This window comes from Diprion similis, chromosome 1 (genome assembly GCF_021155765.1).
Source record: "Diprion similis isolate iyDipSimi1 chromosome 1, iyDipSimi1.1, whole genome shotgun sequence".
Taxonomy (NCBI): Eukaryota; Metazoa; Arthropoda; class Insecta; order Hymenoptera; family Diprionidae; genus Diprion; species Diprion similis.
In genome coordinates this window covers 2,050,050-2,338,407 of record NC_060105.1, presented here as the reverse complement: position 1 = coordinate 2,338,407, position 288,358 = coordinate 2,050,050, and the positions used below count along the sequence as shown (strand labels likewise).

At 39.6% G+C, this 288,358-nt stretch overlaps 10 protein-coding genes across 14 annotated transcripts in view; 5 read left to right on the top strand and 5 right to left on the bottom strand.

Annotated features, from left to right (window-relative positions):
* LOC124404485 (dynein regulatory complex protein 9-like) overlaps positions 1 to 698 on the bottom strand; it is a 1,776-nt gene extending 1,078 nt beyond the window's left edge. The window contains exons 1-3 of the mRNA XM_046878647.1: positions 642 to 698; positions 257 to 426; positions 51 to 152 (exon numbers count right to left, since the gene is read on the bottom strand). Of these exons, the coding sequence (XP_046734603.1) occupies positions 51 to 152; positions 257 to 426; positions 642 to 698 (329 nt within the window). The remainder of the gene's footprint in view (positions 1 to 50; positions 153 to 256; positions 427 to 641) is intronic.
* A 2,403-nt stretch (positions 699 to 3,101) lies between these two features.
* Positions 3,102 to 58,177, top strand: LOC124404374 (acetylcholine receptor subunit alpha-like). The gene is made up of 14 exons (XM_046878464.1): positions 3,102 to 3,183; positions 18,077 to 18,124; positions 43,908 to 44,046; positions 44,308 to 44,447; positions 44,696 to 44,740; positions 46,152 to 46,261; positions 47,516 to 47,696; positions 51,445 to 51,560; positions 52,116 to 52,284; positions 53,834 to 53,970; positions 54,050 to 54,169; positions 54,293 to 54,475; positions 55,445 to 55,664; positions 57,408 to 58,177. Exons 3-14 carry the CDS (start codon positions 43,995 to 43,997, stop codon positions 57,603 to 57,605), a joined length of 1,671 nt encoding a protein of 556 aa, XP_046734420.1. The 5' UTR covers positions 3,102 to 3,183; positions 18,077 to 18,124; positions 43,908 to 43,994; the 3' UTR covers positions 57,606 to 58,177.
* On the bottom strand, positions 54,758 to 64,640 carry LOC124404399 (rhodanese domain-containing protein CG4456-like). Of its 2 annotated transcripts, XR_006929005.1 has the most exons (5): positions 64,402 to 64,640; positions 64,115 to 64,321; positions 63,836 to 63,998; positions 63,560 to 63,722; positions 54,758 to 54,769 (listed from the first exon to the last, which is right to left on the bottom strand). XR_006929005.1 is itself a non-coding variant. In XM_046878498.1 (4 exons), exons 1-4 carry the CDS (start codon positions 64,562 to 64,564, stop codon positions 63,662 to 63,664), a joined length of 594 nt encoding a protein of 197 aa, XP_046734454.1. In that variant the 5' UTR covers positions 64,565 to 64,640; the 3' UTR covers positions 63,534 to 63,661. The 2 variants fall into 2 exon arrangements, 1 of the variants encoding a protein (XP_046734454.1); XM_046878498.1 differs by lacking the exon at positions 54,758 to 54,769 and having other exon boundaries at positions 63,534 to 63,722.
* LOC124404392 (NKAP family protein CG6066) lies at positions 61,549 to 63,065 on the top strand. The gene is made up of 5 exons (XM_046878485.1): positions 61,549 to 61,705; positions 61,819 to 61,935; positions 62,045 to 62,135; positions 62,231 to 62,622; positions 62,791 to 63,065. The coding sequence occupies exons 1-5, from the start codon at positions 61,632 to 61,634 to the stop codon at positions 62,966 to 62,968; spliced, it is 852 nt and encodes a 283-aa protein (XP_046734441.1). The 5' UTR covers positions 61,549 to 61,631; the 3' UTR covers positions 62,969 to 63,065.
* Positions 64,641 to 64,904: 264 nt separating the features above from the next.
* On the top strand, positions 64,905 to 72,650 carry LOC124404360 (angiomotin-like). 2 transcript variants are annotated; one of them, XM_046878445.1, is made up of 14 exons: positions 64,947 to 65,031; positions 65,141 to 65,215; positions 65,851 to 65,966; positions 66,176 to 66,357; positions 66,556 to 66,821; positions 67,214 to 67,412; positions 67,478 to 67,773; positions 67,865 to 68,265; positions 68,358 to 68,503; positions 68,599 to 68,924; positions 69,043 to 69,177; positions 69,270 to 69,451; positions 69,564 to 69,721; positions 70,927 to 72,650. In XM_046878445.1, the coding sequence occupies exons 3-14, from the start codon at positions 65,888 to 65,890 to the stop codon at positions 71,836 to 71,838; spliced, it is 3,282 nt and encodes a 1,093-aa protein (XP_046734401.1). In that variant the 5' UTR covers positions 64,947 to 65,031; positions 65,141 to 65,215; positions 65,851 to 65,887; the 3' UTR covers positions 71,839 to 72,650. The 2 variants fall into 2 exon arrangements, with proteins under 2 accessions (XP_046734408.1, XP_046734401.1); XM_046878452.1 differs by lacking the exon at positions 65,141 to 65,215 and having other exon boundaries at positions 64,905 to 65,031.
* A 1,505-nt stretch (positions 72,651 to 74,155) lies between these two features.
* Positions 74,156 to 84,330, bottom strand: LOC124408992. Its single transcript, XM_046886377.1, has 27 exons — positions 84,080 to 84,330; positions 83,877 to 83,986; positions 83,663 to 83,753; positions 83,281 to 83,466; positions 83,118 to 83,211; positions 82,941 to 83,043; positions 82,756 to 82,867; positions 82,126 to 82,232; positions 81,579 to 81,647; positions 81,233 to 81,404; positions 80,962 to 81,141; positions 80,474 to 80,635; positions 80,212 to 80,279; positions 80,001 to 80,120; positions 79,775 to 79,837; positions 79,055 to 79,269; positions 78,849 to 78,963; positions 78,402 to 78,492; positions 77,445 to 77,630; positions 77,282 to 77,375; positions 77,105 to 77,207; positions 76,920 to 77,031; positions 76,713 to 76,819; positions 76,224 to 76,292; positions 75,792 to 75,963; positions 75,333 to 75,512; positions 74,156 to 74,976 (listed from the first exon to the last, which is right to left on the bottom strand). Exons 1-27 carry the CDS (start codon positions 84,240 to 84,242, stop codon positions 74,807 to 74,809), a joined length of 3,414 nt encoding a protein of 1,137 aa, XP_046742333.1. The 5' UTR covers positions 84,243 to 84,330; the 3' UTR covers positions 74,156 to 74,806.
* A 710-nt stretch (positions 84,331 to 85,040) lies between these two features.
* Positions 85,041 to 94,675, bottom strand: LOC124408984. Its single transcript, XM_046886364.1, has 28 exons — positions 94,447 to 94,675; positions 94,244 to 94,353; positions 94,028 to 94,118; positions 93,648 to 93,833; positions 93,485 to 93,578; positions 93,307 to 93,409; positions 93,122 to 93,233; positions 92,865 to 92,971; positions 92,140 to 92,208; positions 91,795 to 91,966; positions 91,524 to 91,703; positions 91,001 to 91,167; positions 90,741 to 90,861; positions 90,551 to 90,672; positions 90,362 to 90,441; positions 90,196 to 90,235; positions 89,896 to 90,112; positions 89,692 to 89,801; positions 89,253 to 89,343; positions 88,581 to 88,766; positions 88,418 to 88,511; positions 88,241 to 88,343; positions 88,056 to 88,167; positions 87,799 to 87,905; positions 86,281 to 86,349; positions 85,973 to 86,144; positions 85,709 to 85,888; positions 85,041 to 85,540 (listed from the first exon to the last, which is right to left on the bottom strand). Exons 1-28 carry the CDS (start codon positions 94,607 to 94,609, stop codon positions 85,371 to 85,373), a joined length of 3,528 nt encoding a protein of 1,175 aa, XP_046742320.1. The 5' UTR covers positions 94,610 to 94,675; the 3' UTR covers positions 85,041 to 85,370.
* An 867-nt stretch (positions 94,676 to 95,542) lies between these two features.
* Positions 95,543 to 99,224, bottom strand: LOC124404385 (cytochrome P450 4C1-like). The gene is made up of 12 exons (XM_046878474.1): positions 99,036 to 99,224; positions 98,834 to 98,943; positions 98,441 to 98,531; positions 98,110 to 98,295; positions 97,947 to 98,040; positions 97,763 to 97,865; positions 97,574 to 97,685; positions 97,397 to 97,503; positions 96,784 to 96,852; positions 96,264 to 96,435; positions 96,000 to 96,179; positions 95,543 to 95,831 (listed from the first exon to the last, which is right to left on the bottom strand). The coding sequence occupies exons 1-12, from the start codon at positions 99,196 to 99,198 to the stop codon at positions 95,662 to 95,664; spliced, it is 1,557 nt and encodes a 518-aa protein (XP_046734430.1). The 5' UTR covers positions 99,199 to 99,224; the 3' UTR covers positions 95,543 to 95,661.
* Positions 99,225 to 130,636: 31,412 nt separating this feature from the next.
* LOC124407067 (mastermind-like domain-containing protein 1) lies at positions 130,637 to 271,282 on the top strand. The gene is made up of 4 exons (XM_046882884.1): positions 130,637 to 130,794; positions 236,637 to 236,755; positions 270,042 to 271,128; positions 271,209 to 271,282. The coding sequence occupies exons 3-4, from the start codon at positions 270,063 to 270,065 to the stop codon at positions 271,280 to 271,282; spliced, it is 1,140 nt and encodes a 379-aa protein (XP_046738840.1). The 5' UTR covers positions 130,637 to 130,794; positions 236,637 to 236,755; positions 270,042 to 270,062.
* On the top strand, positions 254,976 to 280,410 carry LOC124404345. 3 transcript variants are annotated; one of them, XM_046878432.1, is made up of 10 exons: positions 254,976 to 254,980; positions 271,476 to 273,680; positions 273,758 to 274,072; positions 274,226 to 274,295; positions 274,399 to 274,811; positions 274,916 to 276,910; positions 276,988 to 277,110; positions 277,204 to 277,370; positions 277,434 to 277,648; positions 277,782 to 280,410. In XM_046878432.1, exons 2-10 carry the CDS (start codon positions 271,914 to 271,916, stop codon positions 278,219 to 278,221), a joined length of 5,505 nt encoding a protein of 1,834 aa, XP_046734388.1. In that variant the 5' UTR covers positions 254,976 to 254,980; positions 271,476 to 271,913; the 3' UTR covers positions 278,222 to 280,410. The 3 variants fall into 3 exon arrangements, with proteins under 3 accessions (XP_046734388.1, XP_046734369.1, XP_046734378.1); XM_046878413.1 differs by having other exon boundaries at positions 271,102 to 273,680; XM_046878422.1 differs by lacking the exon at positions 254,976 to 254,980 and having other exon boundaries at positions 271,102 to 273,680; positions 277,800 to 280,410.
* The last annotated feature ends 7,948 nt before the right edge of the window (positions 280,411 to 288,358 follow it).

The following is a 288,358-nucleotide window of genomic DNA, read 5'->3' as shown; positions in this document are numbered from 1 at the left end:
CTTTGAGCGAACACAAAAAAATAACGAGAGCTTCTAAAAGTGCGACGAACCTGTCACTTGTGAGCTTTTGAAAAGCAGCTTCTGTCTCCATATCTTTGATGGCTCGTTCCTCGCTGGTGTAGAGTAAACGTGATTTGATCAGATCCAAATACCTGCGGTAGAAAGGAATAATTTTCGAGCCCAAGAGTATAATAGACGCGTAATTTCCTCCAGTTGGAGTAAATTATCATAATTTCTCCGAGAGTAAAAAGTTCACCTCACGTCAGTTGGCACGAAGTTCAAATTAGTAGCAGTTTTCTTCAAATTGTTCCTTTGAAGGATCGCTGCCATTTGTTCGAGGCACTCTTTCATGGACGATACTATTACGTCTTTTTCCCAGGCCCTTAAACGAACTTCCGTTCCATTTTTTACTCCCCGAACGACCGCCTTGGGAGTAAGAAATTTGAACTTGAGACGGTAATTCGCCCTTCATCCACGTCGACGTCGACGTCACGCGAGGGACGACGTACGCCTGTTTTAAAAAAGTTTGAAGACAGGCGACGACGCCCCGACGTTGGAAACAGAAGTGTGACGACCCTCGGCCGATTTTAAGCGTAATAAAAAGCGAAATTAGAGTTATTTTTAATTAAATCTCAGCTCACCTGTGGGTCGAGATCGCCTCGAGCGAAAAGCGAAGCCGAGTCTTCATCCCCGGACATTCGGTAAAAAATTAAAGAGAAAAGTACGGGGTGACACTAACGAGAAAAATGGCAAATCCCTAATAAAAGAGTACAGACTTGATGTAGTCGTAGCTGAAGCAACAATACTCACCCTCCAACCTTATCCTTAAACCTTGAAGCGCTCGTTTGATCCATCACAGTCGTTGCCGGGGAAACTGAGCACAGCATTTGCGGCGTGTGGCGTTATTATCATCGCAGAGAGAGAGAGAGAGAGAGGGAGAGAAGTAATGCTGAGCTTAGACTCGGGATCCACTCCTGTAAATTGCCCGGGATGGTTTACCTGGATCGGTAATGGCGGCGATAGTCTCGGGGCGATTTTTGCCGGTGAAGCATTAACGGCTAGTGCAGATTCAGGCCGAAGTTGTTCATCATCACGAATAGGAATCCCGAAGTTGCTCCGATCCTGGATGGATACGACGAACAGGGAACGCTGTGCGAGTATCTCCTGCCAGACCACTGACTCGTACTAAAGCAAATTCGATGCTGAAAGCTGGAAGCTGAAAGCACCGGCTGGCTGGATGACTCGACAACGCCGTTTCCCGGAGGCGTTCTTCCTGCAGTTAATTAACGAATCTCACTACGACGAGCCAGTCAGCCCGGTCGGTGCAACGGACTGCCGCTCATTCCCTTTGGCGAAGGATCTTCCGACGGGAATCCTTTATTCTTTATACTTGATGCTATTTCGTCCAAGCTCCTGCAGGCACTTTAGTATAAGCTTTCAGTGGTCCTTGTCACACTTGAGTCGCCAGGAAAAACATCCTCGAAACATAAATGGGAATGAACTCGATCCTTCCTTCCACATCCTTCCATATCCCAGAAGCTGATCCGTCTTTCCTTCGGGATCGATCACCTGCGTTTTTAATTCATCACGCACTTTTGCTAACTCACCTCGAATCGGCCGAAGAGTTATTAAAATTTCATCGGGATAAAAGGAGCGAAAGTCGCGTTGTTATCCTGGATCAAAAAAAAAAAACGTCCATCCAACACAGAATCATTTCAATTATTCCGACAAATTTTTTTTTCCTCCGAGAATTGTTCGTGACATTTTTTATCACGTGTCGATGATTCCAATTCATGCACTTGAAATACCGTCGAAGTCCGATCGATGCGGGAGCGTTTCAATTGTCTTGGAAAGAAAATTTTCGGACTATCCTGAGGTTCGATTGACTGGGACTCGAAAGAGAAGGCTTGAGCGAATGAAAATGGATCAGGCTTGGGTAGGCGGTGAATTAGTTACTTCAGCTTCCAATGCCTCTTTCCGTTGACTTATTCGCGCTCGAATGTGGCGAGAAGAGTGCTTGTCCTAGTTTTGATTGGAAAACTTTTCCCAGCGAAGACTTTTAATTGAATCTGCATTGTGGAGGAGGCCGTCCGGCATACCCAGTTAGATCCTCGAAGATCCTCTCCGTGGGTTCTCCTCTCGGTATTCCTTCCGCCCTCAAAGATCGCGAGATAATGGACCAGAGCGTTCTCCGCACGTGCTTGTCCCCCTTTATTACATTATCCCGGTTCGGGCCACACGTCGGCCTCCGGTATGAAACCGCGAATTTCTCAATATACACAAGGACCGGAGGTCGCAGTTCGTCGGGGCGAAATGGTCTCTACTCGTGGTGAGAGTCGAACATTGGCATTGCTCGTAATCGCGAGCGTCAAACCATTGCGGCTGCCGATTACATTCCAATTAGCTGATTACCTTCAGCCACCATCCGGAGCTTGGAATGACACGTGAATGTCGAAGGTCTGAAAGAAGTTTGGAGAAGATGGAACATCAGCTTTCGAAATTCGTCTGTAGAAAATGGATTTCCAAAAGATGGATAAGCGGCTCCTTTTCTCTGCGGCATGGCAGTCGTCAGCTGGCCGACCGACGACGGCGTCGCGACGCCCTGCGTCGGGTGAACGGGGAACCCAGGGAAGGACCGGCCGTGGCAAAAGCCCGACGTCCGGAGTCTGCGCGTCAGGGTGCGACGGCGCCGTGGTCGTCGATCCACCCGAGTTTCGCAGCGAGGGCGAGGGCGGTGGCAGAATCCGAGGTTGAGCTGGTGCGGAGCTCCGATAGAGTCGAGGAGCCGAGGGCTGGCTGCACTCGGTATTCGACGTTCGACCGACGGCGTCGCGACGCTGGTTAAATTCGTGCCGATTTCATGGCGACTCCTCCGAGAATTTCGCCCCGTCTTCACCGCCGTCGTCGTTGTTGTTATTGTTGTTGTTGTCGTCGTTCTCGTCCTTGTTGTCATTGTTGCTCGTATTGTTGACGTATTTGCGCAGCCCCGCCGATGTCCGACACCCCCGCGTTTTTCTCCGTCGGGAGAATTTCGACCCTCTTCACCGCCTAGCGTCGAAATTCGTGAGAAGTGTTGTTTCTGCTCGCGGTTCGCGTCCGATTCGCGGGTGTTTTTGCTTGTTTTACGTGCAGTTGCGGCGAGCCAGGCTTGATTACTCCGGAAATCGCACCACCTTCAGAACGGTGAGTTACACCGCTAATTATGGTAATTATACACCCTGCGGTAGATGCTGATCGCTGTTACTCGCGATTGGGCCCAGAATCCGATCGCTGCACGATCGGCTTTCACCCCCCGAGAAAAACATCCCCCTCAACTCTATTTACATCTATGACCCCCCATTAATTACACCGTCGAGGACACGTGACCGCAGTATCGAGAGATCCTCAACTACTCTCTCTCTCTCTCTGTTTACATTTACCTCATGCAAGTAATTTATACGTCGTGAAGAATGAGAGGGAGAGAGGTGGGGGGTGCTTATTCAGTCTTGTTGGATTCTAAAAGTTACTCTTATCAACTCAATGGTCAAATGTGACTTTGTAGTCTAGTTTCTTCTTCTAGCAGAAGTTTCAAAGCATTTAATTGTCATTTGAACACAGCGGCATTCAAGTATTTTAAACTGATACGAAACAATGGCTCGAATCGTCGGGCCGATTGCAATCGATTCCGATACCGTTGTGAGTAGCTTGCAATTATCGGAACTGCACTGATACAGTCGAAAGGTTTCTTCCTCTGAGTGGGAGATAATTGTGCAAGTATTCCAAAGCGTGTAAAATCGTCACAATTATAATCACACGTTATTGCAATCGGTCGTAAGCTATAAGCGATACACAAAGCAATTAACGGGCAGCTGAAATCGACTTGTGGCTAACACCCTGCATTCGACCACTTAGGGCGAAGTGACTGGGAGGGAAAACGAGGGTGCGGGGGTGTCGGGGGTGCATGTGCACATGGCAGTGAAGGACAAAGGACACACCTTCACCGTAATCCCCGTATTGCGCCATAACGGCCTGCTTAGCAATTCCGAAAGTGTCTTGCGCGAAAGAGGCGAGTGCTTTTAGGCGAGAGCCGGGTTAAGACCGCGGTGCAAGGATGGAAGGAGGAAGGATGGATGCCCAGAGCCGCCGATATCCACCACGAGGTTCACCCAGTTCGGGAAACTTCCTTCCGGCTTCTCTTCTCTTCTCTTCTCGTGGAATTGGCACGGAAGAGAAACCCGTAGCGACGATGAATTTCATTTCAAATCCCAGGGAAACGCTGCGAGATGTTTCATCCGCGTTTGAATTTATCGTCCATATATCCGATCCCCGTTAAACTGCCCTCAACGAGATTTTCACTACCTTTTGACCAGAAGAATTATACTTGAAAAGAAACTTTTGCTTCTGAATTATCCACACACAGAGCGAAAATCAGCGACCTCAAGGGTAAGGAAAATTTCTCGCACACAATATCACCTTTCGAAGAAGCGTCTCGGCTTTCGCATCAGATTTCATGAACCCAACGCGCGGGGGCTTCGAAAGAATTCACAGCGCTATGTGCTTATCATTATTCCACTCACCGAGGAATATCAAATTTGACACGTTTATTTCAGCACTCTGTATCCGCCGATTTGTAACCCTTTTGATCGTTGTCGATCGATACCTATTTGCAGGCTAAATGTCCTTAGAGATTAACGATATTGTCATGTACAGACTCTGATGGAAGCTGGAGAGATTTGATCGAGTTGTGTTCGGTGGGAAAACAACGCCCTGTACTCGAATATACGTGCAAACCCAATTAAAAAACAGAAGCTAAACGAGAGAACGATAATAATAATAATAACAATAATAATAAAAAAGAAAGAAAAAAAAAAGAAATTAAATCGAGAGAGGTTAATTTTGCGAGTAAATTGAACGTTTTTCGGATGGAAAAACGGACAACATCGTTTACGTGTATGAGCCTGACGACACATTCTATAGATTTCAACATCGAACTGTTACGCATGTGTGTGTAGAGGAGGATGGGGCAAAGTGGGCACTTTAAATTTTTGATATATTAAAAAATTTTGCGGCAAAATGGGCTTCCTGAAATTTTTTAAATAACAATTAATAAAATTAAGCACCTGAACTTTTTATTAAACATGAATTATTCGGAAATCATTTACTCGAGTAATTGCGAAAGGCTTCAAGTTGTGATTTACTCTCAACTCGTCGAAGTGAAATAATGTTCTGAACTTGAATTTGTGATTAATTTTTCTCGAGAAAACTGGATAATAATTAAACATAATTATTCATATGAAGAGTAAAAATTTTTTTCTGATTTTAGGCATTATTTTTTTAAGAGGCCCACCTTGCCCCATCCTCCCATATACATATATATATATATATATATATATATAGTCACGGGAGATTTTCATTTCCACGAAATTAAACTGTTCTCTGCGAAAGAAACTTTTTGGCCACACTTCATTTCTCTCCGCGTTAAGTTCTACGTGCGGTAGATATATTTAAGGTAAGGAAATTCAACGTCACGTACATTAAAGTTATCGGCCAATCGGATTCAAGGTACGACGAAGGATCGTCAATCATCCAGCAGGCATTCATCTCAAAGTATAATCTATTGGTTGCATAAGCAGCAGAACATACCTATATACCAGTCGCTCGGTTTTTCTCTCTTCATATTTTCCGGATGTTTTTTTTTATTTTATTTTATTTTTTTTTACCTCCGTTTCTTTTCTCTTCTTTCTTCTACTACTTTTCTGTGAGAGTGGAAATTATTTTCATTCAAATGGTATATACGATGAGATCCTCCACCGGAAATAATTGCGTTCACTTTCAGCTGAATACTCACACTATTCGTGGTCACAATGCGAACTTTTTTCCTTTCCTTTTGTACGTACTTATCTGCTACTCACTCAACGCTTAGCCAGCATGCAAAGTCGCCGCGTTTCTGTATCTGCGTTGAACGAGATCGTACGATTGATTCTACAATCTACACCGACATTCTTCAACCTGCGCTACTGTTGGAGAATCCTTCGCTTCTGTTTAATCGAAAATACCGGCGAAATCGCTCGCCTCGCACCCGAAGAGTTTAGCGGCTTTAAAAAGTTCCACCCCGTGATGCCTGTAAACTTTTCGACGAAAGTTTTAAATTACGAAAAGAAAGCAAAAACGCAAAACACAACAACGGAGTCCGTTCGTATATACTCATCAATGGACCAGAATCGTTGTTGTAGAAAAGCGGCGGATCGATCGCCTCGATTAATCCACATCAGGATAAAGACTAAGTGACAAGGTATCTAATCGCCCAGGATCTAATCCTCCCGAGAAATCCAGGTTCAAGTTTACTCTGATCGGCGAAAATCTTTGTCTACACAAGTTTTAGCCATCGATCGGACGATCGGTGGAATCGAATTTAAAAACTTCTTCTTTTTACAGTCAGAATCGTACGTGGGGTAAAAAAATCCGAATGATAATCGCGCGGTACCTTTTGTTTATTTATTTATTTGTTTTTTTTTAAACCTCATACCCTTTATTCTCTCTGAACAACGACGAGGAAAACGACGCCAAAGAACCCTTGAAACTCTCTGATTTTTCAGCGCCTCGGGCGCTACACGCGCTTTTTTTTTTTTTTTTTTTTTTTTTTTTTCTCAACTTTGTACCAAAAAACCGGGTGGAAAATCAGCCCCGAAAATAATTGGCCGTTCTTTTAGATGCCTGTGAATATTGACGAGTAAAAAGAAATGAAATTGAAGTGGAAAAACGAAGCCTTTATTTTTGTGAAAAAAAAATGTCAGGCAATACTTGCGGAGTTACGCGGTAATTAGCGTAGAAATAAATGAAACAAATTGCGAGAATGGACGCAAAGTTGACTTCTTGCGTCTACGTCGATTATATTTACGCAAGAGATTTGGTCAAGCCAGAAATAACTCGATACATATATAGTTCAGGCAGCTTCTTACCGAGGATCTGAGGAAAGTGGACACTGGAGATTACACTCGAGAATCGAAGGACGCGAACATCTGGCGGAAAAGGAGGAGAATAAAGCAAAATAAAGGAGACAAATATTGCGAAGAGAGAGAGAGAGAGAAGGGCGAGTATAAAAACAGTAGAATAGCGAAAAGACAGTCGCCATAGTAGGAGGAGAAGCGGTCGAAAAAAGGTAAAAAAAAAAAAAAAAAACCTGAAGAAAAAGAAGAAGATGAAGAAGTCTCCTCGAATATCCGCGAACGCCTTCGCCTGCCATCCAAGGATCGAGACGTCAATCGGACGCAGCACTTTACGAACCCCTGGATCAAAATCCATTTTAAATTCTCTCCAGAGTCAGGAACGAGTCGCTGTAGTATCTGCCATCTGTACACACGCTCGAAACACGTGTGTGTGTGTGTGTGTGTGTGTGTAGTAAACACACCTGCAGGGCGGTTTACTTGACACGCATTTCTCTTCGTCTTCCAACGCAGCCAGCTTCGCTTGACGTCGTCGGTGTATATAATATATTTATTTTATTTTGTTTTTCCTTACGTTTCGTTTCGTTTCGTTTCACATTTTTTTCTTCCTTACTCCTTTACCTTACCCTCCCCCCCCCCCCCGCAACCCTACTCCACCCCTTCTTTCTTTTTTTTGACGAGAATGAAATCCGGCAATATTTTTCCAACCTTCCCCCTTTGTGCTCAAGGGATTGTACGAATATTCCTGAGGGATAGAGAGGGGTGAAAAAGCGCGAGGGCGAAATAGTGCAGGGAAGAAGGGATGAAGGAAAGGTCCGGAGGGGATGAGCATAAGTTATGACGTCATAAACATCAAGGGCTCGTTGAGAAAGTTGCCGCTTTTTCCATACCCTACATATATATATACTCATTGCACTGTATAACATGTGTAGGTACATACAGGTATTTGTGCCTATGATACGTAGGATATAAAGTGCAAGTCATGTATCAGAGGTATCGCGTCGTATGGATCGTTTCGCGATACGTGCAGATTCACCCGTTCGATGAAAGCTCAATTTTATTCTCGTTCCCAATATTCTATGTCTATGTACACTAGGGGAGGGTGGGGGGCAAAGTGGGACCCTTAAGAAAATAATACCTAAGATTAGAATAAAATTTTTACTTTTCATATGAACAATTATGTTTAATTATTATCTAATTTTCTCGAGAGAAAGTAATCATAAATTCAAGATCAGAACATTATTTTACTTTGAGGAGTTGAGAGTAAAGCACAACTTGAAACGTTTCGCGTTATGAGCTGTGCAATTACTCGAGTAAATGATTTCCGAATAATTCATGTTCAATAAAAAATTCAGGTGGTTAATTTTATCCCTTGTTATTCAAAAAATTTCTGGAGGCCCACATTGCCCCCAAATTTTTTGAGGTATCAAAAATTTTAAGGTGCCCAGAAAAATATGTATCCCAAAATTTATGTACATTGCCTGGTTACTGAGTTACAAAATTCAGAAATAACTGAAATTATTTTATCGCGTTAATTAAATGGAAAATGGATAACTGCGTTCAGGAAGCGCTAAATATAATTATTAAACGCTCAAATTGAAACAGATGTCTCATTTCCTCTTCCTACAACTTTTACACATGTGACATTAAAAAAAGAGAGACAATTTTTTTTTCAACCAGTCTAATACAAATGTATACCTACACGAGTGAAAAAATTCTGAATAAACGTAGGAAGAGAAAGCAAATAAATTTAAATAACAGAAGAAGCAAAATGCATTCATGATCGGTAAAGATAATATCTTGGGGAAATTATCTTGCGGTGGAAAAGAAGAAGTAAATTCATGATTAGAAAAAAAATGTCCCAACAGGTCAACCAAGATTTTTTTTTACAAGTTTAAAAAACTTGAAAATTACACAAAAATGACAAAATTTTCTTGTCATATTCACTAACAGAAATGTAACAAATAATATAAATAAACATAAAGTGACATTATGTTTAGTTACACGTATAAATTCCACCTGACACTCCTTTTGAGTGTCTTGACCCCCAGGTGCTCGGGGTTAAAACAAGGGTGTAACATAATCTGCAAGGTCCTCCCTTGATTTTCGAGAGTTCGCTTTAATTTCGCGGCTCCATCCACTCGGACGTTATACGGTCATTTTTGTGCTCCCTTTTTGGCGTCCGAGTTTAGGTTGAACCGGAAACGGCTTGAATCCTTGTTATAATTTAAAACTGACTGCACATTCGCCGTTTAATTTCCCCTCGCATCGGTGCAGTCTCGCCGTTTATTAGCCGCTGTTGAAAAGCTGCGTGAGCCGCGGATTATATTATAATTATGCGGCTTCTGGACCGAGAGATGATTGGCGATTAATTCATCGACGGAAATTCGATGTTGACCGCCGCTTGATAATTAAATCTCGGAAAAATTTGATGAGAAAAACACCATCGAGACTGTGTATAAAACCGACGAAAAGTAATCGATTTTCCATTATTTACTCCCGATTAATCGAGGACAAACCATTCATTTTTAAAACTCGATTATTTTTCATCAGAATCAGTTTATCGTTTTTATTTTTTGTCATTAAACTATCAATTATTATCATCGTCTTACTTACTAAGCATCTATATTTGACATAGTAAGTGAAAGATGAATGAATATTTTCACCCGAAATTGAAAATTATTTTGAAACAAGCTGTAAATTATCAAAAAACTTTACCGCCATTAAGACTGGTTACTAATATTTACAAAATTTTGGTTTCATACGTACCGTTTAAAAGAAATACGAAACGATCGATGAATCGATTAATTTTTACCGATTCAACCGACTCGTGTTCCATTTTTTTTTTTTTTCAAAAATAAAAAAACTGTGTGTGCTGGAGGTGGACTGTAAATTTCTTGTGCATTTTTCCCGCTGAACACGAATTTGAAGTCAGAATTGGAGGTCGATGTGAAAAATCTTGGAAAAAAAAACGATAAAAACCCATAAAAACGATGTTTTAGCAATTTTTTCTGTACAATCGTTACATTTGTTTTTTTGAAGAACACGTTTTATGTAGTGTATCGCTGCCTCGCTTTTTTCCTTTTTTGTTTGTTTCCCTTTGCAACACCATCCACCAGTAATCGGCAAACATGTCTCTGAAATCGGCGTTCAAATCCCTTCAAATCACGGTGAAATCTTTCTCCTTCTTCTTGACCAAAGTCACCATTGTAATAAAAGAATTTGAACCACCGAAGACACAACTTTTTTAATTTTCGCGATCTGTGTTATTCTGAGCTTACGTTAGTGGCACAGCTCTTAAGGTTCCCAATGGAATCCAAGCGTTCCAAAACTGGGGGGCAAAAACGTGTGATTCAAAATCGAAAATCGGTACGAGGATGATTAAATACTTCCAAAGGAAAATAGACTCACTCATTTATAATTTCGCCTTCGAGCGAACGACGTCCTTGGCGAGTAAATACGAGCTGCAGGTTCCCCTAACGGAGCCCAGAAGGAAGGCGTGCGTCCCAACAAAACACGTTTAATTTTCCAACAAAGGTAAGTGAACCTGGATACTGTTTGCTCTGGAAGTAGGTTCATGTAAACTGTGTTATAACCGCACTCGGGATACAGCGTAACAACATTGTGTATACAGCTGAAGGCTGTGGGAAGGAAGTGCGTCTCTCAATTCTCGGCTGTCGAAACAACACGCCTCACGCGAAAATGGAGTTAGATCGAGCCAGTCTGTTGGGAACTGGAAGCGGGTCCTGTGGGAGGAAAAGGAGTCTTGTTGCCAGGCTGGCCATGTTCTTGCGGTACATCGAAACTTCCTGTTACACTGGGTATATGCACTGTGAAATGACAAATTGAAGGAGAATAATGAAATCGCTGAAACAAATGGCGACCTTCTTCTATCACGCGAGCTGGAACGGCATGTAGATGAACCCGCATTCACGATGAGATAATATAAAGTTCGTCGTGGCGAAAGAACCTCCATGAAACTAGATCCCGACTCCTAGTAGCGCCTTCTTCTTCCCTCCTTTCCTCCCTCCCTCTCTCCCTCTCTCGACACTTAGCTTTTAACGAATAGTTACGGCCAGGACGTTAAGGGTGGTTTATTTTTATTGACTGGACCGTAGCGTTAGTGACGTTTGAAATAATAGCTCGCGGGGGTTTCTTGGTTTGAGGAACGCTAAGGGATGGTTTGATTTTTCAAATACGTGATAGTGTGATTAAAAATTGGCTAGATTGGTATTATTGTGTAGCTGCAGAGCTTGCAACGAGGGTCGAAGTCCATTGACTGCCACGTGGACACGAAGAAGATGGTGATGGTTTGGTGGTGAAGAGTCAAGTGGATGTGTTTTGCACTTTGCGCGTGGCACTGAGAGGATTTTCAGCATCACGATGTTTTTTTATTTAATAATCTGACGTTGCCTGAAGTGCAACAGTGATATAATATTGAAAATATGGTGAAAAGTAGAAAGCGTTCAACGTTAATTAATGTCGATGAAAATTCAAGTAATATGGGGCGAAATTTCTTCCAGTATGACGAATAATCAGCGAATTATTTGCAAGTTTTTTGCATAGAGATTTTTGAGGATGCTGATTAGAAATCGGAAAAAAATAAACGAATTTAAAAAACAACATGATGGACTCTAGGTGGACGATTGTTTCGTGAAAAGTGCACGGAATTTAGTGTTTAAGATTTTGCAATTTTGCTTTATCGTAACTTGAATTTTCGGAACTTCAACCCCGAATTGAATTTGCTAAATATTTGCAATGCGACAAGTGAAACAAAGAAAATTCTGACATCTGATTCACCGCCATTTTCATCCCTGAATCTCGTTTGTAAGTGCTTTGAACAAAAGTCCCGTCTCATCTCCATTTTCACGTCAATTCCAAACGACCAACTGTACTTTCAAGAAGATTTTTGATAACATCCGATTGTCCCATTAATATTCTTTCAACCGTACGGTTAACCGGTTGGGAAATGAAAACTTGACAGGACGAATATTTCGAAAATGGGAAAATAAAACAACGAAAGACGAATCCTCCGAAATGTTGATTTCAGAAAGTTCCACAAATCAGTAATATTCAAATTCGCAAAATTCTTCCCGGATGTCGAAAAAATTACTGATAGAAACTACATTCTTTTCGGGACCCTAAGGAAGGTCCCCCAGCTTAAATCCTGGGTCGTCAACCAGGCCCAAGCACCCTTGATATTAAATTCAAAGGCGGTGAATTGCGGTATAATCCCACGATGCATCCCTTTCAGAACGAAGGCTCGAGATCAGTCAGCTGATCGAGTTTCAAAATTCTCCTGGAAATATTCCCACCCATAATACAACGTGTCAGCCAACGACCCACAGCTGGGCCGCTTTTCCGAGGCGAAGGACGCCTGACACTGCAGGCGAAGTAATTGCATAAGGCGAGTTGTCGGAGTAATAACATCGCCATCGTTTACACTCTCTCTCTCTCTCTCTCTCTCTCTCTCTCTCTTTCTCTGTCTCTCTTTGTAGCCGGCGACAAGCCTGACGCAATTAGCGAAGCCGGTGAAGACGCGAGGTGAAGCCTTCCCCGGGGAGAATCGGGACCGAAGAGCTGGTCTTCGATTTCCCCGGTAGAATCCGCAGGACAGTGGATCCACGGCTGCTGAGATAAACGTGATCTCCCGCAGACGGGGATCATCTGGGAGAGAAAGGAACGGTTAATGGCCGGGTTTAGAGTCGGATTATCCCGTGTACACTCCGCAGCTCCGGAGGACCTTTCGCTACGGACGCGACTAATTCTACCGTGAAAAATTGACTCCGCTTGTTTTTCACCCCGCAAACCGGACGCCCAGACGACCCGAAGCCCGACAAAAAACTACAGGATCTTCGCGATACGCCAAAAAATATTGGCACGAGAAAATTCGTTTTCTCTGATTAATGGTGCTTGAATTACGAGAATACAACGAATTACACAAAAATACGATCGAAAGATGCTATTGATTTTAATTCTTAATTCGAAAATTTATAATAGCTGATCCAATATGGTGGACAATGAAAAACAAGAAGAAGAAAAATTTTGTATGTATTAAGTTTGTGTTAAAATTGGCGTTGAAATTTTTATGGTAGAAGAGCAGAAAATAATATTTTTCATGAAAAAGTAAGAATTTTGAATATTTTGTTCACTTGTGGTATTTTTTCAATAAATAAACAAATAAATAAATAAATTTTATTTGTTTCCTTGGACTTAGAAATATTCCAGAGACCATGTGGAACGAAAAGCTCGGCAATTATTCTCGAAAAGTTTTTAATAAGTAAAAAGCTGCGTCCCAACGTGAATTAAAGGGTTAAACAATCCATGTCCCACCTCTCGCTGGATACTGACGAGCAATTCGTGTTGAAAGTTAGGGAAAAGCGGGAATCATCGGGGAATAAAAGAGGGGACGAGCCTTCGGAGACTCTGGAATATGGAACTCGGATCCTGAGGCTGCAAGCTCACGTCGCTTGCATTTCTCCCATTTTCCCTCCGCTGGAAGACTGAGCTAATCCTTAACCGAAGGTTATTCCCGGGGGAGTTCCTCGGCCAAGTCGTTTCTTCGGGAAGGTAAAAAGGTCGAGGAGAAAGAAGCCGAGTATCGTGGAATATCCGGGTAATTTCTTGCGCGGAATTAGTCGTCGCCGATCAAATGCAGACGCAGATTTTTACGCGGAAGTGAACTAAAATCAAGAAATCAGAAAATCACGAGGTCACGAATGAAAATTTGCTAAAGGTTGCGGGGATCTTTATTCGCGGATCTTAGCTATCGGATAAATTCAATTACTACCGTAATATCGGAGAACAAACGGAAACTTTCAAGGAGTAAAGTTTACCTCGAGAAACTTTTCCTTCTTTCTTTCGTGCGTGTAAACATTATATATGTGTGTAAGAGAAAACGAGGAAAGAAAAAGCAGGAACATTTCCAAATCTCTGGGGCATTCGGCCCGCTGAGCAATTAGTTAATTAAACTGAAATTGAGCGATGCATTGGTGTTCCTGAAACTCAAACGCTCAAGGGAACAACCACATTTCATGGTAACAACACCCGAACCGATAGACGATCACCATACGAGCTTCGACGTCACACTGTATCATTCTTTTTCCATTACATGCAAGAGTGTCCACCGACTTACCTTGTCGAAAAATTGTCTATCCTTATACGTAGAACGGGATTTAGTTAACGATGGAGGTAAAGTTCTTTATTTCCCTCTTCGTTTTGCTGAACAGACATCGATTTCCGTTTAAGGACAGAAGATCCTGCAGGTCAGTGTTTTTGGACTTTGGTACTTCCAGAAGTATCCTGTCTGTTCCTGGAACGATGAAAACTGCGGTACATCCTGAATAAAAAAGAGAGAGAGAGAGAAGCGTTTAGATGATGTAACATACATATATGAGATGTAATGTGTATTAAAACATAAAATTAAAACTAGAAATGTAAGAATAACACAAGAATAGAGAAAACAATGAATGAAGATAAATAGAAGCAAAATGAACCATATAATTAGAGAAAAAATTAGTAAATAGATAAATAAATGAATAATGTATAAAATAAGTAAAAATAAAAATAAAAGTAAAAGTATATAAGATAAGTTAAAACAGAAAAAAAATTGAGAATTAAACTTAGAATCTTATTATATTTAAAATTAAAATAACGAGAGAGAAAAGGGAGGGAAAAACCGATACAATTTCGTAAGCGTAAGAAGATCGGCTGGCTGTTTGAAAAGGTCAAAAAAGGGGTGAAGGGGCGAGAAGAATTCGTCTCGCGTTCCCGTTTGACGTGCAAAAGCTCGCAGGATCAATGAAGAACTAATTGGGAATTAATAGCCGAGAGATGTATCGTGACTCCGGTGGTTGGTTTCTCATAACAGGGGCTTCGCCCTCTTAATTCCCTGGGAACATGAATCTAGCGTGAGTCATAGTCTAGGCTTCTAGCAAAGCCGATAAATCTTCATGAAATTTTAAGAAATATCGTTTCTCGGCAAAGCTGGGATTTTTCATTCGAAATCTCCACGTCCTTCGCTTCGATTTCGCGACTCGTGATTCGGGGGGTGCAAAAAATATATGCAATTATCTTCCGCTTGTAAAAAATATTTTGAACCGTTGCACACTCGGGTTATATCGATTCGCCTCTCGATCATGGCTGAAAAGTAACGTTGGAGCTTAAATAAGCTCGGACTAAACTTTGAAAACTTCCGTTCTACACACGTGTAGAAATTTACCGGCGTTACGAAAGCTCGAAGGAATGTTGAGATTTTTTTTTAAAAAACTTTGGAAATCCGAACAACAAAATTCGAAAGGGCGAAAAAGTGGAGTTGAATTTTTTTAAAGTTTTCAAAATTTTGAACACGTTTTTTTTTCGGCTCAAAAATTTCCGTCAAGTTTCAACCTGAAAGCGAATTTCGCGGATATCAGTTACGGGGTTGAAAAAAGGAGAACAAAAATGGCGCGTCTTATCCGTCTCTCTCTTTCTTTATCACTCAACTCCAGACTACGTCACTGACGGATAATTTAGCTGCGGAAAAGATGGCTCGCGATTTTTACGGATGTGTATTTCGCTCGATAAGTTTCTCGGGGATGCAACGGACGGGATCCTTATTGGTACTGAAAGATCTCACTCAGCTGCAGAGTACAACGGCAGCTCGACAAATGTAGGGGAACGTAGACAACGTGTCTTCCTCTGGAGAAAAATGTCGCTTATCTACTCTCCGCAGAACATTCGTTGAATGAAATTTTTCAAAACAGACTGACAGGAGAAAGCTTGCGCTGCTTTCGTCTTCACGCTTTGTCCGGAATCAACCCCTGACAAATCCTTGATTCAAACCTCGGCCCGTTTCCTGTGGCTTCGGTCAACTCGCCATGAATTTTGAACGGCGGTGAGATTATGTGTATGAGTAATGTGTTTTCTCACTTTGATCCTTCCAGCGTACATTTTTCCTGGCAGTCAAATTCCTTGAATTTAAGTATACCTGGACTTTCCACATTCTAAAATTTTAAAAACAAGATTTTCGGGTCCTTCTATCACCCAATAATTCTAATTTTTGGCCCAACCCGAACGACATTCCAAAAATGTTTACCCCTCTAAATATTTTATACAATAAAAAGATGAATGAAAATCAGATCATCCCTCGTAGAAAAATTCCGATTTATATGAGAGACTCGTTTTTTGCATAACAACGAGAATCGTAGTATAAATTATTAAATTCAACGGCGAAATTATTGCACAAAAATTTATTTCCCGAGTTGAAATGGCTGCAGGTTTTTGGGCACATCGTCGCAAATATAATAACCGATACTCAAGTCTTTGGATTGTCGCATGATTAACTGCCACTCGTGATTGATCGGTGAGTCTGTCAGGAGCTCTGAGAACGTCGCCGAAGATACTGCGGCAGTTTTGGTAGATCGATGCTGGATAGTGACGAATTACGAGTGAGAAGCGAATCGGCGTTTCTGATCGACGACGTATTCGCCCTTCATTTCCATCCATTTGCGCAACCGTCTCAGCGAAATAAGTTATTTATTATAAAGAAATGTTATTCTCACAAATCTCTTCGTTCTCGATCTCAAGTAAAAATGTGTTTAAAAGTAAACGGAGTTTTTTTCCAATTAAAAAAAAAAGAAAGTATTTCTTTAAACAATATCTTTGATTTGAAATAAAAATTTTCTTGATTAAGCGAACAAAATTTTCCTCGAAAACGAATTTTAACCAATTGTTAACGAGTCATTTTCTTGAAAGAAAAAAATTTCAAAATTGTGTAAATTTTTTTTCAATCGATCAAACTCTTTTCCAACGACAATAGAACGAGTGTGTATATATATATGTATTACGTATTCATATATTTAGTTTGTCGCAATGGCAATCGCCGATAATAATTGTTCGCCTCGTTATAACGAATGACGTAGACCGCAGGGCGTCGTTAATTTTATCGCAGATGTGGGAATTCGAAGACCAAATTTATGCCGCTACCTGCAGGGTGCGGCATAGAATATGTATCTTGAAATGCGCAAAAGTGCGCAGCAGACGACGAACAGATTGGATGAAGATACGCCGCATGTCTCGCCTCGCAATATCTCCTCATCATAAATTAACAAGGCATCATTCAGCCGAGTTACAATCTCCAGCGATATTAATCATCTCTGACAGCGTTTCAACAGGTTGAAAATTACAAAAAATCTCCCGCCTTATTACCTAAGATAAAAAAAATCTTGCTAAGGAATGATTTCAAATCAATAGACGTTATTTTATGTTTAAAAAAATATTTTCTTTAATTCTTTAATTACATCAATGATTATTGCGATTTAAACTATTTTGTCGATAATTTTCAACGACTTTTCTTTAAACAATTACAGACTGTTATTGCTCATTGCGAATTGATTGAGCTCCAGTTTCTCATCATTCAACCCTTGTTCGAAATTTTTGAATATGAATAGAATGCGGCTAATGACAACTTCCGGTTGTTATTCAATGCCGTGGTCTATATACCGTTTCCCTTCCATCGTATCAATCTCTTTTATATTATTAATACGTATATACTCTTTTCTTTGAGAGCTTGCCAAAAGCATGCGAAACGGCAGGCAAAAAGGCAAAAAGGCTCTCCGAGCTCGATAGCAAATACATTGTGTATAGAGAAACTGATTTCTTTTTTTTCTCTCTCTCTCTCTTTCGCGTTCCTGACCGTCTGTCTATACGTATAACACACGTATTGCATAGACGTTTTTTACTCTCCTTTTTCACTTTCTCTTTGAAGAAGAGTAGACAGTATTTTAACAAATTCCATCCCTCGCTCGTGGCGACTCAAACTTTGCGCTTAGCTGTCAATTTTACGGAGGGGTTGGGAAGAGTCAGAATTGATTCAGCTCGGGTGTTTAGAAGGCCTGATTCGGTTTATTATTTCTGAAAGAAAAAGAAGAAAGAAGAAGAAAACGCTCGACCTTCTGTCAAATTTGACGTTGATTCCAACGCGAGTCGAATTTCTCTCGGCAAAAAATCTTTCTCGTCTCACGTTTGCTAAAAATAAAAAAATATATCTATATATATATTATACACTGTGTGCGTTATATGTATACCATATAGACATATGTATAGAACCAGCGTAATTTAACTACTTGCACAATTACTTTTACGCCGGCTAATTGTTTCCGCACTTGTTCCAGGTGAACAATTAATCTGGAGAGTCTGAATCCTGCGGTTTATATATAGCGGTAAGAGTATATATATATATATACTTATACATATGCCTTTACGTATATACGACGCAAGAATTTTCTGGAGTGATCAATATTTTTAATTTTAAGCTACTGCTATATATATATGGCTTGCGAAGATTGTAAGTTTGTCAGTAAGCAAAATTCAGGAATAAATTTTAGTCCCGACTAGCTCATCGACCATTTAGATCGTGTTTGGTGATTATCGGACAGTGCAGATTTGTTCGAAATGAGACGAGGTCCTGCTTTGACTAAATTTCTGGATATTCCGACGTTGATAAATGCCGAATTAAATCCACCGGCCGGATCTTTCGTATATATAGTAACAAAGAATAAAGAGCGAACAGGATAAAGTGGCAGGGGAGGAGGGGGGTGAATTAAATTAAATATTTCGCTCCGGAGTATAAGAAGAGACAAAAAATAATAATAAGAAGAACAACAATAACGATAATATCCCTCAGTCCTGCCTTTTTGCCAATCTCACTAATGACTCTTCGTCACCTTCTTACACGCCGAATCCTGCGACCTGCGAAGCTTATTTCGTTCCCTAAATTGGCGATTTAAACGTCCCCGATTGTCTGTCTGGTTTCTTTTACATTAGAATTGGAAAAAGCAATTACAACGCAAATTCGCGATTATATATGTATTGCTTACGGAACTTTTGCAGTCTTGAAGAAAAATCGAGTTTAATAATAATAGCGAAATACGTATACCTATATATATTATATATACATATATTGCAGTGAGTTATTTGATTTCTTAATTAGTTTCTAACTATATATATATTACATAGCATGAGTATACATAGACGGTTACGAAGGACTCGAGTATTTGAAAGTGAGATCACAGGAGCCAGAATATTTCTCGATTTAAATTCTCTTTCAACATATTCATCAAACGATTCTTCCGCAGACGTCAGGATGTACACAACGACGGTACAATTAATTGCAGATAAAAGGATACTGACGATTAACAAAACGTCGAAAAAGCTGTTTTATTTTCTAGAATTTGGCAGAAAAAAAAAAAAACAAAACAAAACGACGAGGGTCAAAAATCTAAAAAGTAAAATTGTAGGGAACGAGCAGTTTTTTTTGTTTATTTTTTTGCTGGTTCGGAATAAAAATTTTCTGTAACGAAAATAATATAATTAAATAATTGAACAAAGAAATTAACGTATCACCTGAATATTCGATATCGTGATCGTTTAATGTTCGATACATACACTCCACCCCACCACCCTTAAATTTACTGAACGAGACACTTTTCCGTATTTCGAAATGCCCCGATTATCGTCCGTTGACTCAACACTGGCACGACATGACATCGAGTTCGAAGTTGACTCGTTAAATCGGGAGAGGAAGCCGGGGGGAGGAGGGGGGTCATGATTACGATCGCGATAATGTCGAGGATGAAGATGAAGAGCGGGGGTTGAAAGGGCACGGTCCGGTGGTCGCAGCCCCTCCAGCGGCCTATTTTCATCACCGTGCTGCATGCGAAGCACTTGCCCCGCGCGTTTTCCACTCTCGAAAGGAGCTTTTGTTGCGTTCTTTTCATCATCGCGGTACCGGATTCAGGCCACGATGCTTACGGCAAATCCCGTTCGTCTCGACACCGGCAATGCGGACGACGATCGTCGTCCCGAGGGACTCGCAGGACTCCCGTTTCGTCCTGAGGCCCGGAACTCGATCCTCGAAAGATTAGATTTGAAAAAATAATCGATTTTCGATTAACTCGATTATTTTCTCACCGATTCATTGTAAGGAGATATAATCGATTGTTTTTCACTCTCGATTTTCGTTTTCGTTTTTTTTTTTTTTTTTCACTCCCGCGAACGAAACTATAAATTATTAAAACACTTTTCCGCTGTTCAGACTACGTGCTGAAATTTATGAAATATCGGTTTCACATGCATCGTTTAAAAAAAAAAAAAAAAAAAAAACGTAATAATCGATGAATCGATTAATTTTAACGATTCAATCGATACCTAATCGTGTTAGATTATTTTTTTCGACTCGATTGACCGATACATCGATTATTTTTTTTATTCACTAATTAGAAAATAGAATACAGAACGAAATGAAAAAAAAAGTCTTGATTTCAAGTTTAAATTCGATGCAATTTTAATTTCGAGCCTCGACTTATTGTGGTGAAAATTTAAACCTAGAAAATTGACCTAGATTGTATACCCTTATATGTATATATGTATTACATATCCACGTACGTTCGGTGAGAATTCGAACCGCGTTTGAGTATTATATTACCAGGAAGGGTTGAAAATGGAAGGTCGGAAGGTCAGCTCGTGAATTACAGATGGCGGAGTGAGGTAGCTGGGCCACAAAACGATTGAAATTCAGCAGCGGGTATAAAGCAAGCTCATTTCAGCTATTTCCCGTACGACTATAGGTAAACCTTAGATCTAACGATACCTACGACTTACGATTCCAGTTTAAACCAAATCAATTGATTCTTATCCTTATTACGCGTCCGCGAGCTCCGCGAAAACCGGAAGTCTGCATTCGGAAGATGTTCGGATGGTAAGCCACGCATCCGCTGTTTAGAGACGTGGTCTAATGACTTTTCCAACAGCTTCCCGGCGGGTCCAGTAATGATCGCGACGCGAGAGGAGAGAGAAAGAGAGAGAGAGAGAGGCTTGCATATACTTTGAAACAGTTTCAAGGCACGCCGTTGATAGCGGCTAATTTGCCCCATAGTTAACCACCTGAGAAGTAGATTCAGGCACGATCTCGCCGTCGACCCGAGTCGCGTTATCGTGCTGCCTCGATGAGAACTTCGCTTTTCATTTTTCTGGATTTTCTTCTTTTTGTCGTGTCAATTTGCGATTTTATTGAAAAAGAGAAGAAGAAGAAGAAAAAAAAATTGCAGTGGAAGGACTCGATTATTCATCGTGTACGTGGTATATGTATATAGAATAATATAGATATTAGGATGTTTCGAAAAAATTTCAAATTCCGAATTAGGTGCATGATAACAAAAGATAGAAAAAAAATTCACTGTATTTTTGAGAATTTTTTCATAATTTTAAAAATAAGCATTCGCAATCGACTTTGAATATATGTAAAAAATAAACGGTTCATTGGCAAAAAAAATGAAGAAAATTTACATCGCGTTTTTTACCGAGTAGAATGTTAGAAAAAAAAATTAAATGATTTTGAGATGGTCGGGGCTTAACACTGGTTGAGTTGGCGTGGAATACCCCATATACGTATACCTATAACGCTTGGGGGAAAAGTTTAACAACCGGCACGTGAACTGCGCCGCGCTTTTAACTTTGCACTCGAGTTTAACAGCGGCGCCGGTAATTTTTACTCGATATATATTATATCTAGTATAGAAAGTATATATATATTAGGGAGGGCCAAGGAAAAAAAAATGTTTAAACGATGTCATCCACAATTTTTTGTACATTTCATTACGAAACAATGGCTCAAAAACATAAAACATCAATTTTTTTCGTGAAGTTCATCGAGTGTTCTTTGATAAAACATCGAAATCTTTACGAAATGTAAGGAAAATCGATTTTCCCTACAATTGTTAGTATTTCGTAGAAATTTTTATGTTTTTCAAAAAAAATAAACACTTGATGAACTTCACGAAAAATATGATGTTTTATGTTTTTGAGCTACTATTTCGTATATCATTTGAAGTTGAACTTTAATCTTGAATAACTTTTAAACGAATCGACTTGGCGAAAAATCACATCAGACTTTATTTGTAGATCGTTCAATTTCCTACAAGAATATGCATCGATTTTTACAACTCGCTTATTCGCTACAAGACAAGAAAATTCCAAATAAAAAAAAAAAATCTTTCCGTTAACAATTTAAATAGGAAATCAAAAATCGCGATGAGGCACCTCTTAATATTAATATTAATATCTCGACCATTTTTTTTTTCGCCCACCCTAATATATATAGTATATACAGCGGATGAGTTGTATTCGAAGGATCGTAAGTTTTTTTCTATTCTTTTTTTTTGTATCGGCATTCGCATGCAGGGCGTGGGAAGTCATTTTCTGCAAGCCGGTAGTCAAGACTGAAAATCAACATCTCACAGCTGACGGGTTTTATAAATTAGCCAATCTAAAGTTACTAAAACTTAGCCGCACTGCGGCGAAGGCTCCATTATGAGTCGAGACTTTTTATTACGGACTCGGGATTAATGACGTCACGGAGTCTTGCCAGACGCACGCGAATCGCGACTCGACTGATTACTTTACCTTTGGCTACTTATTCTATTATTCTGGGTATAATTAGTAGATAATTATAAAGCATTTCGCAGTTTCCATGTACATCTTTATAACTAATTGTAAGTGATTCCGAGTGGAGTTCATGAATTTCGCAGATTCGTCGCTGCGAAAAAGCTCTTCATTTCCCTGCAAATCCGACGATAAAAATGTGAATGTATATAAGCTTGTAATCCAAGATGCAACGTGTCACATCGATCGCTCATCATTTTCAACGAAAACTACTTAGGCCTAAAGAGCCGCGCGATTCGATATCGACACCGGAAGTCGCGCGTTATCGGGATGAAAATGCGACGCCGATGAAGAGGCGGAGACGCAAAGGAGGGATAACTTATCGCGGTTCTGATAAACGGAGTATACCGGCTACGTCGAATCAGAATTTTTCACCAACTTCTTCTCATCTTCGGGGCAAGAATGAAGCCTCGAGTATCACGCTATCGCACCTAATGCATTCCCGATGGCCTCTCGAAGAGGCTTATATTAGGCCGGTCTTTCTTTTTTTTTCATTTTCTGTTTTTACTTTTTTTCTTATTCTTCTTCCTCTTACGTTATACCCTTCGAAAACTTAGTTTTCAGCCTCAAACGAAACCTCCGCCTGAGAGCGGAACTCGGTAGTAAAATTGGCGAGGGGGCGGGGTGGGGGGGGGGGGTAAACGAGGTACTCAAGAAAATACTTAGTTTTCGAGAACTCGAATACGCTAAATAATTGTTTTTTTTTTTTTTTTTTTCTCTTTCTTACCGCAATTGTAACCAAAGAAAATAAAAATGAGAAAAAAAAAAAAAAAATTATAATAATAACTGAAGATAAAAGCAAATTTGATAAAATTAAACTTGTTTTCTGAGTAATTCGAGTAAAAAAAAAAAAAAAAAATTAACATTTTACATAATCATTGGATGCAAATAGGTGTAAAAAAAAATGTCTTAATAATTTTTGAAAATTTAAAACAATGCTCAATAATGTTTACAGAAGTGATATTTGAATATTTGAAAAACAAAATGTCTTCTAAAATTTTAAGGGCACCCCATCCTGCCCCCCCCCTCCTCACCCCTCTTTCCCTATAACGCTATGCTTTTGCGGGAATGTGTCGCACGGCTTTGATCGCTCCGCCGCCGCCGCCGCAAGCTCGACCTGCAGAATGTCTCTGGAGTGTTAAGCTCCTCGAAGGGTCGGTCGATGCGAAGTGGGCACCCCGTGGCGATGACGGGTTGGGATCCCCATAATACTCGCGGCCCGACTATTATATCGATTCTACCACGGCAGCCAGGGAAACGCTGCAACGGACCGAATGATTAGCCATGCAGGGTGCAGATCGCGTGCCGCCTTTCGACCCAGCAAATGACCGCTACTACACGAGGACCCATAACTCCGGTTTATAATCGAAAATTATAAGGGGCTCGCGAGAAATTGCACTATAATGCAAAACGCGGCGCCACCGAATTGCTTTCTTGGTGAGGAATCGTCGACGGCGTGCGCCGGAGAAAATATTACACGACGACGACGGGGGTGGGGGGAGAAGAAAGATGTTGGAAAAGCACGAATCAAGTTTAATTTAAGCCGAGGGGGTGGAAATTAAAAAGTCTTGAATGAAGTTTTAAAATTGTGAATATATATTTTGATAATTATTGGGAAGAATGAATTTTTGTTTCAACGATTTTGATGATAAGTGATAAGCAAAGTAGCAAGAATTCTATACGCAAATTGAATTTATCTCGAGCTTGGGAGTTGGTGGGAAAAGGAATCGTTTTGTGTAATTTAATTCTACCGCCTTATTCTCAGACTTTTCGGAGATTTTCGTTTCACCATCAATTCTTCGGGGTCATTTTTCAGTCACTCCTAGGAACAGTTCCTGCTCAGGTTTAATTCCGATTGTGGAAAAAGGACGCGTTAAACATCCTTCATTTGGGTAGGACAGACTCGGCAGGACTACCGGATAAAAGCCAATCTTTGGAGAATGAAGACTGGGACTCGGAGACGGACAGGACGAAGGACCAGATCTGGAAATACGCGGAAGGAATATAAGGGGAGGACAAGGAGGACAACTCAATTTACCGGACAGTCCTTCTGCAGGATGTGTCATCCTTAATCCGTTGTATCGCTTTTCGTACACGTGTCACTTGGCTTGTCTATAGAAGAAGAAGAAGAAGAAGAAGAAGAAGAAGAAAAGAAAAAGAGGAGGAAGAAGTTCTTATCCTGTGTTTTCCGCCCCGCGGTTTTTCTCTTGAAAACGAAGTCGGCTTAATTCTGCCAAGATCCGTTATTTTCCTCGGCTTCGACGATATTATTCTTATACGTGTATCCATTTTCTTTCTCCGAGGCGAAGCGCGGATGGAATCGATCATCGCAATCGGCGTTACGTCTGATTTTCGCAAAGAATTAAGCGCGTGTTGCGAATTTTTACGGATCGGAGAACGGATCGGAAAAATTCTTGTTCTTTCTCTCATCCGCATCCTGCTGGGATTTAGGCTGAATTATTCAAACCCAAAGGAATTACCTCCGGGAAGATTGTTCATAACAAAAAACGTTAAAGCGTTAAAGCCCGACGTTGCATGACGAGGGATTTGATATTGGCGCTTTTGTCGTCGAGGACAACAACTTCTGCCTCGTAATTTCAATCCTAATTTATATTTCTCCAGCGCAAACAGATGTTATTTGAATACTGAAGGTTCCGTCTTCGAAGGAAAAGGACGAGATTTAAAAAGCTCGTCGCAATTTAACAAGTCGTGACGTTTTCAAAATTGTCTTTCGCTCGATGGCTGCATCTTCGTGTAATAAATCCTGATAATAAAGCGATTTATCGTCGAAGACGAAACACTGTTTCGGAGCAAATGATTATGCGGCAAAGCTCGAGGAATAAAGGACGACGGAGACGAGGCATCTGTGAAAGGTAAGAGAAAACGAGACACGTTTTCGACGAGATAGCAAAGATGTTCACCAAATCCTCGCAGAGTCTTACGGATCAAAAGATCCTGAGAAAAGCAGAAGCACCGAAATATTATCATTAAGCCCGACAATCGAATTCCATTTTTATTCGTCTCACCTTATACACTGGGCGGAACGGACGTTTTTTGCAAAGTGCAATTCGGAATTACACTTTGGATATCTGCGGGCAAGAAAAGTCTCGGGATTCGGATCGCGGAGGAAGCAAAGCGCCCATTTTCTTTTGTACGAAATTAAAAATCCTCCGGGAAAAATTCCGACAGTCAGGTTCAGCTGATCCTTTTACCTGATGATCATTTCCTTCAGTTCGCTGCCAGAAAACTGAACCTCTATCCTCGTTCAGCTCCCAAAATATTCTCCGCTTCTTATATAGGGCATTCTCCGTCAAAAAGCACGAGAATAGTATTTCGAATTTTTTTTGTCGTTCGTTTCTTCTTGAGATATGATTTTTTGAATTTCTTTTTTTTTTTCGTTCTCCGATAGTTCACAATTTCTTGATCAATTCACCGTATGAGGTGTTTTTTTTTGTTTTTATACATTTTTATTTCTAACTATACCTTGAGTAAAAAAATACAGAAAATGTCATTATCATCAATTGCGGTATGATTTTTTCATCTAAAACTTGAACTTCACGATTTCAAGAGCTTTTGACATAATTTTTTTTTTTATTAATTTTCACAAAAAACCTTGTGTTTTGAATGAAAAAATTATACGAAATTGATAATAATCACGTTTCTTTTGTATTTCTTTTTTTTTTTTTTAAGTATATTTGAAAAGAAAATTTTCCAAAAAAGAAAAACAAAAACAAACACCTGATTTGGTTAATTTTTCAAGAAGTTGTAAATTTTCTATAAAAAAAAAAATTTGTTTAATTCATATCTCAAGAACGCACGAACGACGAAAGATGTAGAAAAAAATCGTAAATACTCTTCTCATAGAATTTAATCATCCATAAAAATTTTGATGGAATTAAAAATTCGAATTATTATTCCGGTGCGTTCTGACGGAGAATGCACCATATATTCTGTCTCCTCTTGGAGATCGTTCGCGTACGCTCCTCGACGTACGTCGACGAACAATATTCACCTAGCCGGAAAAAAAGCGGGGAAAATTATAATGTTTATAATCTAAGATCCTTCCCAAGGGGTTTTATAATCAGAGATGCAATCATTACGATTATCATCTGCCAATCGAATCATTCGCCTGTTAAATTACCCGATCCGCTGATTGGACGATAAGCCTTCATTCTGACGCATGGCGCCGAGAAGTCGGCTGTCGGTGATTAATTCACGAATTTCAAGGCGCAGCTTATAAACTCTTCGACGTATAAATATTTTCGTAACTAAAATTGTTTTCGCCCACAATATGATAATTAATGATAATAATAATAGTAATAATAATAATAATAAGTTGAGGATGCAAAAACGGGTTTCTAATGATTCGCGAGTAACTTTTACTCCATTTTCTATACGAATCTTATCGCAATTTAATTCCAAAAATCACGGATAATGATTTATATATATATATATATATATAAGTATGCAAGATCAAACCGCATCGTCGAATGTCTCGGCATTATTTCAGCCGATTTCTCGCTTCCGCAGAGAACACTCATAATCATCGAAAAGGAGCCAAACATATCAATCATTCGACCATAGCTTTTTCCTGTGGGGTGGAAAGTTTCTTCCTTTTTCTCTCTCTCTTTCTCTCTTTCTCTCTGGCGTCGAATAATTTGCAAAATCATTCGCTTGCCGATAGCTGCTAGTAACTATATATCAACGTACGTAGAAAAGGTGATAATTTTGTCCTCATTTTCCACCCCGAAATGAATTTTTTATTTAAAAAAATTACGTCGCATTGTTGCTTCGCAGAATCGTTGCATTATAGGTCTGGGAAAACGATATGAAACCATTCATATAATTCTTCCCCTATACGAAAATAGGGAGAGAATAATATTATCGGCATGATGCGCCGATCATGTGGAATAAATAACAAAATTCTTCCCTTCTGGAAAAATACTACACCCCTATTTATACCCCGCAGAAGCCAGTGACATATTATTATGAATTTCACGGAATATTGAACGGATGCCAACTGCCAGGCGATTCAACCTTCGCCCTCTCCTTGCCCTCCGGCGAGTGGACGAAAAACCCCACATATTACGCGGTGCGTTTTTATATGCAGCCACCATCACCCCCTCCCATGCTTGTAATAACCGTATAAAGAAAAATACTTACGTAAGGGACACGGTTTTCTTTTACGTGCAGGCTGTGTACTAAAATGCAGGCTGAGTTTAGCCTCGATGAAAGAAAGGCCAGCTTCCGGTTCTTGCCACATTTTTTGAGGGGCTAATTTAAGGTCCTTACTTTCCCTTATTTCATTTCAGGTCTGGGGGGCTCGAAGCTGAGGTGAAATTCCGAATTTCAAAAGTTTCGACAGCGCCTAATAATTAGTTTTTTTTAAGGCAAAATTGAAGTAGAGAAATCGGAATTCTTGAACCCGACGCTCAAAGTTCCGACAAATCAAAGTTTCGAAAGTGCGAAAATGGGAAAATTTTAAAATTTGAAATTTCACCATTTTCATTGCTGGTCATTCTGATTTTCGGTTTTTCTCGTCTTTCACACTCGCTCGTTGAGTAAACCACACTGTACGAGTATATTTTAACTTTCGGAATTTGACTCTATCGCAACTTTACTTTTCAGAACTTTTCTCTATCTTAACTATCTTTTATTTCGAAACTTTGACGTTTCGTAAATGTTTACTTCCTTTACTTGAACTTTCGCCACAAACTAATCCGTAATTAGACTCTTTCGGAACTTTTCGAATTCAGAACTTCAACCCTGCCTCTAAAATTCGTAGTAACAGAAACAGTTTTGCCTTCTTGCCTTCAGGATCAGTCTTAAAAAGTTGATGTTTCTTATTGACGTTGCAGGAACGCAATCTGACGTTCATATATCACCGCAAGATAAATCCTCCGATACGATCGACGGAAATTGAAAACTTTGACAAAAAAATCCCTCGCCTGAAACGTGATCGGATAATACATGTGCAGATCACACATCCCTGTATGCACAAATCCATTCGCTCAATTATTCCTGGCGATCGACGAACTCCTCGTGACGTACAGGATACTTTTCTCCGGATTTTTTATCCCTACTTTCGTATAACATCGTCGAATCTCCACGTTTAAATCCAGTCCACAATCCTACCTCAAGCTTTGAGAGAATCTCAATCAAGGTATTATACGTGTATATATATACATATATACATATATATATATATATATAAAGACAGCGGGGATCGCATCCAATCAAAAACCAATCTGTGAAATTCAATCGAGGATTCGTTGAAGCGGTAGAAGTGCGCGTAGGTTTTAGCATGTAGCGAATATACATAAAAACGGAGGGAATCTGAGTCTACTTTTACTCTGTTTGCTCTTCTTAACGTGCAGCTCATAATTGCGAGTCTCTGAGCGCCGAAATTTTCATCAGCATTCGTGCCGAAAGAAGTCTCGAAGTGCGTCGAGAGGAACTCGGAAAAACAGGAGGGACTTTTCGGAGTGAAAACCGAGCGTCTCTGACAGGTGAAAGATTTTGTCCTGCTGCAAGAAAATTTCAGAAGCTTTTTGATTATGCAAGACTTTGTCGGTGAATTTTTTTGAACAGAAGTGAATTGATTTTATCCGAGAAAATTAAGACACCTTTCTTTAATTTTTTGTATTTTTTTTTTTTTTTTTTGTTTTATTTAAAGTGGTTTGGTTTTTACTCCGAAAAATTTCGAGAGAATTACAATTTAGAATTGTAACTTTTTCGCATTGAAAAAAGTCCCCGACGCGAGGGGGAAAAGTTGACATGGCAAAACGTACGCGGTAATGGAACAGAAATAACATGATAATTTAATAAAATAAAATCAAATGAAGAGTAATAAGAGAGAGAGAGAGAGAGAGAGAGAGAGAGAGAGAGAGGCGAAGGAGGTTGAGGTATTCGAAATAAGCTGTTTACATTTACTCGCGGTAAAAAGATCCTTTTCCCAAATTTTCGCCAATTTACGAAAGCTGTTGATTTAGTCACGCGCCCGCCGGGAAACCGGATACCTTCTGCGAATAATTTCGCAGCTGCTAATACCGCCCCCTGAATTCCAGGCACGGGTTCCGAAGCGGCGAGACAAAGAAGCCGTCAACGACACGTGCGAATCTCTGCAGAACTTAGCAAGGCGTCATCTTTCTTCTTGCACCGAGCTGTTCAATTAGGTACTTTGGGACTTCCGGACGGATGGATCCGCGAAAAGTTGCAACTTCGACGTCTTTCTATATGTAGCCTCGAAAAATCGAGTCGACTTCGTTTCTACTGAAGATATTTTCTACAAAGTTCGATTCTACAGAATTACTTTAGGCCTGTTTCCACAGAGATCCTCCTAAAAATTCGTTTCTACAGACGAATTTTTTTAGATGTAGAAACGAACAATTGTGAATAATATGTCTGTAGAATCGGGTCTGGATTAATTGGAGGACAAAATGATTATGTAGAATCGAAATTTGTGGCAAAATATCTTCTGTAGAAACGATCCTGCCCCGAAAAATTTGGATAAACTTTTAATGCTTTATTTTATTATTTACTAAAAATTCCTCGACGGAATTTCTCCCGGACTCTAACGGCTTTGCAAGCACGTCGACCTGCGTCGATGAAACGCGAGGTGTAATTGCAACCGCGAATAAGCAATCATAAATCCGCGAAGTCGAGGACCATTCCTGCAGGTCAATACAGACTGCGGACCGCAGAGTAATTATGCCACTGCCCTCTATTACGTGGACGATTCTCTGCAGGATGTAGAGCTATGCATGTACAAGGTACATACCTATCGAAGTGGAAGGTGGCCTGCATTCGGCGGTGAGATGAAAGTGGATTGACTACGAGGATGGAGTGAGTAACGTTACGTAGCGAAAGGTTGAAATGAAAATTGCTATTTTGAACATTTAGAATAACTGGAAAAGTTGAATTTACAATATCTGAGTGTGTTCGAGCTTACTAACGGCTTTGGAAACTTCAGGGACTCCAAAAGTTGCAAAATAACGAATTTTTATAAAAACCTGCATTTTTACAATAACGTTACAAACTTCAGCCTGATGATTATATGCTCTTTAGTTACATACCTAATATATTTTCGTTCGACGATTTTAGCAAGGATTTTACTTCAAAGAAAATCAACGTCTGAACGGTTTTTCAAAGTACATGTAATGTATTAGAGTGGTTAAAACAAAAATAAAACCCTTTTTTTCATTTTTAACCCTTCGAATGTTATCTTCTGATCGAAAAAAAGAGTCTCCCAAAATACGAGCTCTCGAGATAAAGCATAACAGATGACTCTCCAAATTTTCATTTCCCGCTCAATAAGCATGGGAAAATTTCACCTTTCGATAAAATTTAAAATACTCGTAACCTGTTGAATAGGTATTTTTTAGACTCGTGCTAGATGCTTGAAAGCATAGTTATCATCATTTGTACAAAAATTACAGTAGTCTGAAAACTTGTAATTTTGATTGAAAAAGAAAAAATCGGTAGTTTTTTTTTCTTAACCACTTTGATATACATACATGCATATCATACTCACGTCGGACACGATGCGCAAAGCGAATAAATGCGCGGGTATGAAAGAGAGAAAAAGAATTAGAATTACCTACACTGAAAACGAATCAAAACTGTACGTTATAAGGGTATCGGAATTTTTTCCGTCTATTTTTGTCACGTAACTGTGCAGAGCTACGAGCGCGTATGAATGTGCATCAATTTTCTTCATTCACGGAGAGAATATTGGGCGGATATTGAATGAACCAGCATCCGACTTACGTACGTACGTACGTACGTATACGTAGAACATGCGCACATGGCTGCGCAGTGTTACGAATTGGAGAATGTCCTCATGACGTCAGAGCCCGATTGTCGGCGCCATTTTATCAGCACATAACCTAAGTTTTTTATTTTAATCGAGGCAAATCGTAATTCTTTGGGGTTCCAATTACTCATTTGACATAAATCAGTGAAATGTAATCAATTATGTATACCTGTTCTACCATTCACACGCGAAAAAACACGGTCAACGATCTACCGTTTGTCTGGGTGGATTAGTTCGATTTTTTTCCACCAGACGACGCATTGCAACGTGAAATTCCCAATACCTACGTGACTGTATAAAATTTGCGTAATCCTGCAGCGCGTATCTTCTTATTTCACCTCGTACCATCTGCAGGCACAGAAAACACGCGCCAGTGCATTTATCCGATCTGCAGAGAGCTTTGCATGACAATAAAATACACGCGAAGAAGTGCAGAGTGTCGTGAGCAGACGTTCGTAGCGCGAAGCTTCTCAGTAGTGCCTTTTGTAGAATTTTAAAGAAACGGAGAAAGTTGGGGAAATTTCATATTTCAAACTATTCATCTGTCCAGCTCATGCTTCGACTCTGTTTTCAACGGAAAGACGGGGGGAAAGAGAAAAAGAGAACGCACTTTATATAATCACCCCGAAAGTGATGGAATGTTGAACTTTCACCCGAAAATCACCACGTTTTCGAGGCGTGTGTAGAATGCATCACCGTTAAACATTTTCACACAAATGTTAATTTTTCGTTCGATGATATCTCGATAACCGATCAACGGATTTTTGTGATTTTGGTCCCAATCGACCCGAATATTCTCAACTTTGAACTGATAAAATTCTGCGCCTGTTCGGTGCTTCGAATTTCGAGCCATTTGAATAGCAAGATTCGAAAAAACTATAGCAACATTCTCCATCTCGAAAACCGTACGAGGGAAAAGTTCGTAAGCTGTCTCATCGATTAGGTAAGCTACGATAGCGATAGCCACTAATTAATCGATTAATCGATTATTTGATATTTTTTTAAACGGTGCATTTGAAAACAAAATTTCGTAACTTTAATCACGTAGTCTTAATGGCGGAAAATGGTACTCGAATGGCTAAATTATACTCGATTAATCGGGAAAAATAATCGATTCAAAGTCGATTAATCGAGTTCGAAAAACAATCGATTATATTCGATCAATCGGTAAAAATAATCGATTCAATCGAAAATCGATCACTTTTGGTCATTCTTAGTAATCAATGCGACAATTGCCGTTTCGAAGGAGCGATAATTTTCGTCACGTGATCGTTCAGGGGCTGTTCGATCCGACGTGCAGCAGCAGCCGCAATGCCCGGGTCGACGCCCTAAAAAAAGGCCCGTGCATTCAGCCATTTTGCGATAAGGTGCGTGCGGCAGACGCCATTATGCCCGACCATGAGGAGCGATAAAATTTTGTGGCGGTGCGGCTGAGCTTTAGCGCTGATTCGGTCAAAAGTAGCTATCTATTTCCTCTGGCCGTATCAAACACCATGCACGTTGAGATATGAGGGGTGGGTCGAAACCGGCGGGTCTTCCGCGCGGCGGAGGGTGTGCAGGAAAATCGAGAGAGCAAAGTGAATCGGAATTAAAACGATTGCACTTCCGATCCGCAAATACCAGCCCCGCTTTCATCTCGCCTGCCATGCACCGCGGACTGCACCCCGATTCAATCCCCTATTTTGCGGGCATTAATCGAGCTTGGAAAAGCTGTGGCAGTTAAAGGCCAAGCTTGTATAGCAGATCCTGATCGTTCTATGATTATTATACCGTAGGTGTAGTTTTTTTGTTTGTTTGTTTATTTATTCGTTTTTCTTATTAAAGCACGAAGTTATCGCAGAGTAGGTAAAGAAGAGCGTTTTGAATGATAGATGAAATTTGAAAATTTCAAAATTTTCAAACTTCAAACATGAGAGGCAATTTTTCGTCGCATGCGTGATTCGCAGAGCTTATGTCTTTCGTTTTTTTCGAAGGAACGTAGGTGCCATGCTTCGGGGGCGGCGCAGAAATTTTCTACTCAACTCGCAACCCCCCTGGAAAGAAAGGAGCGTGTCAAGGTCTACACCGAAAGTGTTTTAAGGGTTTCTCGGCACCCCGTGACGTCCGTGGCGGGGGTGAAAGTGGGCGCCATTCCGATGGAGACACGCTCGCATTCCGTTATATGTACCCGGGACGGTCCGCGCTTCAAATGAAAAGCTTCATAGCATATATATCTCGGGAAAAAAAAGAAGAACCCCCGGGTACCTCGGCCCTATAACCTCATAGGTATACACATACGTGTAGATAATAAGAGAGCGGGATGTTCGACATCGCGAAGGAATCCGAAGGACGGCGGGTCTCCCTTTTATATCTATTTCACCGAGCCCCCGGACCTCCCTTTGCGATGTGTGTATTATAAGTATAATACAACTTCCTCTAATACTAACCCCCAACCCCAATACTAACGACCCTCAACCGCCCTGTGTACATGTGTAGGTATATATTATAGGTATGTGCAATATAGATATACCTACAAAAGGGTGCTCCGTAAAAAGGTCATTTTTGAATTTCGTCCATCCCACCCCCTGAATCGATTTCGAATAATTCAAAAATAATTCCATCACTTTTTTCAGATTTTTATCGCGACTCTAACCCGTGTCCCAGAGAGGGTGGATTTCCCTATTTAACCCTTTCACAAGCGGATTAAGTCCTCTGAACAGATGTCGATGGAATTTGGTCGAGGGGGGGTTCTTGGGACGCTGATTATGAATTTGAACTTGAAATTACAAAGTTGAAAATGGTGGATCGAATATGGCAATTACATGTGCAATTTTTAAGCATGATTTCACGAGTTCTGTGCAAATTAGATAATTTTATTTCTACATATGTAAGTAGTTTTGCAATCATGAAATTGTCGCAAGTGATGAAGCACAAATTGGCAGTAATTATGCAGTAAGTCGTGCAATTTTGGTAGCTTAACATACTGCTAATTTATGTACTTTGTGCGGTGTAATAATCCCAGTCAAAATATGTATCATGTGTTGAAATTTATTTGCTGCTTATCTGAGTTTTGTTTGCGAGAATGAAATGGTAATGTAATATTGATTTGCACACAATCTTTGTTGATCAAAGTATCGCAAGACACGAGATTATTCCGTCAATGTTATCAGCTGGGTAGAAACGCTCTATCTTCACTGAATAAATTTCACTATTGATCTTTCCTCAAAAATTAACAAAATGCCAAAATTAGTAAAGCATTGAAATTATGCAGAGACCGAGAAAGGTTTTTTTTGAGAAACGTTCTTTGCACCCCCAGGGATTTTCCAGTCTGTAATTTTACACCGCGAAAGAGAAACGAGGGTGATTTCTGGCAGCACGCCTTATTCGTCTATAAATCTGAAAATGAGAGGCGGATGAAGACTGCAGATTTAAAACGTGCGATTCAAGGATTATATTGCAGAGCTTAAACAGCAAAAAATGCCTAATAATAACGAGACTTACATCGTCATGCAGTTACAACCGAGCTGAGGAATTCTAGAATTATTTGCTTCGACAGACGGTTCTCGGTGTTCTCTTAGTTCTGCGATATCACCTGTTGCTTACGAATCCATACATTGTCCTCATAAAATGAAATTATTTGGTCGAGCTCCGGGATCGCGACATCGAAGCTCAATATAAGCGCTTCTCCTTCGAAACGCCTATAATCGGAGTAATTGCTTCCAATTTGCTGGCAAACATCTTCGGCTTGTATTACTGTTATAGGTAGGTACGAGTATAATGTGGGTATCTACCCTGCACTCGTTTCCGTTTACACCCTTCCGCGTCAACTCTTGCCGTCTAACTTCGCAATAGATACTCAGATGCTGTAAGATAATACAGTGTCTATAAAGTGGTAACGAACTGCTCGATAAGTCAGAGCAGAAATCCTGTTAAAGATAAAAAAAAAAAACAATTTACACCGCTTTCATTTTCTCTGGATATGAAAACTAATTGAATATTGTTACAAAGGGTGAAATTTTCTATTAATAATCTTGAAATAAAACGTGAATGAGGTCACTGCGTAAACGAATATCATTGTAAAAACAGTCCTGTTTCATACTATAATAAACTGCAAGCTTAATTTATTTACGCCTGTTTGATCACTTCTTTACGTTCAACAGACCCCTTTATTTTTTCTCTAGTAACTTGACCCAGAGGGTGACAATACGAATAAAATGACTGAAAATTATGACATTAATTTTGCAATAATTATCTTTTCGAAATAGTGTATTGAAAGGAAACGAAAATATTTTCAAAATTGAGAGCCAATATGAGGAAGAAAAGGGTTGAACGTGAACCAGACCCTGGATTTAGGTTGAAAATCATAAATCTGGACTAAGGTTCGCGCAGAGCACAAAGAGACGTAGGTAGCTAGTATATATATATATGTGTGCCCGTGAGGTGAAGAAGAAATAAATCCTCGGGTAATAAAAGGCACTATTGTTCGTTGACGCGCGACAACGAGATATATGTATACATATATATGTATATATATAGATATATATACCTATATAGAGAGAGAGAGAGAGAAAGGCGAAGCTCGAAGGGGATGATTCTGCTCGACGAGTTTCGCTGACGTGTTACTCGGCAATTGGGCAAGAGAATTTCGGGACGACAAGAGGCATACAGAGAGACCCGCTTAGGTAGACAAAGATCGAAAAGCACCGAGGGTCAGGGTATTGCTGGATTGCTATTCTAAGGTACGGGAAACGGACATGCAGCCATATTCCGAAACACACACGCAGGGGAGAGGATATACATATATATATACCTATATATACATACTTCTTGGTAAAAGGGGAGGAAAAGAAAGAGAGGAGAAATGGAAGGATCGAAATTCCGCTCCGGAATTATTGGGTATCATTCGATAACCGTCCGCGAGTATAACGAACGCGATAAGTAACGGGGGTGGAAAAAAAAGGGGGGGGGGAAGAAAAAAATATTGTTCGACGTAGGTTTGATCAGCGAATTTTTTCGCCGCGAATTAATCCGCAATACATCAGCGCCGCGAAAGAGAGCGATAAGAGAATGCGTTGAATACCAAATCGCTCGTCTGGATGGTTTTCTAGTCTGTCGGTGGGGTGGATGACAGAAAAACGCGGAATCCGGTGTGTGGATAACGTGTATGCGAGGTATAACGCGGGGCTGGTACAGACAGGGATGAAAATTCACTCTAACCCCTCGAAATTGTTTCCTCTCAAAACCGAACAATCCACTTTCCCACTTTTCCACCCCTTCAAAGGCCCCAGAAACATACTTTTATATACATATATATATATACGTACAGATTTTCAACCCTCCTACGCGACTCTTCGTATTATAAATCCGACCACACATTCATCGCGTCGGTTGATTTTTCTCTCCCTCTCTCCCTTTATTTCTCTCTCTCTCTCTCCTTCTCTGCAGGCGGCGGGAATTTCGCTTCGTCGTTTTTCTCACTCTAAAACTCGAAACGTCGAGGAACAAAAGCTGCCGCTGTTGTATAAGGAGGACATTTAATAATTCTTCATCGTTTTACGTGATTCTCTGACACGTCGTTAATAATCCTCTACTATTCTGAAAATTTACAATTCCTGAATAGTCCGTATTCGAGTAACACCGCTTATCGCTAAACGGGAGAAGAAATTTCGCTGCACTTGTTGTTATGCGTACAAGTTTTGAAATAAATCTCTTCAGTGGAATAAATTTGTTTAAGAATAGGCTTCCCTTGCTTTTGTATAAATTCTCGCTAATTTATCGTGAACAAATGTTCTTTCATTCAAACGTTATACCATTCATTCAGCGTGGATTTTTTTTTTCTTACTTCGTTATTTTTTCCATTTTTTCTGGTGTCATTCTGTCATTCTCTCCTCTCTCTCTCTATCTCTCTCTCTCCCTCTCTCTGCTCGATAAAGAGAATGTGGAACAGTGGCCCATTTACACGTCGAGTACCCAAGAAGTACGTACTTATAGGTATACCTACTTTAGGCGGTCGCCTAACTTTCCCACTGAAAGACGTCTTCAATTTATCCGATACTGTGCAGACAGATTTTTTTTTCAACCTTCGTTTATTTTTCGTTCCCTTTCATCTCGTCTTCTTTCGTCTTTTGCTTTTCTTTCACCACTTGTCGTTCTCTTTTTCGGGTCTTACGACTCGTAATATTTTCAAAGAAGCTAGGGGGTGGGGGCAGCTTCAACATAAACTCACTCACCTCTCGATTAAGGAGCTTCAACAAGGACTTTGCGACCGGCTGGAATTGACATGTTCAATTTATAAGACGCCCTTGAAATATATATCCATTGGCTCTGACTGAACGGCACTCGGTCGCACCTACGCAACTTTACAATCAATCGATTGAATTTTATAGTTTATAATACCTACGATTTTTAACACAAGAGTTTTTGTACCACGAAAATTATTTATCCGAATTGAAAATTTTCATCGAATCACCGCTTGTATAATTATGGCGTCAAAAGCTTCTTTTCATCCAGACTAATGGAGTTACGGTTCTTAACGATTTACATCTTTCGTTATGACCGAAAATACACGATTCTGGTTAAAAAACGAAATTCACTTTCTTAGCTGTAACCGAAAAGTGTGGCAAGTGTTACTGTAATTTTTTCAAATTGCGATACACTTTTTCCAACTGTTGCAACAACTCAACATTACCAATGAATATGAAATATGAACATGACTCTCGCTTTCAATTTTTTCAACGTTTTTTTCTACCAGAAAAAGCTTGAATATAATAAAGAATAAAAATCTCCCCACTCCAGCTCTAAGCTTAAAAATTTTGATATCCGACACATGATTTTTCAGATTTTTAAATTGTGTCAATCAATAAAACGGTATTGAAAAATAGTAGAAAAATTCGATTCGTGTCGAAAAGATGTAAAAAAAAAAAAAAAAAAAATTGATGCTTTTCAAAGTGAGAACAATCGTATAAAAAAATTGCAGGTCAAAAAACATTCGAACGTACATAATTACTGCAGTAATTACTGAGTACATGTCACACGATGCATGTATAAATCGATGACGAAATTAGGTGAGGCGAATCGGGATAAGCAGCTAGCAGCAGGTGAACCGTTTCTATTTTAATTCGTAGGTACCTGCAAGCTTCGGACTGAAAACCGTTGTCGAAAATAGAATATCGGAATCGGGATATACCGACTTTAGAGTCCTCTTAACCCAATTTTAACAACGGGCTGCACAAAGACTATTCGACGGTGATATTGAGCCGTGAGATGCGACCCAGTTGTTCTACCGGTTAGACAAAATCCATTCCTCGTCACACCTCTCGATTCGATTCTCGATCCTGCAGTCGCATGCCTTCATTCTCCAACCGCGAATTCCTCGAGGAGCTGTAATTTTTTCAATCTTTCCTCAGGAGCTGATAAGCCGCGAGACACAGTCTTAAGAAAATAACAAAAATAATAATAATAAAAATAATGATAAGGGAAACGGCGAGTGGCTTGGATTTTTGCATGGAAAAATAAATTCATACAACCTACGGAAAAACTGTAAATTCGATTATACAGGCGATGCCGTAAAAAGTCCTGCCCCTAGCTCGCAGATAAGCTGCGTCTGTTTGACGAGCGAAGACTATAATAAGCGAATCTTCGAAGTTTGCTGATCTTTGCAGGGGTCACGACTTTTCACTCGAGGAATTATTCCACCTCATATATGTAGCGCAATTTGTTTACCTCTCGTTAATCTCTGCTCTTCATTTCCTCTCTCTCTCTCTCTCTCCCAGCATCAGGGACCAATGTGTAAATCCTTGTCTAAAATCGATTATGAGTTAATATACATATACATATATATGCGGAGATAAGAAAAGAAAAAAAAATCGTGAATTATTCAAAATCGTTTATATAATAATATATCTGCAATTGTTGTAGGGAAATTTGGGCGAGTATAGAATTATATGGCGGTGACTAACTGAGATTAGAACTGCAGAGTCGGCATTATACATATTATACCTAATCTGGGCTGACAATGAGTTATATTCAATTGAAGAGTGGATATGGTGTTATCAGTTCTGCAGAAGTACGTCTACGTAACGCCGGGTCGGTATGACTTTGAGATACGGGAATCTGACGCTGCAAGCGAGGCTCTCGAAGCCTGCAGAGGAAGAGCAGACAAAGGTTCCTGCGAATTTGCACATCTTTGACGCGATATTTCGTCGTTCCGCGACTCGCCAAGTTGCGAAATCCGCGTATTCTATCGCGTCATCTGTTAGCGACAGACGCGCCTCGCGATTTAATCCCGAAAGTTGAAGAAGAGGAGAAGATTGAGAGCAGCTATTGGTAACGGCGAAGAAACAGCTGTGATGGGATGCTTGAATCGAGACGCGATGAAAAACCATCATTCATTATTATTAAACTCTGTGGCACTTGACGAGACTTTGCGGAATCATTTTTCTTCGTTCACGAATTAATTATTCGCCAGACTGGCACGCGAGTGTCGTTGAATTTGAAAGTTCTCTAAAAGTGATTGATTCTTTTTTTCACAGCACTAGGAATTATTTCTCATAGCATTACGAACATTTTATTATTCTACAGGGTGTCCCAGCGCCAAGTGACCAAATTGATACATGTTGTCTCCAAAGTCGCGTTCACGAGATACGAACAGTTAAAAAACGTCCCGCTAAGCGCCAGCATGTAGGCAACCAACCACACTAAGCGCCTGCATGTAGGTAACCAAGTACACAGCTCAACGTGGATAAATGATAAGGCTATTTCCATGGTACGTCCTCGTTGTTGGGTTTCACGAAAAATCAATGCTAAGAGTGTTTTCGTTTAAAATTCCTGAATTTGAAAGCGTTATGTTTCGTTTTAGTAGTCAAACGCGCATCGACAAGACCGCTATCGGCTGCCCGCTGTGTATTCGGTTGCCGACAAGCTGGCGCTTAGTGTGCTCAGTTGCCTACGTGCCGGCGTTTAGCGGGAGTTTTTGAAACTGAACGAAACGAATGCGACTTTGAAGATCACACGTTTTCTGGTTTAATTTACTCAGTTCAATCTCTTCTATAACCCCTATTAGTTTGATCACATAAAGCTGATACTTTGGGCAAAAAGCGTTCTGAAAGAATTACGGAAAATTCTGTTTTCAAGCATTGATTTGCTAAATGAGAATTGGCACGCGGCCTTGTTTGTAATCTATTTCCCACGCGAAAGCAAATAGGTATCTCAAAGCGGTAAAGCGGCAACGCCTGCAGGACAGATCGGTGGTTAAACGACGGTTGAGGGTAAGATACTTTCCCCCGAATGTGCCAGGGCTCACGGACGTGACCCGAAAGCCGAAAACTCCCCGTGCACTGTGTATCTATTCGGTGAAAGATGATGATCCCCAACACCGGAAAGGGAAAGCATGTATGTCAGTCGTTTATTTTACCGGTGATAAATTTGCGGGAAAAGGAAGACTCGTGTTATATCCACTGCAGGTACCTGTAATAACAGGCATGATGTTAAAAAAGGTAAAAAGAAAAAGATTTCGATTTTTCAACGAATCTACCGCGAGTAAACAAATATAAGCATGGAAGGTAGTACTTTTTAATAATAATTTGTGGTGATAATTTTGCAATCAAGCCCTGAGATCATTATGAAAAAATTTTCGCACTTCCGTCGGGTACTTATCGTACGTCGAAGAAAGTATAATCTATAAACTCTCCGTTTCGCAAACACATTGTGTAAAATAATTTAATTTTCTTAGATATACGCCATCAAGATTCAATGATCGAATGGGCTGAAAGTCACGATCGCGATTAATTCGGGGCAGAATAAAGCTTGCAGGGTGAAAGAATTTCCAACCCTATGTAATAACAATGGGGATGGAAGAAAAAACGGAGCGAAGAATCCGAATAATTTATCAGAGATCTTCAGCCGCACAGGGTAGGTAAGGAAATAATATCGAGAGTTATAAAACGTCTTATGCCCCGGTAATAATTTGACATTATCACGAGACTTCCAGAGCCTCGTTTCCCGCAGAAGCAGTTCTGTCCTGCGCAGAATTCGTGATTTCATTAAACATCGCGCGGGGGCGAAGAATAAACGCGAAATTTAATCAACCGTGAGATTCAATTTCTACAGACGTGCATACCTATATCCTACGCACCTGGAAAACGATGCCTCCGCATATATAATTAATTAAAGGTAGATGAAAATTAGCAGTTCGCAGAGCGATACACCTAGTGCCTTCATGTTATACCTACACGCGTACAAAATATAACTTGAGAACCGAAATCCGACGCAACGCGCGGATGAACTCGAACCATTCGACCGCGGGTATATAGGTATGAATGTACTATATATAATGTATATACGTAATGTATTGTTACAAAGGGTGAAATCACCCCTTATACTCCTTTTCTAAAGATCTAGTAGTCGGCATAGATGAAAGAAGCTTGGGATTTTTTCTGTCACAAAATGAATAAGGTTGCTGCGTCACTCAACATTGTTGTAATAAAAAGTTTTGTTTCTAACTTATGTTAGCCGAGAAACACGTATTGCTGAATAAAAGCCTTTTTCCTAGCTTTATTTTTCCGTGACTTGAGTCCATTCTTTATTGCTCACTGAGCCTCATTTTTATTCCGAAACGCGAAAGCGTTACAATATCATGTTACAACCAAGTTACAGTTCATATTTGAGTTGAGCACCGCATACCGCCACGGCCATTGAAAATGGCAAAGATTATTTGTCAAACTAACCTGAATATTGGAAATATGAAAAACGATGAAAAATTAAACTCGGACAATCGACTGAGGCTATAATGAAGCAATTAACCCTTGTTTGAACCCTTGGAGTATAAACGATCCCTGCACGCCTGTGCTTCGTTAATTTACAGTGCCTAAATCTAAAGAAAATCGGGTCTATGGCACCATCTGGCATTTTGCTATTTTGTGATATAACCTATACAGTTTGAAAAAATAACTTTTTAAGAACTTACAAAAAAAAAGTTTCAGGTACAAACGACCCCACTGTATCAAGTATGTGATTCTACAAAAGCGTGTAAAAAATGGCTGAGAATAGGACTGCCATCAAATTTACTATTTCATCGCTATCATGGGGGGGGGGGGGGGGATACGGTTCTCAACCTGGACATGAGACGTAATTCTGGTTGCCTCCCACAGGCGCAAGGATCGTTTCACTGTTAGGAGAACTCAAGGTATTATATCATATACAGCACCTGACCCAGATCTGAACTTTCAGGAATGCAGTAGGAAATAAATTGAAACTGTATCACTGCGCACGGTTATGTCGGACGTAAATCCGTTTCTGCTGCAGCAACTTCGCGGTTGTTTTCGCGCCCTGGTATCGGTATGTGAATAAATATGTGGGTGAAAAACCTATGGAGAAAATAATTCTCGGGTTTTTAAACGCGGGAAAAGGGGGTCGATGGCTGGGCAACAAGTACGACACATTAGGAGACGCCCTGCGTAAAGCGCACCTTCTAATTACCCGGCCCTTTGGCCTTTTCGAGCTGCCGGCGGCGGTCCTCGACCCTCGTCGAATTTAAGGATCCACCGTCAACCCGAAGCGAGCACCTTTTGAGAGGAGCAAAGGACAAGGACCTCCTCCTCGTTCGCCCCTCGACTCTTGTGTTTCCGATAAGCTACCTTTGTCGGGTGAATATCAACTCTGCAGGTAAAGCAGGAGCGGCAAACTTATTTCAGGTGTCGTAGGTTGATTCGCTTCAAGAAATCCTTGCCGCTGCACTAACAACACGATGATCTGCAACCGTCTCACGTAACGTCGCTGCGGATATCGGTGTCGCATCGTTGCAGGCACCTGACGCTCCGCATAACTTCCCACCTCGGGGCTCCGGGGAACCTAAAGCTTTTTCAACGAAGCCGCCCCCCTCTCGTGTCTCGACGATCCGCCGACACGATCCTTGGTTATCCCTTTCAGTCACGCAATTCGGTTGTTTTTTTTTTTTTTTTTTCTTTTTTGTCACGGAAGTGCAGTTAAAAGTTTGCCATGAATATTTCGATGCTGAATGCAAATCTGACGTCAAAAATTTAATAAAACTAAAAACAACCCCGAAAATGGGGTGAAAACGGAGTGAATTTTCTACATTGTTTTAGACAGTGTTTTCGAATGAGATTTATATGAATATTTATTTTGAGACAGTACGATTTTACGCCGAAAATAGGTGCGTCCCCAATAGTACCTATATGCACCCCTCAGGAGGGTGAAAACCTCTGCTCGTAAACCAACGAATTCCAAGCGTTTTGGGTATTTTTTTACCTGAAAATGTGAAAAAAATTCAGGTGTTTGCATGGAATATAAAAAAAAGTGACAAAAAAAAAAAGAATGATGAAAATGGGTGCCACTGTAGTGACTGTTGTGACTGAAAGGGTTGCACTACGCAGGACCAAAACACGGGATTCTGTGCACAAGCTTTGCAGCTTTGTATATTTTAGTGAGAGTGATCGTCACCGCGAGTAATTCCGCGTGGAAAATTGAGAGATCTCGCGATTACGAGATGCGAATGTTACAAAGCCGGGAAATCCTTGGAAGAAATATTATATCGACCAAATAGCTCCTGCAGGACTCTTATTCCATATCATCCACAAGATGAAAGTCGTGCTCACCCCGATTCTCCGGTTTCCTGATTTCCAAAATTCATTTCGTCCTTTATATTCGCGTATTATAATAATATGTGTGTATGAATTACGTAAAATCTGTTTCAGGACGAAAGGACTGTGAGTCGTCTGCGGAGTTGGAGGAGAGGAGCTCCGAACCGCGGAGAAATGAGGCGGACGTGACGTCACAATGACATGATGAAGAGCCTGGTGGGGATCATGTGGATAGTCTTGGTGCTCATATCAGGTTCGGATATCTCTCTGTACCGTCGAACACGATTCGCCGTCCTTTTTTTTAAACCCGAAGCAGAAGCTTTCGCCGCAATTGGTCTCGAGGGTGTCTCCATTTGTACACCTCAAAACCAAACTCGCAGTGGCTAAAGTGTCGAAAAAGACGAAGTCACGAACAGCTTCGACGTTAGAGCTTGGATCAGCCTCTGACACCCAATTTTTTCACCGCTTTTCGTTGAACGCAACGGTATAGCTTTTAACGTTTTTGTGCCCGCAGGATGCTCAGGAAACCCAGACGCGAAGCGACTGTACGACGACCTCCTCTCAAACTACAACAAGCTGGTCCGACCGGTGGTGAACGTGACCGATGCTTTGACGGTGAAAATCAAGCTGAAGCTTTCGCAGCTGATCGATGTGGTAGGAGGGATTTTAAAGCTGGTGTCTAATTCTCGCCCCCTTCTGCCCCCGGAAATTTCAATTTGTTAAATCGATTCCTGATGACGATTAATCTCAGAGTTTGACGCGCTCGTCTTGCAAGCATGGCTCCCTTTTGTTGTCGAACCCTGGGAACCAGGAACCCTTTCGAACTGTCGTCATCGGCGAAGATCGATTCGATCCCACCCTTGACTCGTTGGCTTCAAATAACACGTGTGTTCATTTTTCAGAACCTGAAGAATCAAATCATGACAACGAACCTCTGGGTCGAACAGGTAATCAATTTTTTCACAATCCCCTGCAAGCTCGGATATATTTTTGGGACATACACCCTCAGCCTTACTTATCCTCCCACAATTATCACATGGCCATGGGTATTGGGATATACGCGTACCTGCACCCACCGAATTCGGCCAGGACGAGGATTAGCGCAGCCTTAAATCGAGCCCGAGCTTATCTAAAGTAGAATTTTCATTGTCTTGCAAGCTTCAGCTGCACCATTTCCGTCGTGGTGGTTTATTCAGTTCACGATTTCCACTGCGTTATCGTCAGTACAACGAATTTCGAGCTTTTGCGGCCCGCAGCTTGCGGATTAGCGAGTCATCGAGGGACGGGAAAATGAGGGCCAACAAATATCCTCTCGGAGTTACAATATCTTGTCCCGATCTTGCGGCCCGGGTTTCTCGAACTGTTTGCACTGGGACACCTAAGTGCTTTCGGGCAGACTCTAGCCTCCGCTAGACAAACATCTAACAGCAAATATTAGACCACGGCAGTGTCCGCGGGCATAGATTACAGTTGAACAAGTCCTGCAGACGTGGAGGTGACGAAACACCCGGTAGCTTGAACGTATCCTACGGTTGGGAAAAGGACGCGGACTTTGAACGAGGGACTAGACGTTTGTCTTGCAAAATCTCTTCCCCTTAACCCCACTCCATAGCCAAAAACTCGTGAAAAGGATCGCATACATTAAAACTTACTCTGATAAGCTCGAGCCGTCGAGACTTATCGGACCCTTCAAGTTCTTCGTCTGATCGTTAGACACGGATATGTCTCATAGTGGAACGATGGTTAATATTATTATTATCATCATATAATTATTATCATTATATTGTTGTTGTCGGGGTCGTCGTCGTTGTTGTTATTGTTACAGAGAGCATAATCGTAAGCTCGAGTGCTTCGCGGTTCAACTTTCACTATTGAATCTAATGTGTCTACAGAAAAGGTCTCCATGTTTCTTATCATAAAGTCAGCCGTTTTCGAGATATGATATAAAACGCGTTTTTCGAGATGACGATCACTTTTTAAATCAAGCTCCTTACCTGTCTTTTCAAATTTGATTTTGTATAAAAAATTGTTCTGGTTTCTTGGCTTTTCGAAGTAACAGCCGTTATTCATTTCTCAATTCCGGAACTTTAATTTTGCTGACTGAATGAATATAGTTTTTCGGATAAAAGAGCGTTTGGTTAAATGAAATTTCGGAGAAGCAGTTATTCTACTGGGTGATTTATCGAAAATCTCAATTTCGGGAAGCTGATCATTCGTTGATTTTAACACTCATACCTCGAAAATCTCGGATTTTCAACCAGCGATTTTGAGCTCCGTAACCAAAAAGTTCACAGTAACGCAGTTTTAGGCTCGACATCTCACGTTTCGCCTATGATAGAAATTGTTGCGTGATTTCAGTCGTGGTACGATTACAAGCTCAAATGGGACCCGAAGGAGTACGGAGGCGTCGAAATGTTGCACGTGCCGTCGGACCACATATGGCGACCCGACATCGTCTTGTACAACAAGTAAGTTACTCTACGGAAATTTCTACTATTACCAAATATTACAAAAATTGTAACATCTCGCATTATTTCGTATCAAATTGTAGGGGAGGGTAGAGCAAAATGGGCCCCGAGAGGCAAAGTGGGCACTTTAAAATTTTTGATATCCCAAAATATCAAAAAATTTGTTAGTTTCCGTTCAAAATTGTAGTATCTTACAGACCTTTTACTGAGAAAATACAAATTTTCATCAAAATCTACAAGTTTTTATAAGAAATTACATTTTTGTAGGAAAACAATTTTTAGGACAAAATTGTGCGAAATGTTCCAATTTCCTTGAAAATTCTTAGAAAATTTTCGAAATCATTTTCATCAAAGTTGCCATACGAAAATTTCTCCGTTTCTGTGTATGCATGATACCATGTTAATAATACTGTCTATCCATACCTACGGAGGATATAAAACTTGTGTAAAAATCAAGGGGAAAAGTTAATCGTCGAGGCTTTTTACGAACTTTTACTTAATACGAACGTGACGTATATAATAACAATAACGTATACTTAAGGCTCAGGAAATATATTAAACAATCCAGAATATCCTAGAAAAATTCTCACCCTTTCACAGGATATGTTCATTCGATTTATCTGATTTCCAGTTTTCTGCTATTAATTTGGTTTATTAATCGAAGATCTATAAATTGTCGCTCCACCCGAGCCTTAACCGCAAACAATCGCGATCGTATTCCTCCTCATGCAGGATGTAATTTGAGGAATTTTTATCGCTGAATGCTAAATGAAAAATTTGCTTTACGTGCAGATTGTAGATTATAATGTACATGTGGGTATAAAACTTTAAACGAAGAGAAAAATAAAATATAACCAGACGTAGGATGAGAGAAAAGGCAAATAAATACATTTATAACTCTCGTAAAATTTTATTTACAGTTCAAATTACCTTCGCCTCTACGTGATACGTATATGCTGTATACATATATGTATGTACACCTCACATATACATACATTGTATACAAGTACTTATAATTCGCGTTAACGGCCGACACCCTGCATCCGGAGATTAACTTTGCGCTAAACTTTTTTCAATCTCCATCCGCACACGCAATAATGCAAATTGAATTTTCACAGCATCGATCGATTTCTACAATTTTTTACAGACGATGTTTCTCGTCGACTACAGTTTTGTTTATCATAATTAACGTGTATACCTTTAATTGTTATATAAGTTATTCGAGTTACCGCATAAATATTTCTTCAATTCCAGCGCCGACGGGAATTTCGAGGTGACATTAGCGACCAAGGCAACGTTGAATTACACGGGTCGCGTTGAGTGGAAACCACCAGCGATCTACAAGTCCTCTTGTGAAATTGACGTCGAGTATTTCCCCTTCGACGAGCAGACGTGCGTAATGAAGTTTGGCTCATGGACCTACGATGGTTTTCAGGTAATCGAACAGATCATCTCCTCCTCCCCCCCCCCCCCCCCCCTCCGCCCCTGGATTTTTTAAAGGAAGATACTTTAAAGGAGAAGGAAGAAAAATAAAACTCCCCCAAATGTATCTATATAGGTATATCCAGTATAATAATGAAAATTTCATGCAGAGCACTACAAACACTTTGCGCATCACCATTTTCATCGAGAGGGGGGTTAAATATTTAAGGGTGAAACGCGACGTTTCGCGGAAAAAGCTCGGCGAATAAAGTTATATTATGCAACTTATTCGCGAATCACCTCCTCATCCGTATAATAATCGCGTATTTAGCGACTTTCGCTCACACAGTCAGCTCAAACTAAATTCGCAAAGATTATTTATACATATATGATATATTAACGTATCTATGTAAAGATCTATGCGCCGAAAAGGTGAATTTGATGATAAAAGGGTATATAATTATTATTTTTCTTTTGCATCGTATCTCTCCCGGAATTCGTAGTACAAAAGTACTCGAAACGCATGTATATATCTACAATAAAATTATCTGAAAAAATAAGTGAAGGTAAAAGTTCTTATAATTGGGAAAAACATATTTTCATTTATCAGATTTTTAAATTTTGTTAAGTAGTATTCGCTATTTCTGTGTTTTGTTTCGTAAACGAGGCAAAAACATTTGGAAGGACGTTTTGGTGTTTTTATTTTCCCAAAAAAAAATAATATCTAACCTATCGGTTTATAAGGTCGCATGTGGGATTAATTTTCATGAAGTTCGTAACTAAAGGGCGTAACCGACAATACCTACAACCTTTTGCCGGTATATAATCGATCCATTTTTTCACATCAACGTTTTTGGATGTATCTTCATATCTCATCATGTATACATCATATACATCCTAATCGTGCATGCATGATATGCACATGCATCTCCGTATCAGGCGATAACTGATTGACTACGATCAGAAGCCGTGTCCTCCTCTCCTTCCAGGAGAAACAGACCTAAGTAAGGTCTTCGGGGATAAGAACTGAATGGCGGGGTGGGGGTTAATTAGCGCGCGCTAAATACATTGCGCAAGAATTTACGAGACCCGACGTAACGCGTGTCTAACGCCTATAATCACGACTTGGAATGGAATCGTTTCGAGGCAATTCGCGGTAAAGCCAAGTACGGATAGTTGAAACTGATTGCGGCCACGACGTCGAGGCTTAGTTTCCATTACAGCATACTTTATGTAACAAGGGAATAAAGTCGAAGATTGTTTTGACGGCTCCATAATTCCCGCAAATCTTATATTTCCCCGAAAAAGAAGGGAATAATAATAATAAAAGGGAATAATACGCTTCTTTTATCCCGTTCTTTTGAGTCGGGAATAAACGTTATAAATTATAATTCGATAATATTTTCTTTTCCCTCAGCATGCATGTCAAAATATGCACGGTATGATATAGTTAGGAATGTGCTATATAAATAGCGTATTTTTTAACGCCAAAATCAGCATTGCTTGGACAATATAAAAGCCGATTTTTTAAAGGAGGGTTGATTAAGGTGGTGGTTTATTAAAAAAATGTGAAAACGTATTTTTCAATCTCGTTGTATAATGAGGAATATTACAGACACGTACACCATCTCGAAAATGATTAATTGTCTGCGATATGATTACCCTTTTGTTATTATCCAACCCCCTGTTTCAGTATCGGCCAGAATTAAGTGGCTCGTGTATTTTCCGAGCTTCATTTTCGCGGAGACGTTCCACGATAATCTATATACATACATAAATATATATATGTATGTATATAGATTATCGTGGGACATAAAAATATATACAATATACATATACATATGACGAATATTTCTAACCTGATTACCGTTTCGTTAAATTTTTCTTTCGCCAAAAAATACGGGTGAAACAGTTTTCCGCGTGGAATAAACGGTGGAAATTTTTTAGCCTCGTCCAGCTCGTCGGTTTCGTTAATTGTCAGTCTGTTTGAGTAAAAAAACTTTAACAACCTTCGGCTTATTCATACTGGTAATTTTCAGTCCGGCCTTCAGCTTGAGTTTGACTTAGTTTTTCATTTATTGCATAAGTCGTTTAACTCTTTTTTGCTTTTTCTCGGGCGTAATTATCACTGCTAATATATATATAACAACTTGTACCTGGAATAACATAAGAGATGCATAAATAATTCATCACCAAATGCAGTTCGTTATTTAAATGCGAAATCATATTTACTCTGTGACGTTGTTTTGGTATTACAGCTGACTTTGTACGTCAGATTACTATACGACCAATCGGAACAATCATGCAGCAAACACTCGAGCCTTGTATCTGTCAACGGACTCAAAAAATCCCTTTAAACACACCGCTTAATTTTCTTGTCGCCCTTGCGACGATCAATCATCGTTTCTCTAGCGACAGTTTAATGTACCTGCATGGCAGAGGCTATTTATACAGCTGCGTAGCGATGAAAGTATACGAATATCGATTTTGAAACGGTTTTTTCACCCGGGCTACAGTCCGCGTCTCTTAATTTCTTCGGTATTATTCTGCATTTTTTCGTTTGAACAACGTTTTAATCCTTGTTTCGTTTTTTATCAACTCACCATCGATACACGTGACTTTAAAATATCGAAGAGATTCTTGGACATGTAATCGAACTCTATGATTACTTGCGTAAAATACATTTTAAGTATATAGGGTAGATGGATCAATATTTCGAATCGCCGATGTATCGAAATTTCATACATGCCATGCGAAAATATAATAACAAAAGGGAAATTGTTCGAAATTTTTATTTTTGAAAAGGTTTAACTGATTAAAATGACACCTAATTTTACACAATAAAATTTTGATTTTCGAACAATTCATTTTTCGTTATTTTATTTTCGCATGTTTGAAATTTCGATATACTTATCGACCATTCGAAATACTAACACTTCCAAGTTTTTACCCCAACTAAGCTAAGAAAAGGACAGTTATTTCGAGTCAGTCGTTCAAAGAGAATGAAAACGATACAGTATAGTTGCATTATGCCACCATTTTCCATTTCCCATATCATCTTTTTTTTTTTTTTTTAATTCCATTTAATTCTCTTACCATTCGCTTTATCGAAAGCGAAAAAGCCTCGGGCAGGTAAACAGGATGAGAGCGTTCAATTACCATCACGTCTGACCAAAGCGGGATCTCTTCTACTGAAAACGCGCCCGGGGATTCGATCCGAAGGTCCGTGTTTTAAGCTTCGCTTGGTCGTTTCAGTTTCTGCCTTGAAAATTGAAACACATCGATTAACCGATTCCATCATCTATCGACAGTGATGAAAAATCCTCGATACCTATATCCGGGAGGGTAGGAACGTGAATCCGGCTGCCATTGAAAACTCGACGTCGAACAACAGAGACGAGATATTATACACTCGAGGATCATGGAATTTCGTTCTTCCTTCCTGTCCCTGCAACGGGGGATCAGGAATCCTGGCTCCCTCTTATCCCGTCGAACATGATCCCCTGTAGACCAAGGTCGTGAAAAATTCCTCAAGAAATGATTACGTGCTTCGATTTAATCACGTCCCATTCGCCCTCGGGCACGTCGCCTTCGACCTGCCGAACCCTAGAATTTGGTAAACGTCGAAGGGACGCGAGTATGCCGTAGAAGTTTGGCGGTTTGGATTTCCCAAGATTCTTGATAACAGCGATAAAAGCGTATCGCGAGCTTTTCACCTACTAACGATAAGTTCCTTCTGATGCAAGTCCGTCTGCTCGCAGGTCGACCTGAGGCACATAGACGAGATTCGTGGGAGTAACGTCGTTGAAATCGGAGTAGATTTGTCGGCGTTCTACACGTCGGTTGAATGGGATATCCTGGAGGTACCGGCGGTGAGGTAAATATCAAAGACATAAAAAAAGAAAATTTCAAACGCGCGTCAAAAAACGGATAGAGCATCTCAGATTGAATGCCTCAGCGAAATATCAGCTCTTAATATTGGTATTTAGAAACGCCTATTTTTATTTTTTTTATTTTTTCGGTTTTCTGTTTAAGTAACATGTGAAAAGATCGGAAAATTTTTCAATTATTTTTTCTAGTAAGTAAACGACCTGACTTTCAAACTATCGGAATAATGACTCTTATAGAAAATTTCATGCTCTGTAAAAAAAATTAGTTAAAGTTAGGAAAATTCTATCTCAGTACTTTTTTTATAGAGCGTGAAATCCTGTAAAAATAAAAAAAATTCAAATTTTTTTACGTTACGTATTTAAATGGAAAACTGAAAAAATAAAATAGGCACCTCTAAGTATGAATATTAAGAGCTCGTATTTGGCTGAGATTTTCTATTTGAAATGCTCTACGAAAATTTGATGCCCGTTAGAAAATAAACCTTTTTTTTCCCTTGGCACGCCCCAACGTAATAATGTTTCTAATTTTGTCCTTTGCGCAGGAACGAGAAGTTCTACACGTGCTGCGACGAGCCCTACCTCGACATCACGTTCAACATAACGATGAGGCGAAAGACCTTGTTTTATACGGTCAACCTGATAATACCCTGCATGGGAATATCCTTCCTGACAGTTTTAGTCTTCTATTTACCAAGCGACAGTGGGGAAAAGGTGGGTTACATTAATCGAGCTGTAAAGGAGCGGAATGCCAATCGGAATCTCCTTCGACGAGATCCTACTCGGCTGGAAATCAATACTTTTTTTTTAAATAATTTATCAGAAGATGGTAGAATGTCGGGTGTTCATAGGATTTTCAGGTTTTGTATTAGAAATGTGAAGAAGATGGGACCGAAATCGTAAACATGAACTTCGATGTGGATTTTTTATTTCTTGATGAAAATAAGAAACAGAGCAATTTTGAAAAATTGCTTATTAAAAGAAATTAACGAAGTTAAAGAGAACAATCTTCCGAGTAAAATAACTCGTCGTGCAGCGGAGTGAAATCGAACGAGTCTGCTAAATTTTTTTTACGAATCGCGTTCTAAAGCAGTTTTAAATCCTGAATGATCGATGTCAAATTCTTTTTTATAATTCGACCATATTGAAGGAAACACCGTAGCTTACGAGTATAGTAATTCGACAAATACTCTAAACTTAAAATTGAGTTTCGACAATAGAACCCGGTTAATCCCAGGGATGATCGGGTGAAAGGGCTTCTCGAATCCGCCGCGATAAATTCTATTCCGAGCCTCGATCCTTGGGCAGATGATTGTATATACGCGGTTCGAGGAGGCACCTCTCGATGCTTGAGTCACACTTTCGTCCTTTGTCCTATATTGGCCATCTTGACCCAAAAACAATGGCCCCGAGTACCCGGGACTATAGAATTGAGAGATCGGAGAATGTCACGAGTCGCATTCTCCTCACACCTCGACATTGTCGAGACGAAACGAGATCAATGCCGCACGCTGAACAATTCGCTGACAATTATACGACATGTACACACCTACACCCTGCAACTGCCCGGATCGCCATTCCGCGACCTTAAATCGGGAGTTTAATTGATTCCGAGAATCGAATTGCCATTTCGTAATTTCATTATGGGTTATATAGTAATATATGTATAGTCCAGTCGAAATAGCTCTGAATTCAGAATATTTGGCTCGGGACTGCATTTTGATTTTTTTGACCATTTTTGACCTCCATAACCGGGGTTTCGGAAAAACGGCCAAATTTGACGTTTTTTGCAGTTTCCTTAAAAACTGTTTTCGATAGATGAAAAATGACTTGACCATTGTGTAGGGGGAAAAATTCTACATCGAATTATGTCCTCTTATGTCGAAAACGGAGTCGGATTAACAAAGTCAGAAAAAAGAAATCCTCCTTATCGACGGTATCTGGGAAATTTTTGTGAAATAATTCCGTTTTTCTTGATCACTTGATCCGACTCCGTTTCCTACATATGAGAACGCAATTCGATGTAGAATTTTCTGCTCTACGCGATGGTCAAGTCATTTTTTATCTACCGACAACAGTTTTCGGGGAAAACGTAAAAATTTACTGATTTCGCGAAACGCCGGCTATGCAGCTCAAAAATGACTTCAGATTTCAGTTCCTCAAGGTTCGAAGAACCCCATAAACCAAAATGCGGTTACGAACCGAATATTTTCTAATAATCGACGATCGATTCGAGTAATCTGACCAAACTTTCTGATTCCAGGTGAGTTTGTCCATCTCGATTCTACTGTCACTGACTGTGTTCTTCTTGCTGCTGGCAGAGATTATTCCACCAACTTCCCTGGTGGTTCCTCTCCTCGGCAAATTTGTCCTCTTCACCATGATCCTAGACACATTTAGGTACGATTCATATGTGACTTTAGATTATTAAACGGTTCCTCGTCAAGCCTCCGACTAAACTTATCTCTCCAAATTTCAGCATATGCGTAACGGTCGTTGTGTTGAACGTCCACTTCCGCTCGCCTCAGACTCACACCATGGCTCCATGGGTCCGCAGAGTTTTCATTCACGTTCTTCCTAGGCTGCTTGTAATGCGCAGGTATAATAATTTGGCGAGTGACGTTGGACGGAATAAGGACACTCGGCTCATAATTTTCCGTCAACTTCACGTCGAGCTGGAATGAAAATAAGGAGTCATGATTCACCAGCGTCTCTTTCGCAGGCCGCAGTATCAAATCGACAAACGGAGTATAGGCGGCCATCACAATCATCGAGTAATGGTGCGAACTTGCAACGGGCTGGAATTAAGGGACCCATCGCTCTTCGTCGAAGCCTCAGCGTCCGAATTGGTCGAGTCTTCGGTTCTCTTCCCGAGTCTTGATTCCCGGGACGAGTTGCACCCAAGGTACTTACGAGGGTTTACATGTACCTGGCTAAACGGCTAAGACAAGGATTATGTTTTAGAATATTTTTCCTGCACAATACTGAGTTTTATTCAACAACTATTATATGTCTTTTGAAGTATCATGTTTTGTCTACGTTGTGTGAAAATTTTATTGAAAAATTCAAAACTGTAAAAAAGTTACAGTCCTTTTCCTGGGACGTGTTTTTGTTGCTAGCGTTTGCGGTACCAGGCGGGCTTCCACCATTTTTTTTTCCTTCGTTTTTTAATTTTTTACTCAAAGTAAATAGATAAAAACTAGTAGACGTCGAACCAGAATCTAAAAATTTAATTTTTTAAGATCGTTGCAGTCCCAGGAATAAATCAGGCGATTCTTTGTCTCAAAATTGTTTATTGGCAGTATTTATCTAAGGAAAAATGGCTTTACAAGTACTGGATTATTGTGTGAAACATAACTGTGCAAAGCTAGATCCCGATCGTCCAGTAGTCATGGAAATATTTCTGGTACCGATTTTGAAAACACTGTTTCGAGAAAAAGGGGTTCAAAGTTTTCAGCGCAGTTTACACTTACAATGAAATAACTGGTTTATTTGAAACTAACATGAAATCATTAATTCATGGACCACATGACGGATCTTTCCAAGATGTCAACGCTTCCGTTAGACCTTTTTTTTACCGTGTCCACCTCATTCTTCCTTCTTTTGATGCCCTTGTCGTTGCACATCCGGTCGGATACAAATCGCTGTAACTGCATCATTACTGCGAATATCTTTATGCAGTTTTCAGGGTAGACACTCGAAGTATATTACTTTCGAATGAACACCTTATAAAAAAAAACGATCTTTTTTTTTTTATAACTACCCAGGTTATATAGGTGACCCCGTAATTAATTCCCCGATATCTTAGTCAACGTCCTGCGGGACGAAGGGAGCGAGACAGCTCTGTGACCTTATTCTTTCCCCCGATCCCCAGGGAATTGGAGGCCGTAAATCTCGGGAGCACGTGTCGGATCCACGGTTCTCCGGCTGCAGCAGCTCCCGTCGTTCCTCCGCCCCAGCTTCCGACTCAGGAAAGCGTCGACGCCCTTTGCCACTCTCTTCATCACTGGCACCATTGCCCCGAGCTCTACAAGGCCATCGAGGGCATCAGGTTCATAGCCGATCACACAAAAAGGGAGGAGGATTCCACCCGGGTAAGTTGAGGTTGCCCACGACGGCGTCGGGATGTCGGCTATACGACCGTCGAGTACGAAGAGTTAATCACTCGTGAAATCTGGTGTACACTTTTCCAAAAATCTTGTGAAATCGTTTAAAATCCCTGAAATTTTCTTTTAAAAAAATCCTTCGAAATTGTATGAAGTTTCTTGTAATCCTTTGAAATCCCTAAAATTTTCCTTTGAAATCCCTGAAATTTTTTTTTTTAATTCCATGAAGTCTCTTGTAATCTTTTAAAATCCCTGAAATTTTCTTTTCAAAAAATCGTTTGAAATCCATGAAGTCTCTTGTAATCATTTGAAATCCCTGAAATCTTCTGAAATCGTGTGAAATCTCTTGAAATCTTTTAAAAACTATTGAACACTTTGCAATCTTTGAAATCCGGGAAATTTTCTTTTAAAAAAATCCTTCAAAATTCCATGAAGTCTCTTGTAATCCTTTGAAATCCCTAAAATTTTCCTTTGAAATCCCTGAAATTTTTTTTTTTAATTCCATGAAGTCTCTTGTAATCTTTTAAAATCCCTGAAATTTTCTTTTCAAAAAATCGTTTGAAATCCATGAAGTCTCTTGTAATCATTTGAAATCCCTGAAATCTTCTGAAATCGTGTGAAATCTCTTGAAATCTTTTAAAAACTATTGAACACTTTGCAATCTTTGAAATCCGGGAAATTTTCTTTTAAAAAAATCCTTCAAAATTCCATGAAGTCTCTTGTAATCCTTTGAAATCCCTAAAATTTTCCTTTGAAATCCCTGAAATTTTTTTTTTTTAATTCCATGAAGTCTCTTGTAATCTTTTGAAATCCCTGAAATTTTCTTTTCAAAAAATCGTTTGAAATCCATGAAGTCTCTTGTAATCATTTGAAATCCCTGAAATATTCTGAAATCGTGTGAAATCTCTTGAAATCTTTTAAAAACTATTGAACACTTTGCAATCTTTGAAATCCGGGAAATTTTCTTTTAAAAAAATCCTTCAAAATTCCATGAAGTCTCTTGTAATCCTTTGAAATCCCTAAAATTTTCCTTTGAAATCCCTGAAATTTTTTTTTTTAATTCCATGAAGTCTCTTGTAATCTTTTAAAATCCCTGAAATTTTCTTTTCAAAAAATCGTTTGAAATCCATGAAGTCTCTTGTAATCATTTGAAATCCCTGAAATCTTCTGAAATCGTGTGAAATCTCTTGAAATCTTTTAAAAACTATTGAACACTTTGCAATCTTTGAAATCCGGGAAATTTTCTTTTAAAAAAATCCTTCAAAATTCCATGAAGTCTCTTGTAATCCTTTGAAATCCCTAAAATTTTCCTTTGAAATCCCTGAAATTTTTTTTTTTAATTCCATGAAGTCTCTTGTAATCTTTTGAAATCCCTGAAATTTTCTTTTCAAAAAATCGTTTGAAATCCATGAAGTCTCTTGTAATCATTTGAAATCCCTGAAATCTTCTGAAATCGTGTGAAATCTCTTGAAATCTTTTAAAAACTATTGAACAGTTTGCAATCTTTGAAATCCGGGAAATTTTCTTGTAAAAAAATCCTTCAAAATTCCATGAAGTCTCTTGTAATCCTTTGAAATCTTCTTAAGTCATCCGAAAGTTTTCGAAATCGTTTGAAATCCTTTGAAATCTTTTTGAATCCTTGTATTGTTGAAATCAGGTGTACATCAAATCGATGAGTGATTAACCCCTCGGTAGAGTACTTTCATCCTCCTCGTTATGTTGACGTCGCAGGTGAAGGAGGACTGGAAGTACGTAGCGATGGTGCTCGACAGGCTCTTCTTGTGGATATTCACGCTAGCCGTCGTCGTCGGGACAGCTGGGATAATTCTCCAGGCTCCGACGCTCTACGACGACCGCATGCCCATCGATATTAAACTATCCGAAATCGCCTCCACCACTGCCAAACCACACATCGCCCCAATTCTTTGAGGGACGATCACTGCCCCGTTTACACCCTCGTTTTTGACCACCGTTGAACCAGCAGACGCTTCGCTGTATGCCTAGAAAAACGAATGGAAAAATAGACTGATCACGATCACAGACGAATTGCACCCAAATCCAGTGCTTGCACATTGCAATAATCACGGGCCTGAACGACAGTATAAATAATCGAGCCTGTTGTGACTTTGCGGCAGAGGAGATTAACGGATTTAAATGGGTTTACCGAACAACCGTAAAAAGTTGCTTACATCGAATTTTTGCTGCCGTACCTGAAATCGCGGAAACGAAGTGTATCCTAGGATCAGGGTAGATTCCATACTTCCATCGTCGACTTGATCGAGTTAAAATTGAACGCACGTTATCAACACTGTGTCGACGTCACATATACATACCTGTAATTCAGTTTTCCGATACCACGTTTTCTGACAAAAGAGGTCGCTGTTTTGTACGTACAAAGACAAAAATTTTACACGATTCAAGCGAAGACCATGCAGAGATCACTTTGTTTTATGGAAATTGTAGCAGGTACACGGGATGATCGATGCTGGCTGCAGACTCGCGGGAAATCACAGAGGGGGCCACATTTTCAATTGAAAAATAACAAACCTAAACTGCGTTTTTCTCATAGTGAAATTCTAAATATCTGCGGCACAGGAAATTGGCGCCGAACGGGATTCGGCATCGATTATAAACTTATACGGCCAGTCCGCATTTTATTGCTCATAAGTGTTTGTAACAGTATATAAACTATTATCGTAATCATATTGATTGTTTCGTTATTTTTAAGTATATCAATTACATATATGGGCATAATTATTTGATATATTTTCAAACGAACCTTGAGTATATAGTGATAATAATTGAATGAAAAGAGAGAATTGTCTTTCGTCCTTGTTTGTGATTTTATTTACTTTTCTTTTCTTTGTCTTATCAAAAATTCTGTTCGATATCGAATGAATATAGATATTAAATGTTTGTATCGTAGTAGCTATACACATACCGAAATGAAATATAATAGTGTAATACACGATTAGATTATTTAAACGCCGATACAATTTTCATTCATGATTTAGCTTCTCATCACCTCGACATGTTGAAAAATGGGTTCCATACCCGATTATTTTTTCCCTCGTTGATTGATTGACACTTTTAGTACGGTAAATAAAAACATAAGAGATAAGAAAACTAAAATAAGAATAGTTATTTATCATAAGTATAAAAGAGTGAATACTAAGTATTGAGAGAATAAGTTGGGGAAAAAAAAAAAAAAACTAATAATTAAATGTTGTTGTGGAAGTATAAGCACAGTGATAGTTACCTATTATAAATTAAACTATGGGGGAAAAACAATATATAAATATATACTATATTATATATAAATATACATACATATATATATATATATATATATATATATATATATATTATATATTATAGATAACAAATATGAATTATCCGAATATAAATTTAAGACACGTGGCAGAATATTTTGTGAGGGTGTGAATGATCAATTGAAACTACATAATATATACATATATGTAATAATGATAAAACGCAGGTCTCGTTTATTTCTATAGTAAAAACAAAATTTCATCATATAACGAAGCAAAAAAAAAGAAAGTAAAATAAAATAAAACATAGAAAACAGGGAGGGGGAGAGAGAGAGAGAGGGAAAGAGAGAGGCATTTGATATAAAGCTGAAAAACGCATATTTCGCATAAATAGTAAGATTAGTTGACTATGTAATACTAAAGTTTAGAGGAAATTGCGCAGATTATTTACTTTACCACTGCAGAGACGCACGAGCTTATTGTTAAATACCGTACCCTGCCACGTTTTATTCTAAACAAATTTATAGGGTAACCGTATTATGCATGTATAGAATGCATACACAATACATAATTACATACATGTATGTATACTTATTTTGTCTAGTCATTTTTTCATTGTTTGATAGCAAAAATTGTTGTTAATTGTTACGAAGGAGGAAAAAAGAATAATGGAATAAGTATATACCAATCTGACACAAGTTACGTAATCCACACCCCCCATAAAAGAACATGTCATATACACCTAATCACGTTAAAATGATCTCTTCCACCTTTATGGAAATCTTTTTCTACGCAGTATTGATTGAACTGATCTATACTCGAAAGGATCTGATTGAGCGTTTAAATTATAAGTAACACGTACGTTATCAAATAATAATAATAATCATAGTAATAATAATCGTAACCTTACTGTTATACGATCATTAATAAGTAATAACGATAATGGTGAATGCTTAATAACAATTTAAATAATAATAACAGCAACAACAATAATAATCGCAAAAAAAAAAAAAAATAATAATAAATTACGAAAATCAGGAAATTTGCAAAATAGGTTAATTTAGGTATAATTAACATAGGATGTTACTGCTGTATGCGTTTATATATGTATACATACGTATATATATATACATATATAACATATCTTAGTTGACGCCGCCATTTATTATAGCTGCTGTATTATAAGTACTACATGCATTATACTCAACCACGGTTCCAGCTAGAAGCTCGATTTAAATAGGCACACCATATGGCGTCAGTATAGCGCCAACTTCTATTTTATCGCTATCTCTCTTTTTCTCACTCTCTCTTTTCAGCTTCAATTCGCGGTTCCCATTCCTATTAATTTTCAAAAAATCGTTCCCCGCTGGTTTGAACCCTCAGTTCTATATGAGCAATATTTTATAATTTTTAGTGAAATACAAAGAGTAACAATATATATACTGTGGTACTTTTTCTGTCAAAGTGTTTGAAAGGTTTTTGTTGTTTATTAAACTCGTTCAATTGTATCACTAGTTAAGTTCGATAAAAAACATGATGACAATGTTTTTCAAAGAGTATTTTTAGTTTTCTATACACAGGCGAAAGTAATCTAGTCGATTTTGTATCACGAATAATCATTGTTCTTCATCTTTTTTTCCTACTTCTTCTTCTTTTTCTTATTATTATGTCTTACTATTATTATTATTATTATTATTGTTATTATTATTACTGTTGTCAACATTGTTATTATTCGTACCATCGTCATGTTTATTATTCATATGACATTACCGCATCGATAAATGATATTGACTATGAAAATTTAAATCGATAAGTAACTATTAACAACGAGAAAAACAGAAATAAAGTAATAAATGATAGTTTTCCTAAATACCAAATTCAATAAAATAATGTACGCGTGTGGACATTAATTCGGAAAGGGTAAGTTTTTTGGTCCAGTCGATTACGTTTATATGTTACCAACGTAATCGACTCGGCCGAAAAATACGCCGTCTCTGAATTAACGTCCACAGGTGTACTAGGATTTTATTGTTTAAAATGAATCATCTGGTCAGTAAGAATAGGTCTTTTCAAGAAGATTATGCTTATAGATTGTATGATAATTGCGCGTATTTGACCAGATGCTTCGATAAATAATAATAATAATAATAATAACAGCAACAACAACATTACGATAATAACATACTTAAACGATGATGAAACTTTCTACATAACAGGTATATGTCTATAAAATTGACGAATAAACTTGATTTTTGTATAAAAAAAAAAAAAAAAAAAAGGTGGAAACAAAGAAAAAGAAAAAGGATTACAATGAAAGAAACGACTTGAACTCAGAATAAATCCTTATCACAAATTCCTCGAGTTTTAATATTTTTAATCGTGCATTAGCGAGTGTAAGAATTTATTTGTTATTACCCTATTATTTAGCCGACAAATATTCGCAAGCAATTTTCAAATAGCGATTGATTCCCGCCTATCGAAATTAAAGCGTAGAACAGGTCGGTGGTCGAATCTCGAGAGTATCGAATATCGAAGAATCGAGAATGTCGAAGCAGAATAATAACAACATGGCTGCCACGGTGGGTGACAGCCAAGTGCTTCTGCTACCTCAGTCAAGACGTTATGCTGGATCGAAATAAACAGTAATAAATAAATTTAACGGAGTAGTAAAATCGACGGTAACATGCACCATGATTCTAAACGGTCCAAGTATCAGAGAAGCGAGAGAAGTTCGAGCAGCACGCATTTGCATCACCGGTAAAAAAATACACGACGTATTCATTGTTACACGTTAAACGATTCGATTTTACATTGTTTTGAAAGACCATTGATAATTAGGTACTTCTTGTTTTCTACTTACACCTGATCAGGAACAACTACACGTCCCAGGAAGATGAGTTTATGGATACGCGACGACGGGACAGGGAACAGATCGGTCTTACCGGTGTAGAAAGGGTTTGGGGAAAATCTCCGACTCGGATCGAAGAGTGAGTTGAAAGTTTTAGTCACCGCAGATAACAACGTTGGGCGATTTACTTCGCCACATATCGCATCACGATTCTTTGACACGTGACGTTACCATTTTTATTTACACAGTTCGGACGACGAGGAGGAATCGTCGAACAAACACAGAGACGACTCAACCTCAAAAGAAAAAAAGAAAAGGAAAAAGGAGAAGAAGAAAAAGGTGAGTTTTGTGCGGTTTAAGGGTTTTGGTCGATCTCGTAAACGGCTATGAAAATATCAAATCATTCTACCGCTCATGATTTATCAAATTTTCAGAAAAGCAAAAAATTAAAGAAAGAGAAGAAGGCAAAGAAAAGTAAAAAGAAAAGAAAGAAGAAACGAAACTCGTCCAGCAGCTCAGACAACGACGATAGCGATTCTGAGCAGCCTCAATGGGTTGAGAAAAAAACGGTAGAAAAAAGTCGAAAGCGACGTCATGGCTCCAGCTCCGATGATAGCGGCGAAGAAGAACTGGTCGGTCCTGTACAAAAACAACACGTCACTCTCTCTGCGAAGGACTTTGGAAAAGCCCTGCTTCCTGGTGAGGGAGCAGCCATGGCTGCCTACGTTGCGGAGGGAAAACGTATACCTAGAAGAGGTGAAATTGGCCTAACGTCGGACGAAATCGCGTCTTACGAATCTGTCGGTTACGTCATGAGTGGAAGCCGGTATGCAAACTGTCTCATGCTTGTTTGTAATCACTGTGTTGTTGCAGTTTTGCACAGAGTTTTTGCAAACTCTCAAAATATTAAGCGACTCTGCAGAGAAAGATTATGCTCGGTTATTATAAAATTCACTTGCTCAAGCATTTCCATTCAATGTTTTGTCAATTTCAGACACCGGCGTATGGAAGCTGTGCGTATTCGTAAAGAGAACCAGATTTATTCGGCGGATGAAAAGAGAGCTTTGGCGATGTTCAGCAAAGAGGAAAGGCAGAAACGGGAAAATCTTATTCTCGGGCAATTCAGAGAGATGGTTAATCAGAAGCTTGCTCAGGAACAAAACAAGGATTGAATTAAACTGTTCGGTCTGATCCAATGATTGATATTAATATCCGATATAACGGACAGTGTAAATTTGCATCGAATATAAACAAAACGGTGTCATTTTATTGCCAAGTTAAACGGTTCTCGCTGTATGTTTAAGGCAGCCTGTACACAGGGTGTCTACCAATCCTTAAATATCCTTAAATTCTGGAATTATTCTGAAAAACAAAAATAGCTCCTCGGTGCTGAAAAGGTGCTGCAATATTCTAATTCATCTTGGAAAAGTTGTCGTAATACACTTTTTAATAAAAACTGTGACATTGGATATTACCCATTACACATGGCCTTGAATGAATTAAATTTTAGCAGACGACGGACTACGCAATCGCTAGCAATTCTCTCTGTGTATAAACTGTATAAAAATTTTTTACTTTTTCAGATTCAACGCCTAAACAATTATTCCTATTCTTAAATAAGTCATAAGAAAACAAAGTCAAGGTACTAGAATTTTTCAATTTATTGTCCTGGAGTCTAAATTCTCGTTTGCAGTAGACACCCTGTGTATAATAAAATAATTCAAAGTATCCTGAAAATATGTTTAATACACAATAATTCCAACATTTTTTTCTACTTTTAATTCGAAATTAACGTACAAAATATTTGTCTAAAAATCCAAGAATTCTGCTTAGAGTGTCATCGCCCCGCGTTACCACTCGTGATTTTAAGCCGTTGGTGCTTGTTTACTTTCCCAGTCAAGCCATCCGCCAGTGTAGTTGTAGGACCTATGTTGAAAATCATTTTCGTTTTATTGCCTGACAAGTTTCACATGAAAATGCTTCAATGATTTTTGTTTAGATTGTAACCAGATGTCCAGAGACTAGTTTTTCATTCTTACTTTTCATATCCTTGTTTGAGCATCGCTTCCTGAACGGTGGCGCTTCGTTTCCCTGAGCGACAGCTAAATATGAGTTTGGTATCTTTGGTGGGTTTTGGCTTTTGGTATTTGTCTAAAAACTCCTTTTCCGGCAAATTTTTTAATACGTTTACGACCTCCCCCACTAAAAGGTGAAAACAAAAACATACTTAATACGATGCCAGAGTTTTATTAGAAGACACAACCATTGGTGGATATAACCTAAGTTTGAAAAACGAAAGAGCATCGTTAATTAATTACTCGGTACGTGAATGCTGCCAGGTAGTTTTCCAGTCTCTTTGATTTCTTCATCTTCTCTAACGTCAACGATGAGAACTTTGTCATCTTTTTGTGCTTTCAAAATATCCTCGTAGTTCAAGTTTAGACCATGATCTCCTTCGCCTTTCATGACTTCAGTTTGCGCAAGAAGCCGAGTATCTATTGAAATATTCCGAATGTCTCTTTCCGCTGAAAGAAAGGCGAAAAAAATTTCATCGCGATGATGAAAAAAAGTGAGAATCGTACGGCTTCAGCGGGAGTGACATTACCGATCGACGTTGACCGGTAAGGTTGGCTAACAAGACTTTTCGCTCCGTAAATATTTTTAGCGAGGTTATTGCTAATCATCGAGTGCCATCGTTGATTCACGTTTCTCAATCGCGATAATGCAAATTGATGATAAAGTCCGGAAATTCTTCTGCTGGACATCATCGTGTTCTCATTCACGTTCAATCGACACTTCGACTAAGTACATCGATTCAGTAAAATTTCACGTATCGTTGGCTGCGTTCATGATTATAACGCTGAACATGTAAGGTCACGCTTTAACCGCAAAATGTATGAATTTGACAAATCTAAAATACCTAATCATACGCAGTAATAGTAATACTTGCGAAATTTTTCTACCTATTCATTCTAATTTTACAACCAAGTCTTTTATCAATTTTGCAAACAAATGTCAAATTGACCCCGCCGCTGGGTGACGGTGAAAAAAAAAAAAAGAAGAAGAAGAAAAAGAAAGAGAATAAAGAAGCAGTTGCGAAAGAGGGGGAATCGATGTCGCCCTCTGACGAGGAATGTGAGTACTAACGATTTTTATTTCTCGTGTGTGAGGAGAGAAGTGTATTAATTTATTAGAATATTATCGCTTTTCCGCTCTCTTCCGCATCCCCGATCGTGTGAGTAATTGTTCAACAATATTCGAACGATATTCGCCCCTGATTGAGCTGCGCGGCTGGTCCCCCTCCCCCCCTAATGGTGTTAATCTCCTTTTGTTTATTTATACAGCTCTGTGCGTTGTAGCTGTAAAAAAAAAAAAATATAGTCTTCTATGTGCTCGAAATAAAGATTATTTCACGTAAGGTAATAATGTATACTGGCATTATCGCCAGTTTATACGCACATTTATCGATACGTCGGAATGTCGAGAGACCACCTCATTTTCAAATAATCAACATTCCAGAATGTTGACACCTCTCCAGCTCTCTGTCACACTTTATACACCTCGCTATCTCTCTCTCAATTCTATATACGCACGTCATTTTCGATCTCTGTGTTTTACTTTTCATCCTTCTACATCAGACTAATCATTGAAAATTTCTCAGGATTTATTCCACATTTCATACAACCACTCGCCAGACTCAGAAGTTTTATAATCGATGCGTTACATCCTTGAAGTCAATTGTTAATTCCTCTTTTTCTTACCCCTCTTCCTGCAGAGCAATATTCAAAGCACTGTAATTAATTCTCCTTCTTTTATTTCATTCGTTCACTTTATTATTGTAATTCGGTCTTGCTCGGTGGAACTGTGATGAGATTTCTCGTTTTAGTTCGGCCAGGTTTGTCAATAACAAATATCAGATCATTTCATTTTATGCAGTTTGCAAATATGTCCATTTATCTGCTACAATTGGTAACCATAAATTCCGGACACATGAATCACATATATCAATTTTTTCAAGATCAAACTCATTGATGTAAAATTTTTTAATTTTCAGATATCAAACTTTTGTAAATAAATGATCTCCTAAAGAAATGAGTTCACTTCAGCAAACTGGTCGATTCCTACCATTTGCTAACAATAATATACAACGCAAGCAACTTCCTACACAAGGTATGTTGTATTTATTATTTCTCAAGTATTTAGAAAGCCAGGAAGTTCACGTCGATAAACATTTCAGTATCAAAACAATCAATGACAATAAAGTTTATTAAAAAATGTCCAAATCTGTCTCCAGAATAAAAAGATACAATGTTAAAAGGAAAATGAACATTAACAAAATCAACGCACTGTGTAATTCATATGATAATAATTCATAACAGGTGGATTGCCGCAGAGCTTAAGTGGCAGCGATACAGACGTATCAACATCAAATGAAAATTTGAGTAACGAAGAAAGATATGTAATAAGACATACGGCACGTCAGGAACCTCAAGGCCAAGAAAACCAGCAGCAAACTCCGTCGAGATCGTCTAGCCACAAAGAGAATATTCCCAATATTCAAGTAAGTGTGTATGCGGTTTCTCCTACTGTGCCTTTTCCCTACAGATTAAATCATCTCTTTGCATCTCATGAATAGATGTGGCAGAGCATTCAGGGTAGGGCACGAGTACATGACGCCAGTGCCATTGTGCGATTAGCATTGTACGCGGCTGCATGCTTAATGCTGTTACGTAAAATTGTAAATGATTCTATTTTCCAGGGCAATCTGTTGAACAGAAACAGTTTGAAGGATAGTCTAAATGGCTCGAATAGAAATAGTTTGAAGGAAAGCTTGACTGGGTCCAATCGCAACAGTCTCAAAGACAGCATCAACGGTTCCAATAGAAATAGCCTTAAGGATAATCTGAGTTCTAATCGAACCAGCGTTGGTTCTAACAGAAGTAGCCTGGATGTTTCGACCAGCTCTTATAACACCCTTATCATACACAATGCCAACGACGAAAATTCCTGGACACCATCTAGCAGGTTAAATAATTTTTTTTTAACATTTATTCAAATCGTATAAATTCTTCCGCAGGATATTTTATTCTAGCCTTCTGCACTCTACTACAATTTAATTCACTGCGCAGTGTACACTTAAATCTATACAAGTTTTTTAAACATCACATTGTTCGCTCGACTAACAATATTACATTACAATCATATACTATAATTATTGATTTCAATACGAGTAAATAGGTTGTCCAATGCAGAAGCACATAGTTAGATAATAGAGCATTTCATGCTGAAGAACTCGAGTAACGATACCTTTCTTTCATTCATTCATCTGGCATGAGTAATCCGTTACGTGAGGCTAAAATTGCGCAAATTTACTGGAACGATAATCGTCAAAGTTTTCACGTTTTTATTCTGCTCAGATTATCAGGAATGGTGAGAGAACATGGAGAAATGGGCTATCTGTACTGCGAGGGTGGAGGTAAGGGCCACTCTAATAGCCCAACTATGCAATCTTTGACCAGTCTTCCTCATGACGATCATCATTATGAGCAGCCCGGAGGAGGTGGAGGGTGCCAAGAAATAACTGATATTCCAGATGACTATCTCAATCAATCACAGGTACAGTCAGGAATTCAATTCTTGTGAATAGTTCTTGAAAATAATTTGAGAAACATTTTTTACAGGTGTTGAAACACCTTGCTAAAGAAGTGAAAATACCTTCGTATGGAAAATTGACCAATAATGGCAGTAGTATAGAAATGAGGATGCGAGAGAGAGATGGAGAGCGCGGTAAACAAAGTGAAACCGAATTCGAAGACAGGCCACCTCCGTCGTACACTTCTACTATGCTACCGCTCAAGAGTAAACATAGACTTCTTGGTCCAACAGAAAAATTGACACTCTCAAGATCTCAACCTGACCTATCAAGGATTGGGAAAACTGATACGGATAGTTATGATCCACGCACAACGTCTCCAAGGTGATGCGTCGACAAACTTGTTGCTGTTGGGTTGTTTAATTTTTTCGTTTTACCATTGAAACTGCATCTGAATATTCAATTTACTGTACAGGCCTCAAACAAAAGGTAGGGAGGAGAGGGAAACGGCGGCAGGCGAGATCTGGCCTTCGGCCGAAATGGTGCAAATTTTGATCCAGGAAAACAGCGCGTTGAAATTGGAGCTCGAACGATGCTACGGCAAAGTGTCTAAGTCCCAAAAACTTGAGCATGAAATAGCCAAAGTTCATCGTGCCCATGAGGAATTGGCAGCATCTTGCGAGCGCAGAGAGAAACTGGAAAGGGCTGCTCGAGCTAGGCTCCAAGGCGACTGCCGTCGCTTGACTGATTTGAATCGTGCGTTGAGGGAGCAAATTGATTTGTTGGCTTCACGAACGGATACTCCTCCAATCGTTGAATCTCTAAGGAAAGAACTAACGCAACGAGAATTATTAATCGGTCAACTCATCACCCAAAGTAAGCTCAAACATTCTGGCTCAGTATCAAAAAGGTGCATATGGTTAAATGTTCAATTGTGCTGAAGCTATTCTTTGATACATCATTTTTAGACAAAGAACTGGCGGCTGCTAAAGAGAGACAAGAAATTGAATTGGCAGCACAGCGAGCAACCCTGCAGGAACAGAGAACACACATTGATATTTTAGATACAGCTCTTACAAATGCACAGGGAAATGTTGTCCGCCTGGAAGAAGAGGTGTGTAAATATTGCCAACGCTCTCGTACATTGTCTTTTATTTGCCCTTCTTGACTACTGTTTTTTCATCGCTCATATAAATATTAATTTTTCAGTCTCGAAAGAAGCAGGTCTACGTTGAGAGAGTCGGTCAGCTCCAACGCGCTTTATCCTCGCTTCAAGCATCAAGTGATAGACGAGAAGAAACGGAGCGACAACTTAGAGGCCAGTTGGAGAGAGAATTGAGAGAGGGTGGATGCGGAGGCACGAATAGTGGCGAGCACGCATCGAACGGCGAGACAATCGCTGAATTGAAACGAAGGTTACGTGAACGAGATGAAAAAATCATGTCCTTAGAAGGAGACGTGACTAAATGGGAACAACGATACCTGGAAGAAAGTGCCCTTCGTCAAGCTGCTATTGACGCTGCCAGTTTGCCCAAGTAAGATCGTAATTTTCACTTGTCGTCAACAATCAATCCGTATGAAAGTAAATGTCAAACAATAAATCTTTCGTGTTCCGATTGATGCTGATGAACTATCACTTGTTCTCCTTATCAGGGATGCTAAAATCGCGGCACTGGAGAAAACGAGCCAAGATGCTGAAAAAATGATAGCGGAGGCTCGTTCCGAGAAAATGCGTCACATGGACGAGGTACATGCCGCGCAGAAGAAGCTTGCCGATCTCGAATCAAGGTTTGCCTTTCATTCCGAATCTTACTTTCACATTTATAGTTGATAAAATTCCGCTATCACAAGGAGTTGACGATCTTCTTGTCACGTTACAGAATGAAAGACTTGGAATCAAAACTGGCTGAACGAGACGCAATGATACGGGTCTTGCAAAAACATACGTATGACAAGGACAGTAGTAGCAGTAGCGGAGTTGGTAGCTACCCCGCAGCTCACTCATCTCATTCAAGTACATCTGCAGATCATCATACGGTCCTTACTTCTACACCGGAACTCGGTAATGACTATTAAAAAATGAACTGAGATTAGAGAAACAGCTGGGGAATGCAATCGATGGATATTTGATTGTTTACTTCGTGAAAATTAACGTTGAACTTTTGTTTTTACAGTGAGCAGTGTTTTAAGCGGCGGAAGTGGATACGGTAGCGGTGGTTCTTTTGCCGTTTCCGACAGCTATAATAAATATAGAAAGCAAGGCAGCTTTGAGCAAACCAACAAAAGCCTAGATGACCAATTGAAAGAACTAGACTCTCAGCTTCTCAGCAAGGTAGGCAGAATCTCAACTGTGTAGCGTTTTGTTTTTTATCAAAAAATTGCTCATAAATTATAAAGAAAGGACCTTATACAATTCCGTAATTTAGGTAACGCATCAGCTCGCGGATAATTTATATTTTCCGATTAGACGGTACAATGAACACCAATTCATTGTTCTGAAGGATCTATATGTTGACAACGATCTAATTTATTCATTTCTCATTCTTCTATATTAATTAGATTAGCTGAAATAAGTGTCACAGGTCATAAAAAGTATTACAGATCACACGCTACAAGGTATTTTTGTGTTCGTGTTTGTAACTGAATTTAACTCGAACCCCTCCGAGAGTCATTAATGTGTTATTAAATAATGGAACACTATTTCATTGGACGACACATAGTATGTGCAGACAATTATTCACAGTAGCCGTACTTGAAGTTCACGTTAATGATTCCCAAACTCAAATTAACCCACTTGATGTTTGTTGTGTGCTTAAGAATTCTTATTTATTTTTCATTCTTTAAAGCTGTTCAATCCATTAGTCGACGATATATTTTATATCAAAAGTGCAACGTTCAAGCCAGAAGCTTGGAGAAATAAGGGTTTTATAATCCCTAAAAATTACTTGAAGTCGTTTCCAGGTGGTCTATCCCCTTTCATAATTTAAAAGTGAAATCTCAACTTCGATATATGACGGAATCTATTGCTTGTCAAATCATGATTCAAGTATAGAAATATCATATTCGTCAACTATTTTTCTTTCGTTCTTTGTATTCAACTGAACTTGACGTGTGTTGACTTTTTTCTTCCCGTTTATTTAATTTAGTATCCGTCACGCGTAATATAGTAAATAATTATGTACAAACACATTTTTCGGAAGTTTGAATCGGACAGAACTGTTTCCGTTTTCAAATCAATTCGCCTAAAAATTAGTACTTATACCTGTAAGATAATTAACTTCTGCGCATGTGCTGTCATGTTATGTTGATTTTCATTGAGATATATTTGAAATACATATTAATCACAGTATGTAGTTAACAGAGTTGATTTGGCGACATTGATGGAATTTTTGTTCATTTTGTTGCGAGTGAGAACCGACTAATCCTGCCTAACCCACTCCCACCATCCTTGAGTGAGCATGCACTGTTGTGGCGTGCACTAACACTCTTTCCAGGTCCCGGACCCCTTCCAACGGAGGTATTTTTCTCTCTTTTCAGCGGGCACTTTGCTGTTTTCCAGGATTCTCTAATCCAGGCACTACGTCGCGAAAAGGAAAAATACCCAAGCCATTATTGGCGGGTGTAGATAGCACAGGTAGTTCGAGTACTGCATCCAGTAAAAGTCGTCTCCTCGACGATTCGGGAGGTGAAGCTTCCGGGGATTTGCTGGAGTTTGCCGCCGCTACGAGGTTCAAAGGTACGGCGTCCAGGTTGTCGGACAGTAGGCCGGAGGAGATGATGTTGCTGGAAAAACAAGGTAGGAGTTCTCAGCGACAGAGAATGCAAGAGGGGGAGCCACGCAGGGCTGGCAGTCTCCCTCCGAGCTCGTTGCCTCGTCCTCCACGTTCCTTGAAAGCGACAAACAACCCACGCTACTGTCGTCTGAGCGACACGGAAACCCGTAAGAAGTCGGACCCAGGACCGATAATCGAATCTGCTATGAAGGGACGCGATTCTGGTAATTGCACCCTCGAATATGGCAGACTTGACTCGAAAGGTCAACGGCGGAAAAAATCTTCAAGCTCCGAGGTCTCCATTCAGAGCACTGCGACGAGGAAATCTCCTTCACTGATGATCGGACCCAGTGGGGAGTACGAAAGACTGGGAGATGTTCAGCGAAAGAAACAGGCAATCGCCGAGGTGAAACACAGGGAAAATCAGGGCCGTTCCATGATCCCTCCGCCGTCAAGACGTATCGGAGAATATGGTCGTCTCAGCGACAGCGAGGGGCGGGGCACCCTGAGAAAACAAATTGGCTCCAGAGGACAGAGCACCGGCAGTACGGTCAGCAGTAAAAGCGGAGGACGTGACTCCGGAGGCACTGCTAGCAGCGAAGCTTCGACCTCTTCGTTACCACCTACCAGGGCCAGGTCAATACCTCGGCCTAGCAATTACAGGATTCAATTTTAGAATATTTACGTAAATACGATTTACCACGACTGTTGTTCGTACGCAGCCATGAAAAGATTGTTTTCTTTTTTTTTTTTTCAATTCATTCTCTTTGTTACTCATGAATATGCATACATATACGCGCGTGCAGAGTGCGCACAACTTGTATATATGCATACGCATGGACACGTACTGTGTAGTAATATTTATAGGTAAGTCCGCAAGCCAATCATTACGCCATAATAGACATACATTGTATAGATAACGACACGTAAAATAGTGATTGTAAGACCTAGTCATTACCAAAGTAATTTCTGTACTGAGGAATAATTTTCTCGTGTCACATGCGCATATATAGTCGTTTATCTTAGAGTTTTTCCCTTCCTCTGTTTTTTCTGCCGGTGAAATCACTGAACCGATGAGAATGGACGATGCAACAAACGACTTCTTCTCTTGTGCATCGGATCGTGAGCAACGTTGTATTAATGTGCCTTAGGAAAATCGCCTTACAGCTTAGAGGGTACGGGAAAATTGTAATATTGAAAAAAAAATTTTTACCGCAGGATATACCGAGTAATAGATGGTGTAACGGATATACCTTGCTTGAAATTCCGATAGACTTGGAAAGAAATTCACAAATCATTCAAGTTCTATCTTCTTCTCTTTCCGCAAATGTTTTTTAATAATTTATCTGTCTTTTTAAAATTGTCGAGTAATATCGTATACCGATTGAATTTAGAAAACATTGAAAAAAAAGTAGCTTAGGATCCCATAAGACTGATCAAATGGATACTGAAGAAACAAAACTCACTCAATTTTACTGAATTTGTTTGCTTCCCCCCCTCGTAGATCTTACTTTCACTCCGCCCTTTGAAATACGTTCACATATGTAATTTAAATTACAATACTTGAATGCATAATATGTGAAATATAATTGCATTACGGTCAATTGGGACCTCGATCGTATGTAATACATACGAATGATTGTCGTCGAGAATTAGATGAGTGCAACAGGAGAGAGTCATCGCTCTACATTTGCTGAAACACCAAAGTGTAGAATTCCCTTTTTTTTTTTTTTTTTTTTTTTTTTTTTTTTTTTTTTTTTTTTTTTTTTTTTTTTTTATCTAAATAGTAATGAAATTAGTGAAGAAAGAAAGAAAGAAAGATAAAGAATTTTCTTTCAATATAATTAATGTATTTATTCGTGCTTGTTTTATAATTATCATACCTACATATTATTATGTAGCGAATCGTAATTTTCGATTGAATTATATAACAAAGCAGGAGATATAAGGGTGTACCTGTACATGCAGGATGTACCTATCCTAAGTTGTAACATAATATTTTGATTGTGATGTAGCATAGAGTAATGGACTAGTGGCATTTGAATTTGAGGTTTTTACCTCTTACCAGTGTGCGTGAATGGTATCATTCACGACTAATGATGGTGTGAATGTGATTGTACCGACAAGACCAAGGTGAACATGTTGATAGTCTTGCATTGAATTTCAGACATTTTCTGGTTTTTCACATATTTTTCCTCCTTCTGACTACAGTTTCTACATTTTGCAGCTACGCTTTATAATGGTTGTGCTGTAACAGCCATCAGCACATACACAAACACAAACACACATACACACACACCAGAACATTTTTTACCTAGACATAACAAACGAAAAAAATTTCAATTAGTAGTTATTTATCAAATCAATTTATCAGTTTTAACCGAATCGATTTGGTTATTGATGAAGTATGAATGTATTTAACGAGGCTGTTATTTCACAGTTATTGTAAAAGCGGTAACGGTGAAACAAACAAAAAAAAAAAAAAAAAAAAAAAAAAACAATTTCCAAATAATTTTCAATGTGATGTGTAAAATACAAGAAAAAAAAAAAAGTTTATTTATATATCACTATCTACAATACAAAATATTTCATATATAATATTTAAGATTCTTATTAAAATCTGACGTACCTTTACATATATATATATATATATGTATATATATATATGTATATATATGCAAGAATACCAAATTACAGTATCACCAAAGAAATGTAACGGTCATGTATAATATTGTGTCCGTGACTATACGCTGTAACCAAATATTGTTACTTTAATATTTTTGCGTACTACACGTATAGTGCACGAAAATGAAGAAAAACAAATGTAACTATTAAGGAAACACAACTGTTCGTCGTTTGCTCTCTATTTTTGATACAGCCGTTCTAAGTAAGCTTTATACGTATTTATTGAGTATACATTTTTATCGCCGTCTCTTTTTGTTTATGGTTTTTTTTTTTTTTTTTTTCCTTTTCTAATCTCGTTTACTTTACGAATTTACCATCATCTGTTCGTCATTGCGGATAGATGATTTTCAATGTTGCAAATAAAAGAACTTGCAAATGTATTGACAACCGCGAGTAGAGATACCTATATTGAATTTCGCAGCTACGGACTGGAAAATAGACAGTAAGCGTTTTGTTACAAGGGTGTTGTTTGAAACAGTGCCAAGTCGCACTGGTATGTATGCTAGCTTTACTAACCAGAAACCACCAACCAATGTATTGTTTTACGGATGGAAGCTTTCTATGCAAAACAAAAACAAACAAAAAAAAAAAAACAAAAAACAAAAAAAAAACTTAAAAAAATAAATAAATAAACAAATAAACACAAAAATAATGGTAGTTGGCTGATGTAAAGAAATCATACAAAATACAAGCTCTGTTGTAAGAAAATTGTTTATCTCATCTTCTATTTGTCACTTATTATTAGACATATGTATATAACAATTGTCTTTCTTATTTCACAGCTGACCGGTACGAGAAAAAAACAAAATGAAATTTATATTCTACCTTTCTTGTTGCCACTTTTACAGAGTGTTTGCGTGAAAATTTATATCCAAAAGTGAAGAAAACTTAATTACACCAAGTTCCATGTGTTGTATAATTTTGTCTATTTGAAAGTGCGTGGTGAGCACTAGTTATAGTTAATCACTTTGTAATCTTGAGACAAATTTTATGCGGATAGGTTTTGCTGGCCGGAGGACCAAGTCGGTAAGGATTTGTACATCGTTTGAATAATCGAGAGGCTCCAAATAGAAATTGTGCAAGAAATGTGCCATCAGCACCTTCAACTCCAACATCGCAAATTTCTGACCTGCATAAAGAGACGAAGAATAATGTGAGTACATACGTTTTCATTCAGTGCTGATTATCAATTATAATTGCGGTGATGATTGTTTCTCTCCGCACGCATGGGTATAATATTCGTGAACGATTCGGACGGATTATAATCACCATCCAAATTAAAGGAAATTTGCTGAGCTTGAATTCCGGAACGCCATCGTAGCTCTTAAGCCAATTATGGATAAATTTGAATACAGTAATTCCTTGATGCTAGACTGGATTTCGCAAATGTCTGCATTACGAAAGTCGCGGACGCTACAAGACGAAACGTGCACAATCGTGTGATGCTCGGTGCGTAATTGCCTTTGTTAAACGCATTATCCTCACCGATGCAGTTTCGTGGTCCCGCGCTGAAAGGCACGAAGGCAAACGGATGACGTCCTTGTGCTTGGTCGGGTAAAAATCTGTCCGGATTGAACGCTGAAGGATCTGACCAGAAATTGGGATCCCTATGGACGTCAAAAATGTGAACATGAACAATTGTTCCACCGGGCACCAGAAAGTTTTCTGAAAAAAAAAACGAACAAATATCAAACAATCGTATGATGGGAAATAGGAATAGATTATAGAATAGTAAATAGATTGAATAGGAGAATTCAAGAAGGTGTTGTTGTAAGTGCCATTTTTTTTTTTCAACAAAATTCTATATGCAGCAATCATATAATAAGTAATAACTAAATGCAGCAAAGAGAAAACGGTTTTTCTCGGTTTTTTAAGATTTTTAAATCGTTTAATTTTCTGCTACAATTATCAGGCGCGTGAAACTGCCTGTTTTCGAATACTCACTGAGTTGCAGGTCTTCCGATATGTGACGAGATACGAACGGCACACTTGGAAACAATCGCAAAGATTCTTTAATGCATCTTTCGAGATAAGCCAAGCCCTGGACTTCGCGCATTGACAATTTCTTGTCTTCTTTATTTTCGAATACCTCGTCGATCTCAGCTCTCGCTTTGTCCTACGACAGACATAAATCGCAAGTCCCAAAGTCTCATTTTTTCAAGCGAAACGTGACGCAAACACCCATTCAATGCACTCGTCGTATACAACTTGTTTTCTTCGTAAGCGAGAAAAGAAGAGAAAAATATAAAAAAATGAACAAGAAATGAAATGGAAATATTAAAAGGCGCATGCAATTACCGTTCAAGAAACTCAACCAAATATACATATGTGGTAGGAAAACAAGTATCGAATCAAAATATTAATTGTCCACCGTACCTGAATGTCTTTGTTTTCGGCTAGCAGCATCAACGTAAAACATATTGCCATAGCGGTCGTGTCGTGTCCCTGCAGTGAAAATAAAAATTTTGTGTAATCAATATAGGAATACTTTTACTACATATTCATTGGCAATGCAGAAGAAGGAGAAGATGAAGGGAAAAAAATTCGGTCATAATTTCGGAATAATTTGATTCGGGCTGCATGCATTTGCCAAAGTAACATTGTTTCTGTAGTGAATTCATCTCCATAACCCGTTTTACACGTGCAATAATACCGGATTACTACTTCGTACGACGGTAAAATTACAATAAAGAAGATAAACTAGGAAAGAGTAAAAACTTGTCAGAATTCGATTAGTTCGATTCGTCTCTACTAGATTGAGAATGAATAATAAGCGGATAGAAGAATCCTGAAAAACTTGAAGTTGCACGAAGTGTAGGCAGATTAAACCGTCGTAAAAACTGGTCAGTTTCAAAGTAAAATCACCTCGAAAATAAAAGTGTCGACTTCTTCTCTGATTCCTTCGTCGTCTATATTGCCTTCACGCCTGGAAGCTGAGATGAGGAGATCCAGCATAGCCAGACGTCGTTTGCCTTGAGAATAAAAATCGAAACTTTTATGCCACTGAGTGATGAAAATATTTATTGCTTCTCGTATTACATTGTGTAAAGATATAAGCTCTGCGGAACGCACCCTTCACATTTTCGTCGTCAAAGCTGTAAATACTTTGATGGCTGTCGTCGTCAAACCTCTTTAAAAATCGACCTCCGGTCTCGTCGTGATACCGTTTACGATCGTTGATGATCTTTGAAAAAGTGGTTAAGAACACGTGATTGTGAGGGAAAAGATACGCGCTGCGCGTATAATTGGATACTCACATTTGTCGAAAAACCGTGAAGAACTTTCAGCGCGCGAACTTGATCTTTGAATTTTCGCGAAAATTTGAACATCCAGTCTGAGTGCCACCAAGGTCTGAGGATCCTGAGATTCAAGCCGAAGAAATTGCTGGATCAATCTCGTTTTTGTTTAGCTTATGATGAATGAAATTGACTCACCGGTAAAGCGTTATACATCCCATTTCTGAAACGCAGGACCTGTATTCCTTCAGAACTTGCCCATTCACGTCCGATGTCGCGCCCATCGTGGTTTCTGCAAAGTCAAGAGATGAGAAAACGTTCTCTCACATTCATTAAGACTCGTTGTCAACTTCAAATTCACCGCAAATCGAGTTGAGCGTGTATTTGTGGAGGAGGTGGACGAGATCGTCGACGACTTCGTCTCCCTCGAGGCAAAGCGATCGCACCAATTTCTCGCTCTGCTCGTTGAAAATTCCGACAAATTGTTGCAGTACGTTGAAGTGAAAAGCTGGCGTGAGGATTTTCCGTCGTTCGTGCCATTTTTTTCCTAAACAAGAGGAAAAAGAATCATCTTTTCACCTGCATCTATTCAAAATCTTATCTACTCTAACTGCAGAACGAAGGATAATTTTCTGGAATCAAATCGTTGGCTCCATAAAAAACCCAGCGAGAATTCTTCTACTTAATACATCTCATTGCGCGAGTTAAAAATATGCAAACTAAGCCAGAAAAACAGTTTATTTCGCAATACTTTTCATCGCAATAATAAGAGAAGAGTCCGTCGGTCTGTCCGAGAAACTTCCGCGATGATCACGAAAACGGCCGAATAAAGAATCTGAAAATTTCGGGAATTGACCACTAGTTGAAAAAGTATCGAAAGAAAAATTTTGCAAAACAAAAAATTGATACAGATTTTTCAAAATTTACAATTGAACTTAGAAAAACATAACCGTTCATTTATAAAAAGTAATAAACAGGAAAAAGTATAGGATTGTCGGTTAAACATTGAAAGTTGATTCAATTCCGATAGAACCGGAAGTTCAAATTAAACTGAACACGGGAATTTGTCATGCCTATTATTTCGCTGTGAAATCCTGTAAGTTTAAGATTGTTTCATCAAATCGTTTCTGAGATCATCGCGGGAGTTTATCGGACAAACCAACAGACCGGCATTTTTCTGAGTACCTGTCTTTCGAATTATAGAGGTTCGAAAACGTGAAGATTCTTTGAAATTATAAAAAGTGATTTTCGACCGGAATTAAAAGTTTTCTTGCATTATCAAAGTTGACGAAGAGCAAACAGATTTTTCAAGTATCACCTTTGCTAGTCAAAAGTCCGGTGCTGAGCCACGGATGGAGGAAATCGTACAAAGGGCTCTTCTCGATGTGCTGCGTGCTTAAAAACAAGGCCTGGAAAATAACCACGAAATTGAACGCTTGATTTGCACATTCTGTAATAAGCTGATTATTATTCAAATTGCGGTGTTTTTCATGGCAACAAAATTACACCTTGCCTGTCACGATCATTCTATTTTTTACAATAACTGCAGTACACTCGTAGTTACTATCGATTGCCAAGTGACAAGTATAATCATAGAGATTGATTCTGTCATCATACGGCTTGGTAGCCATATATTTAAGAGTGGAATTCAAATTGCCGGTGGAAAATCGTCCTCTCTGATTGTATAATTACTCTATTGGTAAATATGCGGATAATTATGAACCAGCTCTTCAGCTGAAAGCCCACGGGAGGTATTTTCATTTACCTCGACGTCGTCCGGATGATGAACGTTGACGACTGGAACTTTGACACTCCAGATACGATTAATGGGGTAATAGTCCTTGTTCAGCTTGCGACTCAAGGTCCATAATTCGACTGCGTTAATCGGGAGGAAACCGGTTAAATTTGATATGATACTTGCATGATGAGCCCAACAACAGATTCAGAAATGACGTTGCAGTTTACTCACCATGAGACACTAGGAAGATTAACATATTACCGATGAAAGGCCAGGCGTATGGTCCAGGAATTCTATCGATGAGTTCACCTTTCCTGCCACCGCGAACCAAGTAGTGGAATCCGTAAAGAACCCCCGCGATCAGGGTAAGAAATAGCATAATACCCAACATTTTTTCGGATCTCTTAACTCGGGCGCTAGACAAGCGTTTATAAATTTGATTAAGCAACTATTTTCCCGTCAGTTGAACGCCTTGTAACAACCGCAGCATTCACTGTCACTCTCAACTGCGACTCCGGTGCATCAATATGCTCCATTGGTCTCTATTGATAAGCTCTCACTCAATCTCATTGATAAGCTCTCGTATCGAAATAGGCCAGCTTATGCAAGTTGTTCTCGAATATGGGCAGAGAATTTTAAACTTTTAATTAGCCATCGAGAGCCATTATACGTACAAGCCTTATAGTCAATGTGCGTATGTTGCCATTGATGCTGAGAAGCAATTATCGGGTGTCTCTTCAATACGTGTGATATTTAACGCACAAGCAGAGCAACTGATGCGATGGGCTCTGCAAAGGAAACTGAATCTACTGGCCTCGACCAGGGTCTCGTTATATTTTCTCCACTCTTGCCTGTCCCTGGCGATGCATCAATGGATATAACAAACGGGTGTTTGTGCATCACACGAATACGCTGCCGTCGTGGTGAGATAATACATTTCGACGCACACTCACGAATGACTGCCGACTAGACGTTGCGGTAGAGAGAACTTGATACTTCAAGATAAACATGTTTATCTGATACGTAAAGATATATACGGTAGGGATTCAAAATAGTTATTTACTGTAAAATATTTCCCACTGATAACGGATGATGAAAATTGTTTCTGGAAATTTTCAGATCAATTTTCTATGAAAATGGGACTATGAGAATGAAAAAAAATGAATTTCCACAATAAACAGTTTTTTCTTTTCTTTCAAGATCGCACCACAGAGTTATTTTTGTGATTGACGAATAATCATTGTTTTCCATTTCTGTAATTTTTATTTCTCGTTCATCGTTTATGAATCTTTTTCTAGCCTGCGTAATGGAATAAATGAAGAAATAGAATGAAGTTATGAAACTAACGAAACGTGAGTGTTTCGGCCATGCGAGTCTCATTCTTGCGAACATCTTTGACCCTCAGAGAACCGGCATACGCCATTTGGCGTCTCATTTCTTCGGCTCGTCTCGGTTTAGCTTATCAAAGTCACTCGACGATCCTCTCAGAATTAGGTTAATGATAGTAGCCGCCGGACAAATAATTAGAATGTTGCCACAAAGGTGCATTAAGAAATTTTGTATCGGGGCTCGACGAGACGAAAGTGGAAAATGAGATTCGTTTATATTGATAAATCTTGAAAGTTAGCAAACAAAAGGTTAATTATGATTTTCGTGTGACCTTCGGACCAATTTAATGCGAACAGGTTTCGCTGGCCGGAGGACCAAGTCAGAAAGGATTTTCACATCGGATGAAAGATCAAGCGGCTCCAAATAAAAATTGTGTACGAAATTTGCTATCAGCACCTTCAACTCCAGCATCGCGAATTTCTGACCTGCAGAAAGAAGAGAATAATGTGAGGACGTATACGCCTTCCTTCAATGACAATTATGAAATATCATTTCAGTAAAATATTCGTGAACGATTCGGGCGGATTGAAATCACCATCCGAATCGAAGGAAATGTGCGGAGCTCGAATTCTGCAACGCCATCGTGGCACTCAAGCCAATTATGGATAAATTTGAATACAGTAATTCCTTGATGCTAGACTGGATTACGCAAATGTCTGCATTACCAAAGTCACGGACGCTACAGGACGAAACGTGCACAACCGTATGATTCTCGGTGCGTAATTGCCTTTGTTAAACGCATTATCCTCACCGATGCAGTTTCGTGGTCCCGCGCTGAAAGGCACGAAGGCAAACGGATGACGTCCTCGCACTTGGTCGGGTAAGAATCTATCCGGACTAAAGACTAATGGATCTGGCCAGAAATTGGGATCTCTGTGAAGGTCGAAAATGTCGACTTGAACAACCGTTCCACCGGGCACCAGGTAGTTCTCTAAAATAAAACGTCAAACCATGCTATGATGAGCGAGCGCAAGATCCATGCGATCATTGGGAGTGAAATCTGCGTGCATGTAAATACTCACTGAGTTGCAGGTCTTCCGATACGTGACGAGATACGATTGGCACACTTGGAAACAATCGCAAAGATTCTTTAATGCATCTTTCGAGATAAGCCAAGCCCTGGACTTCGCGCATTGACAATTTCTTGTCTTCTTTATTTTCGAATACCTCGTCGATCTCAGCTCTCGCTTTGTCCTACGACATACATAAATCGCAAGTCCCAAAGTCTCATTTTTTTCAAGCGAAACATGACGCAAAAAGTCAGTAGATGTTTGACGCAATCCGTTTGGTTCAGCGACCGGAGAGGATTTGAAAAAATGTCACTAATATATGTAATTAGCGAGAAGTCAAATAATATCAATACCGTACCTGAATGTCTTTGTTTTCGGCTAGCAGCATCAACGTGAAACATAATCCCATAGCGGTCGTGTCGTGTCCCTTCAGGCGGAAAAAAATACTTAAATCATCGATAAGAATATGCTTAATCGAGGCACGCCGATAAGTGTCTACGCCTATCACTCGTTTCATCAGCCATGCGAAGACGAGACGAAAACAAATCCTATTCCAGTTTTACTAATTTCGCCGCGTGCCAATTTTGTTCCACATGGATTAAGTACTTGTGGATTACGTATATATTATAGAACCGGGTGACCTTTGCGAATGAAACTGAACTGACTGAAAGAGGAACTTGAGAATTTTTACTCCTACAAGATGTTGTTAATCCTATATGGAGTTACAGCATGACGAGTACGTAGTACTATAAGGTATCCATAAAGTCAGTCTGATCTATTCGCCGTCGTTACACGGCTGAGGTCAAGAGTCACGATAATTCTGCCAATTGTTCTTGCTAATTCTAAGTTGGATTAAATTGCGGCATCACGCGATTTGGTTAAAATATTTTGGACAGAATATCTACCTCGAATATGAAAGTATCCACTTCTTCTCTGATTCCCTCGTCGCTTATGCTGCCTTCGTGCCTAGAAGCTGACATCAGTAGATCGAGCATGGCCAGACGTCGTTTACCTTGAACGTAAAATCAAATAATTTTGTGGTATATTACATAATCAAACCGGAACATTTTTTGTCTTGTCTTATAAGGCGATGATACACTAGCGGCATTGTTGTAATTTTTCATACTTACAGTACTGAAGCTTCAGGACTCGCGTAGTGATCCCCGAAAGCTAATGGGTGGGGGTCAAAACTTGAAAGGGTCAATATTTTGAATGGCAGATGTATCGAAGTTTCAAACATGCGAAATTGGAATAACAAAAGATTTCGAACAATTCATCTTTCCTCATTTTACTTTCGCGTGTTTGAAATTTCCATACGTCGGCCATTCGAAATATTGGCCCTTCCAAGTTTTGACCCCCGACCAATAGCTTTGGGGATTCACTGTTCGAGTCGTAAAGCTTCTGTACTATAATTATGAAAAATTACAAAAATGCGGCCGGTATGATCACCTTGTTAGCAGTATTTTGTCGGACAATGTAATAAGAAATTTTTTACGTCCATTCAGGAAGAGATTCGATGTGAAATATGAACGTACCTTTGACATTTTCATCGTTGAAAGCGTAGATATTCGAATCGCTGTCACCGCTAAGTCCTTTTAAAAAACGACCTCCGGTCTCGTCGTGATACCGTTTACGATCGTTGATGACCTTTGAAAAAGTGGTTTAGAAAACGTGATTGTGAGGGAAAAGATACGCACTGCGCGTCTAATTGGATACTTACATTCGTCGAAAAACCGTGAAGAACTTTCAGCGCGCGAACTTGATCTTTGAATTTTCGCGAAAATTTGAACATCCAGTCTGAGTGCCACCAAGGTCTGAGGATCCTGAGATTCAAGCCGAAGAAATTGCTGGATCAATCTCGTTTTTGTTTAGCTTATGATGAATGAAATTGACTCACCGGTAAAGCGTTATACATCCCATTTCTGAAACGCAGGACCTGTATTCCTTCAGAACTTGCCCATTCACGTCCGATGTCGCGCCCATCGTGGTTTCTGCAAAGTCAAGAGATGAGAAAACGTTCTCTCACATTCATTAAGACTCGTTGTCAACTTCAAATTCACCGCAAATCGAGTTGAGCGTGTATTTGTGGAGGAGGTGGACGAGATCGTCGACGACTTCGTCGCCCTCGAGGCAAAGCGATTGCACGAGTTTCTCACTCTGCTCGTTGAAAATTCGGACGAATTGCTGCAGTAGGTTGAAGTGAAAAGCTGGCGTGAGGATTCTCCTTCGTTCGTGCCATTTTTTCCCTAAACAAGAGGAAAAGGAATCATCTGTCGACTCACGTCTTTGACAGTTCTCATCCACTACAACTGCAGTTAGACGACGGATACTTTTTCCATCACAAATGTTCGCACCCCAAAGCACTGTGTACGCCAGTGTAATTGAATTATCAGCTAACTTTGAAACTCAGAAAAAAAAGTATCCATAATTTCCACGTCTTACCTCCGCTGGTTAGAAGACCGGTACCCAGCCATGGATGAAGAAAGTTGTATATGCGACTCTTTTCGATGTGGATTACACTTGAAAATAAAGCCTGGAAAATAACTGCGAAATAAAGTGTCCATGCTCTCCAAGAAGCTGGTTATAACGTAGCATCTCGCGTCATATCATATCTCTATTCATGCGAATGAGTGTGACTGATGTGTAGTTTTTTTACCTCCACGTCATCCGGATGATAAAGAGTCACGACTGGAACTACGATGCTCCAAATCCGTTGGATGGGATAGTAGTCCGTGTTCAACTTGCGAGTCACGTTCCATAATTCTTCTGCGAAACCCGGAAATCGAACGATCGGATGTTATTGAATTCTTTGGATCTTGAGCTTGATCACAGTCTTACAAACGGTATAAGATTACACACCCACGGGTACCATGAAGGTAAGAATGTTGCCAATGATCGGCCAAGCGTGTGGTCCAGGTATTCTATCGATGAGTTCACCTTTCCTGCCTCCGCGAACCAAGTAGTGCAAGCCGTAAAGAACTCCCGCGACCAGGGTTAAAAATATCGCGACACTCGACAACATTCTTTAAGTTCCAACAGATCGGATGTTGAAGATGAGTTTAATCTAATTGACGGACTCTTCTTATCATTTGAACGCGTTGTAACGATCGTAATCTTTGCTGACCTCTGTATTTCGCGACACTCCAATGCAGTAAAGTAGCAGTTTGATGAATTTTTCATGCAATAAATGCACGCCTGCCTCTCGCTACTTTCACAAAACTACCCAATAAAATTTTGGATTTTGGACTACCATTCATCTACAATGTCATCGATGCCGGAGTTCGATAAACAGGCGGCGGCGGGCGACTGAATCGGTCGGCTCTAAAATGACCACTGATGCTGATAAACATTTTATTCTTTCTCTCCCAACCCGCGCTATACAGCAGTGACTCTCAATACGTGTCAGGTTACGAAACTCGACTTAAGAAACGACGACGAACTACAACATTTACGCACACACGGACGCATGATCATACGGCGACAGCGGAGAGAAATATAATCAGTCACACTTTGTTTGTCATGCGAAATGCGGCCACTCGAATCTTGTTTTCTTACGTTTTCATATGTCTGCGTGCTGTTTTGGGAATTTCTTACTAGACGCACTGCGTTTCACAGATTCTGATGTCAGAATCTAGAAACGACGGGTTGAATGCTTAGTTATTTTGCTTCCTTGTAAATTCTTTCGGAAAATTTGCACACTTTCATCAACGAATTTGTAATTCCAAAGATTTTTTATTGAGCACGATACACTGCATAGTACATGGAGAATAGAGTATTACCGAGTACTGAAATATAATTATCCCCTGCGAGTAAAATTTATTATAATTGATAATGCTGATGATTTAAGTTGATTCTTAATGTTATCACAAACATACGAGTAAAAGAGAAATACACTACAAGGCGCAGAGTAAAAGTCCTCAGAGAAATGGAAATGCTGCTGTTGTGGGGTGTAAACGGATTCAATATTGAAGCTCATTGAGTAAAAAAATTTGAAGCATTTTGCCAGAAGTGTTTAGGACCATTTGTGTCAAAGTCAGTTCTCGTCCGGTGCTGTCGGAAAGGCCGTGAAGTAAAAAGATTGACAATTTGCGGCAGCGTCGCGCAGCAAACGACACTGACTAAAATCCAAGACAGTCATTCGACGATCGGCTTAATTACTCTGTGATCTCGGAACGAATTTCATGCGGATAGGCTTCGACGGTCGCAGGACCAAGTCGGGAAGGATTTGTACATCGCTGGAAAAGTCGAGTGGCTCGAAGTAGAAATTGTGCAAGAAATGTGCCATCAGCACCTTCAGCTCCAGCATAGCGAACTTTTGACCTGTAACAGACGAAGCGTGACGTGAATTATCGGTTATCGGATAGAATTCCGGTGATTACCACGAACGGTCTTCGCATGCATTTACATATTACACTTATAAAAGAATCAGGAAGATTACAATATTTACATACAGTGCACAATTATTCCGGTTACACGCGTTTTCCTTACCGATGCAGTTCCGCGGTCCTGCGCTGAAAGGCACGAAAGCAAAAGGATGACGTCCTTGCGCTTGGCCGGGTAAAAATCTATCCGGATCAAAGACCGATGGATCTCGCCAGAAATTTGGATCTCTGTGAAGGTCGTAAATGTGAACGTTAACGATCGTTCCCCCGGGCACCAAATAGTTCTCTAAAAGTCATATGAAACCATTTTATCGTGAGTGGATAAGAGATGTACGATGATCAGGAGTGAAAACTGCGTGCAATTGCTCACTGAGTTGCAGGTCTTCCGATATGTAACGAGATATGAACGGCACACTCGGAAACAATCGCAAAGATTCTTTGATGCATCTTTCGAGGTAGGCCAAGCCCTGGACTTCGCGCATCGACAATTTCTTGTCCTCTTTTCCTTCGAATGCCTCGTCGACCTCGCCTCTCGCTTTGTCCTACGAAAGAAGGGAAAGAAAAGACTCAGTCATCGCAGCTGTAACACAGTCTATTTTGTTTGCCGGTGGGAGAAGGTGCAAATAAATTTCATCAGTATTAGTAACAAACACGACGTCAACAATATCAATGACTTACCTGAATTTGTTTGTTTTCGGCCAGCAGCATAAAAGTGAAACATAATCCCATAGCAGTCGTGTCGTGTCCCTGCAGGTAAGAAATGTTCTCGAATTATCGATAGAAATATGCTTGAGGCACGCCGAAAAGTATTTACGACCGTCACTCTTTCATCGGTTATCCCTTCTAGCCAAAAAGCTCATCGCTTTGTCGCGTCAGACACGATTGGATGCTAATTTTTTGTTGAACATCTATAGAATTTACGAATCCGTGGTATGGTTTGGTGTAGCAAATTTCTTTTTGACTGATGGTTGTACTTTCGTAGTATTTGGATGTCAAGATCTGTGACGACCAAAAGTAGGATCAGGTGAAGATGCTAATTCGCACACCTTCGAGGTCAAAACAGTATCCTCTGCTGATTTTATGAGAATCGGTTCGGTGGTTTGACTGTACCCTTGTTTACAAGAGACTTGCACGTGCCGGAAAAATCCTAAAAAATTACCAAAATTTCTACTAGAAGCAACAAGATTTGATTTCAAAGCCCGTCGTTGTGCCTCCAAAATTAAACGAGTTGGCAGCTGCCGTTTCCCAACCGGAAGTGGGACTGGGTGAAGAAAAGTCACAATAGAAACAGTAAACTGTACGAATTTCATAAGAACCGGCTTAGCGTTTGGACTCTTTTTGTAAATGCTCGGAAACGACTTCTCAGGTGCCAAAACGCGCTTCCCCTATGGTTTCGGAATTTTCTGTCGATCCAACGTTTCTTGCAACGGTGAATATACGAATCACTCCGTTTTTAACTATCGAGCCCAAGAATGTAAAAATCCTGTTCCGATTTCATTCATTTGCCCGCACGGTAATTTTCTTCGATATTATATGAATCAGGTGTACTCGTGTATTTGGTATGGATTAATTAACTGCGTGACCTTTGAGAATGAAACTGACCAAAGAGGAACTTGAGAATTTTTACTCCTACAAGATGTTGTTAATCCTACATGGAATTATAACATGACGAGTACGTAGTAGTATAAGGTTTCCATAACTCGAGTCCAATTTATTCGCCGTCATTACACGGCTGAGGTCAGGAGTCACGTTAATCCTGCCGATTGTTCTTGCCAATTCTAAGTTCGATTAAATAGGAGCATCGCGCGATTTGGTGGAGTCCGGACAAAATGTTGAGAGAGGACAGTTTCTACAAGTTTGTTTCTACAAGCGACCGAGCGGTTCGTTTCTACAAGTCGCAGTCCTACAAGTTCGTCCGAAGGGTTCGTTTCTACAAGTGGAGGTCAAATAATTTAAATTAAATTAAATTAGATTAAATTGAATTAAATCAAAATGTACGAAATCGACGGAGGCGCTCGGCGCTTGTAGAAACGGCATTTGTAGAAACGAACCTCTCGGTTGTAGGAACGCAACTTGTAGAAACGAACTCTTCGGGAAAAACGAACTTGTAGAATCGCAACTTGTAGAAATGAACTGTTAGGTATTGGCACTTGTAGAAACGAACTTGTAGAAACGATACCCTCTCAAAATATTTACCTCGAATATGAAAGTATCCACTTCCTCTCTGATTCCCTCGTCGCTTATGCTACCTTCACGCCTAGAAGCTGAGATCAGTAGATCGAGCATGGCCAGACGTCGTTTACCTTGAGGATCGAATTTGAAATATTTACGACATTACGGATTCATAACGAAACATCTTTTGCCGCTGACTTGAAACTATCTTGTCTGACAAGGTTATTAGGAACTTCATTATGCGCATTGAGGAAGAAATTCGATGCGAAATATGAACGTACCTTTGACATTTTCATTGTTGAAATCGTAGATACTCGAATCGCTGTCACCGCCAAGTCCTTTTAAAAATCGATCTCCGGTCTCGTCGTGATACCGTTTACGATCATTGATGATCTTTGGAAAAGTGGCGAAGAAAAGGTGATTGTGAGGGAAAAGATACGTGCTGGACGTGTAATTGGATACTCACATTTGTTGAAAAACCGTGAAGAACTTTGAGCGCGCGAACTTGATCTTTGAATTTTCTGGAGAACTTGAACATCCAGTCTGAGTGCCACCAAGGTCTGAGGATCCTGAGATTCAAGCCCAAGAAATTGCTGGATCAATCTCGTTTTTGTTTAGCTTATGATGAATGAAATTGACTCACCGGTAAAGCATTATATCTCCCATTTCTGAAACGCAGGACCTGTATTCGTTCTGAACTTGCCCATTCACGTCCGATGTCGTGCCCATCGTGGTTTCTGCAAAGTCAAGAGATGAGAAAACGTTCTCTTACATTCATTAAGACTTGTCGTCAACTTCAAATTCACCGCAAATCGAGTTGAGCGTGTATTTGTGGAGGAGGTGGACGAGATCGTCGACGACTTCGTCGCCCTCGAGGCAAAGCGATTGCACGAGTTTCTCACTCTGCTCGTTGAAAATTCCGACGAATTGCTGCAATACGTTGAAGTGAAAAGCTGGCGTGAGGATTCTCCGTCGTTCGTGCCATTTTCTTCCTAAATAAGAAAAAGTGGGGTCATCTGTTTACCTGCATCTTTTCAAAATCTCATCCACCCTAACTGCAGAACGAAGGATAATTTATCGAATTCAAATATTCCGCACGTTAAAAATGTAGCGGGACCTGCTTTACTTAATGCATTTAATTGCACGAGTCGAAAATATGCAAAAAAAAAAAAGGGTTGTCTGTAAAGTCGGTTTACGGACGATAATTTTACGTGATAACGTCATAAGAAAACATTGATGAAAAATTGCATACTTTTATGAATTGAATTGAATTATTATCACTGAATTATCATTATTTTGTATAATACAAAGAAGGAGTTAATTGAAAATTACAATTTTTTCTATAAATTAACATTTATTTGCACTTTTTTTCGTGCCTCGCTCTCGCTTGCACGCTCGGCTCAGGCGGAACGAGCCGAACGCTTCGCTCAAAAAATATTTATTTTTATATATCTCCCAAGAAGAATTCATAAGATTACCTTTGCTGGTCAAAAGTCCAGTGTTGAACCACGGCTGGATAAAATCGTACAAGAAGCTCTTCTCGATATGTCTAACGCTTGAAAATAAAGCCTGGAAAATAATCGCGAGATAAAACACTTTTTATATTCTCTAATAAGCCGCATACTTGGGTCGCGGTGTTATTTCTCACAAAGACATTGTATATCTCGTGACATGATGACCTTATTTATACAATTACTGCAGTGTAATTTCCGTCTGTCGTCAAGTGTCAAGTACACTTACCGAGATTGATTCTGTCTTTAGATTGCTGAATGACTGCAGGATGTATTCAAGTGTGCAATTTGAGTTGCCGGTGAAAGAATCATTCTCGCTGACTGTACAATTAATGAATCGAGATATTTTTGGATAATTAGAAACCGGATCCTTAGCGGAAAACCTGCAGAGGATATTTTCGTTTACCTCGACGTCGTCCGGATGATAAACGTTAACTACTGGATCTTTGACAGTCCAGACACGATTAATGGGGCAATAGTCCTTGTTCAGCTTGCGCATCACCTTCCATAAGTCGACTGCATTTATCGGGAGGAAACCGGTTAAATTTCATCCCATATTCGGCTGATAACCTTAACGACAGTATCAGAAATGAAGTTGCAGTTTACTCACCATGAGACACTAGAAACATCAACGTATTACCGATGAAAGGCCAGGCGTATGGTCCAGGAATTCTACCGATGAGTTCACCTTTCCTGCCACCGCGAACCAAGTAGTGGAATCCGTAAAGAACCCCCGCGATCAGGGTAAGAAATAGCATAATACCCAACATTTTTTCGGATCTCTTAACTCGGGCGCTAGACAAGCGTTTATAAATTTGATTAAGCAACTATTTTCCCGTCAGTTGAACGCCTTGTGACAACAGCAGCATTCACTGTCACTCTCTACTGCGACTCCTGTGCATCAGTATGCTCTATTGGTCTCTATTGACAAGCTCTCGTATCGAAATAAGCTAGCCAATGCAGTTTGTTCTCAAGTAGTGATAGAGAATTTCAAACTTTTAATTAGCCATCAGGAGCCATTATACGTACAAGCCTCATAGTCCATTTGCGTTACACATTTTTCGCAATATAATTACTGAACACTTGATACTTCAACATAAACATGTTTATCTGAGACGTGAAGATATATGCGGCAGGCATTTGAAATAATTATTCGCTGTGAAATATTTGCCACTCATAACGGATGATGGAAATTGTTTCTGGAAATTTTCAGATCAATTTTTCATGAAAATGGAACTACAAGAATGGAAAAAAAGAATTTCCACAGCGAACAGTTTTTCTTTCTTCCATGATCGTTCCAATGCTATCTTTATGATTGACGAATAATTATTATTTCCCATTTCTGTAATTCCCATTTTTCGTTCATAGTTTATGCGACTTAGTCTAGCTTGCGTAAAAGAATATTTGAAGAAATGGAATGAAGTGATAAAACTAACGAAACGTAAACGTTCCGACCATGCGATCTTATTCCTACGAACATCTTTAATCGCCTGCATTTCTTGAGCTCTTTATTGATGAATTTGTAATTTCCAAGATCACGCGCTGAAGTCAAGCAATATTGCTTCCGAATTGTTTCCTATGGACGCGAAATCTCAGAATCTTACAACTAGTCATTCGTCGAATATGTGGCACAATTCTCAACAAGATTCTTTTTCTACACCAGATTCGTTTATATTAATAGATCTTGAAAGTTAGCACACAAGTAGTTAATTATGATTCTTATGTGATCTTCGGACGAATTTCAAGCGAACAGGTTTTGCTGGCCGGAGCACCAAGTCTGGAAAGATTTCTACATCGCATGACAAATCGAGCGGCTCCAAATAGAAATTGTGCAAGAAATGTGCCATCAGCACCTTCAACTCCAGCATCGCAAATTTCTGACCTGCAAAAAAAAAAAAGAATAATGTGAGTACGTACGTTTTCATTCGGTGCCAATTATCAAGAATAATTGCAGTAATAATTTTTTTCTCTCCGTACGCATGGGTATAAGATTCGTGAACAATTCGGACGGATTATAATCACCATCCAAATTGAAGGAAATGTGCGGAGCTTGAATTCCGGAACGCCATCGTAGCTCTTAAGCTAATTATGGATAAATTTGAATACAGTAATTCCTTGATGCTAGACTGGATTTCGCAATTGTCTGCATTACGAAAGTCGCGGACGCTACAAGACGAAATGTGCACAATCGTGTGATGCTCGGTACGTAATTGCCTTTGTTAAACGCATTATCCTCACCGATGCAGTTTCGTGGTCCCGCGCTGAAAGGCACGAAGGCAAACGGATGACGTCCTCGCATTTGTTCGGGTAAGAATCTGTCCGGATTAAAGACTAATGGATCTGGCCAGAAATTGGAATCTCTGTGAAGTTCGAAAATGTGGACGTGAACACCTGTTCCACCGGGCACCAGGTAGTTCTCTAAAATAAAACGTCAAACCATGCTATGATGAACGAGCGCAAGATCTATGCGATCATTGGGAGTGAAAACTGCGTGCATGTAAATACTCACTGAGTTGCAAGTCTTCCGATACATAACGAGTTATGAACGGCACACTTGGAAACAATCTCAAGGATTCTTTAATGCATCTTTCGAGATAAGCCAAGCCCTGGACTTCGCGCATTGACAATTTTTTGTCCTCTTTTCCTTCGAATACCTCGTCGACTTCAGCTCTCGCTTTGTCCTACGACATACATAAATCGCAAGTCCCAAAGTCTCATTTTTTCAAGCGAAACGTGACGCAAAAAGTCAGTAGATGTTTGACGCAATCCGTTTAGTTTAGCGACCGGAGAAGATTTGAAAAAATGTCATTAATATATGTAATTAACGAGAAGTCAAATAATATCAATACCGTACCTGAATGTCTTTGTTTTCGGCTAGCAGCATCAACGTGAAACATAATCCCATAGCGGTCGTGTCGTGTCCCTTCAGGCGGAAAAAAATACTTAGATCATCGATAAGAATATGCTTAATCGAGGCACACCGATAAGTCTCTACGCCTATCACTCGTTTCATCAGCTATGCGAAGACGAGAAAAAAACAAATCCTATTCCAGCTTTACTAATTTCGCCGCGTGCCAATTTTGTTCTACATGGATTGAGTACTTGTGGATTACGTATATATTATAGAACCAGGTGACCTTTGCGACTGAAACTGATCAAGAATTGTGAATGCTAACCGTATTTTATTATATTAATAACCGTATTTTCACGAATGTCTTCTACATTGTCCATTTATACTCGATTGTAACTCTCAAGTTCACTATGGATTGCATTCTCGTCGTCAAAAATGAACCAATATGAACTTGAAAATTTCGAGTATCACAAGATTTTGTTGATCCTACAAAGATTTACAATATGGCAAATGCTGTGCTACGTGTCCATTTTTCGTTCTGAAATTTTCGCAATTTCGACGTTTTCATTGGTCAACATATCACTACAACTATAGTCCGATTTATTTGCCGTCATGACAAGCCTTAGGTTGACAGCCATAATTTTCCTGATTTAATCATTCTATTTCGAAGTTGGATTAAATTGTGGCATCGCGCGATTTGGTTAAAGGATTTTGGACAAAATATCTACCTCGAATATGAAAGTATCGACTTCCTCTCTGATTCCCTCGTCGCTTATGCTGCCTTCACGCCTAGAAGCTGAGATCAGTAGATCGAGCATAGCCAGACGTCGTTTACCTTGAGGATCGAAATTGCAATTTTTATGACCTTACGGATTCATAACGAAACATTTTTTGCCGCTGACTTGAAACTATCTTGCCTGACAAGATCATTAAGAACTTTATTATGTGCATTGAGGAAGAGATTCGATGCGAAATATGGACGTACCTTTAACATTTTCATCGTTGAAATCGTAGATACTCGAATCGCTGTCACCGCCAAGTCCTTTTAAAAATCGACCTCCGGTCTCGTCGTGATACCGTTTACGATCGTTGATGATCTTCGAAAAAGTGGCGAAGAAAACGTGATTGTGAGGGAAAAGATACGCGCTGCGCGTCTAATTGGATACTCACATTTGTCGAAAAACCGTGAAGAACTTTCAGCGCACGAACTTGTTCTTTGAATTTTTGGGAGATTTTGAACATCCATTCTAAGTGCCACCAAGGTCTAAGCAACCTGAGATTCAAGCCCAAAAAATCGTTGGATTGGTCTCATTTTTGTTTTACCTAAGATAGAATAAAATTGACTCACCGATAAAGCGCTATATCTCCGATTTCCGAAACGCAAGACCTGTATTCGTTCTGAACTTGCCCATTTAGGTCCGATGTCGCGCCCATCGCGGTTTCTGCAAAGTCAAGAAATGAAGAAAGGTTTTCTCACACTCGTTAAGACTTGTTCTCAAGTTCAAATTCACCGCAAATCGAGTTGAGCGTGTATTTGTGGAGGAGGTGGACAAGATCGTCGACGACTTCGTCGCCCTGAAGGCAAAGCGATTGCACGAGTTTCTCACTCTGCTCGTTGAAAATTCCGACGAATTGTTGCAGTACGTTGAAGTGAAAAGCTGGCGTGAGTATTCTCCGTCGTTCGTGCCATTTTTTTCCTAAACAAGAGAAAGAGGGGTCATCTGTCGACTTATGTCTTTGACATTCTCATCCACTACAACTGCAGTTGAACGAAGCAAACTTTTCTCATCCCAAATTTTCGCACCCAAAGGCACGGTTTACGCCAGTGTAATTCGATTATCAGCTAACTTCGAAAATCAGAAAAAAAGAATCCATAATTTCCACGTCTTACCTCCGCTGGTTAGAAGACCGGTACCCAGCCATGGATGAAGAAAGTTGTATATGTAACTCTTTTCGATGTGGATTACACTTGAAAATAAAGCCTGGAAAATAACTGCGAAATAAAGTGTCCATCTTTTCCAAGAAGCTGGTTATAGCGTAGTATCTTGCGTGATATCATATCTCTATTCATATGACCGAGTGCGACTGATTTGTATTTTTTTTTTACCTCCACGTCATCCGGATGATAAAGAGTCACGACTGGAACTACGATGCTCCAAATCCGATGAATGGGGTAATAGTCCTTGTTCATCCTGCGAGCCACGTTCCATAATTCTTCTGCGAAACCCGGAAATCAAACGGTTGGATTGTATTGAATTTTTCGGCTATTGAACTTGATCACAGTTTCACATACGGTTTAAGTTTACGTACTTGGAGGTACTATAAAGGTGAGAATGTTGCCAATGATCGGCCAAGCGTGTGGTCCAGGTATTCTATCGATGAGTTCACCTTTCCTGCCTCCGCGAACCAAGTAGTGCAAGCCGTAAAGAACTCCCGCGACCAGGGTTAAAAATATCGCGACACTCGACAACATTCTTTAAGTTCCAACAGATCGGATGTTGAAGATGAGTTCAATCTAATTGACGGACTCTTCTTATCATTTGAACGCGTTGTAACGATCGTAACCTTTGCTGACCTCTGTATTTTGCGACACTCCAATGCAGTAAAGAAGCGGTCTGCTAAATTTTCTCTCCAATTGGCATACGCCTTTCTCTCGCTTCCTACAGAAACCAGCACAAAAAAACTTCGAATTTCGGACTATTATTCATCTACAATGCCATCGACGACGGAATTCAATACATCGGTGGCGGCAGGCAGACGGTATCGACCGACTGGATCGGTCGGCTCTACAATGAACACTGATGCTGATAAACATTCTGTTTTTTCTCTTCCATCCCCGTCTGTGCAACAGTGACTTTCAATACGTGTCAGGTTACGAAATTCATCTCAAGAATCGACGGCAAACTACAACATTTACGCACACACGGACGCATAATCGTACGGCGGTAGCGGGGAGACATATAATCAGTCACACTTTGTTTGTCATTCGAAATGCGACCACTTGAATCTTGTTCTCTTCTTGCCAAGAATCTAAACTAAACCATAATTTTGCTTGCTTGTAATTTGGTTCAAAAAATTTGCCAATTATATCGTCGAATTTGTAATTCCAAAGATTTTTTATTGAGCACGATGCACTGATATAGTACATGGAGAATAGAGTATTATCGAGTACTAAAATATGTGAGTAAAATTTATTATAATTGATAATGTTGATGATTTAAGTTGATTCTTGATGTTATCACAAACATACGAGTAAAAGAGAAATACACTACAAGGCGCAGAGTAAAATTCCTCAGAGAAATGGAAATGCTGCTGTTGTGGGGTGTAAACGGATTCAATATTGAAGCTCATTGAGTAAAAAAATTTGAAGCATTTTGCCAGAAGTGTTTAGGACCATTTGTGTCAAAGTCAATTCTCGTCCGGTGCTGTCGGAAAGGCCGTGAAGTAAAAAGATTGACAATTTGCGGCAGCGTCGCGCAGCAAACGACACTGACTAAAATCCAAGACAGTCATTCGACGATCGGCTTAATTACTCTGTGATCTCGGGACGAATTTCATGCGGATAGGCTTCGACGGTCGCAGGACCAAGTCGGGAAGGATTTGTACATCGCTGGAAAAGTCGAGTGGCTCGAAGTAGAAATTGTGCAAGAAATGTGCCATCAGCACCTTCAGCTCCAGCATAGCGAACTTTTGACCTGTAACAGACGAAGCGTGACGTAAATTATCGGTTATCGGATAGAATTTCGGTGATTACCACGAACGGTCTTTGCATGCATTTACATATTACACTTATAAAAGAATCAGGAAGATTACAATATTTACATACAGTGCACAATTATTCCGGTTACACGCGTTTTCCTTACCGATGCAGTTCCGCGGTCCTGCGCTGAAAGGCACGAAAGCAAAAGGATGACGTCCTTGCGCTTGGTCGGGTAAAAATCTGTCCGGATTAAAGACTGATGGGTCTGGCCAAAAATTGGGATCTCTGTGAAGGTCGTAAATGTGAACGTTAACGATCGTTCCCCCGGGCACCAAATAGTTCTCTAAAAGTGATATCAAACCATTGTATCGTGAGTGAATAAGAGGTGTACGATAATCAGGAGTAAAAATTGCGTGCGAATGCTCACTGAGTTGCAGGTCTTCCGATATGTGACGAGATACGAACGGCACACTCGGAAACAATCGCAAAGATTCTTTAATGCATCTTTCGAGGTAGGCCAAGCCCTGGACTTCGCGCGTTGACAATTTCGTGTCCTCTTTTCCTTCGAATGCCTTGTCGACCTCAACTCTCGCCTCGTCCTATCGTAACCAAAAACAAAAAGGCGTTCATTTTACCTGTCATGTACCACGCTTTGTTCATCGGCTAGAGACTATGAAAAAAAAAATGTTTTTTTTTATCAACAAGAAGCGAATGAAATTTAATATTCTGCACAGTTTACTTGTAGCCTGCTGCACGACAGTCGATCACTGCAGAAACGTTCAGAGTCGGTTAACAATTTACTACGTATGAGTCAGGATAATAAAGCCATGCAAAGATGACGCAGATTTTTTCTGAGCGAGAAAACCAGCCCACCGAATTAACAGTTGTGCGTACAAATTGACCGATAATGTTTTCCAAAAAATTGAATAAAAATGTCAATAACGTACCTGAATCTGTTTGTTTTCGGCTAGTAACATCAACGTGAAACATAACGCCATAGCGGTCGTGTCGTGACCCTGTGGGCAAAAAGAAATATGTGAATTACCCATAGAGATATGTTCTATGCCATGCCAAAAACTGTGTACTAACTACAATCGAAATTGTTTATTAAAATTACTAAGTTTTGGTATGATTCTACGTCATGCTCTTTCGCCGTGCTATACGGTGTCTGTAATACATGTCTCTTGACTTTGTATCCGACGTTTACAATGGTCAACATGAAGAAGGTTCAACTTTAGGCTTATTTTTAGACAAATAGTCACGGCTTTGCCGACTTCGTTATAATTCTGAGTCGATTTATTCTTCATTCGTTGTATTTATATTAACTTTTAACAATCAAATGATAGTCGACCCCTCGACAAGTTCACTATCTGAATAAAGGGGGGACCACAGCCAACGAGGGTGAGGTTTCAGTGAACAATGGCAACTGCGGAGAAACAAATCGTTTGCATAATGTGATAAGGTGTTGTTATCAGTCGTAAAAAAGAAATGAACAAGTGATGGAGCGAAAATTTTCTGGCCTTTGTTATGAGTTGGTAAAATCTGAGTAAGAAAATTTACCTCGAATATAAAAGTGTCAACTTCTTCCCTGATCCCTTCGTCGTTTATGCTGCCCTCACGTCTGGAAACTGAGATCAGAAGATCCAGCATAGTCAATCGTCGTTTTCCTGAATACGTATATGAGAAAATTACAACTATTATGGAATGAGAAAAGGATATTAGTACTTTTGAACGTACTTATGAAATTTCCATGTTTGAAACTGTAGGTATCCGGACCTCCGTCACCACCGAATCCTTGTAAAAATCGGCCACCGGAATCGTCGTGATACCGTTTACGCTCGTTGATGACCTTCCAAGAGGTAGGGAAAAAGTGTTATGGTTAACGTAAGTAATATACGCTGCCTGTATGATCCATAGCATACTAACATTTGTCGAAAAACCGTGGAGAACTTTGAGCGCTCGAACTTGGTCTTTGAATCTTCGCGTAATCTTGAAGATCCAATCTGAGTGCAGCCAAGGCCTGAGCATGCTGCGAACCAGACTCAAGAAATCGTTGTATAAAGTTTATTTTCGTTTTGCCTAATTGAAAGATAGAATGAAATTGACTCACCGGTAAAGCGTTATATCTCCCATTTCCGAAACGCAAGACCTGTATTCGTTCAGAACTTGCCCATTCACGTCCGATGTCGCGCCCATCGCGGTTTCTGCAAAGTCAAGAGATGAGGAAAGGTTTTCTCACACTCGTTAAGACTCGTTGTCAACTTCAAATTCACCGCAAATCGAATTGAGCGTGTATTTGTGGAGGAGGTGGACAAGATCGTCGACGACTTCGTCTCCCTCGAGGCAAAGCGATCGCACCAATTTCTCGCTCTGCTCGTTAAAAATCCCCATGAATTGTTGCAGTATATTGAAATGAAAGCCTGAGGTGAGGATTCTTCTTCGCGTGTGCCATTTCCTCCCTGAAGAAGAGGAAAAGGGAATTAAGCCGTTGACCCGTATCTTTGAAATATTCACCACCCCAAAATGCAGTGTGAATCGGTATTATCAATACAGCTCATTCTGCAAATCTGCACTGAGGGGAAAAATAAACCTTCCACGTCTCACCTTCGCTGGTTAGAAGACCGGTACCGAGCCATGGATGAATAAAACGGTAGAAAACGCTTTTTTTTATGTGCGTCACGCTTGTAAGTATGGCCTGAAAAATAAGCACGAAATTAAATGGCGCATATTCTGCAAGAATCCGATTAAACGGGATCCCGCGTGATATAACAATCTTAATTATTCAAACGAATGCAAATGCCAGAATCTTAGAGCGACGATCAGGCTCGTCGAGGATGACTTTGCCAATTGATTCAGACAATTGACCGTTTTTAAAATCACCCTCTCGACGAGTTTACGTGAAACATATCGTTTAATTGTCGTATTCCGTAGATATATGTTTTCGTAGTCATGAACAGTGACTTTAATTCCTAGTTTCCTCAAAATATTTCGGAATACCTCGACGTCGTCAGGATGATAAAGGTTCACGTGTGGAACATCGATGCTCCAAATCCGATTAATGGGGTAATACTCCCAGTTCATCCTGTGACCCACGTTCCAAAATTCCTCTGCAATAACCGGGAATTAATCGGTTGGATTTTGTTTCCATTTCTGCGTAACGAGCTGAATTAAAGTCGAGACATTGTTGGTCTAAACTTACCTAGGGGTACCAGGAACTTGAAAACATTGCCGACGAATGGCCAAGCATATGGCCCGGGAATTTTATCGATGAGTTCACCTCTCCTACCTCCGCGAACCAAATAGTGCAGCCCATAAAGGAGTCCCCCGATCAGGGTTAAAAATAGTGCGATACTCGACAACATTTTTTGGATATATTTTTTAGACCCGTAGATACAAAGATTGTTGTAATTTATATTTCCATCGCTCGAACGCGTTGCAACAATGTAGAATTCACTGGCTCTCCGCTATGCAACTCCGCTGTATTTTGGAACTCGACCAGTTAAAAATATTTAATGCTTACAGCGATCGACGCAAGAAAGATAACTGATGTTACTGAGAGACTCGTGCCTTTTCACATTTTTATTTTTCCATTGTATCCCAGTCTACACAGCTACAGTTCTGAACTCGTGTTGAATCGTGATACGTATATAAATCTATGATAACATAAGTTGGTTCATTTCACACATAAAAACGAATGATAAAGAAATCCGTTGTGGGGGAAAATATCAATCCTACGCATAATTTCCAGTCACCTTAAGTAAAACGAATGGAAAAAAAAATTATGATACGGGGATATCTTAAATGTATTGACCGCTTGACTCTTGTTTCGAAATGATTTCAACTGCCTCTGTACTGTTTTAGACAATTCTTTTCAAATCTTCGGCATTCCAGTGATTAGACATGTTATCAAAATGAAAGAAGAACAGGTAGAGTGAAAAATCGTCAGAATTCAAAGTTATACAACGAACTTTCGCTTTTTTTTCATTCCGATAAAATTTCCGATTTTACTTGACAAATATTTTATTCCTACGATTTCGCATTCCACCGCTAAAGAGAATTGACGCTGCTTTCCTAATATTTCCTCTTTGTGGCGAGTATTAAGATTGTAGAACTGGTCCAGCTTCATTTCAAACATCTTGTTTTCACACGGAAACAAGATAATAACATTTATTATTCAGCCTTGTTCAAATAAAAATTTGAATTACCTACACATTTTTCTAAAAAAAATTAACTAAGTTAGGTAAACTTTGAGTATCTTCCTATAAAACTTTCAAAACCTGAGGTAAGTAAAGATATTAATCCGACAGTCTTTCAATTAAACAAATAGTAGATCCCTGAAGTATCTTCATAAAAACAATCTTGAAATTAAATTACCATCCAGTATCTACAGTTACATACAATCAAGATACGATTCCACGATTTCTCAACATTTCTTTCTCGTCTCGAGCAAGACCAGATTTCCTGAGAATTTCGAAATTCTCATTTCGAGAAGTGTCAACCAGAAACCCTACAGGTATCCCATTTCAATTCTCAAAGCTAAGTTTTGTATTTTCAGCAGCGTAAGGTGCTGCCATCTAGAAGCGGGTCGCGCCGTCGGTATTGTCGGTAAGAAGTCTTGTATCCACCAAGCAACTCGGTCGTCAACACTTCTCAGAGTCCCCGCGAGATGGCGACACAGCAGCACCAGCAACGAGGCGCGGTTCGTTGAGAAGACAAGCGACGATCGGCGCCAAAGAAACGGTCAAACGATTCGCAGCAGCGTTCACATTTCAAAGCGAACGGAGCCAAAACCGAAGTCGCGTCAAAGACGAGCGTACAGGTAACAATCGGAGAATGGCAGCGACAATTGATTCTGTATCCTCAATACTCCCTACGCGAATTAGAGTCGCGACTGCGCCTCAACTCGGGGATCTCGAGGTCAAGCGGCCGCGGCTGCCGCCTGATCGACCCACTGACCCAGTTATCAACAGCCCTTTCAGCCGAATCCAATTCGCCGTTTAGCGTCGGCGGAATTTGGCCGCAGACAATTCGACAGGTAGGCGAATGCGTTCCCCCCAATGACAGGGACTTTTAGCCACTCGCATTAAGTTAGAGAATTAAATTTCATACAGATTTAGTTAGCTATGACAAAAATAAATTCCCACATGAAATTCAAGATGGCGGCTGAAGCTGCTGCTGAATCTAGTCGGAGTTCTGGATTTGGACCCCCCCCCCCCCCCCCCCCGTAGCAAAAATATCAGTTAAAAAAATTGCAATTTCAAATCCACATTTCGACTGGACTTCCCTGCAGATGCTTTTGTAGTGTGAATTAATTGCTGAATATTCGACGGCTAATCAGCTCTTGTTATAAACTCCGCAGGTGACTGGTGTGAGAGCTCGACGAGGAAATGTTGCACAGCCAACTTTGCAGGGAACCGCGCGTTCGGATTTCGACGTTGGATTTCGCCGATTTAGGTAAGTTTGTTTCGTTGTAGGTACAATCTGTGAACAGAAGCTTTATTCGTGCCTCTAACGGCACAACGAAATCTATCGTACACATTCCTCTGAGAAAAAATGTTGCCCTATCTTTACGTGTATTATACGTAGGTATATACATATATACATATAATGTATAACTGGACTTACTTTTCCGCCAAGACGTTCGATCGTGCGAAATTATCGTCGAGGGGTAGAAAATTATCTTTCAAACTCTATTTCAGCGCTGGTGCAGAAACTTTCGTCGATGCAAACTTTCGTCGCCTGGTATAATGTTTGCCGTTCTCCTGTAGCTCATCCTACCTTCCTCTCTCCCCCTTCGTTCTGCAGTTTCTTCCTCAAATTTACCTCGGAGTGAGTGAGAATTACAGCTATACGCATCAATTTTATACGCGACAAGTTTAAACGTCGCGAATACCTTCCTTGTCGACGCTTTTCATTTACCTTAATAGCTCCGAGCCTTTGCTGCGACGATGGATTTGGACAACGTGCCAACTAATTACTCGGAATGGTAAAAGGTGTGAAATTTTTCAAAGAGGTCAAGAACCGAGTTTAATTCCGGAAACCCCACGTGCGTTTCGGGGTGAATATAGTATAACGGACGATAAGTTACACTCCTGAATATACTTTAGTGTCCAACTCATTCGTGTCGCGTCCCCCGCGTTTTCGTGCTGCTACTGCTGCACGAAAGGGGCCCAAAGCAACAAAGATTAATCAAAGTTTAATCAAAAATTCTTGGCACAGAGTACAGAGACAGAAGCAGAAGCAGAAGCAGCCCGCTAGCTCGGTATACCTACAGCTCTTTTAGCAACTCGAGACGCACACTGAACGTAAATAGCGTTTTATCAGTCGCGATGTAATATCTTCTCCTTCCTGACGACGGCTTGCAGTGAAATTTATTAAGAGCTTCATTATGGTATAACAGTTGAACGCGAAGCGAACGGCGCTTGCTCCTCTTCATCTACGTTAAAATAAATGGAACGAAAAAAAAAACACTATTGAAAAGAAATATATATATATATATGTATGTATCAACAAGCCTCATATTAAAAGTGATGCTATTAAGCTTCTATGTATACAAAAAAAGATACATTATACAATTATAATGAAATTTAAAAACTTTTAGGGTCTTTTCGTATCATTATAAGCAACAACTCTGCCAAGTTTCAAATCGGTCCCTTAATTTATACCAATGTCGAACAGAACGAAATAGCTGGTTATAAAAACGACATGTATTTTACATTTAAAACTTTCGCAGCTTACAGATATTATAAGTGTCTCAGTTAACTTAGAGGCTTAAAAGTTTATACAGATTTTCTTTTTCAATGATTTGGAACAGATCTGAGTAGCGTCGTAAAGTTTTGCGAAAAGCGTAAAACGAGTATTTTTCCTTTTGTTTGTGTATAAACTCACCAATTTTAAAAGGATAACGAATATTATCCAAAATAACTTCATTACTCAACTATTGTTGTCGTTAAAGTTGAACAAATTGTGTTCAAATAATAAGCAGTTTGTGCTACGGATGAGAGATTTACCGATCTTACTGCAGGTATCGCTGTCATTTTTTGCTCGATATATCACAAAGTTTCTTTCGCAGCCGCGAACGGCAAAACAAACACGATTCAAGGGTTAATACAATCGGCGATTGATTAATTGAGCCGCAGATTCAGCCACTCTGTGAGGGGTGCCGCTGATTCGAAACATGCAAACGTATCGAACGGTGTAGACAGTCGTTTACGATTAATATCCGCGTTATTTACACCATCGTACACCGAACATGTACGAGCGAATTTTCCACCTGCCTCCCCTTCAGTTATGTAAATATAAATACAAATATAAATATTTTTTCAATTTTATTTCATGCACGCAAGATGCGATTAATGAATATATATATTACAATATCGTATATTATCCGCGATCGTCACTCCTCGACAATCATTCAGGCGTTCCAACATCCATGTATGCGTACCTGTAGGTATTTGCATTAGCATGTTACACTTGCGGTTAAAAATTGGTAAAAAAAAAAAGAAAAGAAAAAAACTACAATAATATCGAAATTCGAACTGAAAAAAGCGATCTCGAGAGAAGAAAAAAAAATCACCTGCAAGCAAATTCGCGATGTAAGAGAACGTTTGCAGAAGCAACGATTAGCGCTTAGCAATAGTATGTACAAGTGTCTGTTAGGTATACTATATAACAGAAAAATGTAAAGCCGTAAGCTTGTCGCTGCATCAGAGGCGGATTTAGAAAGAGCTCAGCGGCAAAACTGTCAAATAAATGAACGTTATAGTCGGCGAAGCTGGCGTTGGCGGTAGTTCAACTCCCTTTCTAGGCTCCCTCGGGATCAGAGCTGCGATGCGTGGCAGTCGACGGTGTGCGGGAGGGAGGGAGGGAGGGAGGGAGTGAGGGTTGCGTAATTTATTCAGCCAGGGAGAGGCCTCCCTTTTCTTTCTATCTTGCTTTCTCTCTTTCTGAGGGTCGGAACGGCGGGCTGAAGGGTAGGAGAAGACATCCCGGCAAAATTTAGGTACAGAATCGTATAGCATGTCGGAGCTATACGTAAGTACGAGATACATACGTATCACGTAATACAAAAGGATTTTACTCCGGAAGTAAAAGACCTCGGTTATTTTCTGTAATAGCATGTATGTAGTAGGGATAAAAAACAAAAAACAAAGTGAATTATAGAAGCGTATGATGATGATAATAAAGGCATGATAATTGAAAGAAGTAAGGATGATAATTGGGAAATTTTCTTTTCTTTCTTTCTTTCTTTCTTCCTTTTCGCTTCTCTTTATTTCTTTATTTTGATCCGAAGGTTTCTTTTTGAGAAGAAAATTATCGCGACAATTCAAGCGAGAGCGAATAATGACTCGAATCGCGTTTCGTCATGTGTATACGTTTTACACACACACACACACACACCGTAGGTACATATTGTAGGTATGTGGTAAAATAAGGGCGTTGTAATTAGCTTTCCTTTCACTTGGATTCTCGCTTTCTCCTTTCCTACAATACGTACCTTTTTTTTTCTAGACCTCACAAACCCTGTAAACTTCGGATTCGGATTCAGTTTTCTTTTCACCGGAAACGATTATCACCGCAAATATCCGCGTGTACGACAGACGCATTTTACGGTAAAGAAAAACAAAACTGGGGAACATAATGTTGACGAAGAATGAAATTGCTCTCTTCAAAAAAAAAAAAAAAAAAAAACTACATTGGTATTCAGGACATTGTTCTCCTTTGGGGAAAAAGGAAATCCATTTTTCTCTATATACATTCGCGAATCACCTATACATATGTATGTATGTGTATATACAGGAATTAATTTCGTCACGGGAAAATACACTTGTGAAAAGCGTGTATCTCGAGATTGCTTTATTCAATATACATATACGTCTGCGTAACGCCGGTTTCCAGCCCCACGTGACACGACCTCGCATGTATTACAGCCGCATACCGAAAAGGGGTCGAAGGTTTTTTTGTACGAATTAAGGAGAAAGCGGCATTCCCGGAGCTTCGGCATCCACGTGATTCCCCAGATCGTCTTTTGTCTCCGTTTCTGGATCCCGTCGCGCCTGTCGGGCCTCCGGGAATATCCACTGGCTGAATTGTTTGCTTGCGAACACCTGGATATTCCCTTCAAGTACCACGTTCGTTGGCGATATTTACATACAATTGCTTTACGGCACCCTTAAATAAGTCACAACGCACTATCTAATTTTGGTTGATCGTATCATGAGATACCTAGTCACGCATATTCGAGCATTTATCGAATATCAAATATTATACGATATGATTTTTCTAAAGACGCGAGAAAATATACGTCATACTTTAGGTATATATCTATTTTTCGTTTCAATTCCTTTGAAAATTCGTTCAATTTAAACAAATGTACCAGATTTTCTACCCCGTGATAGCGATTTGAAATGAACAACTGATATAATCCTAAGCTCTTGATTGCAATTTTATTACCATCGTCTCTCCTCCATTCTTACAAAAATCACATATTTATACTTTACAAATATATATCTCATAATTAATTCAATGATTATCCGATAACCGTGACCAAATGAACAAAAAGAATCTATTTTCAGCTCAAGGAACTCCTTCAGACATACGTAAGATTAATAATAATCTGATCCTAGCGCGATATATTCGCAATCGAATCGCATAAATTCACCCTCAATTTCCGATCGATCAATTATCCGAGAAAATCGCGGTTCCGCTCTCTGATCTTTCGGTCCGACAGCCGATCCTCGACAGGGATCAAGAAGCTGGACGGAAAGGGAGGCCGATTTTGTTCCCGAGACGGGAACGAGGGCATTTATAACGCAAATCCCCCGGTATGTCATGGAAATCCGCTCTGTCCCGTCCCCGATGGCTGCCGGGTCTCGTCGCCTCGGAGATACGCGGAAGCTGTTAAGACAGAGTCGAGACGAGAAGGAGGTGTCGTTTCGACTGGCGCGTACAGCAGCCGAAATTGCTTCTGCAGGTTCGAAAGGTTGCACCCCGAGGAGTTAAGGTCAGCCTCGGAATGCTTGGAGGACTTGAAATCCACTTTGCAAATTCTCCAACTGCGAAATAATAATGATCAATTAGGTATTGCGAATTCCCGATTAACCGAGCATACAATCGATCATCTTTTGAATTCGATTATTTTTCCTTACAATCGGTTTTTCTTTTTCGTTGAGTTGAATGTTGTTACAGGAAAGTGAAATCGAAAGTGTGAGAAACGTCAGCTCCTTCCTTGCCGTCGTAAAAGTTCAAATCCACTTTCGGCCCTTCTTCTCTCTCGCGAGTTTGCGGCGAGGTGGAAACTCCAGCATCACTGACCCTCTTCGTGGCTTAGCCCCGTGGTCACGCGTTTACTTTTTTCACAGTCACGCAGTCACACACACACACACACACTCGCACTTCTCAACTACTGTATCCTCCAACTGAGGCCAGGATATTTACGCTTCGGTAAATCCTGAAAATTACCTTCTTCGTATCAGCAGGTGTGAAAAAAAAATCTCTCCGCGGTACTTGTGGAGCCCACCTTAGCGCAGGCATCTCTTATATATATCTATGTTGTATGCTTAAATTTACACTCGGTCACTGAACCTTGACATCATCCTCCGGACCCCTGGTATCGCGCCTATATAGGTACGTGACGTGCCGGAATTAACCATCTTTCCAGGTGTCTTCTGCGCCCGGAAAAATACTCTCGGTTATGGTGTTTTAGTTGGTAGTCGGATTGGAGATGTTTCGAGAAATTAACAGAGCAGAGAAAGCAGATTTGACGGATCTAAAGCAGGTGTAATAACTTTTAATTACAATATCGTATCGTACTTGTGCAATGATTGCTTTATGAACACTTGCCTGGAACGAGAAACTCTCGGCGAATCTATTCTCAGCGTTTGAACAAGAGTCGAGGAATAATTAAACGAGTTCAAACATTGTCGAAAAATTGAAGCTGCATCGTAACATCTTTCGAAACGATTCACCTGATCATAATCGTTCGTGTATACGTACGTAGGATCTGTTTAAATTAGTTTAAATCAGACTTTGACGAACGAACTTTTCGTTTAGCTCATTTTTAACTTCTACGTCACGCGCCGTCAAAAATGAAACAACAAACCATTCAAAGTCCAGATTTACGCTTTCGACTAGCCAAATCGTTACGTTTTCTCCAAGCAATACGAAAACGATATACGCCATATATGTATAATATACGCCAATCGACGGGGTTACGGGAATTCCTTAGGATCTTGACGATTATTTCCGATCTACCAAGGCCCGAGGGGCTTCTTCCCTTTCAGCCTCGAGAGTGAAAATCTCTTAACCGCTCGGCGCCGAGCTGTCATCCGTCAAGTGAAGACGCTCACCGTTGCCCCGGCAAAAAGTTTCGAGAAGCTAAGACATCCGGTAATATTCTTCGGGAGTAACTCGTTGCGACGATCTTTTTCCTCCCTGATGTTTTAACTTCCGCAGGTCAGCTACTAATTACAATATTTATCCGAAATAACAACTCATTCTCTTTTTTCCTTTCAAAATCTTCCTTGTTTAACCTGAACAAGTGCAGCAAGAGGTTGATCGAGTTGTATTTATGTTTAAATAATGCCCCCCCCCCCAATATTTGCACGGAAAATACGATCAGTTATCAACAAATTTTTACTCTTTCGTCTTTTCGTTCGACACTTTTTCAAAAATGTAAGAACAAATCCTACATTGAATCTCCAACTACTAAAAATTGAAGTTCCAAAATCTTACTTTGACGTTCTCAGTAGACGATTGAACCTATTTATTTAATACCTACTGTTTTCATTCAACGTTCTTACGAATACAAAAACCCTTTTAACTGATTGAGTGTACAGAAAATACGATTACACGCATCTGTAAACGAATTTCTATTCATTAAAATATTTTTATTTGATTTCATGCGTTTTAACTGCGTTTTTTTGGGATTTCAAAGAAGGTTTTTCATTTCATGACTGTTAAAGGAATCCTAAACATCCCCTACTTTGAGCCTAAACTTATTAAATCAGTAAACTTCGTATATTCTTAGCGTTAAAGCAATATTGCATTGAAATATACCTCATAGTTTACTATCTTCAAGGTAATTACTTTCGGCCTACTTTTAGTAGGCGTAAAATTTCTACTCGAGTCCTTATTTCTCCGGAAATATCAAAGGGCTGCGCCCCCTCGTCGCGAGGCTCGGCGCCGCCGCTTGGATAATGTAATGCGTCCAGAAATTACGCGAAATATGAGAAGCACGTTGGTGACACCGCGAGCTCGCAACTGAGGTCGTTCAAATTTCCCGGATGGCCTTTAATCGTAAGCCATACCGGGTAAAATAAAAGCGTCGATTCGTGACGAGGCGACGCGACGCGACGGGACGTGACTCTGAACGTATCACCTCGACTCTTTTAACTGTAATTGGTACAGCGTGTGATTTCAATTCGTTTCAGACAGGCGTGAAAATGTACGAACAGCTCTTATAGTGGCGACACACGATCCTGCACGCTTTTGGCAATTCCCACCTCGACACTCTTTAATTACAAACTTCGTAAATTAACAATGCCGGCACGCGGTGTTGTCTCTTTTTTTCGCCTCCCCCCCTCCGCCCCTTTACTTTCGCTTCCGCTAATTCGAAAGTATTAACTTGCGTTCAAGCTTGTTTGAAAGCTTGCTCTCTGATTCCCAGCCTATCTATTATCTCTCTTTCTCCCTCTCTCTCTTCTCTCTATAACGTATATATGTAGGTATAATACACCTCGGTTTTCCGATAAATCGAATCACGCTATCGTCGGAAGAGTATAAACATTCCACTACAATAAGCGTTGTTATTGTAAATTATCTCCACGTATCACCGGTAAAGTATTATTTCCAACACTAAGCGCGAAAATTTCATCTCCTTCGTCTGATTTTTCTCCATCATCTTGAAGTGTTAGTAATCTTATCGTAACGATTTATTTCTCTATTTTAGAATCGCCTGAAATTCATCGACATCAAATCGTAATAAAACAAAACGTTATTATAGTTACTCATATATTTAAAAAAAATTCGTTTCTTCAAAGTCAGTGTATAAAAATAAGAAAATAAACGTTGCCAATTTAAATCTCGTCTTTTTTTTACGTTGCATATATAGGTCGTTCTCACCGCCATTCGGAAAGGAACTTGTGGGACCTCGTCGCGTCCTGCAAATGACATAATTGCGTTGAATTTCAATAGTACAACAATAAATTCAATCGTGATCGAGATTTATTTTCCTCCCCCGTTTCTCTCTCTCTCTCTCTCCCTCTTTCTCCCGCTGTTTTCACTAAGGCGCACTTTTTCCGACCGGACAAAAGCCTCGGAGACACTTTCCGCCGGCTACACTCGACCCATGCCATGCGATGCCATGCCATGGCAGCCTCTGGGCTCCTGTAGGAGTGCCCAATGACCGCCGCCCTCCAGGAGCTCGAGGGCGGTAAATAACACCAGTTGACAGGGCGAGCCGCGCAGCCCAGAGTCCGGCTTCGTTTCGTTGGATTTTTCGAAAAAGGGGAGCAGGCTTGTATTATTCACACCTAGGGGATGCCCCGATCCTATTGATTCCCGAATTTACCTGGTCGATCCAGCAAATACACGATCGTGTATCCACGCTGGATCGGCTTTTTACAACCCCTAAATCGCCGCCGCGAAAATAACAGTTTCAAATTCTCGCTCTTTTCACGCTACTCTTTTATTTTCCACACTCGTTTCGATTTAAGAGATAATTCGAGTTTGAATAATAAAACTGTATCTACGGTAGAATTGACCGCATATGAATAATAATTTCATCGAATTACAATGAATCTTATTCATTTTACGAATACAATTGACGAATGAATGAACTCTGCAGCTCTACGATTAAAATATTCATTTCTTTTTCTCACTGTAAGAAATTATTCCGAACAAGGTATACGATTCGGATGAAACCGCTTTGCCGTTTATACTTTTCGGTATTAAGAGCTCCGCGTTACGTCGCGTCGCGTCGGTGAAAGTGATGCGGGATTTAGAGGAAGTCGAGTAGTCTCGAGGAGAGGCTTTCGTTTGTGTTAGTGCGGTGGAGAAAAATAAGGAGTCGAGGAAGGCGCTGATTGTATCGAAGTAATTGATATCGCAGGTTGATGTCGAGTGACGTCAGCAGAGGAGAAGAGGGTTGAGATAGGCCGGGCGGCCTCGCAGTCGCTGACGTAGAGAGAGAGAGAGAGAGAGAGTGAGAGAGTGGGATGAGCAGAAAGGGGGTGGAGGTGGAGGGACGCCGTTGCCATGGCAGCCATGGCTGGGTCCCGCAGTTTCGAATGGTTTGGGTAATGTTCCGAGGGCTTGAAATGGATTTCTCTCGCCTGGCCAGCAAACGAGGTTAGTCAATGCCTAACGCACAAATGGGCATAGTTGCCTAATTAATTGTCGCTTACTAGTGCAGGAGGCCCGTCTCGTTTACATGCCGTTCAAACTGCGCGAGGCGTCGTCCGATTATGATATACGCGTATAAAGTATACTTAAATATGTGCTTAATAGGATCGCGCATAACAAGATGCGATTTATCGCTGCACCCTGATCCGAACAAACTAGGTACCTAGCGTGAAAATCGATTTGTTATACTTAAGAGAAACAGCTATTCGATTGTCGGATTGGTTCGAGAGAGTGATTGGACTTGGAGTAAAAGTTGGCGTGTTCTGATATGCGGAAGGTGAATCGATGGATCATGTTTCACCCTTAGGTTGCCAGAGTTGTTTGAGTTTGAGAGGTTTTTGCTGTCGATGATCCTCCGCATGCCGGCGAGACGAGACGACAACGATGACGACGACGACAAGGATCGCGATAAGGATTATCGGCGAAACACTTAGTGCATCGACGTCAAAAATTTACCTCCACTTCCGCTCAACTACTACCTCGCCGAGAGGAAGACATCCGTGCCCTTCGTTCAAGGTTGTAAAACGCGATAAGCAGGAGATGGGAAATTGGCAAAGCTATCCCGCAGATCAACTTCGATCTGAGAGTTCTCCCTCTCATTCGAATTATCGAATTAAGATTATACGGAGAGTTTGTTATCACATAACCGTGAAGAGTATAATGTGAAAAGAAGCCGGCGCGGCGGCAAAAGGGATGCTCGACTCGTTCAAAGGATCTTTCAAAGGGCTTTATAATCACTGATCGTATATACATATACATCATATATATTATATATATAAACACACTGGCCGCAGAGTTGAAAACTATATTTATGTCATACCTTTTAGGGGATTTTACCTTTTGCGGAGCGGAAGTCTCCGTTTGATGAATTAATTTACAAACAGCTTGGTGACTTGATGAAAAAGTTTTTCAAGTCAACTCCGAGGAACGTCGAGACCAAAGTTATTTCTTTTTTTCTTTTTATTATACCTACCTTATATACCTGCCTATATAGCCTGCTTTATACGGCAAAAGTGTACCTACCCGTCAGTAAAAGCAGTGAATTACATCTCGTGACCGTGTTTACATTAGATATGTAAGTACCTACTTAATTGTGTAGGTATATCGTGCAAACAGTCGAGTAAATAGCCATCATTATCCTCCCGGTATTTTTTCACCCCGTGTAATGCGCCGATTAAACACGCGGAGAAACTAATTGCCACGCATGTTGTTGTCATCGTCAATCGGCATTAATTTCAACTTCATAATCCACCCGGGACTAATTATTGCGAATAAGAGGTCCGCAATGAGTCCAATTATGTCCCACTAATGGTATATATATATATATATATATATATATGTGTGTGTGTGTGCAATATAATACGTAGCCATAATGAAGAGGCTAATTCGGACGAACTTTCAAGTCCGAAAATCGGAGAAAGATCAAAAGCTTTGTCTTCCCTGAAAATCGGCAATTCCTTTTCAAGCGAGCACTGCGGTGTACAGTAATACCTCCTTATAAGAGTCCTCGTTATAAGAGAATTTCCCCTTCGTTTCGCTTGAGCGACTTTCATAGCTTCCCCCACTCCATCACCTGTGTACCTGAGGCCCCCAACTTTGGCACGGATTCCTCCTTATAAGCGATCGAGCGATTGCGTTGGATCGTTATACCTGTTTGGACACCGAATTTGCATACGTAACTGTGAATCTCTTATTAAGAATTCACGATTAATCGAGGATAATCGATTATTTTTCTTCGTAATTTCGGTTTATAGTTTTTACTCCGACATTATTTTACCCAAAATTGAAGAATAGTCTGAATGAAATTTTGAATCATCAAAATACTTTCCCGCTGATAAGACTACGTACTAAATTTACCAAATTTTCGTTTCATATAGACCGTTAAAAAAAAACTTTAAAATAATCTACGAATCGATTAGTTTTTAACGATTCCACCGAGTCATGTTCTATTATTTTTTTGGACTCGATTAATCGATGCATCGATTATTTTTACCTTCGTGACAGTCGCTAGTATTTACATGTCGCTAAATTTGCTCAAGACGTTACATGTGTAGCGGCGAATATCCTCGTCACCGGGGCAAACGAAACGTTGAAAATATGTATAAAGCATTATTGCGTATATATTTAATCCCGAAAAGTTATCGGCAGTGCCGCCAACCCGTAATTAACGCGTAAACATCGCCAAACGAAGGGGTTAAATAATTACGACAAGTGTGCGGAGGGCGAATGGAAGCAAGGAACGGTGGAAAACCAAAGAGGGTCGTGAAAATTCTTTGCCGCACAATTCCGACCAGACTTGGTTTACCTTGGCCGACGGTTGACCTGAATCGAACGCGCCTTGGGCCAGGTACGCCATTAACCAGCAGGTGAAGGAAAACAAACTCGGTGTTTATGAAAGTGAATATATATGTATATATATATATATTAGAGTGGCGCAAAACAACCGACTATTTTTATTTATTTTTTTTTTGAGTCTCGTGTGACAAAATGTAAGTTTTTGATGTTTTAAGAGCCCACTCCAAAGGACAGCTCAAAAAAAAAATTTTGAGAGGTCGCTCCAAATTTTTTAAAATGTCAAAAATCGTCAAAAAATTGAATGTAAAAAATTATATGTTCAGTATTTTGTTTGATTTTTAATTCATGTCGTGGTGTATTGTTATCGATTCTTTCTTACTAAATTAAAGAAAAAAAATTCATGAAATTTTAATATGAATATTAAAAGGTCGCTCGAAAAGATCTAAAGAAATGTACCAAAAAATTGAAAAAAATTATGAGTGACCTATCAAAATTCAAATTTTGAACTGAAACTTGCGGAAACTTATTTTTTTCTGTCTATAAAATTATACCGTAACGAGAAAGAGAATTTAAGAAAAAAAAAAAAAAATCGAATTTTGACGATTTCCGACGTTTTAAAAAATGTGGAGCGACCTCTTAAAAGTTTTTTTTTGAACTGTGCTTTGGAGTAAGCTCTTAAAACATCAAAAACTAACATTTTGTCACACAAGACTCGAAAAAAAAGTCGTTTTTTTTGCGCCACGCTCATATATATAGTATATATATATGTGTGTGTGTGTGTGTGTGTGTGTGCGTGTATATATGTAAAAATATATGTACTCGAGAGTCGCGTCTCTCTAACGATAAGAAAACCGGAAAATTTCGACTTGCTTATTTAATTGTAGGCTGGTGTCGTTCCAGACAGCTTTTGCAGGATCGATCGATCATTTCTTGCGTCTCGTATAAGACTGTCACGTTGTAAATCGGCGATCAAATTTGAATTACAATTTTCAAAATCGTCTCATGTCCTCGTCTCGTTTGAACTCGGCCAGAGCGACACACTCGACCGGAACCTCGACTCGCCTTGAAATCACGTCTGACGCTACAGACGTCAGCCGTGCTTTTGAACCGAAAATTACAGGCTGTCATGCGTGCCGAGGAATACTCGATGCTGAATTATATTCTCCATGGGAATAAGAAACTGGGAGAGACAGATCATAAATATAAGAGACAGTTATAAATCTCTACCTCGTCGTCCATGTGGGCAAAGGTTTTAAACGTAAGGAGCAATGGAATAAAAACTCGTTCAATCGACTCGCGAAGAGTCTCATCCGTTGCATATATTATCCTCCAACACTTCCGAAACTGATGATTAATTTTTCGCCGAAATTATTTATATCTCTCTCTCTCTCTCTCTCTCTCGCCCTCGAACTTTCTCTTCTCACACTGCAAGTTACAAGTTCATAGAGAAATGAAAAAGGATAATATCCAATTCGAATTTCGAAGTATAAATTCAGATTCGTGATTAACGATTTTAAAGCTCTCGGATCGTATATTACATGAAAATGTGACGATTTTTTTTACTTTTTAATCACTGTAACGGATCCACCGTTACTAATCTTGGAAGCCGGGCCTTGGATTCGTTATCGAGTAACCCAGTAACCCAAAAACCTCCGCCTACCAATTTCTATCAAAATCGGAATATTTTTAGATTTCTTTTCACTATATTGGATCGCAACCTGATTTGAGATCCGTGATCAACCACCCAACAAACGGACGAGTGCAAATTCTCATAAAAATCCAACTGTTTTTGGTTCTCTTCAGCTTATCAAATACTCCAAATTGAAATTCAGCAAATCTGACATTAGATTCGTGATTGGCGACCTAAAAACCTCACGGTACCAATTTTCATTCAATAATCCATCCATCCGTTCTCAAAATATCACAGTTTTCATTTGATTTTTTAGAATTCTGTTATTTGAACAATTAAAAAAGCGCTAAACCGATCAAAGCCAAAATCTAATCAGTTCTAAGTTTATTAAAACCGCGTCGGACCTCGTTTTCGATATATCGAAAGATACATTACAGAGACACACACAATTCCGTCCATCCGATGATAATTGGAGGTGATTCTCTGAGCTTTCAAGCTTAGAAAAGTAGTGAAAAGTCAACCTTAAATTTCCGGGTTGACTACAATAACGAAAAGTTAAAAAAGCGCAGATGCGACAAGGACTTTGGTGCAGTTCACTGTCTACCGATCGGCAATAAAGCTCGCGCGCATGTCCTGACGTTGACGAATGGATCTCGTTACCCGTCACAAGACACACATACGACACTTCTGCATGGTTATGCGTGTGCGATTTCGCGTAGGGGTTGATTGAAGGATTTACGGTGCCTCGGTATGTTTTGTAATAATTAATCACGACGTACAAGCACGGAATGAATGATTATTATCAGTGGCACGATGTGTGCGTTGAAAACCGCAGATGTAGGTCTAATAAAATAAGACCGCATAACCGCCGATTAAATCGTCATTCGCAGGTTCATCGTAAACACATATAGCGAATATCACATGCACGTTTGTCGATTGAGATGACGGAAGCGAAGCGAAACGTTGGACGGTATATATATATATCAGTGATCAGTTACCATCAGCGTCCATTTTACTACCGTCTCATTATTTCCGGAACAGCTTACGCTGGTTTTTTTGTCGTTGCTTTTTTTCCTGTTTTATTGCATCAAGCAAAAAAGACAAACTCTCACGGCTCTCTAGAGCGACGGTTGTTTGCTGCAGGAAAACCGTCGAGAGTCACGGTAATCCAATTTTGAAGTTTCAAGAAGCTGCCGGCCCCGTACGAGAGACAACAAAGTTCTGTTCGCAGACAAGCATTTTTTCCGAAATTGTAAACCAAAAACAATTGGAAAGAGCTCCTCGTTTTAGGAATTATTCCAAAAATTGATACCTGCGAAAACACTCTGTAAGACCGAAAAAAGGGTTTTTTCAAGGAATTTTCAAGACACATTTCAATTTGTTGTTGTAAAATTTTACACACATATTGGGGTATATAACATTGAATTTCGTTCTATTTTTTATTTGTAAAAATAACGATTTTTAAAGCTGCTATAGTCGATCACCGTCAACACCTCACCTAAAAAAAGGAGTCTTCCGAAACTGAAATGAAAAACACAAAATGTATTTGGTTAATGTGAGGTAATATCTGATCTTTAATCGAAAGTATAAGCAAAATATTAATTTTCAACAAAACGGCGCCTTCTCAAAAAAAAAAACCCACAATTTTCCATAAAAACTGTCAATTTAGTTTTGTTAATAAAATGAAAAACATTTACCAGCGAGAAAAAACCTGCGTAAAAATTTAAGACTGATCGGTTCACCCGTTTCCGAAAAATCTTGCTCACCGACTTTGAAAACATTATGCGGTTTTGAGCAAAAACGTGTTCAAAGTTTCAAAATCACCGTGACGTTTTTGCAAACGTATGCGTAACTTGAAAAAACATCTGTCGGATCGACACGAAACTCTCTGTGTATATACTTGAACATATACAATAAATTCCGAGAATGAAGTTGAAAAAAAAATACCAAACCAAAAAAAAAAAAAAAAAAAAAAAAAATCAATTTTCGAAAAATCCTGACTAAGTACAGCCCCCAAGTCCACTCACGCAGACGTACGTCACAAGTCGGTTCAATCGAGGCTGTCAGTCGATGGGAGAATCAGCATCTCCTCCGAGTTTACCGCGTCGTCGTCAGAGTTTGTCCCCGCAGGCAATCCGACGGATGAATTTTCAGCCTTGACACCATTTTCCGTACAGTCTATAGAGTCGCGCGAGCAGAGCGTGGCTCTTCGACTCCGGATATACCTATGGATTAAGATTCAAGGGAGTGAGGATCGCCAAGTTTGACGACGGCACTTGGGTGCCTAATTCGACGTCGTGCACCTCGTCCGTCTGACGATGAATGGTGAGAGTGTATGGGATCGTGGCGGGGGTCTAACACCTTTCACGATATGCCCCGCACCATTTCCCATGACTTATGAGCCCGCGGGGCATTATGGTGCGGCGTGGTTTCGTGTGATTATTATTACCTACCATGTGACGTAAGCAGAGCTCACGCGTTGCTGGCCTTCTTCGTCCTTCGGAAATTACCTCACTCGACGGAGATGACGCAACGAGAATCTTTCCTTGCCTCAACGTTATCCCTCGCAATGCCGTGCATCTCTTTCTCTATATTTGCTCCGTATTGTAAGTATGTATTAACGATCGAAGGGTAAGGCTGTAACTCCGGCAATCATCGAGTAGTCTATATATAATATCGGGATGTATAAATGATATTCTTTAAACGAAATCGGGACGAGAAATTAAAGAAAGGTTCTAAATGTCTCACTCAAACTAATCGATGAGTTGCCTTGTTTAAGGGCGGCGACGGGGGGGGGGGGGGGGGGGGGGGCGTTTTAAAATCGTATCTATTTTTTAAAGTTTTTTTTTATCTTTCCTGAAAGAAAATGAAAAGACTTGGAGCAATTTGAGTTTAAGGGGTTTATTATTCATAGTCTCGAGAACATTTTGGAATTTTTTTAGTTGAAATTGATAAGAAAATCGCGGCATGGCGAATGTAAGTAGCGAAACGGAACTCGAAGGCTTTGTAACTTGTAAAAAAAATATTTTTAGTTAAAAAGATCTTTTTGGGTTGGAGCTCGTACCCCGAATGTTAGAAAAAAAAATAAAAATTTAATATATACGGTCATGAACAGGAAAAATTATTTTTCGACCAAAGAATGATTGAAAAAAATTTCGGATTGAAATTAAAAAATCTAGCCACTAGCTCGAATCGATAAAGTTTTAAAGATTGTGTGAAAATTTCGAGTCGGTCGGATATAAATTGACCAAGTAAACTACTCCATCGGATTAAAAACGTGGTCGTTCGTTACTTATATACACCATGCTGCCATTTTGTTATAAATTTCAATACAGGACGGAATCCTTAACAATAAGTTTCAAATCCAGAACTAAGGAAATCGGTCCAATTCCGTAATTTTTTATCACTTTCGATCTCACGGAGACTTTTTTCATTCCTTAATTTATAGATCAAACTTGATCAGCTTCGGTACACTCTTTAATATTTATCTAGGGATGCTTGTTGTTTCGACAAATTTTCGTCCCGACTGTACGTGTCGTACATCCTTAACGGCTCACCTTACCTTACGGACAAAGGAGGAGGAGAAGGGCTGCTGTAGAATCGGCTCGTTTTCTCCTCGGATCGATTCGCTAATTGCCAAGTTTCTGCAAGTCATCAGACCCCCATTTGTGATTCGGCTTTGTGCAGCGTGTTTTCCAATTCAAATTCCGGCATTCGTAAGCGTACCTACAGTGTAAGCCGCTCGACGAACGACGACTCTTCGACGACCTGTTGAACCCTTGCTTTTTCTTATTTTCTCCCCCCCCCCCCCCCCCCCCCCCCCCTGCGCCTCCGTGATACAATCTTGCCCGCGATTATTCACGCGGCTGCACCGCGATCTGCTTGCCCAGCTGGTCGCAGTCTGCAACAATTGGGTCACTCAGCCTGATCATGACCTTCTTGAGCACGCGGCGAGGCTCGACCTTCTTGCTCGTACAGCGGAAGATTGCAGGTGCACTGATGCAGGTTTGCTTATCAGGCCTCCAAGGCGAGTTGAATTTCAACCTCCGGTGATAACTACGTGAGGCTATCGGAAATGGTTACTAAAGCGATAATTCCTCCTCCCCTTCTCCCCCCTTCGCTTTAATCCACTAATTCAATCTTCCGCCGCGTGTCGTAGCAGCATCAGTGCGAATCTGATCTCGTACGTAAGTTACTCGGTTAGAAGAATCCGTTACGTCCAACCCACGCAGTTTTACGTCAAATATAAAGTATCCATTAGGGTGGTCCTTATTTGGGGTGTTTTCGAATTTTCTTGCGGACAAGGCGGAAAAAGTTTGCAAATAAATCAATAAAAAAGTACGCGAAACCAGGAGCCTGTAGGCCAACCCTAAGTACTCCCGCCAAGGCAATGAATTTTCCCATGTTATTTCAATGGGAATTTGGACTTACTTAGGCCAGGATCAAGGATGTTCTTAACTGCTGTATAAATCTTCTTTTCTCCCTTTGTTTCGTTTTTAATTTTCGCACCTTAATCATTTTAAGTAGCTGACAAGTCGATCCGATGATTTGCTTTTCATCCTTCTTTTTGGCAATTAAAATAAATAAATAAAAGTAGGTTACCTGCCTTTAATTCGAATTTCAGATTCAATTACTGCATACGATTATGGTAGGTACACGTTTAGAATCTGCCAGGTAAACCGGTTAAAACTGTTGAACATCGACTTCGCAGATTCCCGCTGGTCTGAGGGTCAATTGAAACTGAAATTAATTGTGGGAATGGGAAGGAAATTTATTCGTGGTATAACTTGAAAGTCTAAATTAGATTCGTAACGGAGCAGGTTCACCCCGCTGCGACGTGTCCATAAATCCACACCGCGAGGAGGAACGAGAAAGAAAAAGAAAGATAGAGAGAGAGAGAGAGAGAGAGAGAAAGAAGAAGAAACAAATTTATCGCCGAGTAGGTAATAAATACTCGATATTCGTATGTACAGGATGGTAAAAAAATTTAACGCGATGTCGACAGGCTAACTTCAGATATTCGAAAGTGACGTTGAACATCGATGTACATAAAAGTTTATAAAAACTGTTCGATTAATTTTTGGTCGTAAAATAAAAGCGTGTCAGAAAGTGAGGTTTAAAATTCCCGTCTGCCCGCGTCGAAGGTCGGATTAATCGCGATTCTCCCGCTGCTGCGAGAGAATCGCGCGCCTGGCGGCGAGGCGACGAACTAGTCGAGGGTCAGTCGGCCGATTTTAAGGTTAACGCGAAAATTGCCCGGATTGCGTTTAAATTGGCGCGCGGCCCAAGTTCGCATCCTTCGTTTTCACCCGACCTGCTGACCCGGGATCGAAGGAACGCTGAAGATCTGTATAGTCAAGGGGCTTCGGTCTCCGCCTCTACCGGCAAAGTGAAAAGAAGATCGAACGCCTAACCGTGGATGATTCATTGATTCCTCGGCTTGTGTGACCTGCTACGGCTCTCCAGCCTCTCTCGACACGTGCAACGGCTACGAGCCAAGCCGAGAAACGCCTGCAGGCAGTGCCTACGAAGAGAGAGAGAGAGAGAGAGAGGGGAGAGGATGGTGGAAACCAGCTACGCCGAGCAGTTGGGAACGGTGCATTATTGTAGCTGCAAGGTTCCTCGCCATCAGTGTGTGGGAGTCATAGACGAGTCGTATTAGGCGAAACTCATGAAACCGGAGATGATTCGATGGTAAGTTATAACCTCTGTATTCGGATAAATCGTTTTCCTTGAGGTGCACTGCATGGGTTGTACAGCAACAGCAACAGCAGCAGCAGCAGCGTCTATTCTCGAATATCTGAAAACTCGCGAGCTTATTGCAAAGGGGGACGAATGCAGGGGGAGAGAGAGAGTATCGCATTGTGCGAAAACGATGCATCGACGCTTTTCCCGATATTTCTTCCTGCACGAGTACAAAGGGCGAGGAAAATGGAGCGCTTCTTTTAGCTCCGCGGCGTAATACACCTACACCTACAACTACAACTACACCTAGACCTAGACCAGCATCTGCATGGTTTGACGGTGAAACTTTACTCTTTGGATTCTCGATCAAGTGCAGCGCAGACCTTCGGCTGGTGTTCCGGTTGTTTGAATTCTCATGCGCTGCAGATGCCAGCCCTTCACTGCCTTCATACTGGCATATTCGATCAGAGTGTCGAACGCAGACAGCCGGACGACAAATTCTCTTCAACCACAGTCTGGTGGTCGGATTTACAAGGGATGCAGACAAACGCCACAGCAAACCGGACGATTCCATTAACAATCCGAAGTCAAAAGTGGAAGGCGAACTTCGGAGACGATGACTTGAGTGCTTAGCTGTCCAACCGGCAGCGTCTTGGTCAAGAGCAATTCCAAATTAGCCAGATGGTGTCCATTAACAAATCCGTAACAAAATCAAGGACGTAAGAAAAATTCAAGGATAGTTTCGAAGACTTTTTAAGGACAAGCAAAATTCAAGCACATTTCCAGGTTATTAAAGGACGCTGGAAATAAAATATTTCCAGAAGACAAGAAAAATTTAAGGATACTTTCCAAGACTTTTTAAGGACAAGCAAAATTCAAGGACATTTCCAGGAGCGGTGGACACCATGTTAGAACGTCTCGTTCGAGCTGACAATGAGTTTGAATTTTCGACTAGAGAATAGATACTATATTAGATTCACAGGTAAGAGAATTTGCGGTTGTTTCTTGTACGCGTTTCAGTGTATTATCACAAGCACTTATATTCGTCGCCGAGTAGTCTGCTCTGCAGGCTGGTGTACAAACAATCGGGTTATAACGACGGTAGTCGTCTGCTAATTAGCCTCCTCGTTGACGCCGGCGGCGTACCAGCTCCGAGTTTCTCATCAATTTTACCATATACCGACAAACTTGATACGCCTTATACTCCAGGGACAATTAGCAGAGCTTTTTGTCGCGCGTTGCAGCTTCTATTTATGTTGGTAATATTATGCGATTTACCAAGTCGGAAAAATGCGGAGAAACCGAATGAAATTTACTCTCTCTTTAAATATAATTTTACCCGTATCATCCGACGAATGCAATTCAATTGATTCAAATCCGACCGACAGCTAATATTTCCATTATTATTATTATCATTGCTTTCCGATCGAGCGCAGGATCACAAAGGGTATATACCTGAGAACTGGCCCAAGGTCTTTCACAATTTTCGCAATCCCTGCAGCGTAGGGAAATTGCATAAGGTTGTTATCGATCCCCGAATACGAAACTAGAACCCTTCTCGTTTGTATACCTTGTTAGATGCGAAGAATCCTGCACGACGGATGCCAGGAGTACCTCAATTCTCGTAACTGCCAAAATCGGTCAACAGGATGCTCGATTCCTTCGGAAATGTCCAGTGCAACCTGCCAACTGCGGCACAGTTGCTATTCTCTCAGAGATTAGTTGGTACGAGCAAGTGATTGCAAAATTTCTATGATTTCACGCGATTGTCAATAATTTCGGTAGGTTTGAACCGACTTCGGATGATTTCAATTTCGAAGATATATTTAACGATTTGGGCTCGGATCTCGAACGATTTCAAACGATTTTTATCTATTTCTTGGGAATCGCTTCATACTGAACTCACAAGGAAGGTATCCCAAGTCGATATCTCCGATTTCATTTCTTTTGTAATACGTTATAGTAGGCTAAAAACTAAACGACACGTATTTTTCTTTATCTGCCATTAAACACTTTAAAGGGGTGAAACCACCCTCCAAAGTGAGGCATGTCGAGGGTGATTTTCTCATTAAAAAATCAAAAAGAACTGCCAAATCGCTCCTCGACATGCCTTACTTTAGAGGGTCGTTTCACCCTCTTAAAGCGTTTAATGGCAGATAAAAAATAATACATATCGCTTAGTTTTTAGTCCACATCACATATTACACAAGAAATCTGATCGGAGAGATCAACTTGGAATATCTTCCTTGTTAGTGCAGGTTCCCAATAAATTTCAGCAGATTTATATGTCAGGTAAAACTATTATGGGAATCACTATCGATAGTCCTTGAATAAACATCCCGAGATATAGTCAGACCTTGAAGACCATCAACTTGGCTCAATTAATTACCAAGGTGAAATAACCGTATAAACTCGCGATAAGGAGAACCGGACGATTCACCGCGCGCCGGACGGCTGATGCAGATTCCTTATCGAGTGACTTGCAGCTGTATTCACACCGCATACATACAGTCTACAGATGTATGTGTGTGGTACGGCGATAATCAATTAATTGGTACCGAACGAAGTCGAAACAGAGTTTTTTCGCCCTCCAGACAAAGAGAGACTAACGACGATTTCGGCAACTCGCTATCGTGTTTCGACTCTCTTATTAATGATATTCCTATACCTATCTCTATATGCGATTCTGTACAATATCATTCTCCGAAGTCATCGAACGATTAAGATGTACAATTTCATTGCAGACTGGTGCGCAATAATAATATGGTAGACTGCTGCTGCTGCTGCTGCTGCTGCTAGGTTGACGGAATGGCAACGCAGGATTTTTACTGCCCAGATTGCGATTATCCACAACTTATCCTGAAACAAATACTGACCTATCCTTGGAGAGTTTTTTACTGGTTCAGTCTACGTCCACGTATGACGTGGAGGTACTTGAAAACTTTATTGACCTCGACAACGTGCGTTAATCTCACGATTCGCGAGTCTACACCTACAAGCTATATCGTGTATATTATAATCGCTCGATAAGCTGTACTATCTGTTGTCTTTTCATATACAGGAGGAATTTGTTTGTTTCTATTTAATTATTGTCACTTTTTTCCTCAACGTTTTAAGAATTTAAAAGTAAAATTTGTGTCCGATTCAATCGCAAATAATATATCAACGAACAAAATTTGCTGTGTTTTATTAAAATGAATCACGTATGTACGAGTATATTTTACGATTTTTACACAATTTTTTATTCGTTCTCTCGTCCTTATAGGACACTGTTTTAAGCTAACCCAACTATATAGTTGACTAACTTCAGTTGCACTTGTCATATAACGAATATATTCACCTGAAATTGAAAAATATTTTCAACGAAATCATAAATTATCAAAAAACTCTTCCGCCATTAAGATTACGTATTAAAATTTTTTAAATTTCTGCTTCATAGGACCATTAAAAGAAAAATAAAAAACCATCGAGTCGTGTTCGATTATTTTTTTGGACTCGATTAATCGACGCATCGATTCTTTCTAGCTTACAATTAATGGCCATCGCTAGAATCGAATTCCAGCAGATTCTACACCCGGTACCCGCGCGTTCAGTTCCCGTCTTTGACTTCCTGCACTCGAGGCTGGTATAACGACTCACTGCAAGAACGTTTCCCCGAGTAGGTACTACAGGTAAATGACACATTGCAGGTAAATGGGAACGTAACGTGAATGCGGGAATGAGCGTGTAACCTGCGTAGGCCACGAAGCATTGCAGTGTGTCACGGTTGCGACGTAATCACCGGCGGCTCGATCATTCCTGCACAAAAGACTGACGATGAATGAGACTCGAAACGATCATCGCGATGATGCCGAGGCGGGTTTTGTAATGGCCAAAGCCTGGCGCCCGTCGATATATCCTGATGCACGTAGGCGTGCATGTGTGACTCTGTTAATTGTTATACTCGAGTTGCGCAATTTGTTATAAAGGTACACATCATAGCTACCGAGTTACATAGATTGCACGACTCATCCACGTAATTGGGAATTGATTTTCACGATTCCTAGATTCCTGCACCGAGTCTATACTCGCCTAAAATTCACGAGTTATTACGTCACATATCCCGTAATAACTCTCCGCATTGTTACTCCAATTTGCCGTGGAATTTTAACGAATATTTGTGATTTTCGATACTTCGTGAAAAAATATACTGATTAACGAATTTTTACTCGATAAAATTCAGTTATTGAGAGAAATTTAAATCGCTAATTGTTACGTACCTACATAACTCTTCCAGGCTAGCAGTCTCGGAGTTTCCAGATTCTTTTCACATTCCCAATCATCGAACTACCTGTTATCGAAACTCTTTTCTTCTGTCAGCTATTTATTTCTGGGATAGTCTACCCTTAACAATTCGGGTGTCGTTCTCACTGGTTGTTTTTAAGGAAAGACTGTTCCACCATATGTTGAATCGCGAGATAACCTCTGTTGATCTTGTGCCGAGACAGAGGCTAAATCGCATTTTTGTTAATTTCTACATCGTTAATATTTATTTAACCAGTTTCTATTATTATTTTGATTATTAGTTAGACGATGTAAAGAAGTATGTGGATTATTCTTTTCTCACTACTCTGATCCTGTAAGTTTTTATGTATATATATATATTATAAGTATGTCAATTTATAAAGTAAATCTAGTGTTACAGTAATTAGTAATAAGTATTCTGTTGCTGTATATATCTCTATATGCAAAATACGTATAGCGTGTACCTCTCGATTGCCCTTTGGCTCCACACAGGCCACGGCATAACAATAAAATCTAATCTAATCTAATCTACATACAACTAATTTGTCAAATTTCTAAACAATCATGGGTAGAAAGTCATCACGCCAAGTTATATATACTGATCTTGGCATTAGCCGCATGGACGTTCTCACCTATACGAGCGAATTGGCAAATGTGTAATTTGGATGCGTCACTTTTCAACAATATGCTGATTGCCGAGTGTTAGCTGTGAAAGGTTGGCAAACTTTGAGGGTTATATTTAAAAGTCAGCGCCGTTCGCGTCACCGTTCTATCTTCGTATCGGCTTGTGAAAAAAATTCGCATTAACATATGGGTCACATCTGTTCGTAGACAGACATTCGAGTAGTCTGTGCATTTGTATGTAAGATGCGATCGGGTTCGCTGCATGGATACGCCCGGGCTCAATCGAGCGGCGAGATGCCAGAGTCTGTGTATATGTATATCCTATCCTAGCCGTATGAGTTGAAAACTTGACCTAGGTCCTGGACCGTTTCGAGGAGTTTCTATCTCGGCTAGATTTCCGCGAACGCGATTCAACGAAAATATTTTCCGGATTCTGCGGGAATGTACCATACATAATACGTATACATAAAGTATAATCAAGGTAAGAAGCAGGAATCGTGAATTCCCGAGGGTGACTGCATGCCACTCGCTTTGAATTATATTAAAATTTGCCATTTGCCTACCTCATTTTTCAATGCAGAAAATTTTCCATTTGTCACGTATCTCGAAGAACGTTTCACGCACATTACGTACCGTAAATATTTTTCTCAATGCGGAAAAAACCACTCTCGTTCACGGTTCGATCAACTTTCATTGAAATATTCATAACCCTGCGCGCATGTTTTACGTTTACCTCTGTAATAATTATCATGTAGATTCAATGGCTGGATTTTTTTCTCTTCTGCTTTTCGTTTCGTTTATTTTTCGCCAATAAACGGCCCGCGTCTGTCCGGACCCGAATTGAAACGCTGCTGAAACCCTCACCCACAAGTTTATGGTCTAAATTAAAATATTTTACGCGTATTATAACGGAAATTATACGCAAACGTATTTATTTCACTCTGATAGACCGCGTTTTTCTACCTTCTTTATCTCGTTGTTCGATTTAACAATCGTCGCGTAATATTTTAATCCGCACGTTCGCATATCTTATACGCATAATACAATCTTCCGCGTCTCATTATGTAGGTTTATATTCATATGTATATATATATGTGTGTGTGTGTGTGTGTGTGTGTGTGTGTGTGTGTGTGTGTGGAGCTGAGTAACTCGTTTTGATAATTAAGACCCGTCTACAGCGTACAACTTTGCATTCCAAGGTGCGCAGGCGCACTTTGCAAACTGTAAGGACAGGTTACCCACTAAATGACCAGAATATAGTGCCGCTTCCCAATATAACGAATTAGCATAAAGCTAATTGTACACACATGCATGCATGTATTGCACGATGATCCGCACGTTTTACTATAATGATAATGGTATTTCATCGAACAAGTCCGACGCATTTATTCATCACTGCATCGCAGAGAAAGAGAGGGAGGATGGATCGAGCATGTGATATGTGACATGAGAATAACGCAACGCATTCGTACATATATCGCATTGACGAGTTAATGCGCTGTGCGCATTTATGCATAATATTATCTCGCGTCGTTGCAAAAATATTGCGAAGCATTTGGCACTGCATCTCTGGCCGACGATCCATCTGGGATCCTTCGTCCTTAATTCGAGATTCACCGGCGTGCTTCCTTCGTCCTGAACGCGCGTTGCGTGCGACAGCGTTGACGGACCTCCGGGGCTGCCGTCACTCCGACGTCGATCGGCTCGCGGGACCTCCTGACGTAACGGTGCTCGAGACACTTGTCACCGGGTGATGACCGAGACGCCGAGATCACGCTTCTTCGATTACCCGACAACCCGCAGGACGACGCGACGGTTCCGTTACGGGATTCCAGTCGTTTCTTCTCGTCGTCTCTCGACGAACCTTCGAGTCCTTCGCGATATCCTGCGTCTGCCGTGCAGGTGACAAAAATTCATCAAGCAAATCGAACGACGATTCAAGGCTGACAAGGTGTCGTGTAGACACAAGTTTGTTTTCATCATTCTTCTGACAATGAACGACCCGCGCAAATGTTAATTGATACAAAAATTGTGGGTCGTTTCATCAATTTTTGACCGTCGCAAGTTGGGGGAAAAGTTTGGAAGAGTTAAATGTATATAGAAGTAAGTAATATTTTGACGAAATGATGATTTTTGTAAACACTCGCTGTTAGAACAACGTTTTTTACTTGAATCTCGTCAATTTTTATTTTAACCCTTTATAAAACTGTGAATTTTGTCTTTTGCAAGTTGATTTTCGAGTAATCGAAAATGAAGCGAATTATTCAATTACGTTATTGTACATTTTATTTGTTCACAAGTGTATTACGAGTTCACGCTAATTAGGTATATAACCTCTGACAGGTTTGCATGCGTGAAACGTTTTCGCGGTAATAAAGCCAATGAGCCGGCAACGAGAAGAGATTCATGTCGGGCGATTTAAGATTACACGGTACGAAGAGGGAAAAAAAATTATCGATTCGGAACGGTAAACGAAGAAGCGATCTTAGTAATAGAAATTCATATTCATATTCTCACACACACGTATAATGATTGTGAGAAAATATTACACGATTCAACGAAATAATTCCATCTCTATTAGCACACGTGAAAAAACCTCCTTCGACTTTTGAAAGATATTGTTCATCTCATACCTACGATTTATTCCAGCGAAGTGTATACAGTAAAAATATATTATTTTTTGTCAAACTGAACAGAATTCATTTAAAAAATGTACACTTAATCACGTAAGCAAGTGTCTCTCCGCTTAAAGCTTGTACAAAAAAGGTTCTTTAACCCCGAAACGTAAAGTTAGTTATCTGATGATTACTGATCACTTCCTTCCAATTTTGAATTAAAATGACTATTAATCAGTGAAACTAATTCAAATTCTAATAAATTTGTATAAAAACAATAAATTTCTAATTAGAATGACTACAAATCAGTGACATATTAAAAAATCAAGATTCTTCGCATATTTGAAATTTCGATACACAATTATGCAAATTTTCACATCGAATAAAAATCAATCTTTTTTTCTCCTCTCCCCGATCGAATTACCCTTTCTAAAGAAATAATCTTCAATCAACGAACAAACTTCGGTCGAGAAAAAGTCCGTGGATCCTCGATGCAGGCAAGCAGTCAGGCAGGCAGGCAGGCAGTCAGTCGAAGAGGTCGAGTAGAGTCCGAAAGAACCGTACGTCGTCGGTCGTCGGGTCTCGCGATCGCGTGTCTGTCTCTGTCTTCCGCGTGGGGCTTAAACGGGTGTATGGAAGTCGCGCACACCGACTAGACCGGGTTGCGGGAAAGCCGTCGCCCGCGAGAGAGAGAAAGAGAGAGAGTGAGGATGACAGAGCTCGTCGGCAGGGAGGGGGGAGGGCGACTCGCGTCGGCGTCGACTTGGCAACAGTGCGTGCGTCCGTCGGTCGGTCCGTCGGTCGGTCCGTCGGTCCGTCGGTCCGTCGGTCCGTCGGTTGGTGTGCGTGAGGTGGCAGCAAATCAGGTGCGGCCCTTCCCTCGTTTCCGAGTGCGCCGCGTTCCGTCGTCACACCGATCAGCCGCTCGCGTCGCGCCGCGCGCCGTCGGCTCGGCTCTGCTTCCACTGCCAACTTCCAATTCCACTCAGTTCGCGTCGGACCTCCGCCGGAGTAACAAGGTGTAACAGAGAACGTAGATCAGGTCTGTTCTAGACGCGCGAGAAAGTTTGTTGTTTGTTCGCGATACGATACGAGATACAAGATACGCGCGACCACCGCTAATACTTATTACGTCCGTTAGCCGTATGTATACATACAAATTCGCCTGCGAATTGAATTTTTTCTCTCTATATATATATATATATATATATATTCTATATATTCTATATTACGATAAAAACGGGCCGTTGTTGCTGCTGCTGCTACTGCTACTGCTACGTAACGACGAAGCAACGACACCGTTACGTTCTCTCTGAACGAGGTGCGATCTTCTTCGATAGTTTTCACCATCCACGTTTATTCTCTTTTCATCGTTCGTTGTTGGATTATACATATATCAACGAAGAGGAACGAAATAACTACGTGTGTGGTGCGTGTAGTAATATCTGGTGTTTTACTCATTTTTGTGATCCGAGTCGTCGCTGACAGGCTTCTTTGTTCTTATTTATTTTTATTTTCTTTTTACCTTTAAAATCTTAGTTTCATTTTTCTTTCTTTCTTTCTTTCTTTCTTTCTTTCTTTATACCTTCCATCTTGTTCTTCGATATCGGTTTTTATCAAAACCCTCGCGAGTGCTGCTCGTCTACTGTGTGCTAATAAAAAATTCGTCGATCAATTCTGTGCTCGGTGATTCCGTCGCAAGTTTCCTACTTACGACACTTTGACGGAGAATTATTTTTACACATTCTCACATCATCATCGTCATCATCATTATCCGCAACAAGAAACTGTGAAAAAATCCTCCCCTCCCCATCCCTCCCCCCTCTTCCTATCTCTATTTGGGTTAGCTATCCCGGTATGCTCTGCTGCTGTGTCCTTGACGCGAAGTTTAAACTCGTGTGTATAACTGCTGCTGCTGCTGCTGCTATTGCTGCTGCACTCGGCCCAGTTTGAGAGCCGTCGCAAGTTTTACGTAACGCGGCTTTGATCGGCCCGATTTCTTTTACGACTTGACTGTGCGTCTCCCCCCCTCTCGCCCTTTCTCTCTCTCTTTGGATATCTACCTCCTACAATCTGGTTTTCATCCGTGTACCCGTGTATCGAAAGTGTCGACGGATAACAATAATACCTGAGTTAATCGGCGTTAGAAGTGAAATCGATCCAGTGATTATATGATTGTTATAATAATAATGATGATGATGATGATGATGATGATGGTGGAAAAGTAGATGTTTAAAAAGCAAAGATAGAACGAGGAGAGAGGATAGAATAAGAAATTATGTGAATCCAAAACGTGATGTGGTGGTTGGTTGGTGAATATTAATAATAATAATAATCGCCATTGTCGTAACAACAACAATAATAACAACTAATATATATCACGTCATAAACGCGATACGTGTGCCGAGTGAAATTTTTTTTCTCATCTCTTTGCGCACTAGGAGAAGAAGAAGAAGAATAATAATAAAAAAAAAAAAAAAAGAAGAAATAGAAATTTTCAAAGAATAAAGTGAACTTGTGTTTTTTTTTCGTTGTTTAGATAATATTTATTATAGTGTAAGAAAATCGTCGTTGTCAAGTTTTCGTGACGAGATAAATGTTGCTTAAATATGTATTATACCTTTGACGTATAATGACAAAATGATAAAAACGTCCTTGTGAATAGTCTACGTGATAATAATAATAATAATAATAGCGTGTGTGTGTGTGTGTATATATATATATATATATCATATATATATGATATACTAAACAATTAATCTGTTGTATTTGAAAAGTGAAAATTAAAAACATCTCAGCCGCTTTCCGAACAACGTCAACTTTATTTAATAAATCTGCTTGTGATAACCGCTGCTGATAATAGTTGTTCGGTTCATTTTCTCTCTATTTGTGTCGTTTTTATTTTATTACAGATCTCTTCTTTCAAACAACTCAGCGGGGTGATGATGATGATGATGATGATGATGAGATGATGTTTTTGTGCTATGGCTGTGGGAAATACAAATACCTAAAGAATATATGATAATAATAATAATAACAACAACAATAATAATAAAAGAAATCTGGTTAATTTGCTGAAAAGTGTTTTCGTGCTTTTTGTTTTCAATCATCGTTAAATCCACGAAATAATTGTCGTTGGTGTTGCTGTTGTTGGATATAGTTTAATTATATTGGTTGTTTACCGATGTGTGTGATTGTTTGTTCAAGTTTTTATACTGATGATAATAATAATAATAATAACAACAACAACAACAATAGTTACAATAAATATTAAACGTAAATTAATAGAAGGAAATTATTTTGTATCGAGTGTTGTGTTGTGAGAAAAGTGACGGTAAAAAGTTTACTTCTTTTTGGATTATATTGGATATATTCACCCGTCACGCACGCATCGCCGATCGCTAACTCTGGATGCTGTTTATGTGAGTATATTAAAAAAATATAAAAATTCAAGTTCTCGCTCATTTTATCTCTATATACATAAGTAATTCTTCTTCTTCTTCTTTATTTCATTCTCTCTTGTGTGTTTCGCGTACTCGGTACCACCTTCCTCCTCCTCCTCCTCCTCCTCCTCCTTTACATCATCCACCACATACCCAGTTTGCACCAGCTAGCTCTCTCCGATAAATTCAATCTAACCTAATCTAACTCAACCAACCAACTTCCGCTATGACTGGGTGACTTACCGACTTATTAATTCCGCCTTCATATTTCACGCGCAGCATTAGAAAAAAACATCCCCCCCCCCCGCCCAAATTTATTATCAAGCCGTTTCATATTTTCGTAATATATATACAATTTGTTTTGTTGCAGAGAGAGAGAGAGAGAGAGAACACGTTCTTTCGAGAATATTACGACTTGTTGTTGTTAGTTTGCAGTTTTGTTTCTTTCCATTTTTTTTTTTTTTTTTTTTTCTGCATCAATTCATTCTGGTAATTTGTGTTTTTGTTCTTTTTTTTTTTTTATTGTCGAAACAAAACGTGCGCTTTCGGAGAATGAAGGAACTTTATTTTTTCACACATTCATTCATCGTTGAATTACGTTTTTAAATTCATTGTGCTGCTGTGTAGAAGTTATCGGTAAACCTTCACCGCAACAGAGTTCGTGAAAATTTCTCCTCTTCGGACATATTCTACTCGTTTTAACATTCACGCGTCACGATGCATGCAAGCTGTAATAATTTTGATCGCGATTTTTTTTTTTTTTTTTTTTTTCTTTTCCGTCCTCGTCTTACTTCCTTCTCTTCAAATATATGCTGCTGCTTATTTTCTTCTTATCGCCGTTTTTATCCTCGTTTTTATTATTATTATTCTTATTATTATACACGCTTCTGTTTTCCGCGTTTACTTCCTATTATCGCCATCACGTGTAACAATTATATGTGGTATTTTCGGTACAGAATGCTGTGCGGTCGGTGTTACATATCGCTTGTAACGTATAATTGCTGTTTAAATTAGCGTATATATATATATATATAATATAGTATGCGGTGACATTGACGAGAAGATGATTTTCTCTCTCTTTCTCTTTCTCCTACTCTGTTTCTCTTTTAACCTGCAATCGTTCATTTTTCCTTTCTTCCTTACTTACTTACTTACTTACTTACTTACTTACTTACTTACTTACTTACTTCGTCAGCGTTTCTTGATCTCTAGAAGAAAACTATAACAGAAAACTATAACATTAACGGCAATAATAATTTCTCCCAACGTCTATTATGATACATATTTGTAGGTAAATTAATCTTACTTCGCTTCACTTCACTTCACTTCACTACTTGTGTTACACTTCTTCTTCCCTCCGCGTCACCGCCGTTCTGCCGATGCATTTGAATTTTTACTTGTTTGTCATCGTTTCAACATTGTCACGCATGTATCTCGCCGAATTAACAAACAACAGATTGTCCCAACAATTAACAATCACATGTACATATCCATTTCATTCCCCTGTCGCGTGTAAACAATCTGTTACGAAGTTCCTTGACTCTAAATTTTTTTCCGCATCATCCTCGTCGTCTGTCTTTTCTGTGTATCTTTTTTTGTGTTTTTTTTTTTTTTTCACACGAAAATCAAAAAGAAAGCTTATCACAATATGGCCATTTTGAAAGGAACAAAATAAAACAAAACAAAACAAACGAATGAAAAAACAAAGCGAGGAGTATCCTGCGCGTCGCGTCGCGGGACGAATTCTAGTTGTTGTCATTGTATCATCATCGTTTATACATCTTAGTAGTACAGGTTTAAATGCGAACGAACGACGAGAGACGCCTTAGAATCTCACGTGACTCATCGCTGTGAATTTTTTAATTTTTTTTTTATTTAATATATTTACGGACGATGATAAGTTTTGCGAAACTCTTCTTCTCGTTCTTTTAGGACAATAATAATACAGGAATTTATACTTTCGAAAGTTTTTTATTTTTATTTCATCTCTCTCTTTCTCTCTCTCTCTCTCTCTCTCTATCTCTTGTTCGCGTTCATATTTTATCACTCACGTTTTCGGTTAAACGCTTCGCTTCGAATAATTTCGTCATTCATTTGGTCGTAATGTAGGTTTAATATTAGCTAATACTTTTTATTCTCCATTTTGTTTTTATACACACGAAACTTTTACACACGCACGATTAATTTACACCCGTTGTTTAGCAATAAATCTCTATGAATAATATCAAATATCTCTTTGATTATAACTACTGTATATTGTGTAAAATTGTATTTATTTGTCACCGCGTCGCCACGTCTCTCGACACTTTATCATCACAACAATTATATTACAATAAAACGTTGCAATATCGTCAAGTTAAATAATTAATTAACTCTTGAGACGTTATTCATCAAATATCGTCTGTTATATATATATTGATACTAATAATAATAATAACGATGATCATAATGATGATGATGATGATGATGATGATAACATTGTCAATCCGATATTATACCTCTCAAAAATCAAATACTTTTATAAATATTCATACTTTCAGTAGAAAGATTGTTGCCGTTCAAGTTTTCACTTTCCGAGTGAGCTTAAACATACACGACAGTTTAAAGTCTGGCGAGCCAAACGAACGAGTTTAGAGCTTCTTGCTTGCTGCATGCTTGTCGTCGTCGTTGTTGTTGCTGCTGCTGCTGCTGCTGCTGCTGCTGCTGCTGCTGCTGCTGTTGCAGGGTCAGTAATTCATGCGCTCGAGTTATTTTTATGACAGCTTTTATACACGTGCGGCTACAGCGGCTAGCTAGCTAGCTAAGCTAGCTAGCTTTTGCCTTGGCAATGTTGCGAAATAAAATACCGTATATTTTATATACACGCACACACACACACACACACAAGTATTTATATACGTATATGTCGTACAAATAAAAACAACTGCTGCACAGTCACGAGAGTTGTGTTGTTGTTGGTTTTTTATTTTCTTCTTTTTTTTCTCTCTTTTTTTTTTTCCTTTGCCATCTATCGCGACGCACGCATTTTGTAGGCAAGTGTTATTATTGTATAGTTTTATAAAAATACCAACGACAGCCTCGCACTCACCGCGGCGAATTGTTTGATACACGTAAACTAATTTTAGTTTCGATCTTACGAAACGTTTGATTATTTTTTTATATATATATATGGTAGTTTAGTACTTCAATAATAATGGTAAACTCGACACGAAGCGTACCTATTTAAAGAAATCGTAACGTTATACTTTATTTTTATTTTGTTATTTTTCAAATTACATTTTCATAGATACTATACATACATACATATACATATATATATATATATATATATTAAATTTATTAGGTCGTTGTTATTATCAGTGTTTTACAATCAGTGTGTCTTTTTCGTCAATACTGGTGGATGTACGTTGGAAAACGAGTCTCGAAGTCTGTATGTACCTCTTTTTCTCTCATCTTCTCATCTTTCTTTCTCTCTGTATGTTATTTTTTTTTTTTTTTTCGATTTTTTGTTCTTTAATTTCGTTTACTTTTTATTACCCGTCTGGACGTACGAGAACAATGCCGTGATAAATTTACTTTCAGGATATTACACGTGTATATATATATATATATATATGTATACATATAGATAGATAAAGAGAGCAAGAGAGAGAAAGGCGAGCCTGGTGAAAATCGATTCGTGTATAAAATACTCTGAAATGAGTGTTGCGCGCAGCTGTATGTCAATGTATACACATATGTATACAATATACATCTATATATATATATTGTAATACGAAGCTTGAATAAATATTATTCAGGCGTTACTATTTTCAAGCGATTTGACGGTGGTTTTTTGAAAACGAACGGTATTACCAAAGGCAAATCAATTTCTAGTTGGAGGATTGAGTTGGTGATTATAACAAAAAAAAAAAAAGAAGAAGAAGAAAAGAAAAGAAAAAAAATTATCGAAACGATGCGAACTCTTTATTTGCGTACCCAATCAGTTAGTAAAAGGTTTTTTACACGCGATGAGAGAACGAATAAAATGAAAATGAAGTTAGCAACGTTACTATGACGATGCATGCTTAGGGAAAAATCGTTACTTCGAACCTTTATGGCAATGTTTGAATTTTAACAAACTATGATAAACAAAACGTAGAGTTGTTATTTCGAAAAATGGACTTTTTCAAAGTCGTTCTTGTAAAATTTTGCTATAATGATTCTTTCCCCTGACATTTCTCGTTAAACTAACTTCAGTCTTTTGAATAAAACAGCTTTTCAAAAATAACACTATGTATGTATGAATATATATGTATAAATGGCTGACGAAATTTTTTTCGACATCGTTTCTGCGTATTCTTCTGTCTGTGTTTACATCAAATCACTTTTTCCAAAGTCAGTCGCGACTGATCATCTTCTAGCTTTCATGTATTACATACTTATTAACTATGACAATGAGTGTGCGAGAAAGTCTGCAAATCTGAGTCGCGTCGGCCAGATGCCGAATTCGTGTTTTATAAAATTCATGTTCATAGCGCTTCATTATCAAGACTCGTTAATTAACAAGAGTAATAATTAACATATCCGGTTTTTAATGTGTAACGCCGACCGTGGTGCCAGGCCATGAGGATAAAAGTGGGTCACTCGCGATTCCATTCCTTCCTTTTTCACGTTAAAACTGACTCCGTATAATCTATCCACTTGAACGACCAACTACGATACAGACGATACAAAAATTTCAAACGCATGCATTACGCATGTGTGTTACTACCACATACTAGCACACTAGTCTTACACATTATATTGTGTAGTAACGTCTCCTCCTCCGCCTCCTCCTCCTTCTCCTCCTCTGTGATGGACGCAAAGAGCCAATCCAGTCTGCCCGAGTTGAGAAAGTGTGCGGTGGGGGTTTTGGGGGGGGGGGGGGGGGGGGGGTGTTATCTACGTAATATGTATATACAGAAGTAGGTATTGTAAAGTTTCTCCCCCCTCTCCTCCGTTTAGTCTTTTGCGATGAAATTTCTCTGCAACAACCACTTTTCAATTCCAATTACTTCTAACGATAAGCTAGTTTTTCTACCGAACAATCGGTGCATTCTGCACTTTTCCAGATCCTTTCTGGAGCCCTGAAGCAGACGGACAACGTCTGTATTGGGGGGGAGGGGGAGGGAGGAATTTATATTGACAAGAATTTATTAAATTCTCTTATTATTACTACAGGTTAAAAGATATATATATATATATATAGTATATATTATAATATCTTATATCAAGTTGAAATTCATATCGCGATAAATCATATTATCATTATCATCGTCGACAAGTAGGTATGTACATCAGTAGCAACAAGTTTTCATGCAAACAGTTTGTTAAATGTTAGCAACAAAAAAAAAGAGGGGTTGATATTAATTTATAACGAATGGGATAAAATTGACGTTTTTTCAAGTGTTTGAAATATTATTCGTTATTGCCAGTACATTACTTAAATTAACTTCTGACAATGTTGTAAGAAATTACTATGTATTTACTCGGAACAATTGACAGTCGAGAAGTGCAGCCTGGAGTCGATGGACCAGTGCTGGCACGTGGTGTACAAATATCGTCCTCGTCTATCTTTTCCTCTCTTTTCTTTTCTTCTCTTCTCTTCTCTTCTCTTCTCTTCTCTTCTCTTGTGGCGTAACAAAGAACGTCGACGACCCTCGAAATCCTCGCTGAGACGACCCAAGATGACCCGAGAGGCGACCCGACCGAGTCAAACTCTCCCCCTATCCCCCCCTTCTACCTTTTTCTTCCCCTTTCTTCCTTACTCCCTTCCTCCCTTTTGCCCCCGTTACTGCGCTACTAACCTTAAAACTAACTCTGAGTTATTCTCGACGGTGGCAGGCGAAGGGACGTATTCCGGGTCGTATTACTCGTGTAAGGCCGACGTGATGTACTTCCGAATCTTTATCTCGTACCTATCTCGGTTTTTTCCCCTTCCCTTCCCTTCCCTTCCCTTCCCTTCCCTTTCTCTTCACCCAACAACGTGAGTTTGCTTGCGCTCGATCATTTCGATTGATCGGTCAGATCAGTTTGATATATTTCGTTTTTTTTTTTTTTTTTTTTTTTTTTTTTACCACCCTCTTTTGTGAGAACGCGGAAAAAGAAATGAAGATCCTTAATCATTTGAAAGAAAACGGATTTTTTTTTTTTTTTTTCTTCTTCTTCTTTCTATTATAATGGATTCTTTGATAAATTTGCTAAAAAGATGTGCGAAACTCAAATCATTTCGTAATAGAGACGAAGAAGAATCGAAATAGACGTGAGAGTATGACGGTGGTGACGTGATTAAATTATTGATCTACACCAACAAACGACAGGGATTAATCGTCGATCGATCATCGATCAATTGTACAAGTTAGATTTAAACGAAGTGATTCTCGTTCTTGGTTGTAGTAAAATAATTATCATTCCGTGCGGTGTCTCATGATAATATTTAAACGAAGAGTTGGTTGGTTGGTTGGTTGGTTGGTTGGCGATGAGAATTGGTATGATTCTTCATCACGGTCATCATTGCGGTTGGTTTATCACGTGGCGATGAAGCAGTGCGGGATACTTTAAGTCGAATAAGAAACTCTCTGGCATTATGGGGATTTGTGATGAGGCTGTGCTCCTTTTTCTTTTTCTTCTTCTTCTTCTACTTCTTTTTCTTACTTCTTTTTCTTACTTCTCCTTGGCGGTGGTTTCTCTCGCTCGGAGCGTTTGGCGTCAGTTTTGCCTGGTCCGTTACCGACAAACTCTTTACCGGTGGTTGCCCTGGCGACCCATACCACCCGCCATCATGCCACACTCTGCGTCACTTAAACTGCCGCTTCGTGCTGTTGCTGCTCTGCCCAAGAACATCCAAACGAACGTATGGATGGATGGCGGATGGATGGACCAACCGAGTGGCGTCTTTATTTTTCTTCATCTTCTTCTTCTTCTCTCTTTCCCATCAGTCGTTGTTTTTTAACGAACCCATTACTCGAAGCGTTGGAGGAACGAGTGAAAGCCCTGCAGTCAGTCAGTCGTCGTCTGCAGTAGAACGACGCGATGTGCAGGTCAGGGTGCCGCACCGGAACCGGCTTGAGTACCTACTTACCTTATATACATATACGTATACATACTCTTTACAATCTTTCCGGTTGGTTGGTCTGTCGGTCGTCTATATCGACACAAGCTGCTGTTCTAAAAACCAGACGATCTCTATGACGACATTCTCTTTATTTACACTATCATTAGCATTATTATTATTATCATTATTGTTGTTAATATGCATATTTATAACTTTGTGGTTATCGTGGGACGAAGAAATTTACTTAATTTCTTATTTAATTTTCAAATACTTTTCTCGGCGTTACAACGACGTTCACCCCATTCTGGACGGACAGTAATTTCAGTCTCGAAACTATTTTCAAATTGGTTGGTTCAATATTTTCGAAATAAAAACGACGATTACTACTCTAGTCTGGATAAATTTTGAATCTTGGAGATTATTTCAACTCGATTCATTATATAAATTAGACAAAATTTTTACTTTTGGTGGATGATTCTATATGGGTTTTAGCGAGGGTTTTAGACTTTCAAGTTGCCACTTTGGCGAATTTCGCGTGCCTGTCCTATGCGTACATAGCATTACAAGTTACGGCAACCGTAGTTCTCGTCTGTGCGATATTATTATTATTGTTATTATAGTTAGCGAAGAGGTCAAATTCACCTCGAGAGGTGCATCGTTGCGTTAATATTATACACACACATATATATATATATATATATATGCAGTTTGAAAGTTTCGAGTATAAACTATTTACGCGCATCTATTCTAGCGCAGAGTAAACAGGAACCGAGTATATATACATACCCTTGATTTATTTTATTTATTCTTTCTTTTGTAAACTGTATATATATATATATATATACAAGCTATGAAGTTTTATACCGTTGTGTTGCGAATCGATGAGCTCCGTCTATTCTTTCATAAATAATATCTTCTCGTCTTTATGCTAATTGTTTTATTTTTTGGGAAAAATTGTTGTTTGGTGCACTAATGGACATGCGCAAATTTCTACACATCGTGTTTTCTCCGGTAACTGACTGTCTGTCTGTCTGTCTGTCTGTCTGTCTGTCTGTCCGTCTATCAAGATCCCATTTTCTCAGGAACGGATAGAGGAATCAAGTTTAAATTTATGTCAAATATTGAAGGCTACTTTTCCTTGGAGGTGTAAAAAATTCAAGCTTCCAAGTCTAGGCAGTCAAGAGAAGACTGCCATTTATGTTACATTTTTTATACTAGCAAACATACGCGTCAAAACCTATCAAAGTACTTCTCGTTGATCTAGAATCATGAAATTTTTGAAGAAACAAGGTCTCGCAGCACGAGTAAAGGAAAAAGTAAAAAACAAGTTCTACTCGCACTTGTTCGGGTTTTTTTTTCTCTCTCTCTCTCTCTCTCATTCATTGCTGGTCAAATAATAACCAGCATTTTTATAGTCGAAGCGATGGATTTAAGGGGTCGTTTTTGATTTATAACATACATCGTTGTATACGTTGTAGTTTTACTGTCGATGTTTTTTTTTTTTTCTGAGAAAATATTGCAATCACGCAAGTTTTGCACGAGTATTTTAGGAGTAGCTATGAATGGATGTATGTATATATGTGTAATAAAACGTACTAGCGATCGAATAGGAATTGACTCGTATGCATAATCTAGTCGGTGGCGCGTTCCAAGATCGTCTTGTAGTATAGCTCGAGGATCAGGAGAGGAGGAGGAGGAGGAGGAGGAGGAGGACGAGGCGGAGAAAAATAAGAGGAAGGAGAGGGAATTCTTTTACATACTTATTACATACACACTATATGACTATGTTTACCTGCACCGATCGAGTTGCGTGCTGTGAACTACTGATTTTCGCAATTTTACACTATTTGCCAAAACGTAAACGAGTCGTATTTTTATTATACGCGTTTAGTAAAGTAAAAAAAAGCACGCAAGTAACGTTAACGTTTCTCTTCTGTAATTAAAAATTATCGTCAAATATTTTTGAGTTCAATATGCAACCTCATTCAATTAATTGAGATGAAAAGTTTTGAATGATTTTCCATGATATTGCAAATGATTGCGACCATTTTCTTTTTCCCTCATCTTCTTCCATTTGGCAATGTACATTATACATATATACATATATATATATATATATGTATATACAGTGTTATACTGACCCATATTGGAAATACGTGCAGGTGTTTTACAGCTTTCGTGGGCTTATTGAAATAATTTCATTTTGTAATCGATACTGATTCCATATTGCCGGCGTGGTTGCGTTGAATTTTCGCGGACCTTAAGGCGGCGCAAAGTTCATTGTCTCGAAGGATTTGTCCGTCGGGATTCTAAATTTTCTTTTGACATCTCGCCAACTAAACAGCTGTAAAGGTCGTCGCAACTCCTCACCGACGCTCTCAAAATATACGCGTAAACATTATGTGGGTAATTATAGTGTACAGAATTGGTCTAGTCGTTATTCATTGTTTAACCAACGTTTACTTTTCATTTAACGAAATGTTGCAAAAATACTTTACAGCTACACTAACGACTACGTATTCAGATCCATCTCAATCCGGTTATATGATTATAAATTCACCTTGACACGATGCTTGTCGTTGTCGTTGTTGTTATTGTTGTTTTTGTTGTTGTTAACATACCTCTCGAAAAGCTTCGGCCACCTAACAACGTGTCGTATTATACATACGGTAGAAATACACGCGTCACTGCATCGTCGTCTCGTCTCAATTATCGTCGAGGAAACTCGGCGAGTCACTGCGTCCGTCGTCGTCGTAACTACTTGGAGGGAAAATATCACGACCATTCTCTGAATCCGAATACGACGTTGGGATGAACGTTTTACGGTTTTTTACTTATTCATCCATCTTGATTCGACTCTTTATTACATATTATTATTATTTTTGTTATTATTATCTTCGTACGTGCGGCAGTTGATCACAGATTAGATAAAGTCTATGTAAACGTATGCTCGTACGTTTAGTTTGCTCTCTGTGAGTGAGGTTGAAGTTAGTAACGTTACGTTAGGAAACGTCGTTACATACCTAACTTCACAACCTTAGGATTGTCGTTTGTCTGAATTTCAGTTGATAAATCGTAAAAAAGAAAATGTGTGCTGGTATTTTTTTTTTTTTTTTTTGATAAACCAAATCCTCAGAAAGTCGTTGTAAAATTGTACCGCAACGATTGTGTTCCATGATGTTTCGTTAACCTGACGTTACTTGATTTCAACATTCTTGCTGCTCTCTGGATTATTATTATTATTATTATTATATACACTCATTACATTTTATATGGCACGTGTTTAAATATCTCCTCCTCCTCTTTATTTCTTTCTTTCTTTCACTTTTATCCATCCACCATCGCCACTCGTGTTTGCGGTGTGGTGTGTGTGCATGTTTGTGTTTGTGTGTGTGTGTGTGTGTCTGTCTCTTTCACCCTACCTACCCGGCATACCCTACCATCCATGGGTCAGGTTGTAAAACCGCTTTAGACGACGTACCTAACCCATACCTACCTACCTACCTACCTACCTACCTACCCACCCTTGGTCCGCACTTTTCCTTTGTCGTATAAATTGGTCACAAAAATCTTATTATTGTATTATTATTATCCTATATTTCGTCTACCACGTGTTTCATAGGCATTCCGGTTGTTTAAGCGGAGGTTAGGTTATATGGCTCTACTGTCGCAGCAGCACAGCGCAGCGGTTTCCAATCCGATTATAAAAAGCAAATTTCGAATGTCGTGCGGTTTTGAAAAAACCTTTGGTGATCGTCCGAATTTTATAACAATTATTAATTTATGTCGACCAAGTGTTTCGCAATGATATTTATCTTAGTTTTGCAAAAGAAAGAAAAAAAAAAAAAAAAAAAAACGGAGAAAACAATTAGGAACATTAAGTCTTGATCTTTTTTCTAATTGCTCAAAATTTGACGGTGATGAATTGAACGAAGGGTGAAGTTTGTAAGGTTATTTTAAAATGACATTTACAGAAAATCTTGGTATTTTTTTACTTTAGGATTGGATGAAATTCAAGACACCTTGATACACGGTTAACAATATTTAATCACTGAAAGTTATTCTCTATACTTAGGTGTAAAACTATGATCTTTATTAGAACGTTTGTAACGCTATTAACTTCAACCTTATGCCAAATCGAACCAACAGATTTAATTTCACGTGCAAATTAATCTGTTGAGTCGTTTACGAATTATTGTCGGAGAGAAAAATAAAATAAATAAATAAATAAAAAAAAAAACTACGTTATTGAAGAAATTGAAAACAGTTGAGTAGATATTTCATCAAGTGAAAAATCAACTGTCAAATTATGAAATAATTATCGTTAACTTTCATCTTACTTACATTAAGAAATTCGTAACGTTAATTTAACGATGCGTACTCGAGATAAAAACCGTTACTTCGCAACTTAAAGATTATTTACACTCCACAGTAACCCATCAATCGAAGCAAAATGTATCTCAAATTGTGCAGAATAAACTTTCTCAAAATCATTTTTTGTTTCCATGCTTTTAGTACATTAACGTTACTAATTTCAATACTCTAAAACCGAGACTCAAACTAATCGTTCATAAACTTCAGGATTACTGAGATTCGCTGGTCAAGTTTTTTTTTTTTCCACAAATTTAGAAATTAAGCCAAAAAAGGTTGCTTTCGTGTTGCATTGCGCCCATTTTAATGGTCGGGGATCCTGTTTGTCTCTTGCTCGCCAACGTTGATGCTGCTGCTGCTTTGGACACGGAGATTTCATAGATCCGAGGTTTGTGGGAGGGATTAGGGACGGCCCAACGCCGCTTGGCCTAGGCCAGGCTAGTTTCGGCTCTAGAGCCGCTTTCAGTCTGGAGTCTGTTGTTGTGAAAACGACCTGGTAAGTCTGGTGGCGCTCATCCTCGTCCAGGGAATACCCGACACGAGCTGCTCGAGCAAATCGCCTGAAACACCAACCGTCCTATCCTCGTTTAATACCACATTTCTATGCACCGAAGCTAATTTTCTTTCTTCTCATAATCCTCCTCCTACTCGTTTCTACCCATCGTTTTAGTTCCTTCTTCGAGTTTTTTTTTTTTACTACCCCGCAGTGTCGTTTAAATTGTTTACTTCTCTTTTTCTCTCTCTCTCTCTCTCTCTTTCTTTCTCTTTTTCATTCTCATTTCATTGATTATGAGGAAGAAATTTATGTGCCCAATTTACAGTGAAATCTTTTATTATTTTTCACACGTTGTTTTAGTGCGTAACTATATGTCACGTCGATTATATATCATGTTCGTCGATTATCTCGAATTTACACCTCAACTTTTATACACAATTTACACATCAACGTAGTAGTAGACACGTTATAAAAAAAAAAGAATCACAGGTATTTTTATGTATAGATGATTGTATCATGCGTCATATTGATTATGGTAATCAGAGTAATAAAGTTGTCGAATTGGAATGGTTGTTAAATCTCGTCGTCGTTGTCGTCGTTGTCGACAATTAGAAGATAGTAAAAATAGTTTATATTCTATTTAAATTCAACATGTGGTATATATTTAAAATAAATTTTTATCTATATACATATATATATATATATATATATATATACACACACATGTCAGTGTGTATGTGTGTGTGTGCAAAACTGCGAAGAGAACGAATATATATATATCATTCACGTGGGATATAACTCGATGATGATCTTCTTTATTGCGCAGAATCGTTATGCATATAAATGATTTATTCATTTAACAACTAACGACATACCTCCGTTCTTCTATAGATCCTACTTCGCCTGTTGAATAACAATAACTGTCACATGCGTGTGCAAGGACTACCTTGTTTGCAGTAATGTAGTATATATATATATACAATATGTATACATATACATATATATATATATTTTATACTTATTCTCCATTTTTCACAATTTCATTTGCAATCATTTGACAGTAGAACAATGGTAAACGTGTTTTTCAACAATGTATTATTATAAATTCGCATTAAAAGCTTGATGACTCGGCATTTTGATCTTTGTACAACTTTTTAATAGAAAAGGACGTTGTCAAGAGAGAGTCTTAGGGGGGGGGGGGGACTATAATACTTAGCTAGCCAGCCGACGTGGAAGAAGAAGATGAGGCTGTTCGCCTCCCTGCTGCAAGAGTATAAGACGATCGTAAAGTTTGTTTGAAAGGTCACGAGGGTAGATGGGGAGAAAGAACCTCACCCCTAAACACAGCGAGAGACACTCAAGACTGTTAGGAAAACCGAATACCCAGGGAGCACGGAGAGTCTGCAGGGAAAACTTTTTTTAATCAATTCAATATATGTATATATATATATATATATATATATATATATATAGAGGCATAGATTGACTCGGTTTTAATTTTGGCTCCACCGTGCGGTCGGTGTTTTAGCAGATTTTGTGTCACAGGTCACGTGTGTCCATTAATTTTTCACTCGATTGTTATTTGAATTTGAATTTGATTTCCTTCGCATATCTTTTGCAAAGGAAAATTATGCATCATATAAATATAATATACGTGTATTAAATGTGTAACTTTAATCGCATCCTCTTCGTCCTCTTATCGCTGTACGTTGATGGCTACGTTTACACACACGCACACGCACACACACACACACATACCCTTTGAATCGTCAGAGGTTATCGAGCCGAGAAATTTTCTCTTAACGTATAGTGTATACGTGATACGTGATATGTATGTATATATATATATATATATACATACGTACAATATATATTGCATGCATGGACACGGGTCTGACAACAAACTGGCGAAACTCTCGTTTTGTTTTTTTTTGTTTTTTTTTTTCGTTCTCGTATAATAAACGTGGTTGCATGCGGGAGTCCAAAGTCGAGGAGCTAGAAGCGAATTGCGGTAATGAAAAACAGATAAAAGGAAGAAGGGAAGAGGAGCATTTTCATTCTCGTCGTGTTTGCGCTCGGATTAAGTTGCCGTCGTATCCAAATCCGCAACAATGCTATCATCATTATTATTATTATTATTGCTGCTGCTGCTGCTGCTGCTGTTGTTGTTGTTGTAGCTGTAGTTGTAGTACTTTATATATATATATATATATATATATATATACATTTTTTTTTCTTGCGCGCTTTATATGATAAAAGTTTCACATATAATATCATTCTTTGAACGAGGAATTTTGTGCCTGTATTATAGAGATATGAGAAAAGATAAGTATAGAAGAGGAAAAGAGAGAATAAAAAGAGAGAGGCTATGTGAGAAAGAGAGAGAGAAAAATGGTCACGTATTGAACGCAGACGGATAAATCATACTTTCGACGTTCGTTGGTCTTTTTTATATCATGATTATAATATCAAAGCTGTCGGGAAGATTTGCGAATTGCTTCGTCGTCTTGTTCGAGGTTTTGTCATATATATATATATATACAAGTTGTCGTTTACCGCATTTGCATAATCTATAATATAATTCACTTATGAAATACTCGTTTTCTTGTAACAATTTATAATACATAGATAGTGTGTATAAATATTGAATAAAAATAAAAAATATTCATTATCGAGAAGATATTAGGGTTAATTACAGTCGAGTTTATAATAAGGCAGGAATTATATACGCGAAATTTGTGATATTTCTCATCAACTTCTTGATTTTGTTCGTTGATTCTTAATAATGATTTTCTTCCATCAGGTCTTGATTTATCAATGGATTAGGAATTATGTATATATGGATAAAATATAATATATCAACGTATAATATTGAAGCTGAAGCGAAATGGAACTACTTCAATTAACTCATCCGTAGGATATTAAAAAGTTTTTCAATAACCCGCGGTTGTTTCAGGTCGGTTGGTCTGTTGTGGATGATAATGGCAAACGATACGAAACTGTTATATTATACGGCTGTAACATGTTACATAAAATTATAGACATAGATATAACAAGAAAAAGTCGCGTAGTATAATTAGGCAAGGATCAGACCGAGTCTAAGATTCTCGTTTTATACGTGACACCATACAATTACGCAAAAGTGCCTAATCGTAAACGGAAGGTGGAAAGAAATCTGAAAAAAAAAAAAAAAAATTAGAAAACGTATGTTTGATCGAGGAGAAGCAGGAAATAAATCGACGACCGATTCGGTCGTTGGGGTCGGGGTCAAATCCTGTTCACGTTCACTTGGAATACCCCATATATATATATATATATATATACATATATACACAGTATCATCGAAAGTTAATGATTGATCTGACTTGAGAAGCGGTCGATCTGCGATACTATTAAAAAATTGAATGGTTATGGGGTCTTCTTTTTTTTTTTTTTTTTTTTTTTAATTTATCTATTTTTATTATCATCGTAAAACCGTTATTTAAGTCTGTAATTTGCTGTATTGATACTCGGTAGCTTTTATTTGTTGAAAAAAAAAAGGAAAAAAATAGACGAGAAGGAAAAGAAGAGTTTCATCTTTTATCAAATGTTTCTTCAATTTTATCGCGTTGTTCTAATTATATACGTATATTATGTCAATTTTACGGATGTAACATTCAAGATTCACTTACGAATCACTTGTTCCATTTTACTCGACGCATGCAAGGTTATCTATATATATATATCATATATATATATATATATATATCGCTGCTGCTGCTGCCCCGTGTACCGTTATAACTGTGAGAAGAAAGTTGGACACACCGTGTATTCTTCTACTTTACTTGGCTTTGGATGAAAAGCCGACAAAGTCGCACGATCATTTCAACTCTAAACTTGTATGTAACTACTCAGGGTTATAAGCTGTGGCTGATGCTGATGGCGGCCAAGCGGTTGTTCGAAATACCGCAAAAAGTAGGCCAACCAACAGAGCGTCGTTTGTTGTTCTTCTTCTTCTTCTTCTTCTTCTTTTCCTTTTTCGCTACCTCTCTCTCTCTCTCTCTCTCTCTCTCTCTCTCTCTCTCTCTCTCTCTTTCTCTCACAATCGGATCTCTTTTTATCGTTATTCTAGACATCTTGACTTGTATTAACGCCGGTTTAATAATCGTAAGATCGACCCTCCCGTTATTTAAAGCAACTGAGACGTGTGTGTGTGTGTGTATTCATTCCTCTGCAGTCGATGATAAAATTTACAAGTGTATAAAGGCAGAGTCAAGATTTGTGTCCGTTATCTTTTCATGCCTGCCTGCCTGCCTGTCTGTCTGTATGTCTGTCTGTCTGTCTGTTTGCGCTTGACATGCAACAAGTGGAGAAGGATAGAAAATTTTTTACCTTGTTATATTTTTGCACAAGGCACTAAACTTGATTCTCATGATTAGGGTAATATCTAAAGTGTAAAAACTAACTATCGCTTTCAATTGTTGTTACACGTGTATATTTAACGGTACTATACGTATTATATATATATATATATATATATATATATATATATATATATATATAACGACGACAGTATGCGGAAGACTTATTTTTACTAATTAATACTGGTAAGTTTGAAAGAAAAACAAATGACAGCAAAAGGAAAGAAAAGAAAAGTAAAAACAATTTAATTAATTATGCTATTAACATACCGAAACAGAGTGAATTGAATAAATGATTAGCTGAAATTAACCTGAATAACACCACGTGACGTGTATACCTACATACATATGTGACGTATAACAATGTTAGAGATGATAAGGAAAAGAAGTCACATTGATAAGTCGGCGATGGTGTCTGATTGCACGCTTCGGTCTCTTCGTAATTGATGATAAACCAACCAACCAACCTGTTAATGCGTTAGAGATTAGATATTATTGCGAGGAGAGAAGGAAGGCTTGTTGCTATTGTTTTTTCTTTCTCTCTTTTCTCTTACCTTACCTTACCTTACCTTACCTTACCTTACCTTACCTTACCTTACCTTACCTCTGTGTAACTATTTAAGTACACGGTAGTAGCTTCGCTATCTTTTATTGCTGCTGCTGCTGCTGCTGATGCCGAAGAAGGGCATAAATACTTTTGCACGTGACACTGACGACAGGCGTGTGTATTCTACGACGGTACATTTTACTTGAAAAAAAAAAGGGAAAGAAGAAGAAATAAAAATAACGAAGTTAAATAAGTAAATGAAAAAAAAAAAAATTAACGAAAATGCAAAGAATTCGTGGATGGTTATTCACAATTCAATGTTTTTCAATCTTCTAATAATAGATCTAAGAAATTTGTTCGTTGCCAGGTATCGTTGTAAGCTGAATTTTGTTGAAAGAGATAAAGAGAGAGAGAGAGAAAGAGAAAGAGAAAGAGAAAGAAAGAAAGATTCTTCGGGTGAGGAAAAAGAGAAGATCTGTTTTGTTGGAAGAGGACCGAATCCGAAAAAAAAAAAAAAAAAAAATAATGATTGGTGTGATAGAATTTTCTGTGAATTTGCACTAGATTTCATTTCTGACAATTTTATTCATCGCTATTTTTATATCTATATACGAAGTGGTGTAATATCTACGTGGCGAATTGAACCTGTTATTTGTGTATTATAAGTAAGATATATATATATATATATATATATAAAACGTCGGCTCACCATTTTGCGGGGAAGTCTAAATTTCTTCTTAGGACGCGTCCGGGGCGTCAAGAGATTCTTGGCAAGATACGACTAATCTTTTGAATATCCATGTATATATGTATATGTATATGTATTTGTATTTGTATATTTGGTATCTGACTACCTAGTTCCGTCGTCTACTTCTACGAAGACGTTGAGTAAGCGGAAGTGAAAGCCGTGCCTAGTTTCGCGAATCGAACGTCGCCTGCATGCATCTTATACTGTGTACCTACATATATATATATATATATATTAGATTGTATCAAAAAAATTGACTATTTTTTTTTTTTAATGGTGTACTGAAAATATTGTTCAAGATGACGAAAAAGAAATACCATAAAAATTTCAGATTTTAATATTGATATTTAGAGGTGCCTCATAGCGATTCTCCACTTTCCATAAGAATAACATGGCAAAAATGGTTCTTGCTCCTTGCGATTTTTATAACTAGATAACGACGCGTCGTACAGAAAATTCATAAACATATTTTTGTAGGAAATTGAACGTTCTACAAAAAAGGTATCTTGTCATTTTACGATAAGTTTACTCCTTCAAAAGTTATTTGAGGTCAAACATCAGCAAAGGACCTCAAATAACTTTTGAAGGAGTAGATTTATCGTAAAATGACAAGAGACCTTTTTTGTAGAACGTTCAATTTCCTACAAAAATATGTTTATGAATTTTCTGTACGACGCGTCGTTATCTATTTATAAAAATCGGAAGGAGCAAGAACCATTTTTACCATGTTATTTTTATGGAAAGTAGAGAATCGCGATGAGGCACCTCTAAATATCAATATTAAAATCTGAAATTTTTATGGTATTTCTTTTTCGTCATCTTGAACAATATTTTCAGTTTACCATTAAAAAAAAATAGTCAATTTTTTTGATACAGTCTAATATATATATATGTATACATGCGTTTGCATTTATGGGTATTTATAATCTCTCGGTAAATGGGAAAAACTGAACTTGGAATCATTGAAATATGTATTTATGCATCGCCGATTGTAAAGTTTGTTTAACTTAACACGAAAGAATCTATGAATCAGCAAGAGAGAGAGAGAGAGAGAGAGAGATAGATGAAAAAAGAAAATTTATACATACTTCTTATCTTTGCGCCTGTGTGTTGTAAGAAAAATTGGCAAGTTAGATTGTTTCTTTCATTTTTCTTTATCTTTTTCTATTAGTAATTGCATTAATTGCATGATTTTAACACAGGTACTCGGCCTGCCTTTTATTACCATCTGCTGCAAAGCTCGACAGCTGAAATCAACATTTGGACTCGTCTTACTTTTTCATCTTCTTCTTTTCGTTCTCTCTTTCTCTCTCTCTCTCTCTCTCTCTCTCTCTCTGTTTGTCCCTGAGATAAATTCACAGCGGTCGCTTGCCTCATCTTTGTCTCTACAGCGTAGGTGTGGAATATATAGGTATATATATATATATATACATATGTGTGCATACGTACGTACCTACGTATATCGCGGATCTTCAGGATATATTCGTTTTACCTACGTATGTGCTTCGCGGAGTTTACGTTTGTCGTTCCCGCGAGGCGATGCAACGTATTCCGTCCTCTGCACGCACGCACGCACGCACGCATGCTTGCTTTTTTATCGCTGCGTCATTGTCAGGGACCTGTAAATATTATCTTTTCTTAACATTCATTTTTCTTTCTTTCTTTATTTCTTTCTTTCTTTCTTATTTATATCCGTTACGTTTGAAAACGGTGGAATGATTTTTTTCAAAATTATTAATGAAAATTAATTTGCTGGTCTGTATATATATATATATTGATAATTTAACTTCACTTGTTATACACGCAGTTGTTGTTCACTGATATTTATGGTGTAACGTGTAGTAATAAATCGCTGCGAAAAGAATCGTCGTTTTATCGAATATGCGATTATGTATGCAACGTAGCTGATCGGAAAAAAAAAAAATCTATCCAACGTGGTTTCATACACGTATCGGTATCCTCGTCGTGTAATCTGATTGAAATTCAATTCAAATCTATCATACGATAACCATTTCTTCTTCCGACGCATTGTATGGTTAATACTCTTGAATTGAACTTTAATTATTCCTTACGAAACTAAACATGTTTAAGTATATATATATATATATTGTGTGTGTGTGTGTGTGTGTGTGAAAATTGTGACGTAAAGAATTCAATTGGGCAATAAAAATTTCCAGCTCGATTTTGATTTCGCCGATTTCTTGCTTTTATTGTAAACCTGGTTTCTTTGTTAATCGTTGTTATTCGGCTGTTTCTTTTTCTTTTTCTTTTCTTTTTCTTCAATTCTCCTAACGGACAAGAAATCTAAGCAAAAATAAAAAAAATAAAAATAAAAAAAAATAAAAAACAGTAAAGAAAAATCACAACGCACGATGAGCTGCAGGTATAATATAATATATATTTAACATCATTCACGGAGGCGCGGTATTGAGGTTCAAAATAAATATTAACATAAGAGACAAGATGAGGAACGTGCCGCGCTCTTTAATGGAAAATATTTACCGAGAGTATGGATATTTATTATCGTTTTTATACACCGTGTGTTTGTTGAACATAAAATAAAAAAGTTTCCTCCTTTTCAAAAAATCACTGCCTGTTTGTTATTAATTCTCTTTCTTCGTCAACTACTCGATTTTTCCTATAAACGTATATCTATCTATATATATATATAAAATATATATATATATGTATGTATATATATAATGTGTGAAATTAATTTTGCGATTATGAGAAAGTTAATAAACAGTACTTAATGTTGAACAATAAGGGTATTCATTATACATATATGTATGTATATAATATATATTATATTTTATCTATAACGCACGGTAATATTAAAGTTGCAAAGATTTGTTTTCGTTCTTTTTTCCTTCGCCTCGAGTATGCAAGAACACGATAAGAGTAATGGTAAATAAGTCTCCTCTTATCTCTGGGTCACCGGATAAAATATCTCCGGTATGATCGACTTGAAATGTCTCCGCTGCAGCGTGTAAATATGTATGTATAGAAATCGAAATCGAAATCGAAATCGAAATCGAAATACCAGCTGTCATCTCTATTGGCAGGGTGACAGTTTGTAGTTTTTACGTAAACGAACGATTAAATTCATCATATCTAATTTTTGCATTTTTATTATTATGTATCTGTGTATACTCGGTATTACAGGAGAAGAAATAGAATTTTATTATGATGATGATCATGATAAAGATGATGGGGTGGGAAAACTCGTTGAGAGGAGATATAGAGAAGGTGAACAGGAAGTGGAACGAGGGAGGCAGGTTCAAACTGATGTAAAACGAAAGATGTGCAAACTGATCAAACGCTATTCAAAAAGTTCTCGAATTCCGGAATTGAGATTCGGTTGTGGTCCTGCAGGTCGTGTTCCGCTTGTTCTTCGTGATGGAGGAGTAAACGTAGTAGAAGAAGAAGAAGAAGAAGAAGAAGAAGAAGAAGAAGAAGAAAACGTATGAGAAGGGAATGCTTTTGGCTTTGGGTCTGAAAAACCTGTCCAGGCTTTCTCTCTCTCTCTCTCTCTCTCTCGTTCTTCTTCTTCTTTTTCTTTTTCTTTCTGTTTCTCTGCCTGCATATACGATTCTATCCTCCTTGCCTATCTGTGTGCGAATACTCACATATATCTCGAGACTGTTTACACGCGTAGATTAGATAGAACAAATAACCACAACCCCTCCTCCTTCTTATTTCTTGTACTATCAAAGTGGAGAGAAGGAGAAAGAGTGAAAGAAAGATAGAATTCTGTGTGCGTTTCTTCTTTTTTACTTGGTCGAAATTTTTCAGTTTTATTTTTCTTTTTTTTTTTTTTAGATTCCTTTTCTTTCAAACTCGATATATGCATATATTTTGTATATATATGTATATATATACATACTGTATTTAAGACACCTTATCATCCTGATTGCTGTGACTTTGACGTCGGTGTTGTGGGTTAACTTTTATAATTTGATAACAGTTTAATTTATATTTATTTCTCGGAAAATCGGTATAACGCATAATTTAATAAACTCGCACGTTCGTCAATTGATATTGTTGTTCTTGTGGTTTTTTTTTCGTTCTTTCTCTCTCTCTCTCTCCTTCTCTTTTTATCTCTCTTCGTATTCCGGCAGAAGATTTATTATTTCTACATCACGAATTATATACGACGTGAGACATTTTTCTACTTGCTTCAGATCAAATACATCACAATTGCCTGATGATAGTGAAAAATGAAAAAAAAAAAAAAAAATTCTTATCTAAAGACATGATTATGAAAATTGCTTCAATGCTTGGAATTCAATACACGCGAGTACGAACATTGGCCTGAAAAATTAATTCGAATAAATAAGCAGGACGATGAATGAATTTAGAAAACTCTGGCTACTCGCTCAAATGACAAACTTATTATTTCACAGAGCAAGTAAGCGCAATTAGTGACAAATAATGTGTATTGTAATGTATTATATATTACACCGTTGCAATCTCGCAGTCATCGTGAGAGTAGGGAATGGCAGGGAAGAGAGGGGAGGAGGAACGATGGGAATGATAACTCGGCAGATTTATTCGCGAGGCACGTTTTGGATAGGCGGAGAGGTGGTATGAATAAGAGAATTTATGGGAGTGAGATTTAACGAAATGAAGTGGCTGGCCCGCTTCGACCGTCGTTCTATCCCGCCGACCCTCCCGGAGGCTGCGATCCTTCTCTTCTCTCTCTCTTTCTCTCTCTTTCTCTCTCTTTCTCTCTCTCTCTAACTCTCGTTCGCCGTAATAATAATATAATCGTACGTAAATTGGCTGCAATCGAGACCGGCGAATCTCAAGCCGGTCGGTCCGTGCCAGTTTGGGGTCAACGCATTGCCAAGGTGGCCCGGTCCTTTTTCTTCTTCTTCTTCTTCTTCTTCTTCTTCTTCTTCTTCTTCTTCTTCTTCTTCTTCTTCCAATTAGATGCTCCATTCTCTTTTTATTCGTGATTTTGTGTTATGCAGTTTGTAATACGAAAAAATTTTATATATGATGAAAGCAGAGAGAAAATATCATTCTAGAATTCTGGATAGTTGAAAAAGTGAAAGAGCGTACAGGCAGTCGAATTTTATTGAAAAAATAATTTGTATTTATATCGTAATACATATAGGTATAAACGCGAAAAAGAGGAAATTTTTAATAATTGAATGTTGCCGATTAGAATCATTGGGTTTGACTAAAAAAAAATTTTTCCTGTCACTCGCGAGTAGAAAATAACCGAGAATATAACGGAAATAGAAATAGGAGAAGAAAGAAAGAAAGAAAGAAAAAAAAAAAAAAAAAAAAGAAACGATTGGTATCAGGGTTACCCGTTTGAGCTCCGATGTGCCAGGATACAGTTAGTTAGTTAGTTACTTACTTACTTAGTTAGTCAGTTAGTTAGTCAATTAGTCAGTCAATCGAATAGTTTGTAGGTTAGTTTCTTCTCTTTGTCATTCATTATTATACTTCTCCACGACGAAGCTCCAGCTCGTTAAATTACTTTTAATTGAACTAAAATTAACAGTCATTGCATCTCGCATGCAAATCTGATGATTATAATATTTTACTTATAATATTATGGAACACCATGCGCTTCCTGTGACGCGGGGGGGGGGGGGGGGGGGGGGGGGGGGCGAGTAAAGAAAAAAAAAAATAAAGAACGAAGAAAACCGCAAAGCTGTACCTACTTACAGCAGCAGTGCGGTTCGTACAACTTTCACACTTACATGCCGCAGGTTATTAAACTTATAATTCAGGTAGAAATTGTGGAGAGTATCGTATAGGTGAGCATAATAGAATAAAAGCACGCAATGCGTAAGGAACTATTATAAAATAACTCGGGTCGTCAGCAGGGACGGTGAATTGTTTTAACTTGTTTAAACTTGTCCTTTAATTACAAATTCTCTCGACGACGACAGTGGAAACTACAAGATTCTGTTCGCGAAACTGTCAAGAAAATAATGCAACAACACTTCGCGTGTTGGACAAAAGGCTGAAGTCAGTACCTAACGTAAAAGCCTCTTATAAAGCATATAACGAAAGATGATGAAAGAAAAAAAAAAATAAAAATAAATAAATAAAATAATGTTGTTATATAGAATTTTCGAAAACGATTTTATGAGAGAAAGTTTGCTTTCCGAAATATCACGAACATGTTTTCTCTCTGTTACGATTTACTTTTGCTGAATTTCAAACAATCCCAAGGATCGAAGTACCTGACGTTTTCTTTTCTAAACGTCCATCGTTCAAGTAACGTTACAAACAAAAAAAATAAAATAACATAAAATAAAATAAAATGAAAAAATGAGAAGAAAAAGATTGTAGGAGGAAATAGTTACTCAGATCTTTCACTTCGCATATCTCGCCAACTCTCAGATTCTTCGGATCATCGCCTCTTCCTCGTCCCGTTAGCGCTACTTCGAATGCCCTGCAATTAATTCGTCTCTGTTCTCTCTCTCTCTCTCTCTCTCTCTCATCGTAATTACTGCTGCTGCTGCTGCTACACTTCTGCTTCCATTGCTTCTTGAGCCGAGCGAGCTCGACGTTCCAAAAGGGCTGCAGTAGTAGCAGTAGCAGTAGCAGTAGCAGTAGCAGTAGCGTCGCGACGCCAAGCAGTCTGCTGCAACGACGCGACGACGGTGTAAAAATGCAGCTCCTCCCCCTCCTCGACGGAGAACAAACTAGTTACAAACAGAACTAGATTTACATCGGCTAGACCGTAATTCAACATCGGATATTCCTTTGCTCTTAACTTGTTGTATCTGATGTGTAATATTTATAACGATATCGGATTCTCTTTATGGATCGTTATTACACTCTGACAAAAGTATAAGTGTACTAATCACGACGATGAGAATTATCTACAAGATTGAAGTTGGTAAGATAGATTATCGTAACGAAACGTTGGGGAAAAAAATTGAATATACACTTTATTCTCTTATTTTTACATTTCATCATAAAGGAACGAAGATTTCAAAATATAAATTATAGGTTTTGGTTTGTTACGGTTTACCGAATTTTCTAAAAACAATTCCTCAGTATAAATCGTTACGATAACCTTACTAACTTGGACAAGATAGTTATTTTTACATTTTTTGAGTTATAAAGAAAAAAAAAAAAAAAAAAAAGACGTTGCGTCACAAATCGCTTGCGAATAAAACTATTGTTAAATAATTCAAGATCGAAATTTGTTTAATTCGTAGAAAATCGTCGAATTTTGGCGCGCATGTCTTTTTTTTTTTTTTTTTCTTCTAATTTTGTTTTCTTCATTCTTTTTTCGCACTTATCGTCGTACGTCGGCTGTTTTATAGACCGTTTTACGCCCCCATCCATGCCAAGCTGCATCGCGTAGACCCGTATAGACCCCTAATTCCCCTCCTCAGTCAGCTGCGGCCGACATAGCGGAAAGGTCATCGACTCGAAACGCACCGACTCCGCCAACTGTGGAGGTATAACACGCTTCTGCCGATGTTGCTGCTTGTGCTTCTTGTGCTGCAGGCTGTTCCTTATCCTCCTTGATTCTTCTTATTTATCCTTCTTTTAACTCCTTCCTATTCCCCTCGACACTTTCAATCTCTTTACTTACATGTATAAAAATTAATCTTTGCGTGATCATTTTTATCCTCAATGAAATCGATATTTAAAAAATAATCGAACGCGACTCGATCGAATCGGTAGAAATGAATCGATTTATGAATTATTTCGTATTTTTTTTTTTTTTTTTTTTTTTTTTTTCAAACGATCCATAAAATTCATAGTTTCATTGAAAATATTTTTCTATTTCAAAATAATTTACGATACAATACAAACGTTCGACGAGGAGGAGGAGGGGGAAAAAAATTGTGAACGAAAGTAGAAAGCGTCGACTGCAATTTGTCCGGATTTAATTATAACCGCGTGTGTAATTGCATAATGATTATCCGATTTCATTGCCGTAGTTTTTATCGATGTTTTTTTTTTCCCACTACCACCAGCTACGTCGCCGACGGATTGCTGGAAGCATGAATGTCCAAGTTTCGTTTTATTTCCTCTCGCGGGTTAATTTCTTTGTCACTATTTTCTGCGGCAGTTCGAGCTTTTCCGATTATCCTCCATTAGCATTTTAATAATACGTGTGTACATTGTAACGTGTGATTTCAGGATAATTATTCTTACGTTTTACAATGTAAATCGTAGTTACCTGTTATGTAGAAGATTGTTTGTAGATAAGTAAAAGCAATTATTCGAGTCTAGATACACGGAACTGCACAATTCATCACGCGTGTCGTAGTATAGATATGCAGGGAAAACTCGCTTACAATTCAATGTCATTTTTTTTCTTTAATTTAGTAAGAAAGAATCGATAACAATACACCACGACATGAATTAAAAATCAAACAAAATACTGAAAATATAATTTCTTTAATTTAATTTTTTGACGATTTTTTACATTTTCAAAAATTTGTAGCGACCTCTTAAAATTTTTTTTTGAGCTGTCCTTTGGAGTGGGCTCTTAAAACATCAAAAACTAACATTTTGTCACACAAGACTCGAAAATTAAAAAAAAATAGTCGGTTTTTTTGTGCCACCCTGATATACATGTTACATGTAACATATCGTGAATATTCTACGTACGCGTTATGATAACGCGTTACCGGAACTTTCGTATGTAAGGTGTTGTCTTATATCTCTTGTACCATACGTCACACGCAGACAGAGAGAGAGAGAGAGAGAGAGAGAGAGGGAGATACGTGCACAAGGCCCCGCGATACGTATAGCACGATGCCTTATGCAATCGTTTCTGGCTGGCATGCGTGTAGTTGGTATATATCGGCTTATAGTCCAAACAAAGGATAAATATAACCTGCGGCGGCTGCGGGAGGAGAAAAAGAAGATGAGACGAAAACGAGACGAGACGAAACGGGACTAAACGAAACGAAACGAAACGAAACGAAACGCACTCCACGTTAGACGCTGTCACGATGGCAATTATCCGGCAATTAGAAAGCAAGGTCGTTACTTTGCTATCCTAGTTGTTGCCTCCGGATAACAACGCCTGTTTAGATCCGCGCTGCCTCCTCCTCCTCCTCCTCATCCTCCTCCTCCTGCTCCTCCTCTTCTAAACGCGACGCGCCTGCGGGTGGATTTAAACTACTAACAAACACACACCTTACAGTATACATATATATTTATATATAAATATGATTATTATGTATGATATACATTATACATACTTTGAGGCAGGAACTCGATGTACGATGTTATTTAACGATCGTCGATATTATACGAAGTGCATGCCGGCCGCGGCATGCGGAGAACGCGGTTTATCGGTTAATGGATGAAATATTTGACGTTATAATCTATCCTTGTTGCGGTGGGAGTGAAGTTTTGACGGTTTTTCTTTTTTCTTTTTTGTGTTGTTTATTTGAAAAGTTTTTTTTTTTTTTTTTCTTTCAATTTCTCTCTTCTCTTTTCTTTATTAATCTATTTACATATTTCTAAAATTTTTATTTGTTATCCTTGATCGTTGCCGAGGGTAGAAAGTTTTACAAAACCTGCGGGATATTACAACGACAATAATTGTCGCGAAGTTTATTACAATGTGTAACGTGTATCTAAAATATATAAAGAATTCTTGAGACGAAGGAAAAGTACTTTTGAACCTCGGAAGTTTTTTTTTCTTCTTTTTTTCACATATAATCTACATAATGATTAATTAGTATAATGTATAATACTTGTATGATTTATTTAATGTTTTGGAATGTGTGATACGTTTCTCGTAATATATCGTCGTTCGTCGTCGTGTCGAGAATCATTGTTTCTTTTTTCCCTTCGTTTTTTCTTAACCATCGTCGGGGAGCAAATATCACTGTAATTGTAAATGTATAATTATATATGTATATTATTATACCTATACCGATATAACCGGTCCGGGTGTCCCTCACCTTTGGATACATGCGGTTATAATAATTTGACTCTTGCCAAGACACCGAAGCACAAGCAGCATAAGCATAAGCATAAGCATCAGCATCAGCATCAGCAGCATGGCCTACAAGCGGATGCAGGAATTTCTTTGCAGGTTATTTTCGAACCGCTGTAAAGCATACGTTTATAACTATATGGAATAACTACCGACTGGATTTTTGATGACGATGACGATGATATTTTGGTGCGTGATACTATATATATATAGTATTTTTATATCTATACTATACATTATACATATAGTATAGATATAAATACTATGATGAAGGTTATTGATTATGATATTGTACGGAGTGAAGAGGAATTGGTGAATGGGAATAAATGAAACAAGAAGTTCTGTAGCAATTTTGCTAATGAAGAATTAAAAGATCGGTATCTGGTTTGTATATATATACGAGTATAGTATATAAAGTCGGGTAGAGACAGTCTCAGCTATAATCCTTTGTACATCAGTTTGCTGCTAACTGTGCCCCTCCCCCTCCCGCCCCTCATACACACACACAACAACAACAACAACAAGCTTTAATATGTAGTAGCAGTGGAGGCAGAAGCCGCGATGTTTTCCTCCTAACGAAAATAACTTTGAGCAGTAACCAGTTTAGAGGCTTGCTTAAGAGCCGCTTAACCGTGCGACGACTTGTGCACGTATTATATACATATATATATACATATATATATATATATATATATATATATATATTTGTACTATCTCTTCTTCTCATAATGATCAACCGATTTTACCACGTGTGTAGGTATTATAAAAATGTGAACGGATGTATGCTTGGGGGGTGGGGGGGGGGGGGGGGGGGGGGGGGGGGGGGCTTCGGTGAGATTTTGATAATATCGATTTTTTTTTTATTTTTGAAACGAGTAAAAAAAAAAAATGTGATTAAAAATTCCTCTCAACAAAATTTCGGGATTAGGGTAACACGTGTGCTGAAAAAAAAAAAAAAAAAAAAAATTTCAATCTCCTGCGACGAATGTGTACGCACAAGGAACCTTTTTGCAGTGGTACGATGGAAATTATCTGCCAAAAGTTCTATAATTAAAATTTTGTTGAGAGGAATTTTTCACCACGATCTTTTTTAGTTGTTTAAAAAATCAAGAAACCTCATCGACAGTAGAAAGACATCGATGGTTGGATCAGGCACTCGAGACTGAAGCTAGCAGCAACAGTCGAACGTTCTAATCTTCATTCGGATTAGATAGAGTTGACTAGAAAAATCTAAATTTTATGAGTTTTATTTACTATTTGTTTTACCTAAGAAATTACGAGGATGAAACTTGAACCGCATTTTTCTATTTTCCAAAAAAAAAAGTTTTAACACGTTTGTCCGATGACTCTGGCTTCTGGCTTTTCAGCTTCATTTCAGGTACCTACTCCTCTACCCATGTCCTGGAAAAATATAATATATAATACGTCGTGCGATTATCTCTGCATCCTTAATTGTACGGTATAATCAGTATTACAGAGTCCTTCCAGTGGAGAAGGGAAATCGAGCAACGTTTACCATTTCATCAATATGGACGTTGATTATTATTATTCTCGCGTTTATCTGTCTGTACTAGAAGAACTGGTACTTGATAAAACCGGATGAATATTTTTACGCCTCTAGATTTAGGTATTCGTCTTTCGTACTAATCGTCTTCAATTTATCACCTTATGTGTAAAATATATTATACATATAAAGCTTATATCTGTAGCTATAACTCGATATGAATGGAATGGAATGAATGAATGAATGAATGAATGAATTTCTTGAGGCATGGAATCTGTGATTTATAGAAAAAAAATTTATCGTTTATTTCTAGTCTGGCAGCTTCGAATTGAAACGAAAACTAAGAGACGAGATTCCCGATCATTAATTAAATTAATTTAATTAACGAAACGTTTCACGCTCGTTTACTTTATATATGTTTTTCGAATTCTTGTCTCTCTTGCTTTACATTTAATCGCTAGGATCGCTGGCGAAGTTGGGCGCTATGTATATTACACACATACCTATATAAACTATCATTCAACAATTACTTTTGTCTTCGGCTCACGGAACTCGTGTTTCAATGCCGAACTTGTTACATTGGCAACGTTTCAAGTCACTCGCCGTCTATTCGACGCAGAATAAAACTGCATTATTCCTCCACAGGTTTGTCGTCGTCGCGATGCCTATTTCGCCGGGTATATTATATATATATATATATATATATATATATATATATATATATATATATATATATATATATATATATATATATATATATATATATATATATATGTATATTCGTTTGCGAATTTTTCCTTCGCGTTGTTATAACGATACGACGTCATCTTTTTCACGCTTTGCGCTCGTCATACTATTATTTCGCATTTATACCATCAATTTGTTCTAGATCGAATATCATCTCGTGTAATTAGTAAATTTAAGAGGAGAATTAAGAATTTTTTATAACGATAATAATTCTTAAAATAATTATAATAATATATTGATGAATTTTTATCGTTTCTTTTAAAATAATCTCGTTATTCGGAAATTGTTGACTTTGGTAGACTTACGTGTGTAGACGTGATAATTTGTACCGAAATTTTTCTTTTTTTTTTTTTTTTTCTTGAAAAAAATGGGATCCACCTTTTTTTTAATTCACCTGACCCAGATTGTGGCTCGAGATTTTTTCTCATGAAACTTCTTGACCAATCGAATCAAATTTTGCAAATGTCATCTCTCGCGCTACTGTAAAAAAATACTGTATAGATACGTACGTGTATCAGCTACAGTATGTAATAATGTATCAATGCGCAGTTCAAAGATCATTGCTTGCAGCGTAGTATTTCTATCTGTACGTACAGTTTATTATATATATATACATATATATATATATATATATATACACACTTAGTTTTATACGTATGTGAGCGTGTATGTGTAGATTGTACTTAGATGTACAAGACATAAGTAACGTGGATACATGATTGCATCGCCCTCTTCTCGTTTACAAACTTTATCGCCCGTTCACGATAGCTCTCGGGTATTGATAACGACGCGTAAATGTATATTCGTTGTATATATATATATATATATATATATATATATATATATATACACCGTGCTGAGAGAGAAAGAAAGAAAGAAAGAAAAAAAGAGAGAAAGAGAGACCTTTGAGAGCTGGTAACGACGAGGATGATGCGTCTCGGGTTTCACACTGTCCTTTTTCTCTTTCTCTTTCTCTTTCTCTTTCTCTTTCTCTTTCTCTTCTTCTTTTTCTTCTTTACGATCCGATTCAGACCCTGGATTTAAACACACCTATCCTACACCACTTTTGCATCGCTCGTCTTTATCGTCGTTGTACGCGTTTTCACTGTTGCTTTAGCTTTATTTCTAAACTTTGTTTTCGCACATATACCTAATATATACTTATATTATGTGTAGAAATATATATATATATATATATACAGTAACTGATGGTGGTGTTACGAAAAGTCCAGCAGAGATAAAAAAAATAGAGATGGAAAGTGATGAGGAAAAAAAAAAAACTTTGATGCTTGCTGAACGGTGATTTATTATAGTTTGTGAAAATAACGTATCGAGGATAATTTTTTATTTTTTTTTTTAGCCAGCTTTCTGCTTAGAATCTGCTATCGCTAGAGCGAATATACAGACGATTTTTGCCCGTTGATATAACGATCATTTCTTTAATTCATATTCGCGGTAAACGAATTTACACCGTAAATTTTTCTTTCTCTTTATATTTTTCTTTTTTCTTCTTATTCTTCTTCTTCTTCTTCTTCTTCTTCTTCTTCATCCTTTCCCCGACGCACAGTATCTATTTTGTCCTTTGCGTTTTAATAACAATTTACCAAGATTCTCGAGGGAGGTAAAGAATAAATTGAAAAAGAGAGTTCAACTCCCCGCAAAGCGAGGAAACAAAAGGAAAATGAAGAGGAATTAGAATTTGGCCGAATGCCAGGGTAGCTAAGACATGGTATTTTAATACATACATACATACATACATACAGACACACACGCATGATTTCCAAAACTCAATTTTTCGCTTCAAGAAATTCCATTGTGATCTAAAAACAAATCTCATTAACGTTGCTCATGACATACGAATAACTTTACCTACAACAACAACAACAACAACAACAACAACAATAATAATAATAATAATAAAAACAGTCATAACTTGGAAAAATTCACCGCGTTAATGCCAATTCAGCTTCATTTGTCTCTCCTTATGTATATGAATATATATTTATATATATATATATATATATATATATATATATAAATAGACAGAGAGATAAATAAAGCTGGATATATATATATATATATATATATATCGATCGATGAGAAAATGAAACCGATTCTTTATTTCTCTGCATCTTGAATTCAATTCATTCTTATATAATTAACTCCTTATCTCCTTATTCTTCGGCATATTAAATTCAATTCATCCATTTATAATTAACTCCTTATTTCCTTATTTCTCGGCACCTTGAATTCAATTCATCCTTATATAATTAACAGAAGGGTTTGCGGTATTGCGGACGGACACCGTGATCCTCGTTGCTTTCCTTTCTCTGTGCGGCTTTGATTCCTCCATCCATCCTTCCTTCCTTCCTTCCTTCCTTCCTTCCTCGGTCACAGGTCGAAATGCGAATCGTTTCGCTGTCTGTGTGCACTTAATGCAGCTGTATATATATATATATATATATATATATATACATACAAAGGTAGGTTGAGCAGAGGTTTTAATACCTGCTTCGCATTTCACCTCCGTACCTTATACCTACTACTCGTCGGCTGTGAACGAGAAGAAAAAGAAGGGTTCGCGCGATTTCAAAGTTCGCTAATTGGACGACAAAGGGATTTTCATCCTTGTGTCCCACTCTTTTCCCTCAGCTATGTATCTACGTTTTACGTACGTATACGTGTATACACGTATATTCTACATCCCTTTGTAAGTGTATATGTATAAGTGGGACGAGATCCGAGACGAGATCTTTGGCCGTTGGACGTCGCCCATCGCCTCCTGCCTGATATATATATATATGTATATTATGGTGGCGCAAAAAAACCGACTATTTTTTTTTTTATTCGAGTCTCGTGTGCCAAAATGTTAGTTTTTGATGTTTTAAGAGCCCACTCCAAAAGACAGTTCAAAAAAAATTTTTATGAGGATGCTCAAAATTTTTTAAAACGTCAGAAAACGTGAAAAATCGATTTTTTTTTTAAATTTTCTTTCTCGTTACGGTATAATTTTACAGACAAAAAAAAAAGTTTCCGAAAGTTTCAGTTCTAAATTTGAATTTTGAAAGGTCGCTCATAAATTTTTTTCAATTTTTTGGTGCATTTCTTTAGATCTTTTCGAGCGATCTTTTAATATTCATATTAAAATTTCATACATTTTTGTTCTTTAATGTAGTAAGAAAGAATCGATAACAATACACCACGACATGAATTAAAAATCAAACAAAATACTGAAAACATAATTTTTTTAATTTAATTTTTTGACGATTTTTGACATTTTTTTAAATTTGGAGCGATCTCTTAAAATTTTTTTACTGAACTGTCCTTTGGAGTGGGCTCTTAAAACATCGAAAAGTAACATTTTGTCGCACGAGATTAGAAAAAAAAAAAAATAGTCGGTCTTTTGTGCCACCCGAATGTATATATATATATATATATTCGAATATATCTACTCGTAACAACTCATCTAATCCTCGGCTAATTCCTTCGTAAATAAACGTCCGTTCGACCCGTTGACGTAGCGAGGATTTATTATTTATTATCTAGTATCTATTATCTATTATCCAACGTTGAGAATTCATCTCGTTGTCAAATCTCATTCCTATCTTGTCCACAATCTTTTGTGGACGCTTTTAATTTTCTTGCTCAATTAATTTTCGATATTTTTCGTGCTTGGGTTTTATAATTTCGTGGCTGATGGCGAAGTTATGCATATTAATAGAATATCTTTTTTTTTTCATACCCATTATACGTTTGAAAATTTTCAACGCGACGATACGGAGTTCGTTGACGAGAATAATGTATATACCTAAGCTATATTTTTTATTCTCCCGATTATCTTTCGTGAAAATTTATCTGTCCAATCGATTTAATTGTGTCCTGTCTAAATTGTTTTTTTATTTTTACTGTTTCTAATTTATTTCACAAAAAATTTGACGATCATGTATTTAAACGTGTATAGTAAAAATGGTATAATTTTTTGGTATTTTCATAAATTTATCTTCACACAATATCGTCGGGAAATTGAATCGGCAAGTTGACTGCGATTTTCTCGTCGAATTGTGTTTTTTTTTTTTTACCTTTTACAATTCATATTTCACGTTATACTCGGCAGCAGTGCACGAGGAGAACGAACGACGATCGATTACACAAGTCTGCAAATTCTGTATATAGTAATACAGTTTACAAGTTGAAGAATTGAAAACGATTCTTACCTTAAGAAGCGCAATATGCTGCAGGTTATTATATATAGTATATATATATATGTATATATATACATATTGTCAGCATAATGTGGCACAAGGTTGTATTTGCCATGTCGGTGAAGGTCGCATTCCGCAAGCCTGTCTCTTTCTTTCTTTCTTTCTTTTTTTCTTTCCTTCTTTCTTTCTTTAGTTAGCGTTGACAAAACGCGCCTGGCATAAAATATGTCTATCATTAGACTCGATATTCATTTATAATCTGCTACAAACACACGTACACACACACATATTAAACAATAGATTTCGCATTAGTTTTGCTGATTAAAAAAAAAAAATAAAAAAAAAAAATAAAATAATTAAGAATGAAAACGAAAAAACAAAAAAAAGAAAGAACAAATTCATTCATCGTGCAGTCTACGATTAATAAGTACGTCGTCATCAGTTTAATGTTGTAAAACCTTCGTCCTATTTTTCTATACATACGTGTATACCTACTTGTTTACTTTCATTTTATTCATTCGGCGATTTTCTTACATTATACTAATCACGTGAGGTATTTTCTTCGAGACTCATCCGTCTTTCGGATATATGTATATATATATATAATATTGTAGAGTAGAGATGTGGCGAGTACGTGGTATACCTATGTAGAGAAAATGCCTACCGTTAAACGGAGGCCTTATATGGGGTTAAACCACTCGCGTCGCCAAGACGGATGGCCACTGCTCTGTCCGACGAGGAACGGCCGCGAAAAACGGTCACACGGGGTGTGTTAAAGGCCACGCCGTAAAGGCCAAATCGCCGTTGGGTCGGGTAACCTATGCCACACACACACACACACACATACACGTGTGTATATATATATATATATATATACATAGATAAAAACCATGTGTACAAACGAAGCGTTGAAACCTAAGAGAGAAAAATTTCCCATCGCTTCATAACGAAGCAGCGCGTCTGTTTAAGAGTATGTACCTTATGGTGTCTCCTCGTCGAGTCAGGAAAAGACACCAGACAATTTCCTATTAACCAATTGTTTCATATATTAATATTATTATATTAATATTATATTATTGGTATATACATATATATTAGGGTGGCGCAAAAAAAAACCGACTATTTTTTTTTTTTTTATTCTCGTGTGACAAAATGTTAGTTTTTGATGTTTTAAGAGCCCACTTCAAAGGACAGCTCAAAAAATATATTTTAAGAGGTCGCTAAAAATTTTTAAAAATGTCAAAAATCTTCAAAAAATTAAATTAAAAAAATTATATTTTCAGTATTTTGCTTGATTTTTAATTCATGTCGCGGTGTATTGCTATCGATTCTTTCTTACTAAATAGAAGGAAAAAAAATTTATGAAATTTTAATATGAATATTAAATGGTCGCTCGAAAAGATCTAAAGAAATGCACCAAAGAATTGAAAAAAAATTATGACCGACCTTTCAAAATTCAAATTTTGAACTGAAACTTTCGGAAACTTATTTTTTTTTTTTTTTTTTTGTCTATAAAATTATACCGTAACGAGAAGAAAATTTAAAAAAAAAATCAAATTTTGACGATTTCTGACGTTTTAAAAAATGTGGAGCGACCTCTTAAAAATTTTTTTTCTGAACTGTCCTTTGGGGTGGTCTCTTAAAACATCAAAAACTAACATTTTGTCACACGAGACTCAAAAAAAAAAAAAAAAAAAATAATCGGTTTTTTGCGCCACCCTAATATATATATATATATATATTATACATACGAACTCGCAAGAGTCACGTTGTTATCATTTACTTTTCGTCATCGATCAACCGACTGCGAAAACAGATCATTAGGTATATTTAAATATTACCGGCTGTGAGATTCTTCTATAATTGGGGAGTTTTCGTATCTCAGTTTACGTTGCAGGAACATGTATATATATATATATATATTTTTTTTTTTTTTCTTTTCTTCACTTTTATTACTTCTTCAGTCCTGCTGTAATATCCTTGGTGAAAATACTTTACGCCACTTTTCTCAAGAGGAATCAGCCGATGCCGTTGCCGTCGCGCCGCGTCTGCACCTCGTGATCTTTATAATTGTCAATTAGCCGAGCTCTCCCGCTGATCTCCATCCCTCTTTCCCTCTCTCTCTCTCTCTCTCTCTCTCTCTCTTTCTCTCTTTCTATATCTTTTCCTTCCTCCATTCCTTTCTTCCTTTCAATCTACTCTCTTCTGAAAATTATGGAGGAATTATTATAGGTACGCGGAGGTATACTCATGACTACCTCATTATCTATATACACCGTTGTAGAAGTGAAATGAAAAGGAGAAAAAAAAAAAAAAAAAAAAAAAAAAAGTTGCGCGAGTCCTACATTTCTCTCTTTCTCTCTTTTTTCAAACGTTACAAAAATTTTACAAGCACAATGGGGTACCAACTGTAGACCGTATCTAAGAATTATATATTATAGTAAATTGTATAAATTGTTGAACAGCGCGCGCTTCTCTCTACTTCCGGTTACAGATCTGTTCCTAAATCGCAAAACCCTATACATAAATGTATAAATTTACAGACTTTTATGTTAATAATATCCACTTTACAGCATAGATGCATCTCTTTATTAAATACGGAAGGTCGAAGCGTTTCGATATATATATATATAAGATTTTACTATTTTTCACCTGTATGTTTGACTCGCACACACACACACACGCACACACACACAGATATATTATGTATAGAAACCGCACGAACCCGACTTGCATTCGCAAACAGGTTCTGCAGTGGTATAAGGTGTTTGTACAAGCTCGCCGCGGAGGGAATACGAATGAGTTTTAATAAGCTGGAGGCGCTTTTAGGCGGCGACAGATCGACGGTGGGACGGGATGGGATGGGATGGGATGGGGGGGGGGGGGGAGGAGGAACCACGCGGCAAACGTCTGTCCGTCAGTACGTCGACGGCGCGTCACGGTTATTTGGTAACTTTAAACTTTCAAATGGTACCATTATAACGAAAGTTTGAAATTGGAACAAGCCGAGTAGCAAGTCCCTCGAGAATTCTCTGTGTAAAGACATATTATGCACGTCTATATGTATATGTGTATGTATATATACGTAGGTATGTATAACAGTTAACCTAACTAACTTCACACAATCGTAGAGTTTGATCGAAAGTTTGCTTAACCGTTCCTGGATTAATCGTTGCACATCATAAACTTACCTCGATCCCATCCATCCATCCATCCATCCATCCATCTATCGTTGAAATTGTCTTCTGATTTTCATAAATTTTGCAACCAATACGTCTTACATAAATTTTCTACAACTTAATTCTTGCGTCGCGTGAAAATAATATGCCGTTTTCGTTTCAGTTTTTTTGTTAGTTAGATTCGGTTCTTTTAAGATGGTAGGTATTATATTCTCAGGGAATTTGCGCGGAATCAAAGTTTCACGCGTTTGAGCAGTAAAGAATTTTGTTAAAATTTTGCGAAGAAAGTTTTCGGTGAATTTTTCATACTCAAATAGATATATTATTATTATTATTATTATATACGGAGGAGAGCTTTTGTTACTTATTGCTGGTTGCATGGCTGCGTATGGCTGAGGAAAGTAGCGCGTTTTCATGCTTCTGAACGTAAGTGAATCTTAGTCGAGGAATTTAAATAATTGAGAGAGATGCTGTAGGTAATTACGCTTCGAGCTTAAGGCGATAATGGATGTCAGCTAATTGCTCCGCACGTTTCGCATCGAATAAATTGCAGGCAACGCGTGACTATCAGTTTCATAGTTTAATACATCTAATCGTAATTAACAAATTCAATAATAATAATAATAACAACAATAATCTACACTTTGGTACAGACGCAATACGTATCGCGATAATTTTGTTGTTCCAAACAGAATGCGTGACGTCAATGTAATATGTATATACATATATGTATATGTAATATGATGTGTGAAATCGTCAGTTTGCTTGTATATAATAATTTCGAAATTTTTCTTCTGTTTCAGGTAAGTTAAATCCCGAGTTTATTCTTTCCTGCAACATCGAATCTGAGCTTGTCCATCTTATTATAAGGTAAAAAAAATCAAATGATTCCAACACATCTCATTTTATATTTTATCATAACATTAAAGGTCTCTCGTGTTTCCTTGCTCTTTTCCACGGTCACATGCCTCGGTGTGATTTAGGGTTTATTATTTAAGAAAATCCCTCATCTTGTGTAGCAGTCTTTCTATATGTATTACAAGTATTTACAACCTGTAGCCGCGTGCTTTGAACATGTTTCATTGCAAGAATGCAGGCGCATTAAGTCAACGACTCAATCGACCTAAGTACCGGTTTACCATTATGTTCCCTACCTACCATCTGAATAATTTCAATTCGTCGTCCCTCTTCTCTCAGCTTCTTGACTCGGTGTGGCACGTGTACATTGGCATTATATTATTATATTGAATAATTGACGTGTGTAGTTGCGTGTGGTTGTTTTCTTTCTTTATTATTTTTTTATTTTTTTATTGAAACAAATGTTTCATTGACAAACTTGTCACGCTGGTTTGGAAATTTTATCAAGTATGATTTGCATAATTTTTTTTTCATAATATATACATATATCGCGTTTATATATATATATATGTATATATAATACAGAAAAAAAAAATTAATTTGTTTAAATGAAAAATAATTGTTCAATGACGCGGACATACTGCATGTGTGGGGGGGGGGGGGGGGGGGGGGGATGTTCGGTTTCGACGAAGCGAGCGAACGAACGGTATCTGGACCACGTAACTGCTGAGTAAACATACGCGGCGCGGCGGCGTCCCTGAAGTAGAGAAGAAGGAGAAGAAGAAGAAGAAGAAGCTTTTGCGGGGCAAGCTGTGCGATTCGAAATCTTTGGCTTAGAGCCAATGGGTGGCATCGGTCGGACAAATATAGACGTGATATATTAATATACCAAACTGCACCGCCAGCGTTGTTGGTGGGATATACACAAAGGTATTATACAGGAGTCGCGTGATATGACGACGAGGAGAAAAATGAGATGAAGTTGGGGGGGGTGGAAAAAAAAAAAAAAAAAAAAAAAAATGAAAATCGAAGAAATCATCCGGGAGAATTAAGAAACGATACTGTATTCGATTTTTTTTCTTTCTAATTTTATTTTTACTTTTCTTTTTTCTACCGAAATATCTTTACAATCGTCTCTGTCTAATTTTTTTATTTACAATAACGACGGATTGCAAAAAAAAAAATGAGAAAGCAAAAACGCGAGACTGACGGAAATCGAGCGAGCTTGTACACGTTATATACATATACATATATACATACTTACATTCATGCCTATGTTATATATATATATATATATATATACACGTGTAGTACAGATATGTATAAATTATGCGGCGGTTAACACTGATGGAAACAAGCTGTAAATATAGCTACGTAAGTTTGATCGCGATTTTAATAATTTCGATTCTTTTGAACTTTTTGTACTTTTAGTTTAGTTTGTTTGTTTGTTTTTTTTTTTTTGCGTTCCTTGATTCGTTCTCTATTTTCTCAACCTCTTATAATTTCGCGCGTTGGAAATGTGTGTGTATATATATAGGTATATGCGTTAGCCGGAGAGAAAAAGTAAAGTTCGCTTGTGCTCCGAAGAGACGTGAGAGGAGAAGAGAATTAGAAAATGGAGATGAAGGAGGAAGAATAGAGAGGTGGATAAGTGGGAGGAGGAGATCATTAAAATTTACAACTTGATAACAAACGATGCGAAAAATAATTGCACTCTTGAAATGATGATGAGGGGGGTGACAACCTCGCCACTTGTCAGCTCTCTATCTCTCTCTCTCTATCTCTCTATCTCTCTAACTTCTCTCTTTCTGTCTGTGCAAATTTTGTTGCCCAAAAATCTATGTGCAGGGGTTATACAGGTTCTAACGATTCGTAATTAATTTCTAAATGGAGGAGAGAAATTAACATGATAACAATAATAATAATAATAATCATAATACTAATAGTATTAATCATTCGACAAAAGAGTGGAAGTATTAAAAAAATACTTTTTAGTATAAATCACAAATCATTTCAATTACACGTTTTGTGAAATGAAATTTAAAGTAAGAAAATGAAAAACAAAAGAGAAAGGAAATACTTGGTAACTCTCGGCTGGTCGATGGGTACTTATAGGTACATTCATACATGCATATACATACGTCATACACACTTCAGAGCTCTGACCTTATCCTTATACTCGATCTCTGAGGTTTTAGTCACGATGAAGAAAGCAAAGCGAAGTTTACCTACTTTCTTCTTCGACTCCGCATGCACACGCGACTTGCATGTTCCACGTATGTATCCAGTTTTAATTGTTGAATCAACAACAGTAACGACAACAATAACGGTAACAATAACAAGCATTGTACAATAAATATAATTAAATGTAGCGCGACGACGAGGAATCAGAATTTTTCCACGCTTCATACGTGATTCGATCGACATGTTTTTTTTTTTTTTTATTGTCTTATTATTATATCTATCATTCTTCTAATATGTAATAAAATTTTCGATTCGATATGAGCTCTCTTACGAGTGGTTCTCAGATTCGTAAATTGACTCCTCGTCGTCGGATCATTATACTTATAAAAGCACTTGAAAAGTAACGTGAAAGCTTCGTACGCGATGATTCTGAAACGAGTATTTCGAGAGTCTGTGATCACCGATTGAAAACGAGGTTACGTTCCTTTGCATTCGTAACGGCGTGCCCCAGAAATCTCTTTAACCAAGTCGTCGTATTGTCTTCTCCCAGCTATTCATCCTCTCTCTCTCTCTCTCTCTCTCTCTCTTTTTTTCTTCTTCTTCTTCTTCTTCTTCATCTTACCTGCCGTTAACACATCGGTCTTGTTTTCAATTTTTTCATCATCAAATTACGGTCGGTAGTATAATATTTCATATTCGGTTTAACGCTTCATTTACCTTATACCGTGCATATATATATATATGTTTTTTTTTTTTTAACCGTACGTATGGAATGGAATGTAGGATATTGTTGTGATTTTTGTTTTATTTGTTTTATTTCCTATATTGCATTGTACAGATATGTATAAGAATTTAACGCTTATAAATTCGTCATTTATTTTACTTGCTTTGTAATGTGGCTTGTATGAATATACATATAGGTATAATACCTATATGTATATGTACCTGTCATCGTAACTTCATAAAATTCGTCGACGCAAATATTTCAACAAGCAAACTTTGAGAGTCGGGTTTGTATAATTCGAACGAACTGTGCAGTGTAGTGAGTATTTCATTCTTTTGCTTCTCTCGTACGTTTCTCAATCTCTTGGGAGAAATTTCTGCGGGGAGAGAGAAAAATTTCCGTCTGATTTAAAGTATCTTGGAAAGAGAGAGAGAGAGAGAGAGAGAGAGAGAGAGAGAGAGAGAGAGAAAGAATTCTTTGGAGAATTCTTCTCGATGTTATTCAGACGACGTTCTTATATAGGTCGAATATAGGTTATAGGTATGTACTGTATGTATATACATGCAGGAAAGAGAAGTACTTATACACGTACTTTATCTTCTTCTCCTCCTCCTCCTCTTCCTTCTTCTTCTTCTTCTTCTTCTTCTTCTTCTTCTTCTTCTTCTTCTTCTTCTTATTCCTCGCAGAAATCACTTCTCCAATCGAATAAAATTCTCTCTATAACAGAGATATGTATTATCGTTGAAAAATTTTCGTATATACCTGGTTTGGATTACGGCCAGACTTGGCAGCCGAAAAATCGAATATAAATGTGTAATGATTTTTAGAGAGCAAGTTGCCCGCCTCCAGCATACCTAACCTCTAACTCTACATCGTTTCATGCTTACGTTATTGGCGAAATATCGTCGAGAATAACAATTCCTCGCCTATTATACATGCGTATACCTATATATATATATATATATATATATATATATATATATATATATATATATGTGTGTGTGTTATAATACAAATTAACCTTGAGAATATTTTATTTATTTAGATCATGTCTTTCTACTCTGCACTGTTGTTTTTTTTTCTTCTTCTTATTCTTCTTTTCTAACATCTGGAAGTAAAAAAAAATGTTTCAAGTTTCGGCCGAGGTCGATTTCGACACATTTTATTTTCCGGCAGCCTATAGAAATCGATTCTATAACGCGTGCCGACTGTTCGACATTGTATTTATTTATTAAATAATCATCCAGATTATAGAATTATCTTCGATAAGTGGTATAAGATCGGAAAAAAATTTAGCGTTACCAAATATCGGAAAATTTCCAAACAGAATCTTGAAAATTTTTTTTTCGAATATCTTACATTTTGTAGATAGAAAATTTTCGGTATTTTTGATCGTTCGTATTTTGTTGAGAAATTCGAAACGTTGGTGGTGAATCGGGATTTTGCATTCTCGGAGCTCTGTTTTTTTTTGTTTTTTTTTTTGGGGGGAAATTACTTCAAATTCTACTTCTCGCAGTTTCAGGGATTCGGAGTTTTTTTTTTTTTATATATATATATATATATATACCGGATTTTCGAAAGATCATTTTTATCGTAGTACAGATTTTGGTGATTCGCGAAACTTGTGGCCCCCCCCCCACCTCCCCCGCCCCCGCCCCCGCCCCCTGCACGACCATCCTTGACGAAAATACTTGAGTCGCGCGAAGCAAGTTGCGAAACTCTCCTGAGGCGGACAGACGACGACTGTTGCGTTCCAAGTGCGAACCAAGAAGATCGGGTGAAAGCGACCCACTTTGGCACAACCGAACAAGTAATCGCGAGGCCTTGAACCGCGAGCGAGCTTGTCAGTCCTCTCGAATGTTCGCTGATTGCACACGTACGCAGATACGTGAATACGTGAATACGTGAATACGTGAATACGTGAATACGTGAATACACGTTGCAGCATCCGCTTTATGCTAGCGAATTAACTCGTCGTTTATGTTTCTGCTGTTTTTCGCGAAAGGGGAAAATATATATTGTAGATTTTATGAAGAGTACTTTTCTTTTTTTTTTTTTTTTTTTATTTTATGCAGAGTTAAATATCTACAGAAATTAAGCGGCGAGATTTACAAATTCGACAACAATTGTCAGAAAAACAATGCTAATAGTTAGAATATACATATATACTTGTAGGCATATATATGTATATATGTATATAAGATATGTCACAATTGATGTAGATTTGAGTCTTTAAAAAAATACTCTCTACTCTACGTGTATTTATCGAAACGAAAGATGTTAAATCTTTCATTTCGTTTCTTTTTCCGCGTTGCTTCTGCTCTCCTTCTCCTCCTCCTCCTTCTCCTCCTCCTGAGGAACGAACAGGCGGACGTGGAACCGTTAGTCGTTCGAGATAATCCTCCTGAGGATTCATCGGAACGTCTTACAGTTACCTCAGCTGATTCACTAGCCTCGCTTAACGGCGGTTTCAAAGTCACTCGCTCCGGCGTACTTTCGTCGGCCTCTTTCCTCGCGCTTATGTCTCTCTCTCCTCCTCTCTTTTTTTTCTCGCACACCACAGTCCATGCACGCACCGTGATTCGATTTGGTAGGTGTACCTACACGTATACATAGGTATAAAAAAAGAAAGAAATAATAATAATAATAATAATAATAATAATGATAAATTTTGCCAAGAAAAAGATTGGAAAGTAGTTTCGAGGTACGTTGGTTGTTAGAAATATTTTGAAAATTTTCGGTGTAACTGGTATGATTTTTTTGAAAAAATGATCGCGTGCAGTTTAACTCATTATACAAACGATACTTTATTATGTACCTTTACTGTAAATGAATCTTTCCTTTCTATCCGTTTATAAATCGAGGTCACTAGGACAGCTTGACTAATGATCGTCTAGAAGAAGAAGGAGAAGAAGAAAAAGAAAAAGAAAAAGAAAAAGAAGAGGAGGGGAGATGGCGGTCGTGGTGGAAGGAAGAGAATGAATAACGTTAATCCAGTACAAGTTTTAGTTGTTTTATTTATCATTATTTTTATTTTATTTTATTTTTTTTTCATTTTTTTTCACGCGTATGAAGAGAAGAGAGAGAGAGAGAAAGTCATTTTTTATAGATCTGTTTATGTATGGACATACTCGAAAGGTGCGTCAATAGTGTGAATGGAGTGGCTTCGTATTTTACTGCTGTAGCCGCTCAATGAAGCCTGGTTAGCCAGCCTCTACCTAACTGTTTGAGTATAATTAGTTTGGCTCTGTATGCTGCCGTTGCTTTTATAACTATATACATGCCCAGCTGCGGAGAATCGCGATTTAATCTTATCATGCTCGTCATTATTTCCTTCTAACAATAGGTAGGACTGATACGGGGAATCATATTGTTTATTGATCATCAACCGTGAGAATCATCTTGTTTGTTTGACGAATTTTATACATTCAAATCATGAATGAGGAAATATTTTTTTTGCGCATGTATAGGTTGGATGGTTGTATTTTTAAATGTTGGTTTCTGGTGTGTATAATGGGTTTTACATGTCATGTATGAGTAACGTTATAAGCGGTTAAATTATTCACGTCGGTACTCAGCAGTCAGTTTCTATTAAAATTCAATCCCGATACGATTTAAGCCCAACCCGAAAACCAGCCATAAACCACTTTTAGACCCAAGTTTCAAGTCGTAAAAAAGTCCGCCGTTAAACTTATACTTTGTATGTATGTATTTATGTATGTTATACACACAAACAAGACCGATTAGCGTTTTACATGGATGACAGGGTGATATTAGAGGAATGTTAGTCGTTTGGAGGAAAGATTAGGTCGTTTATTTATCGCCATTTGAAATCATTCCAGTCAATCGTTATGGCTTGTCAATTTCGTTCATTCTTTCATTTAGACGACGAAGACTTTACATCAAGTCGTCGTGATAGTATTGAGATTTAGTTTAGTCGAGATTAATGGTGGGCATTGATTGAAAGACGTTTAATATGAATATAAAAATTATCTACTTATCCAGTAAATTTATGAAAATTTGATCTGTGAAAAATTTAAAGTATATCATTTAATGAAAATAGAAATATTTATTTCGTATATATCGTATGTGAAAAATGGTGAAATTTGACGCGCGCTGACGTTGCTATAGGAAATCAAAGTCGAAGTCGAAGTCGTCAACAGTTAAGGGGACGAGGTTAATTCGCGATTCATTGACTATCTAGATAATATATATATATACACTGAAGATATTTAAATAGCTATGTTACACAGGAAATGTCGCCGCGTGGGGAATTCCTGACCTCCGCGAATCCATGCGGTGTGTGTTCCGGAAGTTGAACTCTAGGGCTGGCGGTGAGGTGAGGTGAGGTGGCCTGGTTCGTTGGGCGTTAAGGGCGGCGAGGGCGCTGCATTGATCGGGAGGGCCGCGCTAGAACCGCGCCGTTGCCAACACGAAATCAGGACTCTCCTCTCCTCTCCTCTCCTCTCCTCTCCTCTCCTTTTCCATTTGCTCCCTTCGTCCCTTTCTAACGCGGGTAACGCAACCAGCTGTTGTATGCACCCAGCACTACCTACACGATGGTTGTTGTCTTGCGTTACGTTACGTTGCGTTGCGTTGCGTTTTGTTCGGTTTACGGAGGGTAGAGGTAAACGAAATTATGTCGTACGAGATTTAAAGTGAAAAAGTGTCCATCGCAGAGCGACAAATTGTGATTCAACAAGTCGCTAGATTGGCGCTCAGAAGTAATCGGGGTAACAGTTTGATCGGTGCTTTGTGGAACTTTTACTACGTATAGCAGCAACGTCATCTTATATTTACTCATTTCATTTTACGAAGACTTCCTAGAAACGGAGATAGTCCAGATTACCATCTTAAACCTCCATAGTTTGGTCCACGAAACTCAATCCTTTACTTTGCACACGATGTAGCTCTTCGTCTATAACGATTATATCGATAGAAGGGACAGTTTTTAGCTATATATTATTAAGTATGTAAGAGGAGAAGAAGAAGAAAAAGAGGAAGAATAAGAAGAATTGGCGAGAGGTCGGGGCTCGAATTAGCAGCTAGATTTTCACCCTCGTTCTGCAGCGGTCAGTTTTGTCCGGGTATTTAACCTAATTTATATACTCGTTTCACCCTCTTTTTCACGCCGACGCGACGGTTGTTTCGTTTCGTTTCGTTTCGTTTCGTTTCGTTTCGGGGTGCGTTAAGTGTATTTAAGGTAATGGAATTAGGACTGGAACCGATACGGATATTCATTGATTTTCGAAACTTATACTGCGAATTAAGTAACTTGTATAATAGAGTAACGATTTCAAGGTGTGCAGATTTATTATTATTATTATTTTATGTCAATTCATTATCATCGCTTCAATTTCGATATGAAATAGTTCCCGCAACTATTCGGATTGGCTTACGGCATCGGTGATTGATTTTTCGATCCATCGATTTCCCATGAAAAACTTGACGGTACGAATGGGGCGAGAAGTTTAGAGACTTTATCAATTCATTCATTCATTCATTCATTCTCTCTCTCTTTCGAGTTAAGCTAATAAAACAAGTTTACATTTGGGTTCATCAAATTCTGTTATTATACCGTAATCGCAAATGTTTATTTCAATGGGATAAAAAATCTGCGACGTTTATAATCTGCGAAAATTTTTACATCGATAACAGCTTCGTTCGCTCTTCATTTGCATCAATGAATCATTTACTGATTTTCGAATAAAGAGCGGAATCAACGTACGTCGGATTTGGTTATACATATATATATTATTATATCTACGCGAGATTTGATTAGTCAGGTTATAATCACTTACACGGTACAACCCTTGCCTCTTTATAGCTTCACGGACGATGCGTTGGGGATATAATACCGACCAGGGTCGCGTGCTCAACGCCCATTAACCAGTCTCTTTCTCTCTCCCTTTTTCTTTCTCCTTTATCCATCCGTTCGTCTCTTATTTCAATCCTCACGGTTTCACGGACGGGTTTTAGTCCTTCACATTTAATATAGTCTCGCCGCAAATTGCATAGTTTATAAAAAAAAAAAATTAAAAATTATTGTTTTTTCATCATTTTTCGCTGATTATGTATAATCAACAATTGATCGATAATGGTTTATTACGCATTTAGCAAAGAATAATAATAACGATGATGATGATCGGTATTATTTCAAGTAATGTTCGGGTAGGTATATATGTATATTAAGGTGGCGCAAAAAAACCGAAATTTTTTTATTTTATTTTCAGTCTCGTGTGACAAAATGTTAGTTTTTGATGTTTTTAGAGCCCACTCCAAAGGACAGCTCGAAAAAAAAATTTTGAGAGGTCGCTCCAAATTTTTTAAAATGTCAAAAATCGTTGAAAAATTAAATTAAAAAAAAATTATATTTTCAGTATTTTGTTTGATTTTTAATTCATGTCGTGGTGTATTGTTATCGATTCTTTCTTATTAAATTGAAGAAAAAAAATGTATGAAATTTTAATATGAATATTGAAAGGTCGCTCGAAAAGATCTAAAGAAATGCAGCAAAAAATTGAAAAAAAATTATGAGCGACCTTTCATAATTCAAATTTTGAACTGAAACTTTCGGAAACTTATTTTTTTTTTGTCTATAAAATTATACCGTAACGAGAAAAGAAAACTAAAAAAAAAAAAAAACAATCGATATTTGACGATTTCTAACGTTTTAAAAAATTTGGAGCGACCTCTTAAAAAATTTTTTTTGAACTGTCCTTTGGAGTGGGCTCTTAAAACATCAAAAACTAACATTTTGTCACAAGAGACCCGAAAAAAAAAAAAAAATTGGTTTTTTTGCGCCATCCTAATGTATATATATATATATACCTACAGTAAGCTTATAATATTAATTTTTCGCGAACGCATCGTGCGCAGATTCATTAACATGTAGCACACTATTATTTCTTATCACGTCTTCTTTTCGCGAAGCGTTTGCTTATCGCGTGTCAACGCGAAACACACGTAGGTCTGTCTGTGTACCTCTTTTAACGTACCTCTGAGTAAACACAGATGCTCGAACACACGTATATATACATATTGCACCAGCTTACATATTTATCGCAGGTATATATGCACACACACACACACACACATGTGTATATATATATATGTCTCGTACCGAGTCTCTTCTTCGCGTGCTGTTCGAAAATTTAGATGCTACGCCGCTCGTTGCTCTGTTACGTTACCATCTCATGCGATGCAGGCTGACTGATTGATGAAATTCACGTTACCATCATCTTTTCGGATATGCACATGCATTCAGGGTGTGTGAAACGTTCGTTCGTTCGTTGGGCGCTTTATTATTATGAAAAAATGTAAATGATTTACATTTCAGTAAGAAGAAAAAATAAAAATAATAAATAATGATACAGCTTTAAAAATAGAAACGCTGTTGCCAGCAGACAGTGATTTATTTTTGGTATTTTCCACGTAGTCGCTTCTCAATTATCATCGTTCTGGAAAGAGTAAAAATAACGTACTAACCTATATAGACATCTTTTCTGGTCAATGAAACGGCATGATACGATGTACTACATATATATGTATATATTCTTCAGGGTTGATCTTCTATCGTCTCGAATTCATCGGTAGGTTGTGTATAATTAACGATGAAGTTTGAAGTCGTTGGGATTCTTTTATTTTTCTTTTTTTTTTTCTCCATCTTTTCTCGGCTCGGTGAATAGAACGTGGGCGGATTTCGCGTTGGCGAGTCAATTTTTATAACAAGATTATATATTATGGTTTGTTTGAATCGCTGATTACCAATCTGAAATCAGATTTTTTTAATTCAACGTCGCGATGGATTCTAATATCGTAGATGATAAAATTTCAAGTTTGATCTAATACGGTAAAAAAATATTCTACGCAGGCGTTTTCGGGTTCAATGATTGGATTTGGCGTACTAAACTTTTTTAAACAAACTGCAGACTCGTCATCAGTGACACCAGAAACACCTGGACGGACTTTCTTTCGTCGGATTTGATGGAATTTGAAATTTTCTTTCGCCGTACAGATTCGGTTAGTATTATATACATATATATATATATACATACGTACCGATAATACAGTTATGAGCCCAAATCCGGGTTCGAAGAAAAGACGAAATGGAAGGAAGGAAAGAAGAAAGGAGGAAGAAATTTACTGTCCTTATACTGAATAAATGAATAAATAAATAATACATTATGCATTACATAAGACACGTGCTGGCGGCAGCGAGTGATGTTTTGTATAATCATCGTGTAAGTATGCGACAACGAACAACAAGCATTATATACTTTATGTATATACGTACTATGAGAAGCTATTGTAACGGTCAAACGAATAGAACGAACCGACATTACAACAAAGACGAGCAGCCTTGTCTTGCAGTCTCTTATTGTTAGGTTACATTTCAATCACTTACAGTTTATTATACATGTGTGCAACTAGTATCCGAATACATACACAATTACACACATGTCTATACATATACTTTGTGCGACTAAATGATGAGGTCGCTGAACACGTCACGTTTCTATCACACGTCATCCTTTCCTCGAACCTTTTTCCAGTCGTAAGAACGACGAATCGTCTTATCACGTTGCGATGGTTCAACGATACTTGATATTGCAGATCATCGGGGAAGAAATAATCGACTCGAGATTATTGTTTTATAGAAATTATTTGCGAGTTTTTTTAGGTTTGGTTTTTTTTTTTCTTCATCTTCTTTTTCTTTTTTTCTCTCTATCTTCTTCCTTCTTCTCAGTTACACAATTATTAATGAACCTCGTGATTTTCGGTATTATACTCGTTGTTATTATTCGTTTTTCGTAAGTTTTTTGAACAAGTATAATTGTAAAAAATTTTGTATAATACCGACGACGACGATGACGAAGAGGTTTCGATTTTTTGTTACAACCATACTTATAACGACGAGGGACCTCGAGGAGGCGGTTTTTGATAGGGAAAATGAGACGGAAACGACGGTGGGAGGAGACGACGTGAGCCTGCGGAGGGGACCGAGTGATATGCAAATTGACTTATTCAGATTCGAGCGCGTTTCCTCGACTCCTTCTCGACAAGAACTTTGTACATTTTACCCATGTGATAAACGACGCCTGGAAGCTCGTCTCTTTCCTTATGTCTTACGCAGTGTGTCTTCCATGTGTGTGTGAGTTTGCGCGTGTGTGTGTAAAATGATCCTGCAACTGGAACCGCATTCTTCTCATCCACGCGTCATATCGAGTGTAGCTGGTGCGGTAACTGGTACGTACTACGTGTACGGAACGTAAAAACGATACGTTACGTTACTCGAAATCTGGATTATCCAGGAATAAAGAAAAATTATCATAACGTAATGATATCGATTCAATTTTAATTTAAAAAAGAAACAAAAAACAACTCAATTAACGATTAGACATCGGTGTGGGAATTTTTAATATTATCAAATTTAGATGTGAAAAAGTTGGCACGAAATTTCATCGTTTCTACAAATAAGTACACGTATAGGTACCTAATACGCATGGTTATGTATATATGTTTTTTTTTTAATTTATTCAAAGATAATCACTATCAAATCACTAATCACTGATCGATCAATACCTCAGATGAGATAAGAATTGTTTTTATTTATTTTTTTTTTATCCAAGTATCCGGTATCCAAGTTTAACCATTTCTCTCTCTCTATATATATGTATATTTATTAAGTTTCTTATCCTGAAATTACGAGACACGGCGATTTTTATCACGAAAATTTATTACCTTTGCTCCTTTTTTCGCACCTTGTGCTTTTTTAAACAATATATATATATATATATATATATATATATATTATTGTTATTATCATTATTATCATACACATCGCTCAGCCGAATGATGAACCCTGTAGAAAAAATACACGCACGCGAATGACATTGAACGATTTGTGGACAAATAAAAAAATGTTTTAAGGCTAAAGATTTGTCAAGGCGCGGGTATATGTATATAGGTACCATACATACCTACCGTATCTATAAAACAAAAATGGGACCAACGAGTGTAAGAGGTTCGACATTGAAAACGTATAATTGCTGCCTGCCATGCTGCCATGCTGCCATGCTGCCATGCTGCCAGCGGCACGGAGCCTCGCAATATTGTGCTGTAATATCATTAGCGACGACGGCGACCTCGCCAGAGACAAACAACACTACACTGGATGGACGACGACGACGACGATAACTCGGTTCGTATTTCTATCGTTCTTCTTGTCTTATCTTTTATTTTCATATCCGTCTCGACGTTTTTCCTTTTCCTTTTCGGAATCTTTTCTTTTTTTCTATATGTATAAACTGTGCAGTGCACGTCGGATTTATTTTAACCTTTAGACTGGAGGAAAGTACAAATATAGAGTATGTCTGTGACCGGAATTTCATGTATAATATTTATGTATGGGGCGTTCCACGTCAGATAGAACGGTTTGAAAAATTTTGATTTTTCATTTACTCGTTTTTTTTTTTTTTTTTTTTTTTTTTTTTGTGAATTTCGAGATTTTTTTTATTACTCGTTGAATAAATATCAAATTTCAAAAAAAAAAACGTCGCTTTTGTTCGTTGTTTGTTTTTTGTTTTTTTTTTTAATTCTACGTTTTTTATTATAATCGTATTCATTTATTTTTTTTTCCTGTTTTTTTTTTTATACGAATATATATCAGTTTTAAATTACGCGGGATTGGTTTCTTTTCATTCCAGTCAGGCAACGTTCTACCGAATTTATTATCTTTATTATCCTAATAGAAGTTTGTTTGCTTTTCCCTCTTGAGAATAAAAATTATTATTTCACATTATAATACCGCAGAAGTATTGACAACGTTTTTTTTTGTTTTCTAGTATTATACGAGTCGCGAGTGCAAATGAGAAGATAATTAAGATCATTTATTTTCTACATATATTATATATATATATTAGAAACTCGGCGAGGGGATGTGAAATGGAGTTGAATAATTTATTTCACTTTTTCTTCTTTCACATCTAAATACTCTTGTTGCAGAAGAAGTTGAAGAAGCCGGTCGAGTTTGTCCGAGTTTTGCCTCCCAGCCAACCCGAACTTTCGTGTCGTCGGTTGCTTTCTTTTCGTCTTTTTTTTTTTCTTCTTTCTTTGTAACGAAAAGACAAGAAAAATAATAAATATAACCATAAGATTAATTCGAAGAGAAAAAACACCCGCAACGACTGGTTCTGAAGTAAAAAACCTTGCAATTTGTATTATCGGTTTTTTTTGTTTTTTTTCTTCGTTTTTTGTTCACTAATGAAAAATGCACGTATATATATGTATATATAATATAGACTATTGTATTTATTATACAAGTATATTTATTGTAAAATAACTTATTGACCACGAAATTTATGTACATCAGCAGCTGTCAGATGTAAGTATGTGGTTTTGATGTGGAGACGACGGATGAAATTGAGTTGGGTATGCAAGTGTGTATATATGTATGCAGTATCCACCTAAATCAATTCTGCTCGCGAAACACGTTGATTGATCGTCGATTCGCGAGCGAACGATTGGTATGAATAAATAATTGCGTCTTATTTCCAGAAAGATCGCAAACTAAGGTTTTTCTGATTTCTCGAATTGTTTCATTCTACTCGGTTAATCGAGAATTGTCTTTTAGGTACTAGGAATTTTTGGGAATTGTCGAATTTTTGATAAATTTCTAAAAGTTTTGAAAAATCTTGAAATTGTTAGTCGAATGGATTTGTTGAGAAATCTTTCAACTTATCTACTTTTCTTCTTTCCCTCTTTACAGTTTACTTACATCTCGTGTTTTTGTGTCTAATACGCGTATCATTATTTTTAGATTTTAAGACTTTTCACCGTGTGTTAGACTTGGTTTAAGTTGAAACATAGAGAAACAAATTGATTGTACATATACTTTGCAATTTAATGATCAAAGTGGATTTTTTTTTTTTTACACAAATTATTGTTGCGACATCTTTCTTTTTAACTTTGCTTTGTTGCATAGCTCACTAAACAAATTCATACTTATACAAGAATTGTTCCAAAACAATGAAATCGTAACGATTATTCGTTCAAGTGTATTATTATTAGTATTATTGTTATTGTACACGTATATAGTTGTTTATCACTTATTATTTTATATGTATATAGAAAATGTGCGTTTATCATTACAGTTTTTATACTTTCATGATCCGTGATACTGTAAGTCGATACATCCGCAGCCTAGTTTTCGATTTTTTATTCGTATTATTTCTCCCCCCTTTCATTCTTGTCTTCTACCAAAAGTGGTTCGCACACCACCTGCAGCAGGACGAAAATAAAATCGCTCGCATTGCTCGCGAGGGAATCGAAGATGGAGAAACACTCCTCGATCCTTGTCGTTCGTTGAAGGTGAGTTAGGAGGCTGCGCCTCGCGATCTTCACTCGCGACTTTCTTCCTTCTCTCCTCTCTTCCGCCTCTTTCTCTATTTTTTTTTTTTTTTTTTTTTTTTCTTTTTTATTCTTTATCTACTTTTCTTCGTGCAGCTTCGCTCGTTCCTCTCATCTCTGGTCTTTTCTTCTTCTTTTTTCTTTCCCTTCTTTGTTCGCCTTTTCTCCTTTCTCTGGTTCCTTCCTTTCCTACTTCACTTCACCCTCGACGCCCGACCGACAACTTTTCACTCGAAATGGCAGAGAACGAAAACCTTCATTTCCGTAACAAATGTCCTGTCAACCGCCCGCTATTCTGTCCTTTACATATATATATATGCCGCGCGCGCGGTGCTGATTCATATATGTTTTTGTGTGTGTTCGTGTGTGTGTGTGTATGTATATACATATATAATGTGAGATAAATCGACCAACATGCTGCTGCTGCAGGCTTTGAAGGGTGGAATTTCATTTTAATTCTTATCTCCCTCCTTCGCGAAATTCATTTCTTTCTAGTGTTTTTGGTAATCTCTCTGTTTCCCTAATTCCAGATATAATGTATGCATGTATGTATGTAATATTGATACCAATATCGATGAATAATGTAAAAGTTCAATCCTGCAATTATCCAAGCGCATTATACATGCATATATATATATATATATATATATGTATTATAAGATTTCACGTGTAACAGGTCAATAAACTTGTAAATTAGATATCGTGTGTTTAAAAGGAGGAAAATGTTAAAATATAATAAATATTAGGCGCGTCCCGTTGTGTTCCACGTTCTTCGAATTCATCGTATATATACATGTGTATATATATGTATATGCAATCTCGTTATGGAAATAAGAATCATCGTTAATAGCTGCATGCGTCCGAACACGCGATATACGATAAATTGAAAATAAATCATGCGGCAATCGCTCTCTTCCTTCCTCTCTCTCTCTCTCTCTCTCTCTCTCTCTATCTCTATTTTTTTTTCATTCCACTTCTCCGATTTGTCGTACGTCTACACGTATTTAGGCGATACTTCCGTTCTTCGGCAGTGCACACCGCAAGTTGAACGAAGTAGGTATGTACATATACAAAATCCTCGACACGGACGCCGAGACGTCGACGACGTCGACGACGACTTGCGAGTTACAAGCGGCAAAACCCGTTGATGAAACTTGTTGGCGATCGTATAACCATACTGCTGTTGCTGCTGCCACTGCTGCTTATATGTCATATAACTAACGGGACTTTTAATGGGGGAAACAGGATGTCGTTGCTTTTGCCTACGCACACTCGTAATATAAGTTGAATACGGTGATGCGTGAGTGCGTTAGTGCGTTAGTGCGTTAGTGAGCGAGAAGTTCACCTGATACTATCTAACAATAAGATTGTATCCTCGCAATTGATTTAGAGCTGCATATTCTCATTTAAATAGAACGCCATTGGAAAACGATAAAGAGAAGTAGAATCGAAAGACAGATATTATATATATATATATATGCGATCGAAGCAAAGTTCGCTATTATTAAGTAACTTTGTTGACAAGTTTCTCAGGTATGGCGATAATAATAATAATAAAAACAACAACAACAACAACAACAATAATTAATTATCGCGAAGATGGAAATCGTTCGGTTAAAAAATAAGGAAAAAAAAACGTTTAATCGATATTGTCTCTGTAACGACATTTAAGATGTATATTAAGTTTAAAATTATTCACGTGGGTGAAATATTAATTCGAGTCTTTTGTGCAGAAAATCTTTACACGTTATTTAAGCTGACGAAATGAAAAATAAACGCGATCACAATTAACAAGTAAATATGTAATGTGATTTAGTGATATTTTCTTGCATGCATGTATTTCTCTGAAAATGTTTGAACCGCGCTAATTGATTGTGAGTTTTTGATAGTTGAGCTAAAACGATTTAAATTTTTTTTTTTTTTTGTTATTTGTTTTTGTTTTTCAGACAGTACACATGTTCGTTCAGTGATGCGGAATTTGCTCCTCTTTACTTGCTAATTTGTTGCCATACTTTTGATAACTTGTGACAACTTGCAACAGTGACATTGCGCAAGTTGCAGTTTCAGCAATTTATTGCTGATCGGTCGACGGTTTCTACTTTCATGCAGATATTCTTCAACGATTTCACATAAAATCGACGTTTTTACAGGCTTGGCTCGGAAGTAAAAGAAGGGTGGTGACCTGGTCACTCGTTCGTTGCAAATTTTATTACTGCAAACCCTGTGCAGCGTAGCTTGTTTTTCTACAGTATGCATAGTGTATATATGTACTGTATATATATATATATATATATATATATTTTTTTTTTTTGCAGCACAGCTTGCATAATCGTTGAGAAAAATTTTCGCCTGCACGTAGCGAATAATTGGTAGTTGGTTGCTTTTAGATCGATTAGATCGGGAAATATTCCGTGGAATAATAATTGTGTGGTGGAAAATTTTTACATTATAAACACTGTATCTCCGGGTAATCCGAGTTTCACGACAATTTGTAATATGTATAATAAAGAACAGAAAAAAAGGCAAATGTTCTCGACGCTTGATAATTATTATGTTTTAATTAAATTTGCCTTTACCGTGCAGCGGTGATTTCTCAATGTTGAAAATACGAATAAGAAAAAGAAAAAAAAAAAGAACCACCCGTCGTTGGTTCAATACGTCCTTTTTCTCATCGAAGGACATGTTCTCGTCTGAATCCACTATACAAATGCTAATTTTCTCCCTGTGTCGTTATAAATATATATATGACTATATATATATATATATATATATATATATATATATATAAATATAGCCGTAAAAACCGTAATAAAGTTCGGCAGCGATGATGGATCTTCGAGAGTACATCTCGTGGTTTAGTTTTTCAACGTACAATCAAAATGATGTGTTACATATATGTATATAACAAAGAGTGACAATCATCGTGAAAACGAATTTTGCATTTCATAAACGCGGGTATGTGAATATTTATTTTAACAACGTGCCGTGCGTTAAAAATATATATATTTACCTGTTTATATGTGTGTGTGTGGGTGTATGTTATATATACATGATTTTTTACCTTCGTATAAGCTTTTTTCCCGTCCAAGTAGGTTCAGAGAGCCAGACGCTTTTTTCTGCCCCCCCCCCCCCCCCATCCCGTCTATCTGTCTATCTATTTATCTTCTTTCTTTCTTTCTTTCTTTTTGTTAATTTCTACTACTCTCTGCACATGTACAGATCTTTGCTTGGGCGCAAAAGTTTATCGGTAAAATTGAGTTTTATTAGTTTTCTCTCACTGAAGTTTGAAGTGCACGATTGATTTGGTTATACTATGGTATAAGCGTACAGATACGTGTATAACTTGTGAAACCTTTACGAAGTAACAAATCTGTCATACGAGACAAAGTTAATTACAATTTAGATTGGAAACTTCGACGATGTAACGACATTTTCTACCAAATTCATTATCTATCCAATCAACATTATATGTATATGTATTTATTTATTTATTGTTCGTTTGATTTCTTTCGAGTCTGGGGCTTCGTGTTACTGATTTCTAATTTCATTGATGAGAGACATATTTAAGAAATTCTTGTCAATGCCGTGTGTGTAGGTATATATATATATATATATATATATATATATATATATATGCTGTTATCGATATATATGGTAGATGACACCGACGTTGGATTTTGCGAGAAAGATGGGAGCAGATGCGGGTGCAGCGTGTATGGCGAAACATGATGAGGGGGATGAGGGGGATGAGGAGTGGAGTGGAGTGGAGTGGAGTGGAGTGGAGGAGGAGGCCGGTGATTGTGAAAGTGAGGCTCTGTTGCCGCCACTCGCGCTGTGCTTGCGAGGGTCTCGCCGGCGCATCGATCGCCCCTGGCTTAAATACAGCCAGCCAAACCCATCCGAGCGAACGTTGGCTTCGCCTCCTCCTTTTCCTCCCCCTCATCCCCTTCATCCCCTTCGTCTCTCTCTCTCTCTCTCTCTCTCTCTCTCTCTCTCTCTCTCTCTCTCCCTCGTCATCCCGGCTTCGGGGATCCGTTTCTTCGCGCCATGCTCATTTTAGGGTCAAGGGTCAAAACGATCCGACAGCTTTCGGTCTCGCGTACACTTTGTTGTTTCTTCTTCTTTTTCTTCTTCTTGTTCCTCCTCCTTCTCTTCTTCTTTTTCTTCTTCTTCTTCTTCTTTGCGACACGCATAGAAGAACTATAAAATTTGCATATCTGACACGTGTCGTCGTCTCGTCGATTATAAATAATTGATTACCTCTCGAATCTGTCTGATTTCAACCCGACGATGTATTCGTAATACGTAATCGTATCGTGTGTCTTTTCTCTTTCTTCATTCTTCTTCTTTTCTTTTTTTTATCTTTCTTTTTCTTAAACGGTTTCTCAGATGTGTAAAATTTTTCCTTCCATACTGGATTCAGTGCAAATCGGAGTAGAATTTTTTAATTCTGAGATTCCAATTAGTCGTAAAAAGCTTTCGAAAATCGATTCTGCGATGAGACAGAAAGTTTTTTTTTTTTTTTTCTTGCGACTTGTTTTGATCGATGGTTTAGAAGGTTCGCGTTCATTCTGGAGAATGAGAAAATAGTTATTTTCTTCCCCGAAGTGTTTCGTCGGGATAACGCTGTACTGACGGGAATCTCTCGAATGTTCCGAAAGTATGATTTCTCGAGGCTGTAACTCATTGGAAATGAAATTCCAGGTGAATAAGAATTTCTTAGAATTTGTTTTAATGTTATATTTTCGTGAAATTTTTTTTTACATCTCATCTACTTTCTTCGGTCGTTTATAATAAACAAATTCTCTCACAAAAAACAACATTCATTGGTATTGATAAATTTTCTACCGAAAAGTCTGATGATATATATTTCTTGTTTCTAGGTTGAAATTCTTGCAGACAGCGACGTAGCCATGATCGAAGTATATAACTTATTGGATGAAAATCCTCCGTTGAAAATCCTCTCGTTGTTATTATCGTCGTTCGTCGGGTTCTCAGCTTCTACTTCTCCCTACGTATTTCCGTCTTCTTCTATCTTTCTTATTGTTACAGTTTCTCTCCGGTATTTTTCTCGCTTTTGTCCTCCTTCTTTATTCTTCTTATTCACCTCCTCCTGTTCGAGAAAAGATCGCACAACGTATCTAACCCGACTCCGTTCTTCTGCTGTTGCAGCAGCACGAATGGTCCATATCCGCGTAGGTGATGAGCAATACTTCTATTCGGTCATTCCCTCGGTGGAAAATCTCGAGGCGATTTATATCTCATTTTTATTTTCAGTCTTGACCAGGTCGACGCCCTCGTCTAGTCATCAGCTGGGCGAAGCGTTTAATCTCATTTCTGAAACGTTCTTTCTCACAAATTTTCTCGGAAATTGATATTTCGGTTTTTCTTTTTAGTTTTATTTTTTTTTATTTTTTATTTTTTTTCTATTTATCTTACTATCGATTTATAAAAACACTTTTGCTTGCAATATTTCTGATTTGTGTTTGAAAGATGACGATCCTCCTTAAGAGTTATAGACATGAAAATCGTCACGTCATTTTTTTTTTCTTTCCCTTATGCCTGATTATATTTTATGCAGGATACGTATGACGTATAAGAACTCGAAGTTGCGAGAAATTGTCGCTGATGGTGTTTGCGATTGGAATACTCCATCCATTTACCATCCGCTTTCCCGCACTAGACCTGTAGTATATATATATATATATATATATATATATATATGCAGCTTTTATATAGTCTCTGCTGTTTGAGTCTCGACGACGACGACGACGCGGACGTTCGGAACAAACGTCGTTTAAATCAGTACATTTATAGCCCCCGCAATGAACTATTATCGCATATTCCGATCCTACAATTGAATCGGTTAAGTTCATCGCACTTCGAACTTCAACCGCGGTGATATTTAACATTACGCTATATTTGCGGTTTGCGAACCTTGTGACGAACAGAGAAAAAGAGAGAAAGAGAGAGAGAGAGAGAGAGAATGACAGACAGACAGAGCTGAGAATGTCAAATGTCACCGCGACTGGAAAGAAAAAGCGAAAGAAGAAAGCTGCGGCGGTCTACGAAATCTTGGTAGGATGAGGAGGAGGGGGAGGGGGAGGGGGAGGGGCAGGGGCAGGGGGAGGGGGAGGATAAAATTGGCCAAAGAAATGGAGAAGAAATCGTATCGAATTGTTGTTGTGTGTACCGGTTTTGGGTCGTCGGATCTGATCAGAACGGACGTTATAGTTGCCTACCGTTTTATTTAATATCCGGTTGCCGGTGGTGGCGATGTTGTTGCTGCTGCTGCTGCTGCTGCTGCTGCTGCTGCTGCTGCTACCGCTGCTGTTACTTCTTCTTCTTCCATCTCTCAAGGTTTTCTTTTTCCTTTATCTTATCCGTCTTGCTTTCACCCGACTTTTACCTTCTCTCGCTCTCTCTCTCTCTTTCTCTCGTTTTTTTTTCTTTGCCTTCACCACCTTCAGTTCTTCCTTATTTCTCACGTTTTCACCCCAAGAACCTGGAGTTTTCGCCATTTTTCTTCGTCTTTTTTTCTACACGTGCCATTGTTTGTTTTGAATGCAGTACAGTAGGTACTTTATTTCATCTTTCACACGACGAACGATGATTTTTGTCTGCATTTTGCTTAGAAACGTGTTATATACATATAGTATATAATTTTCACTCACGTACCATCGTACAATTATTATATATATATATTATATGTATGCACAAACAAGTTGTGAGAATTGATTCTTGCTGCATGAAAGAGACAGCAAAGTGAAGGAAATAATAAAGAGAATGAAAAAAAAAGAAGTTCTTATCACCCGTCTCGAATCTTTATTTCGTTTTAAACTTGTTTGTTGAAAAATTCTGCCAAAATAAGGTAATCAACTCTTGTTTTTTTTCGAAGAGTGAAACTTGTCTGCGACGTGTGTTGTGTAAGGTTTATAAAGGTCATACTGCGCATATATATATGCTTAATTGTAAGAGAAGACAGCCAGCGTAGCTAGAATTTCGTGAGGAAAAGCAGCGGTGTAACTGATAATTCAGATGAGAGGAGGAAACAGCTGCGGAACATGTGCGTGTCGTCGTGTGCGTTTGAGAAATATGTAAGTGCATTCATGCCAGTTTCGTCCTGTTAGACATATATATTCGAATGTCGTGTGTCATCGGCGAAGGCTTCGCGCAGGGCGCTGCTCTTATCACTTAAGGCATTGCTTCTTTATCATACGCTACGTGAATTAGGAAAGAATTTTGAAAAATGAAACAAGACGATGATAAACTCGAGACGATATCACATTCCGAGGAGTCTGACGAGGCGACAGATTAGAACTGCGGCTTGTTTTGCTTTCACCTTTGTAGTTCGATTGGTAACTCGGTGTTGCAACGTCATTCGTTGTTATTATTATTAACATTATTATTAATGACCTTTTGGAGCATTTCTGCAGCCTATTTGCGTATTATACCTATACTTGATTCGACGAATAGATTTTTGAGGACGGAAGAGGGAAGGAAGAAACGTAGGGATAACGCTTTTCTCTTCTTCTTCTTCTTTTTCTTCTTCTTCTTCCTACATCGGTTCTCTCAATTTTTAAACTCCCTGAGAAAAGGATAAAGAAGAAGAAGAAGAAGAAGAAAAAGTAGTAAACGAAGACTCGACGTACGTATGTACATGTGCGACCCACGCGATAGGCAATTATCTCGAACGTGTGTATAGTTCCTGGGGGAGGAAAGGAAGAAAGGGCGGAGAGGAGGAGAAGAGGTTCGAAGCCCATCCGCGGCTTCGACAAAAGACAGAAACTGCTAACGTTGCTTTCAAGGCGAGTGAGTGAACGAGGCACGGCCGCGAGAAAAATAGATAGATAGATAGATAGATAGATAAATAAATAGAGAGAGAAAGAGAGAGAGAGAAAGAGAGAGAGAGAAAGACGGAGAGGGAAATAGTGCGAAAAGGAAAGGGAATGAACCTTGTATATATATATATATATATCTATCCAGAGAGGAACGATTGTCGGAGAGCAGTAAAGTCGAGTTTATTTGGTTCAGCTCGGACACGCCGGATCTTTTTTCATCCCAAATGGAAATCCTTAACGCGGAGGGAGTGGATTTCAGATTTGTGTGTGTGACAATATTTTATAGACAATATGTAGAAGCAAGGACTATGCGTCTGCACCCTAATGCACTTTACTGATAACATCGCGGAGAGAGGAGAGGAGAGGAGAGGAGAGGTTTAAAGACGCTAGAAATTTATTATTTTTGATAATTTTAGAACTAGGAATCAGAAGGATATAACCTGAAAGAAAAAAAAAATTAAGGTCAATAATTGCGGCAGGGTGAATTACTGGCACCATTTACCTTAAGTATACCATCGTAATCGGATTTTGCGCCACCGCCAAAAAAGTTGAATGAAAAAATTGCATGGGAGAAAAAGAACTTTATTTCTCACGATATATATCACTGTTGCAGATATACGAATGGGTAACAGAAATCACACTTTACATAGAATCGACCTGAAATTCAATTTATAGGTAGGCATCAGACGAGATGAGTGTTATAAGTACACGTGTGAATGAGAGAGAGGAAAATAGATAGAGAGAAAGAGAGAGGTGAGACGAAGTTGCATAAAAAGAAAGGTGTCTTATGCTATACGGGGAGAAAGAGAAGGAAGGAAAGAAAAATCGCGATGAATAATGAATGAGAAAAATGTGGAAAAACCATAGCTAGGTAAGCGTAAGAGAGAGAGAGAGAGAGAATAAAAGATAGTGTGACAAAGAAATTTCTTCCGCAGCGAGGAGTTCGATCGAAGGACGTCGTCGTCGTCGTCGTCGTCGTCGATTTCACGACGACGGCTGTGAATCAACGCCAACCTGTTTACCACCCACCCATCCACCGATCTACCGTCTCTCCTTTCCTCACTCCTTTATCCTCTATCCTCTCTTCTCTACGAGGCAGGCGTCGGATTGACGCCGCCGGGATGCGTCCCGACGCTTCAACCAGACGCCTTGGTGGAATTTATAACCGACTTCACCGTGATATGTAGGCCTAGGTCACGCCTACGCCTCTCTGATCCATTTCTTTCCCTGCTACAGTGTCGTTGATATCATAAACGCGTACACACACACCTGGTTATCGAATTATTATAATCACTTTTCGTTTATAATACTCTGCAATTTCACGAGTACGAAAGATTTTTTACTTTTCATTTTTAAAACTGGTTTTATATATACCTCGTATACATACATACATTATAACGTCTGTACATTAGACTGTATCAAAAAAATGGACTATTTTTGTTTATTTAATGGTATACTGAAAATATTGTTCAAGATGACGAAAAAGAAATACCATAAAAATTTCAGATTTTAATATTGATATTTAGAAGTGCCTCATCGCGATTTTCTACTTTCCATAAGAATAACATGGCAAAAATTGTTCTTGCTCCTTGCGATTGCCTTGTCTTTTGCTGATGTTTGACCTCAAATACCTTTTGAAGGAGTAGATTTATCGTAAAATGACAAGAGACTTTTTTTGTAGAACGTTCAATTTCCTACAAAAACATGTTTATGAATTTTCTTTACGACGCGTCGTTATCTAGTTATAAAAATCGCAAGGAGCAAGAACCATTTTTGCCATGTTATTCTTATAGAAAGTAGAAAATCGCGATGAGGCACCTCTAAATATCAATATTAAAATCTGAAATTTTTATGGTATTTCTTTTTCGTCACCTTGAACAATATTTTCAGTAAACCATTAAAAAAAAAAAAAAAACAGTCAATTTTTTTTATACAGTCTACTGTACATAGATATTATACCTATTAGGAGGGGAAGTTTCTTTCACTTTGCCAAACACATATGTACAGAGATCGAATATTAATCAAAATTTCGAAGGAAAATTGAACGACGTTGAAAAAAAAAAAAAAAAAAACAAACAATTATTCATAAAAGAAAGGAGAGAAATAAAAATGAAAAAAAATTTGCCGCAGATTGGAGATTGATTTTATGTTTTATGTATTGAAAGGCTTAAGCGGGCGGGAGGCGCCATGTTTACGTATCAACAGTGGTTAATTATGCTAAGCGGACTCGTGCCTAGATCCTCTCCGGCTATTCGTTCGCCCGCGGCACACGCCGGGGGTTCTCATCACTGTTAAATCGAGGAATTGGGGGGAGCGGGGGGATGAAACGAGGAGGGATGAGGCGCTAATCGATTGTTAAGCCGGGGACAAGCCTTCACCGTCTGCACGCGTATAGTACAGTCTTGCACGTCTACTCGAATACCTCCCCTTTCGACAGTAGGTCGCTTCAAACACCCTCCACCCCCCTCTCGCCGTCATTCCTCCCGTGATTAGATCTCGACCCGCAATTCGCCCCCCGCCCCCCTCACCTTCTCCCTCCTCCCTCCTTCCTATCTGCCCTCTATTCACTGTCATAATCATGTGCTTGTGATTGAGCGATTTATGTGCGACAGCGATATGATATACAAATTTTTTTGTTTGATTAGAATATGATATAATATGAAAAATTAATTGATAAGAGTTGTAAAATTCCGAGGAACAGGAAAAACGTTTTATACTTTCGTTTTTATTTTTCTTCTCTGTTGTATAAATAAAATTTGTACGAAGAGTAAAATAATTTTCAGATACAATTTTTGATTCACTTTACATATATATATATATATAATCACGTTTTCCAATATTGCATATGTATTGCGGAAAGTATCGAGGTTATGGCTGTATATAACAAGCTTAAGTGTCTGGACCGTTGGCTTTGGCATTCAAGAAATTGTCGGTCGAACGGACGTGGATAAATTGTTCGACTTCCGGTCGGGACGGATCATCGGGTCAAGTTAGGTTCGGTTGGGTCAGGTTGAATCAAAGAGAACCACCCGGTCGTTTGAAACATCGCCGGGGGGCCGGTAATTCCACCTTAAACTCTCTCGCGAGTAGCGGTCTTCGTGCACTTTTTATCACTAATTACGTTTACTCGATTGTGTTTTTTTTTTTTTTTTTTTTCTTTCAAAGCGCTTATTTTAACGTTACTCGATGTATTTGTTTGGAAATTGTTATTTTTTTCTTTTTTTTATTATCGCTTTCACTTTCGGCCAATTTATTTATACAGGTATTGTCATAAATTTTTAACATCGTTTTGCACACAGTTTTGCTAATTATGATGTTTCACTATTCGCGTGTTTTTAATTATTTATACAGTTTCAAAATGTTTAACGGCTCTGATTCGGAATCTATATTTAATTTGGATCTGTAAAATATTTTCGTATATTATGGTGATGAACGATTTACCGTGTAATTAGACGCAATAATATGTTTTCTTTGTTTTTGTCAAATACTATATAGTTATCCGAAAATTTTAACGAAACACGTTAAATTCCAATGAATAAGGAATATTGGTAAATCGTCCTTTTAGCGAATGCAAAAACTACGTCGCAATATCGCTAAAACGTTGATTATTTGATACCTACTTTATATTCTCGTGCATTTGGTTAAATTGTTTTCAACTAGATTTCGTTTCGGTTGATTTAGTTTATTTGATTTTTTTTTCTTCGCCAGCTTGATCACAGCTCCGATATTCGGTGTATCCACATACCTAATTGGTGGCGAAATTTAGCACAATATAGCAACAATTGTCATTCTTGATTTCAAAGGACTCGCACAGAAGAGAAAAAATTGACCAATTTGGGCGAGTAGATTAATTCTAACAGTCGCGGTGGGTGCTCCATATTTTTCTTTTATTCGTTCGATAGTAATCAGCCTGTAATTTGATCCTTTGCGAAACGACTTTACGTATACATAGGTATACATATATATACATATACATATATACATATACCTTTTATGAGTGGCCGAGCGTTCTCGGCTGGCTTAAAAGTTATTCAATTATCTCCGCTCTCGGTTCTCTATGAAAAGTAAAAGGTAAAAGAAAAAAGGAAAGAAAAATAAAGAATGAAAGAATGAAAGAAAAAGGAATAACCGCGAAGGAAGACGCCGATAGAACGTAGTGGTATGAAAAATTAATGAACAACGAAACCAGTGCGAGTGAGAGAAAAATAGAATCTGCTGAGACACACTTTGTTGAATTAATGCTCATCGTCAGTTTGTCGAAAGACGGTGAGAAGAAGAAAAAAAATATTCTCGCTTAATCGAATTGTTGAATAATGTTTATTTAATGTTTTAATGTTTATTATCAATATAATGATTCTCATTATATTATTTTATATTGCTGTTGAGGAAAAATCCTGGGATTAAAAATCTATACCTTTTAAACACGACTTTGTTGAAAACGTTCGATATTCGCTTAATATTTACTTTTATTTATTTTTATTTATTTTTTTCTCGTCATTTATCGTTCACCTCGTATCGCGATCGAGGGGATTTTCCCCTCGGCAAAAATTTCTTCACCACAATCTCTATCATCATCCCCTGCTGCACATTTCATCCCATCATTTCGTTATACCGACGTACTATATATATATATATATATGTGTATATGTATATATAAAATACAGCAGAAGGAAGGAACGGACCAACTTTTGTTCCTCAAAGTTTTATTACTTTCGTAACAGATTACCCGCGGCGGTAAAGTTTTTCCCTTTTTTTTTTAAATCTCTCTGTTTTCTTTTCTTCTTCCTCTCTCTTTTCTTTCTTTATTTTTCCCTGTCTCTTCCGGTTTCTTTTCTCATTCCAATCTTACGTTTCTGCTTGTGCTTACATTTTACCCGTGCATGTTGTATAATGTAACACCTATGATATCTAGTATAATCCAGGCGTTATCTTCGCGGATCAATGATCTACGGCCAAGTTAAATATGGATCTATTCCCCTGTAGCAAAAAATTAGAGATATACAATTTCCTATTTAACCGAACAGCCTAGGCGCTCAGTGTATTATATATGTACATTAGGGTACTTCGGAAAAAAATAATTTGCAATTTTCCATCATGGCATCAACCCCCTGAAAAGTTTTTTCAGGTAGAAAGAAAGATTCTGTGAAAAGATGAGAGGTTTATGTTGCGTGGAAAATCGCGATCAGTTGATTTTTCACTTTTATACAGTATTTAAAATTTTTCAAGTATCGTGAATAAAAATTATTTTTTATTTTTCTTCTCATTTCTTACGTCAATCATAATAGATCAATTTACGTACATCACAAAAAAGAAGATCTACACTTGTTATATACATATATATTAATATCCAAGTGCCGGGTGAAATATAGAGTAATCGCAAAGTAATTCGGAATAGGTATTGGATGGCATTGCTGATTTTTCAATCGCTCCATGCACCTCAGGAATGAATGCGAACGAGAGATGAAAAGACGCTTCTTTTTTTCACTCCACTTCACACTTCTGATTCTTTCGATTGAAAATCATATATATATATATATATATATAATTTCTCTGTACAAGTTTGAAGATTTTTCAAAAAAGTTCCGCCTAATGAAAGAAGAAGAAGTAGAAGAAGATAGTAAAAAACAAAGTGAAATAAAAATGTAATACATATTACTCGATATATTATTTTATTTCGGGGGGGGAAAACAAAAAAATTAAAAAAATATTGTATTGAAAAACGTAAAACTTTACGGTTCCCGCTATCCATGTGTGTGTGTGTGTGTGTACCTACACTAGACTCTGTACAGTCGATTCTTATCTATATCTACCCGCGCCTTGCTGTGACTAAATTGTCCTTGACCATGTATCGAGCTCTTTCCTGTCTCTGTTTTCCGCTGGTGTTCACGTACTTATAACAACTGCAGCTGCAATGGCTGTCCGTCGTTGCGACGAGAGACGTGTAATTTAACGAGACACTTTTGCACCTGAGCTAAGTACACTCGAGCGATGGTTGTTGGTGGATTGGCGGATCCATGGGTAGTACACCTAACTTTATCACGTCTTATTGTTATACCGCATCTTACAATTAAGGATACATATGAATATATTTCAATGCGTTCGATACAGGCAATTGCACTGTTTTGTTTTGTTTCTATTCTTTTTTTTCTTGTTTTCTTTTTCTTATCTTATCTTTTCGACAAACTGCAGCTACTCAATATTCGCCTTTGCAATAACTCTTGCTCTCACCTTGCGTGCCGCACGTCTTCTCTTTCAGCGGCGTGTAAATAATTGATCAAGTATTGCGTGCCCAGCTGTAGACACAAGGCGTCACATTGCCTTGGAAGTGTGTACGATACATGTATATATATATATATATATATATATATATCGTAATTCGCGAAAATGTTGCGAATGTTCTTTTATAACATTTTTCGATATTATTTTACATATTTATAATCGAACGTATTGAAAGTGACGAGTTTTCTTGTGTTCACTTTGAATTATTATAATAAATTTACAACTTTTATTGATTATCGGTTGATACGTTAAAAGACATCCCGCGAGACAAGATTTTAAATTTCTGTTAAGAAATTCACCGAATTCCTGCAGAATGATTGGATGATGAAGAGTAGTGACGATCTGTTGTCATGTATATATGTATATTAGGGTGGCGCAAAAAAACCGACTATTCTTTTTTTTTGAGTCTCGTGTGACAAAATGTTAGTTTTTGATGTTTTAAGGGCCCACTACAAAGGACAGCTCAAAAAAAAAAAAAAATTTAAGAGGTCGCTCCAAATTTTTTAAAATGTTAAAAATCGTCAAAAAATTAAATTAAAAAAATTATATTTTCAGCATTTTGTTTGATTTTCAATTCATGTCGTGGTGTATTGTTATCGATTCTTTTCTTACTAAATTAAAGAAAAAAAATTTATGAAACTTTAATATGAATATTAAAAGGTCGCTCGAAAAGATCTGAAAAAAATAGATAAAAAAATTTGAAAAAAAATTATGAATTTCCAACTTTGTCTTATCATACATCGTGACCCAAAGAATAAATCTCAACTGTCTATTTTTATACATACAGAGATGTACATATATATGTAGACCGGTGTGAAATTAGCCCCATTTTCCTTGACAAGGAGCCTCTTTTTCCCGTATCTGTTATACGTGTGTGGTTGGAAGGTTGAAGGAAGACGGTTATAGGAGGACGATGGTGCAGAGTATAAGGTAGGCAGACTGGATATCTACACACCTACATACGTCTTTCAACGACGATTGGTAACTCTCTCACTCGCTCAAGTGAGATCAGTAATATACCGGTTTCCGAGCTTGAGAAAGAGGAGAGCCGACTCGCCGGAGATACGGGAGAAGGAGAAAGATGGAGCGAAAGAGACGGGAAGGACAAGGCCAAGGGTGGGAGAGAGAACGAGAAGGAGAATGAGAATGAGAATGAGAATAAAAGAGAGAAGGAAGACTAGGTTCTATACCTACTGGTCGTATCGTATCTCGGTCTTTCTCCCTCTCTTTCTACTTGGCTCTCTTCTCTTCTTTGAAGATCGGTGCCAATACTCGACACTCTACTCGTAGAGAGACACGACACAGGTGCTCAGAGTTGTCTGATTCGTGAGTGTCTCCGCGGCTTGTTATATACGATAGTCAGTTCACTTCACTTCACTTCGCTTTGCTTTGCTTCGCTTTGCTCGCGTCGTCTGCACCTTCGCCCCGCATGTCGTTCATCAGTAGGTTTATCGACACGTTCAGGATGGACGTGGACAACACTTGTGATGTGAATTTTAGCTTACGAACGAAAGCGAACTTAAGGAGGGGCGGGGGGGGGGGGGGGAGTATAGAAGGGAGGAGAAGTCGAGGGGATACATAAACGAGGTTTTTAAGAAGCGAAAACTTGATATACACACGTAGAGAATTTGAATATGTCAATAGTCGAAGTACGGAGAAGTAAAAGGTTAGAAAGGTTCGAAGGTTGAATGCCGAACTGTAGAATCGTCGGAATATTACTTTCAATAATATAGAATCTTATACAGATTCTCGATTTTGCTGTTCCATGTTTTGCCCTTTTTTTCATTCATCTTTCTGTATTCAGATTTATATGTTTTCAATTTTCTGCAGGTGAACTTTTTATATTTTTTAAATTCCACGAATGAAATTTTCGATATTCTGGTCCTTAGTGTATGAATTAGTGATTCTAGTTTTTAACCCCCTACCCAACGCGAAATTTCTAAGCTGCCTTGATTTTTTTTGCTGTGAAATAAGATAAGATATTCGCTGTTAAAGTCAAAGTGTAAAATGGCCAGAGAATCGAAACGTCGAATTGACAAATTTTCTAAAACTCTGCAATACAATTTGTAGAATTTTAACGAATACGTAGAACATCGAGAACTACATAATATAGGTATATAAAAATTCTTATAACGCATATTCGAAATGTAAGAAAATATTGTTTATAAATTTTGACAATTGGTGGTGCAAACTCATCGTCTTGTTTCATTCTTGTTAATAATTGAATATAAAATACACATCTGCTAGGTTGAAAAGTTTTCGATAACTTTTCTAACGGGCGGGGAACGAGAATCAACTCACCTCGAATAGCATTACTTAAAAGTTTCTTTCTCTTCTTGTTTCAGGTGAGTAGAACTTCTTCCGTAAGCAGCATATTTTCGTCTTGTGAACGTACAGAGCCAACTGGAATCTTCCAGGTACAATCTTGATGTTATCATACGTTTATCCATCCATATCTATTCGTCTATCTATCTATCAATCTATTTTTTATCTATCCATCCGAACTGTTTTATTCGCAAGTATCCTTCGATCGTATTTGACTTTTGGCTTTGTCAAAAAACTTATAAAAGTTTTTTTTTTTTTTTCTTTTTTTTTGTGTCTTTCACGGAAAACGATTTTTAGTTTGAGTCTGAAATTTTATGCCTCGCGTAACGCATGCGGAAGGTGTAATAATTCAAGTCCCGTTCTGCGTCTGAAGTTTAACGAAGCATATCGATTGATGCTCAAATCGATCGACGCTATACGGAGACTCTGGTTTTGCTGCTTCTGGGTAAAAACCGACTACCACTTCGTTCATACCAGCTCGTTTATCCGACACGCCAACCGTAGTTTGCTGCTGCTCTTGCTTTTCCAAGTCTTACGTAAATTTCACGCCGTCTGTTCTCATTAAATTAAAGAGACGAAGTTCTTTTACTTATTTTACTCGAAGAAGAAACTGCAGGCTATGCTCATTCGTCTCCGGGCAGAATCGAGAATTTAAGAAGCGTGTGTTTTCTCAGATAATGGTAAGATGAAAGAAGAGAAATGAAGATTAAGTTAGTTCAAAGACGATGGTGATGAGAGAAAATTTTCATCATTATACTATAACGGTACCCACGTCAAGTGGTCCATGTTTCGTTATAAAAGAAAATACCAAGGAGCCTATGATTTGTTTTTTAAATCCAGTATAATAACCGGTTGAAGGAATTTACTTGAATACAAAAGTATGCAGAATGAGAAGAAGGTATTGCTACGGAATAAAAATGTTGTACATCTGGGGTGTATTTTCAACAATGGAAAATTCGTCGAGAGAAAGGAAATCTCTCTTCTCTCCGTTATTCGCGACGACGCGAGGGTACGTTGCAAGTCGTCGGATGGGATTCGTCATGGGCTCATTGTGATGGTCTGCCTCTCCCCCCCTCCCCCCCTCTCCCCTCGAAGCCTCTGATTTTTCATTTTCACCATCTCGCGCTCGGCACTCCCCCGACTGACTCTGTACCACCTTTTTCGCCTCTGCTGAAGAATTACTGCGGTGACGGATATTCGCGTAGAAGGAGGATGAGACGGAGAAGGAGAAGCTGCGGCAATTCTTGGACCGCAATGTACCGTCGCCGCTTTCTTTTCTACCATTCAATGCAGCAGCTTCAGCTCTTCTTCCAAGTTATATTACCGTCTCGTGATCGTGATCGTGATCCCCCTTTTCCGGGTGTCTCTTGGTCTCTTGTATCCCAACGACGACGACGACGACGACGACGACGACGACGGTTCAATGGAGATATGCTACGGGTACTAGTGACGCAAGGCGTTCATCATCTCATAACTATGAAACTACACTCACTATCAACCCTCCTGCATACGTGATGTTCGGTCAGACGCACTCACGGACTTTGTAAGGGGTAAGGTATATATGGTAATAACCATAAACGCACTTTCTCCCCCCCCCCCCCCCCCCTCTTGTAATCGTTGCGGCCTGCAAAGGAGTTTACGAACATCGGGGATGTGCCAAGTGTGAATTATCATCGTGTATCGGGACACACAATCTGGGGGCATGAAAGTGGCCGTAAATTCTGCCTCGTCGATACTCTCCATCCTCCGCACTCTCTCGGTTAATATGGAATGGCGTGCAACTATACGATTATGGTTTGTTATTACCTTATACTGTATATATGTATATACACTTCGCGGCGTGAAAACGTGAAAACGCGGTAACTTTAGAACCTCTAAGGACGACTGTATGAAAGATTATACGACGTTGCTCGTCGACCTATATAACTGATCGATTCTCGATTGATGCTTGGAACTGAATTTTTTTTACACTCGCGTTTCACAACGTCGAAAGCAGCTCTTCGTTTAGTTCGATACGCACTATCCCGTGTCGTTTTCTTCGAATACGACATCGAATTTTTCTTCATTCTTACATCGGTGTGAAGGGAATATTTTTAAGCAGCTTTTATCAGTTTTTGTTGTTTTTTTTTTTCTTTACGGTAAGCTACAGAACGAAAAGAGGAAGCTTAAATTTATCGAATTAAAGAATCTTTGTGTATAAATATCCTGCGCGAACGAGAATTAGAGGGATGAAAAATTATTCCACAAGTTCCTTCATTTCTGTATGGGATGTAAAGAGGTTTTATACCCCCGTTTCACTTGATCCTTTTTTTCGATTGTCCTAAGGGTTCAAGAAATCCAAATCTTTTGAAAAATCTTCGTCTACCTTCAAACGAACCTTGTGTGAAAATTTTTGACAATTTTCCGCCGGACAATTCTGAGTTTCTGTTGATCTTCTTTTTGTTTTTCATTCACATTGTTTGACTTAATTACTCGATAGCTTGAAATTCTAAGGCGGGTCCATTGTGACCAATCTCTTTCGTCGTTTGGTTCGGTCGATTTGATCCCGAATCCGTTAGAAGCGGAAGCTTTAAAGTTTTCCTCGTTGCAGATAATAGATTGCACCAATTATTCCTCATTTTTATCCATTCCTCTAGAAGCGAAATATCCGCCAGCTTCAGGACGAATTGAACGTCGTGAAATTCATTCGGAAACTGTACAATTTGTCTTACAGACTTATCGAGAATTAGATCGATTCAATCTTCGTATAGACTGCAGTTTGGAAATGAAATGAATTTAGCGCTGATATCTAAGTTTGTATATATAAAACATCAACGATTGAATCGTGGTCTCCGGAGTTAATAAATATTTATCGTCGCGTCGTCCGCACGCGGTAGGTAGATATAATAAAGTTATTTGCGATTTTACTTTGTGTAAAATATTGTACAAACTTGTTTTGTATACCGTGTAGTGCAGTATGCAGGGGAACGCGGGAAAAAAAGTCTCGGGAGAATTGAACCACCAGCAGCAGCAGCAGAATGCTGGGGGATGAGGGGCTGTGTGGATGGTGGAAGAGCTGCAACGATAGAGAGGAATTCTGTTTCGTATTTATTATCCGGTGTTTTCGGGCGTGAGTAACGAGTAGCAAGAGAGTAAAACGAGAGGGTAAATTTCGGGACTATTTTACCGGCGTGTTGTCTAATTTCTCTTCTCACTCTCTTCGCGCTCCCACCATTCACGGAACTCTTCCGCGCGTTGCAAACCGCGTGCTTACGAATAGATTAGATTAAAGTTAATTGGATGGCCCGATGCCGGAAGGAAATTGAGGTTTTGAATTTTAAACGACTTTGGTCCGAGGCCGGAAACCTCCGCTGCTGGATGCCGCATACAAGGAATACGACATCCCGAGAGAAGACGAAGGAACGGAGGAGGGACGGAGGAGGAACGAAGGAGGGAATCCTCTGCCACTGGCCAATTAAACTTGATGTGTTCTTCAAACTTGTACAACCGTAACTTTCTCACCCTAGGCTATCGCGGCCAAGAGAAAGTTCACACGGTTGTTGCGAACTCACTCGATGTCGACGACGAAGAGGAGGAGGAGAAGGAGGTTAGGCGTAGGTATTACATGCCGCTTTTACAGGTTTTATACGCCCATCCTATCCCCATAATACAAAGTGAATAATAAAGTTGGACAATGTGTTCTTCCAAGTAACTGACCTCCTTCAAAAACGCACGCACGTTGCACGTTGCCTTCAAGGCTCTTCGTTGAAAATGTAATGTCTAAAGAGAGAGAGAGAGAGAGAAAGAGAGAAAGAAAGAATCTTGAAAAGCCAACACGGTTTATAAATTTATTACACCTTTACTGTATTAACACTCGGCTGCTGACGGCAAACATCGTCCTGCAAAGGTAGAATCTTAAACCAGTTATCAATCCTGAAGATAACTTTTATTATCAGCAGTAGCTGATCGGGACGATGCACATCACGATGGCGGTAAGGGAGGGGTGGGGGGGGCTTTTGTTTTATGGCATGACTGTTTTGTGCAGAGCACTCGTTGGGTTGTAACAAAATTACTCACAGCTGAAGGCACAAACAACAACCCGTAAACGGAGAACCGGTTTGAATCTAGATTCCGAGTCTCCTCTCCACTCCACTGTATATATGTTACACTATTTTTTTCTTCTTCTTCTTCTTCTTCTTCTTCTCTTTCTCGCGTCGAATCTCGCGCGCAATCCAATTCCACTGTCGCACGCTACTTTACTCTTGGTATCAAACACGTGATCGTGATCGTGATCGTGATCGTGATCTTGATCGTTTTGCAGTTATACCTACCGAACGGCGAGGAGCAAAGCTGCAGGTGATAATCTCTCTCTGCCTCGCCTTATAGAGGAGGTACGTGATGCTGGTTTGTACCGACCTTGGACTGGTTTATATGCTGATTTGAGTTCACCGTCGAATCGGGATCGAAGCTACGGAATTTTCATCGTCATTGTCACGGACGGCGTTCATCCACCAATTATTATCACTCCGTTTATAATAATAATAATAATTATTCAACCATCCAGACGAAATCCACGTGTCCGTACTCGACGTTTCCTTTAGTTTAGTTTAGTTTCGTTTAGTTTCCTCTCTTTGGCCCAATTCTTTCTACTCATCGGTTTTGGACGATTGCCCAACCATATGAAGACGACCTGGTAACGTAGGTATATAGGTACATTATCGAGACCAGCAGCTGTCGTTCGGCCCACGCGATTTTTATACTCGGCGAATATGTCGATCAAGGTCTTCACCACCACTCGGCCATACTTCTATACTTTATGTCAAACACCCGCAGCGAACGTTTCTTTTCTATTACAATTTCAACGGCGGTTGATGGATGGATATACATAGTATATATATAGGTATGCGCTTTGCCAGGCCCTTCGATCATTCGACTGTGTTTATAATACACAAACGCGTGTAATGTGATGGGATATTTAATTTTGTTTACAGAATCAAAATGAATGAGCATGAAAACTCTCTCCTCGTCGTCCTTTACGTAGTACAGTTTTTTTAATTTTCAATTTTCGTCCGATGTTGGCGACCCTTTTTTTCTTTCTAATATACAACACAACGGTCAATTTTTTATTCATATTTTACCATAGCGTGTGTAATAATTTGTCATACCCTTGGAACCAAGTCACCTTCAATCCCTTCAAGCTATACGTACAATGTACCTACATGCGTATAAATTTTTATATTGTGTATAAAACAGCTGTACGCACAATGCAGCTCGTTTAATGAATTATCCCCCGCTATCGTCGAGCCCCCGCCTAATTGCTTCTTTTCATCTTTCGTATAATCTTTTAAGCTGTTTAAAAATTAACTCTCGTCATCGCGTCTCAGCCTCGTCTTCCCCTCCGTCGTCGTCGTCGGTTATAAGAGCGGTAGTACACATTTAATCTCAAATCTCACGGTCTTATTCTTCTTCTTCTTCATCTTTTTTTTTCCTCCTTCCTCTTCCTTGTCGTATTATTCTCAACTCGAGTAATCGCAGGTTTGTTTTATTCCCCAATATCAAGGATCGTCAGAATCTGAAATGCTTCCGGTGAACCGGAACTGTAGAGTTTGTTTCAACGAGTCTGTATATAAAAGTTTATCAACTATCTACAACAATTAGCTGTGTAGGTAGACGTAACACACCGCATTCACTTCGTATCTTTAAACTTCGTCCCCTTCTTCCCGTATATGTACAAATCCATAAACCCTTTTCAGCACCACCGGGGTGTATTAATTTTCATTATCCAACGGTTTTAGGGATTGTAAACTCGGGCGCGAAGTCAAGGGGCGAGTTTCGGAAAGGGAATCTCGTCGATCGTCCTCCAAAAGCGAACGCGTTTTCTCTCCCCATTTGGTGTTTCCGTTCTTCCCTACACGGCTTGCTGGGCTGCTGCTTCTGTTGCTTCATGAATATTCCATCGTCGATTGCCTCATCCACGACCACCGTTCTTGCTCCACTTTTTTACTTGTCTATCGAAATGTTCTTCACCACTGGTGGTCTTGCCTGGCGTACGTCACACGTCGACAATTCATTCCTTACGCATGTAAAAAAAAAATAAAACAAAAAAAAAAATTAAACAAGAAAGGTGAAAAAACACATGTGTTTAAAAATAGTTTTACGTATTATATTCTTGAATTTGACGCCAGAGGATCAATATTATATATAAACAAATACTTGGATCGCGTGATTATACACAAAACGGAGAACCGGAATAATTTTTATCCTCGCTGCATGGCTATAATTATTGTTTCGGTGTATCTTCCGGTACGGCACGTTATTGAAACAATTGTTTTCGATCCCTTGAATTACATACATATATACCTACCACAGGGGTGTATGGGTATAAGGGTTGAAAATTGGCAGGCGTGAGGGGCGTTTTAATCCCTCCCTAAAGGTACGCGTTGCGATATCGAAGCGAACGACGGGGGTTCGGCAAAGCGAAACTAATTCTCTTACGTTACGTTCGTCACTTTTGCCACATATTCGCACACACACACACTATGTTTATGTATATTATATATATATATATATATATATACATATACGTATTGTTGGTATGTACATATACATATTATATACCGTACATGCGAGTGGTCGCTTCTGTTTCGTTGCCCCCCCTCCACCCCCATGTCTAGCTTGCATAATTTAATCGCGCGATTTTACTCGCCGTTTGGAACAAAACGTACGAGCTGCATAAACGCTTAGCCTGCGGATCTCTCCATAAGCGCGAAGCGATTTGACGGGAATAGATAATGCCGGTAGAATGTAGATAGATATGACTGCAGGTTGAGGCCGTCGGGACGATGATTATGATGATGATGATGATGATGATGATGATGATGATGATGATGATGATGATGATGCACACATGCAGCCTATGTTTGTTGTTGTTCTTGTTGTTATAGAAGCACAAGCAGCGAGCAGCCTGCACGGAAGTACTTGTTTCACACATCGACAGACTTGCAACACCATCCAGGACGTATTATCGACGCGGTTAGAGCTTCAAGCTTTGTTTCGTCGTCCGAATACCGAGGGATAAACGTCAGTTTAACTCTCTCTCTCTCTCTCTCAGAGCGTGTACAGCAGACGGAGGTTAAAATCCTACTTTACGAACTTCTCTTATTTCGAAGAGTAGGACTAGATTTTTTTCACCCATTTTTCAAGCTTCTTCTTGTTCTTCTTCTCCTTCGTCTTTTTCTTTCGTTAACTTCTTCACTGCGTCTCGGACGAATTTTATTCTCCAGCCGTAATAACACGATGAAGATAAGTAACACGCCAAATCAACGCTTTTAAAACCAATTCAGTCGTCTAGATTCTATCTCGTTATCATTCTTCACCCTTTCATACAGCAGCTTCTCGTTGATCGAGCTATCGACCTTAATCCTGAGATCGTAATAAAAGATCTACCGCGCCTACCGTCAATCATCTCACAAGTCTGATTTCACTTATACGTTTACCATTTGGACTCATTCTATAAGTTCGACCGACTCGTCGCGAGGCTTATAGACCATCCTTTTGCTTGAAGTGAGCTGATCATAATTTCCAGGTTGAATTCAAGGAGCCGATTAACCGATTTCAAGGTCAGAAACAAAGTCGGATATCCGTAATTCCGGTACCCTCCTGATGATATCATGACTCTTTCGTGGATCACCACGAGGCGAGCACTCGAGTGAGACTGACACAATGAACTCCTCGAAGTCGCTGCTTATGCAGCAGCAGCAGCAGCAGCAACAGCAGCACCAGTAGCTGAATCGTCGACGTAAATACTGTATGACTCAGTCCCGCAGGCTATAATTTATAAGCCATACGCCAAGCGGACCGTCACTCTATTGCAATCGGCGAAGATTACGCTTTACTGGTCCGATCTGGCCCCGAGGCTTCAAGGCTGTCAAGATGCGGTCGAGAGAGAGAAAGAGAGAAAGATTGTTTCTAGGCCGTTCTATGCAAACGGAGTAGTACTTTACTTATATTATAACTACATCAGAGGATCACAAAGTTTTAACGGTGATACTTGTACCAGCTGATCGCTTCAGACATTCGCTTTCACTCTCTGATAAAACTATTGGAAGGCATCTTTGTTATCGTCATCATAATCATCATCATCATTATCGTTATCATCGCCGGCTTTTAAGCAAGGCTGAGTACAAATAAATTGGCACGAAAAAAAGCTGTGCCCATTATTTACGGTCTGAAAACTCGGTGTTGGTATCTAGATTTACAGATATATATATATTATATATATGTATATACATATATATACCTGTATGTACCCTGCAGTATTCGTTTAAGCTAATGGCGTCTGGTATGTATGAAGCGAAATACTACGTGTTTCTGGGTTAAAGGTCGACGCTTTTCGTGTCTCATGGCAGAAGCATGCGTTTAAACGCAAGATCCGCGTAAACCGCCGCCCACGTTCTCTCTCTCTCTCTCTCTCTCTCTCTGGGACAGTTAAGAACACTTGAAACAACCGGCGACAAACTACCGCCGCAGCAGAACCGAAGATCTGCAAAGTATACGTGTATATATATATATATATGTGTGTGAGTGTGTGTGTGTGTGCGTGTGTAGGTATAATAGGTGTAAAACCCCCAAAGGGATAGAAATCTCGAGACGATATTGGACTGTAGGCTGAAATAAATTCTCTCGAGGCTTTATACGTATACTCTCGTCTCGCCCGTTTTAGCCGGGGTAGAGTAGAGAGATATCCTTGCGTCGCGACGCCGTGCGTCCTTCTTGATCCTCGTATATCGCGCTACTATACTTGGACTATGGAAGAGCTATTTTATACCTGCCTGCAGGGAACGAAAATAGTTTCGTTTCTTTGTAACCGATTTTTGTGATAGGAGCTGGTTTTTTAATAATTTTTTTTTTTTTTTCTTCTTGTTTCTTCTCTCTTCTTTCAGTCTATCGCATTAATTGAGTAACCGAGATGTATCCGAACCAAAGTTAGTTGCATAACTTATTAGATTCTAACATTCCTGCGCGGTATCTGTGTGTATGATTAGAGATAACTTTTGCCTTTCAAAATTTCATCGAGATTATTGTTATTATCGTTGTGCTTATCATTGTTGTTATAACAATCAGCTCCACGAGTATTTTATAGCCTCGATTCATTTTAATCTTTGCATTCCAATTCTTTACCGAATTGTTTGCCGGGATGTATAGGGTAGGTATTGGTTACGGGCGTGCGTATCATACTTCTCAGACTTCTTCTAACTATCGTTGGTAAATTATTCATGCCGTGACACGGTCGGATACCGTTTCGCGAGGGACTTGAAGGGTGAGGAAAGTAGAAAGAGGAGGAGAACGAGGAGAAGGAGAACTTATAGAGCGAGTGGGGGGGGGGGGGGGGGGATCCGAGGAATAAATAGGGACGTTGGGCGCTGCTGGGGGTAGAAAGGGGTCTGACAAACTCTGTCGGGTTCGCTCGACGATAACGACGCGCATTATATTCAAACAAGCCCTCCACCTCCTGCTTCTTCTCTCCCCTCGACCGAACGAAACCCGGCCCTGTCGCTCAAAGTGAAACTGCCTCCCTCTCCCTCCACGGGTTCGTGGACCTCAATACCGCCCCTTTCGTCCCTCAAGCTCCAGAAAAGCCAGAAGGCTTAATTGGTTTTGCTCCTTAAATCTGTTCGCTACCGTAGCGAAAGTGTTCTTTCAAAGCTCGTAATCATCGTTAAAGTGGGTGTAACGACTCGCCACTTGCTCTGATAATGAAACTATGAAAATTTTACACGCTTCTTTGATACTCGTTTTGTGCATTCTCGATTTTGTGGTGGATGGGAATTGACTCGGTGAATTAATAAATCCTTCTGAATCAGGATGAAGTTGGTAACGTTAACGCGACTTAACTTCAAGCTGAAAAATTATCGTTACTGGGTTGTTAAAAAATTACTTTTAAGGAGTTGATATTCAAAATTAAAGTCTATTTCGTTTACAATGGTTTATTAAATCTAGTTTTGTAACGTTACTAACTTCATCATCATCCTTTCAAACTGTTGGAACGATGGGGCAAGCCTAGAAACCTTCAAATGATCCGAGAGTTCAATCTCTCGGTTAACTACAAACGGGTCGGTACAATGCTAAGCATGCATGGTTGGCTTACGTTTGTACGACAGTAATGCGAAAGTATGTCATTATAGTGTTGGGTCAAGTTTCACGCGTGCGTGGGTTGTGGAAATGGTTTGCGATAGTGGCAAAATATTACGAAACAAGTTTATGGCAGTAGGTACAGTTCATGTATCCATAATTGAAAATATCAAGTAATCAGTAATTCGGCGATGCAAGAGAATCGAGATTTTAAAAGTTAACAAATGCTTGGAACTTTGGTCAGGATCGGTAGTGTTGAAGGTGTGCTTCTCGTTGTAATGGTCTTATCGTATACCTATACGTATAAAACCCTCCTCGACTCGGCTCGGTAAATTTGAAAAGGTTTCAGGGATCAAGCTGCTCGGTTTCCGAGACTCGTCTCACGTTATAGTATATCCACGAGCGTGATTCAGAATGCAAACGTTGACGCGAAAGTTTTATTGGAACGGAATGGGGCCAACCCGGGTTTGGGAAAAGTGACATCGATCCACTTTCGTCCGTGTGCCGTACACGAGTGTGGTGTGGATATTGCTGTTGCTGATGCTGGTGTCGAGCTACCAGGTTGAAGTTAGGATTAGCGTTCATCATTGTTGTGCAATTTTTCGTATGACTTGCGAAATGTTGCCTTTTCAAGTTACGATCTATCTTTTGTTTATTATGCTTTACGCTTGTTGTTAGTTACAGACAATCGTAAAGGTGCGGAGTAACGATGTCTCCTAAACATGCATCGTTACAGTAAAGTTACTATATAACTTCTACATCACGTCGAGCTTCTGTGTCGTCTGACTCAATCAAGATTCGCGTTTTTGCACATACAAAATTCTGTCACTCTCAAGTATGAATCGTGTGATTCTCACGGTATTTCAAACTCTTGATTCAATATCTTTTAGGCGAATGTTGTTGTGACGTGTCCCATCTAACTTGGGTACAATACGTGTAATGTTTTACTTCGAAAGTTGCGAATTTATTGAAGGTTGTTCTTAAACAGTTAATGGTTCTGTTGGTAATGTGGTGTTTTGGGTCCATCGATACTTTTATGAAGCATAATTTTCATCCTCCGATACATGACGACAAATGAAGAAAATAAGGCTTTTTTAATCCTCGAACTTCTGTGGCGGATGTATAATTTCCTTCTCCATCATGCCCACAACTCTCAATCCTTGAGTGTATACTACAGGGATCCCCTCTTGCTTATAAGCTGAGGAGATTTTCTGCTGCAGCCAACGGTGAGTTTGTTTTCTCGCGGATCTCTTCTTCTATATTTAGTTACTCTCCCATGGTGGTGCAGTAGGGGGAATAGGGGGACGAGAGAGAGGGGAGGTGGGGGGGTTTTAAATAGAGGCACGTTGCATCTTGTGTAACGCGGTAGTTAACCGAAGCCTCAGAACTTAAGACAGCCTTCCAGCACAGCAGTCCCTACGCTCAATTTTACCGAGGATTATCTTCCAGGGAAGCACCACCACCACCACCACCACCACCACCAAGAGAAGGAGCAGAGATTTTCCTCTTCCCTCCTCACTCTTCTTCTTTTTCTTATTGCACGATTACATAATATAACGAAGAGCTACGTTTTCGAATCTGCTGCAACAACTCCAGGAACTTTCCAGGATATTCTTGTGTAAATTAACATGTGACGATCATGATCTTGAGCGTGAAGATCACTTATGTGATAGCACATGTCCTACGTTCTTTTGCTCTCCTTTGATTTCGGAACGTCCTCTTTCTCTCTCTCTTTCTCCTCTCTCTCTCTCTCTCTGTGTTTCGTTCGCGATTCCCGGGGGCGAACGCCATTCCCGCTCTTCCTGCAGGACTACCTACCAAACTACCGCGCGTCCGACCCGGATCGACCCGTTACGAAGCAAACGCGACCTCTCGACCTCCCTTTATGCGATCGTAAACTTTAAAAACTTCTTTCCCATTCCGCCTATCCCCTCCACCTTATCCTCTACAGTTAACCCCGGATCAAGTTAATGTTATCGCACTTCTCCCTTGGCGTAGCAATTTTTTCAACCCCTATTTTGCCCGCCAACGTATTTCGAGGATCGTCAAGTATTTATTCGGGCTTTATTTATCATTTTTTCTTTTCCTTTCTTTTTTACTTTCGTCGAGAATTTTCATCTCGGGATCACGGATATAAGAGGTTAAATTGATCTATCGAATATCGTCGATCTTTGATCGTTACCGACGACTTTCGATTTAGGTAAAAAAAAAATTGCGGAATAATTGAACAGTCAGTTGTAATTCAAGCTTGCAAATCATTGAAAACAACCCTTATCCAATATGCGTGCGGATAATTACACCGTGCGCAATAACATGCTGAATTAAATTCCACGCGATTTATTCATGTTCACATATACGTACATACGTATGATGCATAATATGTATAGTATATGTATATGTGCGTGGAACGTGCGCGCGTATCTAATGAATTGAATAGGAAATAGCGTTGGTATATTATACGTATAACACTTTTCACATTTGAACGTGTATTTTTTTTCTTCCTTTTTCCTTCTCCTCTCCATCCATTTCACGTTCGTTGCACACGTGTTTCATTAAACGTCGCGCGAGTTATGAATGACGGGTTATATACAAGTGTTTTTCTTCTTCTCACCAAACTTTTTTTTTTCCCCCGTCCATCCGTGATGACTTTTAATTGAGAGAGCTTATACTTTTAACACTAGAATTTTTTTTTTTTTTTTTTTTTTTTTTGCAACCCGTTTTCTTCTTACTTTCAATTTCTGCTCGACTGTTTTACCTACTATCGTTTAACGTTCGACAAACGCGCTTCGAGTGCAGCTTCCGGCGTATGGTTCTATCGATATCCGTGTACGGTAGGTATATGCATGATTATATGTATGCATACCTAATCAACGCTGTGTATGTTGATATAATAAAACTAAATAGAGACTGCCGTAGATAAGAGGAGAGTATAATAACTCGAGACACGCGCGCTCGCTTCTCTCAACGTCAGCGTTTATGAAAACGTGCAAACTGTGCGAAATGATGATACAGCTATAGGTATATATATATATATGAATGAGTGTGTGTGTGTGTGTTATTTATAGCTGTAATACAATATACCTATATATATATATATATTCTATGTAATACAATAATTATAACTAAGCTTTGTGCAGTATTTACATGATGTTGGGCAGAACGTGTTATTTCATACGCGTCTATGACGTGTGAAGAAAATTGGTTTATTAAGCTGTGTGAGTAGTTATTTAGTGGTTATTAAACGGTGATAAAGGGAGTAAAAGTTACCCCTCTGCCCCTTCCTTCCTTCCTTCCTGCCGCCTTCCTCCTTTACCCTTACCCTTACCTTTTCTCCCCTTTCTTTACCGCATCGTAAATTATAAAATTCAGGTCATGAATTTAGCGTACAATTTTGAACCTTTCTTTTTAACCTTTTGTGGAATTTTGTTTGGAAAATAATATTCCCCGGTTGTTGTAAGGAAGTGCGTGCGTCTTTTTTTTTATATATATATATTTTTATTTTACATTCGCAGCGATGTCGGGAACAACCTTTCATTCGTACATTCGTTATTTTGTTTATCGTCGGATCGTTGTTTAGGATCTTATTGGAATTGATTATATTAAAGCGTGTAAGTTTGTTCCTGTTCTTTAGCGTCTCGGTTTTCTAACTTTCTCGTAAATCTCTAATTGCTGTTGCTTGGATGAGGAGGAAGGAAAAAAAAGGAAGGAAAGCAAGACCGATAATTTTCATCTACCTACCTGTAACGTCTAGTATAGAAAAGTACATTTTAGTGTTTCTACAGCGGTAAATATCTTTCAATTCTTTTTTTTTTTCTCTCTCTCTCTCTCTTGTTATTTTTCTGTTTTGTTTGTATCCCGTTCTCTAAACCGGTTTTCTGTGAATGATGGATAATTTAACGAGTATCGTACACACACACAGACTCGCATTGAATATAAATCAGGAAACTTCTCCGCAGGAGGTATAAAGTGCTGAATATATACGCTGCGCCACAACCGAAGAACACTTTGATAAATAAATCAAATATACAAAGTATAAATAACCACGGTTATCTTGAAACGCATCGACTAAATAAACCGTCATCGAGTATACGTGTATGCATATATATACTCATACCTATATGTGTGAATATTTATATATATACAATGTAAATGTGCAGTGTTATATATATAAATATATATATATATATATATATATATATATATATATACGACATTCAAAAGATAAATCTAATTCGTGTCAAATTTATTAATAATGTAGAATTTTAGTAATTTCTTGTTATTTTTTTTTTTTTTTCAAATTTTTCTTACGCAAAATGTTCAGTCACGATTAATCGTCGACGTAACGTTGTTTTCGTCGTACTTACACATGACTCGAGAAAAAACATCAACAACAAGAAAAAAAAAAAAAAAAAAAAAAACCACGTTACTGCAGAAAGATCAGCTCCGATTTTTCACGCGGACAGAATCCTGACGTTCTGATATTATTCGAATTGGCCCTTTTCCGGGAAAATATTCTAAAGGAAAAGCGAGAAAAAAAAAAAAAAAAATGTGCAGAAAATCAACCGAGCAGCAACGCGCGCGTTACGCTTACGTTAGTAAGTCGTCGTGGTCGTTTTTCGAGACCGTCGGGTGCGAATTCCTCGATCAATCACGGAAAGGCTTTATACACTCGCCGCTTCTCTTCTCATCTCGCGATGCTGCTTCGGTTTCGATCGTTTTTTCTTTCGCACTTTTCTTTTTCACTTCCTTCTTCTTTTGCTCTAAGAATCAGGTGCCAGAGAAGCTGACGATGAGTGGGTCGTGAGTTTGAAGTCAGTAATGTTACTCTAACTATGCATGTTGAGCAGAAAAAGTCTTTACTTATTGGACTCTTGGGATTTTCTGAAATTCGACTAATGAATAGTAACAATGAAATCATGATGATATTTTGACGAGTCAACTTAACTTGAAAGGAGATTTTAAGATTGTGCAACAACTGTTTTCTACACGATGTTTCGTTACGTTGACGTCACTAACTTCGGTTTTCTTACAATTAGCTGAGTGACTTTCTACTTCGGTTTTACCGTCGCAGTTCTCAGCTCAAACTTCACTTCAATGTCTTTCAAGTATTATATATATTTCAGGAATACCTAATCAGTTATAATCAGCCTTAATAATATTCAGCAATTTATTTATCAATTACATGTAGTAAATTTTATTTAGGTAATCTTAAATGTTCTTTACCACTCACGAGATGAGAGAATAATACACTCGATCCTCAAACACTTATCCCAGGATACGAAGAAATGCAGATTAATTCCGATCCGTGAACTGCTATATATCGATGGAGAATAATCTTGCCAGTTTACAGAACTGCAGAGCGACTAATTGCTCTATATATACAGTCAATAGCTGATCGCTAATCGTCGACACAAGTTAATCGGGTATAAATAGATTGTAATTGAACTCTGCCGTCGCTTTGCTACGTCTGTATAATCTACCTGGTTCTATAGTTTGCAAAATCCATTGCTCATTACTAGATCGTTTATCTTCTTTCTTTGTTTGTTCGTTGAGATTTAACGCTTTCATCTTATCTCGAGTTTTTCGCTGGTTTCTCCATCCACGGGGATTCTTATCCCTGTTCAATATTATCTCTACACCTATGATCGCTTCTCAAAGCTAGTTCACTTTGCGTCTCTTGTTGCTGCTCGGCAAATGCCGTCTCCTCTTCCTCTTCCTCCTCTTCCTCTTCTTTCTCCTCCTTCTCTTTCCCTTTTGCCGTCGCTGCCGCTGCTGCTTTTCCCCTTTTCTCACCGGCCACTCGAGAAAATCTATATTTCCTGCCCCGACCTCGGCAGTTCTCATCCCCCGTGAAAATCACCCTGGAAACACAGCGGACTCGTCTTCTATGCCGGATTGCGCTTCTGGTGATCCCAGATTCTGGTCTGTGAGCAAATTCCACTTTATCGAAACGATTTTGAAAATTAGGTGAGGTAAGGATACCAATTATTGACATTCGTTTAATCCTTCGTTCTAATACATTACAAAAAAAAAAAACATAAATTTGTAACGTCCTTAACTTTCTATCGATTTGTTTTATCTATCGAAAAATTCATAATTTCTATCGTAAATTTATAATTTTGAAAAATAAAGTGATGAATAATTTGGTCTAAACGTGAATATTAACGAAAAATGTTTACAAGTGTTTAAAAAATTATCACGTCCAGGCACAGATACTGCGTCACGATTTGCGATAAATATTTATTGCACATGTCGTGTAACTTTTGATTTCACTAATTATTTGTCATTCGAAACGGGGTTTGGTCTTTGAAAAATCTTACAGCTCAACGCAGGTACTCTTTCTTCTTGTTCGTTGTTTACTTATTCATCGCATTCATTTATTCATTCATTCGAAAACTGATGATATTCGATCGACGTTCCCGCTTATCTAAAAACGCTGTGAAACCAGGTCTCGAGAGTTCGGTCGCAAACTGAAAACTTCCTATTGCCGTGACGTGAAAGAAACTTTCCCAAGCCGTTGACAATGCGCGTCGGACAATGCATCGAAGCTTTCCTCTGCCTTTACCCTCATCCGATGTCGTCGTATATGACTGACCGGATTATTGTACCGAGAACGGCTTCCCTTGCAGGCTTTACACGCTTTAGCTGCTTCAACTATTGCCTCCTAGACTCGATGCATTGCGCAGAATAAAGATAATATTTTTTTTTTTGCATTCGTCTTTACTAGTTTTTAAATTATACAGTTTCGTAATTAATATTTATTAAGATTTCTTTGACCATTTACGTACGAGCGATAGATTACTTGGAAAGTAAAAAAAAAAAAAAAAAAAAAGCATTTGATAAAACACCGACAGGGTGAAACAGATTCGTCGCTCGAGGGGATAAACACCGAAGACACATTCGTGCCTCTCGGCGTTCGTTGGTGTTTCGGGTTGGTATTCGCTGGGAAACAGCGGAAGGAAAAACGATACAGGAATGATTCGACCGTAAATGCCGTCGAGGGAAGGTAAAATGAAATAATGACAGTAAATAATAACAACCGGATCGCACGAGCGGGACGTGGAAAACGTAGTAATACGTCAAACTGTTATTTCCGGTAATGAGGTGACGATATTTTTACAGGTTTCTTTGCTCTCTTTATCTTTTTATCTCTATATATCTTTCACGTTCGCGTTTGTTTTCTTCGTTGTTTTTAAATATCTTTCGTTTGTAATTGTTTTCGTCTTATCATCCCGTCTATGTTTGTACAATGCTCGTGTTCTCGCGTTACGTTATCACCACAAGATTCGATTTCTTGTCACACTCAAGGATATTGTAGATAGATATATATATATATACATATATATTAGGGTGGCGCAAAAAAATCGACAATTCTATTTTTTTTGAGTCTCGTGTGACAAAATGTTATTTTTTGATGTTTTAAGAGCCCACTTCAAAGGACAGCTCATAAAAAAATTTTTAAGAGGTCGCTCCAAATTTTTTAAAATGTCAAAAATCGTCAAAAAATTAAATGTAAAAAATTATATGTTCAGTATTTTGTTTGATTTTTAATTCATGTCGTGGTGTATTGTTATCGATTCTTTGTTACTAAATTGAAGAAAAAAAATTCATGAAACTTTAATATGAATATTAAAAGGTCGCTCGAAAATATCTAAAAAAATGCACCAAAAAATTGAAAAAAAATTATGAGCGACCTATCAAAATTTAAATTTTGAACTCAAACTTTCGGAAACTTATTTTTCTTTTGTCTATAAAATTATACCGTAACGAGAAAAAAAATAATTAAAAAACAAAAAAAAAAAAACGATTTTTGACGATTTCTGACGTTTTAAAAAATATGAAGCGACCTCTTAAATTTTTTTTTTTGAATTGTCCTTTGGAGTGGGCTCTTAAAACATCACAAACTAACATTTTGTCACACGAGACTCAAAAAAAAAAAAAAAAAAATAGTCGGTTTTTTGCGTCACCCTAATATATATATATATATATATATATATGTACGCACACCGATAATTGGAAAATCAAAATTCATGATACGCGGAACGAGAAGGCATAAACTTGAACTTTTGACACGCAAGCCAATCCCCTGTTGTGTGTTTGAGATATTAATTAACTCCACATCAAGCCAACCACCTGTCGTATCTTAATCGATCGGCCTGTCTTGAGCACAAGGAGGATCAAATCCCCGCCGCAAACTCTGCGGAGCAAACTCCTTGTTGACGTAGTCTGTAAGCCTTCGGGCGTACGTAGGTATCTATGTTACGACTGTACCTAGGTATACATATACCTCGTCCTCCTCCTCCTCCTTCTCCTACTCCTAATTATTAGTTACCGAGTGGTCATCGATTTCCTGTTATCACGACCCGATACACACCGACTTTCCCAGTAAATAACACTGACCGACCGTTTCTCCCTCGTTCTGGACCCCGAAAGAGGGTGTCGCGTAAACCTCGAACAGATCCTGACGCTCCAGGTGCGTTGAATCGCATCCTGTGGTGGTGCCGGCCAGCCGGACACGAAGCTGTAAAGTTATTAACGTTGTCGTAAAGCAACTTTGTGAAAAAATGACTGTTTTCTTATTTTTATAATTATTTTTAACGAACCGAGATTGCAAAGTATCAGAAATATCAAAATCCCGAAATAACGGTTTTTCCTCATCATGAATCGTTGCGATAACTTTACTAACTTCAACACGATATTCGGATGGGTTCATTCATCGTTGTTCATCGGGCGCAGGATTTATTGTTTTCAGGTTATTACGAGGATATTCGTTCGTAGGATAGAAATCATCAGTTACTCAAGTTTCAACTAAATACTTCAAGTGCTCGTTTCGTAAGTTATCTCCAAACCATCGTCGTATCTATGCAGGTTATTTCACTATTGGCTCGTTCAATTGCCAAAACTCGCAATTTTTCATAAAGTTTTAAAAATACCGGAGTAGGAACTTATGAAGAACATCTAACGTATGGCTGACGGTGACGGTTCATTCCGTCACGTCTTTGTTTTCGACACATTTTCGACCTCACCGTACATCTCCATCTATGTATGTATGTATGTATATATGTTTTTTAATCGATACAATCGCGGGCTGCTGCAACAACAGGAAGAACATCTATTGCCGAAGGAAGGATCGAGGAGGGGAAAAACGAGTGAGTTGTCGAGAGGGAGGAATAAAAAACTGTGCTACATTCTACGCTCGACGAGTCCCATTCCTCCTCCCCCTCCCCCTCCCCTGCATCTCTCTCTTCCGTCCCTTTTCTTCACCCTCTGATCATCCAGTAATCGCGAGCCACCCAGCAACCCATGTACGGCGAATAGTGTATTGATCAATTCCCTTCGAATGTTTGACAAATCGAGCAACAGTTTCTCCTCTTAGAAAGAAGAATTCACTTTACCGAGCCTCTACAATTCAGCTTTTTTTTATTTTCATACATTTAATACACAATAACAATTGGGGGGACAAGTGTAATAAAGATAATAGCACAGGACCTGGTATTAAAATATAGAAGGTAAAATTCTTCAACAAACCTCCTGCGTTTGACAATTACTAATTTCATTGCCACCTAATTACACCAGCACACCTCGCCTGTGCAGTCTAGCGGTATCTCTTTTTCACCGAGGTGACACACGGCGTTATTAGTTAACGTTTCACTGCACGCTGCTGCTGCTGCTGCTGCTGCTGCTGCTGCTACTGCTGCTGTTCCTACTCCTCTCGCGAACAGTCCGAAGCAGAAATTTAATTTGCTCTCGTTCATGTTTGCACACCCTCACCGCGGTTTATCATCACAGAGCCGAAGTACGCGGCCTGTGCGCAACGCTATCAAAGTTTATTCTCTGGGTCATTCCGCAGTGTGCAACTATTATTAGCCGCACAACCAGCACCAGCAATTCCCTCCTCTCATCAGAGCTTTCAACATCAGCAGCAGCAGCAGCAGTTTGCTTCGCCAGCTCTTATTTCTTTGCTTTCTCTCTTTTTTTTTCTTCCTTCTTCTCTTCTCTTCTTTCTTTCTTTTTTTTTTTTTGTCCCTTTACACACCGTGCGGCGAAAACGCGTCACTGCTTTTGGCATCGCTAAGTGAATTAGGTATATATACGTTCATCATTTCCGCGCGTTATATTTGTTACATTATTTTTTGCACAACTGATAGTGACAAGCGAAAACGAGGAAAAGAAATGAAACTAGACTCGCATATTTGTCTGGTTTAATGATCGTCCTGTAAACGTCACTCGTGAAACTAATTCCATACCTTTTATTCCCGTGCAAATAGATTCAGATCAGGCAGCATCCTGGTATCTCGCCCTTCTTCTCTCTCTCTCTCTTTTCTCCCTTACAATTGGTGAGTCAATTGTAATCTGTCTCAGACCCGTTGATGCGATTATAGCCTTTATTGCCAGACTTCCAGCACTGAGCGCAATCTATTCTTCTTCTCGTTCTTTCAAGGATCTTGTACTTATGGTTTAACAGAGAGGTGAAAAATTGATTCGATTTTAATACGATCGGAAAATGAACAAAGTATTTAAGTCTTTGTTGCATGTTAACTAAGCGTTGCGCAAATAACAGGTTTCTATTTCTTACAAGCACGAATTATCCTCGACTATTCCCACGGAGTATATAATAATAAATTTGATGATATTTAGAGCTGTAACGATAAAGATCTTTTTCTCTATTTCAAACCCTCTTTACAAACTGTGTTCAATGTTACACGGCATTCTTACTCAACGTGGCTGATGTAAGTTACCGACAATCTTACGATGAAAAAAAAATTAAACGGTCTTAAACTAAACGTTCTACCGTCTCTCTATAGCTGTACAATTAAGTGCTATTTCAGTGGTATGTAAAATCAAGGCAACGAAGGGTAACCACAATTGGTACGTAATTGTTTTCAGGCTATTTATTGCAGGCAGAATTTTCTACACAACGCAAAAACTTTTGCTCGGTTTGCCGTGAGTTACGAGGAGGAAAAAAAAAAAACACAAACACACACTCTCCTCTCATCGTTGCTGCTGCTGCTGCGACGATTTGAAAAAGAAGTGGAAAATTGTGAAAAATTAAATAATTATACCTTCATCATATATCGGCGTTAAAGACGCGTCTGTTATTTGTCGTGACGTAGGTATACTGTACAGCCTTGCTTATACCAGTCTCTCGGGCTGTTCAACTTTAATATACTGCCAGAGCGGTGAGGAATCGATGCGAAGACGTGTGTTCCTTGGCCTACAAGTGTTGGAAACGAATGTCGGCACGCAAATTGCGAGCTTGATTTAACTGCTTTTTTACACCTCGCGTTTGCTGGTTTTCTTTTCTTTTCTCTTTTCTCTCTCTCTTTTTTTTATTATTTTTGCTCCTTCCTCTTCTTCGGTTTGTTGCATTTTTTGTCTCCGAAATTTTAATGAAAAGTACACGCGTCCGCGCACACTTTGCGCAGGCACAAAAGGGTAAAACTTACTACAACAAAGAATCGAGCGAGATGATGATTGCAGTGCGAAGCAGACGACGGAGACAGAGAAAGAAAGAAAGAAAGAAAGAGAGAAAAAACATTTGTTTTCAAGATTTTAATCCATTCTACAAGCGCCAATTGCTGAGAGTGATAAATTACCGCTCGTTTATCATTGCGTGAATTGTTTCAAGCTGTAGAGACTAGAGAAAGAGAAAGAGAGAGAGAAAAAACAAATATCTCTCTCTCTCTCTCTCTCTCTCTCTCACTCATTTTCTTCTTTTCTTTTCACGTCTTTTTCCCTCGTTTCGCAGGCTTTTCGACGACTGTATACCGTTAAGGAAAACTTTCTCCCTCGTCCATCGCCTCCCGTGGGTTGGTAATTCCTCGTTTATTTCCGCCTCAGGTCAACTGAGTCAGCGGTCAGGACCTGCTAATAGCAGTCGTTAAAATCTCTCTGATCCCGAGGTATGAGGTCGGAAGGGTCGCTCGAGCGGCGACGGGGCGTTGCCATCAGGCTTGTCTAACTCGACGGACAATAACGATCTTCCCAAATGATAACGAAAAGGCTAACGAACCTCTTTCCCCGAACTTTACTCCCCAACCCGCCCGCGACTTCGTCACGCCTTACATATACGTTAGTCATCATCTACATCTTCATAACGTTTGCGAAGATATCGGCGCAGATATTTATCGTTTTATCGACATTTTTTCATCAGAGAATTTGGAAGGAATTGTATAAGGCTGAATTTACTATTTACTTACTAATTTGAGTTACTTCGTAATTTAAAGGCATAGGTACATGAAATGCAGTAAATTATGATGATAATGTAGAAGTAGTAAGCAATCTGTTCAAAATCAAGACGATTGACTTGATTTATATTTTTGGTAACATCGAAGAGCGATTCTTTGAACAATAATATTCACCCGATTAAATTGTGCACCTGATCATTTATTTTCGTCTATATAATTTTTTCAATAAATACATATGGGGCTGAAATCTGTGTATTCGTGTTGAAGGTTATCAATAACAAAATTCCGTTTCGAATTAGCTTGCTTTTAAAGTTCGTCAAGTTATTTTCAGCCTACTTGAAAAGAAAAATTGGCGGGTTGTTGATCTTGACGAAGATAAGGTCCTCTCTTCTCCTCTCCTCCTCTCCTCCTCTCCTATATCCTCGACTTTGGTGAACGTACAGCTTATTTACTTTGAATCTTCAAACCTGTCGTCAAGAGGTCATTTCAACAGAGTAGATCCTATAATGTGTCTCAGTATGAATGGCGGTTCGAATCTTGAGACACCGTGCAAGCGATGTTAAAAAATCTGCGCCGAGCAGTCAGCTGGGCAGTAATTTTTTCGGACTCATGGCCAGTGTGTGTAGGCATGTAGGTATACCGGTTGTAGCAGCAACTACACTCTAGAGTATCAACCTCGTGATATGAACACTCGAGAGTCAGTCGACTCGACTCGAGTCGAGTCCAGCAGTCTCTCTTTTCTCGTCTGATCGTCTCGTCTCGTTGAACGTGGCAGATTCGTCGTCATTCGACCGAAACACGCTGATGTCACCGGTTATTTCTGCGGCACACCGAGGGACAAGTTGCCGAGGTGCCTACTTTTTCTCTCACTCTAATTGCGAATGCGTATTCTCTCCTCTTCTCTCCTTCCTTCTCATAGCGCGAGAAAAATTCGCTATTAATAGAGCACGAGTCGTGGAACTCGCGGTTTTCACTCGCGGTAAATTTTTCATTCTTAATGTCTTTGTATAATTCCTTCCTTCCTTCCTTTCTTCCTGGGTTTAGCCAATTAGAGTCACTCGTGAAAATCTATGTTGCAACGATTGTACAGAATAGACGGTTTTGCGTGCGGCGATCATGCAGCAGCAGGTTGGTTGTCCTTACAATTAGTCAAGTCAAGTATCGCCCACTTGGAATCTCGTGATTATTTCTGCATGGGGAAAAGTATATTTCACTTCCCACTGCGCTCGTTTCTAAACGGGATATCAGAGGTGTGTGTGTGTGTGTGAGTATAACATGAAAGGCGAACGAGAAAGAAGAAGCAAACACTGACGATCCAATCTTCGCTACGCCCCGTTGCCTCTTATCTTCTCTCCTCTTTGCTTCGCGTTGGTTTCTTTATATGGGACCTCCTCCTCCTCTTCTTCTTCTTCTTCTTCTTCTTCTTCTTCCGGTAAACCCCGTTGTTTCTGCTCTCGCTTTTGTTATGTACACGTAGGAAGAATGAGTAAGAAAAGAAGAAGAGGAGGAGGGAAATGAAAAAACTATTTACCGTTTCTACGTTCAGAGAGATTTTAACGATAATCACTATCAAAGTTTCATGCTTGTCGTTTTATAGAGACACCAAATTTTTTACACACTTGTTATAATCGTTATATTATCGCTCTGCACGATTTTCGACGATGGAGAAAATCCGATGCTTTAATTAATTATTCACGGTTTGACGTTACCAGGTGTTCGTGTAATATATTATCATCTTCTCAAGTTATGTAACCTGATTTTAAAAATTGTACGCTTCATGTTTCGTATCATCAGCATGGAAATTCCTTTACTCCGGTGGTTCCTCGCCGCCACGTAATACGAATTGATATTTTTTAACATCAATCTGAATCATATTATTATTATTATTATTATTGTTGTTGTTGTTGTTATTGTTATTAATATTCGACGCCTTCGACTAAGTAAAGCATGCATGGTAATAATTCACCGTCAACGCTTACGTAACGGGGCATGTCGAGAGAGAATTGCTCTCTTTGTTAACCCATGGCAGGCTACTCGCTGATCTCGCGGCTGATGTACTGGAAAATAAGGAAACGTGAAAATTTCTCTCCATAATTCTGTGCGGGTCTTGGATGTTTGACTTGATCTACTAATTGTAATTGTAAATATACAAGTACAAGAGAGAGTAGGGCAGAGAGAGAGAGAGAGAAAGAGAGAGAAATTGTTCCTCCAAGTACCTATACATATACAAGCAAAGAGTTGTTGAAAATCAATCACTCTCTGTAGTACTTATTTCATCTATTAATTTTACGATTTATGTATACTTGTGGGGGGGGGGAGCTTTTATTCCGTAACTGGGTCTAATTTTCATAGAATATCATGGCGCTAATCTTAATTTATCAGCGTTAACGTAAGACTCCCTTGGGTATCTTGCGGTTAAACAATAAGAATTATCAATTGATCGATCGGTTCCTTTTTTTTTTTTTTTTTTTTTATCTTGTCGTTTTCCTCCTTCGCGATTTTTCCGGTATCATCAAGGCTTGCAAAACGGTTGAAGAGGAGGAGGAGGCACACCGGGAGTCAGTGAATCGAACGACCAGGTAGAGAACTGAGTTCATTGACTCACGAGCTGTCGAGGCGTGTATAAGAACCGACTGGGTGTGTTTATACATATATATATATCTGTATAATATATATATATATATATATATATATATGTTTATAATATACATACCTATACTCGTTGCTCCATTCGTAGCCTCAATTGCGAAACTCTTGACAAATTTTTTTCTTCCTTTTTCTTCTTCCTTCTCTTTCTACCTCTATTTTTAAGATCCGTTTGTACACCGCACGTCCGTCGTTATTATTTCGCAACTTGTTGCACTTCCAGTATGTCCAACAGATGTCGCATTTCTTTTCGAAGTTTGCCCGCCAATTTTTTTTCCAACCAACCAATACACAAGGTGGAAAAACGATAATATCAAATAATGGAAAGATAATACATAGGTTAGGAATAAATACAGAGCGTACAATTACTGTACCTATATAGGCACTCCTATTACTTTGAACTGTTTACACATTATCGCGTTATCCAAAACTCGTCTCTTGCTATACTAACTAAGAACTCAATAAGCAAGCTTCCGATTTCGACTGACTCAAAGAGTCAACGGCCTCTTATTATCGAGCTGACATATTTTCTCGCGGGTTTTTATTGTATTATAATCAATTACCACGATTGAGTTACCGATATTTGCGTGTAATATAATAATAATAATAATAATAATAATAAAATGTAAATATTACTAATAATAATAATATGTTTCCTTAAATGAATTATCTAGAAACCAAGCGACGGAAGCTGCAATAGATTATATATACAGGCGAGAAACGGAGCTCGGGTGAAAAAGTTGAAGTTCTGTTGGGAGACCAACGAGAACTTTGACCTTTTTTTTTTTTCTCGTATCATCGAGAGACTCGTCAACGACGACACGAGAGACGACGTGCTGTCCAACCTCGTAACGTCGCGGTATCCTTATCTCGTCGCACATACGGCAGAGAAAAATATTGTTTATGCAAATTTTTTTTCCTCTTCCCACGAGACTACTCTTCTTACACCCAGCGCTTTCGGAAAAGGTTAGCTCCTCGCACTTTTCATGATGCTGCGGGCTTCTCTTCGCATATAATTCGAAATTGTGTTTATTTATTTATTTATTCATTCATGTTTTTTTTTTTTTTTTTTTTCCTTGACAAATGAAATTATTGTTAAACCGTTGAAGAAATCTTCTTGCGCGGTTAATCTGCGGGTATATTCGGTATCAATTGCAATCCTCCGGACGGTTTGTGTTATGTACATATACGGAGGACAAATTGGTGCAGCATCTCCGATGTACATACCTATATAGGTATACCCGTCCGGACGGTTCATCTGAGCTTTCAACGCGTCAACAGATTTACCTGCACGACGACGACGACGCAGCTACGGTGGTCGATGGATAATGCTGGAGGCTGGAGCAAGTCTGACGAGGAGGGCCACATGTCGAGATCGAAGATCGATATATCGGGATAATGGGCGCGGAATGGGATGGGTATACACTGTACACCTCCATACCTTCACTCGACTAGCAGCTATGCACGGACATGTTGGTACATAATATCGCGTCTAAGGTACACAGAGGCCGATTTGCCCCGCAAGAATGCTCCGCGGAATATTGATCCATCGATAGATTGATCGATCGAAGTATGCACGGGGTGGTTACGTATCGTCTATATATAGCACAGTGCCTAAATGCTTAATTTGGCAATCTTGTGTGTTTTTATTGTTATATACACGTTTGTACGGATATTATAAAATTTGAGGATTTTAATTATAATGTCACCATTCGTTGGAGTTGTTATATATATGTGTAGTACGATCGTTGGAACGAGATTGAAATGGAAATATAATCGGCTATAAAATAAACTGATTTCTTAATTTGAATAGCGAACTCTGTCGTAAAGGATTTAGAAAAAAATATATGGATATTTAGAGGTTTAAGTATTTTTAATATGCTAAATATGCAGCATGAAACATATATTATATATATATAAGAAAGGCTGAGTTTATTGAATCAGTGGTCATTAATTTATATACCATAAGCAGTCTGAATGATATCGAATAACATGTAACATTATACGCGTATAAATATTGTTGGAAAGGAAACGGAGCGAGACTAAAAATCAATTGGTTACATGCATAATAGATGTTACATGGGCGAAACGGCGGGGAGGAAGTTAACCGCAAGTCATTGAATTCATTAGTCGAGAAGTTGACTCAAGTCTTACCGCGACCTCGGGTCTTGATCCTCCTCCTCCTCCTCCTCCTCCTTCTCCTCCCTCTAACTCTCGCTTCCATTCGGCTTAATTTCTACCGGACTTAATCCGCCCCCATCTTCCAGATCGTTCGCAATTCGCAAACGAAATTTAACCGCAATGGTATTTCGACCGTTGAAGATGAGGAGAATTGAGGAGGTGAGCAGGTGAGTTGAAGATCAATGCTTTTGTCGTGTGGCTGATCACGAGATGGAGTCGCTCCTTTAGTGTTTGACGAATTTATTTAATACAGTTGTGAACTTTTGCTAGAAGGGAAACAAGAAAAATTTAAACAACAGCTTGAACATTGCTTTTTTTACTTCAAATAACTTACTAGAATAAGTTTTAGTAACTTACTAAAACTGGGAAAATTTCTGGGAGAACTGGGTCTTAACTCCTCAAAAATCTGGAAGTTTCATGGAAGTTTTTTATCTAAAATTTTCGAAAACGCTTTGAAATGGTTGAAAATCTTGTAGATTATCCTATGGTTTCGCTTTTTTTTTTTTAATAAAAAAATAAGTAGAACTGAAAAGAAAAAAATCCTTCGTTTAGAAACTAGTATGTAAATGAAGTGTGCAAAGCTTAGGCGAAATCGGTCCGAAGGTTTTAGAAAAATTTTGACTACCGCATGGAAACTTTTTTTCTGAGGTGACTCGGTTCTCAATATTTTTTTATGAAAATGTAACAGAATACTCTTAGAATAATCCTTAATAATTTAGAATAAGTTAAAAAATATTAATAAATAAGGTACTCTGTAAAAAAAAATCACAAAAATATGCTTTTATTTTGGTATCTCAGACCCTTGTCCTCCCTTAAGATGAAAAGAAAGTAAAAATAGTCAAGTCTCGGGGGTTAGCGAGGGTGGCGAAGGTTATTAGAATTCTTGAAAAGTTTATTCGACAATTCTGGTTCCGCTGAGAGGAGGTTAACCCGCCTCAATTGGCGGAAGGAAGGAAGGAAGGAAGGAAGGAAATTGAAATAGAAATCGCTCGGACAGACGGACCGTGGAACCGCTTTCTTCCCCTCGCCTCCCCCCTTTCCCTTCCCCTTTCCCTCTGCTATGTGCTCGATAAAATGGGCGAGAGGAGAGAACTCGTGCTCTCGAAAGAACAATTGAATTCTTTTATATTCCACCGCGGGTTTGGAACGCCGAACGAAGAAGAAGATGAAGAAGAAAAAGAAGAAGAAGAAGGGAAGAGCCAGCCAGCAAAGGTGAGGAAGCCTGCATCGTCGATCCGTATTCCCTGTATTCCCTCTATTTCCTGCACCCTGACTTCTTCTCGCACTTTTCATATTTCAACTTCTTTACTTATGCATATATCCTCCTCCTCCTCCTTCTCCTCCTCCTCCTCCTTCTCCCCCTTTACGGAAGAGAGACAGGATTTTTCACGTGACTCACTTTATGCCGCCGGATTTCTCGCATTCCTGCGAATTCTGCAGGTGTTTTTTCGACCTCTCTGCTCCTCGCCCATATTATATATGTATATATATATATATATATGTATTATTAATTTCATATAATATAACGCACGAGTATACATGTGTACGTGTACGTCAAACGCAAATCGTGCAGGAGGCTAATGACAGCCGCCATTGGTATAAAAAAAATTCGCTTAAAACCAGCCCGGTTTTTTCATATCTAATTGTCTTTATTTTTCCTCTCTTTCTCTGTTTCCCCGAATTAACGTGTATATATATATATATATATGTTACAAAACCGTAAATTAACAGTCTCGAGCACACATCATCATCATTATCATCATCGTCATCATTCAATCACGCCAAACAATCATCTCACCAAGGAATTCACAGGTACGAACCCATTTCTATACGTCATTTATATCTACTCTCTCATCCTCGTTTGTCAAGTTGCTCGGGCTTCTTTTTTTTTCCTTTTTTTTTTCTTTTTTTTGTCTTTCCAACTCAAAATGTTAAATACCGTCGCCGTTCGTCCGACTCGGTGTATTTTTACATCGATGTAAATAATTGTCAGAGCTCGCGAGCAACGCCGCGTCAGTCGTCTCAAGGCCATCTGCGATACCTATACACCTTACACATACTTTAAAAATTTAAAACGCTCTTCAAACTTTACTCGCGCTTCTGAAGTCTTTCCACGACGTGCAATTCTGTTCCATTTTATTGTATTTTATTACTTTATTATTTTTTCTTTTTTTCTTTTTATTCTCTTTTACCAAATTCGTTTTTATTCGAAGAGATTTATTCATTTAACCGTTCAACATTTCATTTGAATACTAATGTTTAACACATAACAGTTTTATTTTACCGTTTATTTTATTTTCTAATCGTTTCGTTAAAAAATAATAGAACGAAGCGATATCACCTACGATGTTATTAATAATAACAAGTTGTTTACAGTTGTAATTTTATTCAGTCCTTAAACAATTTTTTTCTGGATCTATGTAACTTTTTTTTTTCAAATTAATTCGATCGGTTTGATCGCACTTTTTATTAAACCATTCCGCAGTCGGGTTTTCATATCGACTGTACTTCCCATCATTCCTCGAGTCAGTTCGCCAATGGGACGAACGAACTGTTCATTTCACTACTGCAGACCTTTACGACTGTGACTTAACGATACATTACTAACCCCCAACCCCCCCCCTCCGCCCGCCGCCAGTCTTAAACTTGAATCAAATTGAGCTTCTCGCGCTTTGATCCCTAGTTAATGAATTAACGGTAATTGGCTCCGCCATTAAAGTGTCGCCGTGCGGTGACCAAAGTCGTTATGTACTAAACGACGCTAACATCGACCAAAGGACTAGCGATCAACTTAGATTTCTCTTTTGCACCATCGTGCTCGTTTTATAATCCTGAAGGGATTTCTCTTTTGCGATATTTCGAATTTGAAATTCTTTGCTGTTGTGTATAATATGATATTTAATAAAAATAAATAAATAAATAAATAAATAAATAAAGATACAAAAAGTTTAGGTCATTGGTGTGTCTTTTGTGGTGATGGTGAAAAGATTTCAACTCCAAGGATAATTTATTGTTTCACTTGAATATATATTATACAGACGATAAAATTGTGCGAAAATCTTTTGCATATTAATTTCTGAAAATTGATTCGGTATTGTTTACACTGAAACAATGTCGCGTCTCCTCTAACTATCCAATAATGTAAAATCTATTTATTATACATACTATATGTAAATTCTATTCGCGATTTATCGCATTTAATGCAAATACTAATTAGGAATACCACATAGTCCACGGCAACGTGTGCACGACTGGTTATTACGATGCATAATCTTCTATTTACACGGAGACTTTTTGTCGCCAGATATGTATCGTTGATGGATGCAGGGACGATGATTACAGGCTTATGGTATAATGTTTAATTGATCGGGCAAACGGAGTGTAGCGAAGTGCATTAATTGTTTCCTCGTCGCGTGAATTTCATGAGTTCGTTTGAGTCTACGAACGGGATTTAATCATCACCCCGTTGACGGGTTTGATGAAATCTGGGAACGTTTAATCGTCGCCTCTGTACATCGCGATTGCTCGAGTAATTTCGATGAACTCGACTTGACGATCTGTAAACTTTTTTAACCTGTTGCAGGATATATATATATATATATATTCGCCAACGCTGTATTGTAAGGGAATAAAATTGAACGAATTTTTAAGCGAATGCCCTTAACTCGCGACACTTGCAGGGTTAGTTATGCCTTCTGTAAACGAGATCAATGAGATGTACGTACGTGCGCTTTGAATTCGACGAGATTTGCTCATCCTCCCATCTCATCTCATCTCGGCAGCACCGAAGGTTCAGGGTTGAATGCCATCGTCGTCGTCGTCGTCGGAATCCGGCAGGAATTCTCCGTGGAATATATATTGTATATATGTATGTGTATATTAGGGTGACGCAAAAAAACCGACTTTTTTTTTTTTTAAGTCTCGTGTGACAAAATGTCAGTTTTTCGATGTTTTAAGAGCCCATTCCAAAGGACAGCTCAAAAAAAAAATTTTAAGAGGTCGCTCAAAATTTTCTAAAATGTCAAAAATCGTCAAAAAATTAAATTAAAAAAATTATATTTTCAGTATTTTGTTTGATTTTTAATTCATGTCGTGGTGTATTGTTATCGATTCTTTCTTACTAAATTAAAGAAAGAAAATTTATGAAGTTTTGATATGAATATTAAAAGGTCGCTCGAAAAGATCTAAAGAAATGCACCAAAAAATTGAAAAAAAATTATGAGCGACCTTTCAAAATTCAAATTTTGAACCGAAACTTTCGGAAACTTATTTTTTTTGTCTATAAATTTATACCGTTACGAAAAAAAAAAATATCGATTATTGACGATTTCTGACGTTTTAAAAAATGTGGAGCTATCTGTTAAACATTTTTTTTTGAACTGTCCTTTGGAGTGGGCTCTTAAAACATCAAAAACTAACATTTTGTCACACGAGACTCAAAAAAAAAAAAAAAAAAAAAAAAAAAAACAGTCGGTTTTTTTGCGCCACCCTAATGTATATGTATATGCATAACTCGTATATAGGAAAAGTATTGGACCTCTGTTATTCCTCATGTATACACATTGCGTGCAAAAGATTCGTTCACACGAGAGAAACGAGGGGGTTTTATTTAATTTTAATTTATTTCTTAATTTGTTTTTATTATTTTTATATTTTTTGAACTCTTTTTTTTCACACACCGTTCAAGAGCTGCGATTCGGACCCAGTGAGAGGAATAAAAGTGCCACGAGCGTTGACTAAGCTGCCGTGTGTCCGTGTATCGCTGCAGACGTGCCTAATGGATTTACTCAACCATTCCGCGGACCCCATTCAACCCTGGTTTTCAAAAGCTGCGGTATAAGGACACCTTGATGGTCCGCGGAGTTTAGAGAGGACGTTGAAAATTTCCTCGGTAAATTCTTTCAAGCCGCGACGTGTGGCACAAGCAGAAGCTAGATGAAAAGTATAAGAAACCCGGGACCTTGGCGGCTGGCTTCAAGCTGAGAAACTTGTTAAAAAGTCACTTCTTTATTCGCTCTTGGGTATTTTCAACGCGCGCATTTAAGATCAGAGGGTGTGAAACGCGCTGCTCGAGGAAAAGGAGACTCCACAGCTCGCGGCGATTTTCATCACCATCGTCATCGTCGTCATCGTCACCATCATCTCGACATTTAAATCGTGTCACCTCTACAATCTTTTGACAATTTTATCTAAATTTCTAATCCTCCGTATGTATCTAGATATTCATCGATTTACACAGTATGAAGTAGGTATGAGTTTGCGTGATTCGTATTTCGCGTATTCAATTAATTACATGCTTTCAAATGGTGAGAGATCGAGTGAAAAGGTGAGCCTGAAAGAGAGTTGATTGACTTTTAATTGCCCTGAGAGTTGACGGGTCGTTCGGACTCCCGGTACCTAATCATCTCGAGTATATAATCGCACATGTCCGCGGGGTAGCGTCAAAAGAAAACCTCGAGGCTTATCACCCACTTGCATGATAATATATATATAGGCTCGTATAATAAGGGCAAAGCGAACGGAGGCTAAAGAAGGAAGGAAGGAAATTTTCTACTCCTCGCCGAAGAATCTCCAATTTACATTCTCAAAGTCCTTTCTCGGTGTCGCCGGCGAACGTTCCGCGCTATTTCACTCCTTTCCAAGGAGGATAAGGTTATCATCCTCTGCGTAGCGATTCAAATAACGGTTCAAAGGCTTCGCCAGACGTGGACTTAAAAACTGTCGACCTTCTCGAACAGTTTCCGCGTTTTCGTATTTACGCCGTGCAAAAGAACATAATATCACACGACTCTTTCAAAACGTGAAGTGAAAGAGAGGCGAGATGAAAGTTGGAGGAAGTCAGCCTCACCAGCGGTGCCCTAAATCGCAAGAATCGCTGCGATATAACGATCGTCGATCATCTAAAGATTAAAACGATCACTTGAAACCATTTGGTCCAGCATGTCGACCAAATGATGAACGTTCCAATTCTGAAAGGGACGTCTAACTATAAGTTAGAAAGACAATTACTTATTAGGGTACCATCCTTGACTCTAAGATGGCAAAGATGACCGAAAACTTGTTCGCATTTAATTAGTAACCAAGTTGCGGTTGAAAATTATATACGATAACTGCTTCTCCTCAAACTACAACGACGACGACTCGGAAAGAAGAGAAGCGGCTCTCCTCGCGTGTAAATAAATACTTTGTCTATTTTCACCGACGTGCAGTGGTGTGTAAGGAGAAAGACGGTGTGTCCTTGTGATAGTTTAAGATTTGACGTAGACGCGGGAAACACGCGAGGTTCTTAACTCCTGAATATATGTAGCATAGCTTGTGTCGGGGACCGTAGACCAGACCAGTCCTTCCTCAGTCCGTGAGCGATGATAACTTCCTGATATGGCATAATATCGTGTATCGTGTATATTTCCTTGTCACCGCAGGCTCTATCTCTTCTCGACTCCCCCCCTCCCTCGCATCTTCTTGCTTCCTTATTGTCGATGGCATTCCTCAAATCTGTTGCGTCGACGTTCGTCTTATCTATATCATCTTCCGATTTCCTTCATCGATATGCGATGTACTGTAATCGCGAGGAAATGCCTCGTCATAAATATCAATCGCAAATTGTTTTACGATATTCCAAGCTCATTTCCGTACTCATCAATATTCGTCTATTATTGCGAAACAATGCTTGGAAACGATCAACTCTGACGTGGAGAAAGAATCCTCATCTTCTTTTGCTTAAATACTTCGTCAAAATTTTTTACACAAGTTTTAATATTTCGTAGTACCTAACTACATACCTATGTTGTTAACTCTATTCTATCAGCGTGGATCAATTAGTATTTATTGCAGAAGCTGGATTTAGGATATACGAGGGAGATGGAAAGAAATATTCGTTGGCACGTTAGTGTTTCCTGGATCTCGTAGCCATCCCGGTTACAAATCGGGTTCGTCTCGTGACCTCGTCCAGCTTTGGGTGGTGGATACTGGTGGCATTGGTGGGAAAAGGACGGAAGTTGGAAGTTCCCAGGGGGTTGGATGAAGACGGGTTATGCAACAACGCCGTTGTTCCTCGGCTGTGTGGATAATTAGGAACATAAATCAGAGACCTTCGCGCCATTTGAGGATCCCGCTGAACATCGTTGCAGAAAAATGGATATAATTGCGTATTGTTTCTTCTCGTCTCATCTGCCGCTACCAGTAGCAGAAGCAGAAGCAGAAGCAGAAGCAAAAGCAGCAGCGGCACAACCACAGTCCGCACTTCACGACTCCTCTAGAGAATATGTATTGTCCGACAACGAGCTGCCGCGTTCGTGCGGATAATTAATTAACTACGTAGAGAGAGAGAGAGAGATAGTATGTATGTGTGTGTTTAAATAAAAAGAAGAGATGATGATAAAAACCGTGTGAAGAGAAAGATTGTACATTTTATACATCATCAACGTGTGGCTCATCGTGATTCTGTGTTTACTTTTCTCGTCCTCTCTCAATTTCGCCTTAATTGCTGTGCGTTTTTCAACCTTTGATTAACTCCTACTGCTCACATTGATCATTGAAATGGTCATGAGGTTGAACTTTTCAGGAATCAAAATTGGTATGCCTGTCAGTAAGTATTACCGATTCGAAACTGAATCGGTGTATCCGCACATGCAGTGATTGTTGTTCCGAGTAATTCATGCGAGAGTGATTAATATTCATTCGCAACGGCTCTACGCCTTCGAGATACCGTATAGTATGGATGTACGGATGTACACCAAGGTATGTACCTAGGTAGGGTTCAAGGAGGTAATGCAATTTCACCGAGCCAACATTGCATTAAATTTCCTCCTCCTTTTCGAGGAGATTAGCGTGGAGGAAATAGTGTAGCGAAGTGGTTGGGGAAGAGCTTGTAGCATCATCGTTGTTTGTTTCTCGTTGGCCCTGGCAAACGTCGGCGTCGTCGTCGTCGTCGGCGGGCAACTGCCTAGGCTGACTTAACCTACTTGTTCGAGCACCAACTGTGAGCGTGTAGACGTCTAGGTCTACCTACTACGTAATCAACAGATTACCTACGGTTACAACTCGGATAAAGAGTTGTAAGTATGCAATAACCGGTATACTCCAATCAATTCACCGATTGTAAGGACGTCGACGTAACAAGTGCTATCACACATTTAACGTTCAGCCAGTCACGGTTGTCATTATTATTTGTAATTCGTTGCGACGAGCCATGACGATGGTGTGATTTTGCGTATATTTTTTTTGTTTTTTCGCGTAGGTGTGCGATTCCGAAAGGTTGGGTTTTGTTGTAGGTACACGAAGTTGCGCCTTCCCTCCCTCCCCCCCTTTCTATCCCCCTTTATCCTTGTCTTTTAACGAGTTCTCCTCAACTCCCTCCTCTGGGTATAAATTATTTATACAGCAGCGGCGTGCGGTGCGATGTATTGCATTAAATATGAAAACCAATATAAACTTTTCTCCATGTGCCGAGGCAGCGAGCTAGCTGGCTACCTACCTACCTACCTACCTACCTACCTACCTACCTACCACGAGCTAGCAAACGCCGATGGTTGTCGTCCCCGGCAGCCGAGCGTGTCAAGCGCCACGACGCCCAGGATCACGTATCGACATTTAATCAGGCACGTGGCCAGCCTGCAAATGCCAACCCTGTTTTTCGCCCATCAGCTGACGTAAATATTAGACCACCCCTCTTGGCCATATCAATGCCGCGTATAAGCGGGAAGTCGTGGTTGTTATACGTGATAAATAAGGCCAGTCATTTCACCCGGGTTTTCCAAAATCGACCTTTTGATTCCAGTACTCTGTACAACGCGTTCCTGTAACCGCTGGTACCTAATAGACTAACGTCCCTTGTTTCATCGCCTGTTACAGGATGCAGAAGGAACGCCGAAGTACCTCGGTGCTGGAGGTAGCGCGCACGCGCCCGGTCAGCAGGGCTGGCTAGTAGCCCCGTTGAAGCCCATTTCCGACACCCTGCAGGCACACATCAGGTAAGTCCGATAACAACAACTATCGTCAGTAGGTATATAAATCTTGACTCTCAGTCAGCATTCAGGATGATAGTAGTTACTTGAATGGCAGCCCATTTTGAAGGGGGGGGCTACGAATGAAGCTTCACACGAGTACGAACGTTGCTAGGGACATTTCTCCACCATCATCGATAGTCTTGTCAAACGAATCAAGGTATAAGGTACACAGCTTAACCGCGATAAGCATCCCGCAAGTCCTGGACGCCGATTGATCATCGTCCACGAGGAGTGATCAGATTATGGGTCAGCCGTCAGGGTATAATAATATAATAGGGCTGCGGGACTACGACCAAGTGGGACAAGGTTGTGAATGTAATCGGAAGCCGTAAGAGCCATTGGACTAAATCCATCCAGTGATCGTTGCCACCTAGATCCCAGACGGATATCGTCGGTCGAACCACTCGCCTTGGCGTTTTCATTTCCTGCGAGGGATTCCGGTTTTCGCTGTAGGTAGGTAGGTACATGCCTCGGGCGGTATCCTCTGGCGAAGGTACCGTAATCCTCTGGTTTTACTCGGCGGCAGCTATTCGACGCGGAAACAGTCTGTGCTGGAACCAAAATTGAAAAATCAACTTGAGAGAGAGTGAAAAGAGAGAGAGAGAGAGAGTCAGTTTAATCTTTGAATATTTTTGTTTCTTTATCCTTAGACGCAATTTTTTCTCACATATTTTCAACGCGCCAAGTGATTAGTAGCCATTGTCTTTCAGATTCGCGCTCGATGATACCAATTTCATTTTTCTACTTCTTCAATCGTTACCGCAATTTTTTCAGCCCACTTTGGAATCAGAATTTTCTTATATCGGACACTTTCAAGCTCCTCAACCTTCTATCCGTAATACCTACAGCAGTTCTGGGGAAAAAAGAAACTGCCGAAAGGGGATAATTTTCGCTCACAATCAGGTCCTGCGGACGGTTAAATTCAGGTCCTTACAACATTTATTGTACCGTAGTACGATCGTTTGCAACCAGTTCACAGAGTTATTATCTCGGGTGTGATACCACCGTCGTCGTCGTCATCGTCGTTGCGGTAGTCGTCGGGAAAAGTTTTGTCCAGCCGGTCTATAAAAAACTCGTTAAAACGTCGGACGCGGGTTTATACCTCTGAACGAACCCTCCTCTTCCTTCACGATAGGTGGCAGCTGTGAACTATTTCATATTATTCTCCTCCGCAATGATACATTGCACATTTTCGCACATTATATCGTCGCAAAAGTGGCAACGTTTTGCCATACATATTTGGTTATTCATTTTCTTTCCACCCAACGTGGACGTATATGTTGTATACTATTAATATTAGTACAGGATGAAGGTTCGTCTCGAGGCTCTAGTATCGATTCTCGTTTGTATACTTTATAACCTTCCTCACGTCAGCAAGAAAACACCCAGCGTTTCATCCCTTTCTTATCGCTTACCCTGCGGAGACCCTGTCATCATCAACTTGTCGTGTTATGCCAGTCGAGAACTTTCACTTTAAAATATAGTGAAATATTGCGGTGATTATAATTTTAATTATTATCACCATAATCATTATCATCAGCGTCATCATCATTGTCATTATTATTATTATTATCATCATTATCATTATCATAATTATTAGGTAAGCCATTTTTCAATGTCTCGACCGCTTTTAGCACCGAGTGTGCCAAGTTTGAAATATTGTTATACATATACAGAGGAAAGAGATGAAAAATTTCTGACTTGGCGTGAGAAGTCGGTTTTAGCGCGTTCCAGCGAACCCGTCGAGCGAAGAGGGGTGGTGGGGGATGCGGGGGGGTGAATAAAGGTGGAGCCGTTATAAACGCGGGGCATCATGTAATTAGGGAGTCTAGGTCGACGCCGACCTCGAGACGCGTCTGAATTTTTTACAACCCAAGTTGGGCCGGCATGAAACGAATTGGATTATTGCTGCGCAGGTATCCAGATGCTTCTGCTTCTGCCGCCGTATCTCATCTCTCTCCCTCTTTCTATCTCTTTCGACGTTTTAGCTCGCCTTTTTTTTTTTTTTTGTGGGTGTACGCGAGCTTTTCAAAAATCTTAATCACAGACTCCAAAGTGTACCGCTTTCAGTCGGATCTTTCTGGTTTTTTCTATTTTCTCTATTTTTTGAAAATTATCTCATTCTCGGATTTCTCTACTCTCCGTTACCTCAAATATCGCTCTACTCGGATTATGGTTATTTTCGTTTGTCCAAGAGTAAGTAAACCCGAAACGACCGGTGTGTAATAGAGTTATTCACGCACCCTGAAAACGATTATATTATTATTATCATTTCATCTCGACGTGCCAAATAATTTCACTGTTTCATTGCCGGGAAGTTGTGTTGTACTTTTAACGGTCTCGTTCAAATTTCCAAACTGTAAGTTAAAAACGTGTTTTAAAAAAATTCAACAAGAGTAAACAATCCCCTCGTGTAAACCGAATATTCAATGCAAATTCACTTTTACATATGCAACACGCGTCGCGATCGATGTGCTCTATGCTCCGGGTAGTAAATTGCAGTGTAAGCTACACCCCCCGTATACATTCCATACCGATCTGCACCACCCATACAGACTTATCGTTAGCTATGTATGCATATATATACATATACATATATACCTATGCGAGGAGGAGGAAGAGGAAGAGGAAGAACGCATATAGAGCAAGTTTGTAACTCAAGTTGGTTAGAGATCGGGTGGCGGGGTGGTTATAGGGCACCGTATTAGTTACCTGTCAGCCCCCTCCGACCCTCGCACGCTTCTGGTTGGCTCGAAAACTCCCTCTTCCATCCCTGTCGAGCAAAGAAGAGGAGGTGGAGGTTTGGGGGGGGGGGGGAGGTGGTGGTTGGTTCCCTGTGGATTCAGGCAGCGAACCTGCACCGCTACGGTATAAGTAATTAACTTCAAGTGGCTAATTAATATCAATGCCTGTGCCTGTGTCGCCGTTGACTTTGCTGGGAACCCGTTTAGCCGTTTTCTTCCTTTTTTTTTTTTTTTTTTTCTCTTCATCGTCTCCTCTTTCTGGGAAACATTTTACTCTCTGTTTTATACACAGTTTTCCATTTCAACCGTTTATTCCATTTTTTTTTTTTTTTTTTTTTTTTTTTTTTACTTAACTAATATGAGAGGCGGGCGAAGTTGAAGGAAACCCTTGAAGTAAACTTTTGGCGAGGGGCACGTCGTCGTCAGCTGTTCAGCTGTGAAGAATGGTAGAAAATGAAAAGAAAGAACAAGTAGCTGTATCCTTTTGTAGCCTTACAATTACACCTTCGCATTACTTGTGCCCCAGTTTTTCCAACGCGTGTTATATATATATATACTGTACGCAACTCGTGTAACGTCGTTGCAGGATTTTGAGGAAAATTTTTTTCATAAAATTAAAATTGGATGTTTTTATCGTATACCTTCTTGTATCGTGTATTCTTCTTTTTCGCACATCTTTCTGCCAAGTGTTCTATTTATTCTTTTCCATCTTCTTAATACTGTTTATGATTCGCTTCTGAAATTGTTCTGAATCACTTGAAATCGTCAGAAAATATTATCAAGAAACGGAATTGGCGTCGTTGTTTTCGTGTGAATTAATTATTTGTGAAAATACTTTGCGGGCAAAACTAAACAAAGTTCATCGAATCGAAATATGCGCCTGTATATACATACATATATGTATACAACGAGGAACGAACTAATAAATCCAGGAGCGTATTTGCCATCGTTCAAAGTAATTACGGAACCTCGGTATCACTTTGCCTTCCCGCTTTCTGAATTAAGCAGCAACGTTGCTTCGTTGATATTATTACACACCGGCCTAGAGTTACGGTATATACTATACGTATAACACACACACACACACACACATATATATATATATACATATATACATGTATATATAGATAGATATATACGTACGTATAATAGTAGCTGCTTCTGTAATTAGTTCTAATTTCCAAGCGATTAATTTTACAACCCTTAATTCAATAAACCAATCGGAAGCGATTCGGTCGCGGTGCAAAGTAGTCACTGAGACTGACTTTCGTTTTCAATAGATTCGAAGTAGATCATCATAGAGTTGAATTATCGACGGAAAATGGAAGAAAGAAAAAAAAAAAGAAAAAAGAAAGAAAGAAAGAACGTCGTTCGAACGGTAATTTCCGTGTATAAATCAACGCCTTTATAGAGTTGGGACTCGCTGTGCAGCCTGGTATCAGGAATCAAGGTCTTCCAGTGCCCACGATGGTAATTTGCAACTGCAGTGTATCATACGGTATCCCGGCACTCTGTGCGATACACGCTATGCATTCACTCGTTTACTTACACCCACTTCTTGGTTGGTATATATATGTACAGGACCTACAAGTGCGATAGAGCACGCTTTTGCGTAATACTGCAGAAGTCATCTGATAATATAACCTCTTTCGTAACGAGATGGTTAGCTACAACACTTCCGCGTTATGCGTACCTATATACGTTCATACATAATATGTATACGTATACGCATATAATAATAATAATAATAATAATAATAATAACAATATCGGAAGACATCGTTACCGGTTACAAGTTTTTTTTTTTTTTTTTTTTTTTTATTTTTACACAGCAAACGAATCCAACGCTCGCGTGGCTTTGACGAGTCTGTAAACGACGATCATCATTCGACGAAACTGAGACAGGGAAAAGGGAAGATTTTTAGGGATAAGTTTACGCGCATGAATAGTTTGGAGGGGGGAGGGGGGGGGGATGGTTTCGTTTATACAGTTACGGTTATCGGCGATGGCCCATTGGACTTGTTCGCTGAGGCTGGAAAAGTCGATGAAACCCTCGAGAGACTCGTCACGTCACGTGTATAAGTATATCGTCGTCTGGAGTGGTGAATAAATTTAGGCACTCACTCGAGTTTTGTCGGCGGTACGTTTTCATCGTACTTTGATCGATTCATAAGGAGAATTCTATTGCTTTGGTTATCTGTGGGATGTCCAGTGGTCGAGTCGAATACCAGGACTAAACGGCTAGTCGAACAGCAGGTTTGTACTTTGCAACGCGGAAACGTCGAATTTTCCAGGCGAAATATACCGGCTACAAAATTACCAAGCGTTTTCCTATTTTCCGATAATTTCCGTTTTCCTTCTCTCTCTCTCTCTCTCTCTCTCTCCTTCTTTACTCGGCAGGACATAAATATCCTTCTGTCAATGTGCGCGTGTTGGTATACCGACCATCCACTTGCGTATTGATTCGATGCTATTTCCAATCGCTGCGTTTCTCGTTTCCCCGCATCCAACGCCGATCAACCCGAACTTTTGGGGTGAAATATCGAAGCTGCTGGGAGATATAACGTCACGTATAAATACCTTTTATTTTATTAACTTCGAGGGAGAGTTTTTTTTTTCTTTCCCAAAACTTCTTCGGGAGGATGATGTTAACGATAAGAAGGAACTTATTCTTTCGAAGTGTAAATTTTAACCTTCTCCTCAGAAACGGTTACCATCGTTATCTTCATCCTCTTCACTGCGACGAAATCCTATAGTAGGTGATAATAAAAATCTCGTCCTAATCCTAGACGGTGTTATCCTTTTGTCCGCCATGCCGACAGTTCTCTCTCTCTCTCTCTCTCTCTGTAATTCTGCTAATGGTTCAATAAGCCCGATAGATTCGACATACGCTGGTCAGCAATAAAATTCTTTGATATAAATAATATCTTGTCTCGTCTTATTACCACACCCCTCCAGCCCGCCCCCCTTCCCGCCTCTACTAATGAATTACCTTTTTTTTCTATTCTATTCTATTTACTAACATATATATATATATATATCTATTTACCTCGTATTTTCACGTAGAGATGAAAATTCGGCAACGAAGCAGTGGTTTGAAAAGAAATCCTGTAACACGGCGTCTACACATTTTTCAATTTCATTTTCTTCTTTTTTTTCCCCTCATCTCCCTTCAAAGGTGATTCTCAACCCCTTTGTCTGCCTGACGAGTCGACTATATTGCGGTGCGACCCTGTGCGAGGGAGGTCTCAATTATTCACCTCGCCTCAACAAACGAGATTGGAAATTCCATGTTATACCCTCAAAGGTAAATCCGTTACATTTATACGGATCGACAAATAGCTGCGAAGCGACGCGACGCGACGCGACGATTTATACGGCTAAAGTTTGACGTTATTTGACGTACGATCTTGTTCACGACGATGACGATGATGATGCAGTCTGGGAAGTTGAGCCACTACTTCGTACGTGCTATCGACTCGCGTTATCTGGGTCAAGATAGCCGCCTATTATATCGTCGGCGACAGAATGTTCAGGATATGAAAAATCTCACCCCATATTCAACTTTTCCGTTCTTGCCGATCTGCTGAATTGCGAACGGTTACGATCAGATATATATGTATATCGGCGAAGAGTGGAATGCATAAATAAATTGTGTACCTACGAGGGATGAAAAAAAAAAACAGATAAAATCTGCCATGTGATTTACGCGAAAAGTTTGTCGACAAGATTGTTATGGCTGGATAAGGGGGTGTGGGGGACGAAGGCTTGCTTGCTGAGTGTTATAATTATACTGGCGAGTGAAATTTTATGCATTTCACTCATTTACACGCTCCGAGATGTCGAGTATTAATTATCCGAGCCATGCAGCTATTCGAAGCACGCGTCCGCGCTGCCTCCCCTTCTACTACCCCCGCGATAGTCGGGTTGGCGGGCACCAGGCAGGCACCAGACACGAAACAACCCCCGCTGCCCGCACCACGAACGCACATAATCGATACGCACCGCGCTTGAAGCGGGCCGGAGAGGGTGCGAGGGGGTGAAAGTGGTTTGTGGTATAGGTGCACGCGCACGCGGCAAGGGATGAACAGCAGCCAGATCAGTTTGCACGCCGGTGACGCGACGGCACGCTCTTGGTCCAGGTTTGATAAGACGGACGCAGGGTGCAGAAGATGGATAATAAATAGAGAGATAGATAGATAGATAGATAGATAGTTTTATTCTTGTCTCAGGCATTATATAGTGATCGAGAGAAAAATAGAAATATATAAAAACGCATGAAAGAATCTTAAAATTAACTTGAGGCTATCCTTAGGGAAGAGACTCTGATCCTGGGTGTCCTTAGAACCGGCAAAGCCAGACTTGATTCAAAAAATAGCTGCAAGCTCGACGCGTAAAAGATGCCTGAGAAAATCAGAACCAGATCCCTTGATCTTGATCCCGCGATGTTATTGCGTCATCATCATGTGACTGCAAGCAGCGTCATATCAAAGTCCATGTAGATACCGACGGGGTCTCGACCGCCTGCTGATCGTCGTCGAAGGCACGCGAAGAAAGGAAGGAAGAAGAGATTTAGAAGCTCGTATACACAACGTGTATGTGCCGAATACCGTCGATCGTCTGAATGCCGGGTTCAACTCGTTCTTCCGCAGAGGAGGATCTCTTCTCTTCTCCTTGTGTGCGGACGCAGTTTTTGCGGAAACCCGGAAACCCGGAAACCGTATCAATTCGGTTGGCTGTCGTCGTACGATTCTCTGCTCCCGCAGCGTTATGAGATGATCTTTTCTCTCAAGGCTCGTGAAGCCTTGTTTTAGATCCTATTTTTTGCCAGCATCATCCGGTGAACCGAACCCAAAGCCACCAATCCGTCACCATTAACCACTCCATTTTAGGATCGTCATTTCGTTGCTATCCGACATTTTTTCCCCCGCCATTTCTGACGGTTGTTTTTAAACTGCGGAGGCCTTGGACGCCAACCATAGATGGAAATTGAAAGGCACGTCGTCGTCGTCGTCTACTGTTGTTGCATACGTCCGATGCAAAACGGAATGCGGCAACAACCTGTGTGCAGAGGATTGACGTGCGCGTGCCTTGCCTGGTCACTGGAACGTCAAATACTCACTTTCCAAGAACCGGTTCCCCGCGGGCTGCGGCAGAGGAACGGAGCTTTTACAGGTGAATCACGTTCCTCCGCGTGGTATAAACTCGCGGAGGAAATTCTTGGGTATTCTCTGGCGGTGGCTGCACGCCTGCGTCTCGATGTATAACCTGTATAACTGTACCGCAACACGTCACCGACCTGCGCATATTCTTATTCACTTATTTTCTACTTGGTTCGGATAAAAAAGCTTCTAAGCGAAACGGTCGCTGAGGGATTTCTTTGACGTTTGTTGTAGCCACGCATGAGAGTTTTTTTTTTTTTTTCCTGAAATCGAGGGTAGCTTTTCGCGCCTTGAAGAAACCTCGCCATCGGTCTTTTTTAATATTCGAGACGGTTTTTTTTTCATTTTTATTCAAAATGTATACCAAGGAATTCACATGCCCTGCAATTCAAGCTTTTATTACTTAATATTGTGAATTCTGCGCGAACGTTGAAGTAGTGAAAATAAGGTATAGAATAGTGTCATAGTTTCGAGGGAGTTTATTCCTCTTTCTTTAATGCTGTTTACTGCGTATTTTCATCCACTTGAAAATCTGAAATTAAATGGCAGCTGAGCCGCCTTCCCCTTATGGGGCGCAGCATCAATATCCTTGATCTTGAGCTACGAGCTACTAGCTACCGCGTTTTATAATAAGTCGTCTTGCGTTCAGGGAGTGGAACGATGGGGGCGGGGGGAGTTTGCTTACTTTTGAAAAGCTCTGCGTAACACAAGCTATGTTCATTTTTCCATTACACTTCTTCCACTTCTTCCACTTCTTCTTCTTCTTCTTCTTCTTCTTCTTCTTCTTCTGAACGTGCTAAAAGTTTGTTTGGACCTACCGCAGCCGGTAAAAGTAGGTACACCTCACCTCACCTCACCTCACCTCACCTCACCTCGTTCACGACCACTGTACCGTAATATATCGAGCGATTTATATAACTCACGTCCGCAAGCTTTGTTATCCCTCTAGTTTACCCCTCGCCATTTCCCCTTTGGTCTTCCGCTGCCTCCCCACCCTTCACGCGGTGGCAAACTTTTTGTGGTTTATATCATAAACGTGTACTTCATACTGTATGTTATATATGTACATATCTATATATATATATATATATATATATATATATATATATATATATATATATATATATATATATATATATATATATATATATATATTTATATCTAAACCATACACAGATTTTCACAGCGTGAGTTCTTTCCCTACTTCTTTTTTTCTTTTTTCTTTTTATTTTTAAATTGCTGCATGTACGAGAAAAGTTGTGCGGAATTGTAGTTCTCCTCTTATTTTCTTCTCTTATTGCCGCTGCACCAGTTGTGTTAATAAAACGGTAATTTTCTTATTTACACTAGGAATTGGTTTGAAAAGCAGACGAACCGTTGCAGTTTAACGAGTGGAAAGAGAAGAGAGATGTAAAGAAAGTGGGGAAAATGTAATAAACTTTGGCGGTAAAAGTTGTTCAGTAATATTATCGCGTGTAGAGAGTCATTATTTTATTTTGCATCAGTTGAAATTGTAAGTCTTGTGCGCAAATTAACTTTTTTTTTTTAAGTATTCGTTGTATACACGGTGAATTTGCAGTCGACGTAACTAAGATTTCGTGGTGGTGGAATGGTGTTTCAAAAGAAGAGAGAGAGAGAGAGAGAGAAAGAAAAAAAAAACCTTTCACATCCCGTTTACCGTGCCCTGCAGTACCGCAATAATGTATAACACTATCGTAGAGCAAATTTATTACACGCGCGAACGGTTTTGGCAAAGAGTACCTCTTGTAGGAACGTTGGCGGGTAGCGAAACTGTGTGAAAGGAGGAAAGACGGTTTCAAAGATCAACTGTCTTCTACGAATGATAGACGACGGCATTCACTCATCCTTTAATCCTTAATCTTTCGTAACGGACTCCAACCAAAGGATATTTCTGGAAACCAGTCGGCGTAAAGACATAAAAGCTCGGGCCACAAAACGTCTGGCTCTTTTCTTTTATGTCAAGTAGGTAGGTATACGTATAGATCTCAGATTCATATCACATTGAAACGTTGCTACGTTTACAGGCAATGCGAAGAACATCGCTTTATACTCGGCAATGGAAATATGTATCCATTTTACGGTACGAACTTTGTGACTCAGAGGAATTTTCACCACGCGTATAAACTCGGCTGATTTTCCGTCATTATAACCGCGGCGCAGAAAGCTTTTCTCCGGGTTACATGACCCGTCGTGGCAGCGTGTATAAGCGCAACTTTGTTCCGGGCTGGTTCGTCGTTAATTAAAATAACAATCATAAGCTGCACGAGGCGAGAATCCTTGTGACCCAGTGATTCCGGCGTGTGTGCCAACTAGGCGAGAGGCTCGATTAAAATTCAACGTTGTCACCTCGCTCTGAAGCCGCCATTCCTCGACATCCTCGACGTGGTCCCGAGCCAAGAAAGTAGAAAAAAAAGAAAGAGAGAGAGAGAGAGAGAGAGAGAGAGAGAGAGAGAAATGCTGAGTGCAATTATTTCAAGGATCGCTACAAGATTGGGCGAATTAAGTGTTGAGAGGTTTGTTTCATTGAATTCGTCGCAATCGAAGTAGAGCGCAGCGTTCCTGATTTGCGGAAACAGACTTTTCTTTCTCTTTCTCAATTTAGTTTACAGCCTCCAGCGGCAGTATTCCGGTTGGATAACAGTTGTTAATTAACGATCTGTGAGCTTATAATGATAATAATAATAACAATTTTTCGGGCTGCTTTTTACAGCGCTTTCGGGTTTTATGGGTAACACAGGGGGGAAAAAAATGGCAGGGCCATACTGGCCGGCGTGCGCGCGCGGGAATAAAATCCTCGTAAACACTTTCGACGGCGGGGGTAGGGGGCAGGGGGCAGGACGGTAGGAACTTGATGATGAAGTAAAAGTAAAAGGGGTTTTGCGAGGGTGACCCGCGGGCAATACCAGGCGCCGGTTAACTGGCCCGACGAAAAAGGGGATATAAATACGGAAAAGCGGGAAAAGTTTCCCCGTCCGCCCCACTTGCTAACCGCGAGATTGGGAAACTGCCGGCATGCTGTAAGGTCTAGGCGGTCCGGTAATTGTGTAAATTGGCTCCGTTGTCGTCCACACGCTTCGTTCCCCGTCTACGTGTCTCCCGGAGGAGGAGGAGGAGGAGGAGGAGGAGGAGGAGGAGGAGGAGGAGGAGGAGGAGGAGGAGGAGGAGGAGGAGGAGGAGGAGAAGGGCTGAACTGGGTCAGATAAAACGGGAGATAATACCAGAGCCAGTCGCTTTCCGCTTTCCCAAGCTCAACCTTAAACACTCTCGGCATTGCAGTTGGAGAATGTCGAAAAGCTCGCTGCACACTTCCTTGACTTTCTTAGCGACTATTTGGCACGCTGTATGAACACGCGAGGAGGAAATTAGCCGAGAGTATAATCAGAGGCTGAACAGACGGCCGATGACGACGAGGGATTCAACGAAACAGCGTCAAAGCGAATAATTGATTGACACTGGTGCGCAGCGCGAATCCCGTCCAGGATTCGTCTGACAATTTGTCTCCAGGCGAGTTAGTTAATCTCCTCGTTTCTCCTCGCATGCTTTGATTGTAAATTCAGTGCACTGATTGCGCCGCACTGATATTCAGCTAGGTATGCTAGTGCACCTAACTTCTTGTGTGAACTTTTTACGAAACCGAGACACGTTTTCGAAAAAGTAAGAAGAAGGTGGATTTTATTTATAAACCAGGAGTCGGAGGAGGTGTACGAATAAAAATTCTTAATCACGTGGTTGGTAGTTTTACTATCGTACCATTCTCGTTTCACGTTAAGAATGCTTGGAGAATTGTCTAAATTACTCCGTGTAAACGTCACTGTTTTTCGCTATTGTGTTTACTATACACATTTGCAACAAACGTGCCGCAGGCGGTCGGCCCTGAAAAGAAGCTTTGTCTGGTCTGTGTCTGTCTCTTTTTGCAGTCCGATCCTCTTTTTGGAACCGTGATGGATAAAGGCCGTGTGATGAAACAAAAATATAACCGAGACCACCTCACCCCACCCCAACCCCCTTGATAGGCGTGGTTGAATACCACTTGGCAATTAATTTTTTACCCTGTATCACCCAGCTGGTTTATTTTTTAGAATGGACTAATCGCGGTGGGAATTACAGGAGGACTTCGTAGGTACCAACGCGGTTAGATATTGGCCTTGCTTTGTCTCATTTTCTACCTTTGGTCCTGGTGGACCTTCTCGTAAAACGGCATAGTTAAGGTTAATTATTTCCAAGAGGAGAAGACTTTTTTCTTTCCCTGGTTGGTTTCAGGCTAAGGAACAAGAGACGGAGGCTGAGGACGTTTTTTCCTTGGTGGTGAAAAACCGTTAAGTCAACTTTTCTCGTTATCGTTTTACTCGGAACGCACGAGCCTGTCTTAATATCCTCGTAAAAAATGCTAAGTGTTGAATCTAAGGGTTGACCCGATCGGGGTTCGAACGTAGATCAAAGTCGTAAAAGAAAAAGCACGATAAAGGAAGGAATAGGGAAAGGTGTCCATTCTGGAATGCAGGGTCGGAAAAAGAGAACAGAAAATCAGTCGGCGTGTTCGTTCACTCGAAATCACCACCGCATGAACTCGTTAACCATATTCGAGAGAACCGAATAGGCGACGATTTGCTTTCGGGGTGGAGCATGGAGGGGAGAACAATCGGGTGCATATTTCTTCTTTACACAATTATAGTTTGAGATACCGCCATCCGAAGGAGGGAAACACGGTAAATATCTCCAGTTCCATTGGCGTCGTGTTACGGTAGTTTCATAATTAAGTAACTTTCCTGAGAGTTACTCTCCGGCTTCACGCGAGAGCTGTGCCATGGAACAAGTTCTACCAACTGCACAAGTAGTTCAACTCTCGGCGCGCTCCTCTCGTCCTCCTCGTCCTCCTCGTCCTCCTCGTCCTGCTCCTGCCATCTCGAAACCACCCTTCTCTTCATCCCCTACTTCGGGGCTATTGAAGAACACTTGTTTCACCGCTTCGCTCCACCAAATCCGCACGCTATTACTGCGGTCGTTGAGATGAAAAACGACTAGCTCGGTAGTACCTGAATTATTATCGATAGTTCCTTGACTCGCAAGGTTCGTTCGGAAAGAATTTCTGAATTTCTTTTCGCGGTTCGTTAACTTGATACTCGCCATTGGGTAGAATCTTTCACTTAATAACTTGACCCTACATTTTTATCATGCATCTTTAGAACTGAATATGTATATAATTACTGTATACATATAGTGTCAGAAATTTGTCTATGTGTACATGAAGAAAAGCGAGTTTTTATTCTTGAAAATTAAGTACTGAAGTGAAACTGTGAACGCCATGACGATTCACGTTGCGAGGAAAGTTAATCGGATAAAAATTCCGCAGAGAGTCTGAGTAGAGTAATTAACGGGCAGCGGATGGAGAACTTCCTCGTCTTTTTTCTTCTTCTTCTTCTTCTTCTTCTTCTTCGTCGACAAACGTATAGATATATACCTGCATAGAATATATATACCGCGAAGAAAATATACAACAGCTGAAGTCGAGTAGGTAGAATAAAGCTTTAAACCATTAAAGCTGACGGGTAAGAATCGGAAGTTGTCAAAGAAAAAAGTGGGCCAAGTAAAAGCACGCTCGACTGTCGTCAGCTTACAAAACTTGTTCCTATCTTGCCGGTATCCGTACAAACATGAAACGTAACTTGACGTTCGTACTCAGCTGCTTTTGATCAAGTTTGCATTGATTTAACCTCATTTCAGAGCTCCACTTTTATGTGGGTTGGAAAAGCGCGAATCGGATAGACGTTCGAATCAACGTGTTTGAAAAAATCTAGGATTTCCGAGAACGGATTGTGACTCAACTCGCAGAATGATTTATCAATTCGGAGTCGAGATTTTTTTCGACTCGAGGTTGCTTCTGTTCGTAGCCTTGAACGGAAATCGCGGTGAGGAATAATCCGGCCATGACCTGCGATGCCCGAGTCCACACCTTCGTAACTCAACTCGCAAGAATTGCAACGCGATTTGACGTCCGAATACCGCAACAGTGAGGCAATCAGAAAGCCAATTTCCTACATTGGCTTCCACCGGCACAGAAAGCGTCTGCTATTTCGTTATGAAATCATAAGCAAGGTCGCGATTCCCAATATTTCTTGACCAAGTTTTGATGCGCTGCGCATATACCTACCTAGGCAACCTTTGAACGCAGTTGCCGTTAATCGGAAATTCATAAATTTTCCGAATAGAACCGTTCCACCGCCAAGGCTGGTTGGTGGTTTTACCCCGCGCTCCAAAGGGGGAAAACCAATCACGATGAAAATGACACGCGCCTGGCGCGAGGGCGAGCCGTCGATCGACGAAAGGAACAAGGGGTGACTGCATGCCTCGTTAAATTTATTATCACCGCCTATAACAAGTCGGCTTCGAATCGGAATTTGATCACTATTATGATAAACCTCAAAGAGGAATAAGGTGCAGTGTTTTTGAAACTACTTTGCTTCTTGTATTAATATAGACATATTATACGTACTCGGTGAAAAATAATATGATATTGAAGTTAGTAACGCGTTTCGCAATTTTTAAATTATGTCTGATATTGCGAATGAGCAAATCAAGCTGCCAACAACACGTCTGCAGGCTTGACTGGCAATTCGTACGAATGCCCGCATGCTAATTGAACCGAGTTGCAGTGAGAGGAAGAGGAGGAAGAAGAGGAGGAGTAGTTGGTGCCTAAAAAGCAGCGACGGGTGATTCTGTTTCGCTTTACGGCCTCGTAAATTGTGACCTTCTCTACTTGTGTAAAGAGGAGGGGGGGGGGGGGGGACTACAAAAATGTGTTTCGCTTTTAGCCGGTAGCGGGAATTTGTTAACACATATCCAGCGTTCCCTGCAAGTAGGTAGCTCAAAGCTCTCCGGGGATTGAAAACAGGGCGTTGGATTTCAGTCACACAGAAACACGTACGCTACTCGGGAGTAATTGCATCCGGAGTAACGAACGGTGTATTCTCTAATGTTTAAACGCTCCAGTGGAGGCACGAGCTGTTCAAGGTCCTTCCCGCTGCGCGTTTGAACTCGAGATTGATCCTTGTGAAAAAAGTCACACAGCCTCATCATCATCATCATCATCATCATCATAATCATAATCAACTTTGGTAATCGGATCGCCTGGCTGGATGCGATCGGCGGATCGACCTTGAATTATGTTCCCAAAGAGTCAAGGTCGAGACACTAGAGACGGAAAGGGAGATGAAGAGAGAGAGAGAGAGGAAAACTTGTTTCTCCGGGTTTCCCCCGCTTTGTTCGCGGCAAGATATCGTATCGGTATGTATCCAGACTAGTTGGAGCAAACGCTCCAACTACAAAACGACATTGAACTCAAAGCCGACCGGAACTTCGAAGCGAGCTAAGCTGAATGATGTGCAAAGTGACGAGGATTTGGAGGGGAAACACCCCTTCCGTTTATCTCATCTTCGTCCCCGTCGTCGTCGTCGTCGTCTTTCGGAAGGGTCGAACAGTTTTATTTCAATTTTGTGTACATAGGTACACAGGTGACTGATGTTTCGTGAATGGTTTCGTTAGACTCGTATGATTCCCCGCGAAACGGTTCGAAACGTCGTCGTCATAAAACAGAGCGGATGTATTTTTACTCCACTTTACTCCTCATTCCACCACCAACCCCGATCTTATTTTCTCCCCTCTTCCCATTCTCTCACCCTTTGCGTTCCCTTCCGTAAACCCTCCACCTCCGTATCATTCGTCGCTCTTCTCTTCTTCTCTTCTTCTTTTCCCGCAGACGATTCTGTGAAGGTGGCCTAGCTGCCGTCGAATGAAGGTATCGATCTAAAAATAATATCAGCTGAGTTTTTGTCACCCTCGTGTCTAACCTGGCGTCACTCCTTCTTAACGAGATGGATGCCTTTCTATCTTCCTCCTCCGCTCTCTCGTTTATCTCTCTGTTTCTTTCTTCCGTGCTGTATGCTTTCTCGGAAATTCTTTCATCCTTCTCTTAGCCTCCACTGGATGGCAAAAAAATATTTTTTCCAAGTAACCACCTACCTAACTTAGGTATACCCACCCCGGCGTTATTACTAACCTACTCTTCTTCCATTGTTCAATTTTCCCTGTTTTTTTCCTGCCACGACACGAGTTACTTATCAACCGTACTCTCGTCTCTTACCCCTGACCTTATCCAGCTCCAGTGGTCGGTCGGTCGTTTTCGAACAACGGTACTATATACTCAAAACCCCTTGAAGAGAGGCCAACGTCTGGAAACCTTGACGTTTGCATAATTTCGTACGACAGTGATGTAGTTCAGTAAATCATCGTTTACGTACTCATCCTCTCTTCACTTTTCTTTTTCTTCTTTTATTTTATTTATGATAGAATAAATGATCCTCGGGATTAACCTGCACAGGATATATAGTTGATCCACAAACTACACTCCCTGTTATTTTTTTCTCACCATCTGGGTAATATCTTCCCGCGTTTACCAGGTATTACATACATATATCTTGTGGGAAATGGGGTTAGTGGTGCAAAAATTGACTGTGTAAAGGAATCGTCTCATCGCTATATGGAACTAATCTATCGGGCATATATATATATATATATCGCTATACAGTGTTTTGCAACGATTTGTTCTATCGCTGGAATACAATTGATAGAAGTCCGCGCTGTGCACATTGGAAGAAGATTATCTAGTTTGCGACATGTACGCGTGGTTCTCCACCTGCGTTACCAGGTATACAATATACATACCTCTTTCGCTCGGTTTTTTACACACCAGGGTTGGCCTTCACACCTCGAATGACTGTGACGCGGTTAAGGTCAGCAGTGGCGTCTGAAGTGCCAAGGTAAGAGGATACGCAGAGAGTCTGCAGTAGGTACCGTACGACAATGTCACACCGATCCGCAGACAGTCGGAGATACGTAACCAAGGTGCAATAGGATTCCCGCCTCGGCTCGTGCTGATGGAATATGCATGACATGCTAATATCAGGTGTACATAATCTAATAACGCACCTCGACGTTGACTGTCTCTTGTCTCCGGTATCCGGTGGCCGTAAATCGGATCAACTCATCTCTGACCTGGGACAATGCCGGATGCATTTCGAGCATCGAGATCCTCCTCAATCGGGTCACGAACAATTTTCATAGTTCACATTCGATTCTTGCTGATGCTGCACGTCCCGTGATCCATCACCACTCGACTAGTGATTGACGGTTCCGATTTTCAGCGAGTGGAGGATAGAAGGTAATTGGAACCAGTTCTCTCTCTCTCTCTCTTTTGCACTGGCCTCCCAATTATGATACACGCACCTAGCGTAATGCGGTTGTAATTCAAGCTGACGTCAGATTACCCCTGAATTAATACACACGTCTGGCAATTGGGACTTAGAGTTATTGAAGTCGGAGATTGAGTCGGAATCCCTCGATAAACGCCGTTCGTTCCATCATCGGTTCGTCAGTAATGAGTTTGGTTTTATCTCCGAATATTTTAGTGTAAGAATTGTTGTCGTCGTCGCTTCGAAATTCAGTAAGGAATTTTTGTTCCAAGTTTAAACAGCCGTGCAGGCAATTTTAGTTTGAAATCGATATTTAGCATTTTTTATTCCTTGTCTAAACCTTGTGCTTAATTGAATTTAGCAAAATTCTATTCAAGGGTGTTCGTTAGTAGTTTGTTTGAATCGCACTCAAGTCAGACATTGAGAGTGTATTTAGTCATTGTGGTAGAAAGGGTTGAAAAGGTTAGTGAAAAAGTAGAGAAATTTATGAATTTACGACCATAATAATCGCAAGACTTCACGGGGAAGAAATTTATTCACATATATTCATCGAATTCATAGAACAGTTTATTCAAGCAGTCACTTTGCTTTATTATCAAGCATACCCTGGTACACATATCAACTTTATAAATCAACTCGTCTCAGCAATTTTAATCTCAAATGACTCTAAACCATTTCGTTGCACTTGCGAAACTGTCATGAAATATCAATTCTTATGATTGATTTAATCAACCACTTCAAGAATATGTGGAACGAGTCTTATTAAGGACATTTTCGATTACCGTCACTGCTGCGTGAGAATGCTTTGTAAACTGGTAACCTCGTTTCCTCCTCTCGCTTCCCCTTCCTGCGATTTTAAGTAAAAAATGGCAGAAAGTGGGAGAGAGAGAGAGAGAGAAGCGAGATAAAACCCAGAGAGTGGTGAAAAATATGTCTGTAAAGTATGTAAATGTGTGTATATACTATACATATATACATATATAGAATGATATTAATGTTGGCTTTCATGCTCTTCCGAGTATACTTTGCGACGTTTTCCAACAAGTACATTATATACCGTATCTGCCAGCAAGCCAACCTCTGTTCCTCTGTTGACTTTAAAAGCTCGTTATTCCTAATTCCGTTATGACTTATCGTTGCGTTGTAGAATTTAGCCTCAGTATTTTCTTTACCGCTTTTCACTCGCTCCTCCTCTCTCTCTCACTCCTCTCCTATTATACAGGAAAAGTTTTACTCACCGTGAAACGAGCCGGTTCGTTCTTTAGACTGCGGAATAATTTCGCTTGCCTCCCCACGAGTTGTATTATTTGCTGGAATGAAGATATTATATATACCGCTACCAGGTTTTAAATTTATCACAAATCTTTCCAGATTGTTACAGCAATGTTGCGAAATGAATATAATATGTATTACCTATTGTAATAATTCACATTGACTATTTTACATTGACATTGATTATTTTTTGATTTCAGGTGAGAGGAAACAAGAAAAATGTACACGTCTTTCATCTCGTGCCTCGGGTAGGTATTTCCGGTTTTCATCTCTCAGGTAGAAAGGAGACGGCTCCTAAATATCCACCTCCGAATTTTTCCAAGAGGAGAAGGAGGAGGAGGTGGAGGAGGAGAAAGCGAACTTGTGTAGAAGCGGGTAACAACGTGAACTAACCTAGACATACGAATACACACCCCCTACATACCTATATGTACAATGCATACATATGTATAACATCTATTATATTCTCGGAAAGACTTTGCGTTTAGTTCGATGAAACTCTCTGGAGTTTCACATAGCTTTTAATCGCGTGTTCACCGCCGACGCTGCTCGCCTCGCTCGTGGTCCAGACTTTGTTAATTAACACGGGAAAGTTGCCTTGCCTTTGCCTTGCCAAAACGATTCCCCGAATCAACGTCGCTCCGCGCGCTTATAAATTGTTACAGAATCATCATCTCCACGTGTGTACGTGTATGTGTGTGTGTGTGTGTGTGTGTGTGTGTGCAGTGGAAGTCAAACCATATCGCGATTCCCCAACTTGGCATAGGTACTTTGATTTTGAGACTGCAGGTTATACGCAGCGTACAAAACGGTTATTGTCGAAAACCGGTAATTGAGAACTGTAACGAGAATTTTAACACGGTCGTCATTTCTTCTTGCCTTAAATTTACTTAACGATTAGCTCGCTTCCTATGGTGAGAGATAACAAGACGAGATACCCCGAGCGATAAAAACCTCGGTGTATAAGGTATAAATACAAGGTACAGTTACCTGCCTACCTCGACTCTGGTAAAGTATAAAGCCGTGGTTGTACTTGTTTGCGTTCCGTTGCTACCTGCGTCGGATGCAATTTACAATGAGACTTATATTCATTCAATATAGAAAGGAAATACCACGATGAATGTGGATGACTTATAATTAGGAAGAAAAAACCAAATCGTCGAAACGAGTAATCGAGGTTCAAAGTTCAATGATTTTTTCGCCTATTTAACATTTTTACTTAGTAATTGCAAGAAAAAACCGTCAAATCCCGTAAGTTGTATTCTTATGGTTAGCCTGGAACCGATTAAATCGTTAATTGCTTGATTTTATTTTACTGACAATTCGTTTATTCGTCATTAAAAAATCTTATTTCGTAACACTTTAATGCCACGTAGCTATAACTGCGTATATATAATTTGTGAGTTAAATTTTTATAAATTCGATCGGGAACGCGAATAAAAACGTGGATCGATTTGATTAACATGGTAAAATTTTGTTCCATTAAAGAAAAAAAAAAGAAAAGAAAAAAGAAAAATTCAGTATCGCGTACAAGAATTTCTAGTTGGGAACGAAGGGGGTTTGAAATATTCGTTGAAAATTGAGACAAACGAGTGCGAGCGAAACGTGCCGCGGAGCGTCAGGAGAAGAGAAATTTGATTAAACATTTGAGTGTCAGGTTTTATTCCTACAGTATGTATGTACGGTAACTGAAACAACGCGGGGCGTAAAGGCAAAGAAAAAAAATGTGTGGAGGTGTGTATAAAATTCATGTTATTAGAGCCATCCATTTAATTCTCTCTCCAAAGCCCCGCTGTACACAATCAAAAATTATTCGATCATCCGTAAGCCCCTGTGGTGGCTTTCATCGTGTCAATTTTTCCGACGCTTAAAGAAAGCTTTGTTTGCTAACTGTGTTTGCACAGCTTCCCTCTATAGATAGGAACGAAATGACGAATGAAATACATTTAGTCAAGAGTATCGCTTTGAACGATGATTTTCTATACAGAAAATTGATTCGTTTTACTCTGAATATGAAATTCCCCGTTTCTTTTTCATCTGTCGCAATTTTTCCCCTCACTTCCTCACACCCAAAATTCAAGTCTTTAGCTTCGGCTCACGGTGTATATAGGTATGGGATATTTATGGGCGTATACGCGTACGCGTACACAAAGGTTGAAAATTTTGCGCGCATAATGGTATGCGTGTGTACTACCCACTCGCTTAATCCTTCGCTTTCGGTTACGACCCTCGAACAGGGGGCGGTTCTAACGCTTGCACAAAAGCCGTCGTTAGTAACTTCACCCCTCGTCTAAACTTGGTATTCCCTAACCCCTTGCCCTTCGCCTCGCTCTCTTCGTCAGCCACCGACTTTCCCTCATACCCCACCGCGTAACGTATTGTTCCAATTAATTATATTACGCGGCGGTTTATCAAGTTGCATTAATTTACGATATTAAAATTAGCGCCTCTACATACGGACATAAATTGTCCGGCGATTAGGCATCACTCGTCTATTATTCTCTACGAGAATGACTATCGATATAACTCCGTCTTTGGGATAGTGGGGGTGGACAAAGTCCCGGAATCAAAGGACCAGGGCGATGACGAAGAGACGCAAATTTGAAACGGGGTAAAGAATAACACAATCTGATCGATCTGTATAATTACCGCATATTTGACACGCGGGATAATATGAATAGAAAACGCAATATCAGGTATAATTAAACTCTCGGAAACGTGGAACAATGATGCGTAACACCTACACACCTGACGCAAATAATCGCCATTTTGGGCTTCCCTTCCCTTGCAGTCTCTTCGTCAAATTGAATCCGGACAAATTTTTTGGGGGTGATCCGCCAATGGCTGAGAATCTTCTTCGATTTCCTTTTCATACCTCTTTGTTTCTCCTCCCTCTCTTGATCCGGATGGTCTCGCATTAATCTCAATCCATCTCTCTCCCTCGCTTTCCTCCTCCTTCTCCTCCTCATCATCATCCTCCTCTTCGTCGCGGGTGTCCCGTTGTCTCTACGCGGAGGAATTCACCGATCCGACATTCCGCGCGTATCGTAGCTGTCCTCCGGCTACCAAATACAGACGCTCTATGTAGCTACTATGCTGCGGTCGATAACGCAACTCTGCCCTCAGAATTTGGCACTGAGATTAGATTCTCCAGGCTTACAGGACTACCTGCCACTCGCCAAATAATTCCCAATTACACGGAGGTGTGGCTGCAGCGGTGTCAAACTCGTCTGTCGCACTATCACCCTCTGAGTATAGGTATACGTTGGTTTTTTATTTTCTACATTTGACGATATCGCGATTGAACGCGAGCAATCTTTTACCGAAATGGGCAACAACAAGCCTCGTCCGTGATTCTCCAGTTGTCGTCGTCGTCGTCCCGGAATGTCGCTTTGATTTTGACGAATCATGTTTCCACCATCATCGAGAAAATTTCTCGCCAGTTCAAAACGAATGAAAGAAAAAGATCAAAGCATCCCCCCAACTCCACCCGCAGCAGGGTAACTCCGGGTGGCTACAGTGATTTTTTGTCGTCGTTCAAAACCAGATACGCACAAAGTGGAAAAACACGAGGAATGATTTTTCGCCTTCTTTTTTTTCCTTTGTTTCACGTATACGTTCCCGCAAGTTATATTTCGCGTTTTCATTTAGAGTCACCTGCACGTTTCTCTTTATACTCTTGAAGAGAAACGCCTGCCAAACGTCGTTATAAGAATTAATACTTCGCGGATGAAGGTATCCGTCAAGATTTACTTGCAAATATTTCGTCCAACTTATATATATATATATATATAAAACATATTATTACCTCCATGTCGTGGATCACACCCCGAATTCGCACCCTTAACGCGCAAAAGTTCCACTTATCACGAAGCTGCTGCTCGCCTCGTAATTCGCACGTGGAAGTTGTCGCGCAATCAAAAACTCGGCCCATTAGACCTCGAGGAGGGCGAGTGAGAGGAGGAGGGGAGGAGGGGGAGGAGAAGGAGTGTTTGTTCCGTTCCTCATCCCCCTGAAAGGTCTGAGGGTTTGCGGGTGGTTGACTGGCTGACTGGCTGATTGGTCGGCGAGCTCGGAGTTCGCAAGGTCGGTCGACGGCCTCTCACCTCACCTCACCTCACCTCACCTCTCACCCTGCTACGCCACCCAGGCGTCGCGACGTCCGTCCTCGTCGTCCTCTCGGTTTGGCGAATAGGGGGCGGTTACGGGGCAATGTAACCCCGGCGGGCAAAAAATGAAGCGAACGCAAAATTGGCGAGGGCTATACCCGCATCACCGAGACGAAAATGAATTCACTTCGATTCGTCCGTTCGTTCGTTTCGGTTCATCGAATGGGAGGGGGAGGAAACACTCGATGGAGTTATCGGTGATGATACTCGATCAATCAATTTTTCCCAACTATTTTCACTTTGCTTCTTCTGCTTCTTTTTTAATTTATTTGATTTTTCTTTGTTCCTTTTCGTCCTCAACTTTGCCGCGATCGAATTTTTACCGATTGCTTTACCCTATGCATTTTGCACAGGGTTTCAACACAGCAATTCACCCTATATTATTACACCACGCGTTGTTCATACGGAGATATATAAAACAGGCGCGTTGTATACGACAATTTTCATACGCAAATGCCGCTGACAGTTTTGGGTTAATAAAACAAACGTAGGTATTAAACGGGTGAGTTGGTTCGTTCGTTTATTTTTTATTTCATTCTCTTTCATTCCTGTGAGCTGCACACCGAGAGCGCAGAGTCGAAGAGCGGAACATGCATCATAGATCTGCCAGAGAATCGATTACCACCAATTATATCTCGCAAATTGCACCCCCCGTGATCCGAAGAGATTTACTGTTGACGGAAAAATCGTTGTTCGTGAAAAAAAAAGTAACGAGAATAATTGAATCTCTTTGGCTTGTTTATGTACATACATAATAATAACGTTTATTTCGCAACAACGATAAGAAGAGAGATGAAAAAAAAGTGAAATCGTGAATCGATGCCCGGTAACTTTACAACCAAGGCAAGTAACAAACTCCTTACTTAGCGCTGGGATTAATATTATAAATTTAACGTGCAGTATACTATAAGACGGCGTCGGGGCGACGACTTGACCCAGATTTTTACCCTACCTTGTCTTGCTTATGACTGATGAGTTTAAGAAAGTAGTGTTATTCAGGGTGCGAGTTTTTCATCGTTGTGTATTTTATTTTCTTCCTTGCGAATTTCTGTTTTTGTAGAAAATTAAGAGTAAGATATACGTTATTAAACGACTTTCATTCCGGTAAATTACACCGCTATTTTCTCCCAAGATGCTTCTCACTTCTAATTACTATAGGCGCGCGAGAAGAAAACGTTTTGTTGCGATTGTTAGATTCGGAGTTAAATCTACTGTGCCTAATTGCTATATCCATTAATGTTTTAATCACCGCGTGAGTGAGGCAACCTGGCGAACACGTCCTGACGGTAATCCCACGAAGTTATCCAACCACTATATATACACCAACACTGCATCACCGTCGCAACTTCGGCAAGACCGAGTTGTTGTTGATACGAACTTTCGCGAAATTGATTCGCTCTCAATTGTATACCCCGGATCTCAAAAGAGTTTGAAAAATTATCAATCAGCAGTGAAAAATTAAACTCCACGTGTATGGTTTAAAGAGGATCAACATAGTTCTGGTAAAAAATAAAAAAGATCGTCGTTGAAGTCGTTTCAACTAACTGATACTTTCTTTTGCTGATTCAATCATAAAGATCTTAAAAAAAAACACACACACACGTTTCACCCCTCATTTCCGATGTTTCTAGGACATAATCTTAACGCTTGGTGAGAAAATCTGTTTTGCGAATGCTGATTGTACAATTAAACAATCGAGTAGCATAAATTCACTTACAGTGTAGAAATCATTCTCTGAACGTTGCGATAGTCTGGCGGGGAGTAATTATTTTTAGCTTTTCGCAAGTTGAGGTGAGTTGAGTAAAATTCGGTATAATTCGGATCGAAGGAAGAGCAAAACATGCTGCGAGCAGGCAGGCGAGGCTGCTCATAGACACGTAGGGGTGAAATGTGATCCTGTTGATATTTCCAGTCCTCTCTTTGAATTTTTTTCGTCCCCAACCCCGCGGAACGAGTTAGGTACTTCCGGCGCGGTGGGTATTTTCCCTGATAAATATTGAATTACCTTTACCTCCGGCGAATTGTCGAGGGGCGGGGGGGGTGAAAAAATTTTCGAAAATCAAAATTTCGAAGAGAGTCTCGTCCAGGCATATATTTATACACGTGAAAAATATAAATCCCTGCATTATCTTCGTACGGTGCAGCGATTTTTTTAATTACAAATAGTTGTATTTTGGAGACCTTATGGCCACGTGATGACGTGTCTGACGATATTGCTATATATATGCGGCACTAAAGTTGGAGTGAAAGAGAAGCGAATAAATGAAAGTAAAACAAAGAGAAAAACAAGGCCGCGTGTTTGCATAACAAATGCATGCAGGTCATTATCTTCATGCAAATACGACGCCGATTATTTTCAACCGTGGCAGCAGGCCTCCGGGTGTAAAGGAGTGGAGCGTGAAGAGAGGAGAGGAGAAGAGAGGACGGGAAAGCTGGCTGAAGCGAGGGAAGATTAAACTACGTGTAAATATTTAATTAAATCCAGAAAGAGCGCAGGCGTTGGAAGAGCGGTTCTAGTTGAATCGTCGTCCTCGTTCTTGTCCAACGTTAATTTGTCCTGCGGGATGTCGAGGATCGCGTTTAACGCGTTGAACTCTGAAATTGTTGCTTATAGGTACTGACTTTGCACACATTCTGTGAAAAATTTTATCATTTACTCACACACTTTCTTTTCATTGCCCTTTGTTAATAACTCCGAAAAAATTTTGAACGGAATTTCATTCATTTGTAGGTGTTGACACAGTAAAAACTAATTGAAGGATCCACAAATGTTTGATAATCATATCCAACTTGCAGTCGGTGCCAGAAAGAAACAATTGATTTACAAGTTTCTGGTGGCGGAAAATTGAACTCAAGTGTAAAACTTTGAAAAATTTGGAAAAGAAAAACTCGGGGAAAACGCGTTTGAAATAAAAATTGGGGTAAATTAGGCATTTTCCGTTTAGATTCAATTGTCAGACGTATAAAAAGAGGAAAGAAAAAGATTGAAAGTTGGGGAACAATGAGGACTGAAAAAGAAGCTAGAGAAACTTTGAGCTCTAAGATAAACTTTGTCGAGAATAATAGAGTTTCTTACTGCTCTACGTATAGAAGTTTCTTTGAACCTCTCAGATTCTCAAGGAATATAAATATTTATCCTTGTCTGCCATACTCTTCAGTTCTCAACAACAGTCAATAACATACCTATATTCATATGCACTTTCAACCGACATAACTATATCTAGGTAGAAAGTTGTATAGCTGTAAGAATAATTTATTTGCGAAGAAACATTATCTTTGATTGAATAATCACTTCGAGTATTTAAGTGTTTTTAAAAGTTTTCCAGCCTTAGTTTTACCATCGATTTCTTCATTATTCGCGATTGCATCTTTGCAGATATATCATACGTACAGTAAACGTTTAATATTGTCTTGGCAGAAAATATCTTTAGGACGTTCTATCACCCATCGTACAAAGAGCGTTGTTTCATCCATCTCAATAGAAGGATTGTCTCTCTGTATATCCTCATTGTTCGTCACGCACAATCGGTGTGTATGTAACTTATTCGACAAAAAGTTTTTGGGACACAGATATACATGTTTATATACGTTGAAACGAGGTGCGCAAAAAGAGCTTCATCATTCTTCGCACATTACAACAGCCTTGATTCAAATTATTTCTTGGTAGCAGATCGCTAACCTCAGTTGTATGGTACCTCAGCCGTCCGGTCACGCGTGTCGGAAATTTAATGGAAGAATAAAGCTTAATTAATTTTAATTCATTCCCAATTTGGTGTCGATATCGTCTCTTGGCGTGAGCTAATAGATGAGAAATTTTTATTCTCTTAAGAGATAATATTCGTTGCAAAGTACCCGGAGAAGTGAGGGAAAAGCTAGTAATAAAGAGAGGAGGAAAGAAAACTGTGAGAGAAATATTCTTGAGAGGTCTCTACGCGCCGTTGTTTGTTGGGCAAAGGGAAAAAGTTCAACAAGTTTTAAATTACAAACGTAGCCAGGCAGCCGGCAGCCACTTGTTTTCGCGGGTCTAATCTTATTTAAGATAACTTAGCGGCGTTCCGCCGAGCAACGGGACGCAGGGAAACACGCTAAGCTGGAAACTCGGATCCCGGACTCGGGTTGCTCGGGACCCACTTTACTCTAGTTTTCCTCTGTCTCCGTCGGGTCGTTTGTCGGCCCTTCTCTCTACTTACCGTTCCGCCACGTCCATTCCATGCTCGCAACCCCTTTTCAGAACTTTATTTCACCCTCGCCGAATACAACCTATTCAACCCCCGCAAATCTGCATCTCTTCACAAGTTGTGTGAGACGTCTCAGCTAGCTGAACCAGAAACTTACCGAGAACCCGTTGCAATTGTTCCGAGACAATTTTCCGTTTCATCTTGCGGGGTTAATTTTCCAAGGAGAGAAGAGTCTTGGAACCGAGCTCGTATAATTCCTGTCCGTTTCTAGCCGGGACTGAAACGAAGTATATCGCTGGCTTTCAGGACGACTTTTCACTGTCTCGAGGGTCGGATGGGTCGTTGACCCGGAGTCGCACGATATCGAGGAACCAAAAGGGACTCGACTACGTGGATAGCCGACGGTATGTACACGAGTTTTGCAATAGCAAAGGAGGAGGGGGGAGTCGACGCCGCGAAGAGTTTGGAGTTCTCTTTGTGCGTTTCCGCAGCGTTTGAACCAGCCATTGGAAGGAAAACCCGCATAATGTACCCAGAAGTGTTTTCCCTGCTCTCCCATCGACTTCCAAGGGCATGATAAAGCGGACGAAGACGTTGGTGGGCATCCGCAGCCGTCGGGGTCGTGAAACTGGTTGGAACAGGGCTGCTCGGGTCCTGTATAAAATTAAATAAAAGGATCAGGCGAGCCTCGCGTGGCTCTTAACCTCCGTCCACGCCCGTTCCTTTACCTGCTTCTCCTCCATCTCGGAAAACGGCCCTCAGATGCGAAACAAGTTCCAGGTTAGTCTTTGCTCGAGCTACGAGGCATTCGAATTGCCAACTCGACCAATTAAAAGGTAAAAAGCACCTCCGTCGTCGCGGTTGACGGAATACCTATACTGCTGTTGTTACTGCAGTTGTGGGCATCAGAAATTACCGCTACTTTGCGTTATTATACGTGTAAATTTCAAGTTCACAGTTGAAACGCTACCAGGAGTTCCCCTCGAATAAGTTCACGTCTGAAACGTACTCCAGCGTATTTCGTTGCAGGGTGGAAAAACCGCTGTGACACCATTTCAAATACAGTTTCTATTTACCATCGATGTATAATTGCTTCTTGACTCGACACTTTTATCAACAAGGAACAACGTATTTCCGTGACGTATGGGCTACATACACTTATGTATACACATGCAGAGGCCTACGTGTATGAAGGGTAATCGTGATAAGATTGAAGAGAATTGTTGACATTCCATCGGGTCTTTTTCCCTCCGTACTTTGTATGCGTTATGTGTGTACTACGTACATCGTAGAACCACTGACTTGGGTCTTAGATATACATATGTATGTACATGGCACATGTGAGCCACCCACACGCGGTTAAATGTATATATATATAGGGTATATATGCTGCTACTATACCCACGTGTATGCGCGCATGCCGAGTGAATTATTAGAATCGATTCTATTCATTCGTTCGGATTGGTAGAGAGCGGTGAACGTGGGAGAAATACGAGGGGCAGATGGTGTCATTTCTCATCTGCCATTATCTCCCTATCTCCCACCCTTTTCTCATCGTCTTCATCATCCTCCCAAACTTCCCATTTCCAGATATATTTCTGCCCTAATCCATGTAGCTCGTAACCCGCGCTCCGTTTTCTCAGCTCTGAATAAATGACGTGTAACAAAAACCCTCGGATCATTTTTAGGAAAACAAGCCCGTTTTTCGTTCAGGTTGAAAAACTCGACAGATTGTTAAATCCTCGACTAAAAATTTTGTGAAATTTGCCGACTAACACCGAATTTTACCCTTAAACAGCTACGCGTGTACCTACCTTTACTCTCGCACGCACACGCTTTCCACACGTGCGAATTTCCCATCGACCCCCCCCCCCCCCCCCTGCCGCCAACGTCGAAACATTTTCATCCGCCTGAATGGGCACGGCAAACGCGTTACTTCCAATGAAAGGTTGTTCCAGGGTTTTTGCTGCGTGCGGTCTGTGGCGCTTTATTTTGTTTACGCCTCGTGAGGTTCGCCTCGATTGATATACAATGCGGATCGTAAAAACTTGCCAAATCAAATTGTGGAAACGCGGTGAATATATAGGTATACGGTTTGCGTGTCGTATAACGTCAAGTTCCAATTGGCAGTAATAACGACTCGAAAATGTAACTGTATATATGCGAAACAACGCGCCTCGCATAATTCAATTGGAAGTTAAGAGCAATTTTAAAGGTGCACTAAATTGTTGTAAAGCCGGCGAACTCCTTCGTCTTCGAATAATAAATTCCACTCGGTTTGGAAGCTGAGTTTTCGGTATCCACGAGAATTTTCATTACAAATTGAAGTGATTTGAATTTCTTCCTCATTATAATTTCATCTGCTGCTGCTGCTGCTACTGTCCTGGTGCTGGTGCTGGTGCTGCAGGTGAATAAGTGGCAAAGGAGTTACTGGGGTGGGGTCAACCCTTGGTTAATCCAGAATGGAAAATGGTTTTAATTGTTATCCGTGGGACAAGGCGTTAGCGAAGTGGAGATAAAATGTAATCTCCTTCAATAACAATTTCCTTAATTAAGCCGGGGCAATCCAGTCCGATGTTCAATTCCCAAAGAGCGTAGGAGAAAAATTCTCCCGCTTTGTCGTGGCCCTGCGGATGTGAAAACACGCCGATGGGGATGGTCCAAGTATATCAACAACGACGCCAATGGTGCGACATGATGCATGTATTTCCATACATTTTTCCTTTAGCTACATGCATTTCGCAAACCCAGAGATATCGTTTTGTTGCGCATAACCGGTAGTCGCGGATATTGTTAGAGCAAGAACTGTCACAAGAAAATCATTCGCAGTAAGAGACACTATAAACGAAAACTAAACTACACTAAACCAAGTTACTACAGGATGGGAAAATTGCTAAACCCAGAAGAATAGTGTGTCAGGACGATAGGTGACTCAGTTTAACGATACGAAGGTAGAATATACGTTGTCTACAAATTCGTTGTAAACCCGGAACGCGTAGCGTTACAACAGCCTGCATTTCATTGCCAGAGCATAAAACTAGGAGTATAAACTTTCACGGAAGTGTGTTATGGGTCTGGGTATGGTCTGTGGGTGTTCGATAGAAAACTGGAAGCTTCGCAATTGTGAATTCAAGAACACTTCGGCAGCGTAACCGGTTCTTTATTTCAGTTACAACGATGTTAATTCACTCTCTGAATTCGTTTTACTGGAATTGTATTGGAATTCCTCGTGGTGCTTATCGCCGGTATTTTATTTTTTCTACTTCTATCAATACAATCTACTTTTCCTTCTGCAGCTCAGCTTCAAACTACTACTAGTCGGATCGTTATGTACACAGACTCTTATGGCAGGAATTTTCGAAGTTAGAAAGTACCCATCATGCCTTCGGGTGCCAGAGTGCCATAACTGGTTGAGATTAAAACGACGTTCTCTTGTTGTTCTCAGGTATTTAATTTACGGCGAACCAATCACCGCCAGAACCGGCAGGATGAGGTCAAAGACCAAAGTTAAGAAACCAGAGAAGACTGATAGCACACTCCAACCGAGGTTATAACTAACGACTTTGTTACCGGAAAATTCGTCGGGTTCTCCCTCGTCAGTTACGACTCGATCGCACGTGTTACAGCATCGCCTTTGGGACATACTTGAGGAGCTTTCATTGCTTTCCTTAACACGATTGCGTCGCTCAAGCGTGTTACGCACTGTTAATCAGTCAGTTCCAGTAAAATTGTTCAGAATCTCCTGATTTGACCTCCCGTTGAATTAATGATCCTAACCCAGTTCTAGTGTCGTAAGAATTTTGGAAAGTACGAGCACGCCAAATGCCAATAGCAGACAATTGGCTCAATTCACCGACCGGAAAAGCAGCCTCCTTGGCCGATGATTCGTCGTTCGAAAGTTTGTACTCGTGCGAAAGTGAGTTTCTGGTGGTTCGGAGTTGCGGAAAAGCTGCTACGAGTCTCTGGAGCTTAAACGACAAGTTCACTGTCCGGTCCAATAAGGCTAATGGAAACGGGGTGGTGAGGAAGGGGAAAAGCGAAAGAGGATGTAAACCTCGCCGCCACCGCCACGCTTTCATCGGCAGACTTTGTTTGTCGAGTTTGCATTCTCTCCCTCGTCTCCTCGCTGCTTCGATCACCTTTCCTCTTCTCATCACGGCCTTCTTGATCAGGCCTCAAACCGCTTCACAACTTGTGTCTCTGGTACTAGAGAGAACTTAATCTTACAGATGTTCTCCGATCCGATTCGTTAGTTATCTCAATTAAAGGGGATGATATATTCTTCGTTAAATCCGGAAACGACTATCGTTCTTTTCACTTGCAAGAAAGGATGGTGGACGGTATAACTCGCGTCGTTGCTCCCTTGATATTCGGCTCTCAAACACTGGGAATAATAAATTTAGGGTGCAATTGGGGGCGTTCCGAACAGCATGTGTCGAGGACACGAGTGGAATGGAAGAAGGAACCATTCCCTATCCGTTTCTTGGACGTGCCTCCCCTCACCATTTCCTACCCGGGACTGTGAGAGAACGATATTGATTCTCGCGCTACCATTGGCGTAGAGTGGAGAGAAGAGAGTCTCTTGTGGAGGTCATGGGGTTCCGTTTATCCGGGGATTTATTCTCCCCTGCTTCCCTCTTCTTCTCCGTACTCGTGCAGGTCTTCCTTCCTATGGTTTCCGCGTAGCTTGTTTACAGTTTTCCGATAAACCTCCCATCCGATGCTCACGGCCACGTCTCTCTTAGCAAATGAAGCATATGAATTTACGTTACAAGTCGCCACACGTTACCTAGTTGGCTTTTCATAGCGAGTTAACCATCCGCCACCATTACACAGTTGCCAGGGGGTACAATTAGTATAAGCACGCGACGGAAACTGTGCGAAAACTTTTCTGCTTACTTCAACCGCCCACCATTGCCGCCACCGCCTCCGCCGCTCTCGACGTTTAATCGTTTGGAAATTTTCAGTTCATCTAATAACGCGAACAAAAGGTCAAGTCGTAAAACAGATTTCACCCTGTCTTTATATAAGTTCCATTCAAAACTAATTAAAACTTGTCGGATCACCTTGCGCGGTTTCTTATGGCTGGCCTAATTTCATTAATATGCGGCATTCATCGATTAACTGATTACTTATGTAGATTCAATACGCTGCAGACGATGGTTGATCATATTATTTTCACGACGACTTGAACGATACATTCAAATTTGACGTTGCTTGCATCTGAATATTACATTTCTATACTCCGTAAAGCTTATACCTACAGACGCACCTTGAACCACACACATATATATATATATATATATATATATATATGTGTATACATATTTTTTAAATTCATTGTACCTCCGCATTTGCGTTACGCTGATGATTTCTGAGCTGTTGGCGTGCTTTATCAAGGGTAAAGAAATCGTCGGTACGTAAAATAGGTTAGGCTAACCACATTATCGTAAAGTTTCTTATTCACGATTTTCAACTGTTACAAGGCCGCAGAGGGGAAGGGATTTATACATACACGTGAAATATAATAACACGTTGCGAAAGGCGCCATTGGGTTGAAAAGAAGAGATGAAAATCACGCAATGATTCTTGAGACAATGCGATGCGGAGACTGGTGGATTACGCGAATCACTCCAACTCCCTATTCGTCTCTCTTTCTCGCGACTCGCACTTTTTTTGTACGTATGTATGTACATGAGTTTAGCTTACAATTTCATTGATTCGATCAGGCTTACCAGGTATTAACACCGTGCGGTCCCCAAGCGATTTCATCTCCTCGGACCGCATTAACCGTCAGAGTAAAAGAAGAAGAACATAACCGTAGATAGATCTGTAGAGAGATGCTGAGCAACGCGCTTGCGTGTCTTGCGTCGGGCGGATGAACAGATAGAAGACAATGAAGATTAATGCACCGTAGCTTTATGCCTCCTCCTCCTCCTCTTACTCTTCCTCCTCAATGGCCGGTTCCCGTTGATCCCCAGTTGTAATAATTTCGCCCGACACCCAGATTGCATTCTCGACTTAACGAACCTTTCATCGCCGTAGTCTCGAACCTATACATTGTTACGTGAAACGGCTCCCCTTTGTCTAATTAATCCAACTATCCGAGTGGATTACCCCTGCAGGCACGCCGTCGCTCGTTCGAAAACTTGATGCTAATTGCGAGATATGCACGGGTACCTACCTGTATACCCAGAACAGCCTGCTACCCGGGACGCAATAAGTTCGTTCTCGACGGTCTGCAGTTTGTCCAACGGTAGGAGGCGGCTGTAAATAGCGACTAAAAGAAGTAAAGAGAAAGAAAGAACAAGAGGCAAGAGAGTGGCCTGGGGAGGAGGGGGGCAGGGGGGGGGGTGGAAGGGATAGAGAGTCCTGCACTCGGAGTGGGTTAGCGGTAAACCGCGCCGAGCTCGCTCTACTGGTCGACTAACCGCAACTTCCCTTCGTTGGTCTTTTCCAGATTAGCAGCAGTCGGCGGGACATGGATGTGAGCTTCACTAACGTGTTGGAGGGGGCTCGCCAGTACTTCCAGGGACTTCCCGTGCCTAGTACAGCCGGAACGACATCGTCGACGGAGAACATTGCAACATCAACCTCGTCCTCGTACGGTCATGGCGAAGTCACGGCCTCGGTTTCCGGGCCGACCTCATCCAGCACGATCGCGGCTGTTTCACGCGAGGCCCCTGGGGCCCAGCAGCGGGTTGAACTCGGCTCGCGGGGGCCTGAGGACAGGCAGGACGCGAGCCAGGTGGGCAACTCCTACTGGAACCCACACGGCCCCGTCGAACCTTACCCGCCGCAGCCGACGCGCGTCGAGGTTCCCGACACCAGGCCGACGGACGGGACGTGCGTCAGTCTCGAGGCCCCCGCCGGGTCCCTAACCGAGATGCAGCCAGCCAGCAAGCAGGCCTACGATCACGCCGTCGCGCACTCCTCCCCCTCCTCATCCTCCTCACCGGCTCAGCTGCACCAGCTACAACCTCCGAAGACCTGCTCGACGCCGCCCGTTTATCAGCAGCTCAACACCGTATCTAGAACGCCGTACTCGACGGCCGCCGATATGCTGCCAGCGCATTCGTCCTATCAGGCCGTCGAACGGGCCTCTTCGAGTCCGGCGATGGTGGCGCCGAGGACACAGTACTATCCGCGATATCATCACCCCGAAATCACGAAGAGCACGCCACTGCCGATGACCCAGAGCTCGACTTACCAGTCTGCCAACGCGGTTCCGGGCTCCGGTGTCGTTCAACAATCCGTGACCCGTTCGAGTCCGGCCGAGCAGGGTTACGCCTTACCACAGGGACGCGGGGCCCAGAGTCACGTCCACGAGTCCCGGGACCTTCAGAGTCCGGCACTGCGGAGCCACGGCTCGGGCTATCCGACTTCGGTCCAGGTGAACGGCGCTCACCAGCAGCACGCCGCGGCGCAGGGCTATGCCGTGCGCAACGCGGTCATTCCTACCTCAAATCAGCAACAGCAACAGCAACAGCAACAGCAACAGCAACAGCAGCAGCAGCAAGGCTCCGCGGCTTCGTCGTCTACCGCTGGTAATCCGGCCGCTCATCAGGTCGCCGTTCACGGAAACAATGCTCACACGCACATTCCTTCGCCCCATAATCTTCCGCAGCACATTCCGTCACCCCAAAATCCCCCTCGAGTCAATCCCTCGCCCCTTCAGCACCACGTTGTTGGCGCCGGTAACGCCGCCGGTTCTACCGGCTATTGTTCCAGGGTGTCTCCCCACATGCCACCCCCGAACTCGGCCTACCACTCGCCCTCACCTCATGAGGCAACTTCCTACCACTCCCCCTCGCCCCACCCTACTAATAACTCCAATACCTTTCAACCTCGGTCACCGACCTACCCCCCGCCTCCCCAAATACCCGCACAACAGTCTACTCCGCACTCGTACTCGTCTTCGAACTCCCAGCACTATCAGCAGCCGAGTTCTTATCCGTCGACAGCTTCCGGATACGCTCAGCCACAGTCGTCCGGCTACCATTCCCAGCTCCAGCCGAAGAACTCAACTTCCGGTTACTACTCGCAGAGCAATCGGTCTCAAGGCTACGCGGTTCCTCCGGCTTCCGCACCTTCGACGGCTAACCCCGGCGGCCAGGGTTACGGTGCTCATGGCAAGTCCATCGCTTACAACGGAGTCCAAGATCCAGGAAGAAGGAATTGCCCGGAGGTTGCACCGCCGTACAGGGTTCAGTCCTACCAGACACCAACCTCGGGTCAAAGGACCTCGAACACTCACAATCTCCCACCCATCGCCACGCTGTCTTATCAATACGACAGAAACTCACGCGAAGCCTTGTCGAAGGCCCAACCGATGCACAGGCAGCAACAGCGGCCCCAGTCTTCGACTACGAAGAATTCCTCAACGACCGGTTTAACGCCGAATCCGGCGAGGCTGTCCGACTATCCGGTCGCCGTGAACAACCAGCATGTAAACGGGAACATCGTCACCTCGGCAAGCTCCATGTACAGCAGGGTCGGTGGACAGCCCGGGGTCTATCCGAGGTACGCCACAACCATGGCGCCCAGTCATCACGGCAGTAACGCGACCAGCACTACCGTGACGTCGAACGGTGCGCCAACTTCCAACAGATCGACCGTCCCGACGCCGGTGTCGTCGACCATCGTCCATCCTGGGTATCCAACCCGGGCTGGGGGCCGGTCTTACCCTTCGACGCCGCACGTTCCTCAGGAAAATTACTCTTACAAGGATTATCCAAGCGCGTCGACAGCCTACCCAACGTCCACAGTCGTCAGCCAGTCCGTCCCTCCCCCATCGAGTTCCAGCTCGCTTCAGACCAACGGGACGACGACGACGAACAGAAAACGGGAGTCGCCGCTCGATCTCTCGCTCAGAACGATCAAGACCCCCGCGGACTCCACGGCCCAGGATGACCCGGAGGCCTCCAGCAGCGGGGACAAAATCGTCAGCAGCTCTAACGCCGTTTCGTCGAGAAGCACCGGGAGGACTGTACTCGTGCCTCCGAGTGCGGCATATCCGGTATACGACGGTCGGAGCTTCGGACATTCCCGAAGCCCTGCATCCGGGGTCAGGGCTTCCACCCCTATGCAGACGGTCCGCGCGCCGAAAGTCGATTTCTTACCGAACTTCAGCTCGACGCCCCTCCACCACCCGGCTCACGAGAGTAACTCGCTTCGCAGGAGCAGCTCGCAGCACATATACGCGCCATCGCCACGAGTTAACCCAGCGTCGGTTGCCCCTTTGCCTAATATAGCCACCTTCAAGAAAGCTCCCGCTGCCCCGTCCTCGTTGCCGTATGAAAAAAACTCACCCTATCGTGTCGGGAACGCGGTGCGCGCCAGGTATGCCCCGGTAATGGAACCTGGCGGAAACGCGATACGTCACCAGGAGTATACGTCTGATCCTGGCAAGTACCAGGTCGAAAGGAACAAGATGGCTCATGTTCAGTCGTCCGCTTACACCAGGGAGAGACAGCCGATGACCAAGAGGACTGCGGCCGATCCCACGCCCTATACCGGGCTCAACAAACAACCGCGCGTTGAAAAGTGGCGACAGTCGATAGACCAACAAATAGAGCAAAGACTGACCAATGCGCTTCAAGAACGCCAGCGTCAGGAGATGAGCTTGAACGCACCCGTTTCCAATGGCGTTAATCCCGCCGTTGTACCCGTCGGCTACGATCAGCGTCGGGAAAACAACAGTGCGTATAATTGCTGTGATAAAAGGAATTATCCGGAAAGCACGGGCGCTGCCAGGGGCTCCTTTGCTCCAGCTTCGCCTGTTGTCTACGGAAGTCAGAGTGGAACCCCGAGGGTCGCCGGACACTCGCATATCCCTCAGCCATCGGGGCATCAGAATTTGTATTCCGCGGGATACCGACACGGCCCGGGACAGCATGCAAGCTACAGAGTACCTGCGTCACATGCTCCCCATTCCGGACAGAACGCGGAACCACCCAGCAACACGGGGACCGATAAGAAGAGGGTACTCAGCCTCCTCAGGAACAGTTTGGAAAATAAACAACAGCGGGAGGAGCAGCTCAGCAACAGCCAGCAACCAATACTCGCCAATTACAATCAGCCAAGCTTTCAAAATAAGGTAAGTTTGTCGCTAATCTCAGCTTCTATTTGACTTGTTTCACTTATCGTTCTCTTTTTTATTCCTTTCCGCAACAGGTCGTCACACCAGTCGAGCCCAAAACCAACATTGGAAGACATAATCTCTCCCCCTTCACCGCTGCTAGTCTTCTTGAAAGGAACAGCACCACTCCACCTCACTACAAATTTCACGTGCCAAGGGCGGTCGACTCGATTATCCAGGAACCCTCTCATAGTCTGTACGGCACCAGGGTTAACTCGTCCGCCACTATACCTGGGAAAGAGGCCAACTCGATGCCGAGAGGTATCGAAAACCAGATTCATCGTGACAAGGACGATGGATTAGCGGCTATATTGGCAGCCCGAATACGAACTAAAGCTGAATTGAAACAGGTGCGTTGATAATACACCGGCTCAGTTTGATATTGAATTGTTTACGTCCTCGATCCGAGCCTTCCAAATATTTTCGATGGTATTTCCCTCTGCTTGGGGCCAATCCTTCTACCATTGAATATTTACGTTTTGTTATAATTAATATATCACCAGGTATCGGCCGGCCAGTTTGGCGCTAAACCGACGGTAGCGTCATCCCAGGAGATCTCGGCAACACCGAAAGGTAATTTCCGTGATAACCAATAATATGATCAAGTGCAGTTGTTCACTCAATTGTCATGGCTACTGAATTTATTTATTTATTCTTTTCCTTTTCGACATTGAAGACATTGAAAATGGAGCTTCCACATCAACGCCCCAGTCTGGTTCTTCTGGGGGAAGTCCACCGAAGCTCATTCGCGAACAGGCGGCTAGTCTTCCACCCCGAAGGCGTTTGTTCTCAAGGACCGACGAGGATTTACCTGTTGCGGCAACTATTCCAGCCCCAGCGCCAACCCCGGTCAAAGCTTCGGTCGTACCGCAGAGAGCTAGTGGATTCCGGAGCTCATCGGAGACCTCGGTGTTTGACTTCAGGGAGAGCGACTCCGAGGGTGAAATGCCGGTTTTGGAGAGACAGACGTTGGAGGAAATGCGAAGGGACAGAAGGCAACTGTCCAAGGTCCAGCCTCCCGTACCGCTCAACAACGCAATGTACATGAGAATGGCTTCATCGTCTGATTTAGTGAAGATAGAACTCAAGGTACGTGTCGATTCTCTGTGTAAAATTTCAGAGGATGTTGTTGATTAAACCGGTGTTATTCGCGTGACTGTGACTTTATGATAAGATGTGTTTTGGGTTTTCAGGAAAATGACAAAATCATCGAACCAGATTCATTCTGGTCGACAACCTGTGATAAGTTTATGGAACAGCTACGAAGTGGCGAGGTTACAACTAAAAAACGTGGCAGACGGAAGAAGGGAGAGTCCGGTTCCGTTTCCGCAACAAAGGTAGAAACTGATTCTGCGGTAAATTCGGACGCGGAGTCAGCGCCTAGGCTGGAAATGAAACCTGAAGACATTAAGCAAGAGGTACCAGATGTGCCAAGCGAAACTGTGAAGATTAAAGAGGAGGTGGTCGAGGTGAAAACCGAGCACGACTGCCTAGAAAATTTGGAAATCAAGACTGAACTCGACGAATCGGATATTAAAACGGAGAAGGTTGAAAAAATCGTGGAGAGAGATTCGGACGAGTTGCCACTAATTCAAAGAGCGACGCGAAAGAATTCTACGAAGATCGAGAGTGATGGGGAAGAAGAGATTGTCGGAAGGAAGAAGAGATCTCGTCGTGGTAGTAGGATAAAACTTATCTCATCCAGCGGCAGCGAAAGCTCGAGTGAAGAGAGTGAAGTAAGTGCTGAATTCGGCCATGGTTCTTCGGTAGCTGATAGATTAAGGGCCAGAAAACGCTCGAGTGCGACTGCGGAAACTGAAGGCATGAAGTTGCGCTCGCGAGATACGACACCGCACAAGGCGCCAAAGGATAAGGAGGGAAAGTCGTCACTGGCAAAGGGCAGTGTATCGCAAAAAGGTAAACCAAAACCATTGTTCGGTGATGGTAGCGACTTCAGACCAGGTTGGGAGGAAGAGGTTTACGTTTATAAAAAATCACTAAGAATGCCTACCAGGTTAATAACCGTTTCGAAGCCGTCCAGGTTTCATAGATTGTCAACTTCACTTCCGGATCTCGACCCGGGATCACCGGCACTCTCTGTATCGATGGAAAGTACTGATAACGAACGAATAAGAATATCGGACAGTGACTTGGAGTCCAACTGTAGTTTCAGTCTTGCCGGGCTGGAAAGCAAAATCGATGACGAAGAAGCAACTTCCTCGACGACAATGTCATGCCCGACGAAAACAACCCGACAGACTCGATCGGAAAATAATTCCATCATTGATCTTCTCGCCCAGAAAGTTGGTACCAGTAAAAAAGAACAGAAACGAAAGGCCAAGGAAAAGTTGGTCAAAGGCCCTAAGGTTCTTCCAAAAGGCAGCAACGAGCCAGAGCTACTTGCCACACCGAGTTTGACGCCTCTTTTATCGAACGACCTAGCAACGACACAAAAGACGAAAGGCAAGAGCCCTGTCAAAAGTACCAAGTCACCGAAACCAATAAAAGTGATGAACTCCTTTCTTTTGGGATACTTTCGTAAAGAGACTGTTAATAACTTTAGAGATGCGTTTAAGAATAATCATACTCTACCCAATGAATTTTCGACGTTTGTTTTGAAGAGCCGAACGAGAACAGAGACTCGGGTTTTGAAAAAACAGGCAACGATTAGAGAAGTCTTTGGCGAGGATAGACCGGCGTCTGCACCACCGATGCAAAATCACGGAGACACTTCGCAAGACGATGACGATTCTCAAACTGAAACGCAAGAATCCAAGCCAGGAAAGTCACGAACGTTGAAGCAGAAAGTCGTGTCTCGTCTTAAAAGTGCTGGAATATTGAGGAGTAACAAAGCACTAATGAATTCCAAGCTACATCTACTGAATCCTAAGAAACGTAACAACCTATTGAAATCTTTGGCTAAAAAGAAGCTCCAGCATATAAAGAAGGAGAAAATACAGAAAGAAGATGAAACGAAACGAGAGTTGGACGAGACAAGTGAAGTACAGGAAACCGAGAACAACGGACCTGACGCGGAAGCGGAGAATGCCGACGAAATTGGGGTGCCGAGCAAAAAGAGGCTGAAAATACGTACAGGGCGACGAAAATTTCGCTCTGGATTTGATTACATGCGGAAGAAAAAGAAACCATTGAAAAAAGACGACGTTACACCCAAAGATAGAAAACGAGTAAGTATAACAACGTAATCAATGCATTTTGGCCACTTTTTTTCAAGTCCGATTCTTCAACAAATCAATTTTTCCAGCAAATTGTGCCTCGTCCAAGTCCCGAATCCGTTGCTGATATACAAACGGAAATTAGAACATGGGTCATCAAGAAAGGCGTGGGTGAAACCATCCTTCATCGAGCTGCAAGGCTTGGATATACGGTAAGCACGAGGTGCTTGCGCATCGAACAATTACGCAAAGAAGTGGTAATCATATTGCCGACTAGTATTTATAACTCTGAGTATGCCTTTCAGGATGTTGCAGCATATTGCTTGGAAAAGTTGAACAACCCGCCAAGCCCTAAGGATAATGCAGGATATACACCCCTCCATGAAGCATGTTCGAAAGGACATCTAGAAATTGCTAAACTTCTACTTGCCTATGGGGCAAATGTTAGCGAAAGCGCCAATGGGGGGATAAGGTGAGCACAAAACGAGAAATGATAGACTTGGCATAAAGCTGAGATATTCTTTTGTCTTTATAGGCCGCTACACGAAGCTGCAGAGAATGGGGCAACTGAACTTGTCAGATTGCTGCTTTCATACGGTGCTGATCCATTGTTGGCTACCTATGCTGGCCAGACTCCCTTAATGCTGGCCTCAGACACAGACGCATATTTGATCCTTGAACAACATCTAGATGACGTCCAAGGACGTCCTGCTGCTCCATGGAGTTTCGGCGGTCCGTCATCAATTTTTGGTGAGTAAAAATATCAATTTTTTTTATCGATCTCTGACTTAATTGCTCAAAATCCGCTTTGAACTTATATATATATATTATGTACATTTATATTAACTTACGTAGGTATGGGCAGATTTTAATTTTAATTCAGCATCTGATTGGCTTACAGATCTTGAGCCGACAGGATACAGTCCATTAAGAGAACCTCCCATGGATATTCCAGAGCCTGAACTTGAAGATATCGAAATGGAAGTGAGCGACGTTAACTTACCAGTACTGTATTCCCTTGCCAACGACCCCGACAAATGGGTACTTCTTCAAGACTTGACAGCAGTGTTACGTGTGAAAAGTAGAGATGCTCTGCTTCGCCAAGTTAATCCAAAGGCTCCTGCCGGACCACCGGCGGTAGCTCACCGTGACGTCATGCGGGAATTAAAGCTTCCAGATTTTCTAGAACAGTCCCGATGTTGTCATCTGTTGAGTGGTGGCGAGAGAATAAACGTGCGCGCCTCCAAAGTAACGCTTATTAAGTACAATGATAAAGTGAAATCACTTCTCAACGTTGAACGAGTCGTGATTAGCTCAAGGTGACAGGAGGTGCCACTGGGGCAGGACACCTGTCTCCAGGCTAGGCCGTCGACTTCAATGGAAGATGAACTTATATCAGTGAAAGTTGACGAAAAAAGAACTTTGCCCTGTCTTGGATTCAAACGGGAAAGACATAAAAGAATCAAACGACAAACTAAACGAAACTTATTAGGGTGAATGAATGTGGGACCTGAAAACTATTGGTCGATTAACGGTGCAACAAATGTAATAATTTGGATGTGTATAAAGTGGCTTCGACCGAAATATTGATATTGGAGCATTCTGGATCTCACGAGCATTATAAAATGGGCAATTTATAGGAATATACATTGACAAACTGTTACAATGAACAATTATAACGCAGCATATTATCGTTAATAGTGCAATGCTGACGGATAATATATTATGTGGGTAGCGAACGACGTCTATTATTATAGTTTTCATTTTTCATACAATTAGAAGTGAGGACAACAAAGCAGCAAACTGTGACATTATATTATTAGAGTATTTATTGGAGATATATATCCGTCGGATGATATTTTAATAAAATGCCTGATACGGCTGTTTGAATGAAAATTTTAATCTATTGCTTTTAGGAGGAAACTGACGTCTGGAAAATAGATAATTTAGAATATATTCAACAAGCGGTACCAGTTATGATTGCTGTTTCATATTCACGTAAATTATGTACGTACTATGTAGATCAGCGCATATTCTCAATGACTAAAAATCATACGAAATACATATTTCCTTGTTGAAATACCTCGGGTAGGCTTCTATAAGAATTGAATAAAGAAAGAAAGAAAAGGAGAGGTATGGTTACTATTTTAGTAGTGCAAATACTGATAAAAGAAAAAATAATATAATAAACAAATGATTGAATAAGATAATTACGTTACCAATTTTTAATTTAACTTTATTTACTGCACTTGCAATGTTCGTCAAGTACACATATGTATTTATAAAATTTGTTTACCGTTGATGAATTAATTTTCAGATGTACATACATATATTTGCCTAGAAGCTAAGGGGCATTTATAAATTGGGAAGTGCAATCGGAAAAGTGATTCTTTTTGTGTTAATACTCTTGGGTAGACTGATAGCGCAATTATAAAAACGAAATCGAAATAGCCAAGCTATTTCGTTGGATGGCAATACTAAAATCACAATGTAGAAATGTTCTCTGTGCAATAAGATGACCAGCTATAATCTATTTTGAACTAATTCGAATCAGATATTACGTTGGATGAATTTTTTTTCCTTCTACGTGGAATGAAATTTTTTATTTCTAGCGTTCTGGATGTATAAAATGATGGTGTATTTATTGTATAGACAAAATGTAGTATTTTGACTGCAGCAATCCGTACGCTTGCATTGAAAATCATTCAAATATAATCGATTGATTCAAAACAATTTACGTACTTATCATTCTACTGCGTGCTGCATTTCAACCTCGCAGTTATCGTTTAATGTCAGTGGACTCGAAACAGTGCGACTCAATGCTTCGTATGCACTTAAAGACTTAGTTACTAATATTAATAAAGAACAGCCACAGAAATGGTTCTTCAGACGCAGTACACGCATATTTTAATTGTAATAATCAGTCTCAGGGAAAAATCTATGTGTATTATCAAATTATACGCTGTAATTTAGAAAGTATGTATAATCAGATGGACATTATGGGTCATTATGTGTGCAGAATCGATTCGTATGTTATTAGATCATTGTGTTGCTTTGTTAATGGATTAATTTCCTGTCATTTCACGCTGTATCACCGTCTATCTGAGTATACGGTTTTTGAGTATACGGTACGTTAGATCTAAGAGCCACGACTAATAACACTTGTATGACAGTGTATTTCAATGTACATATTGAATGTTTCAAATAAAATATAAGTTAAAGTGTATCTGAACACTAATATTGATTTTCAGTAAATTTCTTCTTATGTGAAATTATAATGTACGTATTGTATGTATCTATTATAGCGAAAGTAAAGGTAAATATAAGGGTAGACGCAATGTTTCTAACATAAGTCTCTTGTTGTTATTGTAAAGTGTAATAGTGGTACGTAGAATAAATTATGGTTGTAAGCAAGATATGCAGGGAAGCCTCTGTATATGTACATACTTAGAATTACTGTAATCGCTTTTTTATTGTATCATATATACATAACGAACAATGATTATTACTATTATCGATGTACATTTTCTTAGATGTAACGTTCCCTTCTATCTATGTTATGCATGTGTCCACATTGTATACACATGTATATGAATATATACATATATTTTATACATCTACAATGTGGATCCATATGCATATATATACACACACACACACACATTCAGGAAACTTCTAAGTGTGTTAAAATATACCTTATCGCTTTGCGAGGAGAAACAAAACAAATTATACTATATCGATGAACAAATATATTTTACTTTGAAATTTTAGTTAAGAACATTATGAAACTTTGGCATGTTGGGAAATAGAGCTTCTCTGTGATTCAAAGTAGAAAAAGGAGACTACAATTACTATAACCGATATTGTGACGATGAATATTATCACTATTACAACTTTGATCATCACCATTATTTATTATGTTTCTTATTATGGCAGTGCAATAACTAATGCATTATCAACAGTTTCGTGGCGTAAGTTTGTAATTTCTTTTGCTAATAACTCTGGAACAAGATATCCTATTAATGTAATAAAATGAGTATTTTTATTGTAACACATTGTTGCTCTTCATCGGGCGATTCACGATTTTGATTAGAAATCGATTATGCCGTTCTGTCAGTTTGATTCGTTCGGTAAATATTCTTATACACTGGAACTATTAATGATGCTCGTCGTATGTCCGTAGGTGATGACCCTAAGAAAGTGTAGTTGCGTTTTCGTATTTCCTGTAGTCAAGCTAATGTGTAGGTGAGGGGACAGGAAAATCGTTTTGGAGATCGGAGAATTTTCGCTTCGAAAATTTTATGAATGAAGGCACGACCTATGAAATTTTTCAGCACAATTTGAGTCGAGTTTGTGAAACGCAATGATCGATTAAGTCGCTGCCAAAAGCAAATCGAATGTTGAAGCCAGATATAAAATTTCTGCGCGTTTCCTCAGCTGTTGCATCCGTAATGTTCTCAATGCCTGTTTTTCAATCCTTGTGGTTCAATTGGTCTGAAAATGGTTATTTGTATCGCTGTGAGACGAAAAGATTGGTACTCGAAAACCAGATGTTGAGCCACCCTTCGTACTTGAGTCCAATTTCGGAAATTTTTAAGAAGAATAACAATAAAATTGATATGCAAAGACTCTGAATCCATGTAATTTTGCGGAAAAAAAATCGATTGCGTGCGTCGCGATACGCTGCGAAAAACGAATCAAGAGTGACAGCCTCAAGAAGAGACTTCGTTTTGTCATTTTTCTGCAGCTAGTCTTGCGGGAGAATTTCTGTGCTTTAGCTTTTTAATGGTATTTTTCAAGACTTTGAGGAATGCTGCGATCAATTCTTCAGGGCACTGTTACAACGTAATTTTGGGAGGGAAATGGATTTAGCGCAGTCCCAGAACGCTGGGGGCGATAACTGATAAGTTACGGCCGAAAGACTCATGATTTTCATCGTCATTTCTTTGCTGCTGGTCCTACGCTTATTTTGATGTGTTTTCTGAGTTCCTGGGGGTCGAATTACTCTAGAAATGGTCATACGAATCGATTCAAAGACGACAAATTTTCGGCTCCAAAAACGAGCAAAAAAGCAAGGCTAACCTAACCTAACCTAACCCCTTTGGATTTTTGGCCAAAATTTCGAAGACTTCGGAAAGTGCTGCAATAAAATCTTTCAGGCCCTATTCCGACATAATTTTGCGAGAGGAATCGATTGAGCGCAGTCCCAATACGCTGCGAGCGATAGCTGAAAAGTTACGGCCGAAAAACTCATGATTTTCATCGTCATTTCTTTGCTGCTGGTCCTACGCTCATTTTGATGTGTTTTCTGAGTTCCTCGGGGTCGAATTACTCTAGGAATGGTCATACAAATCGATTCAAAGACGACAAATTTTCGGCTCCAAAAACGAGCAAAAAAGCAAGGCTAACCCCTTTGGATTTTTGGCCAAAATTTCGAAGACTTTGGAAAGTGCTGCAATAAAATCATTCAGGCCCTATTCCGACGTAATTTCGCGAGAGGAATCGATTGAGCGCAGTCCCAATACGCTACGAGCGATAGCTGAAAAGTTACGGCCAAAAAACTCATGATTTTCATCGTCATTTCTTTGCTGCTGGTCCTACGCTTATTGTGATGTGTTTTCTGAGTTCCTGGGGGTCGAATTACTCTGGAAATGGTCATACAAATCGATTCAAAGACGACAAATTTTTGGCTTCAAAAATGAGCAAAAAAGCAAGGCTAACCCCTTTGGATTTTTGGCAAAAATTTCGACGACTTTGGAAAGTGCTGCAATAAAATCATTCAGGCCCTATTCCGACGTAGTTTTGCGAGAGGAATCGATTGAGCGCAGTCCCAATACGCTGCGAGCGATAGCTGAAAAGTTACGGCCAAAAAACTCATGATTTTCATCGTCATTTCTTTCCTGCTGGTCCTACGCTTATTGTGATGTGTTTTCTGAGTTCCTGGGGGTCGAATTACTCTGGAAATGGTCATACAAATCGATTCAAAGACGACAAATTTTTGGCTTCAAAAATGAGCAAAAAAGCAAGGCTAACCCCTTTGGATTTTTGGCCAAAATTTCGAAGACTTCGGAAAGTGCTGCAACAAAATCATTCAGGCCCTATTCCGACGTAATTTTGCGAGAGGAATCGATTGAGCGCAGTCCCAATACGCTGCGAGCGATAGCTGAAAAGTTACGGCCGAAAAACTCATGATTCTCTTCGTCATTTCTCTGCTGATGGTCCAACGCTTATTTTGATGTGTTTTCTGAGTTCCTGGGGGTCGAATTACTCTAGAAATGGTCATACAAATCGATTCAAAGACGACAAATTTTCGGCTCCAAAAATGAGCAAAAAAGCAAGGCTAACCCATTTGGATTTTTGGCCAAAATTTCGAAGACTTTGGAAAGTGCTGCAATAAAATCATTCAGGCCCTATTCCGACGTAATTTTGCGAGAGGAATCGATTGAGCGCAGTCCCAATACGCTGCGAGCGATAGCTGAAAAGTTACGGCCGAAAAACTCATGATTTTCATCTTCATTCCTTTGCTGCTGGTCCTACGCTTATTTTGATGTGTTTTCTGAGTTCCTGGGGGTCGAATTACTCTAGAAATGGTCATACAAATCGATTCAAAGACGACAAATTTTCGGCTTCAAAAATAAGCAAAGAAGCAAGGCTAACCCCTTTGGATTTTTGGCCAAAATTTCGACGACTTCGGAAAGTGCTGTAATAAAATCATTCAGGCCCTATTTCGACGTACCTCTGCGAGAGGAATCAATTGAGCGCAGTCCCAATACGCTGCGAGCGATAGCTGAAAAGTTACGGCCGAAAAACTCATGATTTTCATCTTCATTCCTCTGCTGCTGGTCCTACGCTTATTTTGATGTGTTTTCTGAGTTCCTGGTGGTCGTATTACTCTAGAAATGGTCATACAAAACGATTCAAAGACGACAAATTTTCGGCTCCAAAAACGAGCAAAAAAGCAAGGCTAACCCCTTTGGATTTTTGACCAAAATTTTGAAGACTTTGGAAAGTGCTGCAATGAAATCATTCAGGCCCTATTCCGACGTAATTTTCCGGAAGGAATCGATTTAGCGCAGTCCCAATACGCTGCGAGCGATAGCTGAAAAGTTACGGCCAAAAAACTCATGATTTCCATCGTCATTTCTTTGCTGCTGGTCCTACGCTTATTGTGATGTGTTTTCTGAGTTCCTGGGGGTCGAATTACTCTGGAAATGGTCATACAAATCGATTCAAAGACGACAAATTTTCGGCTCCGAAAACGAGCAAAAAAGCAAGGCTAACCCCTTTGGATTTTTGGCCAAAATTTCGACGACTTTGGAAAGTGCTGCAATAAAATCATTCAGGCCCTATTCCGACGTAATTTAGCGAGAGGAATCGATTGAGCGCAGTCCCAATACGCTACGAGCAATAGCTGAAAAGTTACGGCCGAAAAACTCATGATTCTCTTCGTCATTTCTCTGCTGCTGGTCCTACGCTTATTTTGATGTGTTTTCTGAGTTCCTGGGGGTCGAATTACTCTAGAAATGGTCATACAAATCGATTCAAAGACGACAAATTTTCGGCTTCAAAAATGAGCAAAAAAGCAAGGCTAACCCCTTTGGATTTTTGGCCAAAATTTCGACGACTTTGGAAAGTGCTGCAATATAATAATTCAGGCCCTATTCCGACGTAATTTTGCGAGAGGTATCGATTGAGCGCAGTCCCAATACGCTGCGTGCGATAGCTGAAAAGTTACGGCCGAAAAACTCATGATTCTCTTCGTCATTCCTCTGCTGCTGGTCCTACGCTTATTTTGATGTGTTTTCTGAGTTCCTGGGGGTCGAATTACTCTAGAAATGGTCATACAAATCGATTCAAAGACGACAAATTTTCGGCTTCAAAAATGAGCGAAAAAGCAAGGCTAACCCCTTTGGATTTTTGGCCAAAATTTCGACGACTTTGGAAAGTGCTGCAATAAAATCATTCAGGCCCTATTCCGACGTAATTTTGCGAGAGGAATCGATTGAGCGCAGTCCCAATACGCTACGAGCGATAGCTGAAAAGTTACGGCCGAAAAACTCATGATTCTCTTCGTCATTTCTCTGCTGCTGGTCCTACGCTTATTTTGATGTGTTTTCTGAGTTCCAGGGGGTCGAATTACTCTGGAAATGGTCATACAAATCGATTCAAAGACGACAAATTTTTGGCTTCAAAAATGAGCAAAAAAGCAAGGCTAACCCCTTTGGATTTTTGGCCAAAATTTCGACGACTTTGGAAAGTGCTGCAATAAAATCATTCAGGCCCTATTCCGACGTAATTTTGCGAGAGGAATCGATTGAGCGCAGTCCCAATACGCTGCGAGCGATAGCTGAAAAGTTACGGCCGAAAAACTCATGATTTTCATCGTCATTTCTTTGCTGCTGGTCCTACGCTTATTTTGATGTGTTTTCTGAGTTCCTGGGGGTCGAATTACTCTAGAAATGGTCATACAAATCGATTCAAAGACGACAAATTTTCGGCTTCAAAAATGAGCAAAAAAGCAAGGCTAACCCCTTTGGATTTTTGGCCAAAATTTCGACGACTTTGGAAAGTGCTGCAATATAATAATTCAGGCCCTATTCCGACGTAATTTTGCGAGAGGAATCGATTGAGCGCAGTCCCAATACGCTGCGTGCGATAGCTGAAAAGTTACGGCCGAAAAACTCATGATTCTCTTCGTCATTTCTCTGCTGCTGGTCCTACGCTTATTTTGATGTGTTTTCTGAGTTCCTGGGGGTCGAATTACTCTGGAAATGGTCATACAAATCGATTCAAAGACGACAAATTTTTGGCTTCAAAAATGAGCAAAAAAGCAAGGCTAACCCCTTTGGATTTTTGGCCAAAATTTCGACGACTTTGGAAAGTGCTGCAATAAAATCATTCAGGCCCTATTCCGACGTAATTTTGCGAGAGGAATCGATTGAGCGCAGTCCCAATACGCTGCGAGCGATAGCTGAAAAGTTACGGCCGAAAAACTCATGATTTTCATCGTCATTTCTTTGCTGCTGGTCCTACGCTTATTTTGATGTGTTTTCTGAGTTCCTGGGGGTCGAATTACTCTAGAAATGGTCATACAAATCGATTCAAAGACGACAAATTTTCGGCTTCAAAAATGAGCAAAAAAGCAAGGCTAACCCCTTTGGATTTTTGGCCAAAATTTCGACGACTTTGGAAAGTGCTGCAATATAATAATTCAGGCCCTATTCCGACGTAATTTTGCGAGAGGAATCGATTGAGCGCAGTCCCAATACGCTGCGTGCGATAGCTGAAAAGTTACGGCCGAAAAACTCATGATTCTCTTCGTCATTCCTCTGCTGCTGGTCCTACGCTTATTTTGATGTGTTTTCTGAGTTCCTGGGGGTCGAATTACTCTAGAAATGGTCATACAAATCGATTCAAAGACGACAAATTTTCGGCTTCAAAAATGAGCGAAAAAGCAAGGCTAACCCCTTTGGATTTTTGGCCAAAATTTCGACGACTTTGGAAAGTGCTGCAATAAAATCATTCAGGCCCTATTCCGACGTAATTTTGCGAGAGGAATCGATTGAGCGCAGTCCCAATACGCTACGAGCGATAGCTGAAAAGTTACGGCCGAAAAACTCATGATTCTCTTCGTCATTTCTCTGCTGCTGGTCCGACGCTTATTTTGATGTGTTTTCTGAGTTCCTGGGGGTCGAATTACTCTGGAAATGGTCATACAAATCGATTCAAAGACGACAAATTTTTGGCTTCAAAAATGAGCGAAAAAGCAAGGCTAACCCCTTTGGATTTTTGGCCAAAATTTCGACGACTTTGGAAAGTGCTGCAATAAAATCATTCAGGCCCTATTCCGACGTAATTTTGCGAGAGGAATCGATTGAGCGCAGTCCCAATACGCTGCGAGCGATAGCTGAAAAGTTACGGCCGAAAAACTCATGATTTTCATCGTCATTTCTTTGCTGCTGGTCCTACGCTTATTTTGATGTGTTTTCTGAGTTCCTGGGGGTCGAATTACTCTAGAAATGGTCATACAAATCGATTCAAAGACGACAAATTTTCGGCTTCAAAAATGAGCAAAAAAGCAAGGCTAACCCCTTTGGATTTTTGGCCAAAATTTCGACGACTTTAGAAAGAGCTGCAATATAATAAATCAGGCCATATTCCGACGTAATTTTGCGAGAGGAATCGATTGAGCGCAGTCCCAATACGCTGCGTGCGATAGCTGAAAAGTTACGGCCGAAAAACTCATGATTCTCTTCGTCATTCCTCTGCTGCTGGTCCTACGCTTATTTTGATGTGTTTTCTGAGTTCCTGGGGGTCGAATTACCCTAGAAATGGTCATACGAATCGATTCAAAGACGACAAATTTTCGGCTTCAAAGATGAGCAAAAAAGCAAGGCTAACCCTTTGGATTTTTGGCCAAAATTTCGAAGACTTTGGAAAGTGCTGCAATGAAATCATTCAGGCCCTATTCCGACGTAATTTTGCGAGAGGAATCGATTGAGCGCAGTCCCAATACGCTGCGAGCGATAGCTGAAAAGTTACGGCCGAAAAACTCATGATTTTCATCTTCATTCCTCTGCTGCTGGTCCTACGCTTATTTTGATGTGTTTTCTGAGTTCCTGGGGGTCGAATTACTCTAGGAATGGTCATACAAATCGATTCAAAGACGACAAATTTTCGGCTTCAAAAATGAGCAAAAAAGCAAGGCTAACCCCTTTGGATTTTTGGCCAAAATTTCGACGACTTCAGAAATGGCTGCAATATAATAATTCAGGCCCTATTCCGACGTAATTTTACGAGAGGAATCGATTGAGCGCAGTCCCAATACGCTGCGAGCGATAGCTGAAAAGTTACGGCCGAAAAACTCATGATTTTCATCGTCATTTCTTTGCTGCTGGTCCTACGCTTATTTTGATGTGTTTTCTGAGTTCCTGGGGGTCGAATTACTCTAGAAATGGTCATACAAATCGATTCAAAGACGACAAATTTCCGGCTTCAAAAATGAGCAAAAAAGCAAGGCTAACCCCTTTGGATTTTTGGCCAAAATTTCGACGACTTTGGAAAGTGCTGCAATAAAATCATTCAGGCCCTATTCCGACGTAATTTTGCAAGAGGAATCGATTGAGCGCAGTCCCAATACGCTGCCAGCGATAGCTGAAAAGTTACGGCCGAAAAACTCATGATTCTCTTCGTCATTTCTCTGCTGCTGGTCCTACGCTTATTTTGATGTGTTTTCTGAGTTCCTGGGGGTCGAATTACTCTGGAAATGGTCATACAAATCGATTCAAAGACGACAAATTTTTGGCTTCAAAAATGAGCGAAAAAGCAAGGCTAACCCCTTTGGATTTTTGGCCAAAATTTCGACGACTTTGGAAAGTGCTGCAATAAAATCATTCAGGCCCTATTCCGACGTAATTTTGCGAGAGGAATCGATTGAGCGCAGTCCCAATACGCTGCGAG

Bases quoted from the DNA above. Each gene is read 5' to 3' on its own strand.
- LOC124408992 (XM_046886377.1), bottom strand. From the start codon at position 84,242: ATGTTGTCGAGTGTCGCGATATTTTTAACCCTGGTCGCGGGAGTTCTT. The intron at 77,631-78,401 runs GTGATACTTGAA...CCTCTTGTTTAG, and splicing joins CGGACTTTTGACTAGCAAAG to GAAAAAAATGGCACGAACGA. The intron at 77,208-77,281 runs GTGAGTCAATTT...CTTGAATCTCAG, and splicing joins GGATGTATAACGCTTTACCG to GATCCTCAGACCTTGGTGGC.
- LOC124404360 (XM_046878452.1), top strand. From the start codon at position 65,888: ATGAGTTCACTTCAGCAAACTGGTCGATTCCTACCATTTGCTAACAAT. The intron at 66,358-66,555 runs GTAAGTGTGTAT...TCTATTTTCCAG, and splicing joins AGAATATTCCCAATATTCAA to GGCAATCTGTTGAACAGAAA. The intron at 69,722-70,926 runs GTAGGCAGAATC...CTCTCTTTTCAG, and splicing joins ACTCTCAGCTTCTCAGCAAG to CGGGCACTTTGCTGTTTTCC.
- LOC124404392 (XM_046878485.1), top strand. From the start codon at position 61,632: ATGCACCATGATTCTAAACGGTCCAAGTATCAGAGAAGCGAGAGAAGT. The intron at 62,136-62,230 runs GTGAGTTTTGTG...TCAAATTTTCAG, and splicing joins AAAAGGAGAAGAAGAAAAAG to AAAAGCAAAAAATTAAAGAA. The intron at 62,623-62,790 runs GTATGCAAACTG...TGTCAATTTCAG, and splicing joins TACGTCATGAGTGGAAGCCG to ACACCGGCGTATGGAAGCTG.
- LOC124404345 (XM_046878413.1), top strand. From the start codon at position 271,326: ATGCCACCCCCGAACTCGGCCTACCACTCGCCCTCACCTCATGAGGCA. The intron at 274,073-274,225 runs GTGCGTTGATAA...ATATATCACCAG, and splicing joins CTAAAGCTGAATTGAAACAG to GTATCGGCCGGCCAGTTTGG. The intron at 277,649-277,781 runs GTGAGTAAAAAT...ATTTTAATTCAG, and splicing joins CGGTCCGTCATCAATTTTTG to CATCTGATTGGCTTACAGAT.
- LOC124404399 (XM_046878498.1), bottom strand. From the start codon at position 64,564: ATGATGTCCAGCAGAAGAATTTCCGGACTTTATCATCAATTTGCATTA. The intron at 64,322-64,401 runs GTAATGTCACTC...CCTTTCTTTCAG, and splicing joins TTACCGGTCAACGTCGATCG to CGGAAAGAGACATTCGGAAT. The intron at 63,999-64,114 runs GTAATTAATTAA...TTCACCTTTTAG, and splicing joins TGGCAGCATTCACGTACCGA to TGGGGGAGGTCGTAAACGTA.
- LOC124404374 (XM_046878464.1), top strand. From the start codon at position 43,995: ATGATGAAGAGCCTGGTGGGGATCATGTGGATAGTCTTGGTGCTCATA. The intron at 46,262-47,515 runs GTAAGTTACTCT...CTTCAATTCCAG, and splicing joins GACATCGTCTTGTACAACAA to CGCCGACGGGAATTTCGAGG. The intron at 52,285-53,833 runs GTGGGTTACATT...TTCTGATTCCAG, and splicing joins CAAGCGACAGTGGGGAAAAG to GTGAGTTTGTCCATCTCGAT.
- LOC124404385 (XM_046878474.1), bottom strand. From the start codon at position 99,198: ATGTTGTCGAGTATCGCACTATTTTTAACCCTGATCGGGGGACTCCTT. The intron at 98,041-98,109 runs GTGAATTTGAAG...TTGACTTTGCAG, and splicing joins CACGCTCAATTCGATTTGCG to AAACCGCGATGGGCGCGACA. The intron at 95,832-95,999 runs GTAAGGAAAACG...CGTCTGTTACAG, and splicing joins AGGACCGCGGAACTGCATCG to GTCAAAAGTTCGCTATGCTG.
- LOC124407067 (XM_046882884.1), top strand. From the start codon at position 270,063: ATGGATGTGAGCTTCACTAACGTGTTGGAGGGGGCTCGCCAGTACTTC. The intron at 271,129-271,208 runs GTAATCCGGCCG...AATCTTCCGCAG, and splicing joins GGCTTCGTCGTCTACCGCTG to CACATTCCGTCACCCCAAAA.
- LOC124408984 (XM_046886364.1), bottom strand. From the start codon at position 94,609: ATGTTGTCGAGTGTCGCGATATTTTTAACCCTGGTCGCGGGAGTTCTT. The intron at 93,410-93,484 runs GTGAGTCAATTT...CTTGAATCTCAG, and splicing joins GGAGATATAGCGCTTTATCG to GTTGCTTAGACCTTGGTGGC. The intron at 87,906-88,055 runs GTACGTTCATAT...TCGATCCTCAAG, and splicing joins CAACAATGAAAATGTCAAAG to GTAAACGACGTCTGGCCATG.